This window comes from Lissotriton helveticus, chromosome 11 (assembly GCF_964261635.1).
Source record: "Lissotriton helveticus chromosome 11, aLisHel1.1, whole genome shotgun sequence".
NCBI lineage: Eukaryota > Metazoa > Chordata > Amphibia > Caudata > Salamandridae > Lissotriton > Lissotriton helveticus.
In genome coordinates, this window is record NC_136072.1 from 552,159,089 (window position 1) to 552,447,446 (window position 288,358).

At 45.3% G+C, this 288,358-nt stretch overlaps 1 protein-coding gene across 1 annotated transcript; it reads left to right on the top strand.

The window, feature by feature from the left end:
• The first annotated feature begins 95,026 nt into the window (after nucleotides 1-95,026).
• Nucleotides 95,027-235,491, top strand: LOC144790842 (uncharacterized). Its single transcript, XM_078665509.1, has 6 exons — nucleotides 95,027-95,042; nucleotides 95,471-95,551; nucleotides 233,808-233,863; nucleotides 234,606-234,678; nucleotides 235,013-235,080; nucleotides 235,436-235,491. Exons 1-6 carry the CDS (start codon nucleotides 95,027-95,029, stop codon nucleotides 235,445-235,447), a joined length of 306 nt encoding a protein of 101 aa, XP_078521635.1. The 3' UTR covers nucleotides 235,448-235,491.
• Nucleotides 235,492-288,358: the final 52,867 nt, after the last annotated feature.

The following is a 288,358-nucleotide window of genomic DNA, read 5'->3' on the forward strand; positions in this document are numbered from 1 at the left end:
GGCTGTCTAATAGCACAACATCCCCCTCTTGTATAATTTCCCTACTACGGCTTACTTCAGTGACAGCCTTACTGGGGCACGTACTTTTGTTTACTTTTCTAAGTTTGTGTGGGGGTTTGGCTGGATAACATTTTCTAGATACAGTAGTCCTTTTTCTTTTTGATCCAGATTTGGGTTGGGACAAGGAAACCTGAGCACATAATTCTGCTGTACATGTTATAGAGTCAGTATGGCTCACACAAGATGAAATCAGTTCAGCTACAGTACCCTGGTTCTCCTCGTTAGTGATAACATCATGACATATTTCGGCTACAACAGGCAGGTTTACTGATGATAAGGGTGTTACCAATGCAGGATAGGTTTGTACAGAGCGCTTGTCTATAGGATTTTTAAGAAGTTCAATAGATAATCTACGCTCAGCACGCCTCTCTGCAAGCGTTATCTCTTTATCAATAATCTGGGTCGGGCGGTTAAAGAATTTGTCTAAAGGTCCAATAACTACTGGCCCAGCCTCGACCGGTAGGGTCATCGAAACGATACTACTTGGGGATACAGGCATACCTTGTGGTCACCAGCCCTTTTACAGAACTTAATGTTGAGCGCTTATCTGACACAGCAATTTACTTGGTACTATATATTCCGTTAGAGTCAATGTCAGAGGGCTGGCCCAGCCCGGCCTCCCTCGGCCCCTGACGGCCACAGACGGTCCTGCCTTGTCCCGGGCTTCTCCCGGGCGCGCTCCCGCGCAGCGGCCCGTATAGCTCCTTTTAAGATAAAGGGGGAAAGATTATGGGCGGGGGGGCGGGGCCAGCAGGGAGAGCAGCCCAGGTGTGGCGAATAGGGCTCGCAGGGACTCCTGGTAGGTTGAGTCCCTGCTTCCAAGCTCGCAGCCCTGCCGGCAGCTCCACGCGCCCCGAGGTCACAGCTCCTCTCCCAGGTAAGCACACACTTGGTATGCGGCGCTGCGGGACCCGCGAAGCGGGTCCGGCGAGGTCCCTCTCCCCCACAAGAGCAATCACGAAGGCGAGAAGTCAGTGGAAGGTAGCAGCAAGAATGGCCAGCAAACAACAGGCAAAAGCGTCCCGCAACAACAAGCTCCTCACCCGCTTTTCACTCCGTGGGCGGGGGGGCGGGGCCAGCAGGGAGAGCAGCCCAGGTGTGGCGAATAGGGCTCGCAGGGACTCCTGGTAGGTTGAGTCCCTGCTGCCAAGCTCGCAGCCCTGCCGGCAGCTCCACGCGCCCCGAGGTCACAGCTCCTCTCCCAGGTAAGCACACACTTGGTATGCGGCGCTGCGGGACCCGCGAAGCGGGTCCGGTGAGGTCTCTCTCCCCCACAAGAGCAATCACGAAGGCGAGAAGTCAGTGGAAGGTAGCAGCAAGAATGGCCAGCAAACAACAGGCAAAAGCGTCCTCAGAACTATGCAAATCACAAGCTATGTGAATCAATGCTTAGCATTTGCTTTTACTTTTAAAAAGTAAAGGTACTTTGAATCACAGACAAAGAAATACTACGCTTTTTATTACAATTGTAAACAATGAAAAACAAACCTCTCTAGCCCCTCCCCAACTAGAGAAATGGGTAAGGTGATCCCTCAGTGTTACAATATGCACACTACCTTTCTCAGGTGTTTAACACAGAGTTCATAATTTAAAACCTCTTCCTGTTTTATTTGTGAGAAGGTTCACATTGTAATACCCTTGCTACTGTATTTATCAGCCATTATATTGTATTGTAAAAGCATTTTACATAGCAACCCCTGATGAAGCATGATGCACTTTACCCCAAACAGCATGCTGCTCTGGAACCCAAGGTTGGTTTTTAATCCATGTCATTGTTGGTTATTGGGATTAGCTTTGTGCCCTCAGGGAAGGCGTTTATTGAATTTATTCCAAGTTTTTGTATCAAATTAATAGGAGTAGTGTGTGATCATTGGTTGGGGGTATGTGAGTTCATGCAAATGATTGGTGGGGATAGTAAATAAATTAGACTCTGCATAGGATTCCAACCTTTTCTGTAATAAGAGCTACTTATATTTAGTGAATTTACGCCTGCACTACTAATATTGTAGAAAAGTGCCCTTTTTGTATGGTCACCCGCACCACTTTTTGCTCCTGTGCTGATGGATATGACTACAAGTGCACTGGCGCCTACTGCCAGACTCCAGTGCCAGTACTCTCTCCCTCAAATATGATGCATGTTAATTGGCAACCCCAGTTGGCAAAGACTTTAACCCTCTTGTCGGTCCCTAGTATATGGTACCAGTGATACTCAGGGCATGGGTGTTAAAGGGGTCATGAGGGCCTGAAGCACTGTTTGTGCCACCCTGGGTGACCCACGTAAACAGATGACAGCAGTCCTGCCATTCCAGATTGCAGGAGCAGTGTAAACTGCACGAATTCTACTTTGCCCTCACCAGGTATAGCAAAGTCAGTGCACTTTTTTAAATATATTCCAGTCATCTCTAAGGAAGGCCTCCTGAACCCAGGAGGCAGGGTGCATTATATTAAAGATGAAGACATATAAGTGCAAGCTATGCCCCTATAATGGCCTTTACTATGAAAGGGTACTATAAGTAATCAGCGGTCTATGGGATAACATGGGCTGGCACGCGGGTAAACTCAAGGTCGCCAGCTCTATTATGGTACCTCAAGGTCGCCAGCTCTATCATGGTACCCCCGAAATATGTCATATTTGGTAAAAGACAACATGCCTCATCACCCCTGACATGAATCTCTTGTCGAGGAGGATTTGGCATGTACCCAGGTGGCTTGCATAGAAATTACTCCAGCCTTTCCTGTGCTCTGGCTGGCAGCCCGCAGCTGCTGCCACCAAGAAAATAATCTGACCCCCTGCCAGGAGGTGTGAACTCTCCCAGGAGTCAGAAACAATCGCTTGGATGGTAAGGTGGTCACACCTCCCTAGCTGACAGGATGGCTAGACAAGCAGCACATCAAGGAGGTGAGCATCAAAGCCTTCACCACCTGTGATATGTAACTAGGCTGCCTCCAAAAAAAGGAAACAGCCTTCCACCTGCCTCAGGTACATTTGCAACCGGGGAGGCAGGAGAATTAGGTATACAGCAGGTATACACCCCCAGAAGGTTCGCCACAATTCTAGGGTGGGCTACCTGGTCTGTACAGCTAAAAGTTGTTTCTGGCATTTTTAAAAAGTGGCAGACCAAAGGGTTTTGGGTAGAAAAGGGGACACCCTTCCCCAGATGTAGTCAACACAGAGGCAGAGTAGCCGCTAGGGCTAGTAGCCCATTGGCCACTTGCACCCACACACCTAACGACCCTAATTCTAGGATTTAATGGGCAACCTGGGCAACAGAGCATCAGCTCTGGTCTGATTTCCAACAAGAGACACAGAATAGACCGGATTATGTGACAACAGGGGCAGCACAAACCAAAGGCGGGATACTCTGCACCTGTGGCAGCCCTCCTGGAACTGTACGACTGCAAATTGTCCCAGACAAAAGACGAGTTCCCCCAGACATAGGGACCCCTTTGAGAGCCAAAGGTGACTCCAGACTCCTTTGGACTAGTAGCACTAGTCCCCTGCACACCGCAGATAAAAATATTGTACCGGAACCAAAGAATCGCTACCCATCGTGCCTTCCGAGGGATCGCCCAAAAGTAGATGGTCCAGTGTATTGTTGGAAACAAGGGGCCATACGTATCAAAACAGAGTGTTGTGATTCTCAAATTGCGATTTTTAGCAAATTGCAATTAGAGAATCGCAAAATGCAATGTATGTAGGATTTGCTAAAAATTTTGCAAAACCTACATATTCCTTATTTGCGAATCGCAAATTGAGATTTGCAATTAAGGAATACCTTCCCATTCATTCCTATAGGCTAGGAGGCCCATAGGAATGAATGGGAAAACATTCTCAATTTGCGATTACCAATTGGAGAATTGCAAATTGAGAATGCAATTTCAAGGTTGCAAGGGTGCCAAAAGGACACCCTGTTGCATCCCTGAAAAATGCATGTGTGCACATGTGGCACACACACATGCCCTAAGGGCACTTAGAAAAATGCAAAAAAGAGCTTTTTTCTAAGAAATTCCAAATTACTACCAACTTCAGGTTGGTGGTAATTTGCGATTCCTTAAGCCAAAATTGCACAACTTGGGTGCTTCCTACATTGCATTTGAAGAATTGCAATTTGGGATTCCTTAAATGCATTTGCAAAATAGGGAATCGCTAATTTTGCGATTCCTTATTTTGCGAGTGGGTTTTTGTGTGCTACATTGCACACTGCCTAAATTGCGATCGCAAGCACTGAAATTCTGCGAATTTCAGCGTTTGCGATCGCAATTTGGCTTCATACATATGGCCGTATGTCACTTATTTTTTCATAAAATCCTTTACAGAGAGCACCTTAGCCTATATCTAAATATAGCCTTTAGAATCGGTCAATTTCAGTGTACTTTTACTTATTAAAATCATTTGTACCCATACTTAATGAAAAACAGAATTTATGTGTCGCAAACTTCATTGTCAGCTGAGGATAAATTAGGCTTTTTCCATGCAGGTAGGTTGAGGAGAGATGCTAACATTCAGCATTTGAGCTGGATGAATTTTGGAAGTTCCTAACCATATCCTTCAGGGATGCCCATCACTCTCTGTTACACTACTGCAAGCAACACACTCGAGACAATATTCCAAAAGGTAGACTACTTGTGCGCTAAGTGATGGTCCTGCTATGGTTGCATGATGGAGAAGCAACCAACTGCATAAAGGGTATGAATGCTCCTATATTAATGCACAAATAGCCATATTCAGAAATATAATTTACCTTAATAGGAAAGGTTATAAGGCCAGGAGACACTGAATTAAAATACGTCTGAGAGCTAATGTGCAGGGCCAGACTGGCCGTAGCAGGCACCAGGCTTTTCCCCAGTGGGCTGCCACGGTGGGGGCTGGTTTTGGGCCCTTGGGGGGACGTTTTTGTTACAGGGATGTTTTTGCAGCATAGCTGCAATATCGGCCCTGTAACAAAATCGGCTGAAACCGGCCCTCGCAAACAGCTCGGCCGTCCCCCCCAACCTCCCCCACCCCAGGGGGCGGCCAAGCACTTTGCCAGTGCCGGTTTTGGTTCCCGGCCCTGCTAATGTGCCTGATGCAGAGTTCTTTGTTCAAGTCTTACACTCTCTCCCCGTGTTCTGGATGTATTCAGGATTCTTCCTGAAACTTAATTGTTTCCAGGAATCTTGTTAGAAACTCCTCTTCGAGTCTTTGGCATGGTAACAGCAGGGAATAGGATGTCATAAAGGGCACTGCTAGTTTGAGGAGTGAAGGAGGTAATTCTGTATATAACTTACAACTTAAAATCTTTGACCGATAAATCAGTGGGTTAATGTGGTAGCACAGCAAACTTATAACTGTATAACTGCATTTTTGGTAGATAATGGACCTCAGGTATGGGGAGAAGAAGTCGTTTGCCTAGGATCACACAATTTGTTGGTGAGTGCAATTTAAGAACATATACCTATGACAGCAACGTCTGGGCCAGTGTCTTCAGTTCTAGTTTAAATGGAATCCTGCCTTTTCTGTTGTAATGAAATTTAGGATAATAGGCATATTCTTTTAGACTGTATTGACCAATAAGTGGAGAGGTAGAATGATAAAAGAGGACTATGCTCAGAAAAGAATGAAATTACATTCAAGTGACATGTTACCACTAAAGTTGCCTCATGCTTGAAATCAGAAAATAATCTTAGTATTTTTAAATGAAATATGCTATAGTTTAATCTTACTTACCTCTATTCCTGAAAACAAAATAAAACACCTATAGAACATACAATTGATCTTGTGTTTGACAGTCTACTAAACGTACATGCCAGCGAAAATGAATGAGGCCCAATAGCACACGTAATGGGCTAACAAATCCACATTTGGCTATTTATCACCATTGTTGATGCGAGAACCATTTTTTGGCCTTCATATCTTTCTTAACGAGGGACATGCTATCCATCAGTCTCCTACTTTGCAAATCAATCTCATCATGTTCACTTTGTTTATATGTAGAGCTTCATACCACTGTAAATATTACAGAAATAAGGATTTTCTGAAGGGGAAGGGGAGCAGAACACGATGAGGGGCCCCTTCAGCATATCTTGCAGGGTGGCCCCCTTCAGGTTTTGTCATGCCACTGGATATTCATCAAGCTGAAGGGTGTCTCGTCAGCTCCAGTGCCTCTAAGCCCAAAGCCTAAGGCAGACAATGGACATGTTATGGGTCAAACTCTGTAAATGAGCTTTATTTCTGGGCCTTTCGCAGGGAGTTGGTGCAATAGTTGCTCATTCCTCAGGTCAGAGAGACCTGGGTTCTGGTCTGGTTCAGCTACTGTTAATGGAACCTCACAAAACAAACAGGTATGCAGCTATTCGCCCAGCAGAACAAAGCGCATGGTGTCTCGGCTCGGTGGAGCAGGGCAGCCCCAGCCGCCTTCTAATTCAAACTAGACAGGAAAATACATATGGATATGATGGATGGGTTCGAAGTGCACAAACGGTGCTTTATTTTTGTTTTTTAAATTGTAAAAAGTCTTAATTAAATCTGGGAGGTACATCAAGAAGTAAAGTGGACAGAAAAATGTACTACTTTTAGGTAAATGCAGAAAAGTAAAATGTCTTTAGCAGGAGAATAAAGATCTCGGGGAGTTGTTTTTTTTTAATCGTCAGCCAGTCTCTGGATTACTAACATGCAGGGGCGTAGCTTGGTCAGTAAGACGGGGGGTGTGAGCTTCAGAATTTCTGACAAACCCACTGACATATCATGTTAATTATTATATCAGATGCAGCGCCCGAGCGGTCTTAAGGGCCAATGGAAAGGAGTGCGGATTGTGAGGGGTACTTAAAACATGGTACTTTGTAAAATATTCATGTTTTCAGACCGTCAAAACAGAAGAGTGTGTTTATGTCGTCTGAGTGAGTATTTAAAAAAATCCCAGGTGAAATCGGGCAGACACCTTACCATACCCGACTGAAAGCTCCTGTACCCAACTATTGACTAAATATTACATTTATTAGGGGCAGTGCTTAATTTGTAAAATATTAAGTGCAGGGGCTCAAAGTTTTGCTCAGAAGCCGCCACCAGCACTGCAGGCGTTGTGGTGCCAAAGACCAAGACTGGGTAGGCTTGAGCGCCCTTCATGCACATTTAACCCATCACCAGACACTCCGTGTCCCTCTCTCTCACTCCTGCACGTTCTTTGTCGTCTCTGCTTCCACCCTTTGTCACTGCTTCATCTTTTTCTTTGTCACCCCTTTTGTGTATTTCTCTCTCTTGTCTTGGGTCAAAGTGTGATAAGAACAATAAGTGCTAGTGCCCAAAAAGAAGTGCTGGCGGCCCCATCGGCAGCCACCGGCTCAAAGTAAGCACTGATATTACTTTACGGTTCACATCCAGAGGCATGCCTTGGATTCCAGTGGCCCTGGTCAAACAAGGAAAAAGGGTCCTTGCAGAGCCAATAGGTGATGGCGGGTGACAGGTGGTCCCAAGTGGGCTGGTATTGTAAATAAGGGGTGTTTCCTCTGCCCCTGACTGACCATCCTTGTAAATCATAATATGAGCAGAGTGACAGGACGGTTCTATTCAGTCGCTGAAGGGGCATCTTCCCATTTTGTTCAATATGCTTTTTTTGTTTTTCATTTTCAGCCTTTAAGCAGCTTGACACTGCTAATCTACTGCACACAACACTGTCAGTTACAAAGACAGTGTAAAACAGCCAAGCAGCAACTATACACTCAACTTGAAGGAGACCCCTCAGGATTACAGGTTGCACTCTGGCCCCCCACCCACGCACTATGTGGACTGCAGGTGTGTACTTTCAATCCCTGCTATCGAATATCAGCGAGGGTTACAACCGTTCTGTAAGCTGCCAGACTGCCAATCCTGTACACTCGTCTTCACCTTTTGTTTCTCCAGTAGGAGGCACAGTTTTGCACTCCATCAGATTACATATCATAGACCTTCATTTTGAGTAACATGTTCTTCCTTTCTGACCTTAGGACTTCTCTGATCTCCCAATCACACAAGAAGAAACAGTGTAATTGTACACCACCAACGGCCAGGCAGTCACTCAGCTAATTATTTTGACCTTGAACAGTTAACAGGCAATCCGACCGCAAGTTAAGAAATCTAGTGTCCCGGCCCTGAGAAAGCACCGGCACAAATTAAGCACTGATTAGGGGGGGGGGTGTAACATCCCCCTGAATCTACAACCCTGCAACATGTTGATATGGCTGTATCGTTCCAGGAGTGGGGCCCCCATTCTCGGCAGTTGTCTATGCTTGAACCAGAAGCAGCCTTTCTTAAGTTTGCTCTACGAATAGGATTTGTTGGGCTTTGAGGCGCCTTAGTTAATTCAGTTTTGAACGTGGTGAAAAGCATGTTAATACCTACTTTAGCGTTTGGAAATGAGGCTCTCCAGGGACACCGTCAGAGGGCTGGATCTCGAACAATATAGTTTGTTTGCTTGGAACTCTAGCTGGACTCCCTAATTCTTCGACCTGGAACGTTCAGTTCTAAATGTCCAAACCCTAACCAATATCAATATGTAGAGCAATAGATAATTGAAACATCTAGGTTTAGTGTAGACATGAAGCATACAACAAGCATTTGCAATGCAATAGGTCTCGCATTAGAAAAGTTTGAGCTATTGGTATTGTAAACGACACATTTTGTATTTATGTTTTGTTTTTGAAAATGGCGAAATTAATAGCTTTGTCATTTACAATGCCAATAGATATAACTTTCGCAAATGTGACACCTAAAGCATTTGTAATGCAATATGTGTTGTATTTACGTGACTTACATGTATTGATATTACAAATAACAATGGCTTTTAAATTTTTTTCAATAATTAATACTTAAATAAAAGTTATTGTAATTTATAATGGCAATAGCTTAAAGTTTTGTAAATAACTTTTGTGAAGATTATGTTCAGTGTATTTTATTGTGACGAAAATCCAAGATCGAAGTGAACTATTAACATCTTTTTGTTACATTTGTAATAAAGCTTGAAACATTGAGAGAACATATTTGAACCAGGTGTTGTTGAATGGTTGCACAGATTGATGCTGTGGTGGCGCTGAGTGATGTGATGGCGAACGAGTGATGCTGTGTCGTTCAGAATTCTTTTTGTTTTTTCTTTTATTTAATGCGATTTTACATAGCGCGAACTTTACCCGAAGGTGTTAGAGCGCTTTACATAAGAACCAGTTGCAAAACATAAGGACTAAGGATTACATGCGTTACATAAAAGATACAAACAGAAAAAATTGCAAATGTACAAGATGTAAAGTCACACAAAGAAGAGACTGATGATTAGAGTTATCTCTATATACATAGGGAAGGGCTACGGATGGATATACTCTAAGAATGCTGTGTTTTGTTATGCTATGCTATGTTTTGTTATGCTATGCTATGTTTTGTTGTTTTATTATGCTATGCTTTGTTTTGCTATGCTATGTTTTGTTATGCTATGCTATGTTTTGTTATGCTATGCTATGCTATGCTATGTTTTGCTATGCTATTATATGTTTTGTTTTGCTATGTTTTGTTGTGTTTTGTTAAGCTATGCTATGTTTTGTTGTGTTTTGCTATGTTTTGTTATGCTATGTGTTGTTGTGTTTTGTTATGCTATGTTTTGTTATGTTATGCTATGTCTTGTTAGGCTATGCTATGTTTTGTTTTGCTATGCTGTGCTGCCGAGGCATCAGACTTCAAAGGAATGCCACTTGCACGTATTTATTTTTGATGTGCACGCGCCTGCCTCACACGCCTGCCTCACATGAACTGTACGCGATCCTCAGGCTAGGTAGACTTTTCGGACTGCTTACTATAATCTCGCCAATTCAATCCCTAACGGGATAGAATAGTTGAGACCTAAAAAACTGATAGATGTAATGCTTGAATTAATATCAGTCACTAGTAATTTACTCAGCGTCACATCACAGTCCATTGTTATTTTGCTCACCTTGCCACTTCAGTTTGGACCCAGCCATATGCAAATCAGTCTTGACCCTGCTCCAATGGGAACAGTCCAGCCTAAACAGACAGGCCAGGTCCTCCCCGACCCAAAACACAGTAAGCTTAAGACTGGTTTCACCGTGATTGGGACACTTCCGTTGGAGGTAGCTTGGTATGTGTGGCATAGTGTGCACAGGATCTATGTCTGGGCATATCCGTCCCACTTAGGGAATCACACTGAAGCATGCAAAAAAAGAGATGAATGGAATGCTTCAGTTAATCTCAGCCACTGGTAACTCAGGGCCACATCACAGTCCATTATTATTTGGATGCCATGCCAAGTCATTTTGCACCCAGCCATATGTAAATCAGTCTTGACCTTCCTCCAATAGGAACAGTCTAGCACAAACTGGCAGACCAGGTCCTCCCTGAACCAGAACCCACGTAACACAACCTGTTTTGCCCTGATTGGGGCACTTCAGTCGGGTGTAGCTTGATTCCATTGGCACAGTGTGCCCAGGACCCATTTCTCGGCATAGCTGCGCCGTTTAGGGCACAACACTGAAGTATAGAAAAAAGTGATGAATAACATTTTTGGATGAATCTCAGCCACATGTAATTACTAGGGCCACGTCACTGTCCATCAGTATTTTGCACACCATGCAGCCTCAGTTTTGACCCATAAGTACGCAAATTAGTCTTCCCTGGGCTCTAAGCCCAAACTGCTGCCAGGTACTCTCTGAACCAGTACACAAACTGTCCAAGGGCTTGTGAGTTAGGTGGTGCTTAGTGTCGGTGGCACATTGAACACGAGACCCAAAGCTGGGCATACCTGTTACACTTAGGGCGTTGGAATGGACTATACAAAAAGTGATGGATGGAATTTATTTATTTATTTATTTTTTGCATTTGTAATGCGCACAGATACCCACAAAGGGTTTCCCGGCGCCAAGGCTAAGAGAACAAAACACAGAAAGCAGCTGCTGACAACAGATCGACAATTATTTATTTAAACAGTTATTTATTAAACAGCCAGGTTTTAACTTGTTTCTTAAACCTGACAAAGTTCTCCTCTTTGCGCAAGGCTAAAGGAAGGGAGTTCCAAAGAACTGGTCCCAGGTGAGAAAAAGATTTACCTCCCATTCGGGCCCGTTTGAATCTGGGAACCATGAAGGTTGCTCCATTTGAAGAGCGGAGATTCCGTACAGGTACGTGGGGCCTAACCAATTTCTGCAGATACCGTGGTGCGGTTCCCGCTCTGATCTTGAACATGTAGGTCAAGGCCTTAAACCGGACCCGGTTCTCAACTTTCAACCAGTGTAGGTCTCTAAGGTGAATCGAGATCCTTGCTGTCCTAGGAATCTTACACAACAGCCTGGCTGCGGAGTTCTGGACCAGTTGTAGCCGCCTGGTTACAGCTAAATTGGAGCCCAGATATAGAATGTTACCGTAGTCAAGCCTAGATGTTATTAGCGCATTGACTACGGTCTTCTGGGTATCCACAGGCAGCATCCAGATAATCTTCCGCAGCCATTTAATGATCGTGAAACAAGTGCCAGCCACTTTGTTAGCCTGTTGTTTCATCGATAAAGAATCATCGATGCACACCCCTAAGTTTCTAACCTGGGTAGCTGGACTGGGGAAAGCGCCCAAGGATGGCGGCCAATGCCTATCCTGCCACAGATCACGATTTTTTCCCAGGAGAAGAATCTCCGTCTTCTCCCCGTTGAGCTTCAGCTGGTTTGTTGACATCCAGCTGAAGACCTCCTGAAGACCAAGTTTCAGGGCTGAAGGGGATGAAGACTCTGAGTTGGTAAGGGAAAAAATAATCTGTGAGTCGTCCGCGTAGGTCATAAGTTCAAGACCTACCCGCTCTGCTAAATCAGCGAGGGGGCGGAGATAGAGGTTGAAAAATAATGGACTTAAAATTGAGCCCTGGGGCACACCATGGGGTGACGGAAAAATATCCGACTGGGCGTGTGAGGACGAGATCTGAAACGTCCGGTTGCTCAGATAAGATCTAATCCAGTCCAGTGCGGTCCCTCCGACACCATCCCCACTCAGCCTGGCAAGCAGTCTGTTGTGCGAGATGGTGTCAAAAGCCGCGCTCAAATCGAGCAGGACGAGAGCCACCGTTTGTCCGTCATCCAAAAGTCCCCTGATCTTCTCCGTGACTCCCAGGAGGGCAGACTCGGTGGAATGGCCTGCCCTGAAACCCGACTGGGAATAATGGAGCAAGTTGTTGTTCTCCGTGTACGATGAAAGCACGCCATGGATATGCTTTTCCAAAATTTTTGAAAAAGCAGGCAGCAGAGATATTGGGCGATAGTTTGCCAGAACCTCTGGATCAGCAGATGGCTTCTTCAACAGAGGGCTGACCATAGCGTGCTTCCACGGTGCCGGGACAGTTGCCAGACGGATGGAGGCATTAAGTGTCTCGGCAATAGTTCCTAAAGCACCGTCATCCAGTTGGCCCAGAATGTTAATAGGGAGGGGATCACGCGGAGAGCCTGATTTGATGGAGGTCGCCAAGAGTTTTAAGGTGCCCACGGAAATATAAGGCCAGGAATCCAGCTGATTTCCTAATGGGCTTTCTGGGAGAGCTTCCCTATCCTCCCTCACCGGGGGATTGATGTTTGCAAGAATAGTGTCGATCTTTCCCACAAAGTACGTAGCAAGATCTTGGCATTTTTGAGGGGTCAGGGGGCGCGCGACCGCCGTAGAGTTGGCTCCGGCTAAGTCTTTCACTGTATTGAAAAGGGTCCGTGCTTTATTTGCAGCCATATTAATGGTTTCCGTTACAAAAAATGCCTTAGCTCTGGAACAGGCCGTATGATAGAGGTTTCTGGCCCTACGGTACAGTTCCTTAGATTGAGGATCATAGTGCTTGCGCCACTTCCTCTCAAGTCCCTTACACTTAGTTTTTTCCAACTTCAGTTCTTCCGTATACCAGGGAGCCGGGGGCCGATGGACATTCCCTCTACACCTGGTAACGGGTAGGCAAATATCCACTGCACTCTCTAGCCAAGTGTGGGCTTCCAGCGCATTTATCTCCATATCATCACCTAAAACTGGGGGGGATAGCTGTAGAGCATTCTGCAGTTCGGTCAAATCTATCTTTTTCCAGTTTCTCATGGAATGCTTGAGTTATTCTTAGCCTGTATATATATATACTGTTAGCAGCAAATCAGATATCTGCAAAGGTACTGTCGGATCTTCGGTGGATCCGTGTCCCTATATGTGTACAAATATGGATTTATTTTAATAACTTTAAAACTACTGAACGGATTTATACCAAATAACAAAAAAGCACTCTTTCTGGACCAAGAGCTAGCTTTCTGCCAAATTTGGTGTAATTCCGTCCAGCAGTTCGGTCCGTAGTTGTGTTCAAAATCTCTGTGGGAATTAACATGGGAAATGCACTTTTTTTGCCCCCCCCGCCCCCCCGCCATTTCCCGGCCCCAGCTTGACGGATCACCCGAAACTTTCCATGCACACCTAAAATCAGCGGCGCACTTCTTTGGAAAATTTTGTGATGGTTTATCAACCGGTGCCAAAGGTATAGGCCAGTCAAAACATGCTTTTCCTATGGAAACATGGTCCTAACTATAACTACCTACTGGTGATCGCCAGTAGGATATATATATATATATATATATATATATATATATATATATATATATATTCACTGAAAAAACCATAGGTTTCACACTCATTATAGTTAGGAATTAGCATTTAAAAAACCTTTGAAATTCACTGAAAAAACCATAGGTTTCACACCAGTTATAGTTAGCTGAACATTTTACTCATACAAAACCATTGAAATTCCCACGTTATAGTTAGTTGGACTCACTATAACTCGCGCGCCCGCAATCCACTGCTGATGATGTCACATATTACATCATTCATGACATGGTCAGTGACATCACTGATGACATCACTGATGGCATCTCAAATGACATCACTGATGACATCACTGATGACATCATCCAGTGAATGTGTGTTTCTGAAAAGTAAAAATATGTTTTATATATTGAAGAATGAGTGGATGTATGAGTGTCTGGATGAAGGATTTAGTAGGTGCGTGACTGACTGTATTAGTGAGTGATTAAATGTGTCTTACTGAATGCATTGGTTAGTGACTAAACTGTCTGAATGTGTGCATCAGTATGTCTGTTGTTATGTAAGCTGCTGCATGTGTTGATCAGTAGCTATATGAGTGGCTATATGGGTTATTGATTGGTTGCCCAAGTATTTGTATGTGAGGGTGAGTGTGTGTGTGGGTGGCTGGGAGGTGTGTGACTCTGTGCATATATGTGTGAGCAGTTGATTCACTTGGTATATGGGTTCAAGAGTGCACGTGGAAAGAGCTGTATGGGTGGTTGACTGTGTGCATGGGTGTGTTGGTGAGTGAATTGCTATCTCAGTGCTCCATGTCCAAGTAAGTACATATGTAAAACACAGTGCATGTGAGAGTTGGCATATATAAATGACTATACATGAGAGCCTGTGATTGCATAAGTGACTGTATGGATCAATGTGTACTTGTATCAGTGATTGTAAAAGAGAGTAAGTATGTGTTAGTATATGTTTGAATAAGTACGGTTGAGTGTGTATAACTGTTTAGTTGAGGAAATGGGAGTGTGATTGATTCTTTGCATAACTGACTAGGTGTGTGAGTAACTCTATGGATGAGTGTCAGCGTGTGAGTGTCTGTATAGGTGTATGAGTGGATATGATAGTGTTCTATTGATGAGTGACTGTATGTATGACTGATTGTATGGGTGAATGAGTGGATGTGTGTGTAGACCTAGAAATCAGTGAGTACGTATGTAGTTACTGGTATTGGTGTGTCAATAATTTCAGGAATGGTAGTTTGTATTTAACACTGGGTGTATCAAATGTTAGATTAGAGTGTGAGGAGGTGCATCGTATTATCACATGGATGATGTCATCAGTGATGTCATCAGCGATGTCATTTGAGATGTCATCAGTGATGTCATCAGTGATGTCACTGACCATGTCATGAATGATGTAATATGTGACATCATCAGCAGTGGATTGCGGGCGCGCAAGTTATAGTGAGTCCAACTAACTATAACGTGGGAATTTCAATGGTTTTGTATGAGTAAAATGTTCAGCTAACTATAACTGGTGTGAAACCTATGGTTTTTTCAGTGAATTTCAAAGGTTTTTTAAATGCTAATTCCTAACTATAACGAGTGTGAAACCTATGTTTTTTTCAGTGAATTTCAAAGGTTTTTTAAATGCTAATTCCTAACTATAACGATTGTGAAACCTATGTTTTTTTAGTGAATTTCAAAGGTTTTTTAAATGCTAATTCCTAACTATAACGTTTGTGAAACCTATGGTTTTTTCAGTGAATTTCAGTTTTTTTAAAAGCTAATTCTTTTGTATATCGACTTTGTAACCTACGATTTTTTTTTTTATTAGCTGTTTTTTATAACTATTAATTATATATATATATAAATTTTTTTATTATTTGTTCAATGTATATATATCTTTTTTTAATCATTTTTTCCTGGTGCACTCAGGGTGTGCGCACCGGTAAGCTTACCCGTATCATTTTGTCTTTGAGCGCTCAGGGTGCGCGCACCGGTAAGCTGTCCCGAGAGCGCAGCAAGAGCGCTAATTCTGCGTTCGTAAAAAAAAAATATGTATGAAAACTAAATAATAATGCAAGACATTCAGTACCATACTTATAAAAGCAGTATTTTTGATTTTCCGAATGAAAATGATTTTGCATTTCCGTAAAGCTTCCAAAACGTCACTCAGGCGCGCCGCGTAAGTGTCCCCGGAAGCGCCAACGTTCGCGCCGCGTAAGCGCCCCCGGAAGCGCTCCGGTTCGCGCAGCGTAAGTGTGTCAAGTCATGTGACCTTAAAATAACACTTTTCATTGGTTGCTAACAGTTTATTTTACAAAGAATGAAATCCCCACCCATTTCCTTCACTTCTTCTTTCACTTTTGTGACTGCAAGACCTGTCTTTTTCCTGCTTAATCTTTTTTGAATTATCATGGCTGCTAGACCCAGCAGTAGCAGTGAGGACTCAGATGGGTTCATAGAGGAAGAGGCTCCTCAGCCTAAAGTAAAGGAGCATTTCATATGGAATTTTTTTTCAATACCTGCAGACAAAAAAAAAGTAAATGCTCCAAAGGTGGAGTGCCGAATTTGTCACACTGTCCTGTCACGGGGTGACCCTACCAGAAAATATTCATTTGGAAATTCGACCATGATTCGGCACGTCCAGAGGAGGCACCCTCAGAATTATGCCCAGGATAGTGTCAGGGCTCTGGCACGAGAGGCTCCAGGGGATGGTGCTTCTACTTCAACTAGAGGAGCAACTGCATCGGTGAGGGGGCGACCAGAACAGCTGATCCCAAATATTCAGTCTGTTTTTAATGAGGCCACAATCAAATGCAAACATTGTGATGCACTACTTTGTTACGGGGAACAAAGTATTATGAACATTGTTCGAGCATTAGAGAACCACCGCTGCTGTCCCCAGCCCTAAATTTGATCATTTTTTTTGCTCCTGTTGAGCAGTTTCCCATTCCCTGTTTTTGTTTTTGTTGAGAAAAAAACGAAAAAAGAAGAAAGAAAAAAAGTTATTTTTAGAACTACCTCCAATTCTCAAAAAGGAGCTGTATTCTTAAAAAAATGAAAAAGAGTAACTGAAGTGGAGTGCAGTGAGAGAGGAGAGGAAAATGAGTGAGAAAGCAAAGAAAGGGACGAGAGGGGAAGGGAAGTGAAGTAGGGGGACTGAAAGAAGGTGAGTGTGGGGAAGGAGAGTGAGGAGAAGGAGAGTGAACATGGGGAATGAGGATAAGTGAAGAAAATGTAGTAAAGGAACGGGGGTGTGGAAGGGTAAGAAAAGAGCAGTGATGTTTAGGAAAGAGTGGAGATACAGACTGGATAAAGACAAGTGAGTGTGAGACAAGGTGAGTAAGGGAGTGAAGAGACAGAGAAAGTGAGAGTAGAAGACTGAGGGCCTCATTTATGAGGCCATACGTCACTTTTACGCCGCCAGTGCGTCACTTTTTGTGACGCACCAGTGGTGTAAAAATTGCACCTTGTTGAGTCATATTTACAAAGTGACGCATCTAGGTAGATGCGTCACTTTGTAAACCCCTGCGCCACATTATACCTGCGCCAGGTATAATGTATGCAAAGGGGGCGTATTGACGCAAGGAAGGGTCGTAGAAGTGACGCAGTGAAATCTATGAGATTTCACTGCGTCACTTTTAGGACGCCGTTGCGTCAAAATCTTGCGCCTGCCTCACAGCAGGCGTAAGACTGACGCAGGCCCTTTCACATGGGGCTTGCCCCATGTGAAAGGATGCATTGCTGGAGTTGCGTCACTTTTGTGACACACTCCAGCAATGCGTCACTTTTGCGCTTACAGATACGTCAGAAATACTGACGTATCTGTAACTCCTTGCGACATGATGCGTCATACATTAAATATGATGCATCAGGAATGTCGCGAGGAGAGCACACTGAGAAGTGATGCATCGCTGCTTTCACGCAGCGATGCGTCATTTCTCATAAATGAGGCCCTGTGTGAGAGAGGAAAGAAACATAAGTGAGGGAATGTGGCTGTGTTATAGGGAGTGAGTGTGATAGAAGAGGAGTGACAGTCTAAGGGGTCAGAGAGAATGAGGCTAACAGAGAGAGAATGAGGTAAGAGGAGTGTAGAAGTAAGAGGACAGAGGGAGTAAGAGAAGGAATTAGTGAAGTGGAGTAAGGACAGTAAGGGAAGGGAAAACAGTGAAAGAGCAAAGGATGGGAAGAGAGAGGAAGAAAAGAATAATGGTATAGATTTTTTCTCATTTCAGACCCATATTCTTGTACCTAACCGATTAAAATTGTTCCCACACAAATTCAAAACCAAACTGCACATTTTAATTGGTTGTACATTTCAAGACTTTGAAACTCACATAACATTCACCCATCCCCCCAGTGCTCATTCACCAAGTAACCATGGTAACTCCCTCTTAAACCAGCACACAGTTCACAAGTTCATCATACTATGTTGCAAAAAAATCCATCAAGGCTGTTTGACCTCTCAATCTACTAGCTAATGAAATGCAATGTTTCTTTAAATGACTTTTTCTCAACCATTGAAATGACTTCTTAAAAAAAAAAAAAGCATGCAGCCTAATTTTCAGTGGAGATTTTTAAGAAAGCACCAATCATTTCTGTTTTTTCAACTGCACTGATTCTCAACCACTGTTTTTTCATAATCAAACTGCGATTTCATTTCCACAACTCATCTGACTAGAAGCACATCTACCTTCAAAATGCCAAAAGTCTGGTTTGTGGGTCATGGCTATGTCCACTGGAGTCAAAAATACGCAGCTAACAGAGGTATTTACAACCTTGATTTACCAAATGTGGACATTGTATGGATTGGACAGAGAGGATTGAGAAGTCACCAATTGATACCATTGGTAAAATCCTTTATACATTTACCACACCCTGGCCTTATAATTGTGCACTGTGGTGGCAATGACTTGGGCACTTTGACTGGGGTAGGTCTGGAAATGCTTTTAAAGGACATCTTTGGGCAATTGATGTCACTTTTTCCAAAAACTGCCTTGGTATTTTCTAATATATGCCAAAGGCAAAAATGGAACTGGTCCAACCAATTTTGTCCACAGATTGAGAAAGCAAGGAAACATGTGAATAAATCTGTTTCTGCTTTCCTCAGAGACTATAGTATGGGTTCCATTTACCACAACAACTTGCGTTACAACATGCAAGGCATGTATAGGAGAGATGGTGTGCATTTTACAGATGAGGGGAATAGAGTTTTCCTCTTGAATATAAGACTCTGCATTGGTACCTACTTGTAGGTACAAAAATCACCCACATAACACAACAGCTCTTTTCAGAGCTAACTTACCTCTAAACACTCTACATTATTTTTGTACTCTATTTTTTTACACTGGTTTTCCCTGTGGTGCGCTCAGGGTGCGCGTACCGGAGAGCGTACCCGGGAACGCACCCAGCGCTTACCTCGCGAACATTTAAAAAAAATAAGTTTTTTTGCCCTTCAAGGTCCTTCTAGGCCCCCCTCAGAAAACCCAGGGGGTCAGAGGGTGTCTACTCTGCCCCCTTTTAATTATATCCCCCTTTCTTTTTCACCTCAGGTGTCTCGATTCTACCGAGACACAAGATGGCGGACTCTCCGGACTGTTTAGAATGTTGACAGACACCCGACAGCCAATCAGCTTTCCGCTCGCGCACTACCGTAGCGCGCCGGGTGCGCTCCCCGGTACGCGTACCGGTGAGCGCTCGGAGCGCGCCTATAGATATATATGTGTTTTTGAAGTTAATTTAAAAAAAAAACACTGGAGCAATTTCCACCAAATATAGCAAAGGCACATCTGCGTACCAGTCCCTACAATTTTGCCAAGTTTGGCGTAATTCCATTCAGCGGTTCGGGCTGTAGACTTGTCAGACCGTCCTATGGAAATTAACATGGGGAAAACACGTTTTGGGACCCCCCTTTTTTCTCAGCCCCCACTTCACGAATCCCCCCCGAAACTTCCAGGGAAGGAGCGGAGCGGAGCTGGCCAAAAGTTTGGAAAATTACACACAAATTCCTCAACCGGTGCCAGAGTTATTCCCAATAGAATGTTGCGGATTTCCTATGGTAGCCAATCCTAACTATAACTACCTACTGGCAATATATATATATATATATATATATATATATATATATATATATATATATATATATATATATATATATATATGTCACAAGAACTCCTCCCCGAAGAGAAGAGCAGAGACCCAAGGGGAACAGTTGGAGGCCGTTTATTAAAAAGAGATGGCGGATGCATTTCTGGCCGTTGTTTGCCGTCGTCAGCGCCCAAAGCCTGGCTTTGGGCGCTGACGACGGCAAACAACGGCCAGAAATGCATCCGCCATCTCTTTTTAATAAACGGCCTCCAACTGTTACCCTTGGGTCTCTGCTCTTCTTTTCGGGGAGGAGTTCTTGTGACATTCAATTGTGCGGAGCCAGAAACGCACTTCAGAGATCCCTGCTTCGTTTTGGGCAAAGACCTCACTGGCATGGACTGCGCAAGCTTTCCCCTGTTTTCTTAAAAAATATATATATATATATATATATATATATATATATATATATATATATATATATATATATATATATATATATATATTCTGCTCCAAAGTTACACCGATAGCGAGTCACTCCAAAGGCGGGTGCTGAAGCGCGGCGGTGTACCGCGCCAATATTAAACCTCCACACCGTGTCCCCTTAATCCTGCCAAGAAGACACGCAGCACTCACGGGTTCAAAAAGCTTCGAACGCCAAACTTTATTCAAACAAACGCGTTTCAGGAAAGACTCCCTTCGTCAGTGATATGTATGTATGTATGCAGATGCTTGCGAATGTGCTAAAAACGTGAGGTTATTGTCTATTTAGATAATGAGTTTTCCTTGAATTATCACTTAATAGATGTGGTTTTTTGTTAGGAAATGTGATGATGAATTAATTCGGTCACATTTGTTTTATTTACATGTTTATTAGAGTATTTGTAAATATGTAAATAGTTGCACATTGCAAGATGGAGCTCGCAAAATGAAGGGAAAAGCGAGTAGTCCTATCTCCTTTTCTCCCATTCTAATCACGTGTCGCTTCCCAAACGTATTAATGCTACAGTGTTGCAGAAATGAATTGACATTGACAAAGGGGCTCTCCCGAAACGCGTCTGTGCGAAAGTTATTAAAAGTGAATTCCGATTACGAACCTTCCCGTGAGTGCTGTTTTCCTTCTTTCCCGGCTGGGAGAGGGGGGTTCTGGAGCATTGTATGTTACACGGAGCATCACCGTGAATACGGCACCCGCCATTAGTGCTTCGCTGGTTTTTGATGTGCAAAGGAGCGTGAAACGTGGTTGACGTTTTTTCAGCGAAGCACCGCCGAAATTTCCGAGGGAATCGTCCGGTCAAGATGAACAGCGGCTGCATTGGAGCCTGACTCCCCGGGGAAGCGACCTAGCATCGGAAAGAGGTCTCCATGAAAACCGGGTAAGCAGCACGCTTCTTGAAGAATAATTTATAAGGGGACGTTACACGGACTGATTAAAGGCGAGGCGTAAAGGGGAGGTTCAATCGGCTGAAAATTCACACGGATACCGGGCTCGGTACCGAAGCATAAACACTGTGAAAATGTTCAGTGACGCGGCGCGTGAGGAAGCTGCTTTAGGGATGTTTAAGAAGAAACTAAATGAAAACATTACCATTGAATCTGGCACCAAAAAGACTCCAGGCGCCTTACTTGTTAAATACCAAAAACTTGAGAGGTTACACGAAAGAGAAATTAGGAAGTGGTGGGAGGCGACCTCTCTCCAAAATTATATCGAAGTGGAGAGGGTCCCCCGTGGGCTGCGAGTGTATCCCATCCCCGCCTACGAGAATCCAGACCCACAGCTTCTAGAAGAATGGAAGGTCCATACTACATCTTTCTGCGAAGGGAGCTTGAGGCTATTGGTCAAATTCGCCTGGAGCGATAGAGATAAAGTGCTCCAAGAAATCAAAGTATTAGATGAAGAGCTGTCCAACAACCCTGACAAAAAAGAACATGATGAAATCAGGGAAGAAATGCAAAAAAGACTGCAAAAATATGAACTGAAAATTCGGCAGAGAAAGGAAGAAAAATTCGATAGGGATGAGAGAGATTATGCTATGGGACGCACTCTGACCTTTGCCAGAAAATTCGACGCGCCCCGCAAAGAAATGATTCGCAAGAAATTAAATCCCTCACAGCCATCTGAAACAGTAGAAACTTCAGAGTCAGACATAACAGCATCTGAGCACTCAGGGGATGAAACAGCTGGACCATCCAGGCCCCTTAAGAAGCCTCCTTTTCACGAGGAGTTCGACCTGATAAGAGCTACATGGCTGCGAGGAGGCAAGACCAAACCCCTAGAACAAACCACAGAAGAACTAGGAGGGGGGGTAGGAAGAGGAAAGGGCAAAGGCAGAGGTGCAGCGCCAAACCAATCGACCTTGAAAAAGAAAAAGAGAGGGGGAAGGTGGTAGAAGCGGACAACAATCTAACAATAGTCAATTTGACAGATAGAGTCCTGACTACGGATGAAGTCTGTTCTAAAATTGGGATTCTCATTCTGCCCACCTGCCAACCTTGAATTTACACAAACGAGGATTGATCTCTTCAAATTCGTGCGCAAATTAAAACTGCACAAATATTACAAATTGAAACCCACTGTGAAAGAAACTAGATTCCTACGAAATACGATCAGGGATACAGACATCATACAATTGGATGACCTAACAACACTGGAAGCCCTGGAAGAACTCAGAACCGAAACTTGTAGTGAGACCAGAGAATCTGATACTTGGACACAGAGGAGTAGAACCTTGGGGATAGGACAGGAGGCACCACATACCGACTTCAAACCTATTTCCCAGTTTCTTCCCCAAACACCACTAGATGCCATTGACACCTTCAGTGATGCAGTCTTGAGAGACCTTAATGAATTCTGCAGCAAAGTCACACACAAATGGAAAAGAAATCCATTGACTAAAGGACAGACGTTGGCCTTGAAGAAATTACAGGAGGAACCAAATATCATCTTCAAACCCTCCGACAAGGGCGGCAACGTCGTTTTACTAACCAGGGACCAATATGTTGGTGAAGCTATGAGGCAACTGAACAACAATGACCATTACGAACGGACGACGCTGAGAAAATATCAAGAAAGCATTGAACAATATGACAAACTAATTTTGAAATGGCATAACAAACAGATGCTGGACACTGATGAATATCTCCTTTTAAGGTCCAGCCACCCCGTTATCCCGACGTTTTATCAGCTGCCCAAAATTCACAAGGACATCAAGATGCCACCTGGGCGACCCATAGTATCCTCGATGGGCAGCCTAACTGAAAATCTTTCCATCTTCATTGATCATTTCCTTTTTGAAGCAGTAATGACTCTCAGCTCCTATATAAGGGACACTAAGGACTTTATTGTCAAGTTGGAAAAACTCAAATGGGCTAATGAGTATACTCTCATAGTCATGGATATCACCAGTTTATACACCTGCATTGACCATATGTTAGGTTTGAGAGCGGTGGAGTATTTTTTGAAAAAAAGACCACTAAAATATGCAGGACATAGTGTCATGCTTCTTGAAATGACAGAGTTTTGTCTTCTAAATAACATCTTCCTATTTGAGGGTAATATGTACAGACAGGTCTCCGGGACCGCTATGGGTACCTGCTTCGCTCCCAGCTACGCGAATCTCTTCGTGGGCTGGTGGGAGGAGCAGGTGGCCTGGTCCGACGGTAACCAATCTTGGTCGAATCATATAGTCACCTGGCACAGATATATTGACGACCTGTTTATCGTCTGGGAAGGGTCAGAAGACAGTGCCAGGGAGTACATCAGGCATTTGAATGACAATAACCTGAATCTCCACTTTTCGGGCGAGGTGAGCTCAGTGGCAGTGAGCTACCTCGACCTGAAGGTGGAAATTAAAGATACCCAAGTCATTACATCTCTGTACAGAAAACCCACTGCAGGAAACAGCATCTTACATTCTGAAAGTGGACACCCAACTGCTCTAAAGAGGAGTGTCCCCTATGGGGAGCTTTTGCGTCTTAGGCGCAACTGCTCTCAGGATGAAGACTTTTTAAGATCAGCTAATGAGTGTATTGAGAGGTTCAAACTGAGAGGATATGGGAGCTCTCTCTTGACAAAAACTCTCAATAAAGTTTCCAGAATCCCACGCCACACATTACTGGCAGATACGAAGGTCATTAAGACAGGTACCAAGGGGACAGGCAAATTTCGCCTTATTACATCTTTTTCTGAGGATGCCGGTTTCTTAAAAACCACTCTAAAGAAAAATTGGCACATTCTAAAAACAGATCCAATAATTGGATCTGATATTCCTCAGGGCCCACTGGTCACTTTCAAGAAAAATCGATCTATCAAAGACCTACTGGTACAGAGTCATTTAGACATCCCTAAAAAACAAGATAACACTCTAAAAAACATGCAAGGCTTTTTCCCGTGTGGGAAATGTAAAGCCTGTACACACAGCAAAAGGGTGTTGGGATATGAGGTTCCAGGAATGAAGGAGCGTAAAAAGATAACCAAATTCATCACCTGTCAAACTGCTTTTGTAGTTTACTGCCTGGTTTGTCCGTGCAATCTGAAATATATCGGGAGCACGGGGAACAATGTTAAATTAAGGATTTTGGAGCATATGCGAGCCATATCTAATAAGGACATGAAATCTCCTGTGGCGAGACATTATGCTATCAAACATAATAGCAACAGGGACTCTCTTCAATATTTTGGAATAGATCATGTTCCCGAACATGTGAGAGGCGGGGATAGAAAAATGAAACTAAGACGCCTGGAATCTAGATTCATTATTGATCTCCAAACCAAGATCCCCTCGGGCCTGAACAGCGGCGAAGAACTAGCCGTACATTTGGGGAAATAATTTGTAAACAAAATGTAATAACCATTTCTTTCTGCTTTTTTCTTCATGTATATCTTTTTCATCATGTATATCATTTTCGTACAATCCCTATTGCTGACTGATGAATTTTGTATATATTGTAAATATGGGATACACATATCATGTGTGTATAAAGGAGATATCAGGCGGCTCTTTATTGGGCCGCCTATGCCGATCCATGGCCAGATCTTGCAGATGCTTGCGAATGTGCTAAAAACGTGAGGTTATTGTCTATTTAGATAATGAGTTTTCCTTGAATCATCACTTAATAGATGTGGTTTTTTGTTAGGAAATGTGATGATGAATTAATTCGGTCACATTTGTTTTATTTACATGTTTATTAGAGTATTTGTAAATATGTAAATAGTTGCACATTGCAAGATGGCGCTCGCAAAATGAAGGGGAAAGCGAGTAGTCCTATCTCCTTTTCTCCCATTCTAATCATGTGTCGCTTCCCAAACGTATTAATGCTACAGTGTTGCACAAATGAATTGACATTGACAAAGGGGCTCTCCCGAAACGCGTCTGTGCGAAAGTTATTAAAAGTGAATTCCGATTACGAACCTTCCTGTGAGTGCAGTTTTCCTTCTTTCCCGGCTGGGAGAGGGGGGTTCTGAAGCATTATATATATATATATATATATATATATTCTGCTCCAAAGTTACACCGATAGCGAGTCACTCCAAAGGCGGGTGCTGAAGCGCGGCGGTGTACCGCGCCAATATTAAACCTCCACACCGTGTCCCCTTAATCCTGCCAAGAAGACACGCAGCACTCACGGGTTCAAAAAGCTTCGAACGCCAAACTTTATTCAAACAAACGCGTTTCAGGAAAGACTCCCTTCGTCAGTGATATGTATGTATGTATGTATGTGTATATATATATATATCTCCTACTGGCGGTCGCCAGTAGGTAGTTATAGTTAGAACCTATTTTCCATAGGAAATCCGCAACATTCTATTTGGAATAACTTTGGTGCCGGTTGACGAATCTTCGTGAAATTTTCAAACCTGGTGGGGCGCAGGCCCGGACTGGCTGTTATGGGCACCGGGCAATCCCCCGGTGCGCCGCAAGGGTGGGGGCCGGTTTTGGGCCCCTGGGAGCCGTTTTTGTTACAGGGCCGTTTATGCAGCATAGCTGCAAAATCGGCCATGTAGCAAAATCGGCCGAAAACCGGCCCCGGCAAAGAGCTCAGACCCACCCCCCCGCCCCCCCCCGGGGACCAGCCGAGCACTTTGCCGGGCCGGTTTTGGTATAACTTTGGCGCCGGTCGACGAATCTTCGCGAAATTTTCAAACCTGGTGGGGCGCAGGCCCGGACTGGCTGTTGCGGACACCGGGCAATCCCCCGGTGCGCCGCAAGGGTGGGGGGCGCTTTTGGGCCCCTGGGGGCCGTTTTTGTTACATGGCCGTTTATGCAGCATAGCTGCAAAATCGGCCCTGTAGCAAAATCGGCCGAAAACAGGCCCCGGCAAAGAGCTCAGACCCCCCTCCCGGGGACCAACCGAGCACTTTGCCGGGGCCGGTTTTGGCTCCCAGTCCGGCCCTGGTGGGGCTCTCCGGTCAGCTCCTATCCTGAAAGTCTTGGGGTGATTTGTGAAGCGGGGGCTGAGAAAAAAGGGGGTCCTGAAACGTGTTTTCCCCATGCAATTTTCCATAGGTACTGTTCATTGCGGCTACAGCCTGAACGGCTGAATGGATTTACACAAAATTTGGCAAAGTTGTAGTCCTTGGTTCAGACTCGTGCCTTTTGCTTATATGGTGTGAATCTGTTCTGTAGTTCCTGAGAAAATTATAATTAAAAGTACATATATCTATAGCCTCGGTGGATGCGCGGTTTATAGGCGCACCTTCCCGATCACGCGCAGAATGTTGATTAGATGTCAAGTGGTTGTCAGCATTCGAAACCAGGAAGTGTTGGCAGCCATTTTGTGCCTCGGTAGAAGCAAGGGTCTAGAAATTAGTGGAACAAGTGTTTAAAATGTATAAAGGGGGCAGGTAAGAAATATTTTGACCCTCTAGACCTGCTTAGGGGGTCGCAAAAGAACACCTAGGGCCCAAAAAAGTGATTATTTTTTTTTTAAACAGAGAAATGTGCTGTGGGTGTATGGATCTGCTGTAAAAAAAATAAAAACGAAGCGCGGGCTCCTGTGTGTCATGCCCCGAGTTTTCCCTACACACTGCCCCTTTAATTGAGACCGCTATTTAAGTCACTAAGACTCTTGGAGCGACGCTTTACCTTCTTGCGTCTAGCTCCATTGGTTCTGTTGTTCCGTCCTGTTCCTGTTTGCCTGACTTCCTGTTTTGCTATTCCGCCTTCGTTACCTCGGTGGGAGTGTTTCCGGCCCTCGCGCTCGTGTGCGGGCTCCGGCTTTCCTTCCCCCCACTGAGTCTGAGGTTAACAGATGTCTCTGTCCCTGATGTCCGCTTGTGTCTCGGTGCTGTTGTCCGGTAACGAGTACGCTACCCAATTCCTGGAGTCCCGCCCGGCGGCCGGGTTCTTCCCCGCCATCCGGCTGGGCTCAGCCTTTGTCCCTCTTCATTTGTTTTGCTTCGCCCGGCGGCCGGGCTTAGTCTCCGCCGCCCGGCTGGGCTCCTTACTCATACTTCCCCCCTTACCTATGTTGCTTCGCCCGGCGGACGGCTTGGTCTCCGCCGTCCGGCTGGGCACACTGGGGCCTCCTAGTTAGTTAGGTTCCCTCCCTGCTCCGTTTTATTTCTCCTTATATCAGATGCTCCGCCCGGCGGCCGGACTTTGTCTCCGCCATCCGGCTGGGCATCTATTTTCCTCCATTTCATCCTTCACTTTATGCTATATTCCCCATTGAGCATATCATCGTTTTTGCTTATTCCTTGGCAAGCCTCACATGTGTTCTGGGGTACTTGCGTGGACCAGAGTGGGGTGCAGAATTCAGCCTTCACGACTCAGAATTACGGTAACAGCGCTATGCGCTGCCTACATATATGTTGATTAATGTTTTGATCCTGATAGAAACTTGAGTGTGTGTTTTGTTTCATAGATTTCCATGCAACGATCATTGGTGTTGGCATCAGCTTATTGTTATCAGAATAGTGGATGTTGTCCAGTAGTCTTCTACCACATACAGAGTGAGAATTTAACAAGTCAGATATTTTACACTTATGTGTTTAAGGTCAGAAGACAGTGCTTACTGTTATTTTCTTTGTAACAGCTCAAGACGAATTCCTACCATTATCCCACATACCAGTTCTGCGACATAGACAAAACAATTGTGGTATGTAGTAGTCATATACATAATATAGACAGGGTGTATTTGTGTATTGTGTTTAACCTAGATAGATTGTATATTTACCTTTCTTTACAGCCCACCTGTTGCCAAGTATCCATTCTGAGTTGCCACGCATCCACTCTGAAGACTACCATCAAGCTCTTGTTTTTTCCCCCAACCTTTCCTTGTTTTGTCTCCCTGTTTTCCCCTGGCGAGCCTTTCGTTACTCTAGTGTTTGATAGAGTCGGAAGGCCGTAGGGGAAGGCTGTGGAATATTCTTCGGATTCCTGAAGCTCCTGCTGAACCTGCTTGGAAATCATTACACTGTGCTTGTTTAGAAATTAGCTACGTGATCCCGGGGTCTAAAATATTGCATTTAAAGCGGGAGCCGAGAAAAAAGGGGGCTCCCAAACGTGTTTTCCCCATGCAATTTTCCATAGGAATTGTTCATCACGGCTACATCCCGAATGGCTGAACGGAATTACACCAAATTTGGCAAAGAGGTAGTCCTCTGTTCAGACACGTGCCTTTTGCTTAAATGGTGTAAATCCGTTCAGTAGTTTCGGAGAAAATTACAAGTAAAAGTACATATATATCTATGGCCTCGGTGGATGCGCGTATCTTGCGCGCACACTAAGCGCACCATCCCGATCACACGCTGAATGCTAATTGGCTGTCAAGTGGTTGTTAACATTCGAAACCTGGAATTGTTGGTAGTCATTTTGTGCCTCGGTAGAAGCGAGGGTCTAGAAAATAGTGGGACAAGTGTTTAAAAGGGGCATGTAAGAAATATTTTGATCATCTAGACCCCTAGGATCCCCCCAATTATTTTTTGTTGGGAAAAAAATGAGAAATATGTGTTGGGTGCATGGTTCCGCCGTAATAAAAATAAAAACGAAGCAGGGGCTCCTGTACTTGCTTAAGCATTAGCTACCTGGGAGGGCCAAATCCCAGGGTCTAAAATATTACATTTGATGGGGGTCTAGAGGGGCCCTGTAGCCCAGGGGATGACAATACTCGGTGCTACAAAATAAATGGGTGAGGGAGCTCAAAGGTCCGTCTAAGCCCTGGGGATTACCACCCTCCGGGGTTTTTTATATTTTGAGAGGGGGGCTGCATCGTCTGCATTCTGGAGCAGTCGAAAGCCTTGGGGAACACCACCCCCCAGGAGCTGCTCCTGCTGTGTCTCGGGGTGTCTACCCCGTGACACTGATGTTTGCTATGGCAGGGCGGGAGTCGACGTTCCCGTTGTGTCATAGCAAAGTTGAGGGTATATTAACAAGTTCCATTTCGTCGCAATTTTTGTAAAGAAGCCAAAAATGCAGTGAAAATGATATAGCCCTATTTACTAGGTGACGCTAAAATGCATTAATGCATGTTAGCAGCCGGTTTGCTAAGGGGTCGCCTCGTATCTGTAATGAGTTGCATTGTAGGTGTTCTCAGTGGGAAGGTAGGTGTTTCTATGAGAATATAAAAAGGAAGAGGGAGGCATGACAATAGCGTTGTATTAACAAGGCGGCCCTGGATTTGAGGACCGATAGGAAAACTTTAGCTAATTGCAGTTTATGTCGGATCCTAACATCTGTTCTGAGGTAGACTTAAGCATGTTTAATATGCGATGTGGCAGATTTAGAAGTTCCTTACGTCACTATTGCATCACTTTTAACATGGGAAAAGTATTACTAAATTTGACTCATACCCTACGCCCCGCGTTGATGAGTTAATTGAGCAATTAGGAAACGCCAAATACATGACCACCCTGGATCTTACAAAGGGTTATTGGCAAATACCCTTAACTCCACAGGCCCGAGAGAAAACAGCCTTTTCGACCCCTTCGGGCCTCTACCAATTCCGGGTACTCCCTTTTGGCCTTCATGGGGCACCGGCGACATTTCAATGCCTAATGGACCGCTTACTGAAGCCTTATGCAGCCTACGCTGCTGCCTATTTAGACGACATAGTCATCTTTAGCCCAATATGGGAGACACACTTGAACCATTTGGCAGCGGTGAACACCGCTTTACAATGGTTTCTGTACAGCCAGTACCTTTCAACCCTACCTCCAAACTGCTTACTGCCTGTTACCATAGTAACAGTTCATGGAACACTTAAGTGAGCACACAGGTTACAAGTTCGCCACACAATGTTGCTAATGGAAACAGTTACTGTGCTGGAGTTTTTCCATTTTTCCATAGGAACCGTTAATCCCAGGTACAGATTCTGGTAAAGAGTTAGCCTCAGTATTATACTTCTAGTTATAAACATCATTTCTATTTTAATTGTTAAATGTTTTGTAAGTATATGATTATCACACTAAATAATAGTGAAATGTTGTCAGAAAAAGAATACGTATATACTATAAGTAGAAACATAACTTTAAAATAACAATATAATAAATAACTAGAAACATAAGTTCAATATAACAATATAATACACAAAATGTTCGATGGACTCCAAAGCAAAGCAAGGAGGGTAGGTAATCTGCAAAACAAAAATGAAAATAAGTGTTTAAAATTAGATCGATAAGACTGAATGAGGTCAACGATCACATATTAAGGTAACACTTGGCAATATTTGTTAATTTGCATGTCTGTAGTGAGCCTGATACATCCCACCTCTCCTATAGCCACGTTGAAGAGGTGTCTGTACGTAAGTGCTTACTGCATCAGATTTACAGTATGGACCAACAGGTCTTTAAAATGATTCAGAGATGAGACAGAATTAGGTGAGAGATCACGTCATTATGCAGGACAATATTTTTTATTTGGAATGCATTTAATCGGAGGTATTGTGTATCTAGGCCGCTCTGCTTCCCTTGTGTAAACACTGTGGCGAACAGAGTTCACAACTTCAACTCAACTTTGGTTCTACACTGCAGACTGTATTAAATTCAGCCTTGATTTTTTTATCGGCAGAGTGGACAGCAGCGTCTATAACTTTAAAAGAGAAAGAGAAACAATGTGAGGGGGAGTGAGAGAGAGAAAAAACAACATTAAAAGTGTGTGAGAGAGCAAGTAATAGATGGAGCAATTAATACTGAAGAAAATCTTTGGAGCTCACTGTTTTGCCTCCGTTGTGTGTTCAAGCGCTGGCCGGTTCATAGTGCACCCTCCAGTTTAGTGATCTGAAAGATAGTATATAGAGTTACTAATAGCATAATACATACAACTGCAAAAGTATATTATTGCTTTATTTCTTTGTACACTCAGGATACTGTATTTCATCAACTTCCACTGCAAGCAGGTGTTTGTGCGATGTTTTTCTTCCAAAGTACTATACTCCATGCACTCCCACTTCATAGCGGTGAGTTCTCATTCCTGCGTACCCAGGGTCTTATTTACAAGGCCCTTGCGCCACTTTTGCATCACTTTTCCCACGCTAAAAGTGACGCAAAAGTGGCGTAAGGGGCTTGTAAATCTGCCCCTCAGACTGTTGCAATCTATTCACTCCCACTGCCCGGAGGTAAATGTACATTCGTACGCAGTAAAGCTGCTGCACACTACCCACTCTCTCCGCCCACAGGTGACTTGTCGTTGCTTCGGAAACAAGCTTCTTTGCTCAACTTGTGCCATTGGCGTGATTCAAAGAGGGTGCACAACGTGTCGAAGCAGCCTTCTCAGACGTTGTTACGATGGCCACGCATCATCGCAGAATCCTCGAACTTTGAGCTTTGGAGGTGTTGGGGCGGGACGCCAATTTGTGAAACACAACCTGTAAGATAAAAAAGAAGTTACTATTGTGCGTCATTTCTTTATCAAACGAGTGAGGAAGTGAAAGTGTGACTGAAAAGAATATTCGCAGCTCACCTTTCTGTCACCGGTATGTCTTTCACCATGTGCCGGGACATAATGCACCCTGAAGCTTTACATCTAAAAGATAGTAAAAGAAAGATGTTATGATTGGTAATTGTTACTATCTTAATGTGGAGTAAAATTACATCACCCTTTCACACACCTTCCCTCCCGCATTTAAAAGACAACTATTTGTACAGTTCCAACTTGTTTAATAGGCTTCGATTTTTGAAAAATGACTGTAGTAGTAATGTTTCTTATCCGGTTGTGAAAGCAAGTGGTGCGCAGTGATACACGTGGTTTCAATCATCACGAGTGACGGACATTTGACTGATCATAAAAGCTTTCCTGCTATTGGAAAAAAATACAAATGCAATAATATACGGTATATAGGACTGCGTACGTGTAAATCGCTGCGTCGCATTTTTGTATCCAGTCTGCTGCACCCCATCTACTCCTTCCGCTGCGCACCCAGGCCTCACTGCTCCCCTTTTCGTGGACAGGGCACCTTCTACATCATGCAGTCCCACTCTGCCACCAAGAAGTCTCACATATGGTGCCGAGTCTTGATATCGCTATGGCTAACGACGTACTCCCATCATCATCGCAGGTTCCTCACCCGCTCAGTCCTTGCAATACCAGTAACTCAGTGACCAAAGAGGCGGTGGTTTGGGCCTACATGAGGTGTCCGAACCACCAGGACGGGCCATCACAGCGCTTGCGATGGGAAGAACTCCAAAATGGCATAGAGCACGTGCGCCCAGCCTTTTTTATTGGTAGGGTCACGTGTGTAGTGATGCATATGCTGGATGGGTGTGGTGTGGGTGTATACCATGCATAAGGGAGTGTGTGTGTGCGTGCCGTTCTGACAACTAGACCTGGAACTAAGAAATCAATACAATGGAAATCTGGGCCATGTAGCGTTGCTGCGTGAGGCTGTGAACGAGGACTCCAGAGCTATAGGCGTGGTTCCATCGTGAGCTATATGAAAAATCTACTGATTTGGGTGCCCGTGTTGTAGTGCTGCTGTCAACCAGGTCTTACACGCAAATGTGGCATTAGGTCTGTAAAGTTCTACAATATGGCTAACATGGATGGTACAGGTATCATTGACCTTATATTCATCCGTAGTTGCACACATAAAAGATGGTGGACATGATTTATTTCTGCGAATATGAATGTTTGTTGTACATTCAGTGGAGTGTTGTAGCTGTAGTAATACAGGGCTATGAAAGCTTTAGGTTGCAGTTTTTAGCACATGAACGACAGATAATATATATACGTATGTGATTATTCAGGTATACTGTCGAACTTGGTGCTGGAAATCATTGTTCGAGGCTTGGAGTCGCGGCCACATCCTGTTATTGTAGAGTAATGACGTAATCAACGCGTGCCTGAAAATGTACTGTAAATACGGTGCTCATGTAAATTGTTGATATAGTTTTAGGTCGACTTCGCGCTATATAAATATGCTAATAAAAAAGAAATAGTACACATTTATAAATTGACTATACAGTTTCTTTGCAGTATTGTAATGATCCACTTTGTACGTTTGTATTTGTAAATTGAGCAAGAGAAAGTTATATAATTGAAGTTTTTGTTTTTGGCAGAGGTACGATGGTTGCATACGCTGTTTACAGCACAATATAATGTGGTAGGGCGCAGGAGCAGCATTTTACAAACATAATAAGTACACAGACACAGATAGATAGTTGAAGTGGGTACGGGCACGTGTGCTCGACTCCATTTTATTACGTTGATGTTGGTAACAAGTAGAATAGTAATCATGATACCATACACAGATATTCAAACAAACGGTTTATGACTTCTGCTGTACAAAGGTAGGAGCACTATATGTGAAATAATACACAGTAGATTCAATCGTTAAGGGTTCATGAGTTGTGGTACACTGAGGTAGGGGCGGTTTATGTAGAGCCTGCGATGATGCATGGTTCAAGCAGAACGCACTGGTAAGAATGAGTTAGTGGTACATCTGGTGCTCAGTGTGTGCTCACCCTGTGATGATGCGTGGTTCTAGCGGTCTGTACTCAAAGCATTGACTGTTGTATACTAGAGTGCATGATCTTTGAGGGGAAAAAGAAATTACTATCAATGGTTATCAATTGCTCTGCAAACTAGGTCTAGTGATTGCTTCCCATAACAAATTAAATGATTGCATTTCACGCAGTGCATTGTAACTTTCTCAAAATGGGGACGTATGTCTGGTGGCGATGTTGAAGGTGATGCCCTAGAGGTACTTGGTATTGCTGGTGGTGGAGGTACATTTAGGCGCAGTCTTCTACATTCTTTGTGAGCACAGTTCACAGGCTGCAGGGTTTAAAGGTGCTTGTGCATACTAGCAGTGCCATAGGAGTATTTTTTTGTTTGCACCTTAAATAAATCAAGGCTAAATTCCCTACTATCTGTAGTGTAGATAGAAAGCTGAATTCAAGTTGTAACCCCTGCTGTCCGCAATTTAGATGTTAGGGTGGACTGCATCATCTGCAATCTTGATTGAAATGAAAGATAGAACGTGTATAGAATACATTAATAAAATATGTATGTTTCAGGGACATTTAAAAGGGACAGTATGTCTCACCGTAACATAAAACTGTTCACTCTTCTTTGCGATGATTTATGGTGCACTGAGTTAGTACTATCTTTGGCGCTGAGCTAGTACGTATCCTGCAATAATGCGTAGTGCAGGGAGGCTGCACTGGGAGCAATGTTTTTTGCCTAGTGAATTCTGTCCTAATAAGGCTATGGGGAGATGACTCGTGGTGCAGTGATTTAGTGGTACTGAAAGAACTCAGTGTGTGCGCACTCTGCGATGATTCGTGGTTCAGGGGGTCGCAGTGGTATAATGTCTCTTGTCTACTGGAATGCGTCATGTACAATCGCCATTCTACCTGAATCGTGAGCCCTCACAATGTACATCGAAGGCAGTAGTGATCACTGACATCAAGAAATTCTTTTTGTCGTATCTTTTAACAAAATCTGAGGTCATAAAGTACAATTATCTCTACCTTAAAAAAATCAAGGCTAAATTTCATGCTGTTCGTAGTATACATTCAAAGCTGAATTCAAGATGTAAACCCTGCTGTCCCCACTGTAGATCGAAGGCAGTAGTCATCAGAGATATGGACGAATGATTTTGTCACTTATTTTAGCAAAATCAGAACACATACAGTAACATTTTCTCTGTATTGAATAAATCAAGTTTGAATTCCCTACTGTCCGTAGTGTACATGCAAAGTGGACTTCAAGTTCTGAACCCTACTGTCCACAGTGTAGATCGAAGGCAGTAGTTGACACAGACATCAAGAAATGCTTTTTTTGTCACATACTTTAACAAAATCTGAGGACACAGTACAATTGTCTCTGCCTTAAATAAATCGACAGTGAATTCAATATTGTCTGTAGTGCTGATGCGCCACAGGTATTGAGTGGTAAACTCTGTTGAACGCAGTGTACATTTGAAGGCAGTAGTTAGTATAGCCATTGAGCAATGTTTTTTGTGGCATCCTTTAACAAAATTGTCTCTGCTTTACATAAATCATGGATAACTTGAATGCTGTCCGTAGTGTAGATGGAAAGCTGAATTGAAGTTGTGAACCCTGCTGTTCGCAGTGTCGATCTTAGGCTGCACTGCATTATCTGTAATGCACTCCATACATTGACTGTTGCATACGGAACTGATGAACTGGTATCAAGTAGTGAACTCTGTTGATCGCAGTGTACATTTGAAGGCAGTACTCAGAACAGATATTGAGGAATGTTTTTTGTCGCATCATTTAACAAAATTGTCTCTGCTTTACATAAATGAAGGTTAACTTGAATGCTGTCCGTGGTGTAGATGGAAAGCTGAATTGAAGTTGTGAACCCTGCTGTCCGCAGTGTAGATCGAAGGCAGTAGTTGACACAGACATGGAGGAATGCTTTTTGTCACTTATTTAAACAAAATCTGAAGACATATAGTAGAATTGTCTCTGCATTAAATAAATTGAGGCTGAATTTCCTACTGTTCATACTTTAACAAAATCTGAGGACATAGTACAATGGTCTTTGCTTTAAATAAATTGAGACTGAATTCAATGTTCTCTGTAGTGCTGATGCGCTACTGGTATCAAGTTGTAAACTCTACTGACCGCACTGTAGATCGAAGGCAGGAGTCAGCACAGATACCGAATTTTTATCACTTATTTTAACAAAGTCTGAGGACATAGAGTAGAATTGTCTCTGCCTTACATAAATGAAGGATAACTTCAATGCTGTGCGTAGTGTAGATCCAAAGCTGAATTCAAGTTATGAACCCTGCTGCCCGCAGTGTAGATCAAAGGCAGTAGTCGATACAGACATAAGTCTGCGGTGCTGCGGCGCTGAGTTCGCAATCGGCCTTTATCGAGGAGGCACGTGATCATGACGGCAGTCACGAGGCAGGGTGAGGACCTTCGCTGTGGCAGAGTCTTTTCTCTTTGCAGAAGTGAACCACTCCCATTATTTATAGTCTTACGCTGGAGTTGCGTACGTTGGATCAGCCCACTCCACTTCTGCTTCAAGGGGGGGAGACAACACAACAACATGACCGAGATATTCCCCAGAGTCTGAGATAATATGGTTGCGTCCACTGTGCAGTACACACGTATCAATGGTATATCTACACTCGGAAAAGTTTTTAGTTTCTATAGTGAGTTGTGTATAGCATTTCACCGGTAGTCTTGGCATTGTGTAAATGATTGTTGATGTGCGAGTTCCTTCCCTTGTACATAGTTGTTTGCCACATCTCTGAACACGGAGCTAGTGTGCTGTTGAGGGGATATATTATCTTGGAAACGTCCGTTATCCTGTTTTGCGCTGCCTCTGAGTTAGTAGAGGGAGATCGGTCAGGAGGGGTGGTTGTAGTGGTGATGGCGCTGGGTATTGTGATTTTGTAAGGTGTCGGAAGTGTATAATTAGTACCTCTATCACTTATTGCTCTTTAAATATGGGTATGAGTTGGATGTAATTCACGCAGTACATAGTCGACGTCCTTACACTAGTTAAATGTTGATGTTAATTTGTTAGTGGTAAGTGGAACTATTGCTTGTTTTTTTAGGTAGCATTGCAGATTTGGTTTCTTGTTGAAAATATGGGGAAGTGGTCAACATTATAATTAGGAATTGTCATTTAAAAAACCTTTGAAATTCACTGAAAAAACGATAGGTTTCAAGCAGATTATAGTTAGGAATTATCATTTAAAAAACCTTTGAAATTCACTGAAAAAACCATAGGTTTCAGGGTTGTTATAGTTAGCTGGACATTTCACTCTTACAAAACCATTGAAATTCCTCCGTTATGGTTAGTTCTGCTAACTATAACTCGAGCCCCCGCAATGCACTGCTGATTATGTCACATATTACATCATTCATGACATGGTCAGTGACATCACTGATGACATCTCAAATGACATCACTGATGACATCACTGAGGACATCATCCACGTGGCAATCTGATACACCTCGTCTTACACTAGTATAACCTTTCATCACTCACTGTAAAATACAGAGTACCATATTTGAAACCATTGACACACCAATACCAGTTACTACATACGCACTCACTGATTCCTAAGTCTACACACACAACTAACTACCCATTCAACAACAGAATCACTTATACATGCAGTCACTAATTAATAGAACACTATCAAATTCACTTATACACATATGTAGACATTGACACATCAGCAGTCATCTTAGTCGGTTATGCAGTCATCCTACTCACTCATGAAAAAATGTATCACACTTACATGTACTCACTTACACAATTATACACACAACCCCTCATTTATTCAAACACATAGTAAATCATAGTTAATATGTTAAAAAAATCCCATTACAGTTATACACTCATTCATATAGTTACTCTCATGATCACTGACTCTTACATATACTTATTTATATACACCAAGTCTCACATACAATGCCTTTTATTTTTTTACTTTGTTAAAGATGCACAACAAAAACATATATTCGGTCACCAACACACAAATAAATGCACTCACTCAACCAAACAACTGTTTCCACATGCACACTTAAACCACAACACCTAGTCAATCAACCAGTCACACATCTATGCATAGAGTTTCACACAACCCATCCAACCACATACACAAACTCAGTGTCCCATACAAATACTCACCCAACTAATCAATTACTAATATACACACTCATGTAGTTAGTGACCAACTGATGCAGCATGTTATACAACAACAGAGACAGTGATGCACACATTCACATAGCTTAGTTACTAATCTATGTATTAAGTGAGACACTTTTAATTACTCACTTAAACAGACAGTCAGACAGCTAGTAAATCTTCCATCCAGACAGTTATATATCCACTCAATCTTCAATACATATTGGTATACATATAATACATATTTAAATTTCAAACTAAACCACATTCACTGGATGATGTCATCAGTGATGTCATTTGAGATGCCATCAGTGATGTCACTGACCATGTCATGAATGATGTAATATGTGACATCATCAGCAGTGCATTGCGGGTGTGTGAGTTATAGTTAGCAGAACTAACTATAACGGAGGAATTTCAATGGTTTTGTATGAGTGAAATGACCAGCACCCACACACCCTCACTCACCCTCACCCACCACCACACACCCTCACACCCCTCACCCTCACACCCCTCACACCCTCTCACCCTCACCCACTCACACCCCCACACACCCTCACCCTCACCCTCACCCTCACACACCACATAACTCAGGAACACCACCACATCACTCAGGGACACCCCCACATCACTCAGGGGCACCACTCAGGGGCACCACCACATCACTCAGGGACACCATCACATCACTCAGGAACACCACCACATCACTCAGGAACACCACCACATCACTCAGGAACACCACCACATCACTCAGGGACACAACCACATCACTCAGGGGTACCACTCAGGGGCACCACCACATCACTCAGGGACAGCACCACATCACTCAGGGACACCACCACATCACTCGGGAACACCACCACATCACTCAGGGACACCACCAAATCACTCTGGGACACCACCACATCACTCGGGGACACCACCACATCACTCAGGGACACCACCAAATCACTCTGGGACATCACCACATCACTCGGGGACACCACCACATCACTCGGGAACACCACCACATCACTCAGGGACACCACCACATCACTCGGGGCACCACCGCATCACTCGGGGACACCACCACATCACTCAGGGACACCACCACATCACTCAGGAACACCACCACATCACTCAGGAACACCACCACATCACTCAGGGACACCACCACACCACTGAGGGGTACCACTCAGGGGCACCACCACATAACTCAGGGACACCACCACATCACTCAGGGACACCACCACATCACTCAGGGACACCACCACATCACTCGGGAACACCACCACATCACTCAGGGACACCACCACATCACTCGGGGCACCACCGCATCACTCGGGGACACCACCACATCACTCAGGGACACCACCACATCACTCAGGAACACCACCACATCACTCAGGAACACCACCACATCACTCAGGGACACCACCACACCACTGAGGGGTACCACTCAGGGGCACCACCACATAACTCAGGGACACCACCACATCACTCAGGGACACCACCACATCACTCAGGGACACCACCACATCACTCAGGAACACCACCACATCACTCACTCAGGGACACCAACACATCACTCAGGGACACCACCACATCACTCGGGGACACCACCACATCACTCGGGGACACCACCGTGCACTCGGGGACACCACCACATCACTCGGGGATACCACCACATCACTCGAGGACACCACCACATCACTCAGGGACACCACCACATCACTCGAGGACACCACCACATCACTCAGGGACACCACCACATCACTCAGGAAACCCACCACATCTCTCAGGAACACCACCACATCACTCAGGGACACAACCACATCACTCAGGGGTACCACTCAGGGGCACCACCACATCACTCAGGGACAGCACCACATCACTCAGGGACACCGCCACATCACTCGGGAACACCACCACATCACTCAGGGACACCACCACATCACTCTGGGACACCACCACATCACTCTGGGACACCACCACATCACTCGGGGACACCACCACATCTCTCGGGGACACCACCACATCACTCAGGGACACCACCACATCACTCAGGGACACCACCACATCACTCAGGGGCACCACTCAGGGGCACCACCACATCACTCAGGGACACCACCACATCACTCGGGAACACCTTCACATCACTCAGGGACACCACCACATCACTCGGGAACACCACCACATCACTCGGGGACACCACCACATCACTCAGGGGCACCACCACATCACTCAGGGACACCACCACATCACTCAGGGACACCACCACATCACTCAGGAACCCCACCACATCACTCAAGGACACCACCACCTCACTCAGGGACACCACCACATCACTCAGGGACACCACCACATCACTCGGGGACACCACCACATCACTCAGGAACACCACCACATCACTCGGGGACACCACCACATCACTCGGGGACACCACCACATCACTCGGGGACACCACCACATAACTCGGGGACACCACCACATCACTCTGGGACACCACCACATCACTCAGGGGCACCACCACATCACTCAGGGACACCACCACATCACTCGGGAACACCACCACATCACTCGGTAACACCACCACATCACTCGGGACACCACCACATCACTCGGGGACACCACCACATCACTCGGGGACACCACCACATCACTCAGGGGTACCACCACATCACTCAGGGGCACCATCACATCACTCAGGGACACCACCACATCACTCAGGGACACCACCACATCCCTCAGGGATACCACCACATCACTCAGGAACACCACCACATCACTCAGGGACACCACCACATCACTCAGGGACACCACCACATCACTCAGGAACACCACTCAGGAACACCATCACATCACTCAGGGACACCACCACATCACTCGGGGACACCACCACATCACTCGGGGCACCACCACATCACTCGGGGCACCACCACATCACTCGGGGACACCACCACATCACTCGGGGACACCACCACATCACTCGGGGACACCACCACATCACTCGGGGACACCACCACATCACTCGGGAAAACCACCACATCACTCGGGGACACCACCACATCACTCTGGGACACCACCACATCACTCAGGGGCACCACCACATCACTCAGGGACACCACCACATCCCTCGGGAACACCACCACATCACTCGGGAACACCACCACATCACTCCGGGAACACCACCACATCACTCGGGAACACCACCACATCACTCCGGGACACCACCACATCACTCGGGGACACCACCACATCACTCTGGGACACCACCACATCACTCAGGGGCACCACTCAGGGGCACCACCACATCACTCAGGGACACCACCACATCACTCAGGGACACCACCACACCACTGAGGGGTACCACTCAGGGGCACCACCACATAACTCAGGGACACCACCACATCACTCAGGGACACCACCACATCACTCAGGGACACCACCACATCACTCAGGAACACCACCACATCACTCACTCAGGGACACCAACACATCACTCAGGGACACCACCACATCACTCGGGGACACCACCACATCACTCGGGGACACCACCGTGCACTCGGGGACACCACCACATCACTCGGGGATACCACCACATCACTCGAGGACACCACCACATCACTCAGGGACACCACCACATCACTCGAGGACACCACCACATCACTCAGGGACACCACCACATCACTCAGGAACACCACCACATCACTCAGGAACACCACCACATCACTCAGGGACACAACCACATCACTCAGGGGTACCACTCAGGGGCACCACCACATCACTCAGGGACAGCACCACATCACTCAGGGACACCGCCACATCACTCGGGAACACCACCACATCACTCAGGGACACCACCACATCACTCTGGGACACCACCACATCACTCTGGGACACCACCACATCACTCGGGGACACCACCACATCTCTCGGGGACACCACCACATCACTCAGGGACACCACCACATCACTCTGGGACACCACCACATCACTCAGGGGCACCACCACATCACTCAGGGACACCACCACATCCCTCGGGAACACCACCACATCACTCGGGAACACCACCACATCACTCCGGGAACACCACCACATCACTCGGGAACACCACCACATCACTCCGGGACACCACCACATCACTCGGGGACACCACCACATCCCTCGGGAACACCACCACATCACTCGGGAACACCACCACATCACTCCGGGAACACCACCACATCACTCAGGAACACCACCACATCACTCCGGGACACCACCACATCACTCGGGGACACCACCACATCACTCTGGGACACCACCACATCACTCAGGGGCACCACTCAGGGGCACCACCACATCACTCAGGGACACCACCACATTACTCAGGGACACCACCGCACCACTGAGGGGTACCACTCAGGGGCACCACCACATAACTCAGGGACACCACCACATCACTCAGGGACACCACCACATCACTCAGGAACACCACCACATCACTCACTCAGGGACACCAACACATCACTCAGGGACACCACCACATCACTCGGGGACACCACCACATCACTCGGGGACACCACCGTGCACTCGGGGACACCACCACATCACTCGGGGATACCACCACATCACTCGAGGACACCACCACATCACTCAGGGACACCACCACATCACTCGAGGACACCACCACATCACTCAGGGACACCACCACATCACTCAGGAACACCACCACATCACTCAGGAACACCACCACATCACTCAGGGACACAACCACATCACTCAGGGGTACCACTCAGGGGCACCACCACATCACTCAGGGACAGCACCACATCACTCAGGGACACCGCCACATCACTCGGGAACACCACCACATCACTCAGGGACACCACCACATCACTCTGGGACACCACCACATCACTCTGGGACACCACCACATCACTCGGGGACACCACCACATCTCTCGGGGACACCACCACATCACTCAGGGACGCCACCACATCACTCAGGGACACCACCACATCACTCAGGGGCACCACTCAGGGGCACCACCACATCACTCAGGGACACCACCACATCACTCGGGGACACCACCACATCACTCGGGAACACCTTCACATCACTCAGGGACACCACCACATCACTCGGGGACACCACCACATCACTCGGGGACACCACCACATCACTCAGGGGCACCACCACATCACTCAGGGACACCACCACATCACTCAGGGACACCACCACATCACTCAGGAACCCCACCACATCACTCAAGGACACCACCACCTCACTCAGGGACACCACCACATCACTCAGGGACACCACCACATCACTCGGGGACACCACCACATCACTCAGGAACACCACCACATCACTCGGGGACACCACCACATCACTCGGGGACACCACCACATCACTCGGGGACACCACCACATAACTCGGGGACACCACCACATCACTCTGGGACACCACCACATCACTCTGGGACACCACCACATCACTCAGGGACACCACCACATCACTCGGGAACACCACCACATCACTCGGTAACACCACCACATCACTCGGTAACACCACCACATCACTCAGGACACCACCACATCACTCGGGGACACCACCACATCACTCGGGGACACCACCACATCACTCAGGGGTACCACCACATCACTCAGGGGCACCATCACATCACTCAGGGACACCACCACATCACTCAGGGACACCACCACATCACTCAGGGATACCACCACATCACTCAGGAACACCACCACATCACTCAGGGACACCACCACATCACTCAGGAACACCATCACATCACTCAGGGACACCACCACATCACTCGGGGACACCACCACATCACTCGGGGCACCACCACATCACTCGGGGCACCACCACATCACTCGGGGACACCACCACATCACTCGGGGACACCACCACATCACTCGGGAAAACCACCACATCACTCGGGGACACCACCACATCACTCTGGGACACCACCACATCACTCAGGGACACCACCACATCCCTCGGGAACACCACCACATCACTCGGGAACACCACCACATCACTCCGGGAACACCACCACATCACTCGGGAACACCACCACATCACTCCGGGACACCACCACATCACTCGGGGACACCACCACATCACTCTGGGACACCACCACATCACTCAGGGGCACCACTCAGGGGCACCACCACATCACTCAGGGACACCACCACATCACTCAGGGACACCACCACATCACCCAGGGTCACCACCACATCACTCAGGAACACCACCACATCACTCAGGGACACCAACACATCACTCAGGGACACCACCACATCACTCAGGGACACCACCACATCACTCGGGGACACCACCGTGCACTCGGGGACACCACCACATCACTCGGGGACACCACCACTTCACTCGAGGACACCACCACATCACTCAGGGACACCACCACATGACTCGGGGACACCACCACATCACTCAGGGACACCACCACATCACTCAGGAACACCAGCACATCACTCAGGGGCACCACCACATCACTCAGGGGCACCACCACATCACTCAGGAACACCACCACATCACTCAGGAACACCACCACATCACTCAGGAACACCACCACGTCACTCGGGGACACCACCACATCACTCGGGGGCACCACCACATCACTCAGGGGCACCACTCAGGGGCACCAACACATCACTCAGGGACACCACCACATCACTCGGGGACACCACCGCATCACTCGGGGACACCACCACATCACTCTGGGACACCACCACATCACTCTGGGACACCACCGCATCACTCTGGGACACCACCGCATCACTCTAATACATCGCCACATCACTCTAATACACCACCACATCACTCAGCCCAACCACATCATCACTCAGCACCACAACAGCACTGTCCTTGCTTGCTACCAACAAGCATTGCCATAGCCAATAGGACTCGCATTAGGAAAGTGTAAGCTATTGGCTTTGTGAAAAACAATGCTATTAATTTATATATTTTCAAAGCCAACACATATTTAAAAAAATTGTCATTTACAATACCAATAGCTCACACTTTCCTAATGCGAGACCTATTGCATTGCAAATGCTTGTTGTATACTTGTGATTCCTGTGATTATTTTCAGACATCTTAGTTGGTCCAACAATATAAATGAATAATCGTGCCCCCTTCTTTTTTCCTGTTTTTCTTTCATTTGGAGCTTTTGCTCCAGTTATGATTTCATGCACGGATCTCGCAATCACTTTAAGTTTTTGTTTGTATTGTCTTTCAGATTGTTGATGGAACTTTTTGTGGACACTTACTATGCCTTATTATATATATTCTACGACACTAGTCTTCTCTTATTGTATAACCAATGTAAGTACCCGCAAGTCTTTCTTTCATGTTTTTTTGTGTGTTGGAAACTTGTGTTTAAAGGGAATTGGGCACTATTGTCACTCATGGCTTCGAAAAAGACCAAGCAGGTCGAAACGCGTTAGCCTAATACATTTAATTTGAAAATGTGTCCGGAGTGCAGGCATCTATTTGCCTGAAGTGACTCCACAAAACAAATGTAGATAGAACAGAAGAAAATATATATATATTTTCTTCTGTTCTGTCTACATTTGTTTTTTGGAGTCACTCGAGGCAAACTTTCCTATTAAGTTTCCAGGCAGTTTCCATGGGACACTGGCCCATAAACCTCCGTCTGTGTGCCAAAGGTGGTTAACAGGACATGGGTTCTATGCCATCACAGCCTCTTTCCAGGATACTGTTGTCTCACGGAGTAAAAAACCTCATCTGTACGTAATGAGTAATTGCAACAGAGAATATTTTAATTTGCTGCTGGCAGCCACTGCTCCAGGCTTGAGTAAGAGACGCTCCTTTTCTTGGTATCAAGCCTAGGGCTACAGTGCTGGTATCAATCCAAAGCACTGTGGAAGAGATACACTTTACAGCAAGCCTTCTGGTGGTAGAGGTAGTGACATTCCAACATTTTGTTACTTAACTTGTACAGCACATGCTTGCACTATTATGCGTATGGATTCCATAAGGTTCTTCTTGTTAAAATTACTTTAGCCCGGTGCAAGAAAATTTTACTTTCAGGCATGCCTCACTTTGAACAAAATTGTAAACGTTGGAGTTATTTTTAGGCGGACAACGCTCAGTAGGCCGTTATAAGCATATCCTGACCCTTTGCACCCAATCCCTATGTGTAATATTCTTTTTGCACAATTTTGAACTCAAGCACAAAAACCTTCAGTTAAGTTGTGTTGCTCAGTCGAGCAGCAGTAATACTGTTCCTACAAAAAGTGACCTCTATTTATCACTCACTTTCTGAACATGTCTGAAGTGGCAATCCAAAGCCAGCGCAAAACCTCAGACCAAGACACTGAGCTAAGGAGCTGTGGTTGAGATTGATGAGAACTACAGCTTCAGAGCAGCTCTGTTGTAGCAATCAATCAATCCAGCATGTAAATCCATGAATACAGTCAGACCAGACATTTTTAATTCATATTGTTTTTCATATCCTTGAAGAACAGCTTCCACTTTGTGAAGGTTTGCTGGTTTATTGAGGAATCATACAAGGAAAGGCTCATGGGATGCTACATACTCCACAAATGCCTTTCGCAGCATGCCATTTTTAGGTCTCGCCCACAGACATCTTTAGCTGTCTGTTGTCCAGAGACTACATGTGGACATACCAGAAATGTGTAGTATGCTTAGAACCAGCCCATTGCTTACCATTGGTTGCCTGTCTTGTCACTCTTTTGCTTGCTTCTTATGCAATAGCTTTTCTTCCACTTTTTGTGTTTGTCTCGCCCTTGACATAAAGCATCTTTACCACCCTTCTGATTGGATGACTTGTATGCTTCCACTGCTCAGATTCAGGGAATTACTTTTCTCCTTTTCTTTCAGCACTCCATGAGAGTGCGTGTGTTTTCAAGTCCTTGCCCTCCTGTGCTGCTTCCTCCTAAAATACTACATTATTGTGCTCCATGTTGCTCCCTCCATCCCCACACCCCACACGGCCATTGCTTTCTGTACCCCCTTTTTTTGTTTTTATTATTTTATTCCACCTCCGCTCAAGCTCCTATGGTGCTTTTCTACCCACTCCCCTCCACTTCATTGACTTTGACCCCATTCACTCCACCCTACCTGCTCCCCTGTTGGTACCCTCTCCTCCCATTGTGGTCCTTAAAACATATTTTTCCAGTATCTTTTTTGGAAAGCCCGGAAGCTGTTATTTGAGACTGGGCTGCTTCTTTTTTGAAAATATCATTTGCACACTTTGCACATAATTTTTTTTACTTACTACTCCAAGTAGCGTCTTTCATCTTGAAAAAGCATGTAAAAAATAAAGTGGCAGAGATGTCATGCCATATGTGTGCAAATGTTTGGTGAAACATGATATGTTATCAAGGTGGGCTACCATAGTGTCGCAACGCATAGGAGTATAACGCTTTTCTTATTGCTGATGCTGCACAGCATCAGCAGAAAAAATTGCGAAAGCCAATTGGTCGAAAAAGATAGACCCATTGGCTTTGTCAATGCTTGCTTTTATTTCATCCCCTTTCCTTTTAAGGCACAGAGGGTTGCAATCAATGTTAATTTTTTTAGATCTCCCTTGACAGAGGCAAACCTGGATGTTCCGGTCAGCATTCTAGCTGCCGTGTTCTGGACCAATTGCAACCTGTTCATATGTTGTTTTTGAACATTGAGATATAGACTGTTGCAATAGTCCAGACGCGACATTATGAGTACTGTCACCACCGTCCTGAGATTATTTTTAGTCAGGAAGAACTTTATTTTCTCGATAATTCTGAGGACCATGAAACATGCTGAAGTCACCATGTTCACTTGGTCCCCCATGGTGAGTTTATTATCCACCATGATCCCCAGATTCTTGGCTGTCCTTGATGGTTCAGGACACAAGCCCAGATCCTCCGGCCACCATTCTGGTGTCCAGACCAAAGGATTATTACCAAATTTCAAAACCTCGGTCTTACTCGAGTTCAGTTTTAAGCAATTGGAGGACATCCATGCGAAGATGGAGCCCATACACTTGTGGAAAAGATCACCCGACTTATTTTCCGCTCCCTCTGTCTTGCCACTCCCTCGATGTAGTGGGGGGGCTCTCCTGATTTCGCGACCTCCGCCTCAGTTAAACAAAGCTGCAAGTCCGCTCCACTTCCAGCTCCATTTTGAGGTGTGATCGCCCATCGAGATTTCTGCCGATTTCACAGCAGTGAAGATGTTTTGGATAAAGGTGCCTACAGCGGCAGACGCTCACAAAGCTCCGATGTCGGGAGAGAGCTTTCCAGTCGGTTTTGTTGTGACTGAAGCACAGCGCTTGGCTGCCGTGCATGGGGCTTCCACAGAGCTTCAGCTCTGAGCAGCCATGATCGTTAAGTTAGTAGATAAGATAGTTACTGAAGTAGCAGGTTTGTCAAGGGCTTAGGGCCTCAGATGTCTCAGTTTTGGAGTAGTGCCCCTTAGAGTGCCCCATACATCAGGAAGGCCCCACTGTGCACGACATAGAGATCTTTGAGTTCCGGAAAGGTTAGTAAAATCCTGTCATGGAAGAGGTCACCAAGTGTGGTGGTGCCAACCTCCAATATCTCCAGTGCGTGGCCAGTTATGGTGTGACCCTCTATGGAGAGTCCCCGAAGGGGTAGAATTGGAGAATAAGGTTAAACTGTTTGGCAAGTATGAATCCCTGCCGCAGGCACCTCCGAGCTGTCCGTAGTGGGAATGAATGGGAGCTGCTCGTCCGAGAGCCCTGGAGTTGTACGCTGAGAAGGTGTCTCTTCCAAATTATCATTCAGGGAAGTCCTTTCTCCTCCGAATGATGGCCACCAGTCAGAGGGCAACCCCCTGGAGCTCAGCTGCTAATAACGCGAAACTTTTGGTGTACACATACCTCCTCCATCAAAGGAAAGTTGCAATGTGCTCAATGCCACTGTTTCTGCTGGTCCCAAAAAAATAGTTTGGTCAACAGGGAAATGAGTTTGCAGAAGGTACGTGTTGGGGGCGGGAGGACTGCAATCCGAAGGTTCATAACAAAGTAGAGGAGGCTTGGTAGCATCACCATTTTTGGTAGGGCAACCCGGCCCGCTGTTGACAACGGCAGGGTCGCCCAGAAGGTTTTATGAGATCGCTGGGATTGTATGGCCATACTGAGGTTGCCCTCGAGGAGGGCTCCCCCTTTGTAGTTTATTTGAATTCCCTGGTATTTTAATGCGCTGGGGCCCATGTTAGCCACCCATCGACCAGTTGTACGAGTCTCTCAGGTAGGTGCTCTTTGAATGGGACGGCAAGTGATTTTGTATAGTTGACCTTGAGGTCGGAAACCTTGATGAATGCTTCCAAGATCGAGGTGAATGGGGTCAGGTCTTCATAATGTCTTGACGGTAAAGGACCATGTTGTCTGCATAAAGGGAGCCTATCTGTGTTCGGATGCTGAGTGGTATGCCCCACTATCGGTCCTGGGCTTGAAGCTGCGGCACAAGTGGCTCCGGTGCCAGGACGAACAACAGTGGGGAAAAGAGGGCACCCTTGCCTTTTTCCCCTAGACTCCGGGTCTCCATCCGAGATATGGCGGTACATCTTGTCCCTGACATTGGAGTTAGTGTATAGAAGGCGGTTTCATTCCAAAACTTGGGGGCTGAATTTGAAGCAAGGAAGAGCCCAGGAAATGTAGTCTCAGTTCATGGAGTCAAAAGCCTGTTCCATGTCAAGAGCAAGGCAGGCTGCATTGGGCCAGTACTGGGGGGGGGCATCTCCATGACTGCACATAAATGTCAAATATTCAGGGAGGTGTTGCAGCGTGGGCCAAACCAGTTCTCATCTGAATGGACAGGCCTGGCAGAATGGGTAGAATTCAATCCACAATTATTTTGCTGAGGATTTTATAATCCAAGGAAAGGAGGGAGATCGGCCTATACAAGGTAGGGAAAGATGGATCCTAACAAGAGTCTGGCATTGGTTCTACTAGGACCTCATACAATGTGGACAGGAGGGACCCCCGATCCCTAGCTTTATGGAACAATTGTAAAAGATAGAGCACCAGGGAAGGATCATAGGTTCCATAGAATTTGAGTGTGGTCCCTTGATCCTGGGTTAACTACCACTGGAAGGGAGAAAATCACCTCTCTAATGTCTTGCTCCGTGATAAGGGGACTCCAGAGCCTTGTCTCTTGGAATCTGTTGCAAAGTCAATTCCTCCAGAGACTTGCGTTGTTTGGTGCTTGTCTGAATATAAAGTGGTGTAATGTGAGCAAAAGACCTTGTTAATTTCCCTTTGTGTGGTGCACTGTGTACCTTCCCGGTCTTTGATCATGTATGCAGGGGTCCCTGCCTATCGAAGTATAACCAATCGAAATAGGACCCTGCCCGGCTTGTCAGCCTTGGTGAGGGCACGGCCCATGTGTATTGTCCAGTGTAAACATAGGAGGCGCTCCATCAGCATTGCGTGGAGCTCTGTCTCCCTGTCCAAGTCCTCCTTAAGAGCGGTATCTGGAATTGCCCTCATCTCCAATCACCCCAGGGTTTTCTTGATGTCACAGAGATGTGTATCCAGGATATGCCGGCACCCACAATTGTGTCAATGCAGACCCCCCTGTAATGACCTTTAGGACTTCCCATTCCTCCTGGGGAGTAGGCAGTGTTAGTGTTATCAAAAAAATAGGCAGTGATCGCTTCTTGTACTGTGGATGTAAAGGCTGTGTCCTCTTGCTAAAGTGGATCTAGTCGCCATGTCGGGACTGGGGTGGGCACCTCTGCCCATTGTATGTCTGCGTGTAACAGATTGTGGTTGGGAAAGGTCTTACCCAGGTAGGAAATGCATATCGACGAGGCAAGGAGATCGGATGAACATACTATATGATCTAGGCAGGCTTGAAGTCTGCGGGACGGGGAGAAAAATGAGTATTCCTTGTTTTGAGGGTGTCGGGCTCGCCACAAATCAGGGACCAATGTTGCACCCTAGGCTTTGGCATTGCGGGCAACCGGGGTGCCCGGTAAGTGGGGTTGGGATCTGTGCAGGGTAATGTCCAACACACAAATAAAGTTTCCCCCCAGCAGTCATTGGAAATCGGTCAAGTGTGCTAATATGGCAGAGAGAGGGAGTTGAGGAACTGTGGCTGGCTGAAGTTAGGAGTGTACTGGTTCTCTCAATTGTTGCAGGCTGACTGTCAAGTCTTCCTTGTAGTATGGCGTAAGAGCTCTCTTTGTTGACTAGGGAGTCTTCCGGGGAGAAGGGGACCCCAGAGCAAATCCATGGTGCTGCCCTCCTGAAGAATGAGGAGTAAGAGGTGTGAAAGAGTTGACTCTGCCAGCGTTGGCCGAGGTGGCCGCCCTAACGTCAGTCAAGGTGGGTCACTTGGAGAAAAACAAAGTGGGCCCCTGATGTTTTAAGCTAGGAGTGGATTTTGCAACATCTAGCTAGAAACCGAATGCCCCTTAAGACCTTGTAGGCCTCAGTTTGAGTGTCATGTAGGACAATGTGGGAGTTAGGAATGATGCCAAGTACAGGTACTAGAGTATGACGGTGGACAACACCCACAATCTTAGAGACACTCTGAGAATCCCTCTTCTGCCCACCCACAGGTCCAAGCAACCCCACGCTCCCCTCTCTTTGCATCAAAAGCTTCACAATCTGCCTTTGGCTCTTTTAACACCTTGCCCAACTCTGCGTTTACTCACACCTCACCGCACGTTATAACAACAGTTACACTGGATTCTTCATGTCCTTCCACCATGGACAACAATTAAAAATATATTCTCTTTCAGGCCCCGTCTTTCACTTACTAAATCACATAAGCAACACAAACATGCCTCTCACTTTTTACTTTTCCAGTCCTAGCCTATACAACATTACTATATGCAGTAACACATTAGGCCACATATAAGATCAATATACAATAATAATGTGTTGCTCCTCACTAAAAGAAAGCAGCATGTTCAACACCACTACAACTCAGGACACACTACCTCTGCCATGGAGCACTTTTTCATTGAAATAGATTTTACCTCCTTGCGTTATCACCTCTAACCTACGCCAGTGTGTTCTTTGGAAACAACAACAAATCTATATCAGTAATATTTCCTATCACTTTAGCAGGCGTCTCTTTCTCCCACCCTTATTTATTTATTTATGCACATGCACTTCTATGTCACTTTATTTCTGCAACAGGTGCAGTCACACAAGGACAATCTGGCATCAGGGACATATTGAAAGCAAATTACTGATTCTGTTTGATGTTTTTTTTTACAGGGCACAAGGACACCATTTCATTTATTTCACAAGTCTAACGCACAGTGCAAGCCTATATCATATTTTATTGGGAACCATTGTTAACTACCAGATATCCTCATGTATATAGTCATAGACACACACAAACCAAAGGTTACGGGGCGTTATAGTTAGGTTCAGATTTTACACTCACAAAACCATAGAAATTCATTACTTATAGTTACAGTTATCTCCCCGCCATACACAGTTTACTCATTAATAATTTTACAGCAAATGTTGCAGTGATAATATCAACGAAGTCATAGAAGATGTCATGAGTGATGTAATATTTGGGGTAAACAGCAGTGCATGGCAGGGGGCAAGTCTTAGTAACCTTTCGGCACGAGTTATAGTGACTTGAGATAACTGTAACTATAAGTGCAGAATTTCTATGGTTTTGAGTATGTAAATCTGAACCTAACTGTCATGTCCCTGTAACCTTTGTTTTTTTTGGTGAATATCTAAGATTTTTGAAATTCTATTTCCTAACTTTAACGTCATTGTAACGTTTGTTTTTTCAGTGAATATCTCTAAAAAAATGTTTTAACATAAGGTAATAATGAATTACCATACAATTCAGTGTTCTTCAATCTGCTGTTTGTTTCGTGCGTGCTGCCTTTTTTGTGCCTTGATTCTTCATTGTGTGCTGTGGGGGCTATACTGGTTTGACTGCCGTGCAGTGACGTAGTTTGCTGGTCTCTTGACACCTTCGAATCAGGTAAGTGGAATGGGCTTTTGTAATGGAATTGCGCCCTAATATACTGCTGGGTCATTTAGTGCTGCCAAGTTTTCGAAGTCCGTGGGGGGAGGTGAGTGGGGGGACATGGAGGGGGTTCAGCGGTCATGGAGGGTTGGAGGGGAAATGGATGGGTCACAATGTGCCCATGCTTTTTAATTTCAATGGCAGAGTGGTTTAGTGAAAGGGTGAATGGATGGATAATGAGAGAAAGGATGGATGGGTGAGTGGGAGGATGGATGAGAAAAAAGATAAATAGATGGATGTATGGGTGAAAGGGTGGATGGATGAAGGAAATGATGGATGGATGGATTGATAAGTGAAAGGGTAGATGGACGAATGAAAGGGTGGATGTATGAGTGAAAGGGAGGGTAGATGGACAAAACGATGGGTAGATGAGTGAAGGAGTGAAAGGTTGGATGGATGAGAGAGGATGGATGAGTGAAAGGGTCAATGGATGGATTCATGAGTGGAGGCGTAGATGGTTGGGTGGGTGGATGGAAGGCTGGATGATGCCTAAGAGAAAAGGGGATGAGAGAGAAAGGGAGGATGGATGGATGACTAAAAGGGTGAATGGGTGGAAGGGTGAGTGTCTGGGTGGATCGATGAGTAAGTGAAAGAATGGCTGGATGGGTAAAAGGGTAAATGGCTGGATGGATGAGTATACAGATGAATAGGGTGAAAGGGTGGATGGAGGGATGTATGAGTGAAATGATGGATTGAAGGATATATGATGGATAGGTTTGCAAATGGTTAAATATGTGTGGCCATGGATGGGCACACGGAAGACAGAATGACTGATGAAAGAATGATTACAACTTGTAGCCCTCAGAACATTGACTTTCACATTTATATCAGTCATTGCCTTTATATAATATGTGTGTGATGTAAAGCACTCCGACAACCTGCGGTACATACTTGGGATGAGTAGCACTATAAAAGAAATCAAATACACATGAGGGACGGTCTACACGAAGATGAGGGGCACCATTGGAGGGTGGTAGCAAAGCTGACTGGCCGCACCGAGTATCAGGCGTTTCCCTGAGAGGCTGGAAAGGTGGGTGCGGGTTTGTTACTGGGGGCTGACACGGCAAAGTTCCTTGTATATCCAGCATTTTTTAGGTGACAATAAAAGCGGCATCACTTATATTCAGGTGTGGTTCACCAGGGTCTGGTGACTAATTTACCTGCTGGATGATTGAGTTTTGAGCTGTGTAATAAGCCTCTGTCATTTAACTACACCCACTCACAAACCTGCAGTTAACTAAACACACTCATTGTGTTGGACATTATTTACCGGATAAGGCCAGGGATATGAAGGTGGCGGTCGGTTATGTGGTGTACGAGATGCCAGAAATTTCTGTCCGGTGGTGGGGGGCCTGACATTTTAAAAAAATCAGCTGGGGGGGCTCAGCCTACAAAAGTTTGAAGACCTCTACCATACATTAATCTAACCACCGCCACACACGGCCTAATATGGTGTAGGTGGTGAGGATGTAACTTTTGGTGTGGGTGTATATGGTGTTGTTGAGGGATGGTTGTGGTGTTAATGATAAGTGCTGTAATTGTAAGGTAGTGTGTAGGCTCTGGGTGATGGTCTAAGTAAGGCACATTCCCAACTATTTTTCTAAGGCCTCACGCTAAGCACAGCAGCAGATTTCAGTCTATCACATGGGGTCAACCTTAGTGTCCTTTTTACTTTTCACCTGCACAGTGCTTGGCATTGTGCTTGCGAAATCTCTTGTAACAAAAAAGAATCTAAAAAGGGGCTTAGAGCCTGCCCTTTACGTACCTTTACTCACCATTGGTTGGCTTCCATGTCACTCTTGTTTCCTTTCTTCCTGTTGGTGAGTGTCTTCTCCTGGCTCTAGCTTCCTGCTCATCTTCACTTCTCCATCCGTGCTGAGGAGCTTGGACTAAGTACTGCATCTTGCAGCCAGCGCCCTTCCACTGGCTGAAGGCTCCTTTTTTTTATGTTTCGGCATGCAGTCTCTCTCCTTCATCCCCGGTATTCTATGTGGTGTCCTCACCGCCCCACCGTTGTTTCATCCAAACCCCCTCCTCCCGCTCTCCTATGTGCTTCCCACACCCTCTCCCCTCATGCTGCTTCACCCCTTCAATGCCAACCACAGCATAGTGCTTTTTTTTTGGGGGGGGGGGGGGATTTTTTGTTTTTAGTTCCTTGGTTTCAATACAACCAAGGTCTGTGCTGCAGCCTACAAAGTGACCTTTAGTACGCTGCTGGTCGGCAACACAATACGGCCTTTATTATGCTTTGCAACAAAATACATCTTGTGGAAGACTAGTGCATGAAGTACTAGACTTAAATGGCTGTCCATCTTTACGCAGTGCAGAGCCATACCGGGCTTCTTTTTTGGTAGATGTATATAAGTATATAACGTGAACTTGGCAAAGCAGAGCCAGGGCACATACATGAGGAATTTTCGATGAAAGGCCGGCGGTTACACATTTGTAACTTGTAAATCATCGGGAGGGAGTATGTGATTTCAGAATCACAGGCCGTTGAGCCGACGCCGAGTCTTGAATCTGCTTCCCGGGTTCCAACCGGGTAACTTTGGCCGTTTTATCTCCTCCGTCACTTGTCGTGGGAAACAGGAAAATCCAGGAGCGTAACGTACGAACTAAGTGGAGAGATAGCAGTGCAGGATTTATTTTAGTTTTAACTAGGGGGTTTGGGTTGGGATAATTCACTTTGCCATCTTATCTACCCTGCAGCTCGTTTTTCAAAGCCTTGACTCGAACAATGCTAACATTCAAAGTAAACTTTATTTAGCGCTAGGGTGACCAGATTCTCAAAACAAACAAGCATTTACAATGCAACAGTCTCGCCTTTGCAAAAGTTAGAGCTATTGGTATTGTAAATGACAACATTTTTATTTATGTGTTGGTTTTGAAAACCGATAAATAAATGGCATTGTCATTTGCAATGCCAATAGTTTAATCTCTCGCAAATGCGAGACCTATTGCATTTGCACCCACACACACACAGCGCCACACGCACCCACACACACACAGAGCCACACACACAGAGCCACACACACACACACAGAGCCCAACACACACACACACACACAGACCCCCCACACACACACACACATACAGAGCCCAACACACACACAGAGCCCAACACACACACACAGAGCCCAACACACACACACACACACAGAACCCAACACACACAGCCCAACACACACACACACAGAGCCACACACACAGCCACACACACAGAGAAAGCCACACACACACACACAGAGAGCCACACACACACACACAGAGCCACACACACACACACACACACACAGAGAGAGCCACACACACACACAGAGACACACACACACAATCGAGCACAGCCAGGGAACTGAGGCAAGAAACCACGAGCACAGCCAGGGAACAGAGGCAAGTAAACACGAGCACAGCCGGGGAACAGAGGCAAGAAAACTTACCGGCTCCGGGAGGGTTGGGGGGGGAGTCTCTGTTTGTTGCGCGGCCGGTCTCCCTTCCTCGCCGGTCGGCTCCCTCTTCAGAAGCGGCGGGGGCAGGCACCAGCAGTGTGCCTTGCGCCCCCTCCGCAGCAATAGGCGGCGGGGCTCTCTAAGCGGTGGGGGCAGGCACCGGCAGTGCACCTCGCACCCCCTCCGCAGCATAGTAAAGAGGCTGCGGAGATGCGACCTGGGACCGAGGCGTAGCCTGAGTTAAAATGCCGCCTACCTGGAACTGAAGAGACAAGCGGGGAGAGAAGGTGGTGCTCTCAAGGCCTTTTGCCGCCTGACGGCTTCCGACGGTGGTGAAGCCCATCCCTTGCTGAGGCCCATAGAGGTGATGGTCTCATCTGCTGCCTGAGGACTCCTGTGACGCCTGTAGCGGGCGGAGCGGCATCGGCGGACCCAGAAGGTGAGCGGGGGCACGAGATCTGTGGTGGGGCCGCCGCACCGCCCTGACAACTGGGTGCATGTAATTATCGCTGAGGCTGGGCCCGCAATAGGCGGAACACGCATCATAGCAAAGAGGCTGCGGAGATGCGGCCTGGGACTGAGGAGTTCCGCGTGTAGCCCCTGGCAGCAGAAGCTCATCTATGCAGCGAGTGGGAGCCTCTGCGGGGATCCTGAGGCATTGCGCCTTGCGGCTGAGGATCGAGAAAGGGGACTGGGACTCAACCCCTTCAAAATACTGTGGCTCCATACCCTCCCCCTGCTATAAGTCGAGGCCTGGCGCGCTGATGATCCCTGGCTAAGGGGCTGCCATCTGATGCGACGCGAAGCCACTGTCCCATGCGTAAAAATAGGAGAGACATTGGTATCATCCGCCGCTCGGAGGATGATATCAATCTACCGAGGGCAGATACTTGCCCTCGGTAGATGGCAGCAAAGCGAGCTCCGGCTGGAAAGCGGACCACGCCATGAACACCACCATGTTTCTCCGAGGTCAAGTAGAAATGCCTCGGAGAAACGCCCCGTAATTTTCAGATTGGGGGCGTGTTTTTCTTTCTCTCCTCTTCCCATTGGCTGGAATGTAAAATTCCAGCCAATGGGAAGAGGAGAGAAAGAAACTAAAAAACACACCCCGAATCCCAAACAGACGGGGCTTAAATGGACAGACGCCTCTCTCCTCCAATGGCTGGCCTCCGTTTAGGAAGCCAGCCAATGGAGAAGAGGGCAGGTTTAAGCCCCACACTAAGAAACATAAGATCTCGCCGGCGAGACTGCGCAAGCGCAGCCTACGCAGGCTGAGACCTAAAAACGGGGACAGGTCATAAGCATAGAGGTAGGACTACGGTTTGCAGTAACAATCGACATAAAAGTAGGACTGTTTGACAGCTGTCATAGACATAGAAAAAGGACTACAATGACAGCTCCCTCCACAGACCGAGATGAAGCATTACAGACAACAAATCCGAGATCTTTTATTGGCACCCCTCTCCTTTACGCAGCAGCATTAGTACTTTTTATTACATTTACACTTTTAAGGACTAAAGCATATATCTGCCAGAAATCAATAAAACATCATAGGCTATCAAACACCAGATTTACTAGATTTATCAATGCTCGTTTCTATAGCTGTGCATCAGCACCACGTAAAGTACAACTCACTAATGTTGCTTAGTTGCTCATGACAGAAAAGCATGGGAGGTTAACTGCGGATTGCTAAATTTCCAAAGGGCAGCCATGGACCAATGTAAGAAAAACACTTCTCTCCAGGTATTACTGCCTTAGGGTTTTAAGGGTTGCAAAGGCTGGCCGACCACACAGTCCTCCCACATTTGCGTGGTCACTGCAGGGATGTCATGTTACCTTACTGGGGTATGTATAGTGCACTCTAGCCATTGGTTTCATCTCATAGCGCAATAGTGTGAAGACCTGAGCAAAAAGCTCGAACAGCACTGCTCACCTCTTCCACAGACGTTAATACTGCTCCTTTAAGTCCTTGCCAGCTAAACAGTTTGCCGTGATCTGAAAAGTCAGTCAAAAGGTCAAGTCATAACTTTGATATGGAGAACACAGGATTTCTGTTCTGATCTTGGAACTGGTAGAATTTAATGGTTGGAGCTTGAGAAGGACGTTGGGGACGTCATCACCACATGTGTTATCGGACACTCATCCTAACATTCAGAAATACTTTAAAGTTTCTGTTTCGTGTACTTCTAGGTGGGATATCTGGGGAAGCAGCAAACACACAGCCTCAACAGATCACAGAAGTTCAGAAAGTTCATAAACTATTTCCTCCTCTAGCGAAGATTCAGTTTTGATGATATGCAATTGTTCAAATATGACTGGCATGATTACGTAGGTGGCGCTGCGTGTAAAAAGAGAAGGGAAATCCCGAGAGAAAATGTCTCTCTTCAAAGGATTTCCCTTCCTGCTACAGTGCTCACCTCAGTGACGACACACGCCGTAAACAGTGCAAAGAGAGCATGCACGCGCATGCTCAACCAGAACAATATAAAACAGGGATATGTCTGTGTTTAACCAGGACACTGTTTGAAAACAGGGACATTTGAGTCACTTGGAGAAAAGTGTTGGGACACGGGGACACTTCTCCAAAAACAGGGACTGTCCTGGGAAAACGGGGACATCTGGTAACCCTATTTAGCGCTTTTTACTGTGAAGAGATGGCCTGCTGCCCCTTCTATATACGGCATGGGCAATCAAACCCGCCCCTTATCCCCTGACCAGACAAAGATTTCGAAAGCATCAATTGTTCCATTCATTTGGTTACGTGTCATTAAAAGAGCATTGCCTAAGCCAATAGATTACACATAGGAGCACCCTATTGGCGTTGCCAATGCTTGTTTAATATCTTTATTGAGCCGACTGGTATAACCACATTACATCTATGAGTACAACAGCAATACGTAGGTCATCAGAAAGCAATGTACCACAACATGAACAAGTACAGGGCAAGTTATTATGAACCGTCTATTAGTAGAGGAACAATAACATATAGGGGCAATGAATAACAGACTTTTTTGTACTTTAAAAAACAATTAAAGCAACCATATACAAAAACAACGACACAGAGGTATTTGGCATGGCACAGAGCAACTTCAGATGTGGAGTACAAAAAATGACTTACAAGTGGGAGGGTCAGGGTTGTAGTGATACAAATGAATTACCCGACATTACAATCGTTGCAGGCATGATGTGGGTGCATACTTTGCAAATGTCTCTTCCCCTACCTGGGTAGAGGAGTCAACTGGTACAACCGCAACTAGATCAGACGACAACCTCTTCTACTCATTCCAAACATTAATCAGAACATCCGGACCTCACAGCAAGCTTCGAACAAACCCAGTATTATGCACCATCCAGAGGGGAGAGAGCGCTTGTGAACCTGGATACCCTCTTGGCCATTGCCATTGTCCATGCCTGGACTGCACCAGATCCTCTGTTGATACTAGTGTGGCACAAAATATGGACGTTTGCCTGAAGACCCAGTGTATGTGGCCAGAGGCAGCCCTCACAAGCATAAGAGAATATGAGGATGATGGTGGGTGCACTATGGTTTAGAATGAGTGTAATTGTTGTATGGACTCGTATTGCTCTTGGCGTTAACTGCACTGACCGATTGACATGGTTGGCTTGTTAGATTCTATGTGTTTTCAATAAAAAGAAACCTTTTTGTTATAAAAAAAAAAAAGAGGAAATGAACATCCACATCATTGAAGTGTGTGGTTTTAAAATTCCAAGCTCTGGAAAATTGTGAGTAGGATTGTTTTTCATTTCAATATCTTTTATTGATATTTTCGGCAGGTAAGGTATACCACATAACAGGTACAAATAGGGATTCTACCCTTTGAAATGCTGTAAGAACAATTGCATAGGACAGTAGATCTGGATGGTTGCTTGGTTACGTTGTGGTTCATAGATAACATATCTTAATATAAAGATGGAACTTAAATAGGTAGCATTTGAAATCTGGTAGATGAGGTCAGTGACCATTGGCGATGTGGATTAGCAACCTATTGAGTTTGTGCATACAATCCTGTCATAGCATCCCCAAAAGACAGAAAAGATGGAGTGAAGAAAGCAAGGAGAAAGTAACAGGTTAAAGAAGCAGGGGCATGTGGATTGAGAGACAGTATGGGGCATTGTGAGACAGACACGTCAAGCCGGGTACAGCTGTGTGAGTGGAAATCTTGCTATAGATGGGTTGCTACTTCAAATGTATACAATGGATACCACATAATGCTTGTGGCTACCTGTTTGGTCGGTTGTCAGTTGTGCGTGCCCCAAATATAAATTACCCATACCCACCATGTGTGAAATGAAAGATGATTAGCAAGTTTCCAGTCACTTAAAATCTGTTTAACTTGAATGGTTAGCAGATCAACAAGCAGTGCACACTCTATGCGGTTGAGTGAAACGGGGGACTGGACACTAACAGGCCTAGAATCATTGTGGGAAAGTCTAGTGCAATGGTTCCCAACCTTTTGACTTCAGGGGACCCCCACTTAATCAGTACTGGAAACTGGAGACCCCCACTGGATCATTAGTAGAATCCGGGGAGCCCCCACAAGTCACTGTTGATGATTTGAACTGCAAAACAATACACAAAAAGTACAGATTAAAAGAATTCATCCAACAAATGACACATTGTATTTAATTCGGAAGCACATAAAAATAATAAAAATGTAAACATACAATTTTAAAAGAAGGATTGGAGCTTTTCTAAATTCAGTTGAAGTCACTCATCGTGTGTGCTATATTCTGCTTGGTGCACCTGCACTGCTCCCATCAATCAATCTGAGGATACGGCCTTAATTTGTAGCCTCCAGTTTAAAATTCCCTCACATTTACAGGACGTTTAGAAATATTCAGTTGTACATTTAGCGTCTTTATTTATATACACTGTATTCGTTTTTAGGTCCAGCCTAGGCAGCACGCATGAGCTGTCCGCAAGACCTGTAGTTATCTCCTTTTTTGGCTTTTGGCATTCCTATGAATTGCCATTTGTTCGTTGTTGTGCCATTTAGAAATACAGGGTTTTTATTGGTGCATTGGGTCGGATTCTCCCGCCTTTGCGTACTTGGGTCACGCCAAGGCGATTTCACTCATTGTTTGCTTGTGTTGGCCATCCCAATATGTCTGCTGTTCGTCTTGGTCATCCTGATCTGCCTTTTTGATTTGTAGGCTATCAACAAGGTTTTAGGCTTTCAGGCCATTTCACAGAACAATGCTCTGTTCGGCACCTGCAAAGTGGTAATTTCTGGCCGGTAGCTGTTGAGCTATGCCAATAGCTCTAACTCAAAAAATGCAAGACCTATTGCATTTCTAATGCTTGTTTAATATGACTTGTTAAAACCCCTGGGGAGGCTTCGAAGACCCCCAGGGGTCCCTGGACCACAGTTTGGGAACCACTGGTCTAGTGTAATGTGTTGTTTAAATATTCTATATAGTCATTCTGACAATTTCTTCCAGTAGATTTTATTAGTCTACCACTGAAGAACACGTTTTCCAGGCCCCCTGGCTCTTCTTTTCAAGTTCCAGCAAGGGTTTGATTCAACTAATTTGAATTTGGACAGTCTGCTTGGGGCCCAGTACTCCAAATGATGGGTAAAAAGTTTTGATATTGTAAGAAAGGGCATCATTTTAGGTAGTAGCGCTTTAGTGCATATGGTTGCCCAGGATGATTCGTCAGGAAGTTCCTTGCCTTGTTTTTGAAAATGTTTTTCCCTTTTGGGTGGAAGCTGAGATAGGCATTTGTTATTGTGGGAGTTGAATAGTTTGTAGATCTTTGAAGCGGTGTTTCCAGCTGATTGTATTATTGTGAGTAAAGTGCTTATGTATGGGTCTTGTACAGATCTTTGTCTTTATTTTAAAAAAGGTATAGACGTCTGAATTGGATAGATTTCTGCTTTGTCGCAGTTTAACAAATGACAATGGCCTAGGGTTAAAATCTAGATCTTTGATCGGTGATACACCTTTTCAACCCAGTAGTGACCATTTATGTTGGTCAGTTTAACAGTAGTCTTTTTGCAGTTCCCGAGGTTGGAATTTGTAATGGGCATTGACTTTTTATTGTCTAAGAGCAAGATAGCTCTGGTTGTGGCTGTTTGAATTTGTTTTGTAGGGCTTCAATGCAGGGTATTGTTCGAATTGAAATAATGTAGCAGGGTGAAACAAGTTCTTGTTCAATGTGGAGCCAGTAAGGTTGCACTAGAGGGTTTTCCAAAAAGCTATATGCTCCTTTACTAGCAAGGTAAGCAGTTTGTTAATTGAACCAGATGGGGAGTTTAACTCTGCTATCATAATACTTTACTCTTAATTTCTTGTAAGATATTATGGCACTTTTCTTGTTCCATGGAGAAGATGAAGTGATTTTAACAAGCCAAGAGGAAAAATTGTTAGAGACACGTATGGGTATCATTCTGGAAATAAAGTTGGTTGTAGGTGTGAACATTTTTTTTTCTTTTTATTAACACAAGGCATTTCAATAAGTGCACAGACCAGAGATTAAACATTCCCACACATCATTACAACATATCAATAGTGCTTTGGGGGGATATGCGGAGAAAGTAGGGGGGTCATAATACTTTACATACAAGGGTCACGGGGATGCAAGTATATCTGGCATTGAGTCAACTGGAGGTACACAAATCTCCCCTCTATATCGATTCCACGAACCCCAAACAGTCATCCATTTACGAGGTCGGCCCCATGCCATATAAACAGTTTTCTCCCGGAACATACACCAGCCCATACTTTCCTTCCATTCCTCAAGCGTAGGCGGTTTTTTGGATCCCCACTGCTGTGCTATATTTCGTTTTGCTATTGATAGAGCGCGCGAGGTCACCCAACCAATAATTTCGCCGCTTCCGGCTTCGGGCCCATATATTTCAATTCACCATATACATTGATCGGGTGACTTCACGGGCTGCTACCAATTTGTGTGAATTCCCTACTGTTATTCCTCAGCGTACCCGACTTACCATCCACCGACACGGGTACCTATGACCACAATGGATCAGGGAGCTAGCTGTAAAAGGAAAGGCAACAAAATACCAACCCAAATAACATTCAAATCCTTTGTAAAATGACCACGGACAACTGGAAGTTTAAAATCTTTATCTAAAGTTCGTTCTCTGAGATCATTAGATTTACAAGAATAAGACAATCAATAATCAAGATAATGAAAAGTACATAACTATAGAGAAATAAAGTCAGGGTAATCATTGAAATGCAAATATGAGATGCAACGAGAAATGCTATGCATTTAGGGCAAAAGTTCTTTAGACAGTTTAAGTAGGGTCGTTCTAGACCATATCAGAAAATGACAAACTGCAATGCAAAATATAATTTCTAGCAGGTAGGGTAACATGGGAACACGTTATGAAATATGCAAATGACTTTACGATTCAATGGTTGCGGCAAAAGCATGGAAAATTAACATATGCAAAGGTGTGTCTTTATTGAAGCAAAAGACAGAAAAATAGAAAGGTGCAAGTTTTAAAGATTCAGAGCAATATTTACCTAGACTGGTGTGGAAACCAAACCCTGGCCACGGGTCAGTTAAGGACAGGAAACCCTCAAGGAAGGATATCCCTCAATGGACAGCAGGTGCAGAATGGACACCCAGGACAGGACAGGAAACCCTCAGATTAGGAATCAGGACAGGACCTCAGGACAGGACCCTCAGGACAGGACCCTCAGGACAGGACCCTCAGGACAGGACCAACACCCGCAGTTCGGAAGCAACGCCTGCGCTCCACCCTCTCTGCGGCTATCGATCAAGACCCCGATTGGGTCAGCGAACTCCCAGCAAAGTGCTCCGCCAGCACTTTAAGGTTTAGTAAAACCTTAGTCTATGGTCAATTTCGGACAGAGTGCTCCGCAGCTCTCTGTATCTTCAGTCACCTATTGAGTGCGTTGGGTCAGTGACAGGTCAGCTAAACCAGACAAGTCGGACAAATTCCCTAGGTGAACCCAGGGTAGTTATACTGTTTGGGATGGTGTACCACCCCCCAAATGTTGCAAAGTGTCAGAATCCCTCAATTTGGATTGGTCCTAAGGTAGGATTTGGGTAACACACCAATCAGAACACACTATTTGGATGCCTACTTTGCATCTCTGGGTACCGCCTAGCGAGATTGGGGTTCTCATGAGAAAGTCCAGGGAAATACAATGACATTATAACATTGTTTCAGAATAGGGACACATGACTCCGTCCTGCTGAGTTCGCAGGTCAGTTTCTCAGGAGCATCTTGCCCATCCCTGCCAGCTGGCTGAGTTCCACCAACCAAGGTTGACATTTCCCCAGATGGACGGTCCTGCGCAGAAAGGACCTCCAAGATGGCTTTCGGCTCAGTCAGACCCCCATTTCCCGCGGTACATGAAAAGTAAGCGAGAACAAATTAATACATAGAAATAACGGTATGAAAACACATCATTGGTTTTGTACTTTCAACTTATCACCATAAAAATATACTATGCAGTTTAAATGTTAGCTACATATACACGGGCACAAGAGCAACTGCACGAGCAGTACCACGTTATTACCAAAGCTATGTATTACGCATGCGCATCTATTCCCTTCAAACCTGCGAATACGTCAGGTCACGTGAGTGTGACTGACGCATACGCAGAAGCATTTTTCAAAGCGGCGGCCATTTTAAAGACTCGAATTAATTTGTATTAGAAATACACATGTGCAAGCTTCATCTATTACATTTAAACATGAAATAAAGATTAGTAAGACGTACAAATTATTAATTGATTACACATGAGCGAGGTTTCATGACTAAAGCACGTCACGATGCGAAGCTTTGCTTCATCAATCCCCTCTTTGATGATATTTACTATCATCACAAAAATAATGGAACCAGATGCCAACTTCTCACACCTTATACAGCTCTATCTCTTCCAACAAGCGATTCAGCTTTTCTTTCTCATTTTTGGTAGGGTGAGAATTTTTCACCCTTTTGTATATCTGATTATTTATTTCCTCTAGTTCGAGCTCATCCACACTTCGTTTCACTCCTCTCGCATTCACTTGATGTTTTCGGGTGTGCTTAGGGCATTTGCAACAGACAAATATGAAGAATAGGATAAGACCTATAATTCCAATTGGCATCAGTACCTTGAACAATAAGCTTTTACCTAAGCTAGCAAGCCAATGACCTACATTTGAGAGACCATCTACCAGCCTCTTCCAGGCACTGTCAACCTCGAGTGGTTTGAGTTCCCTTTCCAAATTAGTAATGTTTTTCACATATCTTTTGAGCTGCACACTTTTGTCCGGAATATAAGTGCAACAATGTTGCGCCTTCAACATCCGGCAGACTCCGCCCTCTTTCGCTAATAAGGTGTCAAGAGCAAGTCTGTTCTGTAAAACCATTGATCTGATCGCAACCATTTCGGTATTGACCAGCAGAAATCCATGAGCTGTGTCAGTAGACAACACATCTACTATAGTGGACAATTTGCAAATTCTGTGAGTGTTCAGAACCACTCCCACTCCAGGTATCAGTGCACTGAAAATACTACCCATTATTTCACCTACGCTTTCTCTTTTACTACGCACTAAGCCATTAGTATTTTCACTGCTTCCAGCAACTTCATTCACATGGTATATTTTCGGGAAGACAATGCCAAAATAGCAGCTTCCATACCAGTGATCCGGCAATTTGAAATAAGCCTTGTCCCCACAAATATAATAAATTCCAGGAAACACAGGCTCTGACCCATTTTTGAAACCCCAACCTCCAATTACCTTGTAATTATGTTCGCATTCACTGGAACCAATGAAAATGTTATTATAATAGCTAGTCTTCTCGCGGAGAAGACATAGCTTGCCTTTCTTTTCAAAATCCAGCAACAGAGCAGGACCCGCCCCACCATTTGAGGTGCCCTCCATGTTCTCCGCCCACTTTGGCCTTTTCTGTTTTTCGTCATCTGCCTTTCTTTGTATTTTTATTCTCCTTTTCTCTGCCATGTTCAGGAACATCTTTTCCTGCTCACGCAAAGAACAAGTCAAGTTATCTCTGTGTGCGTCACCTATGTCGATATTACCTATAGTCAGAAAGTATTCGCCCATATAGCGAGTAACGTCACTTTTGGTATGTACAGGATTCAAGTTCCCACGTATAGGAAGTTCAGAAAAGATCACGTCATTGTTAGAGTAATAGTACTGTAACGGTCCTCTTTTGTAAAATAAGCTTGCTAAAATGCTACAGGAGATTCCATATGTCAGGGGCAGATGATGGTATGTCACGCCTTCAGCTACAGAGGTAGGTAGCTTCATGCAGACATAGCAATCTTCAATTTCCATAGTCTCTACATAGTGTATTAACAAGTTTGCGAAAACATTTAAATGTGTCCTATTCTTAACTCCACGATAATGTAGTCCTCCCTCATCTGATGCTTCTAAGTCTCGTTTTGTTTGTCTAAGTGCTCTCTCATGTCTTGCTACACTCTGTGTTGTCAGCTCCTCACTGTCAGTATTTACAATTTCAGTAGGGTAAATATTAGTATTTTTGCTCACTGCAAAGGGAATGAACACTGTTAGTCCTATCCAAACTAATATCAGTATAACTATACTACATACACATACCTTGCAGCATGTTTTGCAACAACTGCGACTAGGTCTACCATTCACGCTTGAATCAGACATTTTGGCTCAGAAGAAGTTTCTCGACCCCTCTTTGTGTATTCACACAAGTAGCTTACTTTGTGCAAATTCACGGTGGCTCGTCTTCTTCTTCGGCAGAGTACTCAGGGACGGGTTCTCCGTCGCTTTCGTCAGTTATATCAAGATCTTCAAATTCTTCCAAAACGAGCGTCCATTCAGGAGACTTGTACTTTTTGTTTTGTCTTTTTATTCGATCACTCCTTCTTTTGGAGGTACCTTCTTGTTGCTCAGCTATGCGAGCACTTCTCCTTTCTTCTGCACGTTTTTCTTCCACCGTTTTTATCCTCAGCCTCAATTTCTTTACGAAGCCAGGCTCAATGTGCTTTCTTTTCTTAAGTCTTTTAGTTGGCACTTGGACTTCGTTTTCTTCTCTTGCCCTCTTGTTTTCATTAGTTTGTGGCAATTCTGTTTCAGTTTCTCCCTCTTCTATCTGACTATTTCCAGGGCTAGCATCTATTTCTTCTGCCTGGTTACTAATCTGGCCTTGTTCAGGACAGTTTTGTGTTTGCCTTTCAAATGTCTCTGTTTCTGTTTCCTGAACACGTTCTTCTAATCCTATCTGATCCTGTTCAAGCACTTCGATCTCTTGATTTTCTTCCGCTCGAACTATTACGCTATGTCTAGTCTGTCCCTTCTCGACATCCGGAGTCAGTGGAGGAGTATCAATCACTTGTTCTGTCCCTGTCTGACCTTCTCCTTCCTCAGTTTTGATGTGAATCTCAAGATCCTGAGGTTCTTCGCCTGTGCCTTGCTTTTCCTCTCTAGTCCACTCTCTACCTTCACAAAGTCGCTCTCTTGTTCTGATGGGGTCTTCGGTGAGATCAATTAATGGTATCCACTCCTCTGGCCATATGCTCGGCAGCTCGTCTTCAGCTACTTCTGGCTCAGCTTCTTGGACCCCTTCAGCAGACCGGACTCTTGGTAGTTCGTCATCAACTATTCCTGGGCCAACGTCTGCTGATCCCGCAGCTTGACTGGTACTGGGCTGTACGTCGTCAGCTACTTCTGGTCTGGCTCCTGCAGAGTCCTCTGCTGGACGCCCTTCTTCTTCAGGCTCCTCGTCTGGTAATACCTTCTGGGTGTGGCTGGCGTGTATCCAATGTGGAACCCCTGCACACTTTACTGCTGTGGTTGTTACCAGGATCACCTGACGCTTCTCTCCCCACCTTGGCTCCAGGCAGCTCTTCCGAGTATGCTTCTTTATCTTGACCCCGTCCCCCGGGACCAGTTTGTGGAGAGGAGTCGTTGGATTGAGGATGGCGTCTTCTCCGATCTGGCGAGAGATAGAACGCACTTGGTCACCTAATCTCTTGCAGTATTCAAGCACCAAATCATCAGTAATACTCAACAGTTTGCTTCCTGGTACCCATGCTTGTCTCATCACTCTTCCCATCAGGATTTCATGGGGGCTCAGGCCTGTTTTTCGGTCTGGAATACTTCGGAGTCCCATCAGGACCAAGGGCAGGGCCTTCACCCAGGTCATGCCAGATGCATCACACAGTTTTGCTAATCTGTTTTTGATAGTTCCGTTTACTTGTTCCACTACTCCAGAAGCCTCTGGATGATACGCACAGTGAAGCTTCTGTTTGATTCCAAAGGCTTTACAGAGTTCGTCGATTACATCATTCTGAAAATGTCGGCCTCTATCTGATTCAATAGTGACTGGAACCCCGAACCTAGGTATCAGTTCTTTCAGTAAACACTTGGCTACTGTCAGCGCGTCATTTTGGGGAGTAGGGAAAGCTTCCACCCATTTTGAAAATAGGCAGACAATGACAAGGACATATCGCTTCCCTTCACAACGTGGCATGGTGATGAAATCAACCTGCATTCTTACAAAGGGACCCGCTGACCTCCCAATTTTTCCCAGTTCTACCATCGTTCTTTTGCCTGCGTTCATCCTTTGACATGGCAGGCACCTCTGGCAGAGGGACTCTGCTACTTTCCTGAACTTTTTACTGTACCAAGTCTGTTGGAACACCAGAATCATGGCGTCCCTACCAATGTGTGATCCTTCATGTATCAATCTCGCCATTGTGCCAAGTAAGTGTCTAGGTAACACAGGCATACCACTTGGGCCCAAGATGACACCATCCACACGTCTTGGTCTACACCCGTCTTCCTTCCACTTCTCTCTCTCCTGCCAAGGTGCCGCCTGCTGCCACTCTCTCACTTCATCCCATGTAGGCACTTCTTCAAACACTTGAAGTTGGCAGCTGGTTCCGGGCCCCCCTCGTTTTGGATTTATGATATATCGATCTCTGGCGCACCATTGGGCCACTCGATCAGCAAAATCATTTCCCAGTGATACAGTGTCCATGCCCTTCTTATGAGCAACACATTTTACCACTGCCAGTTCCTTCGGTAACTGGATTGCCTCTAAAAGGTCTTGAACAACTTTTCCATTTCTAATAGGGGTACCTGATGAAGTCAGGAACTCCCTCTGTAGCCACAACTGGCCAAAGTCATGCACAACTCCATAACAGTACTGACTGTCAGTATACACTGTTATGCGTATGTTTTTCCCAATTTTGCAAGCTTTTATCATAGCGATCAATTCGGCTACTTGTGCAGACTTTACGTCAAATAGATAACCTGCTTCTTCAATTTTGGTTAAGGAGACTACCGCATAGGCAGCACTCAGGCCTCCTTGTTCATGTCTTAGACATGAACCATCCACAAACAATTCCTTGTCATGTATAGGCAATGGTGTTTCTTTAATGTCTGGGCGTGGTTTGGTGCTGAATTCTGTTAAATCAATGCAGTTATGCTCATCATCCTCCCCATCTTCCATATCCATTGGATCGGGGAGCAAAGTGGCAGGGTTCAGAATACTGCACCTGACAATGTTTACATTTGCAGCACCCACAAGAATCCTCTCGTATTTAGTCAGCCGACTTGGGGTGAGGTACTGAGTTTTCGTTCTGGTCAGTAAAATTACCACTCCATGTGGAACATACACAGTTACAGGATGTCCCATGACAATGGACTCACTCTGCTCTAAACTTGTGCAGCTAGCAGCTACTGCTTTCAGACATCCTGGTAATCCAGCAGCCACTGGATCCAGGGTGGCAGAGAAATATGCCACAGGCCTTCTGGTTGTGCCATGTTCTTGTGTTAGGACTGACAATGCACAATTATCTCGAGTGTCACAGAACAGGGCAAATTCCTTGGTATAGTCTGGCATTCCTAACGCAGGGGCTGTACACAGACAATCTCGTAGTTTCGTGAAAGCTGTTAAGCTTTCATCATCCCATTGTACAATATCCGGTGTTCCTCTCTTGGTCATTTTTATCAAGGGCCTAGCTAGGACTGCAAATCCCAGAATCCATTGTCTGCAGTATCCTATCACTCCCAGAAACATTCTGATCTCTTTCTGAGTACGGGGTAACTGCATCTTTTGAATTATTCTCACTCTTTCTGACGTTACCTTCCTGACGCCTTTCTCTATCTGGTGCCCCAGATATTTCACTGATTTTGCACAGAACTGTAATTTGTCAGGGGCCACTTTATGTCCCTTCTCACTCAGGTGATTCAGTAGGGCAATGGTGTCAATCACACAATCCCTATGACTTTTGGACGCCACCAAGAGGTCGTCAATGTATTGCACTAGGACAGAGTTTCCAGGTAGGACCAAAGTTTCCAAACATTTTTTCAAGATCTGATTAAAGATAGAGGGGCTCTCTGTGTACCCCTGGGGGACCCTGTTCCAGACATACACGTGACCATTGAAGGCAAATGAGAAAAGAAATTTGCTGTCTGGATGCAAGGGAATGGAAAAGAATGCATGACATAAATCTATCACAGTGAACCACTCAGCATCCCAGGGAATCTGATACAGAATCACTGCTGGGTTCGGGACAATAGGGCAGCAGGGAACCACTATCTTGTTTACCTTTCTTAGGTCCTGCACTACTCTGTACTTGCCACTAGACTTCTTGATGCCCATAATCAGTGAATTACATGGGCTACTCATTACTTCCTGTATGATGTTTCCTTCTAGCAATTTCTGTATTTCCAGGGTAACACCTGCTCTTACTTCTGCATTCATTCTGTAGGGTTTAGTATTAGGGTACACTGCATTGTCCTTTATTGCGATCTGTATGGGGTCCACGTTTTTCATTAACCCTACATCTTTCCCAGTAAAGTCCCATACTTCTGGCTTCACTGCTTCTTGGAGTTCTTTGGGCAAATCCTGCATGGTTATTCGTTTAATTTCTGAGTCAGGTCTGATTAACATTAATTTATAAATGCCATCTTCATCTGGGGTCTGAATTTCAACACCCTTTGGTGTGCAAAAGATGGTACAGTTCATTTTGCACAGCAAATCACGTCCCAGTAAGTTCACCGGACTGGTGTCACAAACGACAAATCTATGCATTTCCTTAAAATTTCCAATTGAGATCTCCATGGGCTCGGTAACAGGAGTACTAATCAATTGATTAGACACACCCACTACTTGGATGGCTTCTCCCGAGAGGGGTAGGTTTGGAACGTCCACTGTTCTCACAGTAGAACGGGTAGCACCAGTGTCCAACAGAAAAGTGACATCATTTCCGTCAACCTTTCCTTCAATGTATGGTCCAGACTGGTCTACCGGCAAGGAGGCGCCAAGTACGCACTCCTTGTCCTCCCCTCTCAGGCCCCGTCAGTATTGGTCATCACAAAGGAAGGTATCTTTTAGCAAATACTGCGAAGTTGCTGCATTTCTGTTCTCATTGCTTTCCCAGACTTCTACCTCGTCACCCTCCGTGGATTTTCCCTTATATACTTGCTTTGGTGCTCGGGGCAACTGAATCATTTTTACCTGTGGTTGAGTCTTTCTTGGTCTTTCTTTCTGCGTCTGTGGAGTTAAATCAGGTGTTTTGAGGTTATCATCCGACAAATAAGGACACTCGTTTCGCCAGTGTCCAATTTCTCCGCATTGATGGCAGGGAAATTTCTTCATAGCCTCTTCCCTGCTCATTTTGGGCCGGGGCTTGTCTCCTCCCCCACCCCCAGGACCTTGGTTCTGATTGTTTTTGGCCATATTACTCAACTGTTTTTCCTGCTGTTCTGCGAGCTTCACTTGAGCCCACATAACCTTCTCTTTGAGAGCCTTTTTCTTTTCTGCCATCTCGTCCTCACAGTATTTTGCATACCGTAGGACCTCGTCTATCTTTTTGGACTGCCAACAAATTTTGTTATCTTTTATCCACTGACAAATTTCAGGCTTTAAACCATTTACAAACCTGTAAATAAAATGCGTCATATCCTTCATCTCGATGTTATCTATACCACTGTATGTTTTAAACACCTGCAACAGCCTTTCATAATAGGAGTGCACTGTCTCGTCTCTTTCCTGCGTTGTTCTATCTATCCTGGTCCAATCAGTTTCCTTTGCGGGCACCTTATTTTTCAAATGCTGAATTACTTGTTCATATTTTTTCATCACTTCAATCGATGGTTCTCCTGTGTTAGAGTCCCTCGGGTACTCCTCACTAGGCCAGGCTATGGCTATTTTACACTCGGTCCATAGATCCACCGGGACCACAATGTCGAAAAAGCCATCCAGGTCTTTCCACAGGCATTTTTGCACCTTTACGAACCTTTCCACCTGTCTGTACCAGTCAACTGGCTTTTCACGCAATTTTGGGAAATCGTTAGTAAAGGACACAATATCCTGTCTGGACCATGGAACGTGCACATACCTCCCACCTGGTACTTCACGCATGGGGCATAACTGTTCAGGTTTGTCTACTTCTCTCAAAGCGAACTCAGGGGTCGCTTGTCTGGATCGAGCCTCATCTTTCTTTCGTGCCCACCTGTTTTTCCATTTTTCCACATCTCCCCACTTTTGCAGAATTGCTAGCAACTCTTTAATCTGCAACTTTTTCCCTGACACGTTCAGGTTCTCTATATCTTTGTCTGAAATATCAGCTCGGTAAGGTTTTTGCAAGGGCTTGGATCTTGAGATATCTACCCCCATACTAGCTGCAGTGTCTGTTAACTTTTCGTGGAGCACTCTGGTACTTCTGGTAAGGCTTTTACACATAAACAGTAACTCTTCTTCTGAGTAGGTATTTAATCTGTCTAATCCCACATTTCCTGCCATCAATTCCTCTATTTCTATTCTCAGCTTGTAGAGGTCTAAAGGCTTCGTCTGCGGAGTCTGTTTTTCTAATTCACGACTCCAATTTTCAATTTCTTCCGGAGTACTCCTAGTACCTGACGTTGACTCTAATTTAATTTCTTTTGTATTAAAAGGATTAGGCCTCTTCTGCATTCCCTTTCCGGTCTGTTTGTTTGGCAGGTCCAAGAACGCAACTTCAGACTCACACTCGCTGGACTGATCATCTATGATTATGGGTTCCTGTCTTGGTGGTGCCATGATTGGGGTAATAACTGGAGTGTTTGGACTTCCCTGATTATTCCCATATAACGGAACCACTGGTCCAATTGTTACTGGGATGGTCAAAGCCTCAGGACTGGTATTTAACTGGGAGATTTTCTGAATTATTTCTGTTCTCTGTTTAGCTAGAGCCTCTTGCTCCCTTTCCTCCAGTATCCTTCCTAATGTTCTGTCAGGTATTATCTGTGGGGTCAGGTGAGGGGTAAAACTCGGGGCAGTAGGATGCGTTTCACTCGGTCCCCCACCATAATTTGGTTTAGGGAACAAAGTTCCGGTACCAAATGACCTACGCTCTTCCTCATATGGAGGCTGTAAAAAGGGCATTCCTGAACTTGATGGTTTTTGTTCGTTTTCATAAAGCGGTCTGGGGAAAAAAACTCTCTCACCGGAATATTTTTCCTCCTGGCTCACGGGCATTCTAGTATATATATCCCTCACCTCCGCGGGTCCGGGCTTCTCAAAATAGGGCGGTATCTGACCACCTCCTGCCCTACTTAGGGATCTGTCCTCCTCCTTAATAGAGGGACGTCGGGGATTTTCTCCTGCACTGGAAGGTCAGGCTCCCTCATTATAAGGGGGCGGACTTCTCGTAAAGATGTCATCTAACAATTCATCGTCTGACTCCCCAAGGGCTCCCCAATGTTTACACTTTTCTGTCTTTTTCTCTCCCGCAGAAGGGTTACATGCTGGCATCATGGGAAACAGACCCTCAACAATCATGCTCTGTCTCCACTGTTTCATCTTTTTATCCCTGGTTTCTTGTTTCAGCTTTGGGTACCACTTGGTCAGACCTTTGTCCATTCGGGGTTTTTCTCTTTCGAAAGCCTCAATCTCCCATTCCTCTAATGCCTCATACTGCGTTAGTCTCGGTCTGGGATGCAATTCATTCATTCGGGTTCTTAAATTAAATAAAATCCTACCATTGAAAGTACCGTCTAACGGAAAAGCCAATATTCCGTCATCTTTTGTGTACTTTACCCAATTTTCCAACCACACACAGGTATTGTACCCTCGATCAAACATCATGAAAGAGGCGGGAGTATTGGGTGGTGGAACAATAACGCCCTCTCTGCTCTTAATCGGTTTGTCCGTTTTGAAGTAATTCTTTACCTTATTTACAAGGGACATTTTTCTCTTAGTTCCGTACATAATATCGTATCTATTGGCTTTCCACTGATCCCTTTCAAACCCTTGGTTTCTTGGATCGGGTCTAGTCTCTGGACAATACGAGTGCCACATACGATTTCTACGCTTAACTTTGTTTACAAAGTTACCTCCAATCAGAATGCGTCTTGCAATACCGTGCGACCACTGGGGTGCACGCGTTCAAATATTTTCGACCAATGGGTGCGCGGCCTTTTCGCGAGACAGTTCTCACGCTTCGGCGTTCACCCCTCCTTCACAATTCCAGCCCGCTACCCGCCCGCTGCTTCTACCAATCCCAGCGCGGCACGGAGTGACGTCAGAGACGCTTCGCGACTGACTCCCTCCCTTCACAAGGTAACGGAAACTTTCTTTCTTTCTAAAGTGCTAGTGCTTGGTTATTTTACAACAAATACACATTCGCCACAGTGCTCAAGTGTCTAGACAGAGAAAGAGTTATTTTACTGCAAGTAAACTACTTCCATTTACTTTTCACACGCTACGGGTAGATCTCTTCCGCCTACCCTTCACTCTAGAATCAGTGAACCTGTTACTTCCCTAGACCCATCCACTTTTCCGGGATATATCCGAGTCTAAGGTTTCCCAGCGGACCCCTCTGCTTTCACCCAAGCTCCGATGAACCTGCTACTCTTCCGATGTGACCCTTACTAGGTTACGCCACTATTGGAATTTTGCCAATGAACCTCGTTACTGACATTTATTCACGCATGTATTCAGAAAAACCCTAGTTAGTGCTTCCCGGTTGTACCTAACCTGCACCTAACTTTCCTTGAGCCTGCGACCTCAAGGCAAATGGATTCTATTCACCACTTTGCCATTCAATTCCCCGGGGAGTTCTGACAACATTGAACGAGACGGTTTACAAATGCATGGATTAATACATATAACAATATAAGAACAAGAATAACAATTTCCAAACAATTCATAAATTTCAAAAAGCAGCGTATTCTCAAGAGAATGATCAGGTCCCTCGGAACGGCCGCTCTTATAGCAGCATCAATATACTAGCAGCTACCGACTTGACTAGACTAACTAGTCCTACCTAACCTTTAACTAGTCCCTAACCATCCTCTGCTACCAGAAAAACTGATAGAGCGCGCGAGGTCACCCAACCAATAATTTCGCCGCTTCCGGCTTCGGGCCCATATATTTCAATTCACCATATACATTGATCGGGTGACTTCACGGGCTGCTACCAATTTGTGTGAATTCCCTACTGTTATTCCTCAGCGTACCCGACTTACCATCCACCAACACGGGTACCTATGACCACAATGGATCAGGGAGCTAGCTGTAAAAGGAAAGGCAACAAAATACCAACCCAAATAACATTCAAATCCTTTGTAAAATGACCACGGACAACTGGAAGTTTAAAATCTTTATCTAAAGTTCGTTCTCTGAGATCATTAGATTTACAAGAATAAGACAATCAATAATCAAGATAATGAAAAGTACATAACTATAGAGAAATAAAGTCAGGGTAATCATTGAAATGCAAATATGAGATGCAACGATAAATGCTATGCATTTAGGGCAAAAGTTCTTTAGACAGTTTAAGTAGGGTCGTTCTAGACCATATCAGAAAATGACAAACTGCAATGCAAAATATAATTTCTAGCAGGTAGGGTAACATGGGAACACGTTATGAAATATGCAAATGACTTTACGATTCAATGGTTGCGGCAAAAGCATGGAAAATTAACATATGCAAAGGTGTGTCTTTATTGAAGCAAAAGACAGAAAAATAGAAAGGTGCAAGTTTTAAAGATTCAGAGCAATATTTACCTAGACTGGTGTGGAAACCAAACCCTGGCCACGGGTCAGTTAAGGACAGGAAACCCTCAAGGAAGGATATCCCTCAATGGACAGCAGGTGCAGAATGGACACCCAGGACAGGACAGGAAACCCTCAGATTAGGAATCAGGACAGGACCTCAGGACAGGACCCTCAGGACAGGACCCTCAGGACAGGACCCTCAGGACAGGACCAACACCCGCAGTTCGGAAGCAACGCCTGCGCTCCACCCTCTCTGCGGCTATCGATCAAGACCCCGATTGGGTCAGCGAACTCCCAGCAAAGTGCTCCGCCAGCACTTTAAGGTTTAGTAAAACCTTAGTCTATGGTCAATTTCGGACAGAGTGCTCCGCAGCTCTCTGTATCTTCAGTCACCTATTGAGTGCGTTGGGTCAGTGACAGGTCAGCTAAACCAGACAAGTCGGACAAATTCCCTAGGTGAACCCAGGGTAGTTATACTGTTTGGGATGGTGTACCACCCCCCAAATGTTGCAAAGTGTCAGAATCCCTCAATTTGGATTGGTCCTAAGGTAGGATTTGGGTAACACACCAATCAGAACACACTATTTGGATGCCTACTTTGCATCTCTGGGTACCGCCTAGCGAGATTGGGGTTCTCATGAGAAAGTCCAGGGAAATACAATGACATTATAACATTGTTTCAGAATAGGGACACATGACTCCGTCCTGCTGAGTTCGCAGGTCAGTTTCTCAGGAGCATCTTGCCCATCCCTGCCAGCTGGCTGAGTTCCACCAACCAAGGTTGACATTTCCCCAGATGGACGGTCCTGCGCAGAAAGGACCTCCAAGATGGCTTTCGGCTCAGTCAGACCCCCATTTCCCGCGGTACATGAAAAGTAAGCGAGAACAAATTAATACATAGAAATAACGGTATGAAAACACATCATTGGTTTTGTACTTTCAACTTATCACCATAAAAATATACTATGCAGTTTAAATGTTAGCTACATATACACGGGCACAAGAGCAACTGCACGAGCAGTACCACGTTATTACCAAAGCTATGTATTACGCATGCGCATCTATTCCCTCCAAACCTGCGAATACGTCAGGTCACGTGAGTGTGACTGACGCATGCGCAGAAGCATTTTTCAAAGCGGCGGCCATTTTAAAGACTCGAATTAATTTGTATTAGAAATACACATGTGCAAGCTTCATCTATTACATTTAAACATGAAATAAATTTTAGTAAGACGTACAAATTATTAATTGATTACACATGAGCGAGGTTTCATGACTAAAGCACGTCGCGATGCGAAGCTTTGCTTCATCACTATCATTGCCCCTAGAGTGGCCCACCTAGTCTGCGCTGTGTTCAGATCTCTAGGTTCCCAAATATTAAGGAGGCATCTCCTCGCCTCTTGTGACACCATGTGAACATCATTTTTGTTTTGATTCTGCCCTATCACGATCTGTGTTTTTGGTACCAGAATCAAGTAGGTCTTTCTTTATTCGTTTCCAGGATTTTTGCAGCGTAGTGTCTAATCAATGTCATTAGATCATTAGAAAATCCTATACCAAGGCATGTAATAAAGTTGGATTGCCAGTGGAGGCCAGTATTACCCGTGCATGTTGAGAGGCAATGTACATTGACTGTGAGGACACGAGTTTTATTCTCTAACTGTAACCGGATATCAGAGAGAAACCTTGAATTATGTCAAACATTGCAGGGATAACTGTGTTTGTATCATCAGAGACTTCCAGAATATCATCAGCATACTCTGCGTTTTAAAATGTATTGAGTTAAAACTAAAATCTTTTATATCGTTAGAGTTATTTAGAAGTTGTAATAGAGGGTCGATGGCCAGCAGAAATTGCAGAGTGGAAAGTGGACCTCCTTGATGGGTGCCATGCTAGAGTGGAAAGGCATCCAATAGGGTTCTGTTTTGTTTTTTCTCTAGGTACTGGTTTGGCATACAGTGCCAAGACCATTCTTGTGAAATGAGAGCAGAGGTTATGATTTTTTGATGATGCTTTTTATTGGTTTTACATGAGACATTTGTTTCTATACAGTGAATCTTGTTGTTATAAAGGAGTATGGCATTTACATACAAAGAGCACATTCCATATCATCTTTATCAACTGCACAAACATTTGCAGTAGGGGGTATTCAGAGTCCCTGCTTTCCAGCTACAATTTTATAGTTCAGAAAAAGAGAAGAGGAGGGGCAGGACCCCCATGCATATGTCGTTTAGCTGTGAATACTGGATATATTTCTATGCATAATACCACAATTACCATCCTGTGCATGTGTCTCGTGAACCATGTTGAACTTTGTATGAGATCTTCGCATCATGTAATTATGGACTAAACAGGACTAAAACTGAAACATGGGGGGGCAGGGAGGGGTTTAACTAACTAAAAGTGTTCTCAAACGTTACTCACTGTGCATCCAGTCTACGAATAAATGTCTACATTACCTTGAGATACTTAATTGCCTTGGCATGCATATTCCAGCGTGTGCATACGTTAGAGCATTAGTACTTTATAGGTCAACATTTTTGTGCAAGCCAATTTGTGTTTGTGCAAATTACGACTGTCTGAGGGCGCCAATTGGAGTGGCAACAGAATCGTGTCCAAGTTAGCGAAGATTGGGAATTTGCGTAGGCCCAGGGTGTCTTCCCTATGGACTGCTACTTCTTCCGCCTTGGCCCAGTTGAGAATGGAGTGGGGCCAGGCTTGCAAGGATGGGTGGTCGCTAGCTTTCCAGTGCTTTGTGATGAGGCGTTTAGCCGCCACCAAGCTATGGTCTTGAAACCTGGTGGTGACCCTGTGTTTTTTGTCTCTGGCAAACACCCAGAGTATGCAGGCCTCCCAGGAGCTTGGAAGCGTACAATCAGTGCATGCAGATAAAAGCCTTACCACTCCTTCCCAGTAGTGTTGAAGTGTGGGGAACGACCATAGCATATAATATTTGTCAGCGTCTTGGAGGCTACAACGTGAGCAGCACACATCTTGTCTGTGGAAACATCTATTAATTGAATCTGGGGAGAGTATGCCCTATGTATTATGTAGTATTGGATTAGATGGAATCATTTGTTCGGAGGTGTGGGGCCTGCCAATATCATATCCCACTCTTGGGGTGTGCACGGACGTTCCAGATCCACCTCCAGCGGCTACGCATGGGGGACAGATCTGTTGCTGTCTGCATGCAGTGCGCCTCCGCGAACCATCTCGTAAGGTGACCCCCTGTGCCCATGACGTGCAAGTACTGCAACATGAAGTGTGTGTGTGGTACCTGTGTGATGTCCCCCAGTGTCTTCACATTGTGTTGACCCAGGAGGCGTGACTAAGAAACACACCCGGCGAGACACCCTCTTCTTGCGTTAAATTCTCATAAGACGTGAGTGTGCTGTCTCTGTAGAGATCGCCCACTGTGTGAATGCCCACCTCCTGCCAGGCATCGACCTCAGATGGCCTTGTCCACCCATTTCCCCTGGGATGAGAGCCTATGTTATGATCTTGCAGGATAGCTTCTAGATAAGGCCAAGTCAGCTTATCAAATGCATTCTCTGCGTTTAAGGCGATGGCCTTTGCTAGGTAGGTGATAAGAGGGGCTTTTTCAATAGTATGGTGGAAGGTACAGATATTGCCACTCGTCAGGCTTTTAGTAAGAAATCCTGATTTGGATTTGTGTACCAGCTTGCTAGCGATAGGCTCCAAACGTTTTTCTAAACTTTTCGCATGAATTTTAGCCTCCATTTTGATTAGGGAAAGTGGCCTGTAGTTTTTTGGTTCTGAGTGGTCCTTACCTTCGTTTGGAATTGCAACTATTGTTGCCCCTGAAGCAGTGCCTGAAACCTTTAATGTATGTGAGAAGTGGTTAAGGATGGCTAAGTGGGGTACAAATTATATTTAATAGCGTTTTATAAAAGTTAAGTGAGAGCCCATCAGAAACTGGGGCCTTGCCACTTGCCATTTTTTTAATCACATCTATGATCTCTTTCTTTTCAATGAGTCTATTTCAAAGTGATCTATCTTTGTCGGATATGTTAGATATTTCTTAAGTTTTAGTTTTGATGGTGCCATCAGTGTCCTTGATGTTGGTAATCAGGGATTTATTTTGTTCGTATTTTCAATGTGCGGCCAGTGATTTACCCACTTTGTTAAGATTCAGTAATTTAGTTTTTTGCTTTTTGGGTGGGGATCCATAGAAAGACCGAATTTACTAATGATCTATTTATATTCATATTTTAAGCATTGCGTTTATCTAGAAGGGTGGATTTTGTTTGTTTGTCAATGCTGTATTTGTATCATTTGTATTTCATTATTCAGGGCTTTCAGGGTGCGTTGGATCTCTTTGTTTCTGTTCGCCATTTTATTGATTACCTATCCCCTGGTATAATATGTTGGGGTATCCCATAGGGTAACTGGTGAAATGACGAAATGTGCATTTTCTTGAATAAATAATTAGAAGTCTTTGGTGATGGATTTAACTTCCATCTCATCTTTTAAAAATTCAGGATTAGACGCCACAAGTTAATCATTCCAGGATTAGGGGCATTTAAGAAAGCTGTGGTTATTGCAGCATTATCTCAGATAACTATCGGTTTGATTGAGCATAATTTGCCTTCTGTAGAAGGGTAGTGTCAACTAACAAATAATCAATGCTCAAATAGCTTAGGTGAGGAGGAGAGAAAATTGTAATGTCATTAAGGTTATAGTCAGTACAGAGATTAAGCTTGGCTTTTTGTCCTTTAGGTGGTCTTAAATCAGAAGCTGAGTGTCTATCAAGATTGGCTCCTAAGGGAGATTAAAAGCATCTTTACAGATGACAGATGCATTACGTGGGAGAAGAGCAAGTTTTGAGTGTATGGATTGCCAGAAATACAGATTATCTATATAGTATTTAAGGTATAGAGTTCACCTTCTGCATTTTTTAAATTTGTTGATAAGCAATCTACCCTTGATGTCCTGTTCTGTAGTGATAGTCGCGAGTCCTGAACTTTTAGATATAAAAGTGATGGCTCCATTATTTTTAGCCACAGCCCATAAACAAGACATTTCATCTACCCAGCCTGTTATCATAGAAGGAGCTTCTCTGTAGACAATCTATGTTTCTTGCAGAAACCAGTGATATCCTTTAGTTTGTTACAACAATTAACAATTTATTTTTCTCTCGACTAAGTGATTCAGAGCATTAGGGTGGTGATGAATTCAGCCTTAATAGAAGTAATGGGACAGTAGAATGTAGTGAAGTATATGAAATGATGTGGGTCACTCTTTGAGGGCATGCTGTCTGACAATGGGGGAGTGAAATTAGTTATGGGTAGGGGGTTGTGAAAGGTAAAGTATTGACAGAGGGGAATAGAGGCGAAAAAGCATATAAAGTGAAAAATAGAATGAAAAAATTATAAGTAAATCCCTCAAACCCACCCACCCTCAGCCCATAAAGGTTAGTCTTAGAGAGACAAGATCTAAGTGAGGAAGCACTGGGGGAGGGAGAGGGGCAGACCTTAGCAAGAGGTATGGGGGCTTCTCAACTTCCTATGGAAAAGGATATATCATAGGCCGTAGGCGAAAAAGAACCCAGAATAAAACTCAGCATTACACAACTACAGACATCAGAAAACATAGCGTTAAACAATTTAGAAATATTGTTAATTGTAGACGCCGAAAAATTGGGCATCATGTACAACTTTGATCATATTATTGATGGGTGTCTACTGATGAATGCTCCACCCCATCAGACTATAACTTCGCTATAGCATTTGTTTAAGTACAGCTTATACTTTGTGCTGGGAAACATTGGCGAACAACATTAACCTCTCTGTGTCAACAAACCATTAGTTCGACTTGGAGTATTTCTTACAAAGGCTGTATTATGATGTAAAAAATTCAAAAGACGTAGGAGGCGGAGGAGAAGCTACGCTAGCAACCAAGATGGCCGCATAAGCTCCCGGCTCCACCAACCTCCGCCAGTTGCTCACAAATCCTGACGGTTATCCTGATTTCTCACTGGCCTCCCGTGCAGCGGATGTGTTCCTGACTCTAAAGGTGCTATCCCGGAATTTCTAGCTACTTGAATAACGAAGATACGCCGTGTTCCATTCTCGGCCTAACCCAGAGTTGAAGCCGGGGCCTCGATTTCTAACCCAGCCGGGTTGGAATTGAATAACATCGGCCGCGGGACGTGGGTAACGTCCGGTCTCCCGAAGTGGAGCGTTTCTTGTCTGTTTTGGATGGTGGATCGGTGGCAGTTTTCTCTCGCAGCTACGGCGGCGTGGCGCATCGGTTGCTGTGGTCGGGGGGCTGCTGCCCGGAGGCCCCGTTGGGCTCCCGGGGTTGATGGGCTTGGTTCCTCGCTGGCGGCGACGGTGTTGAGATCGCGCTTTTGAGAGTGCCCACAGTTGTCATCGGATTTGCCTGTGCCTGGTGCCCTGGAGTAGTCGACCTCCGGGGTTCAGAGACCTGCTTGGTCGCTTCGTGAGGGGCGATGGAGCGGGTGGAATGTATACCGTCGCTGCATACTGTAATGGCCGCCATTGGGGAGCTCCATTCACAGGTCACCGCCTTCATCCAGAGGATGGTCGTAACGGTCGATATCATCTGCCGGAGACCGGACTCCGACCCATTGTTGGTTCTGGGACAACCTGTTTTACCCGCGGAGCAAGAAGCGTCTGAGACGGAGGGCCCCGCGCTGAAGCCAGACTTGGTATTTTTTGTCGATCCCCGAACGACTGCTAGCAAGCCCTGGACTATCGAATCTACATCATGCCCTGTGTCGATTCCGCCCCAGATGGACATGGATGATCTTATATTTCAGAGAGAGTTCTCCAGTGACTGTAGTATTGTTACCTCACCCTTTTTCTCCTGGATGGTTCAAATACGCTCTAGCGATTTATCTTTCGTGGATAGCGGACATCGTTTGATTCTTAGACTTTGTGTACTATTATCCTGCCCTCAATCCTTCCGTACTGACTTTGAACTTTCTCAACATTTTGATACTCTAATTGGGATGGCGGATCGAGCGGACAGGGCTTGCATGAAAAATCGCAGTGGACAGGGTTGACTTTGATTGGATGGGTTTGAACAATGACTTCATTCGATACGGGATTTGTAACCTATACTAGCGCGGGAGTTGGGTGGTTCTTACAAGCTCCCCCCCGCCTGATTTTAATCGTTGCATTATATTATTCTGATACGTGTAGGGGCGGCTTCCTACTGGCGGGGGGTAAGGGAGACTGGGGGCCTGTTTGATATTTCCTCCTCCACTCTTTCTTTTTTCCTTCTTTTAGGTCTAGTTCCGGGGCGACAGGCACACTGCCAGTGGGGATGGGCCGTAGCCATTGCAGGGGTGCAGGGTGGGGGGATTGGGGAGGGATTTGTTATTTTGCCTTAGTTTAGTTCTATGGCCTTTTTTTCTTTCCTTTTTTCTTTTACGAGAGACGGGTTGTTTATCCTGTTTGATTTTCTTATGTATCGGGGTGTCCGATTTGTCTTCATTATCCTGAACTATGGGTGGGTGAGTCCTGCTGGCTGCTACTTTGCTGGATTGTTGATCATACTTCTCCTTATTGATGTACCGAACTAAGTTGACATTGCATACTCCTTTGAATTGAATTTTCCGTATTGATTTATTCGCTCACCTATCGCAATATTGTATTCTATGTATGACACCAGATATATGTAAATTTCTCTTGTTTTCTTCAATAAAACACTTAAAAAAGATGTAGGAGGCTAGCTTGCAAAACAAAAACAAGCATTGGCATAGCCAATAGGTCTAGCTTTAGGGACCTTATAAGTATTTAGTTTTGCAGCACAATATCCTTGGTGCAACATCACCTGTGCTACACGTACAACACCGAGGACACAGAATGGGTGAAGGAATGGGTGGGCGTGGAGTTTGTTAGTATGATGGGGGGAAAAGGGATGAGTGGATCTCAGTGGAAGAGAAATGGGGAAAAAAGAGGGCAAGAAGCAGATGTGCTCGATGTATTATTGAGGTTGAGTTATTTACAATGTTTTACATTTATGGAAAGTTATGTTACATACCTGTTGTAATAAAAGTGACCATTTCTGCTTACAAAGTAATAATGGTATGGGATTTACGGGCCGGGAGACCTGCGGAAATCCCCGATTCTCGTGCTGCACCCACGACCCACGGCCCCTACATGAGGAGGGAGGGAGGCAGATTCTGGAAGGCAGGAGCGTGGAGGGGTGGGAGGGAGACTGAACGATCACGGAAGGTAGAGACATAAAAATCACTTTATTCTACAGTTCGATGCAGTGCAGTCGGAAGCAGTATTGAGAGAAGAAGGCAATAAGGCTTTGGCCACGGAAGGTACCAGAGAATGTGCATGACGAGAGAGGCGGGGCATCGTCGCAACTAGGACAGCAAAGAGGGAGCATTAGAGAAAGGCAGGGTATCAAGAAGAACGAAGTGGGTAAAAGGAGAAGCAAGTACCATGGAGGCTGGTAGGAGTAGAGATGAGGGAGGGAGTGGCAGCCATGAGAGAAAGGATGGGGCACTTAGGAAGCAGACAGAGCGAGCACGGGAGAGGAAGGCAGGGACACAGAGAGTTGCTGGTACAGACGTGGGGAAGGAAGGTAGGATTGGAGAGTGGCAAGGAGGAAGTGTAAGAGAAGGCAAGGGAGCAGGAAGTAAACAAGTGGTTGGGGTGGGGTGGGGGAGTACGCGCGCACTAAGCAGCAAAATGAAATTTTAAAAAAAGCACGCAAGTGGTGCGCGCAAATTAGTGATCACACTGGAAGGGAGGCAGATGGCGGCTGCGTTCAAAAGCACACGAGTGGTGCGCGCGCATTAGTGATCGCGCTGGAAGGGAGGCAGTTGGCGGCTGCATGCGCGCGTAACCGCAAACTTGAGGCCAGCGAGGTCTGGCAGCACTTTGAAAACCCCAATACTAAATGTCTCGCAGAGCAGCGCATGCTTTTGGGACCTTGTAAGTATTTAGTTATGTAGCACAATATCCTTGGTGCAACAATATCAACTGTTGATTGGCTAAATACTTATAAGGTCCCAAAAGCGAGACCTATTGGCTATGCAATCGCTTGTTTATTTTTGTTGTATATTCTTGCTATATGAAATGTTTAAAACAAAAATAGTATCTCTGCATCTTGTCAAGCTCAAACCTGTTGACTTTACCATTGCTTCTTTAAAGGTCTTGTAGAGTTCCTTTCTTTGGTGGGATCTGCTTTTTATTGGCAGTAATATGTGAAAGTGTTGTGGTGAGCTAGGGTTTAAAGCTAGTAACTTTACTCGAATAGTGTTCCTTTGCAACATTTTCTGTTAAATGTATTGACTTGACCTGCAGCCATTCTTAGAACTCTTCTTCCTGTGCCTGCAATTCTAAGAAGAGAGCAGTTTCATAATGTTCTATTTTCATAGCCTGAATGAATGGCACTCCGCTGGGGAAACACATCTAAGGTGCCTTTAGCTGTGAGAGGGTAGGGAGCGCGTGTATTCTGGCCCCTTTGGCTGCAGCACAGATGGTCTTGGTGGGATGGGGAGCACATCTGGTCTGCAGTCACGTAGGGCAGGGCTCATTTTTAATGGCTTGCTTATTGTGGTTAAAGAACAGCTACAGTTTTGTGCAGCTGTGAGCAATTGGCAAATTGAAGTGACGAGTGGTATAAAAATCCGTGCTGCATGTTCTCTAAAGTGCAGTGCTTGTAACGCAGGTTAACAGTAGAGTGCATGAGGAGAGCACCGACTCAGTGGTTCGATACTGTGCGACCACGGATTTGTCTCCAGAGTAACCATTTAAACAAGCCCGGGAGTTGTAAAAGGAAATTTAAAACAAGAAAGCAGGGAAGGTAGCCAATAGGTGGAAGGCAGGAAATGCAGAGACGTAACCGGGTACACTAAAGTTAAAAATGGGAAAAAACAACCTCACGTTTTATAAACCATTGTTGTGGGAGCTGGGCCCTCACCAATACAATAATAAAAGGACAAACAAATTGGAAAACATAAAAGTTTTGTTTTGATCTCAAAGTGCACATTGCAATAGTAGTTCTCAGTACTGAAGGTTACTACTGTGCGTGCTGATGATTATTGGGTCGAGGGGAGCAACACGGAAGGTGCAGATTGGAGTAAGCCTCACGCAGGATGTGGGGGGTGGGGAGAGAGCGTTACAAAGTATGCGGGTGGAGGAACAGCACAGAAGGCGTAGGTCGCAGGAAATAACACAGAGGGCACAGGTGGCAGTCAGCAACACTGAGGGTGGAGGTGTTGAGAAGCAACATGGAGGGCACGGTGGTGGGAAGCAACACAGAGGGCAGGGGAATAGGATCAACATGAGAGCGGCGGAGGGAGTTGTGTGCGCGCGCGCTAAAATAAACTTTTAAAAACATGCGAGTGCTGCGCGTGCGCTCGCAAACTGTGTTAAACAAAATTTACAAAGTCTATTAACCTTACAGAGAATGCCTAGAGGAAAAGGGAACAGAGTGGAACAATACGTTGCGCACAGTACCAGAGATGTGCTAGCTAACGGCTGTAACGGTACCACACCACATTTGTGGAATCAGGATGTCGGGCTGCTTGTGGTGTTATGTAGTGAGGAGTGGAGTACACAAAAGCTTTTTGTTTTTTTGAAGTGTAGGTCGAGGGGAGCAACACGGAAGGTGCAGATTGGAGTAAGCCTCACACAGGATGTGGAGGGTGGGGAGAGAGTGTTACAAAGTATGCGGCCGGAGGAACAACACAGAAGGCATAGGTCACAGGAAACAACACAGAGTGCACAGGTGGCGGTCAGCAACACCGAGGGTGGGGTTGTTGGGAAGCAACATGGAGGGCACGATGGTGGGAAGCAACACAGAGGGCAGGGGAACAGGAACAACATGAGAGAGGTGGAGGGAGTTTGTGCATGGTTAAATAAAATAAAAAGAAATGCATGCGAGTGCTGCGCGCAGGGGTTAGTCCCCAAGTAGGAAAACACTGAGAGGCATTGTTTTTGAGACTCAAAAAAGAGACTGTGGGACTGCGCAGTCTTATCTGATTGTGATAGAGCCTGTACCGAAACGCAGCTGACTTAGAAAGGACGAGGGAATCAGCTATGTGAATAAGGTGTTCTCTTTGAAAGGGTAAATATGCGCTTTTTGTGAAGCGCAGGCAAGAGTCAGACAACTGCATACCCACCAATATTTGGAAACAGCTATATTTGGAAAACACGATGTAGGAAGGAAGATTCAGCTGAAGATGTGACGGATGTACCAAGCCCACTTACATGACGTGCGGCCGCGAGACACGCTCTGGGGAGGGGCGAGCAAGACAGAGGCGGAGCGAGGCGCAACACAGCTTGTCTGGTGAGCTCGCTTGGGTTGTCGAGTACAACGCAGGGAAGGGCGCGAGGGGTTTTGGAAATCCAAAGGATAAAGCACATAAGGAGGAGCAAAGAGCCATGGGGCGCAGGAGAGTTCAAGCAAGAGGAGGGTGATTGCAACACGAATGGTGGGTGGGGGAAGTAAAAGGGTAGGAATGGAGAAGACACAGACGGAGGCAGAGGGCAAAACACAAGCACTCATGTGGAGTGCTGAAACAGAAAACGCGAAAGTGAGTGATCATTAGTGATAGCGCCGGAAGGGAGGCAGATGGCGGCTGCGCGCAAAAGCATGCGAGTGGTGCGCGTGCTTTAGTGATTGCGCTGGAAGGGAGGCAGATGGCGGTTGCGCGCGTAACCGCAAGCTTGCGGCCAGCGAAGTCTGGCAGCACTTTGAAAACCCCAATACTAAATGTCTCACAGAGTAGCGCATGCGCTGGCTCAGGAAAGACCTATCTAGAAGGGAGCGTCGAGGAGGATGTCTGTGTGCCACTTTGCAATGGTTGTGATATTTCCACATCCAGATTGTATGGCAGTTGTGGTAAATGTGATTGGTATCTATGTAATAGGTATAGGACTGCACCAGATTGTTGAAGTGCAATGCATCTCGTGGGCGTTTTGTTGATGTGCACTAGTGGCCAGTATGGGTTCATTTTCCTACTGGGTGAAACCCCTAGGGAGTAGCTGTGTGCACAGGGAGGCTTAAAAGGTAACTACTCTGGCAATGGTCTGCAATCAGGAGTAAAAAGGCAATATAAAACACACCATAAAACGACTGCAAACAGAGGAAGACATAACATTAAATTATATTGAACTTATTCTCATTTCTAAATGCAGAGGGGCATGACAGCTTGCCCAACTTTGATAAAATTATTAACGGACAACTGCGGACTTACGTCTGAACTATAACATTGCTTCTACCACAGTTTAAATACACCTATTTTGCTATTAGAGTACACACTAATGGGCCTCTTCGTGCTGACAAACCATTGTTTTGATCCATCGGAGTTTGTACAATTTTGGACTGTGGTGGAAGAGGTGTAAAAAGTTGGCTTATAGTAGTCTAAGTGTTAAGCTATCCACGTCGTCCCTTACCTTGCCTTGATAGAAGCCCTCTTGGATGACGCAGATGATTTCGCAGAGACGCAAGGGACCAACTTCCCAAATCACTAACTAAAACTTACTGGTTCTAAAAGTTACAGCAAGGATTTAACTAGAAATTAGGGAGGAGGGCCGGTACTGGACGTTGAAGTGTTGAGTTTTGGGTCTTGCTGTCGACCTGCGAAGCAACAAGCACAAAAGACTTTACTATTCTGACCTAAAAGATTTCTCCTAGCTATTCTGAGACTCTTTAGCTATTCTAATCTAGGAACCTAAATTCAGTCTGGATGTTTTGATGTTCCCCTACCTGCGATCAGTAAGATGTTGGCCTTCGTCCAGTATTTCTTTCTAGGTAGTGATGATGAAGTCGTCAGCTTGTAGGTGGTCAGCTTGTATGATCAAGTTGTACTATGCTGAAAATAAAAGGTTGGATTACTTTACATTCTTTAAAAGTCTTTTCGCAAACTTTCCTAACTATTCTATCACTTACTTGCAATTAACTTCTTGCTTCTTAGACTTGGGGCTCTTGTATTTCCCTCTAGTTTCATGAAAGATAAGCATAGACCAAAAGGCACACAAAATCCTATAAGTCTTTCTTCTATCACCTTACATTAGGTACAAAACTAAATTCGCAATCTAAATAATATTGCACAGAACATTCCACACATGTAATCCTGTAAACAAATGTTCTTCCCTCAAAATCAGAGATACTAAAATCAGAAATGTCCAAAGTCTCTTCCTTGCATTTTCTTCTGCTAGTTTAGAGTTCCAAAAATTATTGTTGACCTTTCTTGCGAAGGGCGCCTTTTAAAAAAAAAATGAAAGTACTTAGCTTTCTATTACTTTGTCTTTCAGGGTCCTCATTCCGGTTGCCAAAGAAGAACCGCCTTGAAGAGGAGCTGAGTAGAAGTCCTGCCGGTATCGAAAAGCCTTCAGGTAAGTTCCATCTCCAGACGCGACCTTCTCCGGAGGAAGTCAGAAGGCAAAGCGCCTTCTAGAAGGCTGGGTGCGGTTTAAGTACTGGACCGCACCCAGCCCCTCCCGGTTACGCACTAGAACGTGCGCGAAGACGAAGTCTTCAAATCCCTTCCGGACGCGCACCAAAAGGCGCGTGTGAGGGATGCGGGGAGAGAACAACAAAACCTTCTTAGAGCAAAGGCTCAGTTTTCAACAGCGCTAAGTCCCAATTCCTGAAATACAACAAAATTAGACCACGGAAACCAGCGCAAGGCACAAAATTAGACCACAGAAACCAGCGTAAGGCACAGTGAAAGCATGATTGATGAAAATACAATAAGTTATAAGGCATGTAATACCAAGTTTTACACACACCCAAACACACTGACTTTGAAGCGTGCGGGGCGCACGGGACAGGGGCGGGTTTCAAAAAGGGAAATGCTACATGTGCCTAAAGGGCATGTGTACTACATGAAGGGGAACGTGGAATCATGACAGTACTCCCTCCTCAAGATCCCCCCCAAGAACAGTGGAAATGGGTTTTGGCTTATCTGGGTGTCTTAAATGAAAGATTCGGACCAATCTAGGAGCATTCTTAAGATGTTCTAGAGGTTCCCATGAACTTTCCTCAGGACCATAACCTTTCCAGTCTTTGAGGTAAAACAGCCTTCCCCTAACTCTTTTAGAATCCAAAATTGATTTCACTTCAAACTCTGGATTACCTTCAACAATGATAGAAGGCGGAGATTTAGAAATACGAGTTTGGGGATGGAAAGGTTTAATTAGAGAGACATGGAAAACAGGATGTATCAAATACTTGCGAGGGAGAGTCAATTTTACACAAACCAGGTTTATTACTTTTTCGATGGAAAAGGGGCCAATAAACTTTGGATTAAATTTCCTGTTCCCCTTTAATTTCAAATTTTTTGTACTCAACCATACTTTATCCCCTGCTCCATACTGAGGTTGTTCAGATCGATGTTTATCCTTGGCTTCTTTTTGGGATTCTTTTGCTTTGGCCAAGTTGAATTTAGCTTCTTCTTGAATGGTGAACACTTTGGATACATAGTCAGAAACTGCAGGTACGGAATCATCGTTGTTGTTGTTAAAATTTTCGGGAATGCTTTTTGGATGAAAGCCAAAATTACAAAAGAATGGGGACATTTTGATGGAAGAATGTTCGGAGTTGTTGTAGGCGAACTCCAAAGGACTTAAAAGATCGGACCATTCTTCTGAAACATTAGGCAACATACAACGAAGATATTGTTCTATAGTTTGATTAGTTCTTTCAGTTAAACCATCAGTTTGGGGATGATAACTAGAGGATAAGCGAACTTCCATATGTAACAAAGAACTCAGCTTTTGCCAAACCTTAGAAACAAATTGGGAACCCCTGTCCGAAATTACTACCGAAGGAATTCCGTGTAGTCTTATCACATGGGTCATGATTAAGTGAGCAAGTTCCAACGCAGTAGGAAGCTTCTTTAAAGGAATAAAATGGGCCATTCGGGTGAACTGATCTACAACTGTCAAAATAGTATTGAATCCCTTCTTGGTTTCAGGTAGTTCGACTATAAAATCCAATGATATAGTATGCCAGGGTTGAGGTGGAATTGGTAAGGGCATTAACAACCCACTAGGAGCTTGATGAGAAGATTTGTGTTGAATACAAATGCTACAAGTTTCTACAAATTGCTGAATGTCTTTGGACATAAAAGGCCACCAAAACTTCCTCTTAATAAGTTCCATAGTTTTCAAGATACTTGGGTGAGCTGACAAAACAGTATCATGGTGAAGATGAATAACGGATTTTCGAATCTTTTCATTTGGAACGAAAATCAGATCATGGACCATCATCAAACTGTCTTTCTCATATAGAAAAGGATGATCTCTTTTCCAATGCTCTAAATCCTTTTCCTTCACAGCTTCTTTGATGTCATTAATGATGTCACTAGCAGATAAACTTCCCTGAAAACAAGAAGTTGGGATTACTGGATGAATAATTTCAGGTTGATCTGGGCCCTTATCTCCAAGTCTAGATAAAGCATCCGCTTTTAAGTTCTCTTTCCCTGGACGATATGTAATTACAAAATTGTAGTCATTGAAGAACATAGACCAACGTAATTGTCTAGCAGATAGAGCCTTTACAGATCTTAAAGCTTGGAGATTTCTGTGGTCTGTATAAATAGTTACTGGATGACGAGCTCCTAACAGGTAGTGACGCCATTCTTCAAACACTGCTTTTATTGCTAATAACTCCTTATCAGCAATCGCATAATTTTGTTCAGCTTCTGATAACTTTCTTGAAAAGTAAGCTATAGGGTGCATTTGGCCGGTATCAGAATTTCGTTGTGAAAGAATTCCGCCCAATGCAAATTGAGAGGCATCTGCTTCCACAATAAAGGGTTGACTGGGGTCTGGATGACATAGAATTGGAGCCATAGTAAACCTCTTCTTTAGGTTCTGGAAGGCTTCATCAGCGGCTGGGGTCCATAAAAATTTGACTCCTTTTCTCAACAACTTGGTAATGGGTGTTATAATTTGAGAAAAGTTCTGAATAAATCTGCGGTAAAAATTTGCAAACCCAAGAAAACTTTGGATTTGTTTCACAGAAGTGGGACTCGGCCAAGTTGTTACTGCTTCTACTTTTTTAGGGTCCATTTCTATTCCCTCTGGGCTAATAATATAGCCCAGAAAGTCCACTTTGGAAACATGAAACAGACTCTTTTCCAATTTTACAAAGAGTGAGTTCGAAAGTAGTTTTTGAAGAATGGCGCGAACCTGTTGTACATGTTCTTCCTCGGAATCAGAATAAATGAGGATATCATCTATGTAGACTACACAACAGATGTCAATGAACTCATGTAAAACCTCATTTATAAAAAACTGGAAGGCGGCAGGAGCGTTACATAGACCAAACGGCATAACTTGGTATTCGAAGAGACCGAATTTTGTACGGAATGCTGTCTTCCATTCGTCTCCTTTCCTTACCCTAACTAAATGGTAAGCTCCTCGTAAGTCCAGTTTCGTATAAATCTTAGCCTTCTTAATTTGGTCCAAAAGTGTAGGAATCAAAGGTAGGGGGTACCTGTTCTTAATGGTCACATTGTTCAAAGCTCTATAATCAATGCACGTGCGCAATTCCCCTCCCTTCTTTGGAATGAAAAAAAGAGCTGATGAAACTGGAGACTTAGAGTGTCTAATGAAGCCGTTAGCAAGGTACTCATCTAAGTATTCTCTCAGATGAACATTTTCTGCCTCCGTAAGAGCATAAATTCGACTGCAAGGCAAGGTTGCTCCAGGCATTAAATCAATCCTACAGTCGAAATCTCTATGTGGTGGAAGGGTGTTGGCTTTCTTTTTGTCAAATACGTCAGATAGATCATTATATACCGATGGAACCCCATCCAAAATTAGTATATTGGGCGATTCCATTCCAAAGTCAAAACCTTGAATCACATCCTTAGATCTCTTAATAAGGAAGCAATGATCTGTGCAAGTAGAAGATTGAAAAGTAATTGACTTGGTTACCCAATCTATGAACGGGTTATGTTTTACCAACCAAGGTATTCCTAAAATCATTTTAAATTGAGGGGCATCAATAATGTCAAATTGTATCCTTTCTCTATGTATAGGAGAACAATCCATTTCCAATATTTCAGTCTGTCTATTTACTGGACCCGAAGTTAATTCTTTGCCATCCACAGCTCTGACGGTTTCTGGATGGTCCTTTAACAAAGACTTAAAACCTAACTGGAGGAAGAAATGAGAGTCTATAAAATTTCCAGTAGCTCCAGAATCTATAATGGCTTCAACCTGTCTAGAGTAAGATTCTGGAAGCAGACCTCGAAGTTCTACTAGAATAGAAAAGTGTCTACAACCGATGGGAGGAAGAGTTGAGGCCAAACTAGAGAACAAACCCGATAAACTGACCTCTCCCTTTACCGAGTTTTCTAGTTTTCCGACTTTTCTTGTGTGATAGCTAAGTCAGATGATTTGGTTTTAAATTTATTTGGTCGTGTGGGACATTCCTTCACAAAATGTCCTGTCTTTCCACAATACAGGCATTGGTTTAATCGTCGTCTCTTTTCTTTCTCCTCCTTTGATAAGGGACCACGGATAGAACCTATTTGCATAGGTTCTACAGTATCAGATTTAGAACTAGTTTCTCGGTTAGGTGTAGATCTTTCTTTAAAGAAAACTAACTTATGTTCAGACTTCCCTCTTTCACCCTTTCTTTCTGAAATACGGTGATTCAATTTAACCACTAAGTCGATGAAAGCACTTATATCTTCGGGAGGATCTAAAATCTGGGTGATCATATCCTTTAATTCGTCCCTCAATCCTCTGTAGAAGATAGAGACTCTTTTGTCGTAAGGCCAATCTGCTTCTAAAACCAAACGGTTAAAGGTAGATATGTAATGTAATAAATCAGATGATCCTTGCTTTAAACCTAAAAGCTCATTATCTGCTGACTGAACAAAAAGATGTTTAGCAAACATCTTCTTTAAAGCCCTCTCAAAGTCCTTAAAGTTATACAAAATCCGATCATTGTTTTCCACTAAGGGGACTGACCAAAGGGCTGCGTCACCACCCATGTAAGATAACATGAATGCTACTCTGGAGGAATCATCAGGAAAGGCTGTAGTCTTTGCTATAAAGTGCAAATGACATTGTTGTAAGAACACTGAGAATTTATTACAATCCCCATAAAATCTCTCTGGAGGGGCTAAAGGGGTTGGTACCGGAGTGACAACTTGGATTTGCGTTTGAGAACCTGAATTGGAGGAACCCTGGAAAGTGGCTGGTTTCAAGACTGACTTCTGTTGCACAGAGTCTTGGAGAGAGGACAAATCTCTTCGTAAGGCAGCGTTATCCTGTCTAATTGCGTCTAACACTGTGGCCAAATCCTGCAGGGTGATTTGATCCATTGCGTCTGGGCGAAATTATCAACGTGGGCTTTGCCTTCTGTCAAGCTATCCACGTCGTCCCTTACCTTGCCTTGATAGAAGCCCTCTTGGATGACGCAGATGATTTCGCAGAGACGCAAGGGACCAACTTCCCAAATCACTAACTAAAACTTACTGGTTCTAAAAGTTACAGCAAGGATTTAACTAGGAATTAGGGAGGAGGGCCGGTACTGGACGTTGAAGTGTTGAGTTTTGGGTCTTGCTGTCGACCTGCGAAGCAACAAGCACAAACGACTTTACTATTCTGACCTAAAAGATTTCTCCTAGCTATTCTGAGACTCTTTAGCTATTCTAATCTAGGAACCTAAATTCAGTCTGGATGTTTTGATGTTCCCCTACCTGCGATCAGTAAGATGTTGGCCTTCGTCCAGTATTTCTTTCTAGGTAGTGATGATGAAGTCGTCAGACGTCCTCTAGGAAAAATGGTCAGCTTGTAGGTGGTCAGCTTGTATGATCAAGTTGTACTATGCTGAAAATAAAAGGTTGGATTACTTTACATTCTTAAAAAGTCTTTTCGCAAACTTTCCTAACTATTCTATCACTTACTTGCAATTAACTTCTTGCTTCTTAGACTTGGGGCTCTTGTATTTCCCTCTAGTTTCATGAAAGATAAGCATAGACCAAAAGGCACAAAAAATCCTATAAGTCTTTCTTCTATCACCTTACATTAGGTACAAAACTAAATTCGCAATCTAAATAATATTGCACAGAACATTCCACACATGTAATCCTGTAAACAAATGTTCTTCCCTCAAAATCAGAGATACTAAAATCAGAAATGTCCAAAGTCTCTTCCTTGCATTTTCTTCTGCTAGTTTAGAGTTCCAAAAATTATTGTTGACCTTTCTTGCGAAGGGCGCCTTTTAAAAAAAAATGAAAGTACTTAGCTTTCTATTACTTTGTCTTTCAGGGTCCTCATTCTGGTTGCCAAAGAAGAACCGCCTTGAAGAGGAGCTGAGTAGAAGTCCTGCCGGTATCGAAAAGCCTTCAGGTAAGTTCCATCTCCAGACGCGACCTTCTCCGGAGGAAGTCAGAAGGCAAAGCGCCTTCTAGAAGGCTGGGTGCGGTTTAAGTACTGGACCGCACCCAGCCCCTCCCGGTTACGCACTAGAACGTGCGCGAAGACGAAGTCTTCAAATCCCTTCCGGACGCGCACCAAAAGGCGCGTGTGAGGGATGCGGGGAGAGAACAACAAAACCTTCTTAGAGCAAAGGCTCAGTTTTCAACAGCGCTAAGTCCCAATTCCTGAAATACAACAAAATTAGACCACGGAAACCAGCGCAAGGCACAAAATTAGACCACAGAAACCAGCTTAAGGCACAGTGAAAGCATGATTGATGAAAATACAATAAGTTATAAGGCATGTAATACCAAGTTTTACACACACCCAAACACACTGACTTTGAAGCGTGCGGGGCGCACGGGACAGGGGCGGGTTTCAAAAAGGGAAATGCTACATGTGCCTAAAGGGCATGTGTACTACATGAAGGGGAACGTGGAATCATGACACTAAGAGGGAGGGTTGAGGTGACTCTCTATCTTCCTCTGATTGAGATAGAAGTGTGGTGGCCATCTTGCTTCCAAGACCACATTGTATGACTGTTGTTATAAATGTGATTGTTGCATATGTAATAGGTGAAATCTATGGTGTATGTATGGAAAATGGTATATGGTGTATTTGTTGATATACAATAGTGTACAGCCAGGGTATACTGAGCCACTGAGCGAAACCTAGTGGGTGCTGGTGTGTCTAACCAAAAATGGCTGTGTTAGCAATGATCTGCAATCAAGAATTAAGAGAGAGATTTATGAATTAGGATTCCATTCCATATTCTGATTTATTATTGATAAAAGTTACTAAGTCAGTTGGTTCTGAGAACACAATCATTTGACCTTTGAATATGATTTTAGATTTAGAGGGACCAATAAAGGAATGCAGGATGGGCATGTCAGTCATATGTTTGCGGAGTGCAAGAAAGTCTTTCCTCCTGGTCACTCTTTCTCTGGCCAAGTCCTGTGAGATAGAGATTTTGGTTCGGATACATAATATCGCTTTGAATTTCCTTATGTGAACAAGGATTATCACTGAGTGTTTGTGTTTCAATGGCTTGAAAATCAATGGTCTTAGTGGAGATGCATTTTTGGGTTTTTATGTTGGAGCGCGATGGGTCCATTCTATCCCAAAGTCTCTAGGAAAAGTAATGTTCAGTGTTGCGATTATCCAAGCTTCCAGGAAGTTGATGGTGGAGTGCACTGAGTCCTCAACACCCTCTGGTAGTCCAAAGATGCATATGTTGGTCCTCTAAGGCCATTATTTCATGTTTGAGGTTGGAGATCAGTTTGTCAGAGTTTTGAAGTTGTTTGGTTTGGAGGTTATTATTATCTTCCAGGGAAAATATCCCAGATTTAACATTTGTTAGTCTAATCTTTAAGCCTGTTAAGTCTTTTCTAATTACAGCTACTTCCACTTGTAGATGGTCTGTGTTCGTTTTAGTGCCCTGAGCCATATTGTGTACCTAGTTCAGTTACTTTAAGACAGTGTTTAAGGTAAAAGTACTGTCTGGTTTGTCCTTGATTGGGAATTTTGGAGTCAGAGAATTCTACTTCACTCTCTTCAGACCGGTTTTGGCTCTTTTTCTTTGTGATCTTTAGTGTTGCCCATCTTAATCGGAACAGTAGATGTTTGGCGTCACATCAGGATGGTTACTGAGTTCGATAAGGTGAATAGGCACTCCAGCAAAGTTTTGTTACTGTTTACCTCTTGGTTTCAGGAAACAGAGGCTCCTAATGGACATGATTTTACTCCACTTGAAGCCAATGTATCTTATCAATAAGCACTGCAGTGAGGCCTCTTGCAAGTGGGAGTGAGATTTTAGGGAGCACACACTGTGGTATATTAGTTCAACTATGTGATCTAAACTTCCATTAGGTAAAGCAGATGGGGGTCAAGTCTGGCTCAACCCATTACATATTTCAAGCTAAGCAGGGAGGACCAGCCATGTTGTGTTTGTTCTTGTTGACACTGGAAATAGGCCTGCTAAAACACATATCTGGAGCAGTAGATGGGGCTGCACATGTAGTAGTTGCTGGGACCAAGGTCTTGGTAAGCTGAGTAAGAAGAGGTGCTATGACGCAGATGCGTTTGTTTACAGGCCAGTGAAGCGCTATATGGCATTCTGTTGTGACAGTGATAATATTAACAGGCTTATTTATGTTTAAAGTTCCTTTATTGAGTTTTGCACATATTACAAGAACAATAACAAAAAAATTGTCCATCTAGACTTCCCACAGCGTGGGGAATGCAATAGAGTCTTAATTAACAACCCCATATCCATCCCACACCCCAGAAGCCCACCCCAAATCCCTCCCCTCCTACTGCTGCCCCTGCTTGAGCGTTTCCGGACTAATCATTTACGGCTTGAGAAGCCTCTTGTACCTGTTCGGTAAGGCGCAACAGCCTCAAATTTTAGGGCAGGTAATTTCATTGAACTTGGAAGATAGCAGCAATAAAAAGGGTCCCCACAGCTTGGGGAATGAAGTGCCTTCATTCGTAAGTGAAAGGAAGATCCTCTTCATGCCAAGAATGTACCACATGCGATGTAACCATCCCGTGTGTGTAGGTAGACGGGTGGAACCCCAGTGTGTGAGAATGTTTTGAAGGGATGCCCCGAATGTCAATGCAATTTGGCGGACCTGTAGTGTAGTTCCTATTATCCCAATAGGCTCTGCACATTGGAATAATACCTCCAGTAATAAAGGCCTAGACCAGACGTTAACTAGGTCTACTACTGTCGATATTAGACTTAAAGTTTTGGGTTTGCCAGCTAGCTCAGAGTTCACTAGAAACTTTCTCGAATGTTCAGGCAGGACTTAACTTCCCTGATTAGACAAGAAGGGATTTAGTTTCTGACAACCATAGAACATGACAACTTTGCTCTCCCCTAATCAAGAGTATATCTCGAGAGTCGTGTGAACAAAAGGCAATTTATTTTACTCAGTCAGTACGTGCATTCTTAGTCTCATCAGATTGTAGAGAAAAGGAAGAGACGGGCGTGTTCAATAAAAAGGTGTGATTTATTGATCAGTCTCTTTTCTCATACAAGAGAAATGGATCGATATTATTGCAATACTTATAGTTAAGTAAAGTGCATACATTAAAAGCAATAGTATGAAATAATACTGTAAAAACATTGATATGGTTTCTAAGCCATAAGATGTTTTAAAATGAATAAAATATATTTATACACATATACATTTGACTAAACGTACTCAACTGGTGTTTCTAAATACGCCTACCCCGTGTACCTGACCTAAGTCTAATACGTGGGCGGGAATAGAAAGTTACAGTTTAAGTTAAGTTTGTTTTTGCCAAGTGAATAACTAAAGAATTCTCTGTGAGGGGTTATTCAGTTCTGTACCTGGAAGTTAGGATGAATGAGGGATGGTATCTCTCGTCTCTGGTCTCGATATTCCAGGCTGCCTGCGAGGGCTACCCAGAAACGCCGGTGCTGGATTTCTCGGCAGGAGAAAGCAGCTTCTCTCAGCGCGTCAGGAAGGTGGGGCTGCGCCAGCGGGGTCTACTCTGCTCTTCGCTTCGGCAAGTATGGCTGCTCCGTCTCGTCACCACCGCGTGTGTTTGCATAGGGCAATATCGGTAATATTTATACCTTTAAGGTGCCGAGATTGACGTAAGGATGGACATAGATACGTCAATAAGGATGTCATACGACTTGCTCGTTAGCACATTCTTTTGCTGAAGTTCTCGGTGAAATCAAAACAATGGCCGCAGGGTTTTGCCCAGGTTGTCATAGGTTTGATTTGTTATGAGAACTCCGTATGCCTTATCAGGGGCTGGAGGAATATCGCTTGTCTAATTAGATCGCAAGCGTTATGACCTAATCAGATAACACGTTCCTGTGCCGTAGTGTGACTGCGTCAGATAACGGTATCTGCATCATGGGGGTTTTCTGCCTCATGGGCTGACTGCTAGTTAACTTGTTGGTTTGTTTAACTAGAATAGGGTCAGGAATAGGGGGATCGATTCAGAACCTATAGGAATACATCACACCCACTCCACGCTAACTATGGTCATATTTACTAATCTATGCATAGTAAAACATAGTACAACATACTATAGAGTATTGTGTATACCTTACCACCCCAAAATACATAAATGCATTTTGAAATTATCAAATATACTGAAAAATTGCAGACATATGTATTGTATGCACTCAAGCTGTAGAATAATGCCAAAGTAATCGCATTTGTATACATTATTGCTATTGGTATATGAGAATTTACACATGAAATGGCTCTTAATACAGAAAAAAGTTCGAGACCATTCCATCACAGAATAAAATATTTATGAACATACCAGCGGGCAGCTAATGTCTATAAGCTATCTAAAATTAGAAATTTTAGTTCTTTAAGAATAGTTCTTACTTTAAGCAGAAGATAGTGTCCCGAAAATTATGAAAAAATATTTTGGGGCTGCTGAAAAACTTGCTGTCCGTGAACTGGAGGGAAAATTGTTCATGTGACTTTATTTTTAAATTTGAAGGCCGAATTCAGGGAACGCCGTGTGCAAGCTTGCTCAAAAGTCTCTATTTCTGCTCTGGTGAGAACATCATATCATTTAGGCTTTCGAAAAAACTGTCAACAGCTTCCTGGGAAAGTTCCACTAACTCGGAAATAGGTGTAATCATGCATTCGTGCGCATGATTGTCTCCATTGACATTCTGATTCGCATTGCTGACAGAAGGTCGTACCTGATCGATGCTGCTTTCATCTTGAACTTCACTACCCATCAATCGTAGTGGTGAAGCTTCCACGAATGCCGTCATCAGGATTGGTAGCCTTTGAGGGCAGCACAAAGCGTGAACCTTGATCGGGCTCAACAATGTTTCTGCATCCATTGGCGCATCCGATTGTAGCGTCAGACAGGTGTCTAACACGCATTCTTCTCCGCATAGCAGACACCTTAATACAGGTAAAACACATCTTTGCCACATTGGTCGAAATGATAGAAACCAAGTCATGTTCAGGTCTCTAAGCCGGGAGAGTCCCAGGATTTTTGATATCCGGTCCCGGTATCCAATGGCTAGGATTGTTTCTTCCCTTGTCGCAAGAGTTTTGTCTGTGACATGGGTTGCCATAACGAAAAATAAGGACCAAGAATAGGATTCCTGCAATTAGTCCCAAGATCAGGGGAAGTCCGCCAAAAATCGAATGGACGAAATCTGGAAAAATACCCAGTATGGCTTTGAATGGTGTTAATGCCATTGAAAATACTGTCTTAAATACCTTTGAGACCCCATTGGTATCAGAAATATTTAAGATTTCATTCAGGATTTCTGCGAAATGTATGGGGGAATTAGTTGATAACAATGAATGTATCTCTGCAGTCGTCCTTGCGACTTGTAGATCATACGTTTCTTTTGATGACGTGAGCCTTGTAGGCGTCTGAAGAAGCACTGTTTTCATTCTGCTTAAAGTATCTATTCGAATAGAAGTAATTTTCAAATTGGGCCATGCCCTTGCCTCCCTGTCTGGAAAGGAGCTGGGGAACAATGAGCGTCCACAGCACTTGACCTTCGCAGTCGTAGTTACGAGATAAGGAGTCCCGGGCATAAGACTACAACATCTGCGGTCTACAATTAGAATGTAACTCCCATTATAGAGTCTTTGAAAGAATGGTTCTATTTCTGTTGCAGGTGCGCCTTGCTGGTGACATGAAAGGTTGTATGAATTCCCTTCACAGGCTCCATGCAAACTAATTCCATTACACGGAAGCGTGCCGCTTAGTGACATCGCACAATTATTGCCACTAAGAAACACTTTCTGTCCTTTATTACTGACACATGCATGTGAATAGGGCAGATTCCATGTTGTTTTAATGTACCCCTTTCCCAATTTCTCGTACATGCCAGCCTGTATATATTTTTGGCAGTATTGAAACCTGAAGGTTGAGATTGGAATATTTATTATCCATTCACTGACAGGTCGTTCTGACATTGTCACTGGTAATCTTTCGAGTTTTTCAATGCTCAAGATTGTATAATCAGCACCCTTTTGTGCCATACTGATTTGTCTATCAGTAAGGTTAAAGATTTGGAATAGTGACGTTGTGTTGATTAAACGCCAAGGCACATAGCCTGAACGTAGATTTTGTAACGTCCAGCCAAGCTGTACAATAGAACGCAATTGAGACTGACCGTGTTGTAGCAACAGTAAGTCTTGCGATAATATGTCGATTGCTGAAGACACAATGCTGTCCAAAGAAAAAATTCTGGAGGACAGAGTCATTAACCCATTGTCCACTACAGAAAGTGATTTTTCCAAATTAATACGGTCAATTTCCCGTATTCTTTCTGCTGTTTCAATTTGAGTAACCTTCCAGGCCTCATTGTATGCTGCATATACAGAGGCTGCTATGAAACGTTTTTGACGCTGTTTGCGCGGTCCCATAATGAAATCACGCAAGTCAGCACCATCAGTAAGTAAAGTTAGGTGTTGTTTAATTTCTGTCAGTTTGGAAGTTTGTAGCCATTGAAGGCACAATTTGCCCACACTGTAGGTGGTTATTATTCCTGGGTGATGTCTTTGGGAATATCTAGGGTCTGGCCTGGTCATTTTGAACCCCTGTGTTTTGTTCAGGAATCTGTCTTGACAGTTATTAGTATCTGTGGGCCAGATCAACCACTGTTTCCAATCAGGATGTGTTCTGTGTGGTTTAATACATAATTTACGTCTATCTCTTCATCTGTAGAGCTATTGCTGAACATTGTTGGCTTTGGAATAGACGGTTTATTTAAGTCTTTGATTTTGGCTAGGCCAAGACAGGTGGTTTGTTGAACAGTGTCATTTAAAAATATCATTTGTTCTGGGATCATGCAGGCTCTAAACAAAGATTCTATACCCTGCACTTGCCATTCTTTTGTACCCCAAACACTTTTCAATTCAACATTTTTGTCCCAATAATCAAAACCAAAAGTATTCATTTGTTCAAAAAATGAGTCTGAATATATCAATTTTGTGTTTGTTATCATGGTCTTAGTTCCTGTCTTGTTTGACAATTTGAAATAAAATGCTTCAGCATTACTTGTGTTAAAACCTGAAAAGTATGAATATTTGTCATAGAAGGTTCTTGAGCTTCCTTTTGGAGGGGTTGCACAATGTTCCCATTGATTATAATTTAAAACATTTCTAGGTTGTGCAGATCTATGTAAAAAATGGTTACCATAGTGGTTATAACAGTACATACTATCATAATTTGTAGAACCCTGCAAATAATCATGTTTGGTAAATTTAGCAGACATTACTAAGTCAGACATCATATTAATGCTTTCGAAGTCCCAATCATCAGTAAATGAGCTTGGTTTTGCAAAGTCACTCAATGAGATCTTAATTTGGTGTGGATACTTCAGGATTTCGACCGGACCATAAATTTCATAGTCAGTGTTGTCCCAGGCTACCCCACCCGGTATCGGATTGGCTGTGAAGTTGACTGAAGAAAGTTCTCTTTTCTCGACGTGTGAAGATGTGTGTGGTTTGAGGATCAAGTTGATTTTCTGACTTGCTGTGTCCATTTTAGCATATTTTCCCTCAATGAAGCGTCCCAAAGTTAGTACCATGATGAGCCAAAGTATGAGGATAAATGCACCAAAACCCACCCAAAATTCGATCCATGGAGAAATCAGATATGTTTCTTTCAGTTGTTTCAAAAGTTATTTAGCTTTATCTTTAAAGGTTTTTGATGATGGCTGTGTCTTTGATTCACTGAAGCCTTCAGAGGAATCATCGAAGTTTATGAAGTAGCCGGATGCAGTTCTGTCAATTGTTCCAATTGGTTCAGGATTTCTGTTTCTTGTATTTTCACTTGGTACTTCATTATAGATTGGTGTGTCTCTGCTAAATGTTTTTATTTGGGTTTTCAGAGGTCTGAGTTCTATTGCATTGTTGCATAGTCCTTGTTGTTCTTCTGTAGGCGTTTCGAATGTGATGAGCCTCTTTGTTAGGACCTCTGTACTGGTAGCAAACCTTGGTGTTCTGCTACTTATTGGGAGTCCACTTGGCCTACTATTTGTTATCGGCCACATGATTGTGGTTTTACCAGGTCGATGGATACAACTCGGTTCTCCTTTTTACCAGCAAGTGGCGGTAGTACAACTGATCTTGTCCCGTTGACAGACAAGACAGGAACTGCTTTTCTGTAAGAAGGCCCAAATTCCTTCTTTACCGCGATCTTTTCCCTGACTAGATCCCCGACTTTTGGAATCCAGACAGGTCTTGCTGGGACAGGTGGTGGTTCTTCAGTGGTTGTTGGCTGTTGTTTCAACTTTATGTTGCTCAGGTCTTTTCTTGTTTTGTTTAATTTATTTATTTATTTATTTATTTCGATTTGTATAGCGCTATATAACCCAGGGGTCTCTAAGCGCTTGTCCAGTAAGCACCACAGGAAGCCAAAAGAAAGATACTTCCCAGAAATTTATAGCCCTCCCCAGGCCTTCTGGAAAAGAACAGTCTTCAACCTCTTCCGAAAGGACAGCAGATTAGATTCTTTGCGCAAGTCCGCCGGTAGACTATTCCAAGCCCCTGGGAGGGTGTTCGAAATGGCACGACCGCCCACTGTCGCCAATCTGAAACGAGGTTGCATGAGAAGAGTTGCCTCAGCAGATCTTAGCACCCTGGCAGGTTTATATGGAATCAGGCGGGTCTTAATGTATCTTGGTGCCTTACCATAAAGAGATTTATGTGCGATGCATAACCCTTTGAAGAGCACCCTCTGCCTTACTGGGAGCCAATGTAGCTCACGCATAAGTGGGGACACATGCGTGTTCCTGGGTTTCTTATGAATGAGCCTCGCGGCATCATTCATCACCATCTGAAGTTTGTCTAGGAGTTTTTGGGGTAAACCCAAATAGAGCGAGTTACCGTAATCCAGTCTTGCAAGGATCATAGCGGAAACCGCCCGTCTCAGTGTGGAATGGGACAGTAGTGGCGCAATTTTTCTGAGTTGACGAAGCAAGCCAACACAAGTTCCTACCACCGTGGTAACTTGTTTCCGCATGGAAAGCTTGTCATCCACGTAGATGCCTAGGCTTTTTACAGCCCCTGCCGGCTCCGGAGGCGGTCCAAGTTCCCTCGGCCAGAATCCATCATGCCATGGATTGCCGGCGATTGTAATAGGTAGAACTTCCGTCTTGTCCGGATTAATTTTTAGGGAGTTCAGCGACATCCAATTAGCTGTGTGCTTCAAGATGGTTTGTAGATTTGCTGGCGCCCCAAACGCATTATCCAGTTGGATAATAATTTGGGTGTCGTCCGCATAGTTGTAAACCTGACAATCCATCAGATTCAGGAGTGCAATCAAAGGTTGAAGATATATATTGAATAACAGGGGCGACAAAGCCGACCCCTGTGGCACTCCACAAGAGATTGGTGTTGCAGTAGAGAGCAGTTCTCCCAGCTGAACTCTTTGTGTCCTCCCTTGTAGAAAAGAAGCAAACCAGGCGTGGGCTGTGCCCTGGATGCCGAAGTCCCTCATCCGCGACAGGAGTTGTTTGTGACAAACAGTGTCAAACGCCGCGGAGAGGTCTAACAGCACCAGGGCGCCGGGTGTCTTCTTGTCTGCCCTATTCCGGAGCTCATCTATGATGGACAGCATGACCAGTTCCGTGCTGTGATTAGCACGGAACCCCGATTGGTTTGGTTCCAACAGACCGTTCCTTTCTAGATGGTCAGAAAGGTCGGCCAAAACATGCTGTTCCAGCACTTTGGCCAGGAAAGGGATCTGGGAAATAGGCCTAAAAATTTTTAGGCATTTCACGTCTGCCCCAGGCTTTTTTAGCAAAGGGATCAACCTTGCTTCCTTAAAGGCAGTGGGAACCTTTCCTGATGCTAAAGATGAGTTCAAAAGATTCAGCACCTCCTCTTCTATTCCTGGCATAGCCAGTTTGAAGACGTCAGGGGGACAAGGGTCTGCCTGGGAGCCAGACTTAACTCTCCCAATGAGCAGGGACAAATCCTCTTTCGTAATGGGAGGAAGGAAATCCAGCGGTCTATCCACCAGCTTTTTAGCCGGCATGGTCAGTGGGGGGCAAGCATGTATGGGAGTGCAGGCAATTTCCAAAGTAAGATCTTTAATTTTGCTGGTAAAGAAGTTCTGAAATCTCTGGCAGTCCTCTAAAGTGAACTCCGGCCTTTGTTCTTTTACTTTCTTGAGTTCATTTAGGACTCGGAAGATTTCCTTTTGAGGATTTATAGCTGTGGTGATCCTTTCCTCATAAAAATCCGCCTTCCTAGCTATTATTGCCCGCTTATAATTCGCTAATTCAAGCATATAGATACTTCTCGCCTTAGTATCATAGGCTTTGCGCCAAGCTCTCTCCGTCATGCGCAAGGCTCTCTTTTTCTCCCTTAGAGAGTCGTTGTACCAAGGGGACCTCCGACCTCTATTTACTAGATTGACCCTGCGTGCTGGCGCCACATGGTCGACCGCACTAAGAAGCCTCTCCTCTAGATTATTACAGAGGGCATCAGGATTGTTAACTAAACGGGTCTGGGAAGAATTTGCTAGAAGATGTGCCACCATCTTTTCTCCATTAATGTTCTTCCATTTCCTCACCAGCCTCTGGCCTTCTGCCGGTATCGTTTTATGTAAGTTCATCAGGAGATCTCCCTTCAGTAAGCGATGGTCCGACCAGACACACGGTTGTGAGGTCGTCGGTCCCTGTACCGGCATTGACGTCCATATTAAGTCCAGCGTGTGACCTTTCACATGTGTCGGTCCCCTTACTTGTTGGATTAAACCTAGCGAGGATAATGCCTCGTCAATGTAGCCAGCCTGCCCTTCTCTTGGGATAAGTTCCCAATGATAATTGAAGTCTCCCAGGATGACCAAATGATCAAACCTCGAGCGCATGTCCTGCACCAGTTTCAAAAACAAGTCCGGGAACTCCGGCATGGCCCAGGGAGGACGGTAAACTACCAGGACAGTTAGGCAATCTGTCCCCAGTCTAAGTTTAACACCAAGAACTTCCGCCCCGCCTATATCCTCGGCCAAGATTGTTTCTCCACGCATACGGTCAGCAAAGAAAAGTGCCACCCCTCCACCTCTTTTCTCTCCCGCTCTATTGCGATGTAGGACCGAGAAGCTTGCCGGTAGGGCAGCCACCAGATCCGGTAGCGAGGAATCCTCCAACCATGTCTCCGTGATCCCCAACACGTCGAATTCCCCATCCTCCAGCAGTGAGTACACCTCTCCACTATGTTTCTAAGTCCTGCAAAATAGCCAAACGGTCTTTGATATCAAAGCTTTTTTCTTTCACCACTGAAGTCTGACTATCAATGTCAGAGATCAACATCCTAGTTCCAAATAATAATTCGTACGCACTGAATCCCTTCAGAGAATTTCTTGGCAAGTTATTTAGACTACGTTGGACACTTATTAGATGTTTGACCCACCCAGCTCCCGAACCTAATACCTTTGCCGTTATAGATTGCTTTATGTCACGGTTTTTTCTTTCAACAATTCCGTTCCCCTCAGGGTGAAATGGACAAGAGTACCTCAATGCCACGCCCATGCTGACCATGGCCTCCTTATAAGCTCTAGAGCTAAAAGCAGGACCGTGGTCCGAATGCAGCATGCCAATTGCGTATGTGCCGATAAAGACTCGCAAATCTTTTATAACAGTTCTGGCGTCAGCCGTTCACTGGGGCCACATCCATATGAATCTCGTGCAAGAATCCACTGCGACCAAGATATATTTATAGTTACCATCCCTTTGTAAGGGACCACAGTGATCTAGATAAACACAGGCTAATGGTTTATCCGAGATTAGAAGGGGCGTCTGCGCTGGACGTCTTACCGTTGATACTTTCATTTTTTGACATATTTCACATTCTAGAACATAGTTCCTTGTTTGTCTTCTCATTTGTGGCCACCAGTATCTCTGTTTTAATAATGATACTGTGGCTGAGACGCCAGCATGGATAGAAGCAAGCCCTTCGTGTGCCGCTATTATTAGTCCTAACCTATGTTCCATGTTTGGAATTGCCCTATCCCCCACTCCAGGGATTCGAGCAAAAGGAACATTGTTCGCATCAGTTATGTATGAGTATTTTACTGGAAAGCCTTTCGGGAGTGTTTCTATCGAATCCTTTTCTGAAGCGCTGACAGCTTGTAATATTTCGCTGTCTATTTTTGTTTTTGACCGGGTGATGGCAGCTACGGAAGCCGTTTGCACAGCTGCCTTCGCGGCCTCATCAGCCAATGAATTCCCTGCAACGTGAACGCCATCACGTTGATGACTCAGTGTATGTATCACGTGAGTCTTTGGTAGTTCTTTTTGTAAAAGAACTACTTGTTCCCAGAGCATTTTATGCTTGATTGTGCCTCCTTTTGCATCCTTAAAACCATTTTGAAGCCAGATCTGCAAGTATTCATTATAAGACTGAACGCAATAATACGAATCGCACACTATGAGTGTGGGGAATTCTCGATCGGTATTTTCAAGCGCCATCTTGAATGCCAGTAGTTCAGCTCGCTGAGCTGTACAATCTCCTAGAGATTGCGTTTTAGTGAGGGTTGGTTTAAATTTCCCCTCGTGCCAGCGACCTTTAACAATCGCGCACGCAGCACTATAAGCTTGTTTACCCCCTACTGCGGGTTGTGCTGATCCGTCTGTATATATTATACAGCCGTAATGATCTAGAGGCAGAATTTCGGTCGGCGGAGGACATTCAAATTCATATTGGAGAAATTCTTGTGTTTTTAAATTAGGATCAAATTCGTATGCCACGTCTGTTGCAGCAAGAGAATTAGCCCATTGTATCCATCTCGGATGGAGCGCTTTAGCATTTGGAATGCTTGCCTTTGTTACCGCCTCTAGGGCTGGTATCGGTGTCACGATTATTATTCGTTTACCTTGTGCCAGGGCTCGTTCTTTTGCTATAGCTGTCTGTGTTGCAGTTAGAATTTTTTCCGTAGGGCTAAATTTCATTTCAGCCTTAGTGTACAAGTGTGATTTGAATGCAATTGGTACCTTTTCTCCCTCATTAGAGGTCAGGTATGTGAATCCGCATCTCCCTGGGATGACTCGAATCACAAGATTGCGTGTGTTATCACGTGTTTCTAATTTTGTTTTAATTAGCATGTCTGTTTGTAAGGATCTCAAAATTTCTGTGTGTATTTGAGTCCAATTGGATCTTTTAAAATCTGGTTTTATCAGTTCATAAAGGGGTTTGACCCTTTCTGCGTAATTTGCAATGTATGTTCTTCCGAAATTTAGGAAGCCTAGAATCGACTGTAAGTTTTTTAGTGTTCTAGGTGCTTGGAGTACGGCACATTTCTCTAGGAAATTGTCAGCCAGGCTTTTGCCTTCACTTGATAATTCATATCCTAAGAACAGGACTGTCAGATGGGCAATTCTGGATTTTTTAAAGTTGAATTTGTAACCCTCTGCTGCGAACCCAAGTATTATGGTGTTCACTCTTTTCAAGTGAGTCTCCAAGTCATCATCCGTTAAGTAAATGTCATCGACATAAGATAATGCTTCATCATCATATATTTGTAGTAATTCTGTTACTCTCGCTGAGAATACCCCCGGGCTGTTCTTGTACCCCTGGGCTAACCGACAGAATTGTTTTTGAGTGCCATTTACTGAGAATGCAGTTAAATATCTGCTCTCTGGTGCTATGTTTTGACAAAAGAATCCATTAGAGATGTCTAATGTTGTTTTGTATTTTTTGCGCACTATGTTATTCATTAGTGCAGCACTATGTGAGTTTTGCACTGCAAAAGTTTTGCAACATGTGTTAAGGTGTCGGTAATCCAAAACTAGACGATATGAAGTGTCTGGTTTGGAGACCGGAAACAAAGGGTTGTTCATTTGTGAGGTGCAAGTTTCAATCACCCCCTGGTATTCTAGCTGATCTAGTATTTCATTTACCTGTTTTTTAGCTTCTTGCTTAATTGGGTACTGCCTTTGTGCAGTAGGTTGTGATTTTAACTGGATTTTGTGAGGAGGAGAGTCCTCATCCCATCCCACGTTATTTTTATATAAAGCAGGAGCTAGAGCCACTGCCCACTTTCTAGCAAGTGTGTATTTTTTATGAATTGGGATGTGATTTGAGAAGGCAGGCATAATTATTTCTTCGCCATGAGGGCACTCCCTGACAAACTCTGGTGGCCAGTCTTTTTCAGCTAGAAGGATGTCATAGCCCTTGGAGAGATTATCCCAAAATAGTCCCCTTATTTTTCTAGTCTTATCCCCCTCTATACGTAATGTTATTTCGTATATTTTGTGAGGTTTGCTAACTCTGGTGTCTGCAGTTTCCACTTGAAGATATTCATTCGTGCCCACTGTCTCCAGATGATTCATAAGGACTTTGCGAGCTATGCTCACTTCTGCTGCGCTGTCTAGCATTGTCTGAGCCCATTCTCCGTTTTTCAGTTGTGTCCTCAGTATTCTCGGCATTGTTAACTACCTCGATACTGGCTACCTTCTTTTTTGGAAATTGTAATTTCTTTTTTAGCTGAGCAGGTTCCTTGTCTTTGGACTTGGCGTGCTCTTCTCTTTGTTCTGATCGTCCTCTTCTTTCCGATTTCTGCGAGGAAGTCTGAAAAGATTGAGAGGGACGTGTATCAATGTCTTGATATCTATCAGGTTTCTTTATATTATCCCTATTTCTAAGGTTGTATCTTTTCCCAGAGGGGTCACTTTGGGGTGACCTGTGTCTTTGGTTCGGAGATTTTTCTCTTCGCCTAAGAGACCTTCCTCGGGACTGGAATTTCTTTTCTTTAGGATTGGATTGTTTGTTTCCATCCCAGTTCTTTTTTGGTGATGTAGAATTATTATTAAAAAATATTTTTTCAGGACTTTCAATTAGTTGTGGTTTTACTGGTATTCCACCTAAACTATCTCTACCTAGTTCCTCATAGGATTTTTCTATGATTCTGGCAATTTCAGCTGGTTGGTCTGCTATATCTGTCTCCTTTAACCTCTGGCGGATCGCCACGTTTGCTGCTTCTCCCTTTATGTTGGCTAATAATATAGCCGAGACCTGCTTGAAGTCTTTCAGTAATTTCATACCAAGAGTTAAAGCGGGTTCTGGACCGTATTCATCTTGAATTTGTTTTAGCACATCTGGTATTACCGAAATGGATGGAACACCGTGCGTTTTTGTGTAGATGGAAGCAAAGACTGTACCCCAAGTGTCACAGTCCTCAATGTGTGGTGCGATTCCCATTGGAAGACAGATAGTCAGAATCCTGTGTTTTTCTAACGGGGTGGTGTCGGGAAACACCGCCTCTATTTGGGTGATTTTCTGTGCCAACCAGAATGGTATTTGTTCCCGTTTAGCCGGTACTTTACCTAGGCAGGATTGTATGTTCTGTGGTGTAATTTTATTTGTGTTCCCCTGGTGAGGGGTCAGCTGTGGAATTTTAATTGCTGGCTGAATTGTTGAAGTCCGCATCACATACTGGACTAATTGTCTATGTATTTTTATTAATTGTTTTAGCTGTGTTAACAGGTTAGCTGCAGACATCCCGTCGATGTCTGGATGTGGTGTGTATCCGGCTAGGACCGGCCACGTTGCTCCTGGTCTACCTAAAGGACCGAGCCTGGTGATGTGATTATTATGTTTTAGGGTGCCATCAAATAAGAGCAAATGCTCTTGAAATTTGAGTGGTACTTCCACCTCCTCGAAAGGAGTGTACGTTTCAGGAGGTTCCTCTATTTTGTAATAGTGGAAGTACTTTGTTACAGGATTTGCTGCTGGAAAATTTATCCATGAATAGTATACCTCTGTCTGCCGATATTCGTGTGCCTCAATTACGAATATGACTGTACCACCTCTAGGTGTCAGTCCATTTTCTATAAGTTTTATGGTTATAGATTTCCTTTTAATGACCGGGATGAGTATTATATCCTGGTCTGCTTCCTGCATGGTAGCATCAGCTGCTGCGAGTTCAGTTGCTAATCTAACTGCCTCTCTTTCTTCATCACTGTCTCCCATTTTACTGACAGGAAGGTTATTCTGTTTGTTTGCAGATCAGGTTTCTTATGGAAACAAAGATTAGATGCACAATATTTTGGAACAGTGTATCCTTCAACGTTGACTTATACCAAGAACCATACATAGGAGTTCCCTCCTGCGAGGTCTGGCGGATATAACCTTTCACCCACTCCAGACGTCTTTGGAGTATTTGGGAAAAGGGGTCTGAGTGAGAAAGCACGACTGAGTTACTCTAAATGTCTTACGTTAGTTTTATCGCCCTTTCCAAATACGTTGGGCGCCATGTAGTGTAGTTCCTATTATCCCAATAGGCTCTGCGCATTGGAATAATACCTCCAGTAATAAAGGCCTAGACCAGACGTTAACTAGGTCTACTACTGTCGATATTAGACTTAAAGTTTTGGGTTTGCCAGCTAGCTCAGAGTTCACTAGAAACTTTCTCGAATGTTCAGGCAGGACTTAACTTCCCTGATTAGACAAGAAGGGATTTAGTTTCTGACAACCATAGAACATGACAACTTTGCTCTCCCCTAATCAAGAGTATATCTCGAGAGTCGTGTGAACAAAAGGCAATTTATTTTACTCAGTCAGTACGTGCATTCTTAGTCTCATCAGATTGTAGAGAAAAGGAAGAGACGGGCGTGTTCAATAAAAAGGTGTGATTTATTGATCAGTCTCTTTTCTCATACAAGAGAAATGGATCGATATTATTGCAATACTTATAGTTAAGTAAAGTGCATACATTAAAAGCAATAGTATGAAATAATACTGTAAAAACATTGATATGGTTTCTAAGCCATAAGATGTTTTAAAATGAATAAAATATATTTATACACATATACATTTGACTAAACGTACTCAACTGGTGTTTCTAAATACGCCTACCCCGTGTACCTGACCTAAGTCTAATACGTGGGCGGGAATAGAAAGTTACAGTTTAAGTTAAGTTTGTTTTTGCCAAGTGAATAACTAAAGAATTCTCTGTGAGGGGTTATTCAGTTCTGTACCTGGAAGTTAGGATGAATGAGGGATGGTATCTCTCGTCTCGATATTCCAGGCTGCCTGCGAGGGCTACCCAGAAACGCCGGTGCTGGATTTCTCGGCAGGAGAAAGCAGCTTCTCTCAGCGCGTCAGGAAGGCGGGGCTGCGCCAGCGGGGTCTGCTCTGCTCTTCGCTTCGGCAAGTATGGCTGCTCCGTCTCGTCACCACCGCGTGTGTTTGCATAGGGCAATATCGGTAATATTTATACCTTTAAGGTGCCGAGATTGACGTAAGGATGGACATAGATACGTCAATAAGGATGTCATACGACTTGCTCGTTAGCGCATTCTTTTGCTGAAGTTCTCGGTGAAATCAAAACAATGGCCGCAGGGTTTTGCCCAGGTTGTCATAGGTTTGATTTGTTATGAGAACTCCGTATGCCTTATCAGGGGCTGGAGGAATATCGCTTGTCTAATTAGATCGCAAGCGTTATGACCTAATCAGATAACACGTTCCTGTGCCGTAGTGTGACTGCGTCAGATAACGGTATCTGCATCATGGGGGTTTTCTGCCTCATGGGCTGACTGCTAGTTAACTTGTTGGTTTGTTTAACTAGAATAGGGTCAGGAATAGGGGGATCGATTCAGAACCTATAGGAATACATCACAGACCTATGTGATTTGAGAGGGAACATGAGGGCGTTCGGTAATCCCAGGAGGATATATACTGGTAACCAGGGCAGTTCCGTATCGAAATGAGTATCTATGTCCCGTAATACCTGCTTCCAGTAGGATTGCAAACAAGGGCAATCCCAAAGAACGTGGGTCAGGGTACCCAGTAATCCGTACCCTCGCCAGCATAGCGGAACTTTTGATGGGTTGCATTTGTGGAGTCGGAAGGGAGTGTAATACCAATACGTTGCTATTTTGGTAGTGTTTAGCCCTATAATAAATGTCCTCCCATTCACCCTGAGTGAGGGTGAATTCTAGTTCTAGTTCCCATCTCTTTTGACTTGGTGTCTTGTGAGGGGTTGGGGCCTGTCTGATCAAGCAGTATAACTGCGATATAAGATGAGGATCGTCTAGCTTAGATAGTAAACACTTTTCAAAAGCAGTGAGGCATTGTTGCGCTAATGGACGTACATCCGGGTGCATGACCCAGTGCCTAATCTGCTGGTAGTGAAAGCGTTCTGATTCGGGGATACCCTGCTGACTGCGGAGGTCTTCAAAAGAAAGTGGACCCTCCTTGTCGAATAAATGCCCAATTGATCTACTTCCCTCCCTCGTCCATTGTGTGAAGGCCTTTACGTCCATCCCCGGGAAGAAGGAAGTAATTTCGACAATAGGTGTCAGAGGGGACGGAAAGGTAGTAAGGTTTCTTTTGACCACTATTTTGTCCCAAGCTTGAAGGGGGACTCCCGTTCCGCACGAGAGGTAAAGATTCCTAGGTCTGGCTGTTTTTTTCAAAAAAGGTATTTGCCATAGTGAAAGCCCTGCTAACGCTCTATCTATAAAAAACCCAGTTTTTTTTCCAATTCCGGGCGCGACCACTCAACAAGCGTCTTAATCTGGTCTGCACAGAAGTATTTGTATTTGGTATTTGTAAAGCGCGAACTGCCGCTCCGGAAGGAGCATCCTGGCGCTACGGGGCATCTGAGACAACAACCGTGAGAGTTATATGGCGTCCATTACATAGTAATCTTGTAGGTTTGGGATCCATAGGTGTCCCTCTCCCGGGGTCTGTAACTCAAATCTCGTCGCATTCTATGTCGCTTGCCTGCCCATGTAAAGGATTCTAGCTCCTGGTGAAGCGTGCAAAGCATGTCCTGAGGTGGTTCCAAAGGAAAGGTCTGGAAGAGAAATAAAATCTTTGGCAGTAGAGTCATTTTAATGGAAGCTATTCGGCCGAGTCAAGACAAAGCGTGTGGTCTCCAGCGGCGAAGGTCTTCCCTCACCCGACGAAGCAAAGCGGTATAGTTTAGAGATATAGTGTCAGTGATTGACGCTGAAAGTTGTATTCCCAGGTAGGGAATAGGTGCATTTGCCCATTGAATGCAAAGTGCACTCTTTAAGGAGCTCAACGTGGTGGGTTTTAAGGTAAGATTATGGGACTGCAATTTGTGTACATTTATTTTGAAACCTGCTGCTTGAGAGAACCACTCAAGTTCCGACAATACAGTTGGAACAGATGTCGTGGGGTTCTCCAGTGACACTATTACATCGTCCACGTGCAGACTGATGTGTTTATGTCTCCCCCAAAGCAAATGCAGGAGGCAAGCGGGTTATCTCTAATGCGTTGGACTATTGGCTCCATATATAGGGCACAAAGGGGAGAGGGGACAACCGTGGTGAGTCCCTCTTTGTATGGGGAACAGGGGGAAGTATACCCATTAACTTGAACTGTAGCAACTGAGTTGGTGTAACCACTAAAAACCAGACAATGAACCGCTCCGGAAGACCAAAGTGCTGGAACATTGCTTTCAGATACATCCGGTTCACCCTGTTGAATGCTTTTTCGGCGTCCATGGACAGAATCAAGCGTTCTGTATCAAAGCGATGTGCTTTATCAATTAAGTGGAGTATGTGTTTGGTGTTGTTAGCGCAAGCGCATTGGCGTCCAGGCACAAAACCCGCCTGGTCAGGGTCAATCAGACCAGGTAGTAGTTGTGTCAGTCTAGATGCAAGGACACCCGTAAACAACTTAAAGTCAATATTTAGGAGGGATATGGGCCTGTAAGAGGCCCATTGCTTTTTGTCCTTCCCGCTTTTAGGAATTACAACTACTGATGCACCCAGCATCGATTTGGGAAGCATAGATGATATCCCCACAGTGTTATATACTCTTGTGAGAACGGGAGCCAGAATGGGGCTGAAAGTTTTATAAAATGCTACAGAGAACCCATCCGGTCCTGGGGATTTTAGGGGCTTTAGCTTGGTAATAGCAGAGATTACCTCCTTGATTCTAATTGTGGTTTCCAACTCTTCCGCTTGGTTGTTGGTAATAATAGAGGTAGGGACTCCCTGAAGATACCCTGCCTCGGCCTGCGTAGAGAGATCTTGAGCGGTATATAATTCTGCATAAAATTGATATAAGGTTTCAGCAATGTCCTGGTCTGTGACCCTCTCTTCCCCAATGGGGGCCGTTATGGACTCAATAGTGGATGTCTGCTGCTGTGTCCGCAGTTTGTGAGCTAAGAGTCTCACAGCTCTATCACCTCCTGTATAAAAGTTGTGTTGGAGTCTAAGTGCTGCATACTCTGCACTATTCAGATCAAGTGCTGCTAACTGGGAACGTGTCGCTTCTAGTTGTTTCCAGACTCTAGGTGCCCCGGTCCTCTGGTGTATCCTCTCTAACTCCTGTGTCTGTTGCGACAGAAGCTCTCTTTTTTCCCTGCGTAACCTATTGTCTGAGGCAGCGATTGCAATACAATTCCCCCTCACTACCGCCTTTAGGGTGTCTTATAGAGTAGCTATATGGGTTTTGGAAGTATTGTTTACTGCCAAGTAATCTTTCAGAGTATTTGTAATTTGTTGAACCACCTCAGACCTATACAGCAGCGTGTCGCGCAGGTGCCAAGTGTGGGGGTAGAGGGGACCGAGCGGCAGTGAGAGTGCTAGGGTGATCGCCAAGTGATCCAATAAGGTTCGTAGCTGAATATCTATTTGCTGGATGTAGGGTGTTAAACTTATTGTGCCTAAGAAGTAATCAATTCCTGCATATGTTTTATGGGAGTGTGAGTAAAAAGAGTATTCTCTTGCTGCAGGGTGCCTTTCCCTCCACATATCTACGAGTCCTGCCTCGTCAAACATCTGCTTCCCCGCTTCCGAAAGGGCCCCTTTCTGTCCCTGTCTCTGGGCTGATCTATCTAAGGTACTGTCAAAGACAATGTTTAAATCTTCACCCAGGAGAATTGTCCTATCCTGGGAGGCACTCATTTCTTGCACTATTTTCGATAAGTATTCCTCTTGTCCCTCGTTGGGGGCGTATATGGACTCAATGATAAGTGTTTGCGTGCCCACGAAGAATGAGTACGCTAAAAACCACCCCTTCAGTTTGGCTTGTTTAAATCCTATCTTCCGGGGGAACTTCCTAGACAGTAGGATGGCCACTCCTGCTTTTTTGGTGGGAAGAGATGAAAATAGCTGCTGTGGGAAGGCACGTGAGCGAAAGCTATATGAATCTCCTGGAGCAAACAGATGTGCACATCAGAGTGTTCCAGGTATGACAGTATGGCCCGGCGTTAAATGGGGTTATTCAGCCCTTTTAAGTTTAAAGTCAAAATCTTAAGATGTTGATACATTATTGCGACCTAGGAAGTAGCTCTGGGGCTGCGTTGCGTTGCTTTGGGCTGTGGAGTGTAGCTTAACATAGTTTGGCGGCCGGACTCTTGCTCTTGGTGAGGTGATATTAGTGTCGCTGGAGTGTCGAGAGGAGGACCCCAAACTAAACACCAACCCCAACAGTTCTAACAATTTTTAAAAAAAACATAATATACAATGTAAGTGTCCTGGGAGTACATTCCCACAAGGTGTAGGTGGAAGAAGTCCGGTTCAGTCTGTTCAGCGCGTCCGGGCCCAGGGCAACATACCAAGTGGTGGAAGCACCAAGGTGTGCACAAGAATCAATGGTCTGGGGTTACTCAAGCTTTGTCCCCCGCCTGCTCATGCTGGGCCCTTGGAGCCCTCTTCCAAGGATTTCAAATCAGCTTGTCTCTCTTTCGCGTCTAGGCCGGGCCGTGATTTCAGGTGATCCGCACCCACCGCTCTCCAACCTCCTAGTCTCCAGCCTTTACCCAACCGCTCGGGCGAGGGCGGTTCCGTCGCTATTTCCTTTGCGACATTCAATAGTTGGCGAGCCTCCTTGACTGATCGAACATGTTGAATCTTTCCAGGGATGCGGAAGATCAGACGAAATGGGTGCCCCCAAGAGTACAGGATTTTGCTTTCCCGGAGGTACGTGGTGAATGACCGTCTCTGGCCTTTTGTAGTATTCTCTCTTTCAAACAAAAATCATGCATGCAAGGTAAACTATCTGGGGGGGTCGGAGAGGGTCTTCCGGGGCACACCCGGTGTGTACGATCTAGTTTAATCTCCGTATCCTCAGAAGCTTCAAGAATCGCCCTGAAAAGGCCTTCCACATACTCTGCAATGTTCTGACCTTCCGCCCCCTGAGGGATAGTGTGAATGTGGATGTTGTTGCACCTAGAACGGTTCTCCAGGTCCTCCGCGTGGGCCTTGAGGTCTAGGTGCTGATCCCTCAAGCGAAGTACTCCCTGCTGTAGGAATTCGATTTCTTCATCCCTGCTTGAGTTCTGAGTCTCCAGGGCATCCACCCTGTCCTCAGAGAGTCCATGTCCCTGTCTCACTTCCTTGATTTCCTGAGCTATTTCCGTCTTCATCTGCTTAAAATCGTTCCTCAGCGAAGTAAACAAGGACTCAATGAAGGCGCGAGTGAGCGGAGCCTCAGTATCTTCATTGTCCGTCGCTCCTGTGTTTCCCTCTGAGTTTGTTGCTGGGTTTTTAAGTAGCTTCTCTTTGACCAACCTGTCTTTTTTTCCCCCTTTTGCAGTCGCCTTGACCTGTTTTTAGGGTGCACGTCGACCCCCTCCACCCGAGAAATACACCAGTGACGATCCTTCTTGCTGCTGTGCGCGGGGAGGCTGGCACTCCTGGCGTCTCAGGAGTAACCCTTTGCTTGGGGTCTTAGACCAGAGAGTGTGTATGCTTTAGGGTGACAGGGACCCTGCCTCCTTGCTGGTATCAGAAATTCCCTCATGTGGAAGTCCTGCACCCTCTCAGGTCATGCCCCTCTGTGTGATCGACCTCCATTGTGCTTAAGGGCTAGAAGAGCCTCATTGCTGCACGCCTTCCCCTGGGGAGGCGATTCTTCTCTCTGGCTGGAAATAGTTCAGTGTTCGGCTGCTTGTTTCAGAGCTAGTACTCTTAATGGGGGGAAACCACCGCACCTGGTCTCACACGGATCAGTATATGGTTATGGAGGCAGTCTACTTCCCCTACTTCTCCCAACAGGGGGAACACACCTCTTCGCCCAGTCCTTCTTCTCACTTCTTCCTAGGGTAGTCTATGTCAGTGCCCCCCGGACTCGCACTGCGGGGTCACGGATGTTATCCGCTCCATTGCCCGCCCGACTCTTGCGGGCCGATTGTAGCCTGAGTGAGCGATGAGAGCAGCAAAGCGCTTAGGGTACAATCGCACCTCGGGCCGCTGCCTGTGATCGCAGCCCGCTCTCCCTCTTCCGCGTGGGTGATTGCGCCCTGCAGCCTCTAGGCAGAGCTTCAGCTGCGGCCTTCTGTCTCCCCTATCCGGCGCTTTGCGGTGTTCCCGCCCGGTGCATCCTGCTCACATCTTGTGGCCACACTGGGCCGAACGGAGCTCTTCACAGACCCAGGGGAGGGAGGCAACACCAGCGCTCCCCGCTTATGCTGTCTCCCAGAGCCTCCGTTGTCCCTCACCAGCCCTCCTCGCAGCACGGCTCCTTCTGTCAGCGGGCCCCTCACCTGGCTGGGCTCCACCACCTCCTCTCACTGCACCTCTCCCGGCTCTCAGAAACGTCCGTGGAGTCCTTTGCAGATCCGCCACCCGCGGCGCCGCTGCTCCCTTGTGCTGGATTCTGCCGTATGCGCTCTCCTCGCAGGCGGATCGCCCCGACCAGCCAATACTGTGTCACGTGGCCCTGCTTGGCTTTGCCCCAGGCCGCGCTCAGTGGCATTTCGCCCACTCGCAACTTGGCAGTAGGGGGACCCAGACACCAGACAAGGCCACCAATCATGTCAGCGCTGGTTCCGGGGTGCTTCCTGGGGTAAGGGGCTTATGCTAGCGGCGCTGCTACTCAAGGCTAAGCCAGGGCCCGGATTCAGAGCCGGAGCGACAAGAGGGCACGACTACTCAGTCGCCATCTTGGCCACACCTCCTAACAGGCTTATTTATCAGGATTTTTTATTAGGATCTATATGCAGGCGTCCCCTGAAATAGATAGATTGCTGAGCATCATACGACCCACCCGGAACCGATTTTCTGAAATCACTGTACCTCACTCCAGTCAGAAAGCGTATTCTCTGAGAGAGTCACCAATGTTATTCAAAGTAAGAAGAAGTTTGAAAGAGACACATGCGTCCCATCGGTTAGATCTATTAAGATTGCTGTGTAGTGCTGCCAAGGCGCTTGGTTCTGGAGCGTTTAAAATGAAAGGGCGGGTTGGTGGGCATCACTGTGATCATTGCTTTCCTTGGCTGCCAGCAATTGTTACATGTTTTCTCTGTAATAAGGTTGGTAGGTCAGTATGTTTGATGCAATTCTCGGTCCTCGGGCAGCCCACTCTTGGGATGAGGTGATTTGCGGACCCCCTCACTACAAACGCAGGTGAAGGAACAGATTGTGAAGAACGCTGCAGGCCTAGCTCTAACCTCGAGCATGATAGGTCAATTATGGAGCTAGGGATGCGGTGCACGAACGGTGAAGCTCTGTCAGATGCCTGCCTTTTTCGAGCTGGGAGACGGTTTTATGCCACATGGAGCCGTTTTGCTTACCAGTTTCGGGTCCGCACTCAGACCGCACTGCTTAGAGAATCCAATGTCATCAGCCGTTTGGAAAGGTTCACTCTGTCAAAATATTATCGTCACTCAGGCCTGGGTTTCTTGCATGCACACGTGCATGGGTATAACAGTACAGTGATACCATGTGTTTACACGTGTCATGAAGACTGTTTACACAAGTTATTCCCCATTTCACTAGGCAAACATAGAAAATGGGCGCATATTCTGATCTGACACTGTGCACAGTAGCTCCTTGCATGGGTGATTTTTATACCGGACTCTAAAAGAGAACAGAATGTGGCTATCAGTGTGCTAGTCACATAGGTTCAACAGAATCTCTGTGCCCAGTGGAACAGAAGCTGTGGGTGTTTCTTTTTTTCTCCACTTCCTCTGTGAAGAGCCCCTCATGAACTAACTTCAGTAGGAAGTTCCTGTGGATCTTTAAGTCAGCCATCTTCTGTCTAGACAGCTCACTGTCAATCAGCACATCCACCCATGCCGCTTGGAAGCACGGAGTAGCTTTTTCTGGATGCAGTACTTATACCATCCTATGTAGTCTTTCGAGAGTGGGACACTGCCTGGACGCCACAAACCACCTCCTTTCTAGGACTTCTAGAATTCAGTAGCTCCTGGCGACTTCCCAAAAAACTGCATGGTCACCCCCAGGATGGCCAGACTCTGCTCCCATTCTTCCGACTACCAGTTAAGTCCAACAGGGACTCATATTTTGTCTCCACTCTCTGGGGAGGTTCCTCCTGAGCAATCTCCCCCACCTCCTGAGATTTTCTTAGGTGGACAGTCTGAGTCAGGATAACACTGACTGCACCAAAAATGGTGAATACTAAAGATTTTCAACGACTGTGAGTGTTGCTATGCACTGCATTTACCACAATGCATCTCAACAAATGACATGCTAGTATGCCAGGCAGCTTACCCTCGCTGCATCCCCTTTACAGGACAGCATCCAGTCGTCATAACACAAGATGGTTCAGTAGCAGGGAGTACAATCTTAGGTTTGTCCTCATACCCAACTTAAGCAACTCAGTCAAGTCCCTATCCTGAAGTTACACCTAAACAACAGGTAACGATTAGTGGACTTGATAATAACCTAAATAATGGTTAAATGTCCACTAAAGTGTGTTTAGGCCTGTTGGAGCTCGCTGTAGTGACCATTAAAATTAACTATGTAGACTATGTGGAGGTGCTATTGAGTTTTTTTTACACCTTCGAGAGCACTTGAGCTCTGCCTCCAGGACATCTAATAACACCATGACCGCTTATATAGTACAACCAGTGTGCCTGTTTTATGCATGAAAAAAGAAGATTGGATATCTACTGACTTTTGAGTTCAAGTCTACCTAGGACAGTTTTACTTTATGTAGCCTTTTTTCCTAGTGCCAATTAACAATGACAAAAATAAAAGACAAAACAACCCATTATTGGCTTGGTCTGAGCATTCTTCAGCATTTCCTTTTTTATCCTGAAAGAAGGATCTATTCCCCTTGGGTTTCTGTCTCGGCTGAGGGCACTGGACACTCTGTAAAAGCTTCTGACCATGCGGTTATGAGTTTGTCTACCCATTAGAAGTCTGCTGACCTTGTCCCTTCTACCCTATTCTATTTCTGGCTGAATTTTCTGCGTCATCCAACAGACATTTTGTTAGTTAAATATTTAACGATGCCTCTTAGGTTACCACTTTCGTTCCAGACACCCAACTTTTCAAAGTTTCTCTTTCTCCAATACATCTACGTCTCGTTTGGTGCTTTCTAACTCATACTCGCATTCCTGAACCTCTTGGTAAGGGTAAGCCCAGATTTCTATACAACGTGTCCTTCATGCAGTCGTACTTCACATAGTCACTCTAGCTAAACTTGGATATGGTCTTGTTCCCCTTGAGGGCAAGATGGTTCAGCAAAGTCACAGCTCTGTCACCACCATTCAGCTTATACATCTCACATACAATTTTAAAACAAAACAAACATGCAAACAAATTAGCTACAATGGTGTTTTTGCTCACGCATTCTTTGGGCATGTTGGGCCAAAGGGGCTGCTATGCCCTCTGGCTTGGCGCATAGAGTGATCTGGGCCCTCATACCTTATCTAGCTCTATTTCCTGTGACTTCAGTACATTGCCTGTCTTTTCCTTCTCCTCCCTAACTTTCCCTTACTTTAGCTGTTCTACGCTTTATCCTCTTCCATCTTAAACATTGTGTGCCTCTGTGGTGCCTCAGACTTCCCTGGCATTTTTATATTTGGTTGGATCAGATTGGTAGAGAGCATTGCATACCCTATTTTCATGAGTTTAAGCTAGTAAATTCAGAAATGGTTTCTGTTTGAAAAATAGAGCAAAAGCATGTGGAAAGGGGCTGTGGGAACAGGGACTGTCGGAGTTGATTTTCCATTAAGGGATACTCCACTGAACCACACTGACTATCACCAGTCCTTGTGCCTTCAGCTATCATATCTGACTTCCAAGACAGCCAATTCCAAACTAGCTCAGTTTTCCTTCTTTGGAGGAATTGGATCATATGTCACCATTGTCAGCAATGTAAGGCCTTTTCTGTGGGTCCCTGGGTCAATCTGTGGTTACTGTCACTACATGTGGTGGGCATAGACGTGTAAATAGGTGTTCCATGGCCTTTGGTGCAATTGTTTCTAATTGGATAATCAAGTTACTCTTTTTGAATACTGCTAACAAAGACAATCGGCCATGGCTAATATCAGAAGGTTTAGAGGGGTCAAAACGAATTCTGTAATATAAAAGTAATTGCATTAAAAAAAACTCAAGTGCTCAGAAAATCAGAAAGCCATAGCGCCCTTTGGGGCTTAAATATGAGCCAACAATTGACTAAATGAGGCACTAAACTACAATAACTTGGGGTCTTGTGTCTAATGGTATCCTACTGACAGAGGTTGAGTATGCTTGGTAGTCTCAGGTTCACTAAGGGCTATGTTTCCAGGGACGGTGTCATCGACGTTCATAGTGGGAGCAGTGGTACTGTGGTGAAATAGGTATGTCAGGGAATTCCTTTTGCGGTGTACCTAGCTCCTTCTTACATCCAGAATACCCAAGTTGTCATTTCAAGGCTTACGTCCTTACATTCCATGAAACTTCAGTTGTGTTAAGGAAATAAAATAAGTGGAAGAATGAACCCACAAATAAATTGTGTACAATGCGATTTGAGCACACCATCCAAGTATACTAATGCTGTGTAATACTGTACTTAAATCACCACTTCGAATGCCCCACTGATATCCACACGGCGGAACTGATTAACAGTATCCACTCGCTGGACCTAACAATTTTAGAAAGTGGCCCCACTCACGTTGCGGGTCATACCCTCGACGTCATATGTTCCAATTCGCAACATATCTCACTCATGGAGCTCTCCTCTGTCCTATGGACAGACCATTCGCTTATAAATTTTTCTATCAAAACGAACTCACAGCACTCAGGGTATCCTAAACCGATAAATCTGAGCAGATCCTGGTCAAAGATCAGGGTAGACACCTTTCAGAAGGGTTTTATTCCCCCTTTGTTAACTTCTGATAAATCAGTCAATCAGATTGCCATAGAATTCGACAATGCCATTACAAAAACCCTAGACCTCATTGCCCCTAAACGCCCCACCAAACGACCTATTAAGAGCTGCCCTTGGTTTACAGCGGATCTCAAAATATCAAAACAGGCCACAAGGGCCTTAGAGCGACGCTGGCGAAAAACTAATGAAATAGAGGCTAAAACCCTATACAAAGCCTCACACCGAGACTATATGGCCAAAATAGCTGCGGCAAAAAAAGCTTTTTTGGGGGAAAAAATAAATCAGGCAGGGAATTGTCAGAAAGCACTGTACAATATAGTAAAGGAATTTACCAACCCTCTCCCCTGTCAAGCAACCGCACCGGAATCCCAGGAATGGGCAAACCAACTATCTACCTTCTTTAAGGATAAAATTAATAACATCTATATGTCCCTTCCGAACTCAGTCTTGGATAGGTCAGCCTCTTGCCAAAAGATCGCACCTCCCCCAGAGACACTAACATCAATAGCACAGCTATTAGAATTCAGTCCCATCACGGCAGAAGTGGTGAAAAATAAACTGGAAAAAATGAAATCAGGCTCCCCAAATGACCCAGCTTCCCCACAGATCCTAGCAAAGGTAGGCCCAGTGATAGTTACCGAACTAACATCCATTTTCAATCTATCACTCTCACAAAACACTTTTCCTCTTAGGTGGAAGGAAGCCATTATTAGACCAATCCTAAAGAAAGCCAACGCAGACCATAACCAACCACTAAACTACCGCCCAATAGCCCTCTTCCCTCTTTTTGGCAAAATGATGGAATCAATTGTCAATACTCAACTAGTAAAACATCTTGAAGACAATAAGATATTGGATGCCACGCAATCGGGATTCAGAGCCCATCATAGTACGGAGACTGCACTACTTGAAGTAGTGGATAACATCCGCCTAGCACTGGACTCAAAAAAATCTGCAATTCTGATACTATTAGATCTCTCGGCAGCCTTCGACACCATCTCCCATACTGTCCTATTAGAGCGACTAGTGGGGGTTGGTGTCGGAGGTAATGCCCTGAGCTGGATCCAGAGCTATCTGGCCGACAGAAAATCAAGGGTAAAAACAGGGCCCTTTTTGTCAGAGTCAGCAGAAAACAGCATAGGTGTTCCCCAGGGCTCGATATTAAGTCCCACGTTATTTAACGTCTATATATCACCCCTGGCGAAGGTGATCAGGGACCATGGGTTTCATACGGTGTCTTACGCAGACGACACCCAGATCCTGATCACCTTAGGGCCAAACCCAGCCGGCACGAAGGCCAGTTTCCAGTCCTGCATGATGGCCATCAAGTGGTGGATGACCGACAATTATCTCATGCTCAATGCAGATAAGTCAGAAATCATGCTCTTTGGGTCGGCCCACCAAATCTGGGAACAAGATTGGTGGCCTGTAGAACTAGGCCAATGTCCAACACCGAAGAACACCGTCCGAAACCTAGGAGTAACCATAGATGATCAGCTGACGATGTTGCCACATGTAAATAAAGTGGTACATACATGCATTGGCCTAATGAAAAGCCTTAGAAAAATCTTTAAGTGGCTCCCTCTGTCTAGTCGGAAACCACTAATCCAGGGTCTAATTACCAGCCGATTAGACTATGGAAATGCGCTATTGGCGGACATCAACTCTTCCACCATAGCCAAGCTCCAGACCCTGCAGAACAGCGCAGCCAGGCTTACCCTGGATCTGCCCCCTTGCACCCCCTCGGCTCCCTGTCTCAGACAACTACATTGGCTGCCGGTCAACAGATGTATTAAGTTCAAGGTCTGTTGCCTAGTACATAAGTCCTTAAACGGACTGGGTCCCGCTTACCTAGAAACTAAATTGCAAAGGTACTGTCCAGAGAGAAACCTGCGTTCGTCCAACCAACTACTGCTAAAGACCCCAAAAGTTCGGACAGTTAGGAACGGCGACAGATGCTTTTCTAAAGTCGGTCCTACAGCCTGGAACTCGCTTCCCCTGGACCTAAGAACAGACCCCAATTTAAGAACTTTTCGCAAGAACCTCAAGACATGGCTCTTTAAACCCTGAGACACTCTCTCTCCTTATAAATCCGTATAAAATTGTCACCCTGTCAGCGCTACGAGACCTAATGGTGAGCTATGCGCGATACAAAAACAAATACAAATACAAAATACAAATACTTTGCAGTACCGTAGAGCTGTAGAATAAGACATGACCACTTTTTGGTGTTTTTAATAAGGGTAGCACCCCAACAGGAATGTACAATTGTAATACTTATGTACAGTTTTGAGGAAAAGAACGATGATAAATTATACGTGCTACTCTCTTTCTTGTATTATGGTCTTTAAGGCCCTCAATATAAGTGGCTAGGATGGTATTTCCCTTGGGTGTTGGGGAGAATACATTTCTGGGCCATTCTAAGGTTCCGATGTCTCAGGCGGCTCAGAATTGCTGGACTGGCAACCTCTAGACCCAACATTTCCAATCCTGGAGACACTGAACCTTACCATAGAGTGAAGCTACAGGGGCTGCAGCAACTACTGCAGCAACAAATGATGGGCTGAATGCTGAATGAATCAAACATTCACCCCCAGTCAAGAGATATTGGTTAAATCCATCGTTCTTTTGCTCATTACACCACCCCAGTTTGGACCCAGCCATATGCCAATTAGTCTTGACTGTGTTCCTGATGGAAACAGTCCAGCCCGAACTGCCAATCCATGTCCTCCCTAGACCAGAAACAAGCATTCTGGGACCCGAGTGTTATGGTGAGCAAAAGAACGGTGGATGGAACCTAAATCTCTTGACTTGGTGTGAATGTATGATTTATATAGCATTCATACTATTTTTTTTTTGTTTAGCACTTTTCGCCCTAAGTGGAATGAGTATGTCCAGACGTGAGTCCCTTGCTCACTGTGCCACTGGATTCAATCTAGCCTGGCGATTGAGGGGGTAATACCCTGCTCTATCACCGCGAAACTGGTCCCAGGATACTTGTTTCTGGTCCAGGGAGGACCTGGCTTGGCAGTTCGGGCCGGACTGTTCCCATGAGGAGCAGGGTCAAGATTTTGCATATGGCTGGGTCTAAACTGGGGTGGCATGGTGAGCAAAAGAACGATTGATTTAACACAGATCTCTTGACTGGGGTGAATGTATGATCTATGCAGCATTTAGCCCATCATTTGTTTGCATGCCTGGTAACTACAGCTTGGTGGGAGCAGCAAACTCTCCTTCCTCACCTAAAAAGCACAGTCCAGTCCTCTCATCCAAGGCCACTCACAGAGTCTCCTATAAGCCCTCACACACATTTACCACTTGCTTGAAGCAGGTGTTAATTTTTTGTGGATTTGGGCCTTTTATTTGCCCTGAAAAAGGAAAAAACGTGGATTTACACCTGGTTCTCCCTGGCCAGAATATATTCTCCATTCTGAGGAAAATAACTTGTAATCCTTGGATTTAGATGAAGGGATACCCTCCAGAATTGGAGATTCCTGTACACCGGTTTAACTGCAGCTTAATCCAGGCTACTTGTAAGGAAGGTCAATGGTCTTTGCAGTCTTCAGGAGAAAAATACCTCAGAGCAAGTTTGTGTTTCGCCTGAAAAAAAGGACTTTTGAAAGAACAAATAGTCACATTCATAAAAAGACCCAGCTCTTGAGTCCATACTTTCTCTTAAAGTAAGTCATGAATGAAGTATGTGATAGTCGTGCTTTTACTGCACTGTCACTTAGGGAATTAACAATAAGGAACTGTTCAGACAGCAGAAATGTAAACAAAGGAGGTGATTAGCAAGAATAGTCGTAAGTCTTTATTCAGCAGATGCCATAAAAGTTCACATAAATACATTTAACATACAAGCTGTAAAAATCAATAAAACCAATAAAATCTTTGTTAAAAAACATCATAAAAGACGATTAATAGTTGTTAAATAGCAGCATAATCTATGAACATTTAGAATCAGGATATTATTCTGAACAGGCTACAGCCAAATAACTTGTGCTTTCAGATTCCAGTAGCAGATTAGCACCTCATTAAAGAAAGGCACTAAGTTACAAGGGGTTTGGACTGTTTGCTAATGAATCACGTTGCCAACATCAAAGGTCAGCGCAATGCAATGTTCAGGGGCCTGCACTGCCTTGTCTGATTATTCACGCTCCCAATCAAAAGGCGAACACAGCAAATACGATCAAGGGCGCTGCATTGGATCTAAGGATTCTATAAACAATCCTAAAGTCCCCAGTCCCCATATTTTGGCAGAGTGGTAGCATCCACTCCTTCCTATGATTATGATAACGTTGGAAAAAGAATAGAATAGGATTAATGCATTCCTTAATCTGGGGAGAGATTAGCAAGAATGTATCGTATACTGCAGGTCAAAGTTCATGGAAGAGTCTCATTGAGTATTACTTGAAATTACTTTCCGTGGTTAAAACATCATGCTGATTAAGAGCCCTAGCTAGCAAAAAATACTAAAAGTAATATTACTTTTATTCTAAGTTCACAACCATTCGCAGTACTACGCCTGGAAAGCTGCATCATTCTCAGGTTTCCAGGCAGAGTACTGGAAATGTCATGTGACCTCTTTTGCGGGCTCCTGTGGCCCCTTTGTGTTGTTCTAGATATTGGGGACGGCGCACAGTGAGAACGCAACCTCGCGATGCCCGCTACGGCCAGTCCAGCCCTGTTTGTGGGTGTCCCAAACGCCCAAGGCAAAACATGCCATTTCCAACCCCTTAAGTGAGGTTCACTGCTGTGGATTTCTCCTCTCTCATGGTAGAAAAACTAGCAGAATTAAATACATTTACATCCGCTAGGCATTCCTAAGTGGATTCCTGATATTTGTTAAAAAGGGATTTTGGGTCATGGGCCATCATTTATGACTGACTTTACCTTTGCAAATATGGCTCTCGGTGTCATAGTTCACCCAAGGTTGAAGGGTTTCCTGCAATTCGCAGTCAAAGATGCCTCACTTAATGGCCATCGTGGCAAACAGCTTAGTAGGCACCTGACTGACTGTAGCCACATTTATTGGTAAGCGAGTCACAGTTTTCTTGAGGACCCCGACATGGAAACACTGTTTTGGCGGACCTTGCCCTGACAGCAGTGGTGGGGTACGCTTATTTGAGGGTGGCCATTCCAATACCAGTCCCTCAAAGGCCATAGTGTCCAAAATTCCATGGCAACCATGGTGGACTCTGTTAAATGTCCCACACCTGCTAGGAGACAATTACCATTGCATGGAAAACATTTGTTATGTGTGTCCTACGCATTCACTTTTTAGCTGGTGGGTCATTCTCTCCATATTATATTAGATCAGGTACTGAATACACTCACCAGTTTAACCATACAAAATGTTGAATGGATCAGTTTGTACACATTGTCATGTCGCATTGGTACAACTGTAGTGTAGTTCCTATATTCCCAATAGGCTCTGCGCATTGGAATAATATAAACAGCAGTGTAGACGTAGGACTGAGGTCGACTAGGTCTCTACTGACTATATTAGACTTAATTAGTTTTGCCAGCTAGCTCAGAGGTCACTAGAAACGTTCTCGAATAAACAAGGAGGAGTTTAACTTTCCTGTGTAGACAAGAAGGGATTAGCTTCTGACAACCATAAACATGACAACTTTGCTCCCTCAGAATAAGAGTGCATCTCTAGAGTCGTGTGAAAACAATAGACAGCTATTTTACTCAGTCAATCGTGCATACTTAGTTTCACCAGAGTGCAGAGAAATAGAGAGACGGGCGTTTTCAATAAAAGGTGTTATTTATTGAGCAGTCTTCTTTCTCATGCAAGAGAAATGAATTGCCACAATTGCAATACTTAACATGAAGTAAAGTGCGTACAGTAAAAGGAGTATTATGAACTAATACTCTAAAAGCATTGATATGGTTTCTTAGCCATATGATACTTTAAAATGGTTAAAATATATGCATACATAAATACATTGACTAACGTACTCAACTGGTGCTTCTAAATACGCCTACCCCGGTGTACCTGACCTAAGCCTAATACGTGGGAAGGAGTAAGTAAGTAGCAGTTTAAGTTAAGTTGGTTTTTGCCAAGAATCTGAGTCAAGAATTCTCTTAAGGGTTTAGTCAGCTCCGTACCTTGGTAATAGAATGCAGGAGGTCTGGTATCTCTCTCTCAGGACTCGATATCCCAGCAACCCGCGAGGGCGGCTGGAAACACCGGAGCTGGATTTTCTCGGCTGGAGAAAAAGACAGCGTCTTTCTCAGTGCGTCAAAAAGGAGGGGCGGCGCCCGTGGGCTCTCGCATCAGCTGGACTCTCGGGCAAGTAGATAGCCGCTCTGCTCCAAACCACCGTGTGTTTGCTTAAGGCAACGTTGGTATATTTATACCTGAAAGGTGCCGGGTTTGACGTAAGGTTGGACATAAGACGTCAATAAAGATGTCACTAAGAAATGGCCGTTCTTTCAGTGTTCGCAGGAGTTCTAGGACAAATCAAAACAGAAGCATGGGGATTTCCCAGGTTGCTGGAGGTTTCCTTTGTTTAAAGAACGCGTTGTACTCTCTAGGAGTCTGGGGAAGTAGCCTTGCTTAATTTGGACTGCATGGGCTACGACTAAATATGGATATGATTCTTATGCCTTTATAAGGATATTATTTATTATAACCACATAAGGGCATAAATCAGGAATATCGAATAAGGGTCCTAGATAGAAATACAACACCCACTCCACGATCTAATGTCCCTCATTACTAAAACTAAGCAATAGTAACATATAATGGTGCATGTGTTTTCCAACCCACCCCAAAATACATAATCCGCATTTGAAATGGTATATGGTAAATACACGAAAATGAGTATTGGTACTGTACGCTTTTCAAGCAGTGGTATCATTCAGTTAAAAATGCATATATATATCAGCTGAATGAATTGCGAAAATTACACATGAAATGGCTCTTAATACAGAAGAGAAGGTCGAGACCATTCCATCACATAATAATACAAATGCTGTACATGTGCTAGAGGCTGAGGTAAAATATTGTCTCTAGAGTTCCTAAATTAGAAGCTCTGTTCTCTAAGAATAGTTCTACTTTAAGTAGACTACTCTGTGCCAGAAAAAGGTAAATATTTTGGAAGTGAAAAAAAAATAATTTTGCTTTCAGGGAAAAATAGTTCCAAATGTTTTCAGTAGCTTTTGTTTATCAAAGCTGAAGGCCGAATTCAGAGTTCAGGGAACGCTGTGTGCTTGTTGCTTAAAAAGTTATTCCCGTTGTTCAGGGGAGAACATCATTTCAGACAGACTTGCAAAAAATTGGTCTACAGCCTCAGGTGAAAGTTCGACCAAGTTCGAAAATGCTGTAACAGTGCAGTTGTGAGAATGATTGCTATCATCGATGTCAGGATCAGCAATGCTCACAGAAGGTTGTACCTGTGTGATGCTGCTCTCATCTCATACTCCACTGCCACATACTCGTAGTGGTGAAGTCTCAACGAATGCCGTCATCAGAATAGGTAGCCGCTGGGGACTACACGATGCATGAGTCGTTACCGGACCTAGCAAGGTATCTGTATCCATTGGTACTGCTGATGGTAGTGTAAGACAGACGTCCAACATGCATTCTTCTCCGCATAGCATACATCGAAGCACAGGTAAGATGCAATCTTGCCAGATTGGTCTGAATGAAAGAAACCAGGTCATATTCAGATCTCTTAGCCGGGCTAATCCAAAGACTTTAGTTATGCGGTCCCGGTAGCGTATTGCTAGGATCGTTTCTTCCATCGTTGCTGGAGTCTTGTCTGCGGCTTGGCTTGCCATATCGGAGCAGAAGAATCAAAAATAAAATTCCTGCTACGAGTCCCAAAAGTAGAGGTAGGCCGCCAAAGACAGAATGGACAAAATTGGGGAAGATGCCCAGAACTGTTTCAAACGGTGTCAACAGTCCCGAAAAAATTGTCTTAAATACATGTGCGATGCCACTGGTATCTGACATGTTTAAGATTTGGCTCAACATTTCTACAAAATGCACGGGGCAATTTGTTGATAATAAGGAATGTATCTCTGCTGTTGTCCTTGCGACTTGCAGATCATACGTTTCTTTAGACGAGGTCAAAGGCACAGATGTTTGTAAAAGAATGGATTTCATTCTGCTTAAAGTATCAATTCGAATAGAAGAGATATTCAAATAAGGCCATATTGCCGCCTCCATGTCTGGAGTGCTGTTTGGATACAATACTTGATACAGCAAGTGACCATGGAACTAACGCTGACAAGATAGGCTTTTCCTGGCATCATGCCACAACAGCTGTGGTAATTTATTAGAATGTAGCTGCCGTTGGAAAGTTGTCTGAAAAATGGCTCCATCTGTTTTGCAGGAGTGCCGTGCAGGTGACATGAAAGGTTATTCGAAGATTCTTCGCAGGCCCCATGCAAGTTAATACCTTGACACAGGAGTGTACTGCTTAGTGATTTTTTTACAATTGTTACCACTAAGAAATATCTCCCTTTTCTTTTCATTATAACATTTGTGTGTATAAGGTAATTTCCATGTTGACTTGATGTAGCCTTTACCCAACCTTTCATACTGGCCCGCTGGTATATACTCTTGGCAATATTTAAACTGGAAAGTTGTTATCGGAATTGTGAGTATTCCGTGTATTATCCATTCAATGACAGGTCTTTCTGACATTGTCAATGGTAATCTCTCAAGTTTTTCAATGCTCAGAATCGTATAGTCTGCTCCTTTTTGTGCCAAATTGATTTGTTTATCAGTAAGGTTAAAGATAGAAAATAATGACGTTACGTTGATTAAACGCCATGGCACGTAGCCCGAACGCAGATTTTGCAACGTCCAGCCTAGCTGTACAATAGAACGTAATTGGGACTGACCATGTTGTAACATTAGTAAGTCTTGCTCTATTATATCAATAGCAGATGATACAATACTGTCCAGTGAATATATTCTGGAGGACAGAGTCGTTAACCCATTGTCCACAACAGAAAGTGATTTTTCCAAATTAATACGATCAATTTTCTCGTATTTTTTCTGCTGTTTCAATTTGCATTACTTTCCAAGCTTCGTTGTACGCAGCGTATATACCGGCCGCTATGAAACGTTTTTGACGCTGTTTGCGTGGTCCCAGTATGAAATCACGCAAGTCAGCACCGTCTTTAAGTAAAGACAAGTGTTGCTTAATTTCACCCAGTGTGGATTTCTGTAGCCATTCGAGGCATAGTTTCCCTACACTGTATGTTGTAACTATCCCTGGATGTTGTCTCTGGGAGTATCTAGGGTCTGGCCTGTTCAGTTTTAACCCCTGTATTTTGTTCAGGAATCTATCTTGACAGTTATTTGTGTCTGTGGGCCAGATCAACCATTCTTTCCAATCAGGATGTGTTCTGTTTTGGTGTAAAATATGGGATACGTCTATCTCCACTTCTGTAGTGCTATTACTATCAGGTATGGGCTTTGGAATAGACGGTTTATTTAAATCTTTTATCTTGGCTAGACCAAGACAGGTTGTTTGCTGAATGGTGTCATTCAGGAATATTAATTGTTCTGGGATCATGCAGGCTCTAAATAATGCTTCTAGACCTTGTACCTGCCATTCTTTTGTACCCCAGATGGTTTTTGTTTCAATGTTGTTTTTCCAGAAATCAAAACCAAATGTAGTCATTTTTTCATAAAATGTTTCAGAATAAATCAATTTAGTATTTGTCAACATTGTTTTCATTCCTGTCTTATTTAACATTTTAAAATAAAACGCTTCTGCATCACTTGTGTTAAACCCTGAGAAGTATGGGAATTTCTCATAGAATGTTTTCGAGCTGCTTTAAGGTGGTGTTGCACAATGTTCCCATTGGTTAAAATTAAAAACATTTCTAGGCTGTGCAGATTTATGCAAATAGTGATGACCAAAGTGATTATAGCAATATAGTTCTTCATAATTTGATGAACCCTGTAAATAATCATGTTCTGTAAATGTTGGTGACATTACTAAATCTGACATCATAATATTAATATTTTCAAAGTCCCAATCATCAGAGAAAGTACTTGGTTTTACAAAGTCACTTAATGAAACCTTGAACTGATGTGGATATTTCAAGATCTCAATCGGGCCAAAAATGTCAAATTCAGTTCTGTCCCATGCTACCCCACCGGGTATTGGATTGACTGTGACATTCACTGATGATAGTTCTCTTTTCTCGATGTGAGATGACTTGTGAGGCTTTAGGACCAAGTTGATGTTCTTACTTGCTGTGTCCATTGTACTGTATTTTCCTTCAAGGAATTTTCCCAAACAAAGAACCATGATGAGCCAAAGCAGGAGGAAAAGTACACCTAACACAATCCAAAATTCAATCCATGGAGAAATCAGATAGGTTTCTTTGAGTTGATGAAAGAGTTCTATTACTTTGTCTTTGAAAGTTTTTATTGCTGACGTTTCTTCGGGCTCGCTTTGATCTTTGGAAAAGTCATCGAAATTGATGAAGTAGCCAGATGCAGTTCTGTCAATTGTTGGAATTGCTTCCGAATTTTCATTTGCTGTTGGATTTTTCTTTCTTTCATTAGCATAGTCTGAGGCTACATCGTTGTAGACTGGAGTTTCTTGACGAACTGTTGCAATTTGGGTTTCAAGAGGCACAAGTTCCATGGCATTGTTGCATAGTCCTTTTGTATTTACTGCAGGTTTATCAAAAGTGATTAGTCTCTCAGTTTGAACCTCTTGTATTGTAGCAAATTTTGGTGTTCTGCTATTTCTTGGGAGTCCACTGGGCCTACTACTTATTATTGGCCACATGATTGTGGTTTTACCAGGTCGATGGATACAACTCGGTTCTCCTTTTTACCAGCAAGGGGCGGTAGTACAACTGATCTTGTTCCGCTGACAGCTAAGACAGGTACTGCTTTTCTGTAAGAAGGCCCAAATTCCTTCTTCACCGCGATCTTCTCTCTGACCAGATCCCCAATCTTTGGAATCCAGACAGGTCTTGCTGGGACAGATGGTTTTTCTTCAGTGGCTGTTGGCTGTTGTTTTAACTTTATGTTGCTCAGGTTCCTACTTGTTTCATTTAAGTCCTGTAAAACAGCCAAACGGTCTTTGATATCAAAGCATTTTTCTTCTACCACTGAAGTGTGACTATCAAGGTCCTGAATATACATTCTAGTACCGAACAATAGTTCGTACGGACTGAGACCTTTTAGAGAATTTCTTGGCATATTATTAAGACTACGTTGGACACTTGTTAAATGTTGGACCCACCCATCACCCGAACCTAATACCCTCGCCGTTATAGATTGCTTTATGTCCCGTTTTTTTTCTTTCCACTACCGCATTTCCCTCAGGATGGAAGGGACAAGAGTACTGCAATGCAATGCCCATGCTGGCCATGGCCTCCTTGTAAGCCCTAGAGCTAAACGCAGGACCCTGGTCAGAATGTAGCATGCCAATTGCGTATGTACCGATAAAGACTCGCAAATCTTTTATAACAGTTCTGGCATCAGCCGAGCGCTGGGGTCTACATTTTAAGTGAATCTAGTCTTAAACATTAATGGGACGCATTTCTCCTGCTGGATTTTTGCGTATAGATAGCCTTATGCTTTCTAATAGAAGGGTCCTGGCAATACTCCGGTCGGTTCACGACTGTGATCTCTGTTGCAGTTTAGACAGCCCATTGCAAACTTGTAATGTTGCAGGCTCATCCCCGGCCACTAGTATTCTGATTGTAATTCTTTCTGAGATTCCTTGATCTCTTGGTGCCTTAAACCCAATCCCATGTGTGCCGCTTCAATCAAGAAGACTCTCCTGTTCGTGTTTGGAATTACTCTATCCCCCACTCCAGGGATTTGAGCAAAAGGAACGGAGTTTGCATCAATTATGTATGTATTACTGAGTGGATAGTTCAGAGGTAATGCTGCATAGTCGCCTTTTAAAGACGCTTTTACCGCCAGCATAGTCTCTCCGTCTGTGTATTTTTCTGAACGCTTTTTTGTGGCTACGGAAGCCGGTTGAGCTGCTTCCGCTGTGGCTCTGTGAGCCAATGAATTCCCTGCAACGTGAACGCCATCACGTTGATGACTCAGTGTATGTATCACGTGAGTCTTTTGTAGTTCTTTCTGTAAAAGAACTACTTGTTCCCAAAGCTTTTTATGCTTTATTGTGGCACCTGTGTCATCTTAGTAATCGTTTTGAATCCAGGTCTGCATGTCATTATTGTAAGACTTGACGCAGAAATGCGAATCGCACACTATTAGTGTGGGGAATTCGTGATCGGCATTTTCAAGCGCCATCTTTAAAGATCTTATTTCAGCTCGCTGAGTTGAGCAGTTTCTGAGTGATTCAGTTTTGGTAATTAATGGTCTGAATTTACCAAAGCGGCAGCGACCTTTAACAATCGCGCATGCTGCATTGTAGGATTTTTCTCTACATCGTAGTGTTGTACAAATCTGTCCATGTAGATCACACATGTGTATTGTTCGAGAGGCAGAATTTCGATTGGCAGAGGACATTCTTCTTCGTATTCTAGATTTTCTAGTTTTTTCATTTTCGGGTCAAAATAGTATTTCACGTCTTCTGCAGCCAGAGAATTTTCCCATTGTATCCATTTTGGATCTAATGCCACAGCAGTCAAATTGCGTGGGCTTGTTAATGCCTCAAGGGCGGATTCTGCTGTTAAAACAGTTATCCTTCTGCCTTGGGCTTGGGCTCTTTCTTTTGCTACAGCAGTTTGAACCGCTATTATAATTTTTTCAGTAGAACTGAATTTAATTTCAGCTTGTGTGTACAAGTGTGATTTGTAAGCTATTGGTACCGTTTCTCCCTCATTAGAGGTTAGGTACGTGAATCCGCATCTTCCTGGGATGACTCGGATTACAAGGTTGCGTACGTTTTCGCGTGTTTGCAATTTTGTTTTAGCTAACATGTCTGTTTGCAATGATCTTAACATTTCTGTGTGTTTCTGAGTCCAATTGGTTGGTTTGAAATCAGGTTTTATTAATTCATAGAGAGGTTTAACCCTCTCTGCATAATTTAGAATGTATGTTCTTCCGAAATTCAGGAAACCTAGTATTGATTGTAAGTTCTTCAGCGTTTTAGGTGCTTGGAGTACCGCACACTTCTCTAAGAAGTTGTCTGCTAGGCTTTTGCCTTCACTTGATAATTCATATCCTAAAAACAGGACAGTTAGATGGGCAATTCGTGACTTTTTAAAGTTGAATTTGTAACCCTCTGCTGCGAAACCAAGAATTATGGTGTTCACTCTTTTCAAGTGAGTCTCCAGGTCATCATCTGTAAGATAGATGTCATCGACATAAGATAATGCTTCATCATCATATATTTGTAGTAACTCTGTTACTCTTGCTGAGAATAATCCTGGGCTATTCTTGAATCCCTTTGGGAGTCGACAGAAGTGTTTTTGCGACCCCATTATTGAGAACGCGGTCAAATACCTGCTCTCAGGTGCAATGTTCTGACAAAAGAATCCATTAGAGATGTCTAATGTCGTTTTATATTTTTTGCGCACGATGTTATTCATTAGTGCTGCACTGTGTGAGTTTTGTACTGCAAATGTTTTGCAACAGGAGTTTAAGTGTCTGTAGTCCATAACTAGACGATATGAATCGTCTGGCTTGGAGACAGGAAACAAAGGATTGTTCATTTGTGAGGTGCATGTTTCAATCACCCCCTGATATTCAAGTTGATCTAAGATCTCCCTGACTTGCTTTTTAGCTTCTTGTTTAACTGGGTACTGCCTTTGTGCAGTGGGTTGACATTTTAACTGGATTTTGTGAGGAGGAGAATCCTCATCCCATCCTACATGATTTTTATATAATGCAGGAGCTTGGGCCACTGCCCATTTTCTTGCATATATGGATTTTTTATGAGTTGAAATATGATTTGAGAAGGCAGGCATAATCATTTCTTCGCCATGAGGGCACTCCCTGACAAACTCTGGTGGCCAGTCTTTCTCAGCTAAAAGGATGTCATAGCCTTTCGAAAGGTTATCCCAAAAGAGACCCCATACTTTCCTAGTCTTGTCCCCCTCTATACGCAGTGTTATTTCGTATATTTTATGAGGTTTGCTAACTCTGGTATCTGCAGTTTCCACCTGAATGCATTCATTCGTGTCCACTGTCTCCAGAAGATTCATCAGGATCTTGCGAGCTATGGTGACTTCTGCTGCGCTGTCTAGCATTGTCTGAGCCCACTCTCCGTTTTTCAGTTGTGTCCTCAGTATCCTCGGCATGTTTAATTATTTTAATACTGGCTACCTTCTTTCTTGGAAATTGTAATTTTTTACTTTGATGAGCAGGTTCTTTGTCTTTGGACTTGACGTGCTCTTCCTTGTGTTCTGATCGTCCTCTTCTTTCCGATTTCTGTGAGGAAGTCTGAAAAGATCGAGAGGGACGTGTATCAATATCTTGATATCTATCAGGTTTTCTCAATTTATCCCTATCTCTAAGGTTGTATCTTTTCTCAGAGGGCTCCCTCTGGGGAGACTTGTGTCCTTGGTCCGGAGATCTTTCTCTCCGTTGAGGAGACCTTCCTCTGGACTGGAATCGGTTTTCTTTGGGAGTGGATTGTTTATTACCATCCCAACTCTTTTTTTTTTTTTAAACCTTTATTGTGCAGAAATTGCTCACAAATACGGGCCTACAACCCATCGGGCCGGCCACCACAAGTATAGAAGCACAATGGTCAGGACAGAAGCTCCAGCAGGGTACCACAGTAATCCAAACGGGAATCAAAGGCGAAAAGCCACAGAGCAACCACCACGAGCAGAATGAGAGAAGGTTGATTTTATAATGGAAGAAGGGGTATAGCAGAATGATGGCAATCATTAAGGTCCAGAGGGCCGTGGCGGGCCGCGAGCAAGCAGTAATACAGAGTACAGGAAAATTCAAAAAGAACAGTTACATTTCAACAAAGGCAGAACGTGAGTCCCACATTAGTAAGCAATTGCAACCGCTGCCCGGCGCCCACCCACCACTACGAGAACACACAATGATACAGAGAACGGAAAATAGGCTTACAAAACAAAGAGCCCTCTGCTACAACAACCCAGGGGAGGGAAGAAAACAAAAAAAAAGGGGGGGGAAGGAAAAAAGGAAAAGGACATCGGGAAAAAGGGGGGAAGAAAGAACGCGGCATCACAGCATGCGCCCCATGGCTAACAAAGCACTAAAAAATAGACCGGCACAGGGAACCAGTGGTAACAGGAGTAATAGATGCGTAGTAAACCGTGACGGCAGGGAGACCAGAAGGCCCATGCTAGCAAAAAACACCCCAGGGGGCCCACATGCAGATACCGCGTCCCGAAAAAAGGGATACATAAGAGCCATAGAACCAAAAAAGGAAAAGAGGGGGAAAAAACAAAATGACAGACCCCCCCCACCCCGCACACCCCACCCTGCACCCCTGCAGAAGGCTATGGCCTACCCCCCAGCAGCGTGCCTGTCGCCCTAACTAGAAACCCGAAATATAGAAGAGTTAAAAGTAAAGAAAGAACCACAAAGACAAAAAGAAGAAGGGGAAATAGGGAGACAACCACGGGAGAGGAGCCACATAATCAAAACCATCAGCTCCCACCCCCCCGTCCGAACACACTCAGTGCCCACGGGAAGATAGTAATTACGAGGATAAGCTCCAGGAACATGAAGGAGAATCGAACATAGTCATACAGTCACAAACGGATCATCCGACCATACCGCAAAATAATAGTCCACCGAGGCAAGTTCATCTCAACCCTGTCCTCGTCTATCCAAAGCCGTAGGCATCCAACGCACCAGGAACCAGATCATGAGGAACCAGAGGCGAATAGCAGGGAGTCCAATCGTCAATCCACACAAGTCATATCGATTTCGACCCAGATGAACAGGAAAAGACGGTAACCACCGCAGGTAATGCAGGCACTGTTCCGCCGACAATAGGAGGAAAGCCGTTTCGGCGGAGCAACCACAGGATCTTCGTTCGGCCATTCGAGGCAAAAAAGGAATGGGAGATCCAACGAGACCGGTCCGGACGGGACCCGGCCGGCGAACCCTCAGCACAGGAGAAATCACATGATGATGGAGAGCAGCGGGTATCCGTATACCCAAACAAGCGGCAGCCGCCGGGTCCACGACCTCCAGGAAAGTCCCAGCAGCACACAGCAGCGATGAAGCCGCACACATCGGGGGGGTTCAGCAGGCCCGGCAAAATGACCATCATCCAGTCCAGCGATAGGTGCGGTCACGGAAGCACTCCAGGAGCGCAAGGCGGCGAGGATGTCGCCAAGCGTAGGCTCACCTTTACGGTATTCAGCAAACGAGCCATGCGGCGGACCAGCGTCGCTAGTCTCGGCCAGGCTGAGAGACAGGGAGCCGGCCGCCATCTTGAAAGCCCGGCGGGGCCGCGGCAATCTCCGACCCCCGTCCTGCCACAAGCGGGGTCACACAGGACACAGCCGACCACAAGCAGAGGCACCCCCAGGGCAGGAAGGCGGGCCACCAGGATAAGGAGAGTCGCCAGCTCCCCCACGCCACCGGCTCCGTTCTCCGAGTCCGGGCGGAGGGACTCAAGATGGCCGGACAGGAGAACAAAGGGGAGACGAGCCACATACATGGTCAACCCCCGTCCATGGAAGGCAGCGCCTCAACACCAGGCCGCAGGATCGCCGGTCCAGGCCCGGAGAGCCGTCACCGGTCTAATTGCACATCGGCCTCTCCGACCGAGCCCACACCTCCACCAAGGGCCGGCTACAGCGCTCCGCCCCGCCCGGGCGCCGCCGAGGAGTTTCAGGCCCGCCCGCTCCGGAGGCCCCGAAGCGAACAAGGGCGCAGCTCAGGATCCGCGGCACCTGGGAACAGACGGATCAGACGGTAAGTGCCAGCGAAATGTCTTAGTTCCATAGTCTACCAAAGAATACTTCCCGGGGCAGGATAAGACACAGGATAGACGTTCCAGGCAGGAAAGCGAACGGAGCCGAGCTAAAACGCGGCCATCGCGGACGCGAGCTTGGCTCCTCCCCCATCCCAACTCTTTTTTGGAGTGTTTAGATTATTTTTAATAAAAGTTTTTTCAGGATTTTCAGTTAGTTGGGGTTTTACTGGTTTCCCACCCAAACTATCTCTACCTAGTTCTTCATAGGATTTTTCTATGATTCTGGCAAGTTCAAAAGGTTGTTCTGCTATATCAGTTTCTTTCAATTTCTGGAGGTATGTTATGTCCTCCATTGCCAATTGAACTAATTCTCTATATGCCTTTGTTAATTCTTTTATTTTAACTAAAAGTTCTTCACTTGACATTTGTTCAATGTCGGGATGTGGTGTGTAGCTGGCTAGAACCGGCCACGTTGCTCCTGGTCTACCTAGTGGACCGAGCCTGGTGATGTGATTTTTATGTTTTAGGGCGCCTTTAAACCAGAGCAGGTGCTCTTGGTAATTTAATGGGATTTCAACCTCCTCGAAAGGAGTGTATTCATCCGGAGGTTCCTCTATTTTGTAATAGTGGAATTCTCTTGTTACGGCGTTTGCTGCTGGAAAGTGTATCCATGAATAGAATACCTCTGTCTGCCGATATTCATGGGCCTCTACCACGAATATGACTGTACCACCTCGTGATGTCAGTCCATTTTCTATAAGTTTAATAGTTATAGTTCTTCTTATATTTTCCGGAATGTAAATAGCATTCGGGTCCTTCTGTTGGATATTCGTGTTATCCAACAACTGTGGAGACGCTGTAGCATCTCTTTCTTCGTCTCCGTCGGGCATTTTTACTGACAGAAAGTTTTTTGTTGCAGATCAAGTTTCAAGGGAAACAAAGATTAGGTGCACAATACACTGTATCCTTCAACGTTGACTAAACCAAAAACTATACATAGGAATCTCTTCCTACTAAGTTCCGGCGGATTTTAACCTTTTACCCACTCCAGACGTCTTTTGGAGTTTTTACGGGAAAAAGGGTTCTGTGTTAAAATAGCACGACTGAGTTACTCTAGTGTCTTGCGTTAGATTATCGCCTTACCAAACGTTTGGCGCCATGTAGTGTAGTTCCTATATTCTCAATAGGCTCTGCGCATTGGAATAATATAAACAGCAGTGTAGACGTAGGACTGAGGTCGACTAGGTCTCTACTGACTATATTAGACTTAATTAGTTTTGCCAGCTTGCTCAGAGGTCACTAGAAACTTTCTCAAATAAACAAGGAGGAGTTTAACTTCCCTGGATAGACAAGAAGGGATTAGCTTCTGACAACCATAAACATGACAACTTTGCTCCCTCAGAATGAGCGTGTATCTCTAGAGTCGTGTGAAAACAATAGACAGTCAATCGTGCATACTTAGTTTCACCAGAGTGCAGAGAAATAGAGAGACGGGCGTTTTCAATAAAAGGTGTATTTATTGAGCAGTCTTCTTTCTCATGCAAGAGAAATGAATTGCCACAATTGCAGTACTTAACATGAAGTAAAGTGCGTACAGTAAAAGGAGTATTATGAAATAATGCTGTAAAAGCATTGATATGGTTTCTTAGCCATATGATACTTTAAAACGGTTAAAATATATACATACATAAATACATTGACTAACGTACTCAACTGGTGCTTCTAAATACGCCTACCCCGGTGTACCTGACCTAAGCCTAATACGTGGGAAGGAGTAAGTAAGTAGCAGTTTAAGTTAAGTTGGTTTTTGCCAAGAATCTGAGTCAAGAATTCTCTTAAGGCAGAGGTCTTCAAACTTTTGTAGGTTGAGCCCCCCCAGCAAATTATTTTTAGATGGTGGGCCCCCCCCACCACCCGACAGAAATTTCTGGACTCTGGTATACTACATATTCGACCGCCATCTGCATATACCGGGCCATATCCGGCAAAGAATGTTCAACACAATAAGAGTGTTTAGTAAACTGCAGGATTGTGAGTGGGTGTGGTTAAATGACAGACTTTTTAAACAGCTCAAAAACAATTTTCCAAGCTAAAACATGTGCACATTGTTTTTTACTAGACTGCTTTATTTTACACAAGACATAGATTGATAATAACACCCCCAACATTAATGTGAAAGGTGTGCCTATTTTTCACTACAGAGACGGTCAATCTGTGGATGGATTTTTGCTACTGCCATCCTCAGGCTGTTCTCCACATTCACTAAATTTACAACAAATAATATCTGTGAAATCCTCCACTTTCTCATTTGTGAGTGCTCGTTTTGATCTAAAAAAACTTTTTTATGGTTGTTGCATGAAACAAACACATTTCTCTGCAAATAGTAATAGACTCTCCCACATCAATCACATTCAAAAGAAATGATAAAAAACAGTATTCACAAGAATCTGTTTGGAAATTATTCCAGGCCATCAGGGCAAAAACAACAGAGCTGTCGCTATCAAGGAGCCACCTGAAAGGCTGGATTGCAGTGCATGTAAATGTGTACTTTAGGACGAAAACTTGATGGGGCATGACATTCCCATACTTGTGTACAGGGGTGCAACTAGACCCAAACTTCGGGGGGGTGGGGGGGCTAACACGCTCAGCCAAGGATGGCCATAGCACTGGTGGCTTACAGTGCAAAAGTATTTTTGGCACCCCCTCCCCCATTTCCTCCTTATCCATGAATTCCCTCACTACCACTCACCATCCAGGCACCTCATTCTCTATAGCACCTTTCTGCCAAACATTTCATTTTTTTATAGCACTACTCATAGTTTACTCAGACTCAGTTCTTTGATCTGCATGGTACCCGTTCTTTGTAGCAGGCACATTATCCCTCTGCACTGTTTGGGTGGCAGGAGTGCCCATGTGAGTGCACAGTGAGTGATGCATCAGTGTGAGAGTAAGGTGGGAGGGGTGACTGCAGGGTGAGTGAGGGGACCATATGAATTTGGGTGCAGATGTAAGTGCAGAGTGGGATGAATGAATGACTGGTTAGTTATGGGCTTGCTTGAGTGACATTGCAGATTGAGCAGTGGAGTGAAGTGTCACATGAGTGCAGGTTGAGTAGTGTGCTTGTGTGACTGCAGGGTGAGGTGCTGGGCGAACAGCGCAAGTGCATTGTGAGTGCAGAGTGATCACAGTGAGTGCAGGTTGAGCTGGTGAATGCTGTGAGTGCATGGGAATCAATGTGAGGGCATTGTGATCGCTGTGAGTGCAGGGTGAGTGTGAAAGTTAAGGGCGAGAATGAGGAGAGAGCTGTCTGAATGCAGGGTGCATTCCCAGACACTTGAGGTAACTCAGCATGTTATTGATAGCGGTGAAGGGTTTCAGGCGGTACACAAATAAGCAGTCACTTAAAGCTGTATTTTCAGTACTTTTCTGGGCATACTTTGAACAGCAAATATAAATAGAAAGCACTTTTAATGACCCCTGATTGCAGCAGAGCCGGCCCGGGCAAGCATGATGTGGGCGGCCGGCACAGAGAGAACAAACCAGGCATCTGGCTGGCGCGTATGAGAAACTGCAGCTGCTCTTGCTGGCCCCAGAAGGGCCATCACCAAGTAAATTCAAGCAAGTAAGTTTGTGCCTAGCCCTGAAGTCATGGCCTTAAATTAAAATGATCGGACATAAAGTTCAAAATGTGCTATGGCTTGCCTTGTCTGGCTTCCTTCAAATTCCATGCACACATCACAACCACGGACACCCGTACTCCCTCGCAGCCACACAGACTTCACTACAGACTGTAGACAACACACACCGGCATATTGCACGAAAAGTCAGAGGTCATTCAAATAATTATTCAACTTGGGCGAAAGATACGGTCTACAGCTGAATTCCGAAAAATATGCACACCAGATAGTGTTTGCGCCGAGAAAGGCGTATTTCAATATCTTTAAAATAGTTACACAGATTTTGGAGTTCTGTATTGCCTGCATAAGTAGAACACACTGTACGTGCCCTTAAAAAGTCCTGGTAATCCAGAGCATATATCCTGTGTATCTGAAAGCCTCCAGTTGTACGCTCTTTGTTGTTGCGCCTTGATGTGGTATGGGTCGCTGAACACGGGACAAATGAGTAGGAAATGTGTTGTGTGAACACTACACTAAACGGTGTCTTGCATGCCGAGCGTGTACTGAGCACATGAGTGAGAGCTCAAGTCGAAGCCGTTACTGAAATGCCGTAGGTCTTTGAAGTTAAACACTGCCTTTAATTATAGCAGTGCATTTGCATTGAGTCTTTGTGCATGTGACATAAACACAAGTTACATTACACAAGGTCAAATTCATTTTTTAAGCATTTCACCCCGTTTTTGGTCTCTCTGAGTTCCAGTTTCTATCTTTCTGCCCAGTGTTTATAATTGTCAGTGGCAATTCATCCATACCTTTATGCCCCATGTATGTGTCCTACGCTTTGGTGTGGGTTCCCCTTGCCTTTCTACCATGGCTGCATTATGTTGTAGTAGAGATTCGTGTTGCGCAAATGGTTGAAATTTCTGATATTTATGTGTTTCCCTTGTCTTCATTGCCTCATTTTGCTCGCTGTCACTCATAATTGTACTGAAATTATTCAAATGTCACACATTGCAATCTGAAACCTTGGCAGATGTGTATCAGTTACACATATCTGGTGTTTGAAATTACTTATGGGTGTACATTCAGTGCCGTGATTGCTTTGGTTGTGCTCCCATGTTCTAAAGTTTTACTGTGTTAGTTTGCTAGTCTAAGTAATAAAATCTGGAAGAAGATCAGACTGCTTTAAAACGGTTAGCTCGTGGAATTAAAAAAGAATGATTACGTCCTGCCCCATCGATTACCCCTCCCTCACACCCTCTATTCAAGCCTCCATTACAGACGAACCCCCAGCCAATTCCTCCCCAACCCGCCCCACCCCCTTCCAAAAAGCCCTCTTATCTGATGTACATTTTATTTCAGCAAAGCGGAAAAACTTAAGAACAAAGAAGAAAAGGCAGCAAGCAGTGGAATGCAGGAACTTTAAGCACACGAATTTCGCGGCACTTCCTGCAATCTCTGCTGCTGTCCCATCATTGGTAGAACGTCAGTGGTGACGTTCCTACCTGCTGATTAGCAGCTGCTGCTCCGGAGGTCTCCTATCAAAAATCGCCATTTGAACTGGGTGACGTCTAGCGATCGTAGCGCAGAACAAACAGTTAAACAAAGGTAGGATTTTACAGTGAGGTGCGCGCCCCCCCTGGGATGGGGTCGCGCCCCCCCAGGGGGGCGGGCCCCACAGATTGAAGAACTCTGTCTTAAGGGTTTAGTCAGCTCCGTACCTTGGTAATAGAATGCAGGAGGTCTGGTATCTCTCTCTCAGGACTCGATATCCCAGCAACCCGCGAGGGCGGCTGGAAACACCGGAGCTGGATTTTCTCAGCTGGAGAAAAAGACAGCGTCTTTCTCGGTGCGTCAAAAAGGAGGGGCGGCGTCCGTGGGCTCTCGCATCAGCTGGGCTCTCGGGCAAGTAGATAGCCGCTCTGCTCCAAACCACCGTGTGTTTGCTTAAGGCAACGTTGGTATATTTATACCTGAAAGGTGCCGGGTATGACGTAAGGTTGGACATAAGACGTCAATAAAGATGTCACTAAGAACTGGCCGTTCTTTCAGTGTTCGCAGGAGTTCTAGGACAAATCAAAACAGAAGCATGGGGATTTCCCAGGTTGCTGGAGGTTTGCTTTGTTTAAAGAACGCGTTGTACTCTCTAGGAGTCTGGGGAAGTAGCCTTGCTTAATTTGGACTGCATGGGCTACGACTAAATATGGATAGGATTCTTATGCCTTTATAAGGATATTATTTATTATAACCACATAAGGGCATACATCAGGAATATCGAATAAGGGTCCTAGATAGAAATACAACACAACTAGGTGATTCCATTGTGTTGCCATTCTCCGTCTTGTGAAACCACAGTCTAACTTAAGCAGTGATGATATACCTTGAGCCCTCCCTTCGGTGGTGACCTCAGAGCATAGGTACCCATTCCTCAACCAAGCTACTGGTTAATTCAGCTAAATGCTTGGACGCATTTTCCTAAGTGTGATCTCTGGCTCTATTAGTTTCTCTTACTGTAGTTTCTCTTACCATTTGCCTTTCTTAGAGTGAGTGACTCAACATTGATTTGACCCCCAGGTGGAGTCACCATTGATATTCTGAGTGTGCATCCCGAATATCGACTCCAGAATATCGATGGGACAGAATATTTAGGACAAATATAAAATAAATATTGACATGTATGTAAGTCTAGATTTTCTATATATATTTATCGACACATATGTGTAACCAGGGTAGGACTGGCTGAAGCGGGTCCCGGACATTTCCCCAGTGGGCCGGGGTGGGGGGGTGGGGTCGTTTTGTGCCAATGGGGGCCCATCGAGCAGCAACCTGCCAGGGCTGGTTGCTGTTCCCAGTCCGGCCCTGTGTGTAACTACACAGTACATATGTGTTCAAGGTACATAGAGGCGGAGTTAGGAATAGTAAATCTATTCTTACCTTTCAAAATGTTGTCGCTCAGTATTCTGTCCTCGCTATTCTTGACCCAAGATATTCTGGGGCTCTATATTCTGTAGTACAATCATATTAGTTGAGGTCGCTCTCTTTTTACACTCTAAACCCCCTGACCTACAGAGGAATGTAAGTATATTTGGCTCTTGGATTCTCAGTTTTTTCAGACTTTTTTTTATCCTTATGCCTCCGATAATGTGATGTATTTGTCAATCAATGTCATCTTTGACACCTTACTCTGTGCCTGTCTTTTTTTATCGCTGTGAACTAGATTATAACTTTTACCTATTATATCATCAGTATGTGGGTATTTTTGACTGTTCTAGCACTAATACTTTATGTATCGGCTACTTATCTAACCTCATCAGGCTTCTTGCTGCGTTGGCAGTCTCACTCATGCCTTGCAGGATGTTGTTGAGACGCACTCCATCCTATAGTTTGATTATAAAGGTCATTGTGCCCTATTACCTGGACAGTCTGACCATTTCACCCTCTATCTCCAAGTATTTTAGGACCCGTCTTAAATACCATTGGTGACCCACTGGTGGATTGAGTATCCCTATCACTATCTTCTTCACATTTTAGAGGTATCTAATAGCTGAGAGCTCTATTCAACAGTGGTGGAGGCAAGGGAGGTGCCCCCTGTCATATATTCCTCAGTAGTTTGCCCTGCTTGGTGAATGTCTTGAGCTGGGCTGATCTATTAAGCCGTGTCCTGTGTGCCCTTCTGTTATATTTTTTACTTGCCCCATAGGACCGTCTCCGGTCCGATTTTTGTCCATTGTGCCGGACCACACATTGATCTGCGTTCTCATCTCAAAATTATCGGGTAAAAACCCTAAATGCTCTCTTTCCATTTACTCAGGGTTTTCAGTGTCTTAAGTGTTCTGTGTTGGTTTTTGTTTTGAAAATCTTTTTATTAATTTTCCAAGACAATATAAACAACAGAAACAGTGCAGTAGCGCAGAATCATGCATCATCTGGACAGCAGATTGGATTATAAATAAGATTGTGATGGGGGAGGGGCGGGTGGAGGCCAGGAAACAAGAGGCACAGATCAACATCAGGCAGACAGACACATTCCTTCCAGTGCCATAGCAGGACTACTGTGCAGAAGGAAGCCATCCTTCTGCACAGTAGTGGGGGGTCATCAGAATCTGAGTCGTCGCCCAGGTCCGAGCCCTGATTACCCAATCTGTCTACCATGTTCCCACAGGTCTCAAGGTCACACTCTACATTTCTATCAGTGCGGACCTTCCGAAACCTATATTCTTTCGCCGCTGCCTGTTCCAGACAGTCTGCAAGCTATTTAGACAGTCGGAGGGGTCGGGTTAGCCCAGTGTATGGCTATGTGCCGTCTTGCCAGCACTAGTCCCAACTGTGCAAATCTGTACTGCACTTTTTCCCTTCGTGAGAAGAGGCATCAGTCCCAGCAGGCAGTGCCTGGCTGTTTTCTCTGCAGTCAGCTTTGTCACTCCATGCTCCTCCTGTAGGACCTCACCCCAGAACTTCTGAATCTGCATTCATCCCCAAGCAATATGTCCATAATCTGCCGGGAGTGCCTCACACCGAATGCAGCCCGCCAGGCGTACAGTATAAATATTATGTAGTCGCTGTGGTTCCAGGTAGGCTCTATGTAGGTCATAAAAATGTACTAATTTGAATCGGGCATTGCTGGCTACTTCACTAACCTGTGCCTGGGCTCTGTTCCATTATCCATGCGTGAGAGGGTCTCCAACTCCCCATCCTAAGCAGCACGCCTACTTGCGACATCCATCTGCCTATCGCTCTTGAGGGCAGCATTCAGCTGGGAGATAATGCCATTAGAGCCTGGGTCCCATCCGGCGGAGGTCCTCCCAGAGATATATCCAGGACAATGTGTTGAATGCCTTTTTATGTCTAAGGATATTAGTGCACTCTGTATTCCTTTGGTACGAATTTCGTGCCACACATGAGACAGTCTCCTCGGATTCATGTGTGTACCTCGTCCAGGCATAAAGCCCCATTGATCCTCTCGAACCAGATGCTTGACCACCCATCCCAGCTGCAGAACTAGGACCTTGGCTAATAATTTGACGTCGACGTTAAGCATCGAGAGAGGCCTATAAGACCCCAGGTCTGTAGAGTCTTTGCCTGGTTTGGGAAGCATAACTAAAAGGGATTCCCTCATATGGGCCAGCAAATGACCTACTTCTTGTGCCTCTAGTAATGTTTCAAGGAGTGCAGGAGGCAGAGCGGCAGAATATGTCTTGAAATATTGAACCGGGTGAATATCGGGTCCCAGAGATTTCCCTCTGGCCGTGTCCCTAAGGGCCTCACCTAGTTCCTTCGGTGTGATGGCTTTTCAGAGTTCCTTCGACTGGGCCTCTATCAACCTGGGATTGTCAATCTGAGTTAAAAATCCCTCAACCACCGGGGTGCTCGCTTGCAACGAGGCCACAAACACCCCCACCTAGTGGTCGCGCTGGAGCAGGTTAATTGCTACTTGCCCCTTGGTTATTGCACCATCTGGTCTGTAGAGGGCGAAGATAATCGGTCGAGGGCATTTAAGCAGCCAGGCCAACATGCGGCCCTATTCATTGCCTACTCTGTGAAGATGCTGCATATAGCCTTTCCGGACATGACAGTCTAGTCTGTTCCAGATGGCTGCCATTTTCCTATGTGCTTCTTCTGATAGGGCCACATCTCCCACCTCATGGCCCAACGTTCATCTCTGTAATCCCACAAGGCACTCCTCCCCTTCCCTCAGTTCTTGCTCTAGTTTTTTCCTGATCCCATAGGTCTTGCCGAGGCTTTCCCTTAGGGCTACTGCTTTAAAACCCTCCTCTTCATGCTGTGTGTCAGGGCGTTATTCCAATTTGTAGCAAAGAAGCCTTGCGTGCTTCTATCATGTGCGTTTGGTATTCTGGGTAAACAAATGCTTTGTGTGACAACCTCCAGAAGGGGATGTGAGGTCTACATGCCCGTACACCGCATTTCAATAGTGGAGGGGCCTGGTCAGAGAGAAACCGCCTAATAACTGACCTTCACGACCGAAGGGCACTGTTGTTTATTAGGAGAAAGCAGTTCAAACGACTATGAGTCCCGTGAGTGGGGGAGTAACAAGAAAATGTCATGCTCGAGGGGTGGAGCTCGCTCCATATGTCAACCAAGTGCAGTCTAGTCATGGTTTCCTGCAATCCAGCTTCCATAGGAGGCTTTGTGCCAATCTGGGGCAGATGCCAGTCCAGACTTCCATCTGAAATACAATTGAAATCACTTGCCCACATGATAGGCATACCAACGTAGGTGAGTAAGTGTTCTATAGTGGTTAGTATGTTTTGACTACCTCAAGATTTTAGTAAGCCCATGGATTCTTTTTGTGGAGATCTGCTGCAGATGAGCTACATGTGAAAGCATTTAGTTGCTATGCAGTCTGGAGTGCATCGCTCAATGGATTTCCTGCTTATTTGTAAACGAGTCACATCCATGTTCGTTACATTGTTAGTCTAGTATTGGTCCAACCCGTGGATGCTTAACAGTAAATTCACTCAGGTTGGCTTTCAGCACCTCAATATAGAGGGAGAAGCCTAAACCAAGGCTGTATTTATAGCCTAGTAGAAAACCCTCAGTGGTTAGCCAGTGTAATCTGGGCAACTGTATATGGCAAGGAAATTGTGATTTCTATACAACAATAAAGTGATCATTAACAACTTAAAAAAATAGACATCACAGCATAAAACAATCAAGTACCACTAGTCATTCTTAGGATGAAAGTGCCAGTTGAGGCAGAGAGTTACTAGCACGATATTGTTGGTGGAGTTGCCAGTGCGCAGTGAACAGAGGTCTCCAACATGCACCAAGGGTGACAGTAAGGTCCTCATTTGAAGTAGTCACTCTGAAAAAGCATTGCCTCAGTTGTAACGTCCACCTCAAAACCTGCGAGACTGCAAATACTGCCTACTCAGAGATGCTGATTAGTGATGGACAGGCCAGCAAATTCATAGAAAATTTAAAGTAATTAAAAGTTGGGCACGTAGTCCATTCAACGTCATTTAAAAATATGATAAAGACACTAAAAACTCTTTAAGATTCAAGGGCTATTTCTTCTTTAACATGTGTGTTTCAGATTAATACATTAAATTATATGACTGCATTAAAAGACATTTATGGAAATAATAGTTTTTAATCAAAACCACAATTGGGAGGCAACGGGCAGTGGCTGGGGTTCTTGTACTGGCTCCACATTGGCTTGCCAGTCCATATGGGACCTAAATAGAGACAGACATTTGGCCCTAGACAAGCTTCAGCTAGGCTTGGTTGCCCATCTCTAATGCTGATCTACAGAGATGGGGCTTCCTAACGCTTCTGATGCTCCTCGTGCTAGTAAGGAGTCTTGCAGTTGTAATGGATAATCTCAATATATCATTCCATTTAAAGATGTATTTATACGTGAGCCATAGGTGAGAGTTCCCAAGCTTCCTTCAATACACTCTAAAAAGCATACACACATTGTACTCTTTTGTGTCCTACAGTTGTAAAACTTCACTGTAATGCGTGGGTGGCGTGCTGTATTCTAATCCAAATATTTCCCGTTAGCCCAACTGACCTAGCCCACCTGGACGAGAAGTAGAAACTCTGACAAGTGACAGTGGCCGAGAAATCCTCTCACACAAGAAGGGCGAGGGAGAGTACTTTTGGAGGGCAATCCCAATGAAATCAATGGAGATTGAACATTTTATGGAAGAAGGTTTTCAGGATTTGGGATCACATTCAAGTTAATGGGAAGCATTTGGCTTGAATGGAGGGCGAAGACGAGTCCTTTTGTAGGGGACTCTCCCCAAACGAAGATGAGTTTACAGGTTAGCTATTGCTTTTTTATCCACGTGTTACCTGCAAATGTGTTATTACGGAACTCCATTAAATGGTGGAAAATAAAACCACACCAATGCTTCTTTATTTTGACCATGCAGTCGCAGCTGGAAGCTCCCAGTCTTTTGTATAACTAGAGCCGATAAGAGCTCCAGCCACCCAACCGTTCCATCTGACACTGTGTAACACAAGCAATTTTCCTCTTTTGGGCAACAATTAAGCTTGTGATCGTACCACTATAAGAATAAGAATTTTATTGATGTTCGATCAATTAAAATGATTACATTTCGGCACACATGCAGTACAAAAGGATTAAAAGTGTTGCATGAAACAAGTCAAAGCATGTCAGTGCATGCCTTCATTTACTAAACTCACAGTTTGATTAAACTACATGATTGTGAAAACTTGATAGGCCCATTAACCACTATGTCCGCTATCGGCCCTTCGCCTATGTCAGTATCCATGTAAAACAGTCATGGATCAAGCCAAAGTGCTCCATGCAAAATAGTGCATCGTGCTCCATTGTTCCAGTGAACCACACCAATATCTTTACCAGCATTGACCCAGTCTATTTCATTTACATCGCGCCACAGAGTCCTCTTTGTTATTACCATTAATCCTTGCTGGTCCATCATAGCTAACCCAACTGAGCGAATGAGTGTTCTGTGAAATAAAAAGTGCTTCGTGCTCCGTTGAGTGTACCAATTCGCTCCTGTTACCTTTTAAATAAATAATTGGACATTGTGAATTGTGGTTGCTTCTTTCATGAACCTTTAAAACTGGCATGTGAACTGCGAAATTCACCTTTTAGGCAGTTTAATACAGATGCCCTGCAAATCCTCACATTTAGAGTCCAGAACTTTGGACAGAGCCATTGGCACCTCGGGGTTTCTAAACCTTCACATATATAGATCACGTTCACGAGCGACTCCTTTGTTTGATCACACCATCTGCATTGCTTGTTATTTTCATCTTTCTTTCGGAAAAACCAATAGCACCTTAGTAGGATATGGCCAAAGCTCAATCTCATAAGCGAGTATTTTAAGTGGTTAGAAAGAGGCAGGCTCAAGTACGCTGGGAGTTCTCCTGGGGTGTAAATATCTACTGCCCAACTACCATGAAATTTGTCTCTTATGTCCCGGAGATCCTACTCCGCTGAAATTATCTTTTCATATTTCATTAGTAATTTTGCTGTAATTTTATGTGGTAGATTGTTGCGTATTATGTCCTCTGCACTCATAGCACCAAGTGAGGTTGCCAGGAAGGATCCCCACACCGATCCAGGCTCCTCGAATTTTTCCCAAAGGAGTTGTTTCAGAGTGCCACTTGGCACCCTTTTAAATGTCGGGCAGTACGAAACAAATTCGCCCTCTGGGCCCGGTCCTGCTTTATTAATGCTTATTTATTTTGCTTGTGCAGTCGGAGCTGGGAGCTCCCAGCCTTTTATACAACAAGACAGATAAGAGCTCCAGCCACCGGATGTTACCATCTGACACAGTGCAGCACCAGCAATTTTCCACTTTCGGGCAATAATTAAGCTCATGACTGTGCAATCCATAGGGTAGCAGTATAAAAGTTCAAGGTAAAAACATTTCAAATAGATATGGTATAAACAAAAACAGAAAATACCGCAGGAGGCTGTAAGTGCAGGGAAAGTTGAATTGGAGCTGGTCGGTTTCAGCATGGTAGCTCTTACTCTGGCATCTAACAGGATTTTCTCCACTGCAGCGTCATAGTGTGTTTCTGCAGGGAAGCATGGCATGATAGGTGCTGTTCCCCATAATTTTAATGGTGATGCACAGCAGCAAGGATGCCAATTAGTGGTAGACAGGTACAGCATCTTCCTGCTCCTTGTCAGTGTCATCTTAAGAATTGTTGGCCAGACATATTTTGGGGTCCCTTGTTTGTAACTTTATTGCCTATTTTCTGCTAATTCAAGCTTGGATCAATATTGAATAATATATATATATTTAGGACACTTAAAAGAGGGAGATAGAATCACAAGTAGAGCTTGAAAGGCTCTGATAGAAAAATCGACAAAGATAAACTAGAGTGAAAGATCACATTACCGAGGGCCCCCTTAGAAGGTGGGGGGCCTAAGCAATTGTCCACTTTGTCCATTCCTTAAAAAGTCTTTGCTTCCTTGTTTCAGAGTTGTGAAGGCAGCGACAGAAACAGAAAATTTACAAGACTGTATTTTCCACTCCTTTGCTTTCTCCCGGGCCTGCAGCAGCAAATATGGGTTGCATAAAAGGGTAACAGGGTAAGCCTGGGAAGTTTTTGGAGTTCAGAAATTGTGTGATGTCACTCATTCTACAGCAACACAAAAAGATGATGGACGGAATGCTGAACATTCTCAAACACTCACCCCCAGTGACAGATCTGGGTTTAATCCATTGTTATTTGCTTGCCACGTCACCCCAGTTTGGACCCAGCTATATGTAAATCAGTCTTGACCCTGCTCCCCATGGCAACAGTCCAGCCCGAACTGCCATGCAACGCCCTCCCTGTACTGGAAACAATCATCCTGGGACCGGTTTTGGGGTATCACATCCCATCAGCCAGGCTAGCTTAAAGCCATTGGCACAGTGAATATGGGACCCATGTCTGGGCATAACCTTTCCACTTAGGGCAAGTATAGCAACACAAAAAGATGATGGACGGAATGCTGAACATTATTACTTCCCCATGCGGACACACGGGGCAGTAAGACGCACCCTGTAATCGACCAGTTACTGTGTACGTGGGACTTGCTTTAACCTGGCACTTGTTATATCAGTTTTAACTTGCTTTTAGCATTATTTTAACATTGAGTGAGTGAGTGCGTGAGCACTATCAGCCTCACCTTACCGCTTTCTTGTTGGACTCTTCGGTCCACTGCAGGGTTTCCCAGATTGCGCGGAAAAAATCCTCACTTGCACTTCACCTTAGCTGGCCTCCATCATGGAAGTTGGTGGTTCAGCTTTTTTCTGCACTTCAAGTTCCGATTACAGGGGGCATTAAAACAGGATGCATCCCCGAGCGCGCAGCGGACACATGGGGCAGTAAGACACGCCCCGTACTCGACCAGTTACTGTGTACGTGGCACTTACTTTAACCTGGCACTTGTTATATCAGTTTTAACTTGCTTTTTGCATTATTTTAACATCAAGTGAGTGAGCGGATGAGCACTTTCAGCCTCACCATACCTCTTTCTTGTTGGACTCTTCAGTCCGCCGCAGGGTTTCCCCGATTGCGCGGAAAGAGTTCCTCACTTGCACTTCACCTTAGCTGGCTGCCATCTTGGAAGTTGGCTGTTCAGCTCTTTTTGCACTTCCGGTTCTGGTAACGGGGGCATTTAAACAGGATGCATCCCCGAGCATGGAGAGGTTGCGCGCAGTGGGCGCGCCAATGGCAGGCCCGTCTGCGTCATTCGGCGCTTGGATGGCGCTAGGGGCCAGGCATACTGCCCATTTTTTCTCAGACAACAAAAATTTCCCGGAAATAACTTACTCTGGGACGCACCTGCTTGAGCTGCACCTTAAACCTTAGCATGGGGGGGGGGTGTAGAAAGGATCAAGTTCAACACAGGGGAGGCAGACCGTTGCTGGCACTGTAACTTCTGCCCCACTAACTGTTGGGCATCCATCCCTGGTTCCCTGGTATGGCCCCAGGAGCCAGGAACAGAAAAGGCTCACGAGTTCAAAACCAAGGGTGGATGCGGACCCAGCCTATTTAAGGGAGCACTGATCAACGCTCGCTCAATGATGAAACACAAGACCGAAATTGCCCTAACCATCCAGACACTCAATCTGAACTGCCTTTTTATCACTGAAAATTGGGCCAAGAATCACCTGGCAGACGCCGTCCCCCCAGTCTAAATTATTCTTAGATGCGATTGCCCTGACAGAAGAGGAGGCGGCCTAGCCCTGGTGGTTAGGGACTCCCTTAGATGTACCCTTAGCGCTGTAGAAGGGGCCCCTGGCTCTCTTCTGGAAGCAGCCACGTTCGGCATTAAGCTATCCGATAACTAACTTTTCAGGCCTTCTGGTATACCGTCCTCCAGGGCCAAGGGACAAGTTTCTAGAGACATGGGGCCAAACCCTCAAACCTTTTATCATCACGTCTCATTACATTATCCTAGGGCATTTTAATTTCCATCTTGAAAACAAAAAGGACAATGATTCTGCTCACCTTCTAGACCTTATGACATCCATGGGATTTGAGCAACTTGTCCAATCTCCCACCCATAGGGCTGGCCACACCCTGGATGGCATTTTTGCTAACCACAACAATCTTAAGATTGAGGTAGTTCAGCCTCTCAGCTGAATTGACCATTGGCTTGTAGAGTTTAATATCATGCTCCCTCATCCCACTAAAGCCAACAGAGGAGACTGAACAAGGTTTACTGTCACCAACCAGAAGGCCGCCTTGGTCTCAGTCTCGGATTGGAATTACATCGCTCACCCTCCTACTGCAGAGGGATTTCACAACTGGATCACAGAGGCATTAGACATAGTTGCTCCACTCAAAAACGGTGTCATTAAAAAAGTTAATCCCTCGGCTCAATGGTTTTTGGAAGAGCTCATGGCTCTCAGGCGCCAATGCCGTAGGCAAGAACGGAAATGGCGTGCTGACCCTTGCCCACGAGAAAAAGCCAAGCAGAAATCTTTCCTGTGGAACTACAAGCACGCCATCTTTCAGGCCAAATTCCGTTTCCTCGCAGATAAGATAGCGTCGTCCGACAATTCCTCCAGCATGCTATTCAAAGTCACAAAGGAGATTGCTGGGCCCCCTTGGACACAGCTCTTGAACCCTTCCCAAGACTTCAGTGACAGAGTAGCACTCTACTTCCAGGAGAAAGTCCTTAAGATCTTTCATGAGTTCTCCCCGACCGTAAAGATTGAACCTATCACAGAGGTAGCCAAAGAGGAAAATGAAAGCCCATCTAAGTGGGAGCTGAGCCAGGTTCTTGGGATGCTGGCTCTGTCCTCTTTTCCATTAATCACAGTTCCACGAACCAATGAACTTTTACTTGGCCTAAAGTCTGGAGCTCCCTCTGACCCTTGTATGCCTTCCACACTCAGACTTGCCCCTGACCTAACGGCCAACTTCCTGTGCAAGGTCTTCAATAACACACTCATGTCCGGCAACTATCCAGCCACCTGGAAGGAAGCAATTGTCTCACCTCTTCTAAAAAAAACAATGCCGATCCCTCAGAGCTGAAGAACTTTCAACGAATCTCCCTCATCCCTGCCCTGGCCACAATCCTGGAAAAAATCATAAATTTTGAGCTGATAACACACATTGAACGCCAGGAAAAAATTGACAGCTCTTAGAACGGATTTCGGGCCAGTCACAGCACTGAATCCGCCTTGGTAGCGGCCTCTGACTGTATCCGCATGCAGGTTGATTTTGCTCGACCTCTCAGCGGCATTCGATACTATCTCTTCATGTGCGCATGATTCAGCGACTGCGGGAAGCAGGAGTCACTGGGAGGGCCCTGCAGCTTCTCCACTCTTTCATGACTGGCAGAACTCACACCATCAGTTGTGGAGGCTTTAAATCAAAGGCCTTTTGCCTTCCCTGTGGGGTCCCCCAGGGATCCTCGCTTAGCCCCACTCTTTTTAACCTCTATGTGACCCCTCCCTGGAAAAGTTGGTGAGATCGTTTAGGTTCCACGGATGACACACAAATCATTGTTTTTATATCTAATGATTTGCCCAAAAGTTTAATTAATGTATGTCCAGTATTGTACACTGGATGAAGGACAATTCATTAAAAATCACCGCGGACAAAACCGAGGTGCTAGTTTTTGGTCCACAGAATTCCATATGGTCTAATGCCAGGTGGCCTTCAGATTGCGATCCCCTTCCTGTTCTGGTCAAAACAGCAAAAAATCAGGAGGTCCTCTTCGACGAGGGCCTGTCCTTTGATGCCCATGTGAACCGTCCAGTCAGCACCTGTTTTACATCTTAAAAATACTGAGGAAAGCACTGCCGTATATTCCATTGGAACTACACCGGCCCACTATCATCACACTAGTCACCTCCCGGCTGGACTACTGCAACACTCTGTACCTTAACATCAGCACAGGATCCCTGAACAAGCTTCAGGTGGTACAGAACGCTGCGGCAACGCTGATACTTAACATCCCAAAATATCAGTCAGCCAGGGAAGAAATCCGAGCCTTGCACTGGCTACCCATCTGGAAGTGCATATCCTACAAGGTTCTGAATTTTGTGTAGAAGGCTATGCATTGCAATGGATCGTCATACTTAAAAACCATGTTCAGTGGTACACTCCAGGGAGGACCTTGAGATCCTCCTCTCTACAAAAAAAAACCTGGTCTCTCCCAGATCCAAATGGGGCGGCCGCTCCTTCTCCGTGGTAGCCGCTAAACTTTGGAACTCCTTGCCCCCTTCCATTTCCAAGGCGGACTCTCTTCCAGTCTTTAGGAAACTTTTGAAGACCTGGTTATTTGCATCCTAGTTGGATGTTGGTGCTCTCACTACTTCCTATTCGCTTAGCGCCTTGACACCCTTGGGTATAAGTGCGCTTTATAAATCTTATCCTATCCTATCCTAAACACGCACACGCAGTCACAGATCTGGATTAAATTCATTGTTGTTTTTGCTCACCATGCCACACCATTCTGTACTCAGCTATATGCAAATTAGTCTTGACCCTGCTCCCTATGGGAACAGTCTAGCCCGCACTGCCCCTGACTGGGGGTGAGTGATTGAAACGTTTCAACAGTCCTTCCATTATTTTATTTTGTGATGTTGCTATGGACGCTGTAAGTGGCTTTGGATATGTCCAGATGTGAGTCCCTTGCTTGCTGCGCCACTGGATTCAATCTAGCCTGGCTGACGAGGGGTGATACCCCGAAACTGGTCCCAGGATGCTTGTTTCTGGTCCAGTGAGGACCTGGCTTAACAGTTCGGGCTGGACTGTTCCCATGGTGGGTAGCAGGGTCAAGACTGATTTTCATATGCCTGGGTCCAAACTGGGGTGACGTAGCAAGCAAAATAACAATGGATTAAACCCAGATCTGTGACTGGGGGTTAATGTTTGAAATGTTTCAATTCTGGACCCATCATTATTTTTGTAATATTGTCACTCATTCTACCCCTGATGTTACCCATGGTGCACAGACGCTACTGTTTCGCAGAACTTGGCTGCATTGGTGTCAAGCCTATGGTGGTTTCAGTAGACGATTGTGGCTTTTCCGGTTATTTACTGGTCTGCATTTGATAAGGCTTTTGTGCATTTTACTAAAAAATTGCATTATTAATAATGTGCTGAACAATTAATTTACACTTGATTTCCATGTGTTTGTGTATATGGAACTGCTACAGTTGAAACACATTTGCTATAAATTGTTATAGTGGGTTTTCCTGGCTTATGCTAACTAGGCCTCAGTTAGACCCTGACTCCATCTTGTCCAAAATGGATGTCATATCATCATATTTATTCGCTGTTGATATTATCTCCTGACACTGCGTGCAGCAAGATGTGGATTTGTTTATTTCTGAATTACATTGCTTTTGAAGAGGGCCTTCTGTTACAGTGTCTCAAGGACCTTCCAGTTGCCCGCAGTATTGCATTCAGTCACAATATTTCACTGTTGTGTATGTAACTAGTTGTTCTGACACTTACACCTCTGGATGACAATAAGTCAGAGGGGCTGAATCAATATTCATGTAGTAGGTTAGTGTTAAGATGGTAGGGTTATATGACGATTTACAATCCTGTGAGCTGATTTGTTTAACCACTTCCGCGCTGATGACGGAACCGCTCCGTCATCAGCCGCGGTAGCGCTGTGCTGACGACGGAGCGGTTCCGTCATCGCCCGCTCTACGGGCCTGAGCGGCGCTGATTTCGCACCTGCGCGGCGCGTTCTATTGAGCGGGCGGGGCCATGACGGGCCCCCCACCCCCTTAGCGCTGCGGCGGAATAGCCGCCGCAGCGAAGGTGTTAACATGTAATTCTTTACTCACTCCACGATGAGTTTGCCGTTTTAATGCTGTCATATGGAAAAAATGGCTATATAAACCCTTGAATTTGGAGGTTAGCTGCCAGATCTTTTTGGTCTCTACTTGGCATACTGCCCAATTTATTAGTGATTTTGCTGCAGATTTGAGACTTAGGGTCTAATTTAGATATATGCAGATGGCCCATTGGTTCTCCAGGGCAACGGAGTTAATTACTCCATCGCCCTGATGGAGGAACCACCTGCCAGGTTTATAGAGAACCACCGAACTAGCAATCATTTATAAAGCATTGGCAGGAACCACAGTGACAGTGGTTCCTGTCAATTCATTTTTCTGTCTAGTGCAGGGCTCCGTCAGCAGAACATAGCCCTGTTTCAAACAGGTTACTTTTTTTATTTTCAGAAAGAAAATAATCCTTTTGAAAATAAAAAATTCACTGCTCACCTTTCCAAGGGAGTGCACTCCCATGGCAAGGGTTAGCATTTAGCAGTTTTAACTGATCCTTACTGCCAGGATTTTCCTGGCAGTGAAAACATTCTTGTCATTCCGCTCATCTGAATTAGGTGGGTGGAACGACAGGTCAGCCACCTAAGGCCCTTACTCCGCATGGCCGTTGGAGAAGTTTGGCCCCGGCAGAGATGGAGTATTCTCTGCCGTGGTCAAACTTAAGGTCAGCCCACATATCTGGCTGGCACCACCACTTTATTAGCGAGGTGGAAACTCCATTGCCTTTCCGGCGTAGTTCTCTTTGTGCCAACACATAAATCCAGCCCTAAGTCTGTTATTGGTTTGCCTATAATTTTGCATTGTTCCTATTCCTGAGAGCCTTCATGTGCCTTCAGATGAGATTTGCTGCATGTACATTTTGATATTACTATATTGTACCTTTTCAGTTTTGTAATAAACCTTTGTTTTTTTCTAAATTCCTATCTAGAAGTTACTCTTTGCATCAGTCCTTTCTTCATTTGACTGTATTTTGAAAAGCTGATTTAAACCTTGCCTCTGGGACACATTGCCTCGTGCTTTGGGGTTAACTCCGTCCGTGATCCACCCACCTTTTGGGTGCACTACTGAGATGCAGATTATTTTCTAGGGACCCTGCATGCCCACACATATGCTGTAGACACACCGGTGGCTTGGGTGTCTGTGTCTGAGTGGCAGGATGTCCTCCACAAAGCACGTCTACAAGCCTAAGGAAGGCCGGAGGGGATGCCACAGTGCGTCTCGCTCTAGATCCCTTTCAGAGCGACTCGGCTGACGTAGATCTCTGCCTTCAGAACTAAAAAGGGGGCTGCCCCTATTCTTCTGCTGAGCTGAAACAATAATGTTTGTTACTGTTTTCAAAAATATATATTAACATATTAATCTTTTAGTTAATACAGCAAAGCAGCAAGTCAGTCAATAGCACAGACCAATCAAATTCGTCTCTGTGACTGCGTAGCAGTGACCCAACTTACTTGCCTCCAGAGAATATCCAGGTACCACCTACACCCAATCTACAACTCAAGCCTGAAATGAGAGACCTAGGGGCCGTATTTTGTCATGTTTACTTGCACAACCACAGACCTGATACCCTGCTCTCTCCATCATTGCACATCTAACCATTCTTCCAAGCCATTCCTTCATCAGCAGGTGTCTCAACTGCTACCAATACATGGGAATGTCTCGTTTCGCTATCAGTCATACCAACCCAGTCAATGTGCCGACCCCACGCAGGAATCCCGCCTTTTCCACAATTTCCTATATAATATGGTGTTGTGACATATCAATGGAGATATGTGGCACTTCTGATAGCATGTGAATAACTCTGAGCCAGATCTTTGGATCACCTGGAAGGACCATATCACATGTATGTATTTGCCCACGCACTGCTTTCACCTAACACAATTCGGGGATGCAGTTTTCCGCTTTTTTCAGAGCTTTTGTGGCATCTAGTAAACCCTGAGTGTAGCGAAATTGGATGATTTTGAGTTTAACCAGGATTGCAAGTGTACGGGCTGCCATTTTTGCCTTCCTCCAGTAGCTATCATCATCCAACGGCTCCACGTCTGTCTCCTGTGCTTCTTTAAGTTTAACCAGACTGACCTGTTTGGGGTATTATTCACCGGACGTCTATATAACTGAGAGATTTGCTCGCCCCTTCCAAGGGGTCAGGGTCAGTTTCGTCTCCAGGCTATAGTCAAGGACTTCCTGTAGCGTCTCCCTATAGCCTCCCAGCACATACTTCAGATATAGATATTTGCACGAAAGGGATTTGTGGAGCACAAATTCATCCAAGAATTCCTGAAAGGATTTTATGAAGCTAGTCTTACAAATGTCCGCCACTCTTGATATACCAATACGGTCGCATCCCAAGAACCCCTTCAATCTGGCAACCCCAACCAACAGGCTACTGTGCCAGGGGGTGCTTCTTTTGTCACAGTTTATGCCAACCACTTCATCGGAGCGCCTTTCGCCAACAGTCAAGCACCACCTGAGGCAGAGTATTTAGTGCAGAGCCACCATAGAGCGGATTCAGTACCACTGATTCAGCGATTTCTTGTTGTTCAACCCACATGGCTTCCCTGTTACCATATAGCCAGCCATTGACAACAGTCAACTGTGCAGCCCAATAGTACAATTGCACATCAACCATCGCAAGACCTACCTCATACGATGTGCAAACACATTTATTGAATGCTACTCTAGGAACTTAATGCGCCCACACAAATGCACATGCGTATTTCCTCAGTTTCACAAAGAAATTGCAGGGGTGGCATGATGCTAGTTCTGAAGGACATATCAGAGCCGTGGCAGTGAGACTAATTTAAACAATACTACCCTACTAGCTATTGATATTGGTAGAGCAATCTATTGCAGAAGCTCATTGGGAGCATTGAGGCCAGATTCAATCCCCAGGCCACTTCCGGGTGAAGCTGCGACCTGCATTCCGAGTTGTTTGAAGCTATCTGTAGCAACGAGTAAGCAGGATTGCCAGTCAGGTGCTCTATTAGATCGCTTTACTGGAGCAATGATTTATCCCATTTAGTACAAGGCCAGACATCATCCCAATTGTATGTAATATTTCCATCACTCTCAGACCCGATCATTTAGGTTATGTGATGAGCAGAAAGAGGTCATCAGCCTATGGTTATCTCTACCATCTTCCCCAATGCAGGCCCTGCAGCAGGCCATCCTTCCTTACCCAGGAAGCTAGTGGTTCTATTGCTAGTGCAAGCAATGCAAGGACATTATTGGTGCATACCCCTCTGTAGAAATATCGGAGGAGACAGCACACCATGTACATGTATCTCGGGCATTGATTTCATATATAATAGTGCAACATACTTAATGAAAGTACCACCTAACTTTCAGCTCCTCAACTCTTGAAACAGATACGCCCAGTTCTTGGTGTCGAGATGTTTCTCAAAGTTAACAAGGACGAGCGCAGCCGGACTAGGGAGCCAATGTGCTTGCTTCTATGCCCAAGTGCATCCTCTTCAGCTTATGTCTTGTTCCCCTTTTAGTCATGATGCCATTGTGACCCATGTGGACTAGTGAGGTAATGAATTTGGATAAACGATTAGCTAGAGCCTTTGTGATTTTTCTTTCAACATTTCTAAGGGATATAGAGCGGTACGAATTGCACCAGTTTAGTGGACGGCCAGTTTTTGGTTTGGTACAGTAACTATAGTGGCAGCTCTCAAGTCGGCCAGTAACTCCCCCAAATGGATGGCCTCAGCTATCACTGCCAAGAGGTGAGGCAGTGCAGGAGAATAAAGCCTCTTCCAGAGCTTCGCTAGGAATCCATTAAGACCCAGAGCCTTACTAGTGTTTAAACCAGCTAGAGCCTCAAATAATTCCTCCAATGTCAGGGGCCTTTCCATAGCCCAACGTGCGGACAGTTGAATCCAGGGAATTGGCAAATCTGCCATCATCTCCTCCCACACTGAGACATTAGTTGGTGGGCTTGCAGGCCATAATTTTGGGTAATAATCTGCAAAGGTCGGGGCGCTAGAGGGCGCACTGCGGGATGGTTGGCTAAATAGTCAGCTCCGCCGGACGGGTGCGTAAAAAGAGATTTGAGCCTCTAAAACTACCGCCAGAACATCGGCAAAGGAACTGATAGAAATCGGAACGTGCCGCCCCTGCGATAAAAATGAAGACACATCTGTAGGATGATCGGAACTAACGCAATGAAGGAAAAACGGAACGGCGGCGCACCGAGAGTTAAGATGGCCGCTCCCGATGCTCGGCTTTACTGAGCGCAGCATTGCAACGGCACACTATTGAGAGGTACGCGCTGGCTAGACTACAGCACAAACTCACTGCGACAACTATAGAGACAGAGATACCGTTCTCAGGCTGGCCAGGGAAAAGGGTACAATCACATATCAAGGCAGTACCCTGGAATTCTACCCTGATCACACGATGGCGGTGCAATTGGCGCGCAAAGAATTTGCACCAGTCAAAAAGAAATTGCGAGAACTAGGAGTAGAATATGCAATGCTATATCCTGCAAAACTCAAAATCACGAACGCGGGCAAGGCCGTGGTCCTACCTTCAGTACAGGCAGCGCAGGAATATGTCAAGAAAATGGGGAAACATCGAAAGGCACAAGACCGTGAAGGTCGAACGAGTGACAATGACTGAGACGATGGAAAGGATGATGCTGCGGAAGTGTGAAAGACTGCAAGTTGATAGTGACACCCTTCGAACTGAAAATGTGACGTACATTTCAATGCCAAAGGAATGGCGCCTAGAAGACTTATAGACATGCTCAACGGTCGGGAGCAACCGCCACTCATGAACGAAGGTAGCCATTTGGACAGGTGATATAGATATACAGTGCACAAACATGGGAGTTGCGTACTGAAGCAACAGGCATTTCATGCAAGGTATGGGATGCGAGGGGGAATTTGGTGCGGGAACATGTGAAAATGGCACCGTTACAGAGGCACTGTGTGGCGACACCATACGTGTGGGCTGGCGAACACTGGGACTGGCCTACGCGACTGAACAGGTGAGATGTATTGCGAAGTAAAAGGGGCAGGAACGGAATGGAATGTACTCTTGTACCATATCTGACCTCAGACACTTCACTGCACAATGGAACACCGTGCAATTGAAAATATGGATTACTAGTTTACTATTAAATTATGGCGGGGAAAGAGAGGCGATAAGGATACAGCGGATTATAGCAAAGACACACGCACCCGTCCACATCCACTATGTGGATGGAGACGTGTGCACCTGGCGACACCCCCAAGCGGGTGCGCCCCAATTTGAGTTCTGCTACGAGTTTTGTTGACACAAGGGGATGGCTTTGGCAAAGTTGGGGTGCTGAAGTGGGTGGAGGGAGGAGGGGGGAATTGGGAAATGTTAGATTTAATTCACTGTGTCTGAGAAGCATTGCAACCTCTTTAAATCCAAAATGCATTGAATTGGATGATATACTCATTGTTAAAAATAGGACACTCACATGCGGGACAGACCACGAGGAGGCCCTAAAATGCGGGGTGGAGGACTTTACCACGATTCAGGATACCCCGCATCTGTTAAGATGACATACTCAGCTACACTGAAATGTATCACATGGAATGTCAGAGGCTTGGGAAATCTGAAAAAGATTCGGCAGATGTTTGCATATTTTGACAGGTTACATATTGATGTGGCTTTCCTACAGGAAACGCACATAGCGGCCACTGACACATCCACAATAGGAACTAGATGGGCGGAATCAGTCACCAACTCCAATTACTCATCATATTCGCGAGGGGTTAGCATTTTGATCAAAAAAGGGGTGCACTTTAAGATTTTGAACACACATAAGGACGCTGAAGGAAGGAGCGTAATTGTGGTGGGCACAGTAAGACAACACACGCTGGCACTAGTGAACACCTATGGCCCGAACATAGACGACCCAGGTTTCTTTGAGACAGTATGGGGCAAACTAGCAGATATTCAGGTTGACAACATACTATGGGGAGGAGACTTCAACATAACACTGAGGGAGGGTGTCGACAGGTCCCCGAACACACTGGAACCACACGTCAAGGCAAGGGCGACACTCCTGGAGACTTTAGAAGACTTAAAGATGATGGACATATGGAGAGTTCAGCATCCTGGGGAGATAGTGGCGATGCACATAAATGCAGCACACAAAAGCTGGTCTAGATTGGACTACTGGCTGTCCACGCAGGAAGTGGCGTCATGGGTAACACGCATAGAGCATCTCCCGCGCACACTATCAGATCACAATCCGGTGGTACTGGAGGTTGAAATACCGAGATATGCACCTCCGCCATTCACATGGAGATTCAATGCAGTAGCCCTGCGGGACCAAGTATATGCAGACACCATACATAAAGCAATAATAGACTATTTTGACCTTAACAGCTCCACGACGGAAGACCCATGCCTACTATGGGAAGCTTTCAAAGCTACACGGCGAGGGGTGTGCATTAGCACGACCACGGGGATATTAAGGGACATCAGACAACAATTAAAAACGCGCGAAAGCGCTATACATACACTAGAACAAAGGTATACACAAACAAGGGGTACGACAATACTGGGGGAAATACAAGTTCTCCTAACAGAACACCGACAATTTGCTGCAGATGAGCTTAAATACATTTACAAACGTACAACAGCTAGGAGATATGGTGAGGCGGGTCGGCCAGGGAGGGCCCTAGCGGAGAAGATATGTGCCGGGCGAGCACCACAACACATCACAGCTATCAGAACACGTGCGGGACACATGACACATGACATAAAAGGGATAATGGGTGAATTTATGGACACTTATGGCAAACTGTATGAAGCTCGCCCCTCATTGTCACAAGAGGAATTGCTGTCCTACATGGCGGATGTAGAACTAGCGTGGCTGTCTGACAGCCATAGAGATTACCTGGCCCGCCCTATCACAGTGGAGGGTGTGGTGGACACTATTAAACGACTGCCGAATGGCAAAGCGCCGGGGCCTGACGGCTTCACGATAGAGTTTTACAAAACGTTCACGGACCTGTTAGCCTAACACTTAGTGAAACTATATGGGGAGGCACACGAGGCACAGACACTTCCGACATCCATGAGGGAGGCCTTATTGATTGCATTACTTAAACCAGGTAAAGAAGAGGAAAACTGCGACTCGTACCGCCCGCTATCCCTCATAAATGTGGACACCAAAATTATAGCCAGCCTACTGGCTGACAGGCTTAAACCACTCATGCCGTTGCTGATAAGACCCGACCAATCTGGCTTCATACCGGAACGGTCAACTACACACAACACGCGCACCCTATTTGCGTTAGCTCACTATCTGGCACCTGACGTAAAAGCTGTGGCTGTCTTATTGGATGCGGCCAAAGCGTTCGACACGATGGATTGGCCCTTCTTAAAGGCGGTGCTAGTACGTATGGGGTTTCCTCCGATCTTCATAGGTTGGATCACGATGCTTTACACAAACTTGACAGCACGCATTAGAGTGAACAAACACATCTCAGAACCAATCGAAATATGTCGCGGAACTAGGCAAGGATGTCCACTCTCCCCGATGCTCTTCGCTCTGGTGTTAGAACCCCTAGCGTGCAAAATTCGACAACGCCACCACTACTCGGCCATACAACTGCCGACACGCCCGATTCATATTTCGCTATACGTGGATGACATGGTACTGTATGTCAAAAATCTGGAACAGCACCGTAACCCATTACTGCGCGAATATATCAAATTCGGCCAACACTCAGGACTCCAGATCAACTGGACTAAGTCACTCATACTGGCATTAACAGACGGCACGCACCCAACGGCCATGGATTATCCACTTGAATGGCAGGAAGAACTGACCAAATACTCAGGGGTGTGGTTTCACAGGGACTCAGAACTTGTAATCCGGTCAAATTATGGGAGAGCGATCTCGACGTTAGACGACAAGATCAGACGGTGGAATAAGTTACCGTTGTCGCTAGCAGACAGAGTTGCAATTGTGAAAATGGTAATACTCCCCAAGTTCCTATACTTGTTTAATAATATCCCAATTAAGCCTCCTGCAGAGGTGTTCAGAAATATCAAAAAACTGGTACTAAATCTGATTTGGCCGGGGAAACAAGCGAGATTGGATTTGCAAACGATGACACTACCGTACGCTAAAGGGGGTTTCAAAGTACCAGATCTCTATCTGTATTACTTGTGTGCGCAAGCGCAATTTGCACACTACTGGTATCACGAGCTTCCTTTCCTGACTCATGTAGCGGTGGAAGCTGGTGATGCCGACCCGGTTCCATTGACTAGCATACTGACACACAAACGTGACAGATTACATGAACGTGACATAAAACCGGTGAACACCACCACGGATGCATGGAGACGGATGGGAAAAGTGGCTAACTGCCTCCCACTTTATACGCCTGCTCTCCCCCTGACACATCATCCGGCGCTATCAGTTACACAAGAACAGATTGGGATGGATTTACTAAGAAACGTAGGCATAGATAAGATGGGAGATTTGCATAGCGAAGGAACCTACCAAACTCTAGAAAAATTGGACTACATTAGCAACCCAACACTACTATTTACCTTTAACTACTATAGATTACAAAGAGCGATCAAAGAGCACTTTCCCACATTTCCGGAGGAACCCCAGACCCTGTCTCCCTTGCAGCTACTTCTCACTACGCCTACTGCCTCTCATCTAGTGTCCAAACTCTACACGAGCATACAAACTGACATTGGGGGGAACACAGAAAAGGTGAGATGTAAATGGAGCGATGCTCTAGGAGAAACATTGTCAGACGAGGACTGGGAAACAACATGCCTACTCACTGGCTTGCTACCAGCAAATGGGAACCTGAGGATCATCCATTACAAATACATACACCAAATGTACTACACGCCTCAAAGGCTTCATAAATACGGGTTACGGGACGACTCCAAATGTATACGATGTAAACAAGACAATGCGGACTTCATGCATTTAGCATGGCACTGTGGTTGTGTGGCTACTTACTGGGAACAGGTGACACAGGCCTTAGGTGACATGTTGGGGATCCCACTAGTATGCGAAGCCAAAAGCTGCTTGTTAGGCATTGTCCCGCACTTACGAGGGACGCGACGCAGGTTTTGTATGGTAGCGCTTTTGATGGCGAAAAGAAGGGTATCCTTACATTGGGGTAGTAAGGTAGGGCCGAAGATGAAAAGCTGGCTGGAAGATTTGACGTACTGTTGTGACACACTGGCCACGTATGAGGAAGAGCTGCTGAGTGGATCACGCCCTAGGGACTACTGGATGTATTTGCGTGACGACTTACTGACACACACGCCGGACTGACCCGTATAGAGTGGCCAAACATAACACGCGTCGAAACACATACTTATGAGTAATACACAATTACCAGAGGAGAGGGAGAATGTTGTGACACAGTGTTTGATGTTACGGAATCACATGTTGTTTTTCCTACAGGTTAATGATACAATTAAAATGAAAAAATATAAAATGTAAGACCATGGACATGCTTTGGAACGTATGCAGTTCTATCTTCTGATATAAATGCTTTCACATGTAACGCCGCCGGTCCTGTCGATGTCGGCTGATGGGCTGTGTACAAATATTCAATGTACTATATGCATTGCACCACTGTGTGGCCGGCCTGATAAGGTTGTAGGCGCAAACTTGTATAATAATTCTGCGAAATGTGCAATAAACGTCTTACAAATTAAAAAAAAAAAATAATAATAATAATAATCTGCAAAGGTCTGGAATGTGGTTGGCAGGTCTACATCTTGACCCTCATATCAGTATATATTTATGGCAGTTTACAGCATATCCCAGGGTAAATTGCCATCCAGTAAAGCTCTTTCACTGCCTTGTCCTTCCAATCGTGTAGTGAATTTTGAGATGCAGGTCATCTTTGCTGCATCTATTGCTATTTGTTTTATGGCTTTACGAGAAACTATGCGGCAGAGCAATGTGGCCTCATTGGTAATTGTGTATTCTTGCTCCCGTATACTCCGATGTGCCATGGCTGTTCCCTGTATGACCACTTTATATGCATCCCATTTATTACTATGAGGTTGATAGCCCTATAAATGAATTGTGTGGGCAAGGGTATCCTTTTATAGAAATGTAAATTAATTAGGCCTACCTGTTAGTAACATGAAATTTTGCACTAGTGTCAACATTTTAGTCAAAGATGCTAATCCCTTTTTAAGGGTTGTTTGGTATATGAATTTGTAGCTGAAATTATGTTTAATGTGTAATTTATGCGTTTAAATGTTTTTTAATGGCACTTTTATGGTATTGTATTGATACCGAATAAAGTTTTATATATATATATATATATATATATATATATATATATATATATATATATATATATATATATGCATCCCAAAGTGTACCTGCTAAGTTGACATAACCATGATTCAGGCTGAAATAAGTTTGTCTCATCCTTTAAGTACTGCATGATTATGCCGTCTGTTAAACACCATGCGCTCAGCCTCCACACGTCACGCGCCCAATTGTTACCTCAACCAATTAACTCAACTGGCCCGTGGTCAGATATTCCAGAAATCACTTTCACTAATGTCTGTCGTGGAGACCAGAAAGGGATTGAGAGGGGAGTATGTGGAGTGTGCTGCTGAGAAGTACTTGTCCTCTTCGTTTGCGGGATGGCAACGTCTTCAAACATCAGTCATGCGCAAAGCCTCTGTCCCAGGGGCAGCCTTAGGCATGTGCAAGTTGTGCACCTGCACAGGGCCTCCAAACCCCAGGGGCCACCATGCCAATATATATCCTTAACATAATAATCCTCTGAGGATGGTTACATATCTGCGTGGCGGCCCCTAGCAGGGATTTGGCAGCCTCCAGCTCTGTTCCACTTCCAAACACCCTGATCCCCCCCCCCCTCTTCACTGGCCTCCGCGCTCCGCCCCGCCCAGACCCCCTCTTCCGTGGCCCCCTACCTACGCTCCCTGCCCAGGGCCGCCATGAGCCTAGAGCCGCCCCTGTCTGTCCTGTCCCTTAATTGATTCATCAGACGGGGGTGGCCCCACTTTGGTGCATACATTGAGTTCTTTATTCATAATCATATTCAGATTCCCCCTATGACTGTGATGCCGTGTGGTGCATCCGTGACCCATGTCCCCAGCTCCTTCAATCGCTGGGATATAACAGGCAGGGAAACGTAAACGCAAATCTGAGTCGGTGTCTGGTCTCCGAGCTTCCCTGTCACAGTCAGGAACCTGCCTTGTGCATGTGTTTTGTAACGCAGTATTTTGATGAGTAGTGTTTATGTAACAGGATAGGGATTACAACTCCTCTTGAGCCCCGTGTTAACCGGCATGGAAAACTCTGGTATGGCCATTGTGCCTGAGAAGGCACACTTGTTACTCAACAAGTGTGTTTTTTGCAAAATAGCGATTTTTGGGTTGTGTCACTTTATATCTTGAAAGACTGCCCCCATTTAACTTTTTCATTAAGACCTTTATGTTCTATGAAAGAATTCGACGCTGTCCCTTGTCCAGTAGCCTACTTTGGGCCTTATGTATGTGAGTAGTATAGTCTTCCCGTGTGTACTGTGTGATTAGTATGGCAGAACGAGGAAACAACATTCAACAAACTCCACAACTTTCCCCCTCCTGAAACTTCCATCCCCCAGACGTATCTTTTGTGTCGCCCCACATTCAAACCTAACATGAGAAATTTACTCTGTCTTAACTGGATTACTTGCATATTAAATGAAGAGTGGTATCGGTGACCATACAACTTCCACCCGTAACATTTAGCGCTCGTTACAAACTCGGTTGAAAAAACAATCCTATATTCAGGTCGCCATGTCCAGCAAGGTATTAACTTCAGACAGGCTCCCCCACTCCCCAATCCATTACTTCATTCTAACCCCCATCCTACTCCCAGTAAAAACAAGCATTGGCATAGCCAATAGGTCTCGCCTTTGGGACCTTATAAGTGTTTAGTTATCCAGCACAATATCCTTGGTGCAACAACATCAAGTGTTGCATGGCTAAACACTTCTGAGGTTCCAAAGGCGAGACCTATTAGCTATGCCAGTGCTTTTTTAGAATTGGCAAATGGGTATGTCACAGATCGTCGCTTATAAATAAATTAGGGACAGGAGTTTATACAGGGATTGCAGAATCCCATATATTATATGTATCTAATTTTTTTTCTGCAATAAATGCTAATAAAGGTTTTTTTCCAATTAAATGTATCTGCGTGCGTGACCATATCTGTTCTCACTCATTCCTGCACCAACTCATACTTAATTAAGTACTACGAGTACAACATGTTTGAAGCATGTCCCTGAGCAATATGGACTAAGCTCAGTGCTTCTTGCAAAGACCATACGAGTACCCCATAACTTTCCAACCATACACTCGAAATGGCTTCACAGTTAGACAATCACCATCAAAGTGCTTTCTGGCCTCGTCAGTAGTAGGAAGCGCTATGTAAAAGCTGAAACTCAATATCAGTGGTTGGTCTTATTGTTAGAATGTCTCGGTTGGAATTAAAACACTCTGATTGAAGTCACCATTGAAGCACTGCAGTATCTTTGCAAAGACAGCTTTCAACATGCAATGTAAACGTGGTAGCAGTAAAGGGGTCTCTATAGGAAGACAGCACACTGTGCTTAGAAGACGAGGGAAATCCACTACGCTGCACTCAACAGCTTCCGATTCATAACACTCGTTGCATATTGAAACAAGTTTAAGCTATTGGCATTGTAAATGACAATGCCTTTTATTTATGTTTTTAAACAAAAACAAAAATTAAAGGCATTGTTATTTGCAATGTCAATAGCTCAAACTCGTGTAACTGCAAGCCCTATTGCATTGCAAATGTTTGTTTATTTTGAAAGGGACAGTACCAGCACTTCTCAAGAGAAATATAATACTTTTAATTGAAGAGTACTGGCACTTCTCAGAAACAAGCAGGTACTCTGATAGTAAGCAAACTATGAATCAGAGACACAATTCACCATCGTAGTAAACTATACAATACTTAATTCCTCTCCCCAAAGGGGAGGAGCCGATTCTGCTTTTATTCCAATTTTGCTTTACTTTTTATTGTCTGCGCTTTCATAGTTTGCTCTACCAACACATTTCTGCTTTAACTTTCATTATAGTCTGCACAGTTCTTCTCGCAGAGCAATATAAAGCAGGTTTTTATTTGCAAAGAAATAGCTACGCATACATGAACCGCATGTCGGGTTAGTGTTGTTTACTCAAACAATCACAGTGAAGAATATCTCCAAGGCGGATCGGATATTAAAACGAAATAATTTGGAAACAGGTCCAAGCCTCTTTGGAACTGTGTTTATGAACCCCGGTTCTCTAATGAGAGTTTACGAACCCCGGTTCTCTAATGAGAGCCGATTCCCTTAAGTAACATTTCAGAAGTGTCTGGTTAGTTTTGCACGATAGACATACCATATATTTATAAAAATGAATGTAAAGATTGTATCACAATTATGCTTAGTGAAAAGATATAAAACTATGGTGAGGGCACAGAATTTTTTTCGGGGGGGGGGGGCGTAATTAAAAATGGACCGCTCTTGAGGACGCCCATGTAGGGGGATTCATTTTAAACTTTAAATAGGTTATGCGGGCAACCAATCTTTTAGGAGCTAAAAAGGCTGAAATGAAAACAAAGATTTTTGTATGCTTATTACTGACCCAATCTTATCTTCTTTCGCTTGTACAGCACTCTGATGCCCTTACGGGTCATGTTTGTGCTATATAAAACCTTTTAAATACATAAAGAGAGAAGCTCTGAAAACCTTCGATCTAACTGCCCCATCCCACTGCAGGCCATGCTGGCTGCCTGCACACCAGCAGTCACACCTGGTGCTGATCAATGTGCGGTCAAATAAAGTCAACGGGGATGAATGTCCTCCCGAGAGTTTAATGCATCTTTCAAGCTCAGTCAGTAAATTTCCTCATAAGATACATTCAAAGATTAAAGCTAACTTGTTCAAACAGTACAATTTAAACTTGAGTTATCAGCGTGCAGAGGGGATGCGAACAGGCCTAATAACTGTGATTACAGCCAGCAGCAAACCATGAACTAAACAAAATAATGAAGTGGACGGATGAAAACTGAGAAGGAGAATTATTGCCAATTAAAACATATTTCACTAACTTGACCTGTTTCAACGCTGCGTGCGCAATACTGAATATTTCTTTTGAAGGGGATAGTTGATGGCGATATCGAGCAAAAGCAAGCATTGACAAACTCGGTGTGGCTTGCCTTTCAAAGTCGTTAGTACACCTTTTGGCTTTGCCAATGTTTGTTGTCAATCCGCACTGGCAAAAAGAAAACACAAGCTCCTGCGGCAGCAGGAGGAGGCGCGACAGCAGGGGGGAGGAGGGGGGCCTGCACTTGCGGGATCGATAATTGCTGCCATTTGGCGGCGCGCGCTCCCGCAAGTAGATCACCTCACGTGCACGCGTTGCCATTGACGGCAATGGTACGCGTGCTAAAATGCCAAAGCGATCGGAAAAGGTCTTTTTGCCTAAGCAGCGCATGCGCGCTGCGTAGGTGAGACCTAAAAAGTAACATGTTCTACATATCATCATCATCCAGTGGGGGTTATACTGACGGCTGCATCCTTAATTGGGTATCTCCTTCTCTGGATGTCTGTCCTGGTCTGATAGCTGGGTTGTGGCATCAAACGGCTCAGGTGCTGATCAAGTTGTTGCCTTTTCCTACTTACCCTGCTTGGCTATGCTCTACAGCATGGCGTGCGGCTGGCGCCTGGGCCTCTTCCACCTTTGGCCATATGACTTGAAGAGTCTCGAAAAAGTACATTTTACCCTGAAAAACAATTTTAGTTTAGCAGGATATAATAGGTCGGAATCTAACTACATAGCTCTTAGTTTTTGTTCACAAACTGAAATGTCTTCTGCATTTTGCTGCACCTGTTTAGTTAAATCAGGAAAAAGTATTATTTTGTGAGAATCAATGCTGACCTCCCCCTTGAGGCTGGCCACCCTAAGTATACCATCACGGTCAGTGTAGTTAATGAATCTGGCGATAATAGTTCGAGGGGGTGCCTGCGGCGGCATCCTCTGTGCCAGTGCGTTGCGCGCCCTAGCCACCACAAAGCAAACCAAGAGCTCCTTTTTAGGAAGCCATGTTTCAAATTAGTCATAGAGGAATTTCTTAGAGTTAGTGCCCTCTGCACCCTCTGTTATCCAAACCACACAGTTGTATTTCTTCTAGAACCTCCTGCCATCTTCATGGGAAGCACAAAAGAATGGTGGCCACATGAGGTGGCAGAATAAGTGACAATGGCTCAGGAGGTCAGGCCCTGAAGGAGTCCCTGGGAAAATCAGTGCACAGACCATGACTAGGAGTGACCTGGCAGATGTGATGCCACAGGTGTTTATGGCTCATAAAGATTCTGAGGATTGCCTGGTTAATGACACACTCCAAGGTGTTTATGCCGGTTCCAACTTGAACTTGAAAGTGGCGGTGTCTACGCTACTTCATGGGGTCAGGTATTTGAAGTGTCATTTTCATTCTCTGTTTGACCTGAAGAAAAAAGAGGATGGACATTTAGTGCTACTGTCTGTGATGGAGCATCAAGTGGACTTCTTTACTGTGACTTTATTGTCACTGGTGATCCATTGTGCCAGCAAGATAGAATATACGGGTTAAGCAATGGCAATCCATTGCAAGTCAGAACACTTTGTTTCTTCACACGTCATTCTAGGGTCAGAAGTAACTTGGTACAAGGTTGGACAGCTTGTTCTGTAAGACATTTGAAAATGCAAGTTTACCTTTCCATTCTAAGCCAGGTCTCACATTGTCATGACCTGGGAGGCTGGGTTTCATTCTGGAGGCTCTTTTTCCAGGAACGCTGGTTGCTGTTGCAAGTATTCTGGCTCACTTTCAACCCTGGTTCAGATGAAAGGCCATAATTCTGACGATCTGTTGGTCCCTCCTCCGGGGGTTTCATTTGCGGGTCGTCATTACCTGTTCAGAACTTTATGGCAGTAGTTCTTATGTGTCCCATTGCTGCCGTGCATTGTCTCCTGCAATTACTGCAGTGAATTTCCTACCCTTCTATCAGAGCCTGGACCAATGTCCACACAGCTGCCTAGGGATCTTGTCAAGCGTAAGGCCCAGAATGTGGGCATTCAGTGCTTGATGGGCAAGACAACTCTGATGCAAGTCCTACCAGCTGCCTGGAGATCTGAGTTTTACTCATTCAGCTTTATGGTGCCCAAGGTCACAGTTAATTTTAGGTTGATTCTGGTCCTCCAGAACCTGGACTTGTGAATCCCCAATCTGCACATCAAGTTGAAATCCTTTGCAATGTGTGATTTCAAGGGTGAAACCTCATCTGCTCCTGGCCTCCTGGACTTTCTGGATGACTTTCTCCAAGTCCCCATCTGGAGGCTTCTCCAGAAGTGTCGCCGGTTCTCTCTGGGCAGCAGGAATTTTCTGTTTGTTGGCCCGCTTTTTGGTCTCAAGACTTCTCCCATGGTGTTCCTACCAGAGTGGTAAATACTTGCTCTACTGTCAAAGTGTCTGAATATCTGGAGGTTGGAGAAGCTTCTGTGAGAGGCTATTGCTGCTTCAAGGTCACATGGTCTCCACTGCATTCCTAGTCCCATTTATTCGTTTTCATATACAACACTACTAAAACACTACAGCAGCTTTCCACTTCATGGTAATAGATCTTTTTTGCACGAATCAGGGCTCAATCCAAAATTTGGCCTACTTTTTAGGCCAGGGATCAAACTCTCCACGGTGAACAAGTCACCCCTCCCCTTCATACTCGCTTATCTGTCTGTTACCATCTTCCAGTAATTACCCAGTCTAGGGCAGTCTGTCACTTAGCATATGTTTTATTCCCACAGGTGGCATTTAGCATGTGGGGCATTTGAAACTAGCAAAAGCAAATATTCTGGGTGTGAGATAGACTCTATGAAAGATGTTAAAGTGTGTATTTGTGAAATTAGTGCTGTGGGTTACTTTGCGTGAATAGGTCTTTCTTTATCGCAAAATTCCATAACCACTTCTGCCTCCCATTTGCATCTCAGCTTGCTCATGCCCATAGCACAGTGGGATTGTGTAGCTGAACTGAGCCAAGATATTCATTGTCTGCCATTGCCCATGATATGTATTGCCTGAACCAAAGCATCGGTCTGCGGTTCGGTTTTCACTATGTCCCACATTTCCCTTAAGAGCAGTATGATCTTCCTATTAGCTAGGAATTGTCCTCTGCGTAACCTGTAATGTTCTTCCAAAGTATCGAATAGAGCCAGCAAGCCTCCCTAAAACAGGTGACATACCTTTGCAAGACCGCACATCCACGATGGAGAAGCCACTACTGTGTCTGTGTCTCTGTGTTTTTGAAGCCACAGAGAGAGAGAGATGATTTAACTCTGCAGTTGACATTCCAGGAACCTTCAAATTTGCTTAATGGGATTTACAGTGCCTAAATCTAAAAAATGTAATTTTAGCTGTGTCTTGTAAATTAGAATGTTGATAATCCGATACATCAGAGGCAAACTTTAGGCCCAAATGCTTATGCAATGAAAGGTCATGCATATGGTTGTTAAGCCGCAAGATTTTCCTAATTAGGCCTTTGCATCTACTCGAGGAACGTTTGTCAAGGAGAAGCAGGAGCAGCAGCATGTATCCCTTTGAAGGAACGGATTGTTCCTGCCATTTTTAAAAGGAAACCTGAATTAAGAGGTAAACCAGAGGGGCTACTAGATAATCAGCCTACAGGTCAGGTGTCGGGGGAGCCTGGTTGCAACAATGTTTCAGCAGTAGCTGCTGGAGAAGAGAGTGCTGTGAATAAAAATGTGGATTTGAACAAAGCTCTGAGCAGTGCTACTGTCAGCAGACATGAGGGGGGCGGGAGCTGACTCTGGCTTGCATGGGAGCTCAAACCGGACTCCTGGGGCTAGATTGTTAGATGCGGTGGTGGTTCCACAGAACTTACAGAACTTTCAGAACCCTGGGAACCCTGAAGAGGATATATTGAATGATTTGGAATCTGCCGACTCTGGTGGGAAGTTCTATTCTATGTCTGATGTGGCTAACTTTTCGGAGAATGAGAGTGCGGTAGGTGATTGGGCAGGTGAAAATGAATCTCAGCGAAAGGATGATTATCCAAGTTCTGAGCTCTCTATGAACCAAGAGACAGCACGAAAGACACAAGATCCTGGTAATCTTCTCTTAAAGGGGATTCCGACCCCTGCTGGCCAGCTTATATGGGATCGTTCACCTTCATCTCAGCTTGACGGCGAAGATGTATGTGCTAGTTCTGGCTTAAAGTTTGATGGTGACAGTGAAATTACGCTCAGTACAATATATAAGGTGATAATGGCACACAGGGAAGAAACTAAGGCTGAAGGCTTGCGGACCCAGGGTGTGGTTCGCAAGCTGCAGAATACTGTGCGTCGAATTGCTAAGTCATGTACGGACATTTCAACAAGGATTGTCGAGGCAGAAGAGAGGATATCTGCATTTGAAGATCAGTTAGTTCAACAGAAGACGACGATCACAGCATTACAAAAAATCAAGGAAGACACTGACCGGAAGTTAACTGACCTTGAAAATCGATCTAGACGGAACAATCTTCACTTGCTGGGGGTCCCCGAAGGCAGGGAGGGGAAGGATGTGAGACAATATGTCATAGAGTTGTTTTCTGAGGCCTTCCCTGATTTAAAGCAGTGGAATTGGGAGACTGAGATTATTAGAGCACACAGATTTCCTTTTGTTCAGAGAGGGAAAGCAGGAGGGTCCAAGGAAAAACCTAGGGCAATACTAATCTGCCTGAATAATTATCCGTTACGACGTTACGTGAAGCCTTATATGATCTGGCTAGGCCAGACAGGAGGAGGACCGGTAAGGGGTGTGATTTTTTGGTACGCCCAGACTTCTGTCAGGCTACAGTCCAACAGAGATGGAGACTTCGTCAGGTGAACTCATCTTTTCAGCCTAAAGGGGGGCAGGCTTTCCTTTTGAACCCTGCAAAGCTAAAAGCGATATATAAAGAGAAGAACCATTATTTTGTATCAGAAATTGTTGCAGAGGAATTCTTGCTGGCAATGTGAAGTTAACATGCATTTAAATGACTTTTGATAGGTTCTTTAGTACTGTTAGGACTGTTAGTAATGGTTCAGTGTGAGAAAAGTTGGTTTGTGGGAGGTCATGTGGGGGTTGCGGGGTTTGCATTTCACAATTCTCTTTCCATCATTGAAGACATGGTCCTTACGCCTCAATTGGGGAGGGGGTTTTGGAGGGCGGGGAAGCAGGGTGGGGAGGGTGGGGAGGCGGGCACAGTGGATTGGTGTTGGGTGAGGCTGAATAAAGTGATTATGACTATGATATTACTTTGTTTTGGAGAGGAAATGTTTTGGTTTAGTCTGACCTGGTTGGGGAAAACAGATAACATTTCTTGAATGAATTAAGATGGGAAGATTCTCATTTTGTTCGTGGAACATTTGTGGGTTAAATGACAAAAGAAAAAGAGGGGTGCTGGCTCAAATGCTCCGAACTTAACGTTATGATTTGCTATGTTTACAAGAAACCCATATAGCTTGGAGTAACCGTAAATGGTTACAGGATCTGGGAATGGAACTGTTAGGGTGTACTAAGCAAGGCTCTAACATTAGGGGTGTAGCAATTCTTATGAGATACGGCCTGGGAATGAAGAGGCGGGTAAAAGAGGACAGCTATGGACGCTGGGTTATTGTGGAACTGGCCATTAATGGCTCACCAGTGACAGTATGCTCTGTGTACTGACTCAATCTGGACGATCCGGCTGTTCTACAATACTTAAGTATTGAATTGGCAGAGTGTCCAGTCCCTTTAGTCTTGTGTGGGGACTTCAATATTCATTTGGAGGGGGATGTGGATATCGGGAGCAATCGTCCCCATAGGGGGAAAAAGCCCAAAGTCTTCAAAGCCATTAAAGGCTTAATCAGAGAGCTAGGCTTGGTCGACGTATGTGTTAATCAAAGGATCAGTGCTCCAGGGTATACGTTTTATTCTGCTCCCCATAAGAAGCATGTCCGTTTAGACTACTTTTTTATTTCAAGGGAGGTGGCGATGAATTCTAAAATGGAGATAATGCCGAGGATCATCTCGGATCATAATCCTGTGGTAATGGATTGCAGTTTGAAAGCTCAGCATCAGCATCGACTATGGACTTTCGAACGCAATTTGTTGCTTGATCCGGAGTATTGTGATTATATGTGCACTTGGATCCCAGAATTTTTTGGGATAAATCAGGGTACAGCCCCAGAATCGATTGTTTGGGATGCATTTAAAGCTGGTGTTAGGGGTGCTACAATGAGTTATTCTATTGGGAAGCAACGCAAGTTAAATATAGAAACTAAAGATCGAATGAGGCAACTTAGGTTCTTGGAGATTCAGCTTTTGGATGAACTTTCGCATCAGCTGAGCATAGACGATACCCTAAAGGCTATTTCTAAAATGAAAATGAGAATTCACCAACACTTTGTAACAAAGATGGCTAGTAAGCTATCTGTCCATAGGGCCCAGGTTTACGAATTAGGGGAAGATGCTGGTAAAATCTTAGCAATAAGATTGCGCCAAAGGGAAAGTGCGAATCATATATCTAGGATATCTGATCATGATGATAAGGTTGTGGAGTCGCCCACTGAAATTCTGAGGGTCTTCGGTAGATTTTATGCTGGGCTGTATACAGAGGATGTAACAATAAACACAGAAGGGTATATGGAGGAATTTTGTGGGAATATAGGAACCAATAAAGTTTTAGAGGAGGATAATGCGGCTTTAGCAGCAGATGTTACATGGGATGAGGTGGAAGCAGCGATTTTATCATTAGCTAGGGGCAAAGCAGTTGGCCCTGATGGAATTCCACTGGAATTCTATAGAACGTTCCGTCGTGTCTTGATGTCTGAGCTTACAACTTTGTTTTTGAATGCGCAACAAGGGATAGCACCAGAGTCATGGAGAAAGACTATAATAGTTTTTTTTTTTTAAAGGACAAGCCTGAGCTGTCACCTTCCTCGTATAGACCTATTTCGCTAATCAATTCTGATAGCAAAATATTTTTAAAAATTCTTGCCTTACGCCTAGGGATAGTTATTGCTCCGCTAGTATCTAGTGTGCAGCATGGTTTTATTCCCGGGCGGGATACTGCTGACCATTTCCGAAGGGTCATTACCCTGCTGGATTGGGCACAAGCAACGGACTCAGCGCTTGGGGTGATCCTGTTGGCGCCGAAAAGGCTATCTGTGGAAGGTCCTGAAGTGGAAAGGGTTCTGTCCAGCATTTATTCAAGCTGTTAAGATCCTATATATCAATCCGGTGGCTTCAATACGGATTTCAGGGCTGTTGTCTGATGAATTCAATATTAGTCGTGGTACACGTCAAGAGTGCCCGTGTTCTCCCCTTTTATTTGCGTTATATATTGATTTATTTTTGTGCAAAGTAAACAATCATGAGGATATTAAATCAATCAGTTTTAGCGGAGTTGAATATAGAGCATTGGCTTATGCCGATGATATACTTGTAGTATTGGGGGAGTTGGCAACTGCTCTCTCAGTAATTAGAACTTCAGCAGAGCAGTTTGGCTCTTTTTCAGGGTACAAGCTCAATATTGGAAAGGCTCAAGTGCTGTACTCTAGGTCAGATCCCCCGGCTGGCGTGGTAGTTACGTCAGAGGCAACTTATCTGGGAATTAAAATTACTTCTAAGGTGGAGGAGATCCCAGCCCTGAACATTTTACCTGTCATGGAAAAGGTTAATACCACTCTGGAACGGCTGAATCACCTGCATCTTTCCCTTCATGGTAGATGCAATGTCCTCAAAATGCTTGTCCTTCCCAAATTTCTGTACATATTTAGGACCATCCCTTTGGAATTTTCGAACTCAATGTTTTTAAAATTAGATAGTCTGTTCAAGATTTTTGTGGGGGTATCAGAGAACAAGAAGGGCCCATAGGAAAATGATTCTCCCAAGATATCGGGGTGGTTGGGGCGTCCCGCACTTTATAATGTACTATTGGGCAGCTATGTTACAGATTATGGGGCCATTGATTTTGGGGAGCAAAGCTCCTATCCCCTTATTTCAAAGACCGTCAATTTATGAGCTTATTATGGGTGAGAAAGCTAATGGCTCCTTAGTGACTATCGTAGAGCCATCGTATTATAAAAAATAAATGATTTAAGACTCTACGAGCAGCTTATCGAGTGTGGGAACAAATTAAACGGGTATGTAAAATCCCAAAATTGAATTTCTACACTCCGTTTAAGGCTTCGGGTTGCTTCATCCAATCTTCAGGGATCAGGTGATTTTTAAATGGGACAGAAAAGGAATTTCTTGTTTAGGTGAATTGTTGGATCAAGGGACTTGATGGTTTTTTCAGAGCTCAGAGAAAAGTTTGCCCTGGACAGGGGAGATTTCTTTAAATATTTGAAATTCGGAGCTTTATGGCTAAATTTGGTCCTAATATCGGGTTGCAATTCGGTAAAATTGAGCTAATCGAGAAAATGAGGAAGAAGACCCCGATAGGTCAATTTTATCAGCAATTGGTTGCAGCTCTTCCAGATGATCTGGATAACTGTCAATCTAAATGGGAGCAAAAAATAGGCGTGGGTGGCCTTAATATCAATAAATCCTTGGAACTTGCTAATAGTATTTCGGTGACAGGTAGACACCGCAGTCAGCATTACATGGCTTTGTGGGGCTTATATTATTCACCTAGGAAGGTGTCTCGGTGGGGGAAAACAGGTGGGGATAGGGGAAAACAGGTGGGGATAAGTGTAATCGCTGTGGGCTGCTAGCGGCCGATTCCATTCATATGTTCTTTTCCTGTCCAAAATTAGTAGGGTTTTTTCAGGATTTGGAAGGGTTTTTAAATATTTTGTTTCAAAAACAGATAACCCTTACGGGTAAACTTGTGATCTTGGGGGTTGGACCGGAGTCATGGCCTATTATCTTGAGTAATGCTGAAATCGCACTTTTGTTTATGATGATGACAGTGGTTAGAGCATGTATTACCAGTGAGTGGATTAGCTCTGAGCCTCGAATCTATGTGAATTGGAGAGCAAGATTGCTGGCTATGTATAGTTTCGAGACAGCAATTTATAGAAGTAAAGGGAGTATTTTGAATTTTTTTTTAAATTTAAACTTTATTGTTTAGTTAATTAAAACCATAACAATTTGATGAATGTCACACAACAGATATAAAATGTATACATTTATCGCTAAAATGATTGATAAAAAGACTTAATGTTAAAAAATTCAAAGCATTAATTGTTCATGTTGTTTTTATACGTTTCTCAAATGCCTGCAAGAACTTCACCAGCTTGCAGTGTATTCTTGGAGTGGTAGTGTCCAGGCTTCCAATAATGGCTGATCTACATGTTCGTAGTTTCATGGACCGATAACTTTCCTTTAGATGTAACCGTTCTTTGGATAGCATCTTACAGTGACAAATTATGTGTATTAGATCCTCTTTAGGGTTACCACACAGTCTACAAGAAACATCATCAAGCAGTTTCCAGGCAGGTTCATTGGCTCGTGTCGGAAAGTCGCCAAGTCTCAAGGCCATCAGCTTTTTCTTAATAAAAATAGAGTAAGTTGTTTCCAGGTATTGTGCAGCTGTCAATGTCTTATAGCCATTTATCACAGCCCATGAGTGCGAACGATGGGAGAAAATTTCTTTGTCCAAAATTAACGAGTGGAGTTTGGCCACTTTATTTAGGGTCTGTTTTAGTACAACAAATGACAGATTATTATCCCATAAGGTTTTTGAGCAGGTTGTCTCCAAAGCTTGCATGAGAAATTGATTTGCTTTGGATTTTTTGGGGGATTTAAACTCTTGCCAGATTGTTCAGATTGTTATTACTTGCTTTTTGCTTGATCTGATACCACACCTTAATATGAGAATATAGTCTCCCCGGTATTTCGTTTTTTAGTCCGAATTCAAGTCGCAATTGAGCTGGTGATGTCGTGCGTGGGAGTCGTAATACTTTTTTGTATATTTTAGTTGTCAAGGTATTTAGTAGGTCGGCGTCCTTTACGTGCATTGCCACACTTGCATAGGTCAGGGTTGGGAAGATTTTGTTTGCCATCACGGTTAGAAGGGGTTTGAGTGATGGCCCTTCCAATTTTTTTGCCAAGGTACTTAGCCCAAATATCAGAGCACCCGCTCTTTGGGTCAGATAATTCTTCTGTTCTTTTAGATTAAGTTTGTCATCTATATAAAAACCCAAATATTTGTAAGCCGAGTCTTTCTCTAGTGGTTTTCCTTTTAACCATATATCATGATGCAATCCACGGCGGTTAGTAATCAACATGGTTTTAGTTTTTGAGACGTTTAATGCCAACTTGTTTGCCAACAAGAAATCCGACAGTTCCGTTGCTAATCTGGTTAGCCCCACCTTTGTTAGGCTCAAGAGGACAATGTCGTCTGCATAGGCCAAATGAGTGAGCTGTAAATCACCAAGTTTTGGTGGGTGGGCATTGCAGTGGTTCAATTTCGCAGAGAGATCTGAGATGAAAAGGTTAAATAAGTGTGGCGAAAGAACACACCCCTGTTTGAGGCCGATCGTTGTGGGAACTTTTCTCGACAGTCGTGTTCCATCACCAATTTTTACTTGCGACCAAGTATCAGAATAAAATAGTAGCAAACCCCTTAGGATACACTCAGGAATTGCCCATGATCTCAATTTCGCCCACAGGAGATTACGATCCACACTGTCGAAGGCCGCCTGAAGATCAATAAAACATATATTCAGATCCTGTTTTCTACTCATGCACTTCTCCGCGATCATAGTTATGGATAGGATATTTGCTGTCGTTCCAATCCCCTTCCTGAACCCCGTTTGATTTATGGGATCAGTTCTTTCTCACTTGACCATGCGACCAAATCATCCAAGAGTAGAGACGCAAAATATTTTGCCTCGATGTCCTGCAACGCTATCAAACGATAGTTGTTTGCTAAAGATCTTTCCCCACCTTTGTAAATCGGCGTGAATATTGATCCTTTCCAGCTCTCTGGTACTTAGTTCATGTTTTGTACGTCTGAGAACAGTTCCGCCAGGCAAGGTCACCAGAATTCCGGAGCATATTTGTACGCCGCTTGTGGGATGCCATTCGAGCCTGGCGCCCTGCTTGTTTTTCCTTTTTTGATTCTTTGAATTATTTCTTCCGCCGTGTATGGATTATTCTGAGTGTCCGAGCTTATTACATCACTATGGTCTCTGAACAACAATTTACCCCCTTTTTCTTCTACATGGCACAGTTTGTTTTGACTTTTAGTGCATGGGTCACTGCTTTGTGTTTTTACCAGAGTGTCCGAGAATTTAGATGCAAGAAATGCTGCCCACTCCGATTCCTGCACATTAGAACTCAGGACGTTACAAGGTCTCGTTAACTGGTTTATTGTTTGCCAGAATATATTAGAATTCTGTTCTTTTGAGCTGTAGATTAGTTTTAACCAAAAGCTGTCATTTGTTGACCTTTTATGTTCCCAGATCATGTTTTTATATTCTTTTCTTTGAGCCCTGAAACTGGCCCATTGGCTTGGACCATGATTTGCCGACTGCAGCTTCCTTTGAGTTTTTCTAAGGTGTCTTCGCAGGTCTTTTAGCTCTTTCGGGTGTTTTTTCCCTGGTCCATCAGGGCCGGGTTTCATGACAGGCGGCTTCATCTTTGATTTTAATTTTGACAGAAAAAGAGACCATCCTTGAATAGTGTTCATTGAGGAACTCCTTATCTCAATCAGTGTGTCCTTCATTGTAGAGAACCACTCATAATCATTTGTGTTGGACCAATTTATCAGTTTCAAATTGACAGTACTTAACTGGCCTTCTGGTAAGTGTGACGGTTGCAGTCTTTCCTTGTTCAGGTTAAAAATGCTATGTTGCAATGCATGGTCACTCAACAGGGTAAACTCGATTTTAAAATTGATCACCAGGGGGATTAATGACAGATTAACCATTGTAAAGTCCAACGTGGTTTGAGAATGAGGACCATAGTATGTTTTCCTGGGGGGTTGATCTTCGGAATATCTCCCGTTCAATACACGCAATCCCAGAAACTCCAGTTCAGTCACTAATTGGATTGCTAGACTGTCTTTACGTGGACCAGCACCCCCTTGCCACTGTTGGGGGACTCCCCAATAGATGTTATCTGATAATGGTTTATCATCATCTTCAGGTGTTAAAATCAAGTTGGAATTAAAGTCACCCGTTAGTATGAGGTTGGAGAGTGGATCAGTAGACCGTAGGTCCGTTATGACTTTGCACAACATCTCATTCTTTAGCTTTTTTGCCTTAATTTTTGGTTGCGTGTAATAATTAACCAGGATTGTTGGTTTATTACAGTTATTGCTTTGATCTGTTAGTTTGATTAGCTGAATACTGGGATCCGGTGATTGTAGTTGTACTGAATTAATTTTTAGAGATGAGGATACATATACAGAAAGGCCACCAATTGCACGGCCATAGATCTTACATTTTTCTGCTGCCACGCTATAATGAATAAACCCAGCAAGTGCCATATCTTCTTGGAGCCAGGTTTCCTGTAGCGCAATTATATCGCAACCGTGCCATTCTTTCGGAGGAAGAGACCCCCTTCGAGCAGTCTCTTAGCACCTGCGATATTCCATGAAACTAGTTGAATGTCCTTGTTAATGTCTTGTTTCTGTATAGTTTTGAACGGTCAGACCTGCCGTTTTGCATTTAGCATACCAGGGAGCCATTTCCAATTATCTAGTGTACTATGTGATTCCTCATTTGCCCGTTTTAATTCTTCACGTATTGGTGGAGGTTTGCTTCTACCCTTTGCATTAAATAGGATGGAATAAACTGGTTTCTTTTGATTTGCATGTGCGTCGTCAATTTTCCTAGTGACTTGAACTCCACAGAACCTCTTCAATAGCGGCGGGTATCGTGGGGAAATCTGATAAGATATTTGAATGCCCCACAATTGAAAGATATCCACTTTCCTCATGATTGCTTCTGCTATTTCTGTTGATTTCCAGGTTGTCAGAGTATGTTCAGCTGATGTTTCATTAGGGCCTTTAAGAAATTGTAAGTAAAGGGAGTAGGAAGAGAAGACTTGGGGCTAAAATCTGTGCACCCATTCGAGATTGGATGCTGGGTGGGTCATGCGGTATGAATTGTGTTTAGCAAGTAAAATATAGCTTAAGGGTCTGAAAGTAATAATGACAGTTAAATGGGGTCAGCTGTCATTTTATTTGCTTATATTTCTAGTGTAACTAATTGTGTCTTACCTCTTTTGTCTTTCATGCTTTTATTTGACAATACGTCTGTATTTTTTTTATGGTCTTGTGTTTTCCTCTCTGGGTTATTCTTTGTGGGTATATATTGTATCATAATCATTCTGATTGGTATGTACAGGTTTCAATGTGCCTGGGGAAAAAATAAATAAAAAATAAATAAAGGAGTAGCAAGAGCATGCTAGTTTCATTGATTTTTCTTGCAATTTGATACTTTCAAGTCAATGGAGGGACGTGTATTTTTCTTAGTTCATCCCGATTTAAACCTTTGAATCAATTAAACTTTGCACTACCTTAGTCACATTTGTAGTTTAAAATTGCACTTTTATGTAATGTCAATGACTTTAAGGAGGAGTTCTAAATGTATTTTACAATGGGGAGCAGCAGAGGGTAAAATCAGCAAAGATCTAACTTTTTTCATATAAAGGTTATCTAGCTCTTTAATCTTTTTTTTGTATAAGGGGCTGAAGCATATAAAAGAAACGGAATAAGCTTCTTAGCAGTAATTGATCGACCAATGCTTGTCCGCCATACATAATTCGGAATCTCCTCATAGATTTGGTTATGCCAGCTTTTATTTTCTTAGATGAACTTTGTTCACACCATGCACCTTTACTATCTACAGTAATATATACATATTCGTTGAATCTATAAATTTTCCTCCCATTGACCAGGGTAGCACTTTCAAAGCTTTTCCAAACGCCATCACTTTAGATTTACCAATGTTTCGGTGTTGTAATGATCGAATTGCGATATTAGGGTTTGGAGACCTATGTCGGTTAAAAAAAAAATAACCAAATAGTCTGCATACACTAAATGAGTGATTGGTTGTGTACCAAGTTTCGGTGAAAGACCTGCTGCTGCCTCAAGATACCATGGTAGGTCAGATATATAGGAAGAAAAAAATGGTTGCCGAGATGCAACCCTGTTTGAAATCATTTGATTCAAACATTGGTGGTGAGAGCAGTTTATTAGATAATTTGATCTTCATCCAAGTTTCATCATATAAGGTGATCAAAAAATGTAGTAGCTTTGGATCAAAGCTACAATTTGATCATTTATGCCAAAGTTGTCTGCAGCTTGCTTTGTCAAACGCATTGCTATAATCGATGTAACTGACATGGAGAGAGAGTTTAAAAAAAATTAATTATCAATTAATAAATTCAAAGAAATAATATTATCTATGTGGAGAATCTTTATTCAAATAACATCAACACGCCAACCCCAATTTTGAACTACTCAAATACAACTTTAAATGTATCACCGCAGCAATTAAATTAAGGCCTTGGTTAAAAATTCCTGATCTTCATGAGCTGCGGGCAAACAATTGGGTATAAAAATGGCATACCCATCGATGTTCTAAAAACAGACCCATCTCTATGGAGTGTATTCCTACATCAAGTATGTTTGAAAATTATCGACAGTCAAGATACCATTATCACGAAAGGGAGCAATTATCCATCTGGTCTATAAAAAAGGGCTGACAGATGATCCTATAAACTATCAGCTAATAGCCCTTCTTGGTATGTTTTCAGAAAATACCTGTTGAATAAACGAAATAACTGATAACAATCTGATACAATTCAACCAATCAGGATTTCGATCAGGATTCGTACTATGTACTTGCTAAGCCTCATTGGGAATAAAATAGTCATTGGCTAATTTATACGATGCGGTTCTTGCACAAGCTTAAGACCAGAATTCTATAGTATTGTTTGGCTTGATGGCTCAGATTAATTTTGCTCAAGCTGCTTCCTGATATTTTATCTGAATTTCCTTTATAGCCCGTCTACAGCATGCCTTTTGTGTTTGATGAGGAAATCTCTATGTATGGCGCATGATTTTGTTCAGGAGATCACGCATTAGTTTCCTGTGCTGTCTTTTTGCTAAAGTAAATGATCGGTTAGTAGAGATCAATTTACAGAAGAAATTGTGATATTATGTCTATTAATGGAATTGTTAGAAATAATTTGAAGAGGTAAACATAACAGTCTCCCATTCACCAAGGGAATCAGAAAACTTGAGGTTAGGCTTTTTAGATGTGGTCAATCTTGATAGATTCTTGATTGATCAAGGTTGATACTTATGATCAAAAGTTGAGTACCATTTAATTATTTTGAAACTATTTGAAATTATATTAATATCGTTAAGGCATTTATTTACCTGATATTGCTCATGAATAAGCTGTAGATTCATTTCCTGCGGATTGTTATCACTCATTCCTCAAAAGAATCTCAAAACATTTACAATAGTGAATTTGTTTTAAAAAAACTATTTTTATTGTAATGATGTAAACATGGCACAGCATTGGCAGTTTTCCTAGAATATGAATTAATAAGATACAGTATAGCAGTAGTCAAGTCTCCTATATTTTCTATACATTTCAATGTTTCTAACCCCTGTGGCATTGTCATCATTACACCCCCTGTAACAATCTTCCATCCAGTTCCACTGGATTAATTCTGCTAACAGGTACACATAACATTCCCCTGTTTTCATTCCATTTCCCCCAGATCTTCGTCCATTTGTTTGGGCACCCCCTGCTTTCATAGACCACCCTTTCCGTCTGCATACACCAATCCACATCTACCTTTCACTCGCTTAACGTTGGGGCAGATGCAGCTATCCATGTCTTGGCTGAATTGCGTTTGGCCACCATAAGACCAAGCGTGACCCAGAGGCGATCCGCAGCTGTCAGGTCTGTTACCTCCCATATATTTAACAGACACTACTTTTCTGAAGCCGTTATATCCTCTTTGCCAATGTTATCATACAGGAGACCACTGCAGTCCAGTATGGCTGAAGTACCGGGCAGTCCCATAACATATCGAGAAGGGTGTCCTCCTGACCACACCCTTTAGGGCATAGTGGTGACTCAGTCCTGCCCATCTTAACCAATGTTGGGCATGCATAATATGTCCTTTGTAGGATTTTAAGTTAGACTAATCTGAAATGGTAATGGATAGCTACTTTTTTGGGGGGGGCCATTGCCACTCGTCATCCGCCAATTGTTCCAGGTCCACCCCCCACATCTCACGAAGCCTCACCAGGCGATCAGAGGAATTATGTAGTAATTTGCAATATTTTAAGAAGATTGCTTTTTCATGCATATATTCATCGAGCAGTCTATTTTCTAATGGCGAGGCCTCTGGGAGGTCCTCTCCTCTTGGTATCACCCCAAACGCATACCTTATTTGAAGGTAGCAAAACGTCTCAGAGGATGTCAATTGATATTCTCTCTGTAAATCGCTGAAGGACTTCATCTCTCCATCTGCGCACAGGTCCCCCACTCATGACAGGCGAATTAGGTTCCATTAATCGAAACCCCGGTGTTCGGCCAGTAGGCCCAACTTTGCTGTATCCCATAGTGGTGTAGCTCAGGTAATCTTGTCCCGCTATCCCAGTGCCGCCTATGCAGCGTGCCATATTTTTATTGTCGATGAAGTGGGGGTGAGTGATAATGTATGGTGCTTCCCCCCCATAGATGGCTCCGAGATAACCCCCTTGGTGCATATTTCGCCTGTCCATCTTGTATGCAGGTGCATCCTGTGGGAGAAGGACCCAGTGATTCACTTCTATAAGTTGGGCTGCCCAGTAATAGTATTGGAGCGCCGGGAGCGCTATCCCTCCTTCTTACTAACTCCTTGACAATTTTAATAAGGATATTTTAGGGGCTCCACCATCCCATAAGAGCGTCCAAACCACGGCATCTACCGCCCGGAAATATGACAGGGGAATCAAGTTTGGTGTACTGTGAAGGATATAAAGGAAATGAAGCAGTGCCATCATCTTGAACAGTGTTGATTTCTCTAGCAGGGACAGGGGCATGGTTCTCCAATATTGCTCATCCTCCCTCAAGCATCTCAATGGGGGCTCCAAATTCCGGTCGTGGAAGACAGTTGGGTCCTTGGTGACGTAGACCCCCAGGAATCAAAACCCCTCCGTCACCACCCGGCTCCACAAGTCCCAGGGAGTCGTAGGCTATTGTCGTGGAGTACATATAACAGAGATTTATCCCAATTTATAGTGTACCCCGAGAATTTACAGTAGTGGTCAAATATATGAAGTATTCTATGTAGCAAGGTATACAGACTTGCCAAATAAAGGATAATGTCATCTGCATAGAGGGAGATTCTATCTTCCCAATCCTCAGACCACCTCAGCTCTCTGATTAACGGGTCTCCCCTTATCCAAACCGTCAACGGCTCCATCACTAGGGTAAAGATCAATGGAGAAAGGGGGCAACCATGCCTCGTTGTAACTGGACTGTTGCTTCCCTGCCACCATTCACTGTCATCTGCGCCAGAGGTTCTGCATATAATAGCTGAATCAATGATAGAAACTTCAGTCCAAACCTCTATTTCTGTAGGACTGCATACATAAACAGTCACTCTATCGTATTGAAGGCCATACAAGCCTCTAGTGATACCACCACAGCGTTCTCTCGGATTAAATCCACCCGCCCCAACACCCCATGAAGGCATCTCAATTTAAGTACAGTGTTTCTTCTTGGCATAAATCCAGACTGGTCAGGATGAATCAGTGAGCCTATTACCTGGGACAGTCGTGTTGCTAATAATTTGGCTAATATGTTGACCTCTGCGTTTAATAGGGAGATCGGTCGATAGGACAGACGGAGATCGGGCAGCTTCCCAGCCTTATTTATCACTACGATCTTCACAAGGCACTGGTCAGCTGGTAACATCCCAACTTTTGACTCTCCCTAAACATATTAATTAAAGAATGGGCAATTTTGGTTGCCGTGAGCTTGTACAATTAGATGGGGAGTCCGTTTGGGTGCATTGCTTTACTGGCATTTAAAGATCGAATAGCATGTGTGACCTCACCTAGTTCTACCCTGTCAGCCAGCACAAGGTGCGGTATATTAAGGTAGAGAGAAGTTCTTGTGCCTTGTCAGCCGTAGTCGTTGTGGATGGAGAATACAGCTTTGTGTAATAGGCCGCAAAGGTGTCAGCTGTACCTTGTTTGTCTCTTACCCTGGTCCCCTTCTCAATTAGGACTGCAAACACCCCTACTATCTTATGAGTAATGAATAAAAGTGAAATCTATTAAACTTTTGAATTTAGTTGTGACAAATGTTGGTCTACTAGTTGATCATGGGGGAACCTACTGTTCAGTAATTCATGTTAAAGGTTGCACATACATATGTGTTTGTTACCATTGTGTCCCTATCGCCAGGGGTCGGAGGTAGATAGGTATTCCCGGCTAATTCAGATGAATCCTCGGCTGATGAGTTCTCCTTAGATGGATAAAGTACATTTTCATTAAAGCCGCCCGTTATTATTATCTTACATTCAGCATATTGTTCCAAAATGCTTTCTAACTCATTATGGGTAGCATCATATTTTACTTTTTTTAAAATTATATTTTTGAGTAATACACCGTGTATCCGCTGACCCGGCCAATTTGAAGAACTAATTGCCTATTTCACTGCTTCCCTACCCAGCAAAAGTCCTAGAGAAAGCAATCAACCAGCAACTCACGCGAAACCTAGTAGACCACAACCTCCTGGACCCCTCCCAATCCAGATTTCGAGCTAACCACAGCACAGAGACAGCCCTAATTGCAGCAACCGACGACATCAGAGCCCTCCTGGACTGCAGGGAAACAGCAGCCCTCATCCTCCTGGACCTATCCACCGCATTTGACAACGTCTCCCAATAAAAACTGATCAACAGACTCCGCCACATTGGGATTCAAGGAAATGCCCTCAAATGGATCGTCTCATACCTCACTGGCAAAACCCAAAGGATCCGTCTCCCTCTGTTCACCTCAAAGACCAAGAAGATCATCTATTGAGCATCCCTCAGCCCCTCCCTCTTCAACACCTACATGACCCACCTGGCCAGCACCGTCAGATCACACGGACTCAACATCATCTCCTACGCCGACAACACACACCTCATCCTCTTACTGTCCAAAGATCCTTCCACCACAAAAGCTAACTTCCACGGATGCATGATGAACATCGCGGACTGGATGAAGGACAACTGTCTCAAACTCAACTCGGAATAAACTAATGTCCTCATCTTTCGATACAACACCTCACTATGGAATGGCTCATGGTGGCCCGCGAAGCTTGGTATTCCCCCCGACCCAACAGACAATTCCAGCAACCTTAGCATCATCCTGGATAGCTATACATGAAGAAATATGTCAACACAGTCTCTTCTGTCTGTCTCCACACCCTTTGCATGCTCTGCAAGATCTTCAGGTGGCTCCTGGTAAATACCAGAAGGACCGTCACGCAGGCCTTCATCACCAGCAGACTGATCTACGGAAACACACTCTCCTTAGGAATCACTGCTCGCCTCATGAAGCGACTCCAGACAATATATAACTCAGCGGCAAGACTCATACTCGACCTCCCCAGAAGGACCCACATCACACATCTGGAGCCATCTACACTGGCTCCCGATTCAGAAGAGATGCCAGTCCAAGATGCAGACCCACGCCTACAAGGCCCTGCACAACAAAGAACCAGCATACATCAACAAATGCCTGACATTTCACCAACCGTCCAAATACCTCCGATCAGCCTCGCTCCGCATCACAGATACCCAACGGATCTGTAGAGCCAACAGCGGAGGATGCTCTTTCTTGCACCTGGCAGCCAAGGCATGGAACAACCTCCCACTGAAACTCAGGACTGCACCGTCGCTCCAACAATTTAGAAGAGATCTAAAGATCTGTTTGTTTGAATAATCAACCTTCTTGCAGCAGCGAACAGTCCAGCGCCTCGAGACCCTCACGGGTGATGTGCCATGCTCCATAAATGATCGATTGATTGATTAATGGTATCACACTTGAAGACATCAATCATACAATCACCAGTGTCCCCAGTACCTGCAGTGTCTAGAAAGAGAAATTAACCAGAATAGTGTCATTAGTGCACCTACAATAAAAATATACCATACTTGATTATGTGTTTCACTCGATTTTACACCCCTCCCCCCAGCCCCCCCAGCTGCATTGCCTCCTTAGATTTTCCGAATTTACAGCAGATATGTCCTTGGGCTTCGGCAATTCTTCCGCATAAAGTTCCAAGTGGGACCTACAGCAAGTCATATATAATAGCCAGTTCTTCTTGGTGGTTATTACCCTGTTCCCCTAGTGTAGGGCAACCTCCTCTTTGCCAACAAGAGAGCCACAGACACCAATTTACGGTTGGCCGGCTGGAGGTCCTTGTCCAGTCCCAGTAGACACATTGCAGGGTCACAGTCTATTTGTTCTGACACCATACCTGTTAAGAGTCCTGGTGACATGAGTCTAATATTGTATTATGGAGGCACATTGCCAGGCCAGATGTAAGAAATCCACCTCCATCGCCCCACATCGTACACAGTTTGCATCCGCCAGTAACCCACATTTGCATAATTTGACAGGAGTATAATACATTTGATGTAAAAATTTGAAATGTAATATTTGCAAATTGCAATTAGAAGTAAGAGGATGTAGTTATGCACAGCATTATTTCCAGTCTGTTCCCTCCAACAGCCGATCAAGTAGTGCGTTTCAGCCTTCCAGCGCCTTATCAGGGGAGTGGTGTCTATCCATCTGTACTGTATTATAAAGTTTAGTGATTGTCTACGCGTGGTGCTAGTGAGCATTGTCTGTAATGCAGTGAGATTAGGCGGCTCCCCTGGGAATTGAGGGTATAATTCACGCAGAGCAACCCCAAGTCTGTAATATGTGAATATCGGTAGCAGAGTTTGCCGTTGAGCGCATGAGATATTTTCAAGGGCTACATAGGTGCCATTGGTATAGGCGTCCCTATAGTTTTGAAGCCCGCACGATACAGTATCTTTCTGAGTGACCGAAATTGCGGGATGGCACTGTAATGGTAATGCCAGGGCATATAATGAGAGCTTTCCTGCTTGATCTCCCAGTGCCCGCCAAGCCGTGATGTAGAGTGCTGTGTGTTCATTTCTGTGCATGGTATTCTCTCTCGTTTGTGCGGTAGGACAGCTAGAAGTTGGATAGGGAAGGCAACATCATGCTCTACCACGATGTGTGGTAAATAGTCATGCGATGCGTACCAATAATGGGCAAAGTGGGCGTGTGTGCAGAAATAATATAGATGGAAGTCCGGTGCATTAAAACCACTGTTAGAGTATGGCAATGTCTTGTCTTTGTTTAAGAATTCTTTTTGGGATGACTGATGTTGTAAATTTACGTTAGTGTATATATGTATTGTTCTACTTATGTCTGTAAATTGTAATGTATAGTAGTGTAAATATATGAATGTACAGATGTTCCTTTTTTGACATCAATGTGTTGATAAAAAAGTATTTAAAGAAAAAGAAAAATGAATGGTATAAAATAAAAATACCTGGTCAAACTAAAAAAGTGGTTGTTTGACCTATATAAATAGTATTGTGTAGAAATAAGGGTGGTATAGGCATGTTTTGTGTTGTTTGCTCAGCTAGATTACGGCTTAGTCTTCCACCCTTCCCAAGGTCGTTAAACTCAGTTAGGCTCTCGTGGATTACCGCCAGGGTAGCATGGCTGGGAGGACCCTCCTAGTCTTGCTCAAGGGAGTGTAGGGTATCTTCTATTTTGTGTAGTTGGGTACAGGTCGCTTTCAACATTTCCTTCTGAGTGCTTCTACATATTCCCCTGACCGTGACCTTGAATGCCTCCAATATAGTGTCCTTCCCCAGTACAGTCCTGATGCTTTTCACAAAGAACTCAATAATTGCTGAGCCAATCCCCTCCCTGGCCACGGCATCTAGTAGATGAACCTCCACATAGTCCACAGTGTCACAGTCCCATAGTCCCAGTGTGGGCAGGCCTCCTCACCGTTCAGGGCCACATGCCCTCTCGGGCTGCCCGCAGGTCTCCAGATGCCGCAGGGATCTCCAGTGGCTCCCTGGTCCCGCAGTACTCGTCTCTTCCGTCCGGGTCCCAGTCACCCGATTCAGCGTGGGCTCTGGCCTTCCATCTCTGCACGGTCCACAAGGTTAACAGTCGCAGGCCGATAGCTCCGTCAAGCAGAGTCGGAAATGCACTTCAGGCCCCCCCAGCTTCTCACAGGTGTCCCAACACTGATTTCTCACTATTTGTGTTGTGATAGGTGGTGAATGGCAGGATAATAGTTGGATTTTTGTACTCGGCCGGTGAGCTGCACTACATTGTGGCCATCTTGCTGTGGGCTCTCTTGTGCCCCCCCCCCCCCACATCATATTTTACTTTCTTTTTAGTTAATTTAGGAGACAAGTAAACATTTACTAGCAATAGTTGGATTTGGTTCCTGGTTCCCAAAAGGAGTATTAGCATGTAATTTGTCCTTTTTTGGATTTTAGTGCTTTTTATTCTCAAATTGTTGTTTAATAGAATTGATAGTCCACTGCAGGGGCAGCCCATTAAACTTTTAGAAGTATGTGTTTCAAATGAGTGAAAATTTGATAACGTGTGAGGTTCAGTCCTCAAGGTTTCTTAAAGGCAAATTAAGTGGCATTGAGTCAAAAAAGTTATTATATTTTTGCCACTTGAATTAATGTATTGCTCTATACCAGCGATATGCCAGGAACAAATCCAATGTTTATCCACGTGATGTTTAAAGTTTTAGGTTTAAAGTATTTTATTGCATTTCCATAAACAAGAAAAACAGGACAAACAAGGAATACAATCGTCATGGTGAACATTCGCACAGGCTCCCCTCCATAGTACTATCTGAAAATCACATATCGGTATCAACCCATTCGCAGAGCCATAGTTGTTCGTAAAAGGTCTGAGACAACTTATTCCAGAGCCAACAACCCCCCCAACTCCCCCCCCCTCACCCTCCCCCCCAAACCCTCCCTCCCCACCCTCACCCTTCGTGCCTGTGCAAATGTCTCACATGTCTCACACTTTCGCAGAATAGCCATGTCTTCCAATGTACCCACACTCTATTTCGATTATGCAATTGGGTTCGTGAGTCGCAGCAGCCTAAGATAGCGTGGGCAGGTAATCTCCTTGAACTCCGATTGCAGTAGGGTTATAAAAGGCTGCCACAGTTCGTCAAATCTATCCACCTCCCCTGCCACTGTGAGAGACAGTTTCTCCATCCCCAAAACGTGCCATAACCGGTGCAGCCAGCCAACGGAGCTAGGGAGGGTGGTGGTTCGCCAATAAATGAGTATGTCTGGATCGCCGAGCCCAAAGCGATCGCTATCTGTCTGCCCTTCCTCGATCTCAGAGGGTACATCAACCCATTGGGCAACCCCAATAAAACATAAGCAGGGAGGCGAGGCAATTCAATGCTAAAGCACTGGTCTATTTCGTCTAAGACTTCTCTCCAGTACTGGTCCAGCAGCGGACAGTCCCACAAAACGTGCGTAAGTGTGCCTATTTGCCCACAGTTGCGCCAACAGGTGTCTGGGACATGACGATTCATTTCGTGTAACCTCTGGGGTGTGTAATACCAGTACGTGGAAATCTTAGTGAAGGTCTCTGTGAGCCCAGTGTGGTATGCGGAGTGGCGCGCCCGGTAGGAGATGTCATCCCATTCCCTATGACTCAATTCCCTCCCCAGCTCACGTTCCCAGCGAGCCCTCCCGGGACTATAGATGTGGTAAGGGGGGGTTGCAAGAGTCGATATAGGTCAGATATAAGCTTGGCGTCCGAGGAGCGCGTTGCTAGCCATAGCTCGTACGGGGTAAGTTTCCGATGGGCCAACTCCCGTACCTGCGGCTGAAGTGCCCAATGGCGCACTTGCAAATAGCGCAAACGCTCAGTCTCAGGTAGGTGATATTCCCGACGAAGGTCTTCGAACGGCACGGCCCCTTCAGGGCCATAGATATGGAACAGTGCGCAGCATCTAGCCGCCTGCCAAAGCGAGAACGCTCCAGGTTCCGTTCCAGGATGAAAGTCCGGATTCCCCACCAACGGGGTAAGTGGTGACGGGAAGGAGGTAAGGTCATGTTTAAGATTCACCGCGTCCCAGACACGGAGCGGGACCTGGGTGACAAAGGACGCGTAGAGATTGGGGGGTCGGTGAGGTCTGCGAAGGAAGGGCACCTCCTGTAGAGTCCTCCCCGCCACCGCCTGATCCTGGAACAACCAGTGTCTGTCAGACTCCCACCTGCTCCACTCAACCAGGTACCGTAGCTGCGCTGCCTGAAAATATTTGTGGAGGTCCGGAATCCCAAGACCACCGGACTCGGGCGCCAGTGTTGACAGGGACCTCTTGAGTCTGGATTTACGGCCCTGCCAGACAAACCGTGCGATATCGGTCTGAGCCTGACGTATCCACCCCTTCGGTGGCTGGAGTGGTAGGGCCCGGAATAGATACAGTACCTGCGGTAAGAGGGTCATCTTGACCACGGCGACCCGTCCCAGTAAGGACAACCTACCTCTGCTCCAACGGAGCAGTTCCTCCTTCAGTTTCTTGCCCAAGGCTGCGTAGTTAGCGGCAACCATGGCAGGCAGAGAGGGCGCCAGCAGTACCCCAAGGTATGGGATCAGACCCCTAGACCATTGCATGGGGAAGGCACTCTGCAGCTCATGCCGCGTGGCGGAGGCGAGCGAGATGTCAAGGGCTGCAGACTTTCGGATATTCATTTTAAAACCCGCCACCGCAGCGAAGGCGTCCAGCTCAGCAATGCAAGCGGGGAGCGACTCCCTCGGGTTATCAAGCATGAAAATCACATCGTCCGCGTACAAACTGATAGTGTGGATGTAGCCCCCCATCCGGACGCCGGTCACCTCCGGGTTGCACCGAATCTTCTGGGCAAAAGGCTCCATGTAGAGAGCGAAGAGCAGGGGGGAAAGTGGGCACCCCTGTCTGGTCCCTCTTTCTATCGTGAACCGGTCAGAGTTGCAGCCATTCACCCTCACCACCGCCGTAGGAGATTTGTAACAATTAAATATGAGGGTGCGGAACTTCTCTCCTATACCGAATTTGCTAAGTACGTGCTCCAGGAATGGCCAGTGCACCCGGTCAAACGCCTTCTCCGCGTCAACCGAGAGCAGCATGCGCTCTCCGGGGATACGGGAGGCCTTCTCCAGGACGTGGATGACTCTTTTAGTGTTGTCCACCGTCTGACGGCCCGGGACAAACCCGGCTTGATCTGGATCCACAAGACCCGGCAGGTGTGGTGCCAGACGCGCCGCCAGAATCCCAGTGTAGAGCTTGAGGTCCACATTGAGTAGCGAGATCGGCCGGTAAGAGGCACACTCTGTCCGGTCCTTCCCAGGCTTAGGATGACTGTCACCGTGGTCCGCAGGAGATCTGGGGGGATGGCCCCAGGCTCGGCAAACGAGTTAAAAAGCCGCGTCAACAGCGGCGCCAGCTCCAGGCAAAACACCTTATAAAAAAGTGGGGTGTAGCCGTCGGGACCCGGGGCCTTCCCATGCCTGAGGCGGGAGATAGCGCTAATCACTTCCTCCGGTCGGATATCTCGCTCCAAGTATTCCGCCTGCTCCGGTGTGAGAACAGGGAGGTCGACCGATGCAAGGTAATCGGTCCCAGCTTGGACGGAGGAGGCATCACTGGCATACAGGTCGGCATAGTAACGGCGGAATCCGTCTGCAATCTGGAGGTCGTCCGTGGCCAATAGACCGTCAGGGGTAGACAACTCCGCAACCCGCTGGCGCAGACGCTGCACCCGAAGTTTATTCGCCAGCAGGCGGCCGCAGCGGTCACCCCCGGTGTAGTACGCATGTTTCATGCGCAGCGCCGCATATTCCGCCCTATCCATATCGAGCGCGGAGAGTGACTTCCGGGCCGCTTTGAGTTGCCTCCATACCCTGGGGGCCCCCGTCCTCCGATGCATCTGTTCTAATTCCCGCACGGTGTCGGTTAGCTCGTCCCTCTTCTTTTGGCGGTCCTTATTCTCCGCCGAGGATATGGCGATAAATTCCCCCCGCAGCACCGCCTTGAGGGCAGCCCACTGCGTCGCCCGGGAGGTATCATCATTCTCATTGTGTTCCCGGAACCCCGCAATTGCAGCGCGCACCTGTTTCAGTACCGCTGGTCTGTGCAACAGGGTGTCCCGGAGGCGCCAGACCCCGCGGGACCGAGGCTCTGGCGGCAGTCGGAAAGATCCTGTCACCGGAGCATGATCAGACAGGGAGAGGACCCCTATCTCAGAAGCGGACACCAAGTCCGCCATTGGTCCCGTGACCAGGAGATAGTCCAGCCTCGCATATGTCCTATGTGCATGGGAATAATAGGAATAGGCCTGCGTAGTGGGGTGTAGGCGTCGCCAAAGATCGTGCATGTCTAGATCCCTGAGGTGGGAGATACTCAGCCGCGAAAACTCCCCGGTGTGTGGGTGGCGCTGTATGGACCTGTCCAGGGAAGAGTCAAAGACCATATTCAGGTCGCCCCCGATGATTATGTGTCTATCTGGGGTAGTTGCGATATCGTCTAGGGCAGACTGTAAAAACTGGTCTTGACGGTCATTGGTGCTATACACGGAGCTCACAGTGAACAGAAATCTCCCTATCCTAACCCTGTATGCCAGGAGCCTCCCCTTTTGCTCTGCGACTTTGTACAACACTTCCCCTTTAAACTTCCTGGATATCAAGATAGCCACTCCCGCCGTTTTAGTAGCCCCAGAGGAGAAAAGCTGAACTGGAAACCTCGGGGACCGCAACCTGGGACAATCTCGGGCCAATAAGTGTGTTTCCTGCAATAGGCAGATGTCCGCCTGGGTGCTCTCAAGTAAGGACAGTATAGCTCTGCGTTTGACCGGATTATTTAACCCTTTGACATTAAGAGTGACAATTTTAAGAGCCATGGTGAAACATCAAAAAAGTGGTGGTAAGTGGGCCTGAAATATCAGAGGGACCAGTACAGGCCGGCAGTATGGGACGGGGCAAAAGCCACGCATAGCTAGCACGACATCCCGCCCACTGGCCCAGCGGAGGAAGGACATGGCAGTAACAGCAACAAGAGATCAGAGCAGCAACCCAACATGAATTCTGAATCCCCTCCTGAGCAGACCTCACCCCGTCCCAGTGAGGCGACATGAGGACACAAGAAGCACAGCATGAGACAAATGCAGCACAACCCGAACCCCGAATCCCTCCCACCCCAACTCCCCAAACAATCCCTGAACTCCCCAACTCCCCACATCCCCACCCCATGTCCAAAGCCCTACCCACCTCCCCTCCCGCACCCTGCAGCATCAGCCCCAACTTTGCGGAAATCCCCAATGTCCCAGTCCAGCCCCTAGCGGGCAAGTCTGTGGTAAAGTGTCCGAGTGGACGTCCAGCCACCATCAGTACCCCCCCAGAGCCCCCATCCCCCCCGGAACCCTCAAACCTGCAAAGCCGGTGGTGCTAAGACGATCTCCCCCTGGATGATGCTCAGGCCGTCAAGGCCACGTCACTAGTCGATGTGGAGCCGGATACCTCCCGTATGGCGCTGTCCATTTCCGCCCTGATCGTGGGAGAGTCCGGTCGGGGAGGCGGGAGCGTGGTCCGGCGCCGTCGAACTGACTGCCAGCCCTCCCTAGAAGTGCGGCGGCGTGGCGTTGGTACATCATCATCCGCAGCAGTGATACCCAGCACTCCACACGTGTCCTGAAGGGACCTCATTTGATGCAGCGTTCCGTTCCACCGGAAAATAAGCCTGAAGGGGTGTCCCCAGGAATACTGCGTGTCGTGCTCTCTCAGAAAGTCCGTAGCAATCTTGAAGGACTTGCGCTTCTGCAACGTGATCGTGGATAGGTCCTGAAATAAAGCAATTTGGTGACCTCTGAAGCTCACCGGCTGTTTCTGACGTGCCTCGCGGAGGATCCGCTCCTTCAGAGGAAAATCCGGTAAAAAGGCTAAGATATCTGGTGGTGGCGCCGAGGCCCGGCGCGGGAGTCCAACTCTATGCGCTCTGTCGATTCTCACCGGAAAGTCTCCCGCTTCGCCCAGTATATCCCGAAACAGGTCCCGTAGGTAGGCCGTTATGTCTTCCCCCTCCTCCTTAGACGGAACGCCCCGGACCCTGATGTTATTGCGCCTGGACCGATTCTCAAGATCCTCGGCGTGGGCCTGGAGGTCGATCTGTTGGTCCCGAAGCCGCAGTACTTCCTGTTGCAGGTGCGCGACCTCCTCGTCCCGGGATTGATTAGCGTCCTCCATGGTGGCGACCCGTTCTCCAAGCGAATCGACCTCTTTCCTCACCTCTCAGACCTCACCAGCCACCTCCTGTTTCAGCGTCTGAAAGTCCTCCCTGAGGGTGCTAAACAGCGACTCCAGAAAAGACCGGGTGACCGGGGGCTCACCACCCTCCGCCCCACGAGAGCTGGCCGAAGGACTCGGTGTCGGCTGGGATCTGTCCTGTCTCGGGGCGCCTCTGCCCAGCATCTCTGGCAAGGTGCGTTCTCCTTTCTTGCCCCCTCTATTGCCTGACATCGCAGAGGTGGAGGTGCGTCGCAGGGAGAGGAAGTCTGGTGAAATGTGAATGGGGCCGCGTTCCACGTGGGCCTCCGCAGCAAGCCGGTCCAACGCAGCCCCGGGGCAGCGTCTCACGCCCGGGCGCAGTATCCAATGCACCCCCGCAGGTAGTCGAGGAAGGGTAACTACCAATACCCAACTGCAATGCCCTCCTAATGTACCCCCGCGTTCCAGGAGCAGATCAGCACGCTGTCTCTAGGCCACCGGCCGCGTCGTCACTCCTCCGCCACTGTCCGGGCGTGCACCGCCGCCCCGGGAGACTCAACACCGGGTAGGCCCCCTCCAGGCCAGCACGCACCAGCCGACCAAGCGTCTGAAGGGCCCCGGGGGTGGCACCCGGGTCCAAGAAGCCCACCGGGGAGCGTGGGTCAGCAGCGCAGGTTCGGGGGTCAACGGCCTGGTGATGGGCAGGATCGCCGAATTTCGTTGCAGCCCTCCGTCTGGGCCCTGTGCAGGGACCTCCCACTTACTGCTCCTGGATCTGTCTTGCCGGTCACGAACCGGCCGGATAGGCAGAGGCGTCCCACCGGGTCCTCACACGGCCCGCCCCGCAGCCGGGGCCCACAAAAGAAGTCCGCCGGTGTCTCCGGCCTGCTAGGCCTCTCGGCCCCGCCAATCCCCGGGGTCGCGTAGCGTGTCTCACCGGCTCCTCCCCCAGTCAGGCGCGGGAGGCGCCGCTCCGCTGTGGACGTCTCCTCCTCCCTCAAGGGCGCACCGGCGTTACAGGAGGGGGACTCAGCTGGGCCCCCGCTGGTCGGCGGCCCGGGAACTCACCGCGCCTCGGGGCACCGCGGGGCGGCCGCTCTTCTTTCACCCTGCCGCGTCCGAGCCGCAACGCCCGCCCGTTCCAGGGACCAGCGCAGCGAGACGTCGCTCTCCGCTCCCACGACTCCGGAGGCTCCAGAACAGCTCTCACCGGGCTCACGGCCGCTTTCGTCCTCCCCTTCGCTCGATCTGGGGGAGATCAGCGGCGTAGGAAGGGTCAAGGGCCCCGGGGACTCAGGAGCTCACGGGAAGAGCGTCTTGTCAGCCCGCCATCTTGGCCACGCCCCCCATGTTTAAAGTTTTGATCTCCTACTAGGAGCAAAGTGATGCAGTTAGGTTTAGATTGCTATTGTCCTCAAAGGTGAGAATAACTGTCATATTACATGCTGATGACCAATTATTATTAATATTATTAGGCAGATTTCCAAATGTATTAGAGTCTATAGGACCTATGAAATGAGTTGTTGTTTTCAATGGCTGATGTGAATGTTTAAAATTTTACCTCTGGTCTAGGCATCTTAAGATAGGTAGATACTTTGGCTTTGCTACTTGTGAGACAGATCCCCCTTGTGGCAAGGTCAGTTCATCTGGCCCAGATCTTTAAAAGAAGAGCGTGTGTGTGTAGGAAAGTAGGATCTTTCTGGCATAGATACCCCCTCTTTTTGCCTGGTGTCTGTGTGTTTTGACTGTAGTTCACTGGGATCCTGCTCGTTTTCTGAAGATTGCTCAAAGACTCATTTGCTGGTAGACACGGGAACTCTGCTGTTCTTCAAGCCAGGACCCACAACAAGACTGCTCCAGGCAGGAAGAATTCTGCGGTATCTTCGTCCCTGTGCTTCTTCAAGATCTGCAACTCAGTGGCCATGCATCCTCCGAGTCACCAAGGACTCAGCCTGCATCCCAGCCTGAACGAGTCTCCCTTGCAGCAAAGGAGTCACTTCCCTGCATCCGCAGGCACCTAGACGTAGATGACCGCTTTGCTAATCCACTTGTCCGATGGACATCTTCTGGCTCTGCAACACAGGTGGTTGTTCAATAATTCTCCAGAGACCTTACCAGTCTTCCCTGCAAGTTGAGAGACTGTAATCCCTCTCCAGCCAACAGTGGTCGCCTCCCTGTGCACTGCGTCTGTTTGTTGTTGCCAAGGCTTGTTGGCTATCTTCACGGAAGATCTTCAAGTTCCAAGCAGCCCCTGCCTACAGCACTGCACAGATCTAAGCATATTGTCCTGCCTACATCCCTTGCCTCGCGCGGCTTCTTCCTCTGTGTGCTGCTGGAGCTTCTTTGCGACCTCCTGTGCCTGCTGCCAGAGGGTCCTCAAGGGGGCTTCACTGATTCCTTCTGGCTCTCCATTGTACTGAGGGATGGTCCTAACTTACCCTGGCTGGGTTAGTCCCTCAGACCTTGCTGGTCTGCATTCCTCCATCTTCACCCGCGAACTGTTGTTGGCATTTGCCAAGGCTTGTTGATGATCCTGCCGGCCACTGACCTTCCTGCACTTGTCTATCAGTGTGGGACAGCTTGCGAGCGGCTCCTGGTCTTCTACAACATTGCCTGGTCTTCACAACTGCTGCTATCTTCTCACCGCATCTCAGCAAGAACCTTCAAGCAAGGCTGGTATTGTGCTCCTGTGCCTCCTGTCCACCTCCGGGTGATTTGGACTCTGTCCCCTCTGCTTTCACATTCTTCTTGTCTGGATTATTTGTCCTGGTTCCACCAGTCTGGTCCACGAGACGCTGTAGCTGCAGAACTTCCACTACCCTTCACTGATGTCTACAGAGGTTTCTGACATCAATTCACCCCTATGCACTTGGGCTCCCTGGTGCAGGTATCCATCTCTTCTGGGTATCCGCAGGTGGGGTGACTCTCTAACCTACTTTCCTCCAAGTGTTTTCTTCTGGGTCCTTTCGGAAGGGTCCTAGAACTCTAAAATCCAAACTGCGACTTATCTATGTTGTCCTATGGACGTCTGACCCGGTGTAACCACTCTGCACCCGGGCACCATGGGGTCCTTCAACCTTGGGTCCTAGTCCCGTTTTGCAACTTATTCTGCATTCCACTATTTTGGTATGTGGTTTGGCCCCCTGGTGGGGCTCAATGTGTTTTCCTATGCTATTTACTTGTTTTCTAAGTATTCCTTGTGTGTAATTGATGCCTCCGGGTTGGAGTTATACCAATTTAGTGTCTAGTGTGCAGTAATAAATATACAGTATTTTTCTACTCACCTGGTGAGGTTCTTTCTTGTGAAAAGCTTACTGACCGACTAAAGTGGTACACGCATTGCTTTACACCCTTCTGGATAAGCCTTAGCTGCTCTCCACAGCTACCCTTTGAGAGCTTTGGTTTTTAGGGACCTAAGCACTATCACTATCTCTAAAGGTTGCCTGGACTCAGTGCTCAGTGCCCCACCATAGGTGAACTCTATATACTGAGCCAGCCTCCTACAGTGTGGTCCAGGCTCTTCGGAGAACCTCGCCTTTCGAATTTATTTCCTTAATAAACCTAACTCTACTTAAGGGACTTGAATCTAGATTTTCTATCTTCGAGAACTGTTGTAGCACTTTCAAGATGTTCTATTGGTTTAGGATATCATGACAGCCTTCCAGTCTGTAATTGGGGATTAAATATTTACTTTCTATAGTCTTTTAGGGTTTGGGCTATCTGCATAGTGGAAACCTGAACTTCCGTAATGAAGTGCACAAGGATGGATGGGCTGTACCGCGTATCAGGCCTTTTGCCCGGAGACTGGAAGGGTGGGGCCCAGTTTTGTTCTTGAGGGTTAGTTAATTGCTAAGCTGGGGGGCACTGTTTTTGCAGACTGTTCTGGATTAAAACCACCCTCCACAGAGTTCCTTTTATAACCATCAGTTTTCATGCGACAATAAATATCAAGGTGACACTGGTGATATTAATGTTCCTGCTGGAGAGGGATCGGAGCTTTGTCCAGTGGCAGTTTTGACTCATCTAAAGTAGTGCAGAAGGTTAACGTGCCTGTTCCACAAAATGTGTACTATGCAGGACACAGAACTGTAGCCTGAGTTTGTGCTTCTCCAGACCAAGCACTCTTAAAAAATGCCTACCCGTATGAATGACACTTGAATCGTACACCAGAGGGGCTATGGAGAGATGAGGGGCATTGTCGGAGAGTGATAGTGGGGGAATCTGTGGAGGAGGATGTCATTGAAGGGGTGTCTAAAAATATTGACGCAGGGTAGCCAAGACGCAAATGGAGTAGGACGTGTGAGCCTAGGTCTCCGCTCCACCGCGTCCCACTACCGCCGTAGCTCCTCTCCTTCGAGTCTGTAGACTGGAACAGGGAGTAGTTGTGGAGCCCCCTGAACTACGGATGGGGGCTCTGGGACGCCTGGAGGCGCGGATCCCCGGGCGCCTACGTGGCACGCTCTACGGCCGCCATCTTGTGGCGGCAGACACAGCCTTGGAGCCACGATCAGGCATGCCCTCTGGCCCCTGCCATGGGAACACGAGAGCTTTCAGCGGACCCTGAGACGTGCCTGGTGCTGGGAGCGGTCCGGCCGGTGGGGAAAGCGAAAGCCGCCTTGCCCTTTCACCTGCGTCCTGGAGACACTCGCCTCAGCCTGGCAACACAGCCCTGGAAGGTTGAGCGGCAGTGGCGGGGCTGGTGTGAGGCTCGGGGGACGAAGAGCCTGCCCTGGAAGCTCTGGGGAGACAGGGCAGTAAGCAGTAAGAGGTGAGCTGCAGCGAGGGACTTGCGGGGTCAGTCGGCCCCTGCCGATCCCCCTGGCCGCCATTTTGAGGCCAGGACTTCCCGGCTCAGTGGACCCCTGTCCCTGGCCCGGAGTGCCACGGATGTGATGTAGTCCCACCAAAGGAATCCTGGAGCTGGAGGTATTCCCCCTGAGACTTGTTGACTGTTGGGAAGTGCCGGGGGAGGGTCCCAATCCCAGCGCGTTCCCTGGGGGCTACCTTTGTCGCCTGGCTGCCACACCCTGGGGTTAGAGGCCACGATGGTGAAACCGCTGACTTAAGTGAGGCCTGCTGCATTTGGGATCCCTGCTGAAACGGCGGATGAACTCTGGGCCCTGTGAACTCTGAGGAGGCCTTGAGAGGCAGTCCTGCTCACTGCTGCGCTCTCTGGTCCCTGTCTGCGGGGGCCACGGCCCATTGCCTGCGGTTGAAGAGTGTAGCAGCAGAAGATCCCGGGACGCTTGTGTCAACCTTTGTCCACGCTGGGCAGGGAGAGACTGGAGGTGCACTGGGGTGGACCTTGGTCTCTGTTGGATTGCCGAAGGATTTCTGGGGCCATCTCCGCTGGACGAGTGCCTCTCTTGTGAACTCTGGTCCCATCCTGGGGGCTTCTGTGGGAGAGAGAACCTGTGCTACGCGTCAAAGGATGACTTGGTAGTAGGGCACTGAGGCATCATCCTATGCATCGTGGATTCAGCTCAGCCAAATAGGGGGAAAACACTGCAACGCCTGTCTCGGACACCTGGGGCTCCTTGGGCCCGGCTCGCAGACCGCCCTAGACAAACACGAACAGATTTGCCACAGCTTCACCCCTCAACGCCTTCCTCCATCGCTGGTCGCGCGGCACCGCTGGAGCGCCCTGCCATGCCTCCTAAAAATAAAGCACATAAAGACTCGGTGTCTACTGTGGCTCGTGACAATCCAGTCACCTTCCTCTGATCGAAAACTACTCAATCACAGAAAGACTCCAACTCTTCAACTCTGGCATCGGGGAAGTCCAGTTCGGAGGTGCCGGTCACCCAGGCATTTATGGTGTCCTTCCTGCAGGAAATCAAAGATGAGATTGGCTCTCTCAGACAGGACTTTAAGGCAGGCCTGCAGGATATCTGCCGAGAGGTCACAAAGATGGGAGGAAGAGTCGACCTTGAACACACCGTGGACACCAGGGCTGAAGATCCTGAAAATGTCTGGAAGAGAATGACGGAGATTGAGTAGCAGAATATTTCCTTGCAGCTGCAACAGGAAGACCTGGAAAACCGCAGTGGATGGAACAACCTGCGCATCAAGGGGGTTCCATTGGGGGCAGAGGGCAAAGACATCCTGACGTATACAGCAGAACTTTTACAAGCCATCCGAGAGAACGAGGAGGCCTCACCGCCTATGCTTGACAGGGTTCATTGGGTCTTTGACTTAGACTTGAGGTGATTCCGGTTCTGGGAAGGAACTCCTTGATACAGCTAGAAGAGGATATAATAGAAAGTGACATTTGACCCTCCTGCATAAATTGACCACGCCGTCGGAAGGCGTCAGAAACGCGGCTGCGGCTGACCCTCTCGGGGTTGGTCCGATGGTTGGAGCAAATATCGCTTTTTCTAAACATTGTCACGGAACTGTGGTGGCGGAGACCCACGAACTCTGTACGGCTGCCACCCCCTTCCTACAGAGTCCCGTTGGAGAGTGACTTTTCCAGAATGGCCCGTCTGTGTGGCACTGGGCTGTTCTTGATAGACTCTGGCTGTGATTGGCCCAGTTGGACATCAGTTTTTGTATCCTTCATTTTTCTTTCCTTTTAATTCACAGTTTTTTTCTTTTGGATGTGCTGATTTTAGGGGGAGGGGGTATGAGAATACATACAAATGCTGTGCTGGGTGATACTTGGGCTTCTCCTACTGTGTTGATGTCTTGTTATGGCTCTTTTGTTCAACTAGGTGGTCATGCAATCTTGGGGGTGGGGACGTAGGCTTATGAGGTCGCTGTGAGGGTTGCAGGGGTCGTACTTCTCTTTCACAACTGCTATGATGGGCTCTATTAAATTTCTTTCCCTCTATGTGAAGGGTCTGAACTCCCCTAACAAGAGGTGTCAGGTTTGGCGATATCTTTTACAACAGGATCCTGACGTCATTTTTATTCAGGAGACACACCTGCTCCCTAATGACATTCGCCTTATGTCCCATCCCAAATATCCCACTCAATATTGGGCCTGTTCAGCTTCTAAAATTGAGGGGGTTGCTATTTTCTTTAAATCAGGCTGGCATGTGATGCCTCCCAAAGATGCAATAGATGAGGGCAAGGGGGTTTATTAAGGCACATATGGCTTGTGATGGGTGGTACCTAACCTTTGTTAACATATATGCCCCTAATCAGCACCAGGATGCTTTCCTACGCCTATACCTCAGGGAGCTCTTACAGTCAGACACAACTCCAATTGTCCTAGGGGGCGATTTTAGTTTGGGCTGGGATCCAGAAAGGGATCGTACGGCGCAGACACATCAAAGTTCTGGGGCGATGTCAGCAGCACTGAGGAATGTCATCACAGACTTAGGTTTAGTTGATGCCTGGCGACATCCACACCCAGAGGATTATTCCCTTTTCTCCCATTCGCACCAGTCATATTCTCGTATAGACTATTTTTTTCTCACCCTCCCATTGATCCATACTCTGAGTGATGCTGAGATATCTGCTATATCTTTATCGGATCATGCTCATGGCTTGATTTCTTTCCAATCCCGTAATCCCCGAAAGGAGTCCATACCCCGCTGGAGGCTGCCTCCTCGGGTCCTTTGAGACCCTGTGGACGTAGCAGATGTCCAGAAAGAGATTGAGGCCTTCTTTCATGCTTATTCCCTTACCGACATCCCAGAGGACACTCGATGGAATGCTTTCAAAGCTACTATTCGGGGAGTCATCATGTCTATATCTATCACCAGGACACGAGAGACTAGATTGATTGAGACCGCACTCTCTAGAGACATCAAAACACTGGAACACAGGGGCCATCTTCATCCGTCCCTCCACAATAAGCGGTGTCTGGCTGAATTGCGGGGCCAGTTGTGCCTGCATCGCACCAATAAGGCGGAGAGACTTCTGCTCCATCTCAAGCAAAAGTTCTACACAGGGGGGATAAGGTTGAGGCATGCCTGGCACGGCACCTTCGAGTGCAGACCGCAAGAGCACACATCAACAAATTTAAGCGCCCAGATGGCTCATGGGCCATTTCTGTGGCGGATAAAGGTCTGGAACTGGAGAAGTTCTATGGGGCTCTCTATATGAATGCTCCTTGTCCCCCTGCCGCTGTTACTGCCTTTCTTAACTCTTGCCCTTAGGATCCTATTGATTCTCAATTTACTAAATTGTTGGAAAGGTTCATTACTTATGATGAGATTGCTAAGGCTTTGAAGCAACTCCCACTTGGTAAGACTCCGGGGCCGGATGAACTACCTGTCACTTTTTATAGGGGCTACCCGCAGCTTCGAGACCATTTACTTAATCTTTTTAAAAGCTTCACAGACCTCTAGGGTCTCACCCCCTCCATGAATAAAGCGGAGGTGGTACTTATCCGTAAACCAGGTAAAGACCATTCCCGTCCTGCGTCATACCGCCCCATTGCTCTGTTAAACACTGGCTAAAATGTTTGTATAAATCTTTGCGTCAATCGCCTGGAGCCCCATCTTCCCGGTCTCCCGGGGTTGGGACCGGAGATGGTCTCCAGATTGATGGAGCCTTTTGTGAAACCGTCTACCCGCATACGTTTCAATGGTTGTCTCACCGCCCCTATCCCCATCTGTTGGAGCACCAGACAGGGGTGTCCGCTATCCCTGCTGTTGTTCGCCCTGGTTGTGGAGCCCCTGGCTATCACTATTCGTCAAGATCTGAATATACGAGGCATTCTAAAGGTGGGTATGACCATAAGGCCACCCTCTTTGCGGATGACTTCCTTCTTTCATTATCCTCCCCCTCTACATCCCTCCCAGCGGTGGCTTCCCTTCTGAAGACTTTTGAGGATGCTTCGGGATATAGGATCAATCTGGGAAAATCTCATGCTCTTAATCTTACTCTTTCGGCCTCGGAAGTCCGGGCATTGCAAGACCTGATTCTGGTGCAGTGGACAGACGTCTTGATTCGGTACCTGGGCCTAGAATTGACCCCTGCACTCTCGACCTGGACTCAATCCATTTGACCTACATATAGGAAGGCTATCCAGGAGGAATTGCACAGATGGAAGGGCCTTCCCCTTGCCTGGTTAGGACGTATCAACACTATTAAAATGTCCCTCCTCCCTAAAGTTCTATACCACTTTCAAACCCTACCCATCCCAATACCTCAAGCTGATATTCTTCCCCTACAACATGACTTTACTAAATTTAAATGGGGGAAATCCCGCCCTCGCTTTTCAACAGGATTCTAAAGTTGCCTCAGGACTGGGGTGCCCCAATCTCTTGGAATACTATTGGGCTTGTCACCTTCGGTATATATCTGAGTGGGTGGTTTGTGAAAGAGAAAAACATTGGTTTCAACTGGACAGGGCGGTGGCTTGTAGACCTTTGTGGGATTTGGCCTGGCTCCCATGCAGAGCGCGCCCCCGCAGCGCCTATATAGCCACCCTACGAAGACAGTATTGGAGATTTGGGACAAGTTGGCAATCCCTGAGGCCCGATGTCATTCCCATCCCCTAACACGCCGATAGCCCGTAATCCAATGTTTCCCCCGGCAATGCAAACTCAGGCATTTGGTACATGGACAGAGGGCAAATGCCAGGTCATTCAGGACCTTTTTCAGGGCGAGGACTTTCTTACATCCGATCAATGCAGGCAAACGTTTCATCTCACAGAAGGGACACATATGCAATATTACCAGCTTCACCATTGGCTTAGCTCCCAGACCTATGTCCAGGTCCAGGGAGCCACTAGACAACTTACCGCCTTTGAGTCCCTGGTTCGTAAATTTGAGGGGTCGAAGGGTCTGATTTCTAATACATACACAGTTTTACAACACTCTCAGCTCCCCACACCCCACGGATATCAGATGCTGTGGGCCTGAGACCTAGAAGAAGACATACCTCCTGATGGGTTGGCCCGTTTATGGCGGGATATTCCAAAGACTTTCCAGAGCACGCCACAACGCGAATCGGCCTACATGTTAATGACGCGATGGTATTACACCCTAACCCACTTACACCAAATGTTCCCAAACTCCCTCCCGACCTGCTGGAGATGCCAGAGGGATCTCACGGTCTTTTGGAAGGAGGTCCTCAGCCAAATTAAAGAGATAATGGGATTTCCTATTCCTTCTTCCCCGGTAGTCACGCTCTTAGGCATTAAACCCTCAACACTCAATGCTATGTCATACATGGACTGGCGCTTGATTCTCCATCTGTTAGGAGCGGCTCGACAGCCAATAGCCTTATTTTGTAAGAAACCGCATCCTCCCCCTATTGCCACCTGGTTTGTTCGCCTGTGGAAAGTTTTAGCTCTTGAATTGCTAACCACCCGCATTAACCATACAGACACACGTTTCACCCGCATTTGGCAGCCTCCTATACACTATCTCACTGCAACTAGGCATTCTTGTTTGGTTCCCCCCACACTCCAGGTCTTGCAGTTGTTTGAGGACTCTCTTGAATCATACTCTAGAGGACAGAAGCCGGACTCTCCTGAGTGACCCACTTAGGCCCGATTACCTGGTCTTTTTCATCCAGAGGACCCCCCAGCTTCTGCCTGAGGGGCGGTTTTCTCTCGGCGTATCCTTTTGTTTTTCTTTCTTTCTTTGTGAGGTTTTCATATTTGGTCTTTCTTTAATGTTATTCTTTATATCTAATTGATGACAGTTCCCTGTTGCTTTCCTGATTAGAGGGCCCCCCATAGAGCAGGGGTAGAATTCATATTTTATGACGGCATCCATAGAGCATCCTCAATGCTTCCTTTGCAGCACCAATGATAGGCTCATGTTCAATACTCAGGTTACTGGGAACCTTGCTTATTTTTTTTTTCTCCCGCCTCTAGGTTTGTTTCTCTCTGCTTTCCCTACAATGGGTTTCTTGTTAAGATAAAGGGAGATGGGGCTTGGATGAGTGTTGTTCCCCTCTATTGAGCTACAGTTTGTTGTGTTGGGCCTGATTGCATTTTACATGGGGTAGATCCTGATATGTATGTACTCATTAAGCTGTTGCATTATGTACCATGGAATGTGGGCTTATTTGATGCTCTTTTTACAGGGACATGAGTCTTCAATGTGTTTGGCTTGTGTTGTATGCTTTCTATTCAATAAACAGAATTTACAATAAACCTTTGACTCGCAATAGTTCACCCCAAAACAACATTTAAAAAAAATATATATATATATTGTCGCACAGGGCACCACCATGGCGCTTATTGGGGTGGAAGATGCTAACATCCCTCAAAATGGTCTTTCATTTTGTTCTTAGCTGTGCTTTACAGCGAATGTGTGCACTTATGTTATACTTAAATTCATGCTTCATACTCGATATCTTACTTTTTGCGTTCTCCGTAAGAATGTCTGTGGATATGACCGGGTATCCTGGTGCATTGTAAGGTCATCTTATATTATGCTTTAAAATCTAATACAGTTGAATATATGTTGAAAAAAGTGGTGTAGAATGCACCATTTCTGCAATTTTACCAAAATGTATCGGGTGTAAACCCCCCCTCCCCTCAAACCCCAGTTGTAGTAGTCAGTCTTGCATGCTCGCTTTCAACCATACGGGGGCTGGTCTGATAAGATTTGTCTAGGCAGCTTTGAGTTTCCCAGTCCCACCCTGGTAGTGCAGCATATTGTTTGCTTATAACTATATGGTGTGAAGGCTGTCCTCCAATGGAATACCTCCAACGGCTACACTCCCTCCCCCTGTAGGCTGAGTGCCATCAGTTTCATCAGCAGGGCAAACAGGAAAGGAGACAGAGGGCACCTTCGTCAGGTGCCCTTGTGCACCTGCAGCTGTTCCCCAAAAAAGTTTCCTGTGAGCACTGTTGCAGTCAGGCTGGTGTAAAGCAGTTTGACTTGGCAGATCATACTGGGACCAAAGCGACATTTTTCCAACACCGCAAACATATAACACCAACTAAGGGAATCAAAGACCTTTTGAAGGTTTAATACTAGGCTTGGTGGGTAGTGCCAGCAATGTGTACAGGCTCCTGATAGTCACTGAAGTGTATCTGTCTGGGATTCAGCTGTTCTGATCAGTATCAATCAGGTCTAGTAGCCAGGTAGAAAGTTGTTGACTGGAGTCTTATTTAACTTTCTATCGTCAGAGTTTAAGATGGTGAGTGATCTGTTTGATGAAAGCACTACAGAATCTCTCCCAGGCTTGGTAAACCGTGCTGTAAGTGCATCACTTATCATAGGGGGTATCTCTTCAGCCTCAACCCCTGCCGCATACAGCGAGGTCGGGCTTAGTTACAGATGCTCTGTATAAGTATTATAGAGTTCTATGGGAGCCTATCTGACCCCGGGGTATTACCTGCTGTGAGCTCCCTCTAGTGTCCCCCCTCACCTCCTGCTCAGTAGTCAGCATATCCAGGACCTCCCTGTGTGCCAGGGTAGCCTCAAGTTCTCCAAGAGGTGCTTGGCAGCGTTTTAAAAATACTCTATAAGATCATCAAACATGCTCTGATAATGATTTTAGAAGGTAGTTTGTACCTCTTTGAGTGTATATTGTGGAGTTGGGTGAAACCTCTGATTATAACTTTACATACGTTTCATTTCAATTTTATGGAAGGAGCAGTCCCTGCTTTCTCTACAAAATATCTCTCTGTATTCTCACAAAGGGCTTCCCCTAAGGGTACGTCCTCCAACAGGAATTGCTGGAACCTACACATAGGTATACAAGAGAGGGGCCTACCCCATGAAATCCCTACCACTAGTGGACTGCAGTCTGATGCTATCTTTCCCACTTATTCAGTATTTGCTGCAAGTGGTTGTATTGCGCAGGAGTAGAAAATGTAGTCCAATCGCATATAGAGGTTGTGAGTAAAATAGATACTCCCTGATGTACATATTTCTGACATGCCAGATGTTACTTAAAGACCAATATGATGTCCATCATGTCAGGTCTTTTGCGTTTTGTATAGTTGGAGTGTTTTGTTATGTTATATGAAGCTTCTAAAGCGCAGGTTCACCAAAAGGTTTCATGGCACTGGGAGCACTAGCGGCAGAGATGTAGCTTAGTGATGAGCTTGTCTGAAGAGCCATATTTTCTGCAGAGGTCTGAATTACTCATAGGAGGTTGCTGCTCTTATGTTGGCCGGAAAGGAGTTCCAAGTGCTGGGAGCCAGCACAGCGAACCTGGTTCCCCCTACCCTCTTCCTGTAGAATTTAGGAACCTTTAGGAGATTGAGGTGTGCCGATCTGAGGTTACACCTAGGAGTGTTATTCCAAGTGCTGTGAGCCAACACAGCGAACCTGGTTCCCCCTACCCTCTTCCTGTAGAATTTAGGAACCTTTAGGAGATTGAGGTGTGCCGATCTGAGGTTACACCTAGGAGTGTTATTCTAGAGGAAACAAAAGTGGGGCTTTTACTCTGCTGAATTTTGAAGATCATGCAGCCTGTTTTAAATAATGTTCTATGTGTGATTGGGAGCCAGTACAGTTTCTTTAGTAAGGGCGTAGTGTTGCAATATCTTGGCTGTTGAAAGACCAATCTAGCTGCTTGATTCTAGACTAGCTGCAGTCTTTGGCTCAGACCCTTTGGAAAGCCCAGGTAAAGGGAGTTCGCATAGTCAATGTGGGACATCACTAGTGCAAGTTCAATCTGGATGATGGCTTCGATTGAGACAAATGTTCTGATTTTTTTTTTTAACGAAGCTGGAAGAAGCAGGAAGAAGTTACTGCAGCAATCTGAGGTTTCATTGACAGATCTTCATCGACAAGTATGCCGAGACTCTTGACCACCTTTTTAGGAGTGGAGGGGGGCCTAACTCCCAGGCCAAAAGGAAGGACTCCAGAAGTGCAGTTTGTTTTTAACCAACATCACCTTGGTTTTATCAGAGTTCAACTTTAGTTGGTGACTGTCCATCTAGTCCCGAATGAAGATCTTGGTGCTCTGGAAGAATGCTATGGAGTCAGGAGTATCCACTAGGTTAAATACTTGCTGCATATCATCAGCATAGTTGTATATTTTTACTTTCCGCCTTTGTAGATTGTTTACAAGCGAGCAAATATAAAAATTAAAAAGGAAGGAGGATAAAGAGGATCCCTGAGGCACACCGCAACTGAGTTTAACCTTGGAGGAGCAGAAGTGGGAGAGAAAAACCGATTGTGAGCAGTCTGATAGAAAGGACTTTATCCAATCCAGAGCACACCCCCTCAGAGCGGCGGCCTCAATACAGTCAAGAAGGATGTACTAATCCACTGTGTCAAAGGCCTCCAAGAGATCGAGAAGGACTAACACCTGGGCCTGACCTTTGTCTGCCTCCTCTCTCATATTGTCTACTACCGAGAGAATTACCGATTTTTTTGGAGTGACCGGGCCGGAAACCCGCCTGGTGTGAGTCTTAAAAAGATGAGCCTTCAATGAAGGAGCAAAGATGGTGAAGGATAAGAGGAAGAACCACTGCTTCTTTGAAACTAATAGGGACGGCACCCTGGTTCAGGAATAGGTTAAGTATAGCCATTGCTGATTCAAGAAACTTTAAAAAAATTGCTTTTTTCAATCAAAGGGGGGGAACTTCATTGGGATAACCAGATTTAACCTTCATTAGCAGCTTTGACAGATCATCTGTAGTGATTGGAGTAAAAGCGTTAAAATGTAGGGAGAGTCTGTCTTCCAAAGGAATGGGGCTGGCTGGGTAGCTAGGAGGAATGCTGTCTTTGAATGTCATGATCTTTTCGATGAAGAAAGAATTCAGTTCAACACATAAAGCTTGTATGGGGGTCACAGGAACGTTTAGGCGGTCAGGGTTGGACAGTTCTGAGACTGTTTTGAATATTACTTTAGTTTTATTTTAAGAGTTTATGAACTTTTTTGAGAAGTATATGTATTTGGGTTCCCAGGTAAGTTTCTTGTAGGACTTTAGCTGCAAGAGGATATTAACCTTTTCTTCGGGTCATATGCTTTACGCCATTTGCGCTCATATTTGCATAGAAAGGGGCAGATTTATGAAGGCCTTGCGCCGCCGGTGCGTCACTTTTTCCCATGTTAAAAATGACGCACCGGCGGCGCAAGGCCTTCATAAATCTGCCCCAAAGAGTTTTGCTTCTTTAAGGTCATCTGAAAACCATTTGGATGCCTCATGGCGACGCATCCGGCTCGTCTTATGCAGAGGGGCATGCGGGTCACTTGCTTCTCTGAGCCAGTTTGTCTTTGCCCCCTTAAGCTCCTCCAGACACTCACTCTGACGTGAAAGGAACTGTGCCAAAGAGTTGCTAAAGGCAGTAAGATCTACATGTTTTCAATTCCTGGATAGAGTGCCAGGACGCGGGGGTTGCTAAAAGAGGGAGCATCCATTGTAAATTTAATTAAATGATGGTTTGACCAACAACAGGGAATGACCGGGAGATTGGAGATGAGAAGATTCAGCGACCAAATTTGATCTAAAATATGGCCCATGACATGGGTGGCTGTAGACACCTGCTGAGTGAAATTCAAACAGGTCAACTGCCCAGTCAGATTGGAGGACATGGGGACCCTCATTAGGGTAGTTTGACCATAGATTGAAATCTCCAATCATTAATATTTTTGCGTAGTCAGGGCAGCCGTAAATCCCGTTGTGTGGCCTGGGGGTCTATAGAAAATGATACATATCAGAGAGGAGGTGGGTGAGTGTAGTTTAATTACCATATTTGCTGCTGAAGAAATGGATAGAGGAGTGAGTTTGGTAAATGTATGTTGTTTATTTATGATTGCTGCAACCCCCCCACCCCTCCTTTTTTGTCTTGAGATCTACTCATGTTCAAAATGTAAAAGTTCTCAGGGAGAGCCACTGAAACTTCAGGTATAGAAGCCTCAGTTAGCCAGGTTTGTGTTAAAAACAGGAGTGTGGTGCAAAGGTGGGTGGCACCCGATATGTTGGCACTGAATATACAATTGAAGTTGACGCATAATATCTAGGGTGAATGAGACAATTTAGACAATGTGGTAGGTAACTTGGACATGTATGAGGCTTGCAAAGTATTGGGGGTTTAAATACAGTCTACCAGCACCATGATACCATCTAGCTTACCCACTACTAGAACAAATGTACTTGTGTCCTCTATTTCAAATGATTTGACACCGTTAAACACGAAAACCTTATGAACCACCTAGAACGCAGGATGGGTCTCTCTGGTACCATATTAAAATGGTTCTCCTCATTCTTACAGAACAGATCTCAAAGAGTTATGATCAATCACGCTCTATCCATCCAGACACTAGTAATGATTGCCATCCCTCAAGACTCCTCACTCTCCCTCCACCCTGTTCATCCTGCTCATGGAACCCCTGACTGAAATCCTCAAACTCTCTTAACATCTCATACCATGTGTATGCTGAAGATTCTCACCTCCACCTTTAAATCGCCTCTCCAGAAGCATCCTCAACAACACAATGACAAAAACTTAACACTGGCTGACTGGCAACCACCTTAAACTGAACACCCCCAAAACGGAATTCCTCTTAATCTCTCCTCACAACCACACTCATAACATCAGATAATGGCTCGCCCATCTAACAGCTTTGAACTCTACCTCCCACACCATAACCTCAGCAAAATTTCTAGGAATAATCCTGGACAATCACTATCTATGCAGGATCACATCATCGCCGCCACCAAAGGTGCCAACTACATGCACTAAGGAAATGAAAACCTTTAATTCCGACAGTAGATCTTAAGACAGCGGTTCAAGCGCTAGTGATCTCCAAACTAGATTACGGTAGTGCAACTTTCATGGGTCTATCAAGAGCAAAACTGGCACCTCTGAAGGCAACCTTAACTCCTTCGCCGCGGGGGTAATTCCCCCGCTGTGCTGGGGGGAGGAGGGGCGCGCCGGTGCTCGTGCAGCACAGTGGCACTGTGCTCATGGCGACCTGAGCTCGTCACTGCCACACCCGTTTCTTTAGAACGCTCAGCACAGCGGGGGAATTATCCCCGCGTGCGAGCGTTGCGGCCGTTATGACGAGCTGAGCTCGTCACGAGCACACGGCCACCGTGGCTCATGACGAGCTGAGCTCATCATGAGCATGCAAGAGGTTAAACACAGCAGCTCAACTCATCACAGGCTCCAAAAATAAAAGCAATCACCTCACCTCAGACCTCAAAGCACTGAACTGGCTACCCTATGAGGCAAAGATCCATCTAAAAATTGCTTGCTTGACTCATAAAGCTCTTCACGACAACACTCCAATGTACCTTGCTAAGAAACTCGTCCTATCAGGGAAGAATAGAACTTTAAGAAGCCCAGGATCCCTTCTACTGAAGCTGTACAAATTCCACACAAAAAAAAACCTACAAGTGTTCCTTCTCTGCCACCAAAATTTGAAACTCACTTCCTACTGAGACCAGATCCAACCCCATATCTGCAATCTTCAGACAAGGAGTAAAACAACTACTAATCAACAAATTCCTTCCCAAATGAAGATGCAGCCTTCCCAGGCATTAACTTTCACGGCCTGCCCTTTCACAAGACTGTCTGGTCCTACTACATACCCTTATGTTATTGTCAATGATTAGGTGTCCCAGCGCTGACAGTGGGTTCAGAGTAGTCGTGCCAGGCGTAGCGTAATGTGCCTACTATGTCCATTTGGGCTGGAACAAGGTAATCCCTTCAATGTCAATTTGCTATAATGAAGCCAATGGCATCATGAGCCTTCAAAAACGGTAGGGACCTAAGGCTTAATTGCACTATGAGTAGCGGTACTACTTCCTACAAACGTCCCTTACGCGGCTCCATGAAAGGGACATTTGTAGGCTACATTATACATTAATTCTACACATAATATCCTTTATGTATAGACGGTAGTAGACTGTCGCATGTGAGTAGGGTAGAGATCTGTGCACCCGTCCTGAAGAAGAAGCTTGAGGCTTCGAAACATGTCGACACATGCAGGAGGTTATGTTCATTAAATACACCAAACCTCCACCTCCCTAATTTTTTAACAATAGCAGCATGGAGGTAGATTCAAATTCTTTTTACTCCTCTCTTGCCAGGTATTTTTTAAACTCTCTTACCATCCACTCCTGACCCTACCACCCACAAGCCTCACACACCACACATAGTGATTACATCAGTGCTCCCGCGTACCCGCCGGTTAGTAGCACGCCGCGTTCCGTAGAGGGACGCGAAGACCCCTATGATTAAGCATGACACCAAGGGCCCTTTTGGTGTATGAGGGGTATTTAAAGAACACAACGTGCTTCCCACCATTGTAGGAAACACATCAAACCTCAGACCAATTTCCAATTTTCGCCTATCTTGTATGGGTGGATTCCACTTGTTTATTAAATTACAGTTGGGGAGATTGAATCCACTCCTTGTGTCCACGTGGACACGTTCCCTCTCCACTCCCTCCTTTGATATGTATGATAGACAACATCATTGACCTAGAGGTGGTGGGGGTTAGCGAGTATGGACGTCTAATATGCTGAGCTCTCTGACCTGGCCCATGATTTCAATTTAGAGTGTGCTTGTAGGACCGATTTTGTTGATGTTTTAAAAAAAAAAAAACACTTTGCACTGGGAGGGGTAGCGACTACCTTTAGTGTCAGTCTGGCACTGCAGGAACAGGAGTACATTTAGCATTTCTAACAGGATTAAGCCTAGCACTTTTTGGATACCAGCCAGTAAATAACGTTCCTCGCATGACTTTTCAATGTGTAATTTATATTGTATACGATTACAATACATTTTCTGAAAGTTAATACATTTAACCATATCAACCTTTCATATAATCTTCCTTTATTTAAAAAAATATATAAATTAATACAGTTAAACATTTTTGGAATAGGATTAATAGGATTTTCTCCAATTCAAAATAGAGTTCGAAATTGGAATAAGGTAAATTATGTTTTTTTATATTTAGACTAACCTTAGCATCTTTTAAACGTGAATAATTTTAGTAGTAAAATGTAGGTTGTCAATCTGTCGTTGCTTTCGGAAACAGCAGGCTTAGTTTTGTGTGGGCGGTTTTTAAGTCAATACTGCCATCTACTGTTTGCTCATTATGCTCATTATGACATGTTATTTACATATGATTACAAAGCAAACATGAACTATTTGAAAACGTATAATTTCTAAAATAACTTATTTAAATTGATTCCCACCTTTTACCTGTTTAACTTTTGAAACCCGTTACTACCTACATCGTATACACGTATAATGCAACCATGCGTTGGAAACGCGTGTGATGTAAATGTTGTTGCAGTGAAAAGAAATAGTGAGAAAGGCAAGTCGTAGAACATGAATACTAGTAAAGGTAACAAACTGTAGTGGTGCATTCTAGTTGATGCACGTCACGTCATGACGTGACGTGCGGCGGCCATCTTAGAGATGCGCGCGCATCTCCATTATGTGGGCGCGAGTCCGAGCGGAGCACAGCGCCGGCTCGGCGCTCTTCAGTTGAGAGTTAACTACATATATTAAAGAAGCGTTTTACCACCATCAGAGGCTCAGACTATTATTGGGCAGCAACATTACAGTGGCGACGAGGGTGGGATGCGACCAGAACCCTCAGGGAAGACTCACGAAGCCAAGGCAGGCAGACCCGGGGGAAGGAACTGCAAGGAAGGAGCACAGCCACGAATGGTGACGCAGATAAGTGCATGTACTAAGAAGATAATACAGTGCAACTGAAGAGCGCGGCAGAGCCACAACACCAGACGGAGAAGTTAGTGAGGGGGTAGAGTGCACGCTATTCACAAGCCACGAGAAAGCGCGCCAAAACCCTGAAACCACGCTATTCACAAGATACAAGAAAGCGCGCCAAACCCGGAAAACGACCCCACCACACCAGAGACAGCGAGCTGGCAACCACAAAGCAGGAAGAGGGGGCTGACACCGAGAGTCCCCGAGTACAACACTATAAGGCAGAGACAGACGGCACCCCAGGCAGCCCCACTAGTAAGGAGGACAGAGCATCCACAGGCAAAGGAGAAAGGATGAGCACACCGGCGGGGTACGCCATAGCGCCGGTCCAGTTCCTACCAAAACCAGGGGAGCCATTGATGAAATGGGAGGACTGGCGTGAGTACATAGACAACTTTATAGGGGTGTTAGAGGATGAGAACGAAGAGGAATTCACCTCTTAAAGAAAGAAACGCATATTGCTACTAAATCTGGGACCGGAAGGACTCAGGATATACAAGAGCCTGGTGCCCAAACAAAGAGACAGCACAGATGATGATGTGTACGCCCATGCCCTCGACGACTTAAATGAGCATTACCGACCAACGGTATGTGTGTCAGTCGACAGATTCAATTTCCAGCAGAGGAAGCAAAGGTCGGGGGAGTCGATCGAGGAATATGTGGCAGCTTTGAAGAAACTAGCAACCACGTGCAGGTACAAAGAGTGGGAGGAGGAATTTATCAAAGACCAGATAGTGATGCACACCTCCAGCACAAACGTCCAAGACAAGCTATGGGCGAGCGGAGACACCACACTCAAGGACGTGATGGTTATCGTCAAGAGGGCAGAGCTGGCACGTAGGTGCGCCGACGCTACCAAGAAAGACACAGCACCTGGCGCCATGGTGAACAAAGTATACGAAGAGGGACCACGGAGAGACCAGAAATACAAGGGCCCGGAAAGGAGAAGCCACAGCAAGGGGCAAAGCAGCACTGGACAGCAGGGACGACAACCCAACAACGACACGAGAAAGACGTGCTACAGGTGCGGGAGTTGGTCGCATGAGGCACACGACAGGAGATGTCCCGCGTTCAGGGCTAAGTGCTTGCACTGTGGCATCATAGGCCATTACGAAAAGGTGTGCAGGAAGAAATTGTCGAAGAATACAGTGCGTTACGTCGACCAAGAAGAGGAGAATCAGGAGGAGAGCCAGGATGAAGAGGTCGTCACAGTCCTGTGCATTTATGATCAGATACTAAGCGTGGAAGGGAAGAGGACTACAAAACCCATACTGGAAATGAAGATGGGTGGTATAGCCGTCGAGGTGGTGGCGGATACCGGCTCACCCTTCACCATAGTACCAAGAGCGGTGTGGAACAACACATTCAGACCCGTACTAGGACCAGAGTTGGAGAAACTGGATATCCGACCAGTCACATATAATGGTGATCGTATCCCCATGGCAGGGTTCCGGCTCCTAGAGTTCGAGTTCAGAGGTCGTTCAGCGAGGTGCAAACTATACGTCTCAGAGAAGGGACCATCCGTACTGGGATGGTTGGACCAGGGCGACTTGGGAATAAAACTAGACCCAGGAGGAAAAGAACAAATCCTGCTCACCGAACCAGACACCTGGCCAGACTTGACGAGATGGAAGGAGAGTTATCCAAAGGTATTCGGAGGCACCGTGGGGAAACTGGAGAAATTCCAACACAAAATCATACTCAAGGAGGACGCCAGTCCGGTGGCCCACAAAGTAAGGAATGTGCCGATTGCCGTAAGGGAGGCCGTCCAAACAGAACTCCAAGACTTGGAAAAGAAAGGGATAATTGAGCCTATCACTTGTGCAGAATGGCTCGCACCGCTGGTGGTAGTCATGAAGCCGAATGGAAAGGTCAGGCTCTGCGTTGACCTGAGGGAGTTAAACAAGAATATTGTTGTGGAAAAATTCCCCCTCCCGAGAATAGAGGAAATGCTGGCAAGAACCAGAGGGGTCAAGTGGTACTCCACCATCGATTTGACCTCCGCTTACCACCAAATAGAATTACACCCAGACAGCAGGAAACTCACCTCATTCATCACCCCGTTTGGCTGCTACCAGTTCCGCCGCATGCCGTTCGGACTGGCCTCGGCAGCCGCCGTGTTCCAAAAACTAATGCACCAGTTGTTTAAAGACATAACGGGCATACAATACTTCCAGGACGACATCCTGGTGATGGGGCGAGACAGAACGGACCATGATCAGAAACTGGAGAAGGTACTGAAAACATTGGAGACCAAAGGCCTTACGGCTGAATGGGCAAAATGCCGACTGGGCCTGGAGTCGGTGACCTATTTGGGCCATGAGATTGGGGCCCAAGGCATCACGCCAAAGGCAGAAAACGTGAAGGCAATTGCTGAGGCTCCGCCACCCTCCAACAAAGAGGAGGTAAGGTCGTTTTTGGGCATGGCGGAGTACTACAGCAAATTTGTGGTACACTTCGCTTCCAAGACACACCATATGAGGATGCTGACCAGGGAGAACACCAGCTTCCAATGGACACCTGAGGCACAACGGGAGTTCGACACGATCAAAAAGGATGTCACAGGAGCAGTACCTCTGAAAGGATATGACCCACAGGGCGTTACAGTACTCACGACTGATGCCAGCGATAAGGGGCTAGGTGCAGTCTTAATGCAAGATCGTGGACAGGGGCTGATGGAGACGATCAGTTTCGCATCCCGGACATTAACAGCCACGGAAAGCAAGTACAGTGTAATCGAGAAGGAGATGTTGGCTGTGGTGTGGGCCACATCGAGATTCCGGCAGTTCTTATGGGGGACTCGTTTCTTGCTCAGGACTGACCACAAACCCTTGGTGAAGGTTTTAACATCTTGTGGGCACGCCAATGCCACCCCCAGGATATCAAAAATGACATTGAAGCTGCTCGAGTTCCGGTATGACGTGGAGTATATTCCTGGAAGTCGGAATCGGGTGGCAGACTACCTGAGTAGGGCGGCAGCAATGGAGCCAGGCGAAGAAGATCCCACGAGCCACAGTGAGTTGGTGGCCCTAATAGAGGACCAGGAAAAGATTATCAGCCACCAGGAGTGGATGAATGAATATGAGGAAGACGAGGTCCTGAAAGAAGTGAAAACCAACATTGTCAAGGGCTGGCCGGACAAAAGACACGTGGCTGAACAGGTCAAGCCATACTATGAAGTGAGAGAGGAACTATCAGTAGGAGATAGAGGAGTGTTTGTATATAGAGGGGACAAAGTGATTCCCCCAAGGAACTTAATCAATAAACTACTGGACATGCTACATGAAGGTCACCTCGGCATTGGGAAGTTAAAATTAAGAGCGAAACAGAACTACTGGTGGCCTGGCATGGACATGAGAGCAGAGAGGCATGTCAGGGAGTGCCCCCAATGCCAAGGGGCCGACAAAACACTAAAACCTTTGCGTCCCGCACTAGGACAGTTTGAGATTCCACAGAACCCGTGGGAGGAACTATCCATTGACATATTAGGGCCCATCCTTGACGACCAAGGTACGCAGAAATATGTGTGTGTGCTCATGGATCGATACTCCAAATGGCCGGAGGTGAAGGTGGAGGAGACTATGGACACCGAGAACATCCTAAGATTCTTGTCAGACACGTTTGTGAGGGAGGGCATCCCCAAAGCCATCCTCAGTGACAATGGCCCCCAATTCACGTCCGACAGATGGAACCAATTCATGCAGAGGAATGGCATCACGAGCAGACACACAGCCATCTATCATCCGGCCGGAAATGGTCTGGTGGAACGTTTTAACAGGGTGGTGATGGGTGCTGTCCAAGCTGCAATCTCAAACAACAAGGACTGGGAGAAGGCCATAGAGAACATGGTATGGGCTTACAGAATAACCCCAACGGGTACCGGATACAGCCCGTTCCAGATCTTGAGAGGGCGCGAGCCGTTCACCCATGACAATCGGGTCTGGAAAGAGAAAGTTATCACTAGTGAGTGGTCTCCTGCGATAGTACGCGCCAACCTAGAAAGGGCGCAGTCTATATACACCAACTACTACAACAAAAGGAAAAGCGTGAAGGGATCAAGATTAGAGCAAGGAGAGTGGGTCAGAGTGAAGCTGGCCACGCTACAAAAGAAAGGTGACAGTAAATACAGCAGGCCCATGCAGGTCAAAGAAGTGTATGATCGGGCGGCCTTACTCAGTGATGGGAACGTATGGTCCCAAGACCGCATGGCCAAGTGTAACAAGGTCTTACGATGGGAACAGATGGGAAATGACTGGGAAGATGGAGATGAACAGGACACTGAGCCGGGACAAGAGGCTGAGGGGCAGCGAGAAGGTAGAGGTGCTGCAGATGGACTCACAGAGGAAGGAAGTGAAAGTGATCACCAAGGCACGGAGGTGGAGTCACGAAGGGAGAACTCCGACGGAGTGGCAGCTGGAAGGAGAGAGGAAAGTAATGAGGAGGTGCAAAACCGAGGTCTCCCGGAGAACACTGCCAGAGTGACCCGGAGTGGTAGAACTGTGACAAGGCCCTCCAGGTATCGCGATTTCGAAATGGACAGTGAACTGTAAGTGACTTTATTGTTGTATGAAAAAGGGGAGATATGTAGTGGTGCATTCTAGTTGATGCACGTCACGTCATGACGTGACGTGCGGCGGCCATCTTAGAGATGCGCGCGCATCTCCATTATGTGGGCGCGAGTCCGAGCGGAGCACAGCGCCGGCTCGGCGCTCTTCAGTTGAGAGTTAACTACATATATTAAAGAAGCGTTTTACCACCATCAGAGGCTCAGACTATTATTGGGCAGCAACATTACACAAACCGCAACGAATTCATTTACAACACGTTTTTAATTTTTAATAAGTACATCACAATTTAATATTGTCGAATCTAAATTACATTAAGATCGCATGCTGATCACACGGCGATTACATTTTTCAATATAGTATAAAAGGATGGATTTCATTATTCCGCGAGATGGCGCCAAAAGATCATTTTCACTTTTAACTTTTAACGCTCTCTTACACCGTATATACTTACAATACAAACATTGTAAACCCCTGCGACGTCAGGGCTTTAATTGCGCCGTGTCCTGACAGCACGGCATCTGAAAAGCAGGTGCTCTCTCTCCATTTTTGCCTTCACCGTAAGGGATCTTAATATAAAAAGGTGACAGTGCCCGTCTGAAGATCTGCCCACTGCCTCCCAGCATCAACATGAAAATAGAGAACAGGTGTTAATAACATGTCGAGAGGTTTATTTTCAGTTGGAATAACCGGAAATTCATTTGTGTAAATCGTGATAAGCGCAGGGCGCATTTGGATATTTATACTCCGTTCCATGAATGACATAAAAAATAACGCAGATGCGTGGTACAATTGGGGAAAAATAATGAATGATAACAGACTGAGAAATATATGTGAATATTTGTGACCATCTATACGGAAAAATAGAATTGACAAAAGAAAATGCATAAAAATGATAATGCCATTTTGTTTAGGTAGGACAACATACATTGTGTTCTTGATGATTTCAAAAAGAAGCATATAGGTAAATAATATTACATCACAAGGCAACATTTGATTGCGCATCTCCAAGCTGGATTCCTAGTCAAATCTCCTCATGCACTATGAAATATAAATACTAGTATTTGTAAAGCGCACAGCTACCTCCGAAGTGTTGTGCCGGCGCTGTGGGCCCTCGGGAACATTAAGCAAGCTAATGCCCAGAGTCACATGGTGCTGGGCTGACCTGCCGCCGGTGCCGGGGATCAAACCGTGAGCCCCTGATTCCAGCCTCTTCCACTATGGCATGGTATTAATTTATTTTGGACATTTAAAAGACGCTGGGCTTTTATTTTGGACATTTAAAAGACGAGGAGCTTTTATTTTGGACATTTAAAAGACGCTGAGCTTTTATTTTTGACATTTAAAAGACAGAGATTTTACGTGTAAAAGTATCCACCGTGTGATTATTAGAAATGGGGTGGGGATTTTGAAAAATATTTGGAGCCCCTTCCCTTTTAACACCTTCACCCAGTCAGGATATAAACGACAAAAGAGGTTTGTGATGGCCCATTACAGAGCGGAAGACTAACACTCATTTTTTGCCACTGAAAACTATCAGCATTAGGCTTCTTTAGGCTAGAGCCTAGCGCCTCTGTGAGATCACTCAAAGTCCCAATAGGGAGCCCAACCGCAGTTTGAAGACGCCTGATTTATGGTACTCTTCAGTGGCGTAACAGAAAATGACGGGAACGTTCGCAGAATATGAGGGGCCGTCGAGTCGCCAATATCTCATAAATATTCATTGGCTTTGGGCAGAAAGGGGACCGTGGGAAGAGTGAGGATCCCTTGAAGAGTTGGGGGGCCCACTGTACCGCTGGGCCTCAATCAATCAATCAGGGGATTGTGAAGCACGCTACTCACCCGTGAGGTCTCAAGGCTGGGGGTAGAGGGGTGTAGCTCAGGGTAGGCCTGAAGGGGCTTGTGTTACAGCCCTGGTAACCTCCATTACTCTCTCTTAATTTATCCCTCATACCATTTCTTGGTGCACTTCTTCCGACTCATTGGGGCTGAAGAAGTGGAGTATGTTTAGTACTTATAGGAGGGGGCCCTTGGTAAATTTCCCTATAAAGGTTCCTCCCAGGAAGTGTGGAAAGAAAGAAGAGTGAACATATAGATAAGACTAGAGTTAAAATCAAGGTTTTTATTTTGTTATTGAAACATTGCCTAATAAATGATGGTGAAGACCTCACAGTTAAAAAATATCTCACAAACAATTACATCAACCACAAAAATATAGAGCAACAAACTATTGCTTTAAAAATTAACTATGACACGTGGCGCAAGGCTCCTTTGGCCCAGGCCACGATACTGTATAAATCCTGGGGGAAAATGTGGACCCCCTAAAGAAAACCAGTGCTAAGAACACAGAGCTGATGGCTAATCCATGCAATGGGACGAGATAGGAGAGGACCTGAAAGTGCCGGGGCGTAACATTGGCCCCTGCAGGTCTTGCGGGGAAGTGGGGCCCTTAACCATACGTTGAGCCCCGACCATTCAAAAGGGGCCATTTAGCCCAATACAAATGAAAAGATGTGAGATTTGGGGCCCCCCCATCACATTCTGCAGGGGGTACCTGACATTTTGCATTACGCCACTGTGAAAGTGGTTCATGGAGTTACGTGTTAAGTGGAAAAATGATAAGTAGGCGGGCCATGGAATGCCCTCGGGTCAGAATTGGTGGATTGCGAGCCACTTATGGCATGCGACCACCTGTTAAAATCTCTGCAACCTTGTGAAGGACAGTGTGGTGACTGAGCGATGCAGTTGGTGGTGATTTAAGGTGCCACTGGATACTATTCAATGGATACCTGATGCAATGGCGTCTGTGGGCAGATTAAACATATGAACACAGAGAGTTGAGGACCTTGAGGGGCATAGGCAATTGGTGCAAGATCCTCCCTCATCACACAGAATTAATTTGAATGCATAGGGAGCCAGAAAGAGGAGCTATCACTAGGTAATGGAAAACATAGAAAGAGGCTTAATTCAAGCTTTTAGAGGCCCACGCAGATAAGTACAAGCTAGGGAAAATAACACAATTTAATGAGACAGCCCTAAAGTACCTAATGCCGATTTGATGGTCAAGAGCACGAATCAAACTCAACAAGCTATGGATGGCCGGATTAGAGAATTGGAAGACAAGTGTGGCGATTTTAGAAACAATTGCGAGTGTACATGGTTTTGAGACTCACTATTTGGAAGGTAACGCCCCTTCCAAATAGCGAGGTGCAAAACCTATTTAGCGAGTCGCAAATAAATTGCGACTTGCTAAATAGGCTTTGTACATGGCCCATGATGTTTCTACATGCGCAAATGGGTCTACATGCGCAAATGGGTTCGTTTCTTCTAAGCTATGTTGCACTAACTTTGATTTTATTGTTTTGGGCCCTGGACCCCATCCCCTAGAGCCTGACCCGCAAATCTAAATGTATTCATTTTTTTTTTATAGGAATGGGATTCCTATGGAAGGAAATACAAGTTACTTGTAAGTATGCTTGGAACTACTTTTCAGGGTCACTGCTGGGCTAAAAGATGCAGCACTGTTTTCTATCCTGTTAACAAATGAATAAATCGGATATTCGTTGTTCGGGTGACTTAAGGTGAATATTTTTAAGTTCGTAAACTGCACACTGAGAAGAATTTGCAACTGAAACCAGTCAATGTCAGCCTATGAAAGGAAATTCACTTAGCAGCAGTTAAATAGTGTTATTATTACTTTTTTTTACTCAGGGGTGGATCCTGGATCCAGCACTGCTGCATCACCTCTGAACAGTTGAAAGAATGCAAATTACCAAAGACGCGTAGAAGCCCACGTCTCTTTTGTAATATTGCTAGAATGCGCGGATCATACGCTCACCCCGCGATTTTACCCCCAAAAAATAAAAATTGGGGGCCCAGGGGGTCCTTGTGGAACCACCCGAGCAGACCTAGAGGGTCAGGGTGTGTCTACCCTCCCCCTTTTCACGTTTTAAACTCACATTTCATCCGCTTCTTCAGCCTCCCTCCTACCAAGGCATAAAATGGCTGCCTACAGTTTCAGGTTTCGAATGTTGATAGGCACTTGACAGCCACTTAGCATTCAGCGCGTGATCGGAAGGCTGCGCTTATGGTACGATGACAGTAAGCGGAATATCCGTATTCAATTTTTTTATGGGAAGGTGGCCGCGTGGTCCCCTCCCGTGGTTAGTTCCGGGCACCGAGGTCCCCACCCCCCCCAGGCATGGCTAATTATATATTATTATTTTATGGAGGAGGGCTGCATAGCCCCCCTCCTGAAGGCACTTCAAGGCCCCTGGGAATCCTATTCCCCGGGGACGGCCTTTTTAAAAATTTATTATGGCCGTCACCGTTGGGGACCGTGCCAGGGTCTTCAATTCCCCACTGTCCCACCGGCTCCCCGCCTCCTGCGGGAGCCGGTGTTCTATCGACATCTGAAGTCAATCTGTGTATGTACCACCTAGGAGTTGCCTTCACTTTGCGCATGCACGTTTGTGGTAGCACATGCGTGTTAATATTACGTATGCGCACAATACGTCCCACCGTCTGGCTATGTACCCCTAACGTATTTCATTTTATTTGCGCATGCTCAATTACAACATGCCCAATCACAGCTCTCACACCCAGTGACATCATGCTCAACCAATCATCCTTCTGCAAAGCATTTATAACTTGCCAACCTTCTCAAACTTTTCCTATTCCGCAGTCACAGCCATTGATAGTGTTCGTATCCACTTTTCGTAGGTGAGCACTTTTTAAAAGAATAATTCAATTAATTAATCTGAATGATCTTTAAATACCGCTTAAATGCAAATTTGTGTTCGATTTGGCAATGTTGTTTTTAAGCACGCTTTCCTACTTTTTTATATTGTTAAAGTTGACTTCATAACTTTGGTTCTGAGCAAATCACTTAATCCTGCCGCCTTTAATGTTTTAAGTAGTGCGCCACGTGCTACTTCCTCCTCATGCACTGCACATGTAATCGATTGCCAATGTATTTTAGAACGCTCTCCATTTTTTTAATAACGTTAAACTTAATTTCTTATATTTTGTTCTGTGCAAATCAGTTAATCCTGCCACATTTCTTTAATTTGCCAAGCGCCACGTGGCCCTTCCCGCATCAGTGTGCTACGTACTGTTCAAGTTAATGCGATGTCGTTTTTCTCGTGTAAGTAGAGCGTTACGTGCCCCATGCATTACAAAAGTAATGTTTTCGGCAATAGTGTATTTTAGCACTATTTCCAGCTCTTATACCACAAATATCTTACCTTGGTAGGTGATGTTTCTAGGCAAATCACTTAATCCTGCCGCCTTTAATTTTGTAAGTAGTGCGCCACGTGCTGCTTCCTCCCCATGCAATGCACATGTAATCAATTGACCAATGTTGAATTTTTGCACGCTCTCCATGTTTTTTAATAACGTTAAACTTTATTTGCTATACTTTGTTCTGTGCAAATCACTTAATCCTGCCACGTTTTTTTAATTTGCCAAGCGCCACGTGGCCGTTTCCTCAACAGTGTGCTACGTGCTGTTCAATTTAATGCGATGTAGTTTTTCTCATGTAAGTAGTGCGTCACGTGCTCCATGCATTCCAAAAAGTAATGTTTTCGGCAATAGTGTATTTTAGCACGGTTTCCAGCTCTTATACCTCCAATATCTTGCCTTGGTAGGCGATATTTCTGGGCAAATCACTTAATCCTGCCGCCTTTAATTTTGTAAGTAGTGCGCCACGTGCTGCTTCCTCCCCATGCAGTGCACATGTAATCGATTAGCCAATGTTGTATTTTAGCACGCTCTCCATGTTTTTTAATAACGTTAAACTTGATTTGCTATCCGTTGTTCTGTGCAAATCACTTAATCCCGCTGCGTTTCATTAATTTGCCAAGCGCCACGTGGCTGTTTCCGCGGCAGTGTGCTACTTGCTCTTCAACTTAATGCGATGTAGTTTTTCTCATGTAAGTAGTGCGTCACGTGCCCCATACATTGCAAAAGTAATGTTTTCGGCAATGGTGTATTTTAGCACAGTTTCTATCTCTTATACCTCAAATATCTTACCTTGATAGGCGATGTTTCTAGGCAAATCACTTAATCCTGCCGCCTTTAATTTTGTAAGTAGTGCGCCACGTACTGCTTCCTCCCCATGCAAAGCACATGTAATCAATTGACCAATGTTGAATTTTAGCACGCTCTCCATGTTTTTTAATAACGTTAAACTTGATTTCTTATCCTTTGTTCTGTGAAAATCAGTTAATCCTGCCACGTTTCTTTAATTTACAAAGCGCCACGTGGCCCTTCCCGCATCAGTGTGCTATGTACTGTTCAAGTTAATGCAATATAGTTTTTCTCGTGTAAGTAGTGCGTCACGTGCCCCATGCATTGCAAAAGTAATGTTTTCGGATATAGTGTATTTTAGCATGGTTTCCAGCTCTTATACCTCAAATATCTTGCCTTAGTAGGTGATGTTTCTCGGCAAATCACTTAATTCTGCCGTCTTTAATTTTTGAAAGTACTGCGCCACGTGCTACTTCCTCCCATGCACTGCACATGTAATCGATTGGTCAATGTTGTATTTTAGTACACTCTCCATGTTTTTTAATAACAATAAACTTGATTAGCTATCCTTTGTTTTGTGCAAATCACTTAATCCTGCCTCGTTTATTTAATTTGCCACGCGCCACTTGGCCGTTCCTGCAGCAGTGTGCTACGTGCTTTTCAAGTTAATGCGATGTAGTTTTTGTCGTGTAAGTAGTGCGCCCCATGCAATAAACATATAATCAATTGGCCAATACGGTATTTTAGCACGCTCTCCATGTTCGTTAATAACCCTAAACTTGATTTTCCCCCTGTTCTATCTCATTATACAGATATCTCAACCACGGGACGTACATGTTTTGAACACCACATGGGATAGTGCATGGGCAGAAATAAACAAGCTGTTTATTCCTGCCCATGCACTATCCTATGTGGTGTTCAAAACATGGAACGTTCTAGTTGTGGAAGCTCAATGAAAATTGCAATGGACCTAATGGAGTTATCAGGTTTGACTTTAACATTTCATGATATGCTTGCAGACAAATAACTGTGCTGTTGTCAAGTTTTCGTAGAATTAGTGGGCATTCTACTATGAACAAAATGTAAAAAAAAGTATGTCCTCCACGATTTTATTGGCCAAATATGTTATTTAAAATTGAACAATGTATGAGTTATACATTTTCTTACTTCTATAAATATTTTTATAAAGTATAAATCTCCATTGTGATAGTCTTATAGACGTTTGTTTCTGAAACCCATATGTTTCTCCTTTAAATGCTCGTTACACGTTTTCAGCCTGCTCTTGAGATAGAAAGTGAAACTGTTGTTTTGAATTTTTTTATTTGAAGACGTGACTTTCAATTTTCCCTGATGTTTATTTCTAAATTTCTAGATCATGAAAGTCCTAAAAGGGTTCTATCAGATCAAGACCAGGAGTTTGTGAATGAAGTGAGTGACCAATATCGGCCTAACTTTTGTATAATGCAATGCTATTTCCTATTTTGCTTGCCAAACATAATCATACCTATTTTTTTTTTTAGATTAATTGAGAGTTATCTAAGCTTTTACAAATAGAACGTTCTGTAAGTGCAACCTATCACCCACAGACAAATCATTTATATGACTATAGTAATATATAAGACGTACACCTTCAGAGAAGGAGAGTTAGTACTTCTGATAAATTACAAGCGAACAATAACAAAAGGAGGCATTTTTGAGCATAAGTTTACTGGACCATATAGTATTGCCGATATGCAAGAAAAGCTTGTAAAATTAGTCAATAATGCTAGCAATATGCCTTTACGTACAACTTATAATCTCAACATGTTGAATCAAAGCGAAATATTTAACATAACCATTTGTATGTCTGTAAAAGGTTTTGCAACAGATATTGAAGCATCCCCAATATGACCAATGGCAGTTAGTAATATAATCTCACCAAAGATAACAGAACAGCTACAACTGTCATGTTTTTTGCATTCTGGTAATGATACTTCCATTATGGATGATTTCTTTTCAACCCCAATCCTATTGAGAACAATTGTTTTTATGTACATTAAAATTAAACTTGGACATTTGTACAACATATACATTTTTGATTCTTTTTTCAGTTTGCAGAATGTTACATAAGTCAGTAGCCAATTGCCGAGATTGAAGAAAGTATATCTCCCTGTTCTACCTTATTATACAGATATCTCAACCATGGGACAAACTGGTTGCCACAGACTACATCAAAATTGCAATGAACCTAATGGAGTCATCAGGTTTGACTTTAACATTTTATGATAGAAAACTTATAATACCCTAGTGCTCTAATAAACTTCGGATTACTTGGTACTTTGTTTTGTCTTTGAATCTTTTTTTATAAAAAGACACAGCTTAAATTTTGAACATAGTATAGTAAGATATTTTAATTATGTTTGTGAATTAAAAATTATGTTTGTTATCCTGCCATTAGAAATTGTTTTGAACAGTTGTGACTGTCCTATGTACTAGATAGGTAAACGCCTGGAAACATGTAGAAAATATTGTAAATTAAGTTTACAATTTTTACCATTGCTGTTATAATCCGCTAATGTATGTCTTTTTTACATTTAGAGTCTGATGAAACTTTCCGTATTGTATGCAGACAAAAAGACTCTCAAAATTTTAAGGATAGCGTTAAGGTAAATACTCCTAATATTACTAAACGACGAAGTTAGAAAGTAACGTATATAAGTACTTGAGGGGTTTTTGATGGCACATAATCTCCAATTGACACATGTGCGGATAGGTCGGATACAGGGTGGATCTCAGTAAAACTAATGGATTTACAAAGGTCTTTTCTGAGTTGCATCCACCATGTTGGTTCACTGGCTATACACCCTGCCTAGTAATAGAGTCATTACCACTTTGCCACTGACTGGAGACGGTGCACTATGTTTAGCATGTAATTACATTTAAGTTTGTAAAACAAAAAACTATTGACCTGTAAAAAATCCGTACAGAATAACAAATCAATTTTCACTTTCTTTCCAACAGGCACTATGTTAAGAATACTAACGATGGGTGCACATTTCATGCATAGAAACAAATGTAATATCCTAGTAACCTTATTCAGATTACAAATATACGAATTGTATGTATTAATACGTTTCTTTCCATGGTAAAGATGAGTTTGCATGCTAGTTGTAAAATTACATACTCTGCATACTCCTGCCATCCAGTGTTCTGTCCAGTTTAATATAAGTAGTATTTCTTTGAAGAAGTCTTTCAAGTTGGGAGTAAAGTCACTCCTCGTTTTTTAATTAATCTCCTTGGGCATCGACTCAATTGTTACATTCTATTCACACATGAGGTTCATAATGGAGTAACTAAGTGTAATATAGAGTAGTTAATGCGTATGTAAAATAAATAATAACATAAAACAACCACAGGTGTTGGTGGGTAGGTAGAAGGGCACCTGTGAACATTCCAAGAATAGAAGCTGAGACGGATAATGCCCCAGGTATTGACCCTGTTTGCAGATTCTTACATACCTCAACAACTAATGCTTGATTGTATTTTAGCACGCTCTCCATGTTTTTTAATAACAAAAAGAACAAAGCTAAACAAGTGTTTCACAATCCCTACTGTAAGGCTGTTCTATGATGCAATCAGACCATAACTGTGGTTAATACGAAGTTTAGAATGACTACATGGTCAAACATAAGACATGTACCAAATTGCCCAAAGTAAGTTTACACTTTCTAGAATAGCAATTAAGATGTGGTAATGTACATCTCTTTTACATTTACATTCTATTGAACAGTTCTGCGTTGTCTACAACCCAAAAATTCAGACATCAACTCTATTTTTGCATTCTGACTGAACAAAAACAAGAATCGTACAAATGTTATGTTCCACACTATTGATTCCAAGCGCCCTTTCATACACCCTGAACTTTTTTCATAGATTTAGCTGCATACTCTTTCACGTTTCTACAACCATCACTGGTTTGATTTAATCGCTGACATATATAAAGTCATCAGTCACTCCTATGGCAGGCATTAACAATCCTTAAGGCTGACTGCTGGGTTTTCTGTGAAAGGATGCCCATACATGAGCAACAGCTCTCATTAGCTTTCAGAATCTATTCTCCCATGGTGTACTGTGATGTACGTATTACATGATGTGATGGAAGTTCGGTAGCGCGTGACATCATATCCATATCAGACACGGTCAGTGCACAACACCCGTGATTTTTTTTATTGTTTAAAAACGTAAGACAAGAGATTATCTGAATATTGTTTAACTTTATTAAAAACTACATTACTTTTTAATGCAATTTTGGAAAGTTGTGCTGGGTGCATCCTACGCGCACCCCATGTGACCTCAAAAAACAGATTTTGATTGGTTCATTACACTTCCAATTGAAGGACCACACCCATTTCAATCACTCTTCTTAGAATTTTTCTTAGGAAAACACCTGCTGAGAAGATCTGCTGCTCTTTCTTTTTTGTATAACAAATTTACTTTAAGATACTATGGCTGCTAATCCACCATCATCCTCTGATTCAGAGAACTCATCAGACCAAGAATTTCTTCCTGAACCTCCACCAAAGAAAAAATATACCAGCATTGTCTGGAAATGTTTCACCTTTCCACCTGGCTTAAAAAAAGGTGAATACAACAAAAGTTACTTGCCGCATATGCAAGACTGTGCTTTCAAGACGAGACCGCAATAAAAAGTACTCATGTAGAACTGCAAGAATACGGAAGCAATTGCAGACCAAGATTCTGTCTCTCTGCTGCTGCTCCCGTATCTGCTTGTGACAACTAGTACATTCCATAGTTGAGATATCGATGTAATGAAGTAGGAAGCAGATATATACTTGACACTCCCCACGGCTGGTGTTGTATCCATCTGTGGACCACTATTTATCTTTATACCCCCTATGTCATGGGGGAGCTGATATAGACACGTTCTGTTTGTCTGCTGCTACTCCCGTATCTGCTAGTGACGACTAGTACATTCCATAGTTGAGACATCTGTGTAATGAAGTGGAAAGCAGAGAAATACTAACCACCTTCAGGGCTGGTATTCTATCCATCTGTGGACCCCTATGTATCTGTGTACCCCATCCATCTGTGAACCCTTATGTATCTGTGTACCCCCTATGTCACGGGGGGGCTGATATAGACAGGTTCTTTCTGTCTGCTGCTCCCATATCTGCTTGTGATACTCCTTCCCAATTTGGTAAACTTAGAACGACCTGTATAAAATGTGGACGGCTGATAGCATATGGAGAGCAGTCAGTAGATCTTTCCACCAGACTTAAAAAAGGGCTGGTGTTCTATCCATCTATGGACCGCTATGTATCTGTGTACCTCCCTATATCATGGGGAGCTGATATAGACAGGTTCTGTCTGTCAGCTGATGCTCCCATATCTGCTTGTAACGACTACTACATTCCATAGTTGAGACATTAGTGTAATGTACTGGGAAGCAGATATATACTTGCCACCCCCCAAAGCTTCTGTTCTATCCATCTGTGGATCCCTATATATCTGTATCCCCCCATGGCATGGGGGAGTTAATATACACAGGTTCTGTTTGTCTGCTGCTCTTCTCGTATCTGCTTGTGATGACTAGTACATTCCATAGTTGAGACGTCTGTGTAATGAACTGGAAACAAGACATATTCTTGCCACCTCCCAGGGTTGCTGTTCTATCCATCTGTGGACCCCTATGTATTTGTGTGTCCCCCCCTATGTCACGGAGAAGATAATATAGACAGGTTCTTTCTGTCTGCTGCTGTTCCCATATCTGCTTGTGATACTCCTTCCCAATTTGGAAAAGTTAGAATGACCTGTATAAAATATGGACGGCTGATAGGGAGAGCAGTCACTAGATCTTTCCACCAGACTTAAAAAAGGGCTGGTGTTCTATCCGTCTATGGACCCCTATGTATCTGTATCCCCCCGTATGTCACGGGGGAGCTGATATAGACATGTTCTGTTTGTCTACTGCTGCTCCCGTATCTGCTTGAGACGACTACTACATTCTATAAGACTGGGAAGTAGAGATATACTTGCCACCCCACAGGGCTGCTGTTCTATCCATCTGTGGATCCCTATGAATCTGTGTACCCACCTATGTCACAAAGAAACTGATATAGACAGGTTCTGTGTGTCTGCTGCTTCCATATCTGTTTGTGATATTCGTTATCAATTTGCAAAACCTTAAAATGACCTGTATAAAATATGGATGGCTGATAGCATATGGAGAGCAGTCAGTGGATCTTTCCACCAGATTTAAAAAGAGTTGGTGTTCTATCCATCTGTAGACCCCTATGTATCTGTGTACCCCCCTATGTCATGGGGAGCTGATATAGACAGGTTCTGTGTGTCTCCTGCTGCTCCCGTATCTGCTTGTGACGACTAGTACATTCCATAGTTGAGACGTCTGTGTAATGAACTGGGAAGCAGAGATATACTTGCCACCCCCCAGGGCTGCTGTTCTATGCATCTGTAGATCCCTATGTATCTGTGTACCCCCCTATGTCACGGGGGAGCGGATATAGACAGGTTCTGTCTGTCTGCTGTTGCTCCCGTATCTGCTTGTCACAACTAGTACATTCCATAGTTGAGACATCTGTGTAATGAACTGGGAAGCAGACATATCCTAGCCACCCCCCTGGGCTGGCGTTCTATCCATTTGTGGACCCCTATGTATCTGTGTAGCCCCCTATGTCACGAGAGAGCTGATATAGACAGGTTCAGTCTGTCTGCTGCTGCTCCTGTATCTGCTTGTCATGACTAGTATATTCCATAGTTGATACATCTGTGTAATGAACTGGGAAGCAGAGATATACTTGCCACCCCCCAGGGCTGGTGTTCTATCCATTTGTGGACCCCTATGTATCTGTGTACCCCCCTATGTCACGGGGGAGCTGATATAGACAGGTTCCGTCTGTCTGCTGCTGAATACTACAGAGAACATCAATGATGGAAAATATAGAGTCACAAGAACCTGACTTGCGACACTGCTGATAAAAGGGAATTTTACTACTTAGCCCTTTTACAACTATTCAAACCATGGCGTTCAAAACTGCAATTACTTGGAGATTTCCAGAGCTATGAAGATTCCTTTAATACTTGTAAAGATAGCATACAATGCAGTGCTTTTGCAAATTATGTGAAAATGTTGAACGATGTAATTGATCAAAAAGCTACAATTACAGCTGAGATTGATAGAGACAGTTCTCAAGAAAGCCAAAGTTCTACTGCACTGAGTCAAGATCCACTAGGACAAATAATTGTTGAAAACGAAGAAACAATCGCCATAAATGAGGTGAAAACAGCAGTGTATCAAGCTCAAGAAGATGTAACAAACTTAGCAAACTTGGAAGAACAACTAAATGTTCAGCAAAAACAAATATAAGAGCAAGTGAGACAACAGATTGACCATGGATTACTACATAAAAAGAAAGAGTGCTCATGCACGTCATTTCAACCTATCCAAATGTACGCGAGTAGACAAGCTGCAACAGGAAAACGTTTTTTCTTTAAAGTAATTACAACTTATCTACAAAAAATAACTGAGTCGCATCTGTCTTGTGTTGTCACTGCTCGAACTGGGTTGGCAGCACACAAAATTAAAGGAATCACTTTACATCGTTTACTAATGCTACTAGTAGAGCATGAAAACAAATTGGAATACCACAAGCTAGCTGGAGAAGCTTGTTGTGAAGTTTCAAGACTTTTGAACAAAATGAACTTCTCATTATTGATGAGGTAAGCATGATATCAAATGTAATGCTTGCCTTTGTGCATTATTATCTGCAATTTCCATATATATTTTCTCAGGAACTATATTTTCATTTGGAAATAAATTGAAAAGTAATCGAGTCTGTAAAACTTGTTTGCCATGTTCTGTCAGTAGTCCAATTCTTATATCTTGGAGAATAATTCCATAATCAACTTCATTTGCCTGTCGCATATTTGTAATGAGTTCTTTATATTTAAAATATGCCCAAATGTTCACGTTTCCAACACTACCCAGAGACTTTCAGGTGTCTTCATGCGCAAGTGTTTTAAATACTGATTGTCTTTTTACAAGAGTCAGTTGCAGTAAGTCTCCAAAAACTATGACGTGTTTTCCTCCAAATAATATGTCATACTCTGTTTTAAAATGTTGCTGTTTGTATGACATTCAGTCAGGCAGCTCCCTACTGCGCCCCTCGCAATATTGAGACCCTTGGTCAGCCCAAGTTACCTATACACAAGGCCTGCACTGTATAGAAAGCAACTTCCCCTGCAAAATTTACTAACCTGTATACATACACATAGGTACAGCTATATTATACTCTTAATTACTCCATTATCATCATCTGCGTCCAAATATACTAACAATAGAGTCGATTCCCATGCACAATATCATCAAAAGGAGGAGACAGCCTAACCACGTGACGAAATAGACTTCTTCAAAGAAAAACAACTTGCAAATATCTCAACACAAGACGACAAGACTAGGAAAACCATTTCAATCTACAGCACTACATGCCTAGAACAAATGATTACTGAGTAACTGACATTTTCCATCTGTAACATGTAAAATCTATCAGATGTTAAGAAACATGTTCTCAGTGAAGTGAAATTAGTTATTCTGATACATTGAAACTATTTTCATAACTTGTTTACTGTTCTATCACTGTTTGTGGTCCTAACATTTAATATTTTGAACTACACTGAAACTGTTTTTACAACTTCTTTACTGTAATATCCACCTTTGTGGTACTCACATAAAATATTTTCTGATACATTGAAACTATTTAAAAAACGTATTTACTGTAATTTCAGTGTTTGAGATATTTAGGAAAAAAATTAAGATACATTGAAAATATTTTTACAACATCTTTACTATAATGTCAACCTTTGTGTTGCTTAATATAAAATCTATGTAATATTTATTTAGTAAATAAAGGAATAAAGTTTGTACTTGTGGAAACTATTTAGAAAACATACACTATTTTCTGATACTTTGAAACTATTATTTTGGAAATTAAGGAACAAAGTTTGTACTTGTAGAAATTAATTTGAAAACATTCAATAAATATTCACAATAAATAAATACTGTATCAATATGCATTGTATCAAGTGCTTTATTAAAAATATACAGAAAAAATGATCCCTTTAATTGTTGTGATGCACACAGCCAGACAAGAATGAACAGTGCAACTGAACTGCATTACAGAAAGGTAGCAAGCATGCAATGTCATGATTGGGTATTAGGATAGCATACAGAGCTCACATATAAACTGCTTTCGCAGCCTTCTTACTTTTTCTCTTGAAGTGTTGATAAGATCTTTCCAATAGAACTTTAAAGGAGAAAGTAGAAGATAAAGAACATAAGTAGGACGTTATATATCTAAGTGCAAAAATTGATAAAAAAGACGGACCAAAGTCTGCATGTACAATGGCCAGTGGAAGCGTTTTGAAAGCGAGTACACCCAAGGTGGTGTATAATGTGCAATATCTAGTAGCAGTACCACCACGCACAGAGTGGGCAAGGGCACATGAATTGATGGATTGTATGGGCTTGGACTATCAGGAGAATATACTTTAAGAGGACCAGCTCAAGTAAAGACATTTGATTGAAAAGACATAGCAAAGGAGGTGGCAACAACGGGGAGTAAGATCCATGAGTGGTGGAGGCTGGGTTTCTACATCTATGTCTTACCTACTATGTTGCAAGCTTAAGACACAGTAACAACCAGAGCCCCTTACTTAGTGTCCCCCCATTATTTTGTAAATTAGGGTAGAGGGTGGAAATGGAAAACAGTAAACAACATATCTACAAATATACTGGTATGTTCAGAACACTAGATCAAGAACTGAAGAACAAAGGTCACAAATAAAAGAAGAAGTTACACAAAGGAAGGCTGCACAAGAAAGAAGACAGATCTTGTACACAAACAGGTAAGTCAGCAAAAGAACAACAAGTGAACAAGACTAAGAACACTGAAACGAACGGACGCTGTGGAACAGATTGCGATAAGACATAGAAAGATACTGTAAAAAATAAAGAAAAGTTCAAAAACATGTCATACATGATGACAAAGACGCTGGGGGTAACACTATTGTCCAACACCTTTAATAATGCTCCCGGGATAGGCCCCCTTTGGTCAAATTAAAACAAAAATAACAAAAATGCTTATGAAGGACACCTTTGGAGAATTATATAATACATTGGAGACCGTGAAGGAAGCCCCAATGCCCCCACGGTCCCAGCCGGCTCCCTGCGTCCTACGGAAGGCAGCATTACTTTTCCTCAGGGAGAGGAGCTAACATGCTGCTCCCCCTGAGGAAAAGCAATCTGATTTCCTATTTGAAAGAGAAAGCAGGTTTCCTGCTCTCTCTTCAAAATAGGAAATCAGTTTTCAATGGCAGGGTGGTAGCCGCTAGACTCACGCCCTGCCATTGCAAACAGCAGTGTCCTGGGGGTAGACACCCCGGGACACTACAAAACCCAGCCCTGGGGGGTGGCGCTCCCCAGGACCATCTGCAACCTAACGGCTAGGGCGCTCGACCTCGGACCTGAGGATCGGGGTTCGAGTCTCGGTAACGACGCCAAACATCCTGTGATTCTGGGCAAACCACTTAATCTCCCCATGCCTAACAAAAATGAACGTGTGTCCTCATGTAACGTAATTGGTGCTATGTAAAGCACTCTGATACCCGATTCGGTTTGGGTCAAGTTCGCGCTATATAAAACTCTGCAAAATAAATTTAAAAAAATTAATTTAAAATTTTTTAAAAGCCCCGGGGGGTGGTGGTCCCCGGGGCTGTGGAGGTCCTACAACCCCGCCACCCTTTTTAACAAGCCCCAGGGATTGGTGGTCCATGGGGGGGGCAGTGAGTCCCCCCGCATATATTAGAGCCCCGAGGGATGGCGGTCCCCGGGGCACTATGTGGGGAATTGGGACCCCCACACTATTTATTTTAAAAATGCTCCCGGAATTTGGCCGGCCCGGGGACTAATAACCTTTAAACCGCGAGAGCCCGCCGCTTCGTTTTTTTTTTCTGCGGCCAAATGCGCGGATCCTACACGCACCCCGCGATTTAAAAAAAAAAGAATTGCCCTAGAGGTCTTTCTGCGACCCCCTGAGCAGACCTAGGGGGTCAGGGTGTGTCTACCCTGCCCCCTTTTCACTTGTTGCACACATATTTCAATGACTTCCTCAGCCTTGCTGCTACCAAGGCACAAAATGGCTGCCAACAGTTCCTGATTTGGAATGTTTACAACCACTTGACAGCCAATTAGCATTAAGTGCGTGATCGGGACGGTGCGCTTATCCTACAAGGCTAATCCTTGCACAATCCGCAGATCCTCCGCGCCATAGATATATAAATGACTTTAACCGTAATTTTCAAAGAAACTAATGAACAGATTGACACCAGATAAGCGAAATCACAAGTCGGTACTGAGGACTAACTCTCTGCCAAATTTGGTGTAATTCCGTTCAGCCGTTCGAGCTGTGTAGACGTAGCTAAAGGACCTATGGGAAATTGCATGGGGAAAACACGTTTTGGGACCCCCTTTTGTTTTTGCCCCCGCTTCACCAATCACCCTCAAACTTTCAGGGAAGGAGCGGAACTGAGCTGGCCAAAGGTTTGGAAAATGTCAAGAAGATTCATCAATCAACGCCAAAGTTATTGCCAATAGAATGTTGCGGATTTCCTATGGATAATAGGTCCTAACTATAACTACCTAGTGGCGACCGCCAGTAGGTAATATATATATATATATATATTTTTTTTTAGTAATTTCACGACAGGGTATAAAGCCCCCCGCAACCCCCACCAGCCCCCCACCCCCCGAGTACTGTAATGGCTGGCAACCTTTTTCTAATCTTTCTGGCAGCCAGTGAGAGCACTCGCTGGAGTCTGACTCCTGCAGGAGCGAGATGGCCCATGGGAAATAAAGCTCCCTGGGCGAATCAGATCGTGCAATTTTTAAATTGGCCCTCCCACGAGGATCTCTGAGATTCTCATGAGCCCAGCTGTCCAAATTAACTAAAAAATACTGAATGGATTTACACCAAATCACAAAACGCCCAACCTGCGGAGCGAGGTCTTGCTTCCTGCTGAATTTGGTATAATTCTGCTCCGTCATTTTTGCTGTAGCCGTCTTAAAGAAGTCTATGAAAAATGCATGAGGATTTTGAATTTTGGGATCCCCCTTTTTTCTTGGCCCCTGCTAAACGTATCATCCCGAAACTTTCCAGAAAGGAGCTCAGGTAAATCAATTCTTTTATTTAGAAAGGTTTGTGGAGATTCGTCAATCAGGGCCAAAGTTATAGGCAAACCAAATAACACTTCCTCTAAGTAAAAGCAGGCTAACTATAACTACCTAGGGGCTACCGCCAGTGTATGTAATGTATGTGTATGTAATGTATGTGTGTGTGTGTATATATATATCACCACTTCCACAGCAGCGACGAGGGAATCCAATCTCCCACCGCGGCAACGCAGACACAGACCAAAGTTTCTGTGCAGATTTTTTTATTTAGTTGCAAACCGCCATAACGTTTCGCCTCCTCAGAGGCTTGTTCACATGACTATATATGCATATATATATATATATATATATATATATATATATATACACACACACACACACACACACACACACACACACATATACATATACATACATACACAGTTATAGTTAGGACCACGTTTCCATCGAAATTTATTTGGGGGCTTTGCTAATATCTTTGCCACCATTTATCGGATCCTCACAAAGCTTTCTCTAAAAAAAAAAAAAAAAAATGTCCATTCACCTTAGCTCCTTCCTTCCTGCAAAGTTTGAGGGGGATCCTTCAAACGGGGCCATGAAAAAGAGAGGTTCCAAAACACATTTTTCCTATGCAATTGTCCATAGAAATATTGAACGGCAATACAGCAAAAAACTGTTGAACAGAATTACACCAGATTTGGCAGAAAGCCAAATAATGGTCCAAAAAGTGTGGCGTTTGTGATTTAGTGTAAATCTGTTAACAAGTTTTTGAGAAATCAAGGTTTTGAAATTATGTAGCTATCACACCACAGAGGATGTCTGGAGCAGACAGACCTAAAGATAAGATGAGAACGAATGGCTTCTACCACATCGTCAGAGACTCCTAGGCCAGGTGGGAACCTAGGCCAGGTTCCTAGAGGGAACTCCCTTGGCCCAAAAACATACATATATATATATATATATATATATATATATATATAGACATATATATATTTTTAATGCGACTGCAGATCCCTGGGTAATCCTTGGTCCCATTTTTTTTTAATGCGCCCTCCTGCGTTTTCGTTTAGGGCCAGGTCGTGGGGGTCAGTGCAATGTTTTCTTTTGCAGGAGAGGTGAGTACTGTCCCCCTCCCCAAGACTTCTGGGGCTCCAGTGACCCCATCCACTCGGACCAAATACATTTAGGGGAGGGGGTATGCAGCCCCCTTCCCAAGCCTTAAGAAGGCTTTGGAGACCTCATCCCCCAGGATGGAGTTTAATTTAGAGGAGGGGTCTGCGGTCTACCTCTCTGACCCCATAGAGGTCCCGGGTATCTCCCTGGACTTAGTTTTAAATGCACCTCATCCTACAGGACACTGGTTGTTAGATATTGGGTTCCTAGTTGACTGGGGTTTGACCCCTCGTGAAGCAGTACCACAATCTTAGTCATGGTAAGGCAGAAACAAACCCTAAATAAACTTGTGCTCACCCTCTGGTAGCTTGGCACAGTCAGGCTTAACTTCAAAGCAATGTGTGAAGTATTTGTGCAACACTTCAAACATTAACACAGTGAAAACACCAAACAAAAAGATTCCACACCGGGTTCGAAAAATAGAGCTCATTTTTATGACTAAACCAAGACCAAAACAACAAAAATTCAAGTAGTCGCACTTGAGATATTGAATTTCAACGTTTTTAAGTAAAATACCGCTATTTGGGATATCGGGTCGTGCCGGACTAGGACAAAGTCAAAAGTTCAGGCTTACCACGCTAGAGCGTGAGTCGGCTACAGGAACCAAGTTAGGCCCGCTAAACAAAGGACCTTAATCCTGGTTGTGGAGTGATGCGTGGATCCACGTCGAAGACAACGTCGCGCAGCAGAGGTAATGCGCCGGTTCAGAGATGCGACGATGCTACAGTGCGAGGTCCTGATACGTCGACGTTGAGGATCCTGTCAACGGGGCTTGCAATGCGAAGACCGGTGTCGAGGATGCAAGCCACAATGGAAACAATCTGTTGGTTCCAATGAGCTGTGAGGCTGCGAAGCGGAGGTTCGGCATTATCATTGAGGCTGCCATTAGTCAGGGATGTGAGGAGCTTGTGTCGGGAAAAGCTCACCCAATGGCGGTTCCGAAGGCGATGCGCCGGTCCCAAGATGTGGGATGCAGCGGCGATGCAAGTCTTTTTGCGACGAGTCCAATCTACCTAGCAGCAATGTATCAGTTCTGCTTGAAGGTGCGTCGCTCAGCTGACGTGTACTGAAGTGATGGCGTCAGAGGTCCAATACTTATACCCAGTTGTGCCTTTGAAGTGGGGGAGACTTCAAATTAATGCCTTTGAAGTGCACAGTGGTCCTTTCTTCCTGCCCTGGCTCCATACTTACTACAGGGGGGTATGAGGCCCTTTGTGTGGGGACAGGACACAGCCTATTCAGGTGTGAGGCAGGGTCGAGCTCCCAGGATGGCCCATCAGGACACACCTAAGCGCCCATTATGTGTGGCTGTCTAAGAGGAATACACAGAGTCCAACTGTCACCCACCCCAGATATGTGATCAGAATCAGACAGCATGCACCAAATGGCTAAAGTACAAAAATGCCAACTTTCGAAAAGTGCTGCTGCAACAAATGATGGACGGAATGCTGAATGAACAAAACATGCCCCCCCCCACCCAGTCAAGAGATCTGGGTTAAATCCATTGTTCATTTGCTCACTATGCCCCCAAGGTTGGACCCAGCCATATGCAAACCTGTCTTGACTCTGTTCCTCATGGGAACAGACCAGCCCAAACTGCCAAGCCAGGTCATTCCTGGACCGGAAACAGGCATCCTAGGACCGGTTTCGGGGTAACACCCCTCATCAGCCAGGCTAGCTTGAATCCAGCAGCACAGAGAGTAAGGGACCCACGTCTGGGCATACCCATCCCACTTAGAGCATTAAGTGCTGCAGCATCAAATGATGGACGGAATGATGAATGAATCAAACCTTCCCCCCCAGTCAAGAGATCTGGGTTAAGCCCATTGTTCTTGTGCTCACTATGCCACCCCAATTTGGACCCAGCCATATGTAAATCAGTCTTGACCCTGTTTCTGTTAACCCAGATTATCATGCTGCCATGGAGATGAAACCTGAGAAAAATACTTGGCCAAATTCCAGAATTTTAATACAGGTGCTAGTTTGTGAGATCCTGTAGACTCAAAGTAACACAAATGAAAAACGTACTATTTGCACTGCCGATTTTGAGGCTTAGTTAGGAAAGAGGCTTGTCCAGGACACCTATGTCAGCGAAGCCTTTTTTAGGTCTGATTCAACAGCACATCTATCACATTTACCTTATTTGACCAACCTAAAAAAAGAGCTTTCAGGAGTAATGCAGAGAGGCACTTTGGCTTCGCTCACATTGGTGGAGGGGGTACATGTTTTGACTGGGCAGTAGGTGTGTGCACCAAGGAAAAAGTGCTCCTCCTCCATGCTGCTGTGATTGTTTATCAAGCTGCCAAAGTCAGCATCAGTATGGCTGCCTCGAGAATGCTCACTAACTGGGTTGGGTTGAAGCTTGACCTTTGAGGGCTATTACATGGCACAGTAATGCTGTTAAAACGGCTTAGATACATAAAGTTAATTCTGTTTTTCCCTGGCAGCGGCACAGCTTTTTTAAAATCCCAGCACCCTCCCCTTCCATTGCCATCCTTAACTTGTGTACTCAGAAACAGTATGGGATGCCCAGAGCGACACTCATGCATTTATAGGTCTCCTTTGACAGTGCAGCTGTAGCTGGACTTTTTATGATCAACAGAAAAGAGCTTTCAGAGTCCTACTGAGAAAGGGTCTTGAAGTTCCACCCACCTGTTGGTTTCCCTGAGTATACGATTTGATTTAGCCTAAGTTGTGGGATTCCACTATAAAGAGTGATTGTATTGCACGTTTTGGCTGGTGGCAAAGCTAATACTCTACACAACAGGACTGAGTTGGCTATGGTGGCAAGCCTATGATCATGACCCTGATCTGTTTATTATGAAGTGTTACAATAAAGGCAGTATGTATGTATTATGAAAATCATATGTTAAAGTCAGTAGACATTTAAGGGTGGATTGTTATTAATGTGTATTAAAGTATACAGCTAGGTATTTTGTTACATCTAATCTCGCAGATTACTGCAGGAGGCAAGGGTTTCGGGGGTTGTTACCCTGTGACAAACCGTGGATGTAGAAGATTCACTTAGGCCCTCTTTGGAGAAATAGTATTTTGCTTAGCCAACTATAATCTTGTATTCCTTTTTATTTTATGACTGTGTGTCTGATGGTTGCTTTGGGGGTAAGCTGATGCTCAAAAGAGGAGGTCGCAGTTGTTTTTTTTTTTTTTAAGTTTCAAAAACCTTTATTTACCTACTAAACATATCACACAGCATTTAGCCTACAACCCGGAGGCCGGCAGCAAATCATAGGCAGCAATGCAGCATCATGTGGTCGCATCATACACAGCCAATAAGCCGACACCCCGGAGGTCCAGCGGCAGTCAAATAATATGTAATGTAAAAATCTCCATTTTATCTACAGCTCCGTCGTTCTGAACCCGCCTCGCCCCCCCTTGCGTATAAGTATTTAGTATCCTGTCAATAACTGCTGTGCCTACCACACTAAGATGCAGGCCTAAAACATTTTCTTGTACACAAGAATACAAGTTCTAACCCCAACAACCCCCCCATCCTTAACTCGCCAGATACTCGCCTCCTTATCCCATCATCGTGGAGGCAGACTAACTTACCGCCCTACCTATCTCACCCTGGGAGGCAACCTGCACCCACTCTATGTTCTGCCCTTTTAAGACGATCAAGTCAACACAATGCAGCTCTCCCTTCAGCTCCATGTCTCTGTATATACAATTGGTTAGATCAAGGCTCCCCACCCCCACCCTCCCTACATACAGAGGTCCATTACTTCCAGGTTCCTACCCGCTCACTATATCTCTTAAGTCCAGTTAACCGCCCCTTTAAGCTCGCCCAGTCTCCTCTTCCATCAGTTCCGGTCCGTTATTTGCCTCACCCTGTGTTGTCCCCTCCCGTTCCCCAGTGTGCAATTCCTGTCCAACATTCGCCTCACCCTGTGGTATCTCCTCACTATCCCCAGTGTGTAAATATGTCCGATACAGACTCCAAAAATTCTTGGGTCGGCTCTTAGGTGGAAGCAATTCACTGTAAGTTTCCGATTGCGTGCAGCAATACAGCATATCTCTTGCCCACCTCCTCTTAGTTGGCAACGGACCCCTCATCCAACATACCGCGACCACCCGCCTGGCTATTAAGAAGCCTATATCTGCCAGACGTCTCAGTGCAACTGGAAGTGGCATGGAGTAACCCAGCAGTGCCAGTGCAGGGTTAGCCGGCATCTCTATCTCTAAGATCACGCTCATTTCCAAAAACACTTCTTTCCAAAAGTTATTAACACCAGGACAGCTCCACGCCATATGCATGAAATCTGCCTCCTGCGCATGGCAACGTTCACATTCAGCAGATCGACGAAGCCCATATCTATGCAGTCTCTCTGGCGTGTAATAGACACGTTGCAAGTATTTGAAATGGATCAGCCTATGTCTTCCATTAAGAGACAGCCTCCTCGTATTTATACAACAGTATTTCCACATTGTGTCATCTATCTGCATTTGTAAATCGGGCTACCACGCTATCCTAGCCTTTGAGTGTTGTTGTTCCTTTTGGTGAATTCCTATCTTAATTAAGTTTGTGACCAGCTTGTGAGGGGCCGCCGTTTTATTCACGTAAGTCAGTTCCGGGATTTCCGGCGGTTCTGTTAGATCTGCGCCCAATAGCTCTAATAGCGCACTGCGCACCCTGTGAAACTGAAAGCGTAATAGTAGCGTAGCCTCAACATCCGGGGAGAGGACCTGTTCCCAGGTTTTTACCACCCCGTCTAGAAATAGGTCCTCCATCTTTGCGATGCCTAGTTTATGCAGTGCACTCGTGACTCCTTTCTCTTTCAGTGGGGCAAGCCACACCGCCCACTCTATAGGCATAAGTGGGGAGTATAGCAGCACACAGTTCTTTTCCTGTAGGAGCGCATGCCACGCGTGATTCGTGGTCCTAATCGAGTCCAGTTTACCAACACTGCGCTCAGCCGGGTAAAACACAGTGGCAGGTAAGGGGGTCGGGTCTGCAAACAAACGCTCTTGGATCACGTGGGGTATATCAGAATTCCCGTGTATCCACGTATGTAGGTGCGCTGCCTGGGCGACTCTGTAATATCTTTCCATGTCCGGTGCACCCAGCCCTCCCATCTCGTAAGGAAGTATTAAAACTTTCCACTGGACTCTGGGCTGTTTACCGCCCCAGGCGAGTTTAACAAGAACCTGCGTCAGGCTTTTGAAAAAGGCCTTGGATAGGACTACTGGGATAGTATTAAACAGGAACAGGAATCTAGGTAATACCACCATCTTCATGATGGCAATTCTTCCCATTAAGGACAAGGGCAGCTTGCACCATGCATCCATATCCTCGACCAACTTCATCAATGCAACCCCGTAATTTTCCCGTACTAAAACGTCCGGGTCCGTATGGAGCTGAATCCCCAAATACCTGACCGGTTCTGTCGTCCATTGTAATGGGTATTCCATATCAAATTGTAATGTCACGGGTGTTAATGGAAACGCAACTGATTTGGTCCAGTTCACCTTTAGCCCTGAAAGAGCCCCAAATCTTACTACTTCTATTAGCACTGAGGAGAGGTTTGTTTCCCGGGTCACGGACATATAACAATGTGTCATCTGCGTATGTAGAGATACCAATCTGGTATGTTGGAAAGTTGATCCCTTCGAACCTATGGTATTCCCTAATCGCACACACTAGTGGTTCCGCCATCAGCGCATACAATAAGGTCAAAAGGGGACAGCCCTGCCTAGTTCCTCTACTTATCTCAAAAGCTTCTGTGACACGATCACCCATTCGCAGTCTCGCTGTGGGTTTGTAATATAATGCTCCTATCATCTTCAAAAAGGGTTCCCCTAGCCCCAATTTACGAAGTACTCTCAGCATGAAGGGCCTTCTACAGAGTCGAAAGCCTTCTCCATGTCGAGGAAAATCGCTAACGCTTTGTTCTCCTGTCGTACGTGTTGCAAGGTCCCTAGTACTCTACGGATGTTATAAGTGAGGTTTCTGGCAGGAATAAATCCTGCTTGCTCCGGAGCAACCATTCCTGGTACGAGTAACGCTAGGCGCGTGGCCAATACTTTTGCATACAATTTAGCATCCACATTTATCAGGGAAAGCGGTCTGTAAGAGCCACATGCATTCGAAGGCTTCCCAGGTTTCCGAATTGTGACAAGAAGTGCCTTCCTCATAGATCTAGGCATACTACCCTCTACACAGATGTCGTCAAATAGAGTAGATAGATGTGGAACTAGTTTACCTTTAAAAGCCTTGTAAAACCCACTGTCAGCCCATCTGCTCCCGGCGCACTACCAGAACGCATCCCGTCCAGCGCCTCCATAATCTCATCCTTTTGTATGGGCATCATCAAGAATTCTCTTTGGGAATCGGTCAGTAGGGGCATTTTAATGTAGCTAAGATAGTCATCTATTTCCTCTTCCTCTTGAGAGGACCTGGACCTATAAAGTCCTGTATAGTAGCCTCTGAACTCCTCGAGTATTTCCATTTCCACTGTGAGTACCTCCCCTGTTGATGATATCAGCTCATCTATCACCTGAGGTCTTCTTTCTTTCCGCATTATTCTAGCCAGAAGAGAGCTGGGTTGTTCCCCCTCACCATATGTGCGTGCAGTGGCGTATTTGCCCATGTGTCGTACTTCCCTGTCCGCCTCCTCATTATATTCAGAAATTAGTGTTTTAATTTGCTCTGCAGTGTCAGCAGTAGAATTACCCTGCTGTTGCCTTTCTAGGGTCGACAATTGAGTTTCTAGATGTTTCAGTCTTTGCCTTATCGCCTTGAGAACACTTGAATGTTTGGACATTGCTATACCACGGATTAATACTTTAAATGCATCCCACACTGTCTGAAAACTATCGACTGACCCCACATTAGTTTAAAAAAAGCTGTCTATATCCTCCGCCAGTTCTCCTCTGAATACTTCATCTAGCAAGGAGTATGGGGGAAAGCGCCACGTAAATGGGGGGATTGTTTTTACCGGTGTTTCCAATACTAGGAGCAGAGGGGAGTGGTCTGATAGGGTGCGTGGTAGTATCGCACACCCCTTAATGCTTTTGACACTAGCCTGGGATGCCAGCCAGTAGTCGATTCGTGTATGTGTATCATGGTAGGCAGAATAGTGTGTATATCCGCCCTTCGTTGCGTTTCTATGTCTCCAGACATCAACCAAGTCTAGTTTGACAAGCTCCGCCTTCATATGCAAAGCCGCAGCCGCTGGTCGTCTGGGTGGCCCCATTGAATTGTCCAACTCCGGGTCAAACACTAAATTAAAATCACCCCCCCATATCATTCTGGAGTTGACATAAGGTCTGCAATGTGTGGCTAGGTCATCATAAAACTCTGGGGAGTCGTAATTGGGGCCATAACATTAACCACTATAAGGTCATGTCCTTTACCTACACACCTGGCTATCAAGTAACGGCCTTCTGAGTCAGCTTTAATCATTGTCAACTGCAATTTGGATCTAGGATTTACCCAGACAAGCACTCCTCTGGAATGTGTGGTAAACCCTGCAGCCACACTGTTACCCTCCAGCCCCCTAGCTGAGAGCATCTTGCTCGTGGTCGGTAGGGGAGTTTCTTGAATAAGTGCTAAGTCAATGTGGTGTCTGTGTAAATAATTCAGAACCTTTCTGAGTTTGCGGTAATCGTTAAGACCCCTCACATTCCACGTCAACGCTCTCAGAGACTCGAGAGCACTCTCTTCATTCATTCCACTACAATCAGTCATCTCCAAAGTGAGGCAATATTGTCATCGTATGGGATTCTCCGGCTCCTTAGAGCCGCACTCCAATGGACATCAGCTAGCACAACTAATCTTCGACAATTAGAACTAAGAGGCACATCGTCTGGCATAACAAACAGCTTCCCCTTCCCCGGAACAAAACACCCCCTCCACCCCTCTCCTTCCCTCCCACAGCAGACCACCCACAACCTGGCCTGGCAGCGCCCAGTCCCTCCCCCCCTCCTCCCCCAACTGGAACCTTTCTGAGCAACCCCCAATCTGGCCTCCCTAGGGACCAGAAGAGCCAAAAGCGCTAGGGCAGAGGTTGGCAGAAAAAACACATTAAAGTTCGTCAGTATTTTGTACCTCGCATTTGCTCCAGCGCCATTGCCCCCTAAGTGTCTATCAACGTGAGGCTAAGTCAGTACTTAGTGAGTCTCCTAAAGGCATCTCTCTTCCCCCCCCCACTCCCCCTTTATAGCACACATAGCAGTATCAATGTTCAATAACCATATACATTGTGTTGTACGTTTTAAACCATGTCTGCAAATAGTCCATTAACGTCGCCTGTCCGCCTTCTGGCGCATATACAGTGTAAATATCTCACCCAACCATAGTACCGTAGTCCAGTCGCAGGTCCCTTCGTTCCCATGGTGCAGCTCTTCACAGCTCACAGGGTTCACTGCATAACGAGGTCCCACTGTTACAACTCTTCCCAGTCTCCAACAGGTCCAGCAGTGAGCAGACTTGGGTTTCACCAGCCAAATTATTCCTGCTCATCCAGGTGACTGTCTCATCTTGCTCCCCGATGTGACTTCTCGGGCTATTCCTCTGTTCCTTGGACCACACTTTCAAAGATTTCTGCAGTTCTCTAGGGTCCGTGAAAAAGTGTGAGTGACCTTCTCTATTTATCCGCAGTTTCGCCGGATACAACATAGCATAGTCTAGTCCAAGTTCCCGGAGTTGCTTCTTATATGGGGCAAAGTGCCGCCGCTCCTCCTGAACTTTCGCAGTGAAGTCAGGGTACAAGGAGACATCCATACCTTCAAACTGTAGCTTCCCTTTGTCCCCTGCAATCCGCAATGCCATATCTCGGTCCCTGTAGTTCAGCAGTTTTGCTATTATCGGTCTCGGGGACGCCCCGAGCGCGGACGAGGTCCCAACGTCCGGTGAGCTCTTTCCACGATAAACATCGGCGATAAGACATCATCTTCCAGGAGATTAATCAAGAGTTTTTCTACAAAGAGTTCCATCTTCCCAGTTTGCGTTGTCTCCGCAATCCCTGTAAGGCGTATGTTCGAGCACCTCGAGCGGGCCTCCAAGTCCTCTGATTTATCCTGTATGACTTGGAGTAGTCTAGTGAACTGTTTGTGGTCTTTGTCCTATTCAGTCTGCGCTTCCTCTACTTCAGTGAGCCTTCTCTCGGACATGTCGAGCCGCTCCGCATGTTTGTCCACCCGCTCTGACATGCGATCCATGCGGTACGTGAGGGCATCAATCTTCGAGCCAATAGACGCCATGCTGTCTTGCAGTCCTTTCTCCATCGTCACCAGCATATCTTTGATATCCGCATACATTGAGCCCTCTGGGCCTCTGTCCCTCGGTGATACCTCAGGCGCTTGTGATTCCGGAGCCTTAGTTCTTCGTTGGTCGAATGTTAACTTGGACTGAGTTTTGTCGCCTTTGCCCATAATGATCAGTCAAGTTCCGTGGCGACCCGCCCCCCAGCAAGGGGACAGTGATAGTTTCTATAGTAATACTCCAGTAACCAATTCCGCGCAGATGGGTTCTGCTTTACAGTGGGGTCCCCACTCCACAGCACCTTCCGGGACCGATTTCCAGTGGATACAGCGCTCACCACCTTAGAGCACAGTGTGGCCTGTTGTATTCCAAAGAGCGCTTTGCCGTACCTCGAGCGTGTAGAGGCCTTAATCCTGCTTCCCTCTCAATCTGCCGTCGCCCGAGTGCTGCCAAGGGCGCCTTAGCAAGGTTCCGTTGTGGCTCCGTCGGGGTTAAGATTGCAGCCAATTGTCTCTGCTGGTTTAGGCCTGTATCTGCCGCTCTATAGCATCACTCCCCGTTCTGCAAGTAGCCAGGCCTTCCCTATGGTTGTCTCCGGCAGCAGTGGCCACCGAAAGCCCCCAGCAATGTCTCCTACCGCTCTCCTGGAAGCGTCAGTCAATAGTGCAGTTACGGCCTTAATGGGCAACCTCGCACGCTTTGCCCACGGGAGTGTCCCTCATTCCAGTCCACTTGACCACTTCTCCAAGCGTGGGAAGCCTTTACTGCCAGTCCTCTCCTCTGTAGACACGCTGGTGTTATGCTGGGCGGGCTGGCAAAGGCCGCCGAGATGGTGCTTGTGCTCTGGTTTCTGCCGCGGTTCTACAGTTCGCGCCATCCGCCCACACGATCGCTCGGTGCCCGGGAGGGGGGGGGGATTCCCCTGTTCCACCGCTTGCGTTAGGCCTGAGGCTGGAGTATTGCAGGATTTTCTATAGCTGCAATTTCCCCCGGCTGGCCCCCACACCCTCAGCTTCTTATAGGCCTTCGCTCTCCTCAGGATCCGTGCGTCCAGGCTCGTTCTGCCGTGCAGTGCAAGCTGTGCAGGGGGGAGGGGGTTTATAGTCCCAGCTAATCGGCCCTCAGTTTTGTATCAACAGCCTCGTTGGTTGCCTTTTTGGTTGCATAGGCCGATTCTAGCACAATTTAAATCGTTCTTGGGTCTTAGGATCTAATTTCGACCCCTTACTGTGAGTCCGATGCCAGTCAGCTTGAAGATAACAAAACGTGGCTCTGAGTCCCGCTTCCCCTTCTCTGCTCTTCAGGGCCGTGAGACGTTTCTCGCCTTCTCCGAGCGTCTCCCTGCGCTTTCTCACCTCCGATCCCTGTTCCCCCTTTCCTCCTCGCCGGCCGTTTTCGAGCTCCGGAGACGTTTCGGTGTTCCCGGAGCTGCGACTCCCTCACCAGCCGCACGCAGTGTCACGTACGCCGTCCAGCCGCCCAGGCGAGTCCGTGGTTCAGGGCCTAGTCCGCCAGCAAGCATACGTGCGTTCCGACTCCTCTTTATCTCGTCAAATTGCAGCGGGCGGCTTCCCAAACGTTCATCGCTACCACCGGAGAGTATGCCCTCACTTCAGGAGCATGTAGTCTCCGTTAATCCAGGATATTCATCAGGATTTTGTTGGCAATAGCGCGGAGCTCGGCTACCACGTTTCCTACATCGGCGCTGGCAAGCTCCGCCGCATCGGCCGGAGTTGGTTATGGTGACGAGCTATACGACTCATTGGTAAACTGTGGAAACGTATGTCCAATGAGGTACATCTTATCTGCTTATTATGAAAAGTTATGACAAAGGCAACAGGGTTAGTTTATTTATTGTGAAAAGCAGTGGGCCTGTAAAAGAGGGTTGTTATCACGTCGTATAACAGGCTATAGACAGGTATTTTGTTACATGTAATCTCACAGATTACTGTAATATACATAGATTTTGGCGTTAGCCACCCGCTGTGGCAAACCCTGAGTTTTTCAGTGTGATGATTCTTGTTATTCCTTATTTAGAGGGGTTGTATTTTGTTTGGCAAGGTGTATTTTTCTATATATTTGTAATTTTATAACTGTATGCATGATGGTTTTCAATTTATTTGCACTTGACTAGGCCTGTGTTGGTTAAGTTATAAAATCCGTGATAAGGGCTATAGGCTTTATTAGGTAATTTTGGAAATATTGTGCCATATTTAATAGGTTTGACCTGTTTATTATGAAACGTAATAAGAGATCTAGTACGCCTGACCTACTTATTGTGAAAAGTGTGTGATAATGGCAATAGGCTTTCAATGATGGATTGGCATTACACTGTGCTAAAGCCTGTAGGCAAGTATTTTGTTACATGGAATCTCCCAGATTGCCATAGTTGGCAAGAATTTTTGGCATTAGATGAGCCCTAGAATAATGCTTATTAGGTTGTCTTAGGAGAGACAGTATTTAGCTTTGCCAACTGCAACTTTCTGACTGCATGCCTGATGGTTGCCTTGCGGAAAAGCTTGCACTCAGTATAAATGGCCTGTGTTGGCAAGAGGTGACCTCTGGCATCGATGGGGGAGGGAGGTGTACAGGCCCACCGTGACAGCTGTTAAAAAGTGCCAGGAGGCGGCAGAGAAGAAATGCGTTACTTACCTGTAACTGCAGTTATCCAGTATTGGTGTCTTTCATAGATTCACATGCCTGAATCATTCCCCGTCGTCGGAATGGGAGTCCTCGGTATATAAATAAAGTAATGTCCCATAGACATATAGATAAATAGCCCTAAAGGCCTCACATTAGTAACCTATCCCTGTCCTTTTGTAGAAAGGACCAAACTCTAGAAAAGAGCAAATCAGCTGTCACCTCCCTCTAGAACCCTCCTGGAAGGAGCCTCAGTCCCTCAGATTTTCATACGCACAAAGCTAAGTAGGCATATTACTGAGAGAAGTAGGTGAGCCCTTCCAGGGGAGGCGGGAGGGTTGCATGTGAATCTATGAAAGACACAAATACTGGATAACTGCAGTTACAGGTAAGTAACGCATTTCTTATCCAGTATTAGGGGTGTCTTTCATAGATTCACGTGCCTGAATCAGAGTAGCAAGCAATGAACAAAGCACATTTCGGATGGTATAGGATATACAAGTCATTAGATAACATATCAAACGACTAATAGAAACATGCATTCGCAAGCAAGAAATACCACCAAATTATACAATAGAGAAATGTGCATACATGAGAAGGATGGAGGGATGAAAAGAAAGGCTCACCTCTACTGAAACAGATGACGAAGTACTGCTTGTTCCACCGCAGCATCCTTCATGAGTTCTGTATCCAGGCAGTAATGCCTAGTGAAGGTATGTGGCGACTTCCATGTTGCCGCTCTACAAATGTCTATAACCGGCACTCCTGCAAAAAGCGCCCTGGATGTAGATATTGCCCTGGTAGAGTGGGCTCTCACTTCAGATTGTAGGGGTTGCCCTGCTTGTTCATGACAAAACGAAATAGCTGCAGAAATCCAGCGGGAAATACTTTGTTTGGTGAGTGGAAGACCCCTCCTGGGCGTACAGTAAGCCACAAATAGCTGATGAGACTTCCTGAAGGTTTTTGTCTTTTCAATATAAAATTTTAGGCAGCGCTTAAGATCCAGAGAGCGTAATGACCTTTCCGCTGCCGTAGTAGGATTCAGGAAGAAAGAGCGTAAGACCACAGGTTCGTTGAGATGGAAGTCCGATGGGACTTTTGGAATAAATTTAGGATTCGTCCGTAAAATTACTCTATCCTGGGGGGCATGGCCGAGAGAGCCATCATGGTGGACGCAGCCTAAAGAAGCTCTGTCCCGCCTGACCATTATCCGCCGAATTATCCTGCCTCCCCCCGTCCCGGAGCGTCCCAGAGGGGAGAATCCAGTGACGGATGTCCGTGGCGGGCACTGTGCACAATCCCGGCCTGATTGGTGAGCCGGGGGCCTGAGATCGTGGCCCGGTGCATTGGGGCCTACGCCGAGTGGAAAAGCCAGGGACCTCGAGTTTCGCGGGTCCCCGTGGTGGCACCAGTAGCGGCGCAGATGGTGAGGGGCGAGTGGTGCTGGTCCCTAGCTTAGCGGGACTGACGCGGATACCCGGTGGCTCCGACCGGACCTCCTGCAGCATCCGGCGACAGGGAGACCTTGAGGACAATGGGCGGCATACCGCCCCTGTGCCGAGGAAGGGCAGTGCGGCCTATCCCTAAAAGAGAAGCCGGGGACTCGATTTTGGTGTGCTCCCTGGGAGCCGCCCCGGACACCGGACTTGGTCACAGCCTTTCCTGGCTGCAGCAGGCCCCGAGGGGGCAAACAGTAAGCAGGTGTGCGGTCCTCCCATGGGGGAGGCGCAGGAGGGCCTTGCAGAACTACATGGCTGGAGGGGGCCGGTGGCGGCCGGTCCGGCGGTCAGATCGGACCGCGTTGGTGACGAGGGTCATGCCCGGGCCCACTCGGGTGCGCTTTAGGCCCTGCAGCCCGCGGCCGAGGGGTGGCTGGCAAGAAGAAGATCCAGCTGACCCTGGCCCCCCCCCCCCCCCTAGTGTGTGATAGCCGAGGGGGGGCAATTCATCGGACAGGAGGCCTCCTAGCAGTGCGGTACCCAGGAGGTGGTGGTGAGGGCGCTGCCCATACCCCAAGGGACGTGCGTTGGGCCGCTACAACCATACAGGAGGACGACAGGGGGCCAACTGCATACTCCTTCGGCGGTCAGACCAGGCCGCGGAGGTGGACCGGGTGGTGCAGGAGGCTCACCCTACGGGAGACATTGCTGCCCCCTTGGCGGACGGCTTGGCGAGGGAGACCGGGGGCATCAAACCAGTGGGCCTAGACCAGATAGGTGCCCGACGCACGCAGGGGGCACTGGCGATAGTCGAGCGGAGACCGCAGCGGAAACACCGCCTGGCCTCTGACCAATGCCGGACGTGGGTGCATGAGGTCAGGACGTAGTGGACAGAATTGGCGCACCTTGCCCAACTACACTAGGATCCTACAGGTGGCTTGAGGGAGAGGCGGCGGCCCCCTGATACGGACGATCGTGGTGAAGGGTGGTGAGCCTCGGAGCCGGACGGCTGGCCTACCTCGCGGGAACCTGACCGGGGGCAAGGAGGGGGTCTGCACACACATCGGGAACCGCGGAGTGGCGAAGAGACGGTGCTGGTGGACGGGACGGCTGGACTACTGGTGAGTGTCCCTGATTGCCGCCCAAGATGGCAAGAGGTGGAAGCGGTGGGGGCGCCACGAAACACAGGCCAATTGATGAATATACGGAGCCGAATGGAGGGCCCGGGGCAGCCGGGGGCCCTCCAAACCCGGGGCCGGATAATGCAACACTGTTAGCAGCCATAACCCAATCTAGGGATATGTTGGACGCGATAATAGGGGCTGTAGGAGCAGACGTTACCCTATTGCGCCAGGACTTGCGCAACGCTGTAGCCCGCATCACGGAGCCCGAAACCAGAATCTCGGGAGTGGAGGATGATGTAGCGACCCTGAAGCGCAAGGTCGCCAACATGGAGAGTGTCCAGAAGAACTTAGCACTCCGGGCAGAGGATGCGGAAGGGCGGGCTCGGCAGAATAACTTGCGTTTTGTTAGGCTCCCGGAGGGCTGCGAGAAGGGCAACATGGAGAGATTCTTGGCTCAGTGGCTGGAGGGCTGGCTCCCCCCGGACTCCCTATCAAGCTGTTTTATGATAGAACGGGCACACAGGGCTCTGGTTCAGAAGCCGCCCGTGGGGTTTGGAAGGCCTGACAGGCTTGGCTGTCTGCCAGGATCTTGTAAAACAAGCATTGGTATAGCCAATAGGTCTCGCTTTTGGGACCTTGTAAGTAAGTATAATACTTCACGTTTACATTTACTTCGTATTTAGGGTGCAGTAAATGTAAACGTGAAGTCTTACACTTCAGTTTTTTTACTTACAAGGTCACAAAGGCCAGACCTTAAACTGCGCATCTTCAACCTTAAGTATTGTCACCGGGGGTAAACAGCAAAACCCTTGTCTACTATGGTAAGCTGTAAGATTCCCTGTAACAAAAGATCGGTCTACTGTCTTTAATACAGTGTAATGACAAGCCAATCATAAAAGGCCTAGTAGCTTTCACATTAAAAAATTATTGTTTTTACAATAAATGAGCCAGGACTACTTCCTTAGTACTAAACTTTCATAAAACACAGCTCGAGCCTTGATCAACTGCTTGTCACTATAACCAACTCAGTCCTGTTTCGCTGGGCATACCTTTCCTTAAGGCATAAACAGTACTCATGGCAACCAACATTTAGGCGGAGGCACAATCCCTCTCTCTATATGGCTCCTGAAAACTCTTTTTTCGTTAATAACGTACCAAAAAAATACTAATGTCAAACCAAGGTCATGTCATGCTAGGCGTGAAACTATTAAGTGCCATCATCATAACCGACTGAAACTGGACGTCTTTAGCCAAACGGCAAGATGTTAGATAACAAGAGTCGATAACTTTAAAGTCTTCAAATCGTGAAAAAAATGACTTCATGAATTCAAAGTAGAAACAGGTAAAATTTCATTTTTGAGAGGAAAATGTATGTACTTAATAAATTAACACATTTTGCAATATGCCATTTCACGAAATTTTGACTTGTGCAAAATATAATACCCTGGCAGTCATTTTCTTCTTGTACCATTCTCCTGTCATACTTAAAGAAGTTTCAACAGACACTATAAAAGCATATTTCATGTGTGTAATCTTGTTAAAATAATTACGACTAGAGTTGCAGATTAAATCCTTTCTAAATTAAGCAAATCTGTTTAGAGCAATAAATAGACCCATGGTCTAATGACAACGCAAAGAAAAATAGATTTGTGGCACAATATGGTCCAGATGGTGAACATAATTGGCTAAATCAGGGTTTTCAATTGTTAAAAGAAAGAAAAACATTCTTTAATGTAAATGTTGTTTGGGGATATATGAGGTAATAAGCAGAAAACAAATGAAGCATAGTGTAGCTTAAATGGTACATATCTGATAACTATTTGATATCGCTTAGGCAGTGACCCTTTTGAACAGAGAGTGGGGACTTTATCCACCTCATGTTTCTCCGTTTCAAGGTGTACTTTTTGCGGCAATCTTGGCGCGGGGGAGGAGGGTAAATTGTGGCATGGTTTGTTTACTGTGCAGCTGGTGGTGCCATTGCCAAAGGAATCTATGAGATGATTCTGTGATGGAAGCAAATTGAAGGGGTAAAAGTCTGCAGTAGTGCTAAGTCACCACATAATGGTACCCCGCCCAGACGCACAGCGTAATATTTAAAAATGTCTGCTGTCCGAACTGCTGATAGCAGAGAGGATGTTAATAGCTGCTCTGCGGCGGCATTTACCTTCGCCGATGATGTTCTCCACGATTGGTCTCGAGCCGTGCAGCACCATGTCTGTGCTTTACATTTCCGTCTCCATAGGCCCTCTGGAGCATCCACTCGAATTGAAGGTGTCTGCTGCCCGCCACTGCGTGCCCGGAGCCTGCGAGTTGGCAGAACGCGGCGTAAAGAAGTGAGCAGAGTTCCCCGAGCAAGCAGGGCAGCGCCAGCAGCACATAACGTCGCATCTCCTCGGGCCTGGCAGGTTAAAGGGAGAGCATTGGCCGCGGGGCGCCGAAAGTGAAAGTGATCGCGATGCACGCACTTAATTACCATGACAGAAAAAAGACAGGTGGTGGCTGCGCGCGTGCTCGCGCACATGCACCTGAGCTTTAGGCCAGCACAAGCCTCTGGTAGCACTTTAAAAAGCCCCTTACTAAAAGTCGAGCTCTAAGCTCAACCTAAAAAAACATTAAATAATACATGCATCAATTTATATAAATATATATCCATATAGATGCATAGACGGCCTGTGATTTAGCCCTCTTCTGCTATTGATCTGTCTGAATTTCACTTGCACTCAACTTTCTTCCATGACAGTGTACGGCATAGGGTCAAGATTCAGCCCACTTCAATTATTGGCTCTCAAGCTCATGAAAAAGTGCATAAGAGCATCAGGTCCATGCAATTGGCAGGTGCAGCAGGGCCTAATGGCATTCCAGCCAGCACCTTTAAAGCGGCAAATATACAATGGGCAGGGATAATGCACTCGTTATTAACTCAGTAATAATAAGAAAAGGGGTCTCCCGCAATTGATTTAAGGTCTAGAGGAGGGAGTAATAAAAAATAGCAAACTAAGAAAAACCTCTGTACTGACCTATATACTTTTACAGCGACTTACGGCCACATGCATCATTGTAGGATTTTGCGATTCCTAAATTGCGAAAATTAAGGAATCGCAATTTAGGAATTGCAAAATCCTATGCATCAAGAAATCTTAAAAGTTTTTAGGATTTCTTAATTTTCTGTATTTGCGATTCCTTAATTGCAAATCGCAATTAAGGAATGGCATTACATTGATTCCTATGGGCCTAGAGGCCCATAGGAATCAATGCCTTTTTGCTATTTTTATTTTGCGAATCGCAATTTGTTGATGCATGTCAAGGGTGCTGAGGGGGGTCCAAAGGACCCCCCCCTGCACCCGTGAAATGTTTTTTTAAGTGCAAGTTTCACACACACATGTCCAAAGGACATGTGTGTGTGTAACATGACACTTTCAAAAATGCTTTTTTGAGCATTTTTGAAAGATTTTGCAAATTAACACGAGGGTCAACCTCGTGTTAATTTGCACCTCCTATTTCCGAATTTGCATTGTTAAAAAAATTCATGCATTGCATTTAAGGAATCGCACAAATGCGATTCCTTAAATGCAATCGCATTTTTAGGAATTGCTAAAAATTGCGAGTTTTGTGAAATTGTTTAATGCATCCCAAAAAGTGATTTTGGAATCGCAAACGGCCGATTTTTCCGAATCGCACCGTTTGCGACTCCAAAATCACTTGATGCATGTGGGCGTTAATCTTTAAGATTAAGTCACTGTAAAAGTATATAGGTCAGTACAGAGGTTTTTCTTAGTTTGCTCGTTATTAACTCAATGCAGGATGTATAATTTATTTCTAGAGAACTATCAGGGTTCAGTCCTGGTTCCCATTCATAACAAGCATTGAAAATGCAATAGGTCTCGCCTTTCATTAAGTTAAAGCCATTTGCTTTGCTAACGGTATTGTATAGCAAAGCAAATGGCTTTAACTTAATGAAAGGCGAGACCTATTGCATTCATTTTTAATGCTTGCTTAGAAGGTGGCCAAGCTAAAACCCTAGCTCAACTACCACCGAAAAGAAACAGAAAGCTGTTATTAACTCAAGCACCAAACAGACAGATACACAGTGTACCTCAGATGCCTCGGACAAAGAATACGACTGGACGGGGGACAACAACAAGTTGAAATAGTAGGAGTCAGAGCACCAGAGGCGGACTATGCAATGGTCAGGTGCCTGAATGGGGGGGTCAGAGGAGAATAGAGATCTGGTACAAGATAACATTTCATAGCCCAGGAATAATCCCAGTATGGGGGGTAATGGTGGAAGATGTGCACACTTCTCTTTGGGATTAATGGGAGCTTTCAGGAAGTACGGTACATCATGGCTAACCATAACCATATGAATTCTAATCTTAACAGAAGGCGGAATCCAGTGTTAGGGACAATGAAACACAAGCATAAATCCATAACATTTGTTTTTAATGTGAGGGACCTCAATAGCCCCAGCAAGAGAATCATCACACTCTACATTGTGAAACACTTAAAGAGATGCGCCCTACCAGAGTCCCAGGAAGACTAGCCTTTAGATATTTTCTAATGCAGTGAAAACTAAGACAAACTGTGTACAGATCCTCTTTAGCTACAAGGCGAATTTAACACTTGCATTGTACTCAAAGGAGGAGGGCAAGTAGCTGCTGATCAATTAACACTTTAATAGCCACCCAACATCACTAGCTGCAGTTGATGACTAAACGAGGGTCCGGAGCCAGGGCCTGAGAAAAATGTTTCAGAAATTGTCCTTAATGCAGAACTCTCAGATTAGGAGGGGTGACAGGAAATTAGTTCCCATGCAAAGTAAAGAGATGAAGTCACATTTGACACAGGGCGGGGGATATACCATATAGCAGAAAACCTAAAGCTAAACTTCCCAGACGAAGATGTGAGCTAGATACTATCTGGTTCTCCTCTGTTAACAAGATGTTAACATTGCACAGACAATAGCTCACACAAAAGACTGCAATACACTCCTAGATCTGAAATGAAACCGTATAAAAACCACACTGTATAAAAAGCATTCTACACAGGGACATAATGACTGAACACTTGAGGTCAAATGCTGCCCCAAGGGGCCTGTTGGTCGCGAATGCTCCACTGATTTATTTGGAGGATGCAACATTTATTAACGAGCGGGTACATTTAGCTTGACATTACACTTGTGGCTGGCTCATTCTCATAATGAAACAAGGAGTTCAAATAGGCCCAGACCTCCCCGCGAGACAGTGGAGCATTTGTAATAACTTAATTACATAACCTAATCACATTACATTGCCTCACCTGCGTGCAGACTCCAGACTCACGGGTCATAGAGCGAGGCGCTCTGCCCACAAAGCGCTGGTTAAGAGGGGGAGGGCGCGACTTCGTCCCAATGCCTCCTTCATGTGCCACACTGGTGCCTCGGGACCCAGCATGTACCTCCCAAAATCATTGCCAACCGCGCGGAGAAACCAATGGGGAAGCCCTCCCCTGGCAAATGCAACTCTATAAATCTGGTCTGTTCAGCACCGGGCTGCCCCACCCATTCCTGGTCTCTCACAAGGTGAGCTGCAGTGCCATGGGTATGTGGCGGGAGACACGCATCAACTGCTCCACTTGGGGCAAAAGGGGGGTGGTGAACTCTCACCCGCAAGGAAAGTAGACGGCTCAGTCCAGCCGTACTACTCGGGTGCATATGAAACGCTGGCATAGACACAAGCCCCATGACACACCACTACGATACCCAACACAAACCCCTCACTCTGTGAATGTCTAACTCCGGCTCATGGGGTAATCTGCTACGGCAGCGGTTACCTGCCCCACGCCAGTTCCAAAATCACGACATCCCCAGGCGCCCTCGCAAAAGAGGCCCAATTAGGCCCGCTGCGCGGCACCTTCCCGGGACCGTGAAGAAGAGTTGCGTGGTAAAGCAAGTCACATGGGTTATGCTGACATGCAGCACGCACCAATCCTAGGGCATTGAGTGGGGAAGGCCAAAACAGCTCCAGATGGTGTCGTGGGAACTGTCGTGGGATGAACCGTCACCCTTTGTGGGCAGAATAAGCCCTCTCCATACTACTGGGACGGCCAAGGCTTGCCCCAGTGTGCATATTTCCTGCCTTGCATCGGCGGGCCAACAATGGCATCACCGCCCTCTACACGCGATCTCCCTGCTGCCCCATGGACACGCCAGCATATTAGTGTGCGGGGCTGAGGGGCGATGCGAGTACGCAGCCCCCCTTCCCCGTTAGCTCAACAGTGGACATCCCCTGCCTTGCACAGGGACCTGGATTGGCGGGAGGGGAAACCCTGGTCTTCTAAGCAAATCAAGCCTATGCTCCATGGCAGGCACGGCCAAGCGGAGCAAGAATTCAGTCCCCCGCCCAGTGTGTGAGCGCCACCCCACAGTTCCTGCAGGCAGCTGGAAGCAGTAGAATTTGTGATGCAGACGGCGGCCACCTCCGGACAATGGACCTCGTGATGGGGGCGGGGGGGTAATTGAATCTGGAAACTATCCTTCTTTAAGGCTGGTTTGTTTTAATTGCGACGTGCGCTGCCAGCCTCTAACCCAACAGTCGGGGCCCTAAAACCGGCACTGAGGGAGGGATTCAGGCAAGGCTCACTACCTGCCCCCGCATACCCAGCCCCCGTAAAGAGATGCAGGGGGGGCTCGACGGCATGGTGGGGAGCAGAGGGAGGGATCCAGGCAAGTCTCGCTACCTGCCCCCGCATACCCGGCCCCCGTAAAGAGATGCAGAGGGGGGGCGCGACCACGCAGCCTTTCCCCCAACTCACCACTACGGTCCTGCTCTCGCCAGCCAGTACGTACTGGAAAGCCATTTGGCACCTTGACGAGAAGCAGGAAAGCGCCAAAGAAACATCCTCATGTAGCTTCTACAACAAGCGCTCTGCCATGACATAGTTATTTCTGTTTTTTTCTGCCGTCCCACTTGGATGGCCTCGGCCTGCTTTTCTTCTGAAGTAAAAGGTTTATTATCTTTATGGGGCCATGTGTTTGGCCCCATAAAGATAAGAAACCTTTTACGTCAGAAGGAAGGCAGACGAGCCTGTCCAAGTGGGACGGCTCAAAAAGAGAAAAGTGTACGTCACTGAAAGCTCTTTTCCAATGGCTGGCCACCGTTTAGCATAAACGGTGATGCCAGCCAATGGAAAAGAGGGGCGGGGCTTAAAGCTCGCTAGTGAAGGCTACCTAAAAACATAAAATCTCGCCAGTAAGACTGCGCATGTGCGCAGCCTACGCTACCTGAGACCTAAAAAGGGACCTTATGATAACCCCTCCAACTAAACATGAATTGCATTGCTGGACGTAAATGGCAAGGCATTCGCCAAGATCGTACTTCAAGAGTTAGAACAATCGGTGGCATAAAAAAAGTGAATCGCTCTGACCTAGATGGTCTTCTGCAGTGGTTGCAGGACGGAAGATAACTTAATGGCATTGGCATGCCTGTCAGATATGGCCATGAAAAAGAATTACCTCCCCCTCAACTTTTACTGCATTTATTGATTTCACAATATCTTTTGATAATGCGAACAGGGGAAAGCTGTGGCTTAAACTCCATAAGTGGGGGGAGGGGTTTCCAGCCACCTAACTAAACACTATTATTAGCCTCTATTCCAAAACGTGGGTAAGAATGTTGGTTACAGCAAATTTGGTAACAACAGATATAATCCTGACCTCGAGGGGTGTTAAACCAGGGTGCACCCTGGCTCTCCTTCTTTTTAATTTACATCTTGCAGACATTAATAATCATTAAGCGACGGTGAGGGTGTTTCCACCCAAACTAGCAGCAATCACAATTCTTGTTTTGCAGTATGCTGACAACACCATTCTTTTTGATCAAACTCAAGTTGGCTTACAGCTCTCTTTGAACGCGCTGACAGAGTACAGTCAATTAAATTACATTGAAATCAACCATGGAAAAACGAAGATCTTAATAATCTGCAGGAACAGTATCAGGAAATAGTCATGGCACCTGGGCAACAAAAAACTGGAAACAACATTTAATACCTAGATGTACACTTTAACTGTCGTGGTAGCCATAAAGATCATCTAGCCTCCCAGAAGCGACTGGTTTAGCGCAAATAGTTACGTTTTGGAAACTGAAACGTAGCATGAATGGGCCACATATATCAGCATTGTATTGAGTGATAAATTCCAAATTAATGCCAGCTCTAATGTATGAGGCCTACATCTTTAAAGATTATCTAGAGGTTCAGCTAGATCGGGCCCAGAACCGGTGTTATCACTCAGTTTTCTTGCTGCCTATCTGTGCCTAGGCAAAGTTTAACATTAAAATCTTGCTTTGTAGTCTGTTGTGTAAAGGCAAGGTAATCCTAAATCCATACAATGAAACATCTGATTTGGCAGTCAATTTCAAGCGATCTCCAAAGTAGGATCAATATCTTACATCTGGGATAAACATTTTAGCTGCAGAAGATATCTGGGAAAGTGATATGTCCACAAAACACATATCAAGAGTTTGGTCAACGCAAACTAGAATAATTTCAGTATTAATAGATGCTGAAGGAGTTTCAGTCATGGTATGATTAGGACCCCTCCTTCCTCAATTTAATTAAACTGGATTTGGATCTGCCCAAAAATGCTAATGAAGCGAAGTTCACTACGCTGAAGGTGCGGGGATCCCATGGAAAGAGTATTGTTTTGGGCGTGCGAGAAGCACAAAGGAACATTTTTTCCAGGGCGATGCATAGAGGGACCTGCTGGAGGAGACCTGCTTGCTGAGCCTCACTTACCTTGGATACTGAGCCCTGGGGGGGGGGGGACTTGGGAATCCCCCTCCTGCAAAGAGCAGCCTGGTGGGTCGGCCCGGTCTGATTAAAACATCTAACGTCACCTTGCCCCGGGTGAACCATGAGCAAAGATGTGCAACTTAGGAACACGCAGCAGAGAAAACTGAGCCAGTACACAGACCCTGGCCCTTACAGGGACAGCCCCCCGCCCTTTGCATCGGGGGCACCGCTGGGGAGGCTGTGTCGGATGCAACGGGGACCAAATCCTTGCGGTAATGGAATGCTCCCACACCACGCTTGTGAAAAAGATCAACATTATCGCCCTAGAGTAGATGTTAACGCCCTGGATGTAGATGTCCGCAAGGTGCCAGAAAAGTCGCAGGAAACGGAGCAAACGGTGAGGCTGTTCCAAGAAGAGATGCAAAATGTAAAAAGCCACAGTGTCCGAACTCTCAGAAACCTCCAGGCACCTGAAGACTACTCACCGCGTGGAAACCTATGTTTGTGGAGTTTCCTGCCGGGTGGAGGCAGCGGAGCCTGAGCTCTTCCTTGAACGCTGGATCCAGGTTGTGGTGAACGGGGCTGACCTGTTGTCGGTGTTCGTTAATGAACAGGCACACAGGCCCTGGCCCTATGCCCCCCACCGGGGCACCTGAGGGCGATGATCGCAAAACTGTTAAACTACAGGGATGTGATTTTGCAGACAGTCCGTAGGGCAGGTGACCCCAAATTTGACAACCATACCATCCGTATATTCCCTGACTATACCCAAAAGTTGCAGCTTCTCAATTCTTGTAATATTACCAGAAATTTGATTTTAATATGTGATTTTATTTATTTTTGTCTTATTAATTTGGATGCGAATATTTTTTAGAAAGAAAACCTCTGTATACTGTACTGAATAAAATGAAAGAAAGACATTTTAAAAGACATTGATAGTCGTGTTGTTACTGCTATAATATGCGCATGAAGTAGTTTTGTGTAAAGTAGTGTTTTTAACAAAGTGGCACCAGCATCCCTCCTGTTTACTTATTAAGTTTTGACTCTGTATACAATTGTAGCTTGGCTTAACTCAAGAGCCTTATCCGTGTGGATTAGGACTCTTTGTACTTCAGTGTATTATATCCCCCTTGTCCCAGATTGGATTAGAAAGGGGACCTCCCTTTAGTGTTTGTGTTTCTCCAGAGTGGCCAGGCCCACTTCTTTGATAGTCCTGACGAGGTGTGTGCCTGGATAAAGACACGCCTGGAAGGGGGGCCCCGCCTGCAGATGGGGAGCATTCTGGTGGTTGGAGATGCGGAGGTCATCGCCCCCGGACCTACGGACAGACACCATGGAAAACTAGGAAAAAATTGTGGATTGACGACAGGATCGTTGTGCAGCAAGAAAGCATGTTGGACATTGAATGCTGCGACCTTGAAAGGGAGGAGGTCAGGCCACTGGTAGCAGCAGTGATGTTGGTGGGCACTGAGGAGTCGGCCACCCAGTCAACGAGCGGAGTGCCAAGCCTGCCCCCTGGGACAGAGTGTCGGGCACTGCATGCCACATCTGTTGTTGCGGTGGGCTCTCACTGCTGGGGCTGTCAGTCATATAGTCGGCAATTGTCCACTGGCCCCCTTTGCAAGATAAACTGACTGTGGCTCCAAATATTACACTGGGATTGAGCGACATGGACACTGCGAGGAGGAGATACGCAACTCAGGAGATGCCCCCCACACACCCACTCCGGAAATCCCTGCTTGGTAATTGTGCGCTAGAACACTTGTTTCCATTTACATATGTACTTGGCGGTCCCGATAGGCTAAAATGGCTATTGGAGTGGTCCTGGACCTTGCACTAGCGCATCCAGGGTGTGGTTCTGAAATATCCCCACCGCGCCGAGTGCACACAGGACACTTCTCAGCTGACCCTTCACCTAAGTTTCAGCTTACCTCCAAAATCTATCCCTCACCCCACGGTGTTCCCCAGGGTTCAATCTTAAGCCCTTTACTTTTCAATCTTTATGTCACTCCCCTGGCCCACATCGCTGACAGCGTCGGTTTAACTTTGTTTACCTACGCCGATGATTCGCAGGTTGTCTTCTCCCTCTCACAATCTGACCAGGCCTCCAACTCCCTCCTTCAGTTTGGACTTGGGGAAATTACACTGTGGATGAATCTTAATCTTCTCAAACTGAATGGAGGGAAGACTGAAGTCCTGGTCCTTGGACATAGGCAAGACCTCTGGACCTCCAGGCACTGGCCTTCTGAGTTGGGCCCGCTTCCGTCTCCATCGGAGCATGTGCGTAACCTTGGGGCGATCATAGACAGTGGTCTGACAATGCAATGTCAGGCCAATAAAGTTTCCTCAACCTGTTTTACCATCTTGCGCTGGCTGAAGAAGATTCTATGGATGCTGCCAATCGACACCCAGAGATCTGTGGTGAACGCTTTGGTTACCTCCCGGTTGGATTATGGTAATGTACTCTACCTGGGGGCGACCAAGGCAGTCACTAGACGCCTCCAGTTAGTGCAGAATGCCGCGGCACGTCTGCTCAGTGGCTGTCGTAAAACTGACCATATAACGGGACGTCTTCGTGATCTTCACTGGCTGAAGGTGGATAGCCGAGTGAAATTTAAGGCGCTCAGTTACATGCACAAAATCAGGATGAGAACTGCTCCCAGCTATCTGCAATCTCTGGTCAATGCCTACTCCCCTTCTCGTTCCCTCCATTTCTCTTCTCAAATTCTTTTCACTGTGCCCAAGTTTAGATTGTCTAGAATGGGCGGAAGGTCGTTCGCTTTCCTAGGGCCCAAGTTATGGAACTCTCTTCCTTTCGACATTCGCTCTGAGGACTGCTATGCTCGTTTCCGCAAAGCCGTTAAGACCTGGCTTTTTAATCTATAACTGCATTTCTTTCTGTACCTACTGCTTGTTGCTATTTCTCAGCGCCGGAAAACCCTTTCGGGTAGCTGTCACGCTTTATAAGCCCAATAAATAAATAGAATAAAATAAATAAGTTTAAGTTGGGCTGGGTGAGTGTTTGGGAGGCGATGTATTATTACGGGCAAAGCCTGATTGGGGAAGCACAGTTGGGTGTAATAAGTGTTTACCCTGGGGGACGGTGGGCGGAGATGTTTGGTTATTGTTTGTTAGTTGCAGACGGGGGTTGCCAAGACGATGTGTTTGAGTGGGGGCGACGGGGGTGTGTGCATGGGGCTGATGCAAGTGATGGCTCCCCTTAGGCATGTGGGGTCGTGCAGAATTATGGATTTCATTAGGATGATCACATGGACTATGCATGGCCTCAATACATTCATCAGCACTAAAGAGCCCACACCTTCCTCAGGCGACATAATGTTCACATTGATATCCTCCAGGCGACACAATGAGGGATGGGAAGGCACTGAAATTGGGCAAGAAGTGGCAGGGCCAAATGTACTCCTCCACGTACTCGAGTTATGCAAGGGGCATTGTTATCTGGATAGAGCCATAAGTCCCCATTCGGTTAACCTACTGCAAGGCAGACATGGAGGGACAATACGTCCCGCTGGATGGTAGGAAAGTATGCATGTCGAATGTGTATACCCCCAGCACGGACCATGGGAACATCTATGCACTAGTTAGGACTCTGCTCCTGTCCAATCTGGGCACCTCAATACAGTGGGCTGGCGATTTTAACTTTGTCCTCGATGGACACCTAGACCGGCACCCACCCAGGTGTGCGACAAAGCCCCAGATGACGGCAGGGCTCTGGGACACTATGATCCACTTTGAGCGGTCACAGGAGAGTTCTTGCCAAGCTAGGGGACACTGCTGGTCCTCTTCTCTTCGGGCCGGGTGCAGGGGTCTTTGGGGTGTCAGGTTTCTGTGTCCAGGAGCACTTGTGGTCGAGTGAGGCCTGCAAACAGTGGCTGCAGGTGACGTGGGGAAATTCACGAGGGGTGAACATAAAGTGGACTCGGTCTGTTGAGGGTTTGGGGACCATGCTGACACCGTTGACCCACTTTGACACAGGCTGGAGGCACAGGTGCAGTGGTGCTTGGCGGCGTCCGGTTTTGGCAGTTCCAGAGTTCTCACGGTTCTTCTTGGGGTGCCTGCAGGATGCAGGGGTGTAAGAACAACAGGAGTAAACCCATGGACCGTGTTGGGATGGGTGAGTAATGTAGCAAGAAACAATTCCCAACAGGTATCAATAGAAGTCAGTTAAGCAATGTATGCAATCAGCATTACATGAAACAGGAAACAAGGAGTCTCAGAGATGGTTTTGTCGAAGCTTATTATTCACTAATTATAAAAGGTCTTTCACATGGCAATACAGTTAAACAGCACTGTGCGGAGCAAATCATGTGACAACCAGAGGGCACTTGGTGAGTAGTGATATATACAGTAAGTGAAAAGTGCAAGTGCTAAGGTGAACAGCGTGAGCGACGCATAGTGATAAAGAAATATACAGTGATGGCTCCACAAGGTCAAGTTGCAGTCACTTTAGAGCATGATTCAATAAATTTTCAGGAGCACAAAACGTAAAATGCGCCAACAAATAATGCTGTGGTGTCGACGGCGTTTTGATCCCCGTAAGTCGGGATCGTCATCAGGACAAGGTTGTCGATGAGGGCAGTGCTGTAGGGAGAAAGGGCGAGTAAGTGGGGGACATGGATGGGAACCGCGAGGTAGGCTGATGCTGGGTGGGAAGCCAAGGAGTGTGGGGATGGCTACCGGTGGGTGATGGAATAAGGTACTGGTGGGTGGGGTGGGAGGCAGACGATGACTAAGGCATGAGTATGACTGTGGCGCGTTAGGGCAGGGTAGGCACAGGGTAAGGTATCCAAGATGTACACGGGTTGTTTATCGCGTGGACTATGGTGGCGGGTCAATCCTGACTATAGCGCATGAGGGGGCTAAGTGAATACTGGAAAGGAATTCCAAAGTATACAGCGGGTGTTTACCGCGTGAACTACGGTGCTGGTTCAATCACGTAGGTGGAGGAGTACAGGTTGGGGGAGTGAGGCTGGTGCGATTAAATTAAAGCGCGGTAAAAAAGGGGGGACCAGAGATAAGAATATCTGAACCTACTTGGACACGCACACAACGGTTGCGTGAGGATTCTAGAGTCCGGGCTGGGTCATCGGAGTCGGCGGCTGTCAGGGGGAGGAGAGGGAATGTTAAAAACGGAGACCGGCTAGGTAGATAGGCAAGTGCCGGAATACAGTAAATTTGAAAGAATTACCTGATCGTGAGTCAGTTTGATCAGCAAGGAAGCGCCTGTGGGAAGGAAGGGGAGGTAGAAGAGCCTTAGCGGACGGGTTGACAAAATAAGTGGAAGAAAACGCACAATGTTGTGCGAGTCTAAGTAGTGGACGTACCTGATGAAAGGAGGGCGATTAGGGCTCTCTAGGATCGGAAAACTCGCACTGAATGCAGGAGCTACGAGGGGGCCAGGGACCTCGGACTGAATGATATGGGTTCGGGCGGCAGTGAGGAGGGGGCGTGGCCGGGGAACGTGGGGTGCGGTTTGGGAGCGTGTCACTACGTTGCCGTAGCAGCAGGAGTAAACAGGAAGTATAGATGCAGAAGAAAGCAACTCAGAACTGAACGCGCAAGGGAGGGCATGGCAAGCGTTAAAACAAAATCATGAATGAGAAACAGACATGGGAAACAGAATTACACAGTACACATGAACAATTCTAAGGATAATAAATCATAAGGAAGAACAGTATATAAATAGCAAAGGCACCATGAGTGGACAGGTCGCAGTAGGAAACAATTCCACATTTTGAACCAGCGTGAGATGGCATACATTTAAGACTGGGATATGGTAATTCAGGTATGTAATTAACAATGGTTCATAATCACAAGGGCACATTATTCAGGTGGGATACAGAGAGTTGGTGCCCAGAGAGGTCTATGGTATGAAACCAGTGGGTTAGTGTACATACTTAATAAATGGGGGGGGGGAAGGAAATAGGTTAGTTTGGGGTTCAATATCCCACAAATTTATTGACAAGTAGCGGTGAGTATCAATTAAACGTTTATGAATGGTGTAAGCCTGTACCTTGGAATGGAAATGAGGATTACAGTGTATCAAGTATAAGGGTTTTTCAAAAAACCAACATTACCCATTAGAGGTGGGAGCATGACACACCTCCTAAACAGAGCCGAATGCAAATGGATTTCACGTGTTGACTCGGTCAATCACGGGCTCAACACTCTTGATGAATGGAACAACACCATTACTGTATAACTACTGTAACCCTTATACTTGATACACTGTAATCCTCATTTCACCACCACAGCATCACTCAGCACCACCACATTATCACTCAGCTCCACCACAGCACCACTCAGCACCACCACAGCACCACTCAGCACCACCACAGCACCACTCAGCACCACTCAGCACCACCACAGCACCACTCAGCACCACCACAGCACCACTCAGCAACACCACAGCACCACTCAGCAACACCACAACACCACTCAGCACCACCACAGCACCACTGAGCGCCACCACAGCATCACTCAGCGCCACCACAGCATCACTCAGCAACACCACAGCACCACTCAGCACCACCACAGCATCACTCAGCGCCACCCCAGCATCACTCAGCGCCACCACAGCATCACTCAGCACCACCACAGCACCACTCAGCACCACCCCAGCATCCCTCAGCGCCACCCCAGCATCACTCAGCGCCACCACAGCACCACTCAGCATCACCACATCACTCAGCGCTACCCCAGCATCACTCAGCACCACCACATTATCACTAAGCACCACCACATTATCACTCAGCGCCACAACAGCACCACTCAGCACCACCACAGCACCACTCAGCACCACCACAGCATCACTCAGCACCACCACAGCATCACTCAGCACCACCACAGCACCACTCAGCGCCACCACAGCATCACTCAGGGCCACCCCAGCATCACTCAGGGCCACCCCAGCATCACTCAGCACCACCACAGCATCACTCAGCGCCACCACAGCATCACCCTGGAACACTACAGCATCACTCTGGAACACTACAGCATCACTCTGGAACACCACAGCATCACTATGCGCTACCACAGCATTATTATGCGCCACCACAGCATCACTCAGGGCCTCCACAGCATCACTCAGGGCCTCCACAGCATCACTCAGGGCCTCCACAGCATCACTCAGGGCCTCCACAGCATCACTCAGGGCCACCACAGCATCACTCAGGGCCACCACAGCATCACTCAGCGCCACCACAGCATCACTCAGCGCCACCACAGCATCACTCAGCACCACCACAGCACTACTCAGCACCACCACAGCACCACTCTGGAACACTACAGCATCACTCTGGAACACAACAGCATCACTATGCGCTACCACAGCATTATTATGCACCACCACAGCATCACTCAGGGCCTCCACCGCATCACTCAGGGCCTCCACAGCATCACTCAGGGCCTCCACAGCATCACTCAGGGCCACCACAGCATCAGTATGCGCTACCACAGCATCACTGAACGCCACAGCATCACTCGTCGCTACCACAACATCACTCCGCGCCATCACAGCTTCAATCTGTGTAACCATTCAACAACAACTGGTTCAAATATGTTCTCTCAATGTTTCAAGCTTTATTACAAATGTCACAAAAAGATGTTAATATTTCACTTCTGTTCTTGGATTTTCGCCACAATAAAATAGACATCATAATCTTCACAAAAGTTATTTACAAAAGTTTAAGCTATTGCCATTATAAATTACAATCACTTTTATTTAAGTATTAATTATTTAAAAAAAATAAAAGCCATTGTTATTTGTAATATCAATACATCTAAGTCACGTAAATACAAAACATGTTGCATTACAAATGCTATAGGTGTCACATTTGCGAAAGTTATAACTATTGGCATTGTAAATGACAAAGCTATTAATTTAGCTATTTTCAAAACCAACACATAAATAAAAAAATTGTCATTTACAAGACCAATAGATCAAACTTTCCTAATGCGAGACCTATTGCATTGCAAATGCTTGTTTTATAGGCAATGACCCTCAATCTGCTGTATGTGTGCTGAATGAATAGTTTTAATTGCATCGCTTTTTAATTAAAAATCAATGTGAATCCGACAAAAGAAGTACACATCAGTTTCTGCTGCGCCTTTACTATTTGTTGCGCTTCTTGTTTTACAAAGAAATGGCATAAAAGAACCCAATAAAAGCAACTAATATCCTTTAAAGGGCATTAGACAGTGCCGCAGACAGGATTGGAAGGGCCTGGTTAGCAGCGATCTGACACCATACCGAAACTTGCACTTAATTTCCTCTGTTATCATTTACAATGAGAACCTCTACTTGACATCACGTCTACAGTCCTAAATTAGTATAAATGTATACTGATTTTACTCTAATAATCATAATAAAGGCTTATACATTTGGCACCAATTTCTTTAATGCCTCATGATCTTGAAAATTACTCGGTTAGAAATATATTACTAATCCAAACTTTGTTATTGGCTGCCAGAACATTACGGAAGGTCGCTTCACTTGTCTAAAGCACTCCAAAATGTTCGGGCAGTCTAATATAGCCAGAGGAAAATAAAAATGATTTAACTCGTATTTACTTGCTGCATGAAACTGAGATTGGCGAGCGTGCTGAACTTGGGAATTTCGACAGAGGTGCAGTGGGGGAGGAAGGGGGCTGCTCAGTATTTTCTAATCTGTTTAGACACGCATGCAGGGCTCGAGTCGGGGTACCATGCGGGTGGACGGCGTCCCCCCACTTATTTTACCGGGTGGACGGCGTCCCCCCTGCCAAACAGCTGGACTTCACTCTTTGCCCTCTCTGGGACGAGATCGGAGCTTACAGGACGCTGCACGCGCGCTGGCTTCGCAGATGCAATCGCATCTAAGGGGTGAGTGAGGAGAGGCAATGAGGCCGATGGTGACCTTGCAATCCACCTTTCGTGACATCACTTCCTGTCGTGACGTCACTTTAGGTGACAGCATCCCCCCACTTCTTTTTTTAGGACTTATGCCCTGCACGCATGCATCTAGTTGGAGGCAGAGCGCTCTTCAAGGAACACCCAAATAAGTAAAATTACTCTTTATGCCTGCTCCACACACGCTGGGGTGGACCTGCAAAAGTCATCCACACGGCCCTTCAATTAAAACCAGAGCGGGAAGGTAACACCTCGAGTCTGCGCAGTGTGCCTTCAAAAATCATGATGACAAACTGCACAGACTCGATTTCTCCGCCTCCCATCTTCCTGCCGCCTCTATCCCTCCCTTTCTCCACGCGTCATAGGGCAGACCCAACCCCCTGTGACAAGTTCGGAAAGAGTGGGGTGCCTGACTGGCGTGAAGTCCCTGGTGCTACAGGGCTTCAGCCTGAAGTGCCCGGGGCTACTTTCACACTCATGTCACCAGGGGGTGGAGACTGGTCCTCGAGGCAATGTCTTTGCCGAGCTGATGACCTCACAGGACCCAGGGCTGTGAGCTCGTCATCCGGGCAAATACTGTAGAAGTTTGAGGATCCGCCCACAGGCAGCATTAGGGAATGTAATGGATCGGAGTCTCTGGCATGAGAGTCCTCAATCATCTCAGGTCGGTAACAGCCACAAACAAGCAAGAGGTGGGTATGTGTGCATTTTTTTAAACATATAAAGGCAGTTGTTTTTTTACTTTTGCAATGGGCCACCTTGAGGTGGGGGTGAAAGTAAAGGGGCCGGAGCCCTGGCGCCCTCACCAAGAAACCGCCCCTGCCTCCAAACCTTTTACATGCTATCGTCTAACTCCATTCGGAAACATGGATCAGAATCAAGCTATGCGAAGGCTCCCATGTGTCCAGGAAAATCTGAACTAAATCCGGAGTTAAACAAGGCTGTGTGTAGGCTCCACTCCTTTTTACCTTGTTCATATCAGACCTATCTCCATCACTAGATAGTGTCAATTGCCACCCCCCTCAACTAGATGGAACCCGCATCAGCAATCTGCTGTAAGCCGACGACTTGGTGTTGCCAAGCCAAAGAAAAGTGGACCTACAGAGGCTTCTCGATGAACTGCTTCCCTATACTATAAGAAATGCCTTAGAACTGAATCTGCTAAAAACTAAAACAATATCTTTCGGGAAGCAAAAGAGGCCACGCGGAGGGTGGTTCTTTAATAACGCAAAACTCGAATCAACACCTTACTACAAATATTTCTGAATCTTTCTCGACGTAGATGTTCATTCATCAAGCAGAAAGAAACATTAAGGACCAAAGCCTTGTCACTTGAGGCCACCGCTGCAAAACTGTCAAAACAGCTACTTGGTCCAAGCCTAACCCCCATGCTGAAAGTGATGAAGGCGAAGATAATAAACTCTCTGTCGTACGGGCTTGAGATCACGAAGGACACAAAAAGTACTTTACTAAACAAACTAACAATCAACATTTTTAAACATGCTTTTTGTCTGCCAAAATCAGCTTCGCCAGCCCAAGTTCGACTTGAACTGGGCCTACTGGACCATCACGGCGTAGAGGTTGGCGCATTCATAAAGTTCTGTAACAGACTGCGCCATGCCAGGGAGGGCTCCCTGGAGGCCAGACTTTGGCAAGAAATATCGAAATACTAGACCAGCCCGAAGTATCGGCAACACCTGGATCACAGCCTACAATTGTGGTCTTTTCATTTAGACAGGGCAACTCTGTCAAAAAGGAAACATGCCTGGGCAGTAATTTCCAATTCTAAACCAGGTGTTTAGTTGCCCCACTTAACAAGCACGTTTGCACCTTACTGGAAACAAATGTTTTTAGCTGTGAGGCTGGGTGACTGGCCATTTTTAAAGAACCTGCCTGAATGGCGCTGCTCAGGCAATAACACCGACTGCAGGATGTGCAGCTATCACTCCGAAGCAATGGAACACATCGTTTGTGCAAGCCCTGCTATGTATACAGACGGTTACTATTACAGGCTGAATGGATGAGGCTAGGAGTTCGTTCATGCCGCCAGGCCATAATAGGTGCCCTAAATCCAGATAACATCAAGCTGAACATTGGGCTTTCCAAACTTGTTAACAGGGCATCAAAACTGTTGGGAGAAATTAGAGCCGCCAAATTTCTCTTACTTCAGCAGGGCGGCATTCAGTCTGCCGGCTCAACAACTGAACCCTAGACCGTTAATATTAGCCGATCCGTTCCTGGACTCCGATGTGAAAATTATTTGTCCACAAAGTATTTCAAGGTTTTAAGCCATTTACAAGCTCTGTATTTTTGTAATCTGCGTTTGTTTCTTTAAACAAATCTATTGTGTTTCCTAAATTGACCATTATCTGTCCACAATGCAATTGAGGGGTTTTACTCAGCGGTCCTTTTTATGAATGAATCGAACATGCTTTTAAATTGTAATGGTTTTTAGCCAACCAATAAAGTCTATATATATACACCTTAGGGATGGTACTGGTCTGAGGGTAGGCACACCTATCTTACTAGCTAATTTTCCTGCCTGTCTAGGTGCCAAAGGGCTCTGAACAAAGGGGGTCGACTTCTTTCTCCTGTGAGAGAAGCCAGATTCGCATACCAAAGGCGGTGAACTATTTGAAGTTCCCCTCCCTTGGAATGCTAATCTGCAGGTCATCCTGCAGGCAGGGCATAAGCATCCTCTGCCCAACCAGGCTTGATTTCTGGCCTCCTGAGAGCAAAGGCCCTCACACTTGGGTGGTCAGAAACTTGTTTTGGTGACTGGCTGGCGAAAGCCAATCAGTGAGCGCACCAGTAACTGATATGTTTTCAGGGGACACCTCTAAGTTGCCCTCTGTGTGCATGTATTTATAAATCCAACACTGGCATCAGTGTGGGTTCATTAAAACGAAATGTTTAATAACAAACATCCCTATTTTTAGTGAAGCCATCATTTTGCGGGAAACTCCTTTTCACCAGTGTCCAGCACATGTGCTTAAAATTACTCCCCTGTTCACTTGTACTGGCAGACCTAGAGCTGACCAGCACAGGAGGATATCTGCTCATGCTCTTAGTGAAGGATTTCTGCAATGTGCTGGTAGTCCAGCGGCGTTCCTCCCCTCTGCATGACCTAGGACTGGCCATGGCTGGCAGAATATAAGTGTGTGGCCCTTGAGGAGCTTCAGGGGGTGACTGGCTTGGGCTGGAAGCTTCTTTCAGACTCTGATTGCCTGGCCTCATCCCGATCCCTCACGCGGAGGTGAAGATTTGCGCACGCGTTGCGGCCCTGGGACTATTCCTGGCCTGGTAGTGAACAGCCATCCATTGGCGGCGGTCGCGTCACCCCTGGTGGGCAAATGACAGGAGGACCTATGGGAGTGAGCCCTGGTGGAGGAGGTAAGGCTCAGCATGGTCAGAACTGATGAGAGCACAGAAAGAGACCTTGGGTGGTGTCAGTAGATGGTCAACCCGTTGATGGCAATGGAGCCAGACAGTGCTCTTTCGGGGACAGGTTGTGTTGTATCCCCAAGGGCTGCTATTGGAGAATTGCCAAAGACTGCAGATGAGGAGGGGAGGGGCTATGAAATTAAATGCTGGTGATGGTTGTGTACCCGAGGGCCCCTGGAAGAGTAGCCAGTGTGGTTGCAGCCTCGTTCCTTGCCTCGACCGGAGGTGGGGTCGCTGGTACTGGGATGTTCATGGAATGTTTGCATCTCCCCCCTTGATCCCCTGCCCCTGGTCAAAGTGGCTATGGCTCGTGCCAGCACCTCACTGCACTGGCCGGACTCAGCTGTGATATAGCAGCTGCCGTTCTTATTGATTATTGATGTTTATTGTTTCGCTACAATCCTGAAGGTTTGTTACCAACGGACCGGCCAATAGTGCCTCTCCCGGCTTGAAGGTGATTGATTTCTGTATGTGCCATCATATGGGTCACAAGACTGTTGTATAATTATGCCTATCATGATATTTATTATAAACAAAGTATTTTAAAAAATCTGATAGAGACTTTTAGCTGCCTAGATGCCCGAAACCGGTCCTAGATTCCTTGTTTCCGGTCCAGGGAGGAACTGGTTTGGCAGTTCAGGTTGGACTGTTCCCATGAGGCACAGGGTCAAGACTGATCTGCATATGGCTGGGTTTAAACTGGGGTGGCAGGGTGAGCAAAAGAACAATGGTTTAAACCCTGATCTCTTGACTGGGGATGAATGTTTGATTTGCTCTGCATTCCCTCCATCATCTGTGTGTCTTTTGCTTTCTCGCCCTAAGAATATTCCCAGGCGTCAGACTGGATCTGGACATTTTCTAAGCAATGCCCCTTGCACATTGGTAGGAGACATCATTCAGCTTTGCTTGGCATCTTCCGTGCACGACATGACGAGTGTGGTGCCTATATAGGCCCCTACAGGAGCCACTAAGGTGGTCTCTAATGCACAAATGTGCCCTATTTTTGCAACAATACCAATCTCACAATTGTCAAGACTCAAATGCCTACCGATTTCCAAGAACATAAAAGTATATCATGAATATGAGGCGACTTCAATATGGCTAATGACCACGCAATAGCTTTGCAAAAAAATATACATCTAATAAGGAATAGTAAACAGAGAAAGAAATTATTTTAAAATTTGTACAAGTACATATTTATTCAGTGGTGTTACCATTTTCTCGCAATCACAAAGAATGGCAAATTACATACAGACATATTATATAAAAAACAAGATCATGAAAACAATATACGACGATAGTTAAAATGTTCGTAAGAACAGGGGTCGACGCAGCGTTTCGGTTGAAAATGTCAATAAAAACCTTCTTCAGGACCAGTTCTATAAAGAAACACACAATTACTATTCATCAACATAATACAGTTTTTTATATACAGTTTCTTGTGCACATAAACATTCTCTGTTACTAGTACTGCTATTGTGGTCGCTGTTGGTCCCTGATTAATTTTACTACAAACAACTTTAAGCTCTTACAAATAATCACTAGACGTGCTCATTAAACACTAGTTGTGGCGTCTTGGTAGGTTACTCTATTGGTATTGTCGAAAAAAAGGGCTACCTACGTTGCAACTGAAGGTTATATCTCTAGCATAGTGTACTAAGCAATGTAGCACCCTGCTCTTAATATTTAAGTAAGGACTTTCATGTCTCATTACCTGAGTTTTTACTTCCTCAAAGTTCATTTAGGAACACCCGTTCCATGATCCGGGTCGGGCGGAAATCGGACTTTGGGGGTATGGATGAGTCTGAATATTCTGGTATCTATACATAAAAGAATTTTTGACAAGGGAGGTGCTTTGTGTTAATGATATTTAACCTTCTCGCTTAGTCATGTTTGTACAGATAGAAGTTGATATTGGGTATAGTACCTTTAAGCGGTCATATTCGCTCCCGCACCGTTCTAATAGGAGCCACCGATATCCGATTGTCTATTTACTAGCGTTTTGCTGGGGGAGAAAACAGAAAATGGCATTTTACCCTATCATTTTGGGACAGATTATATCTCATTGGCCTATAATCAGAACATCATTTAACTTACCAACCTTCAATGTGTGGCAAATCGCTGTAGTCGTAGCCCATTTAATTGGCTTTTCTTATTTAACTTTCTAATGGTCTGGGGGTTGTCCTCCCACTGTAGGATAAAAAGGCCAAAATACAGATAGTCAAACCTTTCATTTTATTCATCTATCTTTGTGCATGGGTTTAATGGCAACACTATTGTCGAAGGTTGTTGATTTTAAGCAGCCTCAATTTTTCAATTAATTCTAGGGCGTATTCATCTGCTTCTTCCATATCGTATTTTTGTATTTATTATTATATGTCGTATTTTCCTAACAAAACCTTGTATACAGTAGTTACCACCGCAGTCAAAGATTTTCGGTAAATACAAAGGGCTGTCTAGGATGTTAAATTAACGCTCGCTCGAGCTAGAAGTTTCCGCTACGAGTTTTAACTTTAACTGGAGGAAGAGACCCGTTGGACAAGTTCACCTTACCTTATCTCATAGAGTCGGCCTCCCTGCTCCTACTAGGACGGCGTTTCGGGGGTTCTATTTTCGTCAGATGTTTGTGACACCGCCGTGTCCTACCCTTTTTGTACGATCGATTCTCATTGGGTATTTGCAAGCGACGTTCTGATTGGACCGTCTCAAGACACATGGTTAAATGATTCAAACCTCGTAACTTTACACTATTGTTCACGTAACAGTGGGTACTGCAGTGTTAGTGTCAATATTACAAAATACATAATCGTATAGTACCAAGTTGATAACCTCAGGGATCACAATGACCCGGGAATCTTTTGCGACCGAGTATACACTGCTATCGGAGGAGAGAGGCAGCTGTAATCGCCGGTCGTCGATTACTATTGAGTCCAATCTCAGTGTTGTTTGCATACTCATATGAACTCTAAAACCCTCTTATTGATGAAGTACGGACCGATAGTCCAACCATTATTTCAGTGTTTGACAAACTAGTATTGCAAGGTTGATTTTATTTATTATCGTGCCTGCATTGGTTTGCAAATTACTATTAGTTAGTTCGAGGGCAAGGGTTTCTAACAAATTCTGACTTTCAGGAGTTCTGTATTATATGCAATCCTAAACTATACGTTCCCAGTCTTCTCTACTATTAAGGCCCATCCGGACACTATTAAATCTAGACATGTAGAACTGTTCACGTTTTTTTCTTTTCTGATTCAGATCACCCCTTCTGACGCTGATGGTTACCATTTCTAAACAGCACCATCGCAGATCTTTACATCGACCATCAATACAACTTATTGTTTGTTTTGTCTTTTCTGTTTGTCCTCGTTATTTTTCTTCCCACAGGTGCAGAAACCGAAAATTCGGAAGCCTCCTAAACCAGGAGTTATTAGAAAGACAGTTTTTTCTTTCTAATTTTCTTGCACTTTTTCCACCATTTAATTTTCACTTTCACGTCCCTAGGTAAGGGTGGGCCTTAGAGAGTCCATACCGCCAGGGTTTATCCACACCAAGTCCTGAAGAATGCCAGGTAAATTTACACCGTTTCGTGGCTGAAACATGTCGACTGACTTAGGAAACTACCACTTAAATAATTGTGGACATATTTCCTACACATGATTTTATTTATAAGTCCTTAGTGATCCTAATAAAATTATTTTTGATACACTACAGACTTCTTTTTTAACCTCACATCACTCACTTAATATTCTTTGCACAGCACTGTCCTTACCCACCAACCCGCTCCGCAGTAGATCTGGCGTTGTAGCACACAAAAGGGACGCTAGGTCCCTTTTGTGGGGCCCGATGATGAAGCATGTCATCACTAGGTGGTGAGTGAGGGCTTTCTTAAAAAACGCCTTAAGTGAAGTCGTTTGTCTGCTCCATACCGGTGGTCCCTAACTGCCTTGGAAAACTCTTGTTTTGTTTACTGGATTGATACTGGGGTGTAAGAGTGTCCCATTACCCTGTCTCTCCCTTTGTTTTGATATACTTAGCAGCGCACAGCTGTGAGAGCTCTCTCAACTAGAAGCCTTCTTTCGTTGGTCTCTTTTGAGTTATTTTAAAACTGTAATTTCTCACAACCATTTTCTGTCACCATGTCGAACCTGGGTTTAACGTATTCAGAGTCAGAAATAGCGGACATCCTATCTGACACTAATCTATTTGCCGACCCTGCAGTCTCACAGGCAATTGCCCATACCTCTGAATGGGAAAAGCTGACCGAAGTTAAACGCGAGAGGATACGCACCATCCTCCACGGCACTATTTTGAAACAGTACCTAATGAAGAATGCTGCACCAAAAGGGCTGCTAGTTACAAGTGCCCCTAGGATTTTTCTGAATGATGCTACCTTCAGGAAGGAATGGGCTATGATCGCGTGGCATTGTACCCGCGACTGGCTCGTTCTCATAATCAAGACAGCACTAAGATTATCAGAGACCCTTTTGATTGAAATTCAAGAGACTGAGACCCGCTTCAAAACAACAATAACGGGTTTCAAAAAAAAGCTAGAAGAAATAAATAAAGACCTGAACGAGTACAAAGAAAACTTATTGCAAGCTAAAGTCACCAAATTTCAAAAAGACCTGGATAAATTTGAATTCGAAAAAATTTACCCATACTCAGCGGCTTCCTTTACACCGCCTACAAGAAATTCATCGAACAATGCCCAATCAGATGGGGATTCATCTATTAGTAGTGGCTCGAGCACCGGCTCCTACAAACAAGGCAAAAGGAGAGGCAACAGAGGAAATCGAAATAACAGAGGACACCCTGTATTTCACAACCAACCCCAAGGATGGCCTATGCCCCAACAAATGATGGATATGGGACAACAATTCCCTTTCCAGCAACCACCCTACCCAATGATGGGATGGAACCCGGGCTTTATGCCGCCAACCAACTTCACTCCCCAATATCGCCAGCCTTTTTTAGGGATGGGCAGGAGAGGAAGAGGGAAAAGAAGAGGGCCCAACCAAGTATCGTGGGAGAACACGGACATGGTGAGCAACCACACCCGCAACAAGGAACAGCAACCGGGAACCAGCGGCACATAAGCCTGATAACAAACCTCTCTGATAAAACCCTATCCCCAATAGAAACTAAGGTTCTAGAAAAGGGACTAGGCTTTATCCCCACCTGCCGACCAGACAAGTTCAGACTCCACTGCGAGCTTGGAGCTTTTTTCAGAAAATTGAAGCTTAAGGCCTTCTTTGAAGGAAAGGAAGACCCCAACGAGGCTCTACGTAACGGCGATACCAGTCTCAGACTAAGTTTGCACCTTTAATCCCCCACCGCACACTGTACCTGCGGCCATTACTGCCTTTGAACAGTCTGTTTTTCTCGATCTTGAGAACTGCCAAGACCCTAAATCTTTCAACAACTTTACCACTGCAGAATACCATGCATTACAATCCCTACAAAATGATCAAAGTATTACCATAAAACCCACGGACAAGGGCGGAGGATTAGTCATACAGAACACTACTGACTACGATAAAGCCTGCAAGCTACTTCTCAATGATCAAAAAAACTACAAACCTTTGTTGGTCGATCCTAGTGAGGATCTCAAATCACGGATCTCAACATTAGTAAGGAGAGCGGAGGAGGACGGACTCATCTCTAAGAATGAGGCAGACTTCCTCAATATCAATGAGAGCATTGTCCCTTACTTTTACACCCTCCCCAAAACCCATAAAAATCGGATGCCACCCCCCGGACGCCGAATTGTTTCCGGAATTGGCTCCTTACTGGAACCTCTGTCGCGCTTCTGCGATTTTTACCTTAAGCCGCTAGTACAAAATACCCCCACCTACCTCAAAGATACCAAGAGTCTTCTCCAGTTACTGGAGAGCTTAAGTTTTGCTGAAAACACTGTCACCCTTGTCACACTTGACATCGAGAGCTTATACACCAGCATTCCCCAGGACGATACAATCAAGGTCCTGGGAGCAGCTCTAGACTCTGTCAACTGGACCTACCAAGCTTCAAAAAGTTTTATTTTACAGTGCGCAACTTTGGCACTCAAAGAAAACTTCTTCTCATACCAAGGCAACCTCTATCTTCATTGTACCGGGACCTCGATGGGCAGCACCTTTGCCCCGAGCGTGGCGGGGCTGTATGTAGCAGACTTTGAGGCCAAATATATCTTACCCACTACCAGCCCCTTCTTTCAGTCAATACGAATATGGCGTCGCTACATCGACGACGTCCTGGTCCTGTGGACAGGCGATGAAGAAAACCTCCAGACCTTCCTGATCTGGGTCAATAACCTTGACCCTAATCTGAAATTCACATATGCAACCAGTAAAATTGAGGCAACATTTCTGGATGTCACTATCCAAATTTCGGGAACAAAACTCACCACCAAGACCTATCATAAACCAACTGCAAAAAACAATCTCCTCGAGTACACCAGCTTCCATCCTCGTCCGTTGAAAGAGAATCTCCCTTACGGCCAATATTTACGTCTGAGACGTAATTGTTCTGAACTACATGACTTCAAGGAACAATCTGCAGAATTATCATCCAAATTAAAGGCCAGAGGATACCCCACTGCAACCCTGAACAAGGGCTACAAAAGAGCTCGCAATCAGCCAAGGGAGGCCCTCCTGGAGGAAAGGATACACGATGAAAAGGACATTCCCCTGACTTGCGTGACAACATACAGCACCCTGTCAAATATAATGAAAAAATCAATCAATAAGAACTGGCGAATTTTAACCAGCACCAAAAAAACCTGGGAAAAACCTCTCTTTTCTTTTAAGAAAGGGAGAAGTATAAAGGACGCTTTGGTCCACACAAGACCGAGACCAACGATCACAGAAACTCCAAGATCAGTAACCGACGTCTGGGGTCTCCCGAAAGTGGTGGGCCATTACCCTTGCTCCAATTGTAGTGTCTGCCACTTAACCACAC

Coding starts and splice junctions, on each gene's coding strand:
- LOC144790842 (XM_078665509.1), top strand. Junction 95,552..233,807: donor CGGTATCGAAAAGCCTTCAG/GTAAGTTCCATC, acceptor CTAAATTTCTAG/ATCATGAAAGTCCTAAAAGG. Junction 234,679..235,012: donor GAACCTAATGGAGTCATCAG/GTTTGACTTTAA, acceptor TTTTACATTTAG/AGTCTGATGAAACTTTCCGT.